Source organism: Episyrphus balteatus, chromosome 4 (genome assembly GCF_945859705.1).
Source record: "Episyrphus balteatus chromosome 4, idEpiBalt1.1, whole genome shotgun sequence".
NCBI classification, from domain to species: domain Eukaryota; kingdom Metazoa; phylum Arthropoda; class Insecta; order Diptera; family Syrphidae; genus Episyrphus; species Episyrphus balteatus.
This window is the reverse complement of record NC_079137.1, coordinates 11,399,242-11,660,639: the sequence shown is the minus strand read 5'-3', so window position 1 is coordinate 11,660,639 and position 261,398 is coordinate 11,399,242. Positions and strand designations below refer to the sequence as shown.

Below are 261,398 nucleotides of genomic sequence, written 5' to 3'. Positions count from 1 at the left end.
AAGGAATTACAGCCTAAACGGATGGACCGATTAATGTCAAACTTGGTATGTAGCATTATTTGGCGACTCTCCAGAGGGGTTTTTGGAATTAATTTTTTTGGACCAAAAATAACGGTACTTGTCATATACCGATTTTAGTAAAATTGAAATATCTCGAAAACGGCTCCAACGATTTTGTTTAAAAAATTCAAATGTTAGTTTTAAGCTTAGGTCTATCTTTCGATGAAAAAATTTTTTTTTTAAATCATTATTAACGGTACCTGTCATAGAATCGTTTTTTTCAAATCCGATTATCTCTTAAACTGCTTATTCCATTTCAACGAAACTTTTTGTGAAAAAGCATTTTTACAATTTAAATATAAACCAAAAATAAAATTTCCAAAAAAATAATTTTTGGATTTAAAAAAAAAATTTGAAAATTTTTTTTTGAAAAATCAAATTTTCGAAAACGGGTCATGAAATTTTTTTGAAATTTTGTTTTTAGATGTTGATTAGTGATTTCTACAAAATGGAATACCAATTTTATTCCAAAAAATTATTTATAAAAAATTAGTTTTTTAAAAAACGGCTCTAACGATTTTAAAAATTTTTTTTCTAAAAATACATGTTAATATCTCAATCAAAACTGCATACTTGTTTTGGAGGGCAATTTAATTTCAGATTTTATTTTAATTTAAAAAAAAAACGAATTTTATTTTTTTTTTCCAAATTTCTATATAAAAAGTCTTAAAAATTTAAGCAACTTTAACTCTTAGAGCAAGTTCGTGCGACCCAGTCGTGCATTTTATTTATATTTGCATCTCGAACTGATAACACCATTTAATAATCTTAGTTTTAGTACTGAATTTAGACAATGCGTGATTAGCGGAATATGGTTACTTAAAAAAAAATAAATTTCATTTATAATTGTATTTGGAGAGTTTTTGTTTTATAAAGTTAAAACTGAATAGTTAAAGTATGTTCTTTTCGGGAAACGTATTAAATTTGTCCAATAGCACTTCCAACTTACTATTCAAAAGACTGAAATTTTAATTTTTTTTGTATGACTACTTATAAGGCTGTTTTTGTTTTTATATTAAGTGCTGAATAGCTGAATTTAGTTATTTGCCTAGAAAATGTTGGATTTCCTAACAGAAAACCAATAGAGTATAATATTTGGTAGCAAATGGATGGTATTAATACATTTTTCTGCTGCTGAATAGCTGAATTAGGTTATTGTTTAGGGAACAAACTTTATTGTTCATGCTTTACATTTAATGAACAATATTTTTTGATTCGAAGATTTGTTTTTTTATATTTTGAAAAAAATTAATTTGATTTTAATATTTGCTGAATAGCTGATAAAAGCTAGCTTCTAGTAAAGACCCTTAAAACAGCTCAACAAGTTTGTAGATTATATTAGAGAATTTTAAAAATCGCTGCGAATAAATATTTAACTTTTCACAAAAACTGCAGCCTAGCAGTGCGAAAATTTGCTTCAAATTCGATTGATCCTTTTTTCCAAGAAAATTCTCTCTACTTTCTACTCCAAATGCCAAAAGTTTTCCAATGTTTTGTTGCCAATAAAACTCATAAAACAATGTGTTATCTTTCGCAACTGCACACAATATGTTTACGCTCATCATATTCATAACCAAACTATCAAAAATGAATGGCATCAAGAGCATCAGTTCGAAGCAATTTACAAGATAAATTAGCAGAGGAATCTTTCAATCATTGCAAATCATCAAAACTTCCATCCATTGAACATCAAATTTCATATGAAATCTCTAATTCGTAAGCAAATATACAATATACACATACAACAACTAGAAGATCTTTCAAATGTGCGAATGCACATTGCCATCATATCCTGGGCCTCACATGCCAGTTATATATGAATGTATGCACACCCTCACATACACTCATCCTGTTGTATAGTCCTTATCCTCAACGTTCGTTGAGAACATTTTCATCAAATCGTTGTGTTGTCGTTCCCATTCATTGACTATAGGCGAACACCAGAACATACACGGTAAAAATATGGTTTTTGCCCTTGTGCCTACATAGCTTATAGATACATGAAAAGGATTATATTGCCTGCATCCTTCGCAGCAGGATGATGGTGGATGTATGTGGACGACGACGACTAGGTACTCTTGCATCCTCTGCTAGCTACTGCTTGCCAGGCCAGTATTAAATTTGTCAATATTGCAACACATGCAGGATATCGTGATTTATATGTTGAACACGAATGTTGGTCTCTATGACATGCAGCGCCATATCGTGACTACACAGAATGGTCTTAATCTTTTGGTGAATTTTGCCAGGAAATTTTTAATTATTTTCTATGGAAGATCTAGAAATTGTAAATGTGCTGAATATGTTGCTGAATAAGTTGATTACTTGCCCCTCTATAATGAACTGAACTTGGAAACTGGTGAAATTCACCCATCAACATAGGCCTAGGTTATGCAGTTCTTTCGGATTCGGGTGAATTTTACACAATTTTCAGTAACGAGGTGGAAACATGTGTTACAACGACCTCGTTACGACGGAAAACTCAATTGAGGGCGGCAATTACTTTCAACAAATAGAGAAATTTGCAAAAATATACGTCAGAAGGGGCAGCATGCAAGCAAACGAGGGGGGAAGTGAGTGAAGGTTACTTTTACCTCCCGGTTGCGTGTTACTTTTGAAAAAGATGAGCAGAAATAAGGAGCTGAAATGTTCATTTATATGCTTTCACCACTGTTACTGGTGCGCTGGTGCTAGTGCTGGTTACTACTGGTAAAGGGATACACAAGCTCCGGTCTCATCTGGATCGTCGTTGTCGGTGTTGTTGTTATCGACAACGAAACGTAACGACGACGAGGCACAGCAACCATTCAGACAGCCATCCAGCTAACAGCTAGGGCAGCGTTGGATACAATGATAGTGCGAGAACATGCTGGCGGTTTGTGTTAGAGTGTGCCTTGCCCACATAGACCGCTTAAGCCATGAAAGGATTTGTAAATAGCAATCAACGCACGTTGCAAGCGTGCACTTTATGCGCTGATTGAAAATTATTGATGAATTATTGCATCTCCTGAGTTGATGCGTATATTTTTACCCATGTGCATGTGTGTAGGGAATGAAATTGAGGGGGGCAATGGGGGCAGATATGGTCACATGACCTAGGATGTGATGTGTGTAGTGTATCACATGCATGGCAAGATACGGGATACCATGTAAGTTTGTTCAAACGGTGACTGATTTTTCACTCCTAACTGGAATTTCAATTTATGTATTTTTGTTACCAACTGGACAATATTTAATATCTACTTCATTTCGAATATAAAATTAAGTTTAATTATATTTTGGTATCAAATTGGTGGTTTGACGAAATTAATTTGCTGGGTAACTCAATTGAATTGAATTGAAATCAATTTAAGACAAAAAAAAAACTCGAAAATGTTGATTATAATTGTGCCAGTTGCTGCCAGATGATTTTGTCTCTTAGATTTGTTGTATAACTAGCTTTGTTGTCTGGTTTTAAAGATAATTTTGGTGTTAAAAAGATCTGCAAAGTGATTTTATTATTTTTGCAACAATATTTCAAAGTTTTGGTAGTGCCAGTTGTCTTCAGATGTTGTTTCTTTTTTCCTATTTTGACTAACACATTTTTTTCTTTTCTAAATACATTTCCGTGATGATATACCTGTAGAATTTTCTAACTTAGTTTGCATCACTTTATTAAGTATGTAATTTGCTCTGCCAGTTGGTGCCAGATGATTATTTTCCTTATTTTACCAAATTTTAATTTTTTTTTTGTAATTTATAGAACAGAAATGAAGTTTTTAAAATTCAATTTCTTATATTTCTAGTTTTTACTAAATGTAGAATAGTTTTCTGTCGGTGTCATTTGTCGTCAGATGTTTCTTTTTTTTTTTAATTTTCTGTATGTATTTCCACAGTTCTTCTATTTTTTAACTTTTTTTCTTCCCAAATTAGTTTCTGAAGAAATTAATACTTTCTGTTAATAAAGTATTGTAATATTTCAGCTGCTTTTGTTTTATATTTTATTACTATAAACAATATTTTAATATTTCAAATAATTTGAACTCTGTCAAATGTACCATGTTATTCATTTAAATTTTGTAATTTTCCACAAATTTGTTTTATTTTCACAAGCATATTTGCATCAAATCTAATCATTCTTTTAAATTTTGCATTCTTTTTGTGTCTTTTCTTAATCATGTTTCTTAATATTTATGTATACCATGTACCTATACTTTTTCTGTGATATTTGATCATTTAAGAACTACCAGTTACTGTCAGGATGTTTTTTTTTTTTTTGTTTTTTTTTTGTATTTTCACTGGCAGATTTTTTTTTTCTTTTTGATTTTTTTTTTCTGCTTTTGGTTAGGGGAAAAATTCACTAGATTTTTTGTACTACCTATTGAACATTTATGTATTTTTATATGTGCCAGCTGTTAACATATTTTTTTTTTTGGTTTTGGTTTTTTTAGATCAGTTTTTTTTTTTTTCTCAGAATTAAATAAAATTTATTGTGCCAGTCAGTGACAGATGATTATATTTTTGGAAAAAGATTTTTTATTTATTGAAAATCTTTTATTGTTAAATAAATGATATGTCAAGTTTTTTTTCAAGAATTCAAAAAAAAAAAAAAATCTGTGTCAGTCAGTGTCAGTTGCTTTTTCTTTTGAAAAAGTTTCTAATTTTTCGAAAATCTCTTTTTGCCACATAGAATATGTAGGTTAGGTTAGGTTAGGTAGAAATGGCTGTCAGGAAAACAACTGACACACTTAGACCATTTATTGGTCCGTTGTGATACCATGATTTTGTGAGGAAATTCCTCACTAATTAAACCAGTTGGAGCTTTTAATAAAGCGGTGAAGGTTGAAGATGTCAGTATTGATTAGTTCACTGGTATCTTCTAAGAAATATTTTTCCAGGTATTTTTTACGTCTACTGGAAAGGGCAGGACATGAGCAGAGAAGATGTTGGATCGTTTCTTCTTCTTCCTCATCAAGGCAACTTCTACAGAAGTCGTTAGAGATTACGCCAAGTCTTATGGCGTGTCTACCTATGAGACAGTGTCCTGTTAAGACACCTATTACAGAGCTGATATGCAATCTGCTTAGAGACAACAAATTTTTTGAACGTTTTGGATCTAGCCTAGGCCAGATCTGCTTGGTCGTTTGGCAAGTTATAATGTTTGACCATCGTATGTTTGTTGCCTCTATAGCTTCTTGCTTCAGCATGAGTTTGCACGTTGCGATTGGTATACCAATATTTGCCTTATTGGGTAAAATTGGTATTAGAGTTCCATTTCTGGCGAGTTCGTCTGCTTCACAGTTTCCCAGAATATCTCTGTGACCCGGCACCCAGAAAAGGTGAATGTTAAACTGTTCTGACATCTCCATGAGAGATGATCGACAGTCGCGGGCAGTAACGGAGTTTGTGGAAACCGAAGCTAACGATTTAAGGGCGGCCTGGCTATCAGAGAAGATGCGGATATCCAATGTAGATATCACGTTTTCTTTGAGCCAAGTCAGTACTTCTTTAATCGCCATTATTTCCGCTTGGAACACGCTGCAGTGATTAGGGAGACGGAAGGAGAGACTAACATTAAGTCTATCGGAGTAAACCCCGCCACCCACTCCGTCATTGGTTTTAGAACCATCTGTGTAGAAATGAATTGAATCATCTCTTAGAAACTCGGCATTGTCCCATTCTGATCTATTTGGGATGGTGACTTCATAATTATTGCCGAAAACCAATTGTGGGGTGGTGTAGTCGGAGTGACTGTGGATTGATCCGAATGAATTCAGAATATTTGTGTGGCCAATAGAGTTATTGGTCCATTGAGAGATGGCTTGGAGTCGAATAGCAGTGCTCGCGGCCACCTGCTTGCTGAATATATCTATGGGTGGAAGATTGAGTAATATATCAAGAGCGGCGGAAGGTGTCGAACGGAGAGCTCCGCTGATGCACATGCAGGCTGAACGTTGGACTTTGCTTAACTTGTCTCGATATGTTACTTTTTCCAGAGCAGTCCACCAAACTGCTACCCCGTAAGTGAGAATAGGTCTGATGACTGCAGTGTATAGCCAATGAGTTATTTTAGGAGATAGTCCCCATTTATTCCCTATAGCTTTTTTGCAAGAAAAGAGTGCCACTGTGGCTTTTCTTATTCTTTCTTGTATGTTGGTTTTCCAGTTTAATTTGCTATCCAAAATAAGACCCAGGTATTTGGCTTCGCTGGCAAAATTAAGTGGAACACCATTAATAGAGGGGGGGTCTAGTTGTGGAATTTTATATTTCTTTGTAAAGAGGACAAGTTCTGTTTTTTGAGGATTTACCCCCAATCCACAGTTTGTTGCCAATTTTAGTAGCTTATTTAGAGCAGTTTGCATTAGTTCTATTATAGTATGGAGATGTTTTCCTGATATGGCAATGGCGACGTCGTCAGCGTATGCAATCACTTTGAATCCATCTACTTCTAGACCGACTAGTAGTTCTTTAACCACTAAGTTCCACAGGAGTGGGGAGAGTACCCCTCCTTGTGGTGTACCTCTACTAACAGATCTTCTTGCTGAGAAATCTCCTAGAGTTGAGTTAATAATTCTGCTTTTCAGCATAAGGTCTATTAGCTCGCTCAGTGAGCTATCTGCTTTAAGGTTCTTCAGTGCATTTGTGATTGCTATGTTGCTGACGTTGTTTAACGCGCCTTCAATATCAAGAAATGCAACTAAGGTGAACTCTTTATGATGGAGGGAATATTCAATAGTGCGCACTACAGTATGTAGTGCTGTTTCAACCGATTTCCCTTTACAATAAGCGTGTTGTGCTGTAGATATAAGATTGGGATCTATGACATTACGCAAGTGGATATCAATCATTCGTTCTAAGGTTTTAAGAAGGAATGATGATAGGCTGATAGGTCGGAGGTCTTTCGGATTGACATGAGAGAATTTGCCTGCTTTGGGTATGAATACAACTTTAACTTCTCTCCATAGGGCAGGGATGTGTTTCAATTTTACACATCCATTCAGAATTATCTCTAAGATGGGAATTAGAATATCTGAAGCCATTTGAAGTTCGGCTGGTATTATACCATCCGGTCCAGCGGATTTGTATGGTTTGAAGGCGTTGATGGCCCACTTTAGCTTCTCTCTTGTAATCAGACCAAGATTGTTTTTTGAATTTGTGTCTGGCCCTGATGGGTCGACTCTGTTTATAATGTTTGAGCTACTTGGAAAATGAGTATCTAGTAGCAAATTGAGTGATTCTTCACAGGAGTTGGTCCAGGCCCCGTTATTTGTTTTCAAGGCACTGGGCATTAAAGGGTTTGTTGAGAGAATTTTTCTTAATCTAGAGGCTTCTGAAGAGTCTTCTATTTTTTCACAGAAATTTCTCCAAGAAGATGTTTTACATTTTCTTAGCTGTTTTTTGTAGACTTTCAGGGATTCTTTGTATAGGTCCCAGTCTGAAACATCTCTAGTGGATTTGGCGAGATTGAAGAGTTTTCTACAAGCTTTTCTGTGCGGTTCTAGCCCTGAGTTCCACCAGTGTGGCTTCTGCTTTCCTCTTACTTGTATGAGTGGGCAGGAGTTAATCATTGATAGGTTAAGGGCAGAAGTGAGATCATTGACTTTGTTGTCGAGATCGATTGTATTTGAGGGATAACTTAGAAGTTCAGGTTTAAGTAAGCTTGTCAGAGTTTCCCTGTATTTTTGCCAGTTAGTTTTGCGATAGTTTCGGAATGCTAACTGTTTAGTAGTCACATCGTTAAGACTAAATTGGATGTATCTATGATCAGAGAACGAGTGTTCTTCAGATACTTTCCAATTTAAGATCCTTTGATGAATCGAATCGGAGACAAGAGTAATGTCTAGTACTTCTTGTCGGTTTCTGGTAACGAATGTTGGTTCATTGCCAGTATTACTTACTATCAGGTTAGTACTCAAAATAAAATCAAAAAGTGACTCACCTCTATCATTTATGTCGGTACTTCCCCAGACCGTGTGATGGGCGTTTGCATCGCAACCAATTATGAGGCAGATCTTTTGCCTTTCAGCATCGGCTACAAGTCTCCGTAGTTTTTCGCCAGGGAGAGGGCCGAGTTGGTCATGGCCGAGATATGCCGACGCAATCCAGAATGTTCCTTGGTCAGTTTGCAGTCTGACCGCGGTTACATCTCGATCGCTGTAATTAGGGAGTAAATATACATTAGTATTACTTCTTGCTAATATGCATGATCTGGGGTCACCTTTGTCCGATGCATATAGCAAGTTGTACCCAGGAGTCCTGAGTCCCTGAACCATGGACTTGCAGATCCATGGTTCCTGGACCAGCACCACGTCTTCCCCATTCTTGTGGATTCGGAGAAGAAGGGAGGCCGAAGCCTGCTTGGAGTGGTGAAGGTTAATCTGAACTAACTGGAGCATGAATGCTACTGTTAGTCAGATCAGCCCCCACCACCGTAAGGTCGAGGTTTCGGATTCTGACTCAGAAGATGAACGTAGGAGTTCATCTTCACTGAGTAGAATCTTGTTGAGATATTCCTCTGTTTCCATCTCAACATCGGAGCTATCTGGTATTGGAGCCATTATGGCTGGCGTTTTAGAGCCCGAGGAGACCTCCTCAGTTGGGGAGATTACCGGCGTATCAACCTCCATTAATGGAGATGGAGGATTGATATTTAAGGCAATATCTTCTTCTAAGGAGGGAACCTCAGGTGCCGGAAGTGATGGAGGTGCAGCTTTTGCACTCTCCTCATCTTTTTTATAGATCTTTAAGGTTGTAGAAGTCCATCCAAACCTTATCTGACTTTGGTTCGCGGCTAGGGGAGTCAACGACTCCTTATTGATGACAATTATTGCCGATCTATAAGGGCCCGTTGGCTCCTCCAGCTTTGCGACTTTCCAGTCGTGAGTGGGTAGGGATGGATTTCCAAACTGGATCATTTTGAGCACAGTATCTTTGCAGGCTAGCTCAGCTGGGATACTGATGCGAGCTCTAGGTCTGCAAGGAATGTCTTCCTTTGCCACAACCTCTAGCTTGGCATCAGGCCATAGCCCCTCTAGTCTGCTGATAGCAAGCTTATATAGATCGCATGATCTCTTGTCACCGAATGCGACGAGCTTGACGCGGCCTTGGTGCCATCCCGCGTCCTCAACAACTGCAGGCTCACCCGGGTTCTCCATCATGAGAGTCCAGTAGGAGATCTGCAGTTTGTTTGAGACCATCGTCCAACGGTCAAAAGAGATCATGCCATCGACATTACTTCTATCGATAACTGCGAGGATAGACTTGTCCTTAAGAACGTCACTAAAGGACAGGTCTTTCCTAGTGTGAGTGCTGGAATTATGCACTTTTTGTCTTTTAGATTCCGAGACGGAATCCTCAACAGACCTTTGTCGCTTTGACGTTAAGTCGCTGCTGGTCAATCTTTTGCTGAGAATAGCTTTTGCCCATTCTAACTTGCTGGATTGCTCTGGAGACCGTTCGGCTATAGGTATCAACCTTAATGCTCTATAGATCCCCTTTGCGTTCCTTATGTCATTACGGGACGCTCTTTTGCTTTCCTCTCCAGCGGAGGTGGAACTATGAGAGACAGCTACACTGCCGCTGGGGATTTGAGCACTTTTAGGGTCAGGAAGAGGTCTGCCTTGACTAGAGGTGAGACTGTAAGAGACAGACGTTTTACTGGTCAAAACATCCCCTTCCGGACCCACAGAGTTAACTATTCCTGAGTTTGGAGTAGCAATTCTGTTACTGTGTTCCTCGGCGGAAGCATGACTGTAAGAGACAGCCTTACTTCCGTCAGGGAGTGGAGTAACCAACGTGTTCTGAAGGGGTTTGCTTTGACTGAGGGTGGATTCGTAAGAGACGGTCCGTTTTTCAGTCATAGCATCCCCTTCAGGGCCCGTAGAATTATCTACATTAGTGCTTGGGGTGTCAGTAGTACTGTAAGAGACAGCCGTACTTTCACTAGTGGGAGCTACCAAGGTAGCAGGGTTTGTATTGGTGGTTGTTCGTCGGCTTCCAGTTTTGCACTTTGCAGTCTTTCTGGAGGCTGAGGTCGACTCACCTTTACTTTTCTTTTTGTCAGCGTTTTTCTTTATTTCCGCCGAGCTAACTTTTGTCACTGGCGACTTAGCCAAGCCCTCGCCGGCAGTCGCGACACCTGCCGACACTTGAACGTATATCCCCGTTCGATTTTCAATATTTTGGTTAGCTTTTTCCATTGCTTTCATTTTCAAGTTTTCTAACATTGAGGTTATTTTTGAGTTATGTTTGTGGTGAGATCCTGCAACTGGATTGCTGGAGGATCCCACGATAAGCACCCCCACCACGACAAGGTCAACTCATAGGGGGTGAATATGTATTCCAAGATTAAATATCATACGAATTCAATTTTGAATTCAATATGCAATATTGGCATACCTACCAGTTGGTGCCAGATGATTTTGTAAATTTTGAACATCTTTTGCACAGTTTTTGTTTTTAAAAATCCATTTTTCTTCAAAAAAATAAAATCCAAAAAATTACTCAAAAGCTTTTGAGTTGCAAATAAAGCAGGGCTTATAGAATTAATTCTCTTTTGTTTGTATTCAATTTTTTACACTGTCAGTGGGTGCCAGATGATTTGATGTAATTTTGTAGCATCAATTGCACATGTTCTTATCTTTTTTAAAACTATATTTCGAAAACGAAATTTTTGTAGCGTTAAATGTACCTAATTATTTGTGTTTAAAACAAAAACATTTTTCTGCCAGTTGCTGTCAGATGGCTTTTGTAATCATGTTTCAAGGATTTCTTTTTTTTAAGAATTAAAAGAATGAAAGTTAGTGTCAGATGTTTTTTGCTTATTTTTCAAGAATGGATTGTTTCCAAATATGATATTGCGAAACTAAATATTCGGTGAGCGGAATTTTTAAATTAATATGTCCATTTTGCTTCACCAGTTGGTGCCATATTATTTATCGTAATTATGTTATATCAGTTGCATTGCATAGGTTTCATGCATTTCTTAGTATGTTGAAATTAAATTTTTGTATCGTTTTTGACTTTTTGTTTATTATGTTTAAATCTGGAGAGGTTTTTAATAGTAAAAGTTTGTGTGAAATAATATCGTGGAATACGAAGCATGTATTATTTTTCAGAAAAACCTAACAAAATATTACTGCCAGTTGCTGACAGATAATATAAAAAAAAAATCATCAATGAAAACCAAGAATAGAATTTTTCATTCTATTCATATTTATCCATCAGTCTTTATAAAACTTCGTGTATAAAATTTCAAATCTACTTCATTGGTTTCAGCACGCGTTTGCTTAACCAAACTAAGGTCATATAACATAGCCACTAATATTCTAATTGACTTTGGCTTCCGCTGCTAAACACACACACATTCTCCAATTTTAAACCCACCTACAAATTAAATTCTAAACTTGTATCTTTTTTTGATACTGTCTTCTGTCGTTGATTTGCTATCTTGGCCAAAGCAAACCAAAAGCAGAAAGAAGAGAAAATAGAAGTAAACTAAATTTGTATTAAATTCTAAAAGAATTTGAAATGGTTACTTATTGTGGACGAAAGTAAAATTATTGAGTTATTAGCACGTTTTCTTGATGCTAATTGAATTTTATAGATCGCCAGTGTTGACAAAACAAACAAAAACAAAAAATTGGAATGCGACATTATACCAAGTGGGTCGTCACGTATTTTTTTTTTTTTTTTTGGTTGCTTGTAACTTGAAGAATTTATGCTGTTTTTAAAGAAACAAGAGTATTTGTGGTTTATTTTTAGTTGTCAAAGAAGAAGCATTTATGGAATCTTTAAAACTGAAAGTTGCTGAATAAACTGTATTCAAAAATGTTCTTTCCAGCTTAATTTTTTGAAGTAATAAAAAAAAGCAATTCAACATGCATCAACAATTTATTATAATAATTTGCGTTCCTATCGAACAAGAGAGTGCAGCTGTTGCCTCCAACCTGTTTTCAACTGCATAACAACAACAACTGCACAGTGAAATTCTGGCAAAAAAATTGCATTTCAAGATGTATTTTAAGATGAAAATAATTTGATTAGTTGAAATGTATGATAAATTCTAACAAAAGACAGTTTTATGACTTAAAATCAGAGTTAGGTCTATTCAGCATCGAAAGTTAAGGTTGCAACAAGAGTCTCCATTCACAAGCTTACTGAGCACATCAATGCTTACAATTTTTTCTTACAATTGCACATGTGCTGAAGACAGTTTTAAACTGTCTTCTCTTATATACACACAAACACCTATGAGGTTCTTCTTTTGGTTCTTTGTAGTCACTGATGTTGTAGTTTATTGTTGTTTTGTTGGATTGTTTGGTCTTAAATTTTAAACCAGTTACTGTTAACAAATTGCAGATTCACGATTTGTGCCAGTTTTAGTTTTTTTATATTGTCTGTATGGCTTTCGTCTGTGCAAATGGTTTGGATTTATAGATGAAGTAATAAATTAAATTTGAAGAATGAATTGGATATTATTTGGGTCATTACAAAAGTTAGAAAGAATAAATTCGAGTAAAGACGATAATTTTTGTTAGAATTTTTATGACAAGTGGGTGAAAAAGTATTATTAGAGCTAAATTGTTTTGAATATTTTATTTAGGTTTTTTTATGATATAAAAGTTTTAACCAAAAATTTAAAAATCTCTCTAAAATTATTGGTAGGATTTTTAAAAACTTTTTACTGCCTCGTTAGTTAACAATTTTTCGGTAAAAGCAAAAAAATGCTTTTTAAAACCTCTGATTACTTCAGTTAAAGCATTGTTTCCCCATGTTAACTATGAATTACATCGATAAAATCAGTTATTACGTGTGTAAAACCGTAAGGTTATAACGGTTAAACAACTGCTGTATTTTTCGAATTCAAATGGTAAGACTAATAAAACTATATGTTTTTCAGACACCGTAAATTAGTTGTTGCTTCGGCAACATACTCGTAAGTTTTGTAGAATTTTTAAATTTTTTCGAATGGCGCCCAATGTCGAAACAACATAATTTGTTTCATTGTTTTTAATCCATTTATCAAGAACTCTTCCAACTGTGGCATTTGAAGCTCTTGCATCATAAATTTATTAGGCAAATCAAATTCTAATTTGTTCCTCTTGCTTTTAACTTTATTTAATATTACTTACAATGGCTCCCAATGTGGGATTTTCCCTTTTTATTATCCGAAGTCAATTTTTTAAGTGGCGTATAACGAAATTGTTGTAGAATGAATATTCACTGTAAAAAGATTTTTCTACTTTCAAATCTCGATTTTTACTATTTTTCGAATGGCGCCCAACGAGGGAACATTTTTATTTCATTATTTTGAATCAATTTATCTAAGTTGGACAAAATTGTACTATTTGAAGCTTTTGCAGCATAAGTTTTATGGTCAAAGGCCACTTTCCTCATTTGGTTTTTGAATTTTAAAATTTGTTATGAAAATGGCGCCCAACGTTAATTTTTGTTTAATAATTCGAAGCCAAATTACCTATCCTGCGCATTGTATTTGAATAAATTATATCTGAGAATGATTAATACACTCTGAGAACACACACAACTTTCTTTCTGTCTCTATTCAATTTGTACCAATGGCGCCCAACGTGGGATTCTTCTGAAGAGTTTGCTTTAGATTTAGAAACTTGCATAATTGAGGTCGGTAAAAAGTAAAAATTAGGATTTATGTGAAAGTATGAAATTCTATAAAAGGTATTCGACTTTCCGTGAGATCCAATAAAAAAAAAAATATTAAAAATAAGGAAGAAGAAGAAAAAAAACAAAAATATAATTCCACATCCTTCGTTGATTTTGATCTCTAAATTCCACATATCATTGTAATCTATCTAAACTCTTAAAATACCGTTACCTAATACCTACAAAAAAAATTAAAAAAAAAAAAAAAATAGAATTCCCAAAACATCGATACACGTTCAACATAAACTGTGTTCAATACAATTTTACTGCAAATTGGCAGGCACGTGTTTAAAGATTACTTGGCACCTGTACATCAAATAGAAATAAAATGACAATAAAGGAAAAAATGTATTCTTAGAGAAAAATCCTTTCATCTACCTCACCTCTCTATTCCCCCCACTTTACCTATCTTATTCAATATTTTTTATCATTTTCAATGAAAACCATTTATCCGTTGTCATGCCATCGAAAAATATTCTTCTTCATCTCTTAAAAGCAATAAAGATTTCAAACAAAAAAAAAAAAAGAAATCATTCCTATATATTCTCAATCTAACAATATGGTCTTCAACAAAACAATTGGACCTTTAGGCAACAATAAGAAATGAAACAAGAAGTATAAAAAAAATAACCCCTTTTCAAAGTGGCTTGCCGCACATCCCCCATCTTCTTCTTCTTTTCTATCGACAGGACTTACAATTTTTATTGTTCCAGAAGGATGTAACTTAAAAAGGCGACCAAGAGAACATATGCAATTGCGATTTACCGCACCTCTATATTACCCTTTCAATCTTTTTTTTTTATTTATTTTTTTTTTTTTTTGTGAAAGGTAAGCAAGTTCGTTCATACATTCAGGCATTACTTACATAAAAGCCATAAAGAAATCCTTCAGATTTTTTTTTTTTTTTTGAGAAAAAAAAATCCTTAAGTATGTTTTCATTCAAAACAAATTTTTTTTTGCAGTAAAAAAAAAACACCTCCCAAAGGAAGATACATTCATTTTTTTTTTCTTTTTTGACTTTATATGTATTTTGCTGCGTTTAAATCAAATTGGATTATATGTCGCTTCTTTGGCATAAAAATACACAAAAATAAATGGAAAAATTGGTCGGATTGTCGGCATAAGGGATATGAGTGTGTACTATCTACATTTGGTTACTTATTGGTTTTTTTTCTTCGCGTTGTGCCTTTTACACTGAGAAAAATTCAAGAGAATATCATTAAATTTAATTGAAAAATAAGAGAACAAATTTAAAGTGAGGTGTATTGCCACTTTTTTTTAATCCTCCTCTTCAACTTTTGAACTTCTACGAATTGCGCCCAATATGAGATTAATAGTAGAATTTTAATAACAAAAATATATAAACCTAGAAAGTTGAAGATTTCTTTCTCATATCCTTTAATTTTTTAAATTTCTACAAATGGCGAACATTGACTCAAATGCTTTTAAACAAAAATTTGTATTAATGGCGCCCAAATTTTTTGAGTTTTGCAAACTCTTCTTATGTAAATTGTGCGTAACAATAGAATTTGGAACTTCTGTAGCATGTATAAATTCTATCCAACGCCTATACCATTCGTTTTAATTTTAGAGATTTCTTAATATAAATGGCGCCCAACGTGAACCAATTTTTTTTTTACGTTTTTCGTAATTACATAATATATTAATTTATTCTAGAGTAAAATTTGAACCCAGTGCAGTATAAATATATAAATTTCTATGGATGGACACCCAACGTACAGCAATTTTTTTTTTCCATTTTCGGATTTTTTTTATTTTTGCAGACAACTCATGAGCGATGTAACAATAGTAAAGGAGATGACCCATTTTTCTATGGAGCCTGGGCCCAGGGCGTACACCAACGAGACTAGTATCAAATGAAAGCTTATATTAGTGAGCCAAATATTTTCAAAATTGGTTTTGGGGATTCCGAGATATTTAAGTCTGAAGTTGGAGACGAAAAAATCAGGAAAATCGAATTTTTTCGAAATAAATCTTCATAGCACTTCATAGTCTTAAGGAATTTTTTTCAAAAAAGTCTGAGAACCATATACAAAAATACTAAGCATAGGAAGAATATATTAGTATCAGTCGAAAGGTGTTATTTTAACCTTTCATTTGGTACCAAAATTGTTTTTCTAGGTTCTATACTTCGGATGCTATGAAGATTTGTTTCGAAAAAATCCGATTTTTCTGATTTTTTCGTCCCCAACTTCAGACTCAAATATCTCGAAATCCCCACAACCAATTTTGAAAATATTTAGCTCACTAATCTAGCTCAATATAAGCTTTTATTTGATACTAGTCTCGTCAGTGTACGCCCTGGGCCCAAAAGTGGGACATGTCCTTTCTAAACCGATGGGACGTGAATAACCAAAGTCGAATACACTGTTCTTTCATTTCAATTTGTAAAATTTCTAAAAGTGGCGCCCAACGTGGGTCTTTTTTTTATTTTCCGAAGCTCAGCTTATCGTTGCTTTGAGATAAAATTTAAGACTGGAGTAACAAAAATAATCACATTAAAATTATTACAAAAATCTTTCGAATGGCGCCCAACGTGAGAAAGCTTTCTGACTCTTCGAGCACTTGACCTATGTAAGTTTTTCCTTTCAATAGAATTTGAAACAAGCGCATTATAAATATACACAACAAAGCCAAAAGGAAAAGGAATTTTCCTCCTAAATGTTATCAATTATTTCGAATGGCGCCCAACATGGGAATTTTTTGTATTCATTTTCTAAAAAATAGAAAAAGAAATATCAGCAATTGAATGTGAGTTTGTTCTACATTATTTATTTTTCTCAGTGACTAACACCTTTGTATGTGGATCATATCTTTTTCATTTTTTTTTTTTCAGCACATGCTCAGGAATAAAAATCCTTTTTAATCTTAATTCTTATTTTTCTTGTCGGCTCTTATGTTTTACAAAGAAGCTAAAAGGCATATCGGAGCAATGTAAGTAAAATTTTGTTCAAGAAAATTTTAAAACCACAAATCGGTTGCACAAATTTGCTGAAAAATTTCAAATTTGTAAAAAAGTTTTAAACTTGATGAGCTTTTATGTCACATTAAGGCAGAATCTGTTTTATCTAAAATGATAAGAAATCACTTAAAAATTATTTTCAAAAACATTTAAAAAGTTTTCCAAGACTCCAATGCAAATTCCATTTAACAAAGCCAAACAAGAAAAAGAAAACCTAACAAGACGCCCCAGGACACCTCAGAGCCTCCACTACTATTTCCAGATAAAAAGGATGAAAAAAAAAATGAATAAAAATAAACGATGATAAGTACCTTTACATATGTTAGCAAAAGGCAGAGGGCGGCAAAAGTGTAAGGATGCTGGTAGTACAACATCTTCGTTCACCTTTTTTGTATGATTTGTTTCTTTAACAGGTCGTCAGGATGAAAAGGATTTATATTAAATGTATTTCCTTTTTGCATATATTAAATAAGTCTTTCTTGGTACCTAAAACCTTCTTCTTTCGTACTTCCTCTCTCTCTCTCTTTTTTGTACTGTCTGATCCATATGATTGGGTTGGGTTCCATAACATCCAACATCTAGCCCATATAGTCTTTCCAGTGTTTAAGTCAACGATGAAAGGATGCCAGGACATAAACACATTCCTGATCTAAAACACACATATAAAATGGAATTACCTTCACTCTCCTTTTTGCAAATTGCTGGCTGACTAGCTTCTGCTGCCTGGTGCTGCTGTTGGCGTTTCTCCTATGCTGCCTGGTATGCATGTGAAATGACGGAAGTTACTATCGTCCTTTTTTTTATTTTACCAATATTATGAAGCCTCTAACATACGAGGGATTTAAGATAGAGATGATATGGAACGCAGGAAATGGGTATGACAAGGCGGATGAAGGATTTTTTTTTTTTGCTTTGCTTTGCTTTCGTCTACTATTTGTTCATATATGGGAGCTCTTCAAAAGCCTAGATCCTTTGGCTAGGAGTTTTAAAAATGATTTACGCACACTTTTTAGATGGAGATAGAGGAAAAGGACATGAATTGGTGCGGGCTATTGATACCTGTGTGCTGTGTGTGGTACACCTGCAGGTTAGGTAAGGATTCTTAGCCATCCTTTTTTTCTGTCTCTCCCTCTCTTTGGTTCGATATATATGAGATTCCAATTCAAATCCTTTCGAAATGTAAAATAAAAAAAAAATTGTATTAAATTGGAGCGGAAGGATTTAAAAAAGAAACATAAAACGTATGGAGATAAAAATGAAAAAAAGAAGAAGAGAAATAAAAAATGCCTTAAGGTTTTGAATTATCCTGTCCTCCCCAACCAACGTTGTCGTCGTCGTCGAATGGCCAAGATTCGATTTTGCAAAAGAAAAATAAATCATTGCGTGTCCTTTTTTATTCGAACTAAGAATGAGACACCTCTATATAACGTCTTTATTGCTCCGAAGAAAGGATACATTTTCTTTTGTGGTTTTCTCTTTTTTTTGTATTTCTTCGATTTTTCTATTTAAATTCAAAACACAGAATTTATATCAAATTAAAAATATATATATATATATATATAATATATATATTTTATTTCATCAGAATTTCCTTTTTTTCCTTTAAAAAAAAAAGAAAAAAATATTTAAGGACCAAATTCTTGAAATTTAGGAATCATTTTTCAAAATTCTGCTGAAATATAGAAAATTAATGATGATGAGCAAAGAAAATCCAAAGAGACACACAACTCAAAAAACATATTTATCAAAGTCAATTTCTGCAAAATTGACAGCTGGGTTGTTTTCTGTGTCAAGGTTTGTTCATTTGAATATAGTAGTTCTTATGGATTCTTTCTTAGAAATGAGGTTCAATTATAATTTCATATGAAAATATAAGAGACTTATTTCACCTGATTGCATGTTTAATGGAGCTCTTACAAGAAACTAAAGTGTGGAAAGATGTGATTAATATCTATTGAAAGTAAACCATTTTTGTAGTTGGGCTATTTTGGTCATATTTCTTGAGAAATATTATTCATATGTAAGATTTCTGGAATATATTCAAATGACGCCCAACGTAGGACTGAGGTGTTCTTCATTTCCAAATACTTTTTTTAAGATTCATGGCAATGTAATAAAAAAATATGTTGAAAAGTTTTCAACTGGACATTTAGTTTTCAACTAACGCAAATGGCGCCCAACGTTAGATAGTAACGTATTTTTTGACATTTTGTATATATAACTTATCGAATTGGCAATGAAAAAAAATGTATAGACTTAAGATTCTAGATTTTCGTTATTTTTCTCTGAATGGCGCCCAACGTGAAATTGTATTTTTAACATTTTTCACAATAAACTTTTCTGAAATGAATTTAAATTTTTAGGAATTTGGAATTCTTATACTGTTATTATAATTCATCATTTTACATATTATTTTTTTCTAATTTTTTCGAATGGCGCCCAACGTGGGCGAACCTTTGTTTTTTTTTTTTTTTTTTTGTAGAAAACTTATCTTTGTGGCGCAAAATCGTTGAATTTAAAACCGACAAGTTTACTTCCAAATTTGGAGTATTTTTCTTCATTTTTGTATAATTTCATGAAATGGCGCCCAGCGTGGAACTATTTTTTTTTTTTTTTATTTTCGGTATTTAACTTAGTTAAGTGACAGTCTAAATTGGATAGGATTTAAAACTGGTGTAGATAATATCTATGCATAGGGCATATATCATCTTCAATTTTTAAAATTTCTATCAATGGCGCCCAACGTGAGGTAGTATATATTAGAATTTTTGGTAACTTAACTCATCTACTTAATATTCTTCATATGGAACCTGATTTCGTTATATTTTTATCATGATTTCTCTTTTCCGTTCTAAATTTTAAAATTTCTTCTACTGGCGCCCAACGTGGGAACTTATTTTCTTTATGTTGCTTAAATAACTTATCTAATAGGCACAAAAATCCTCAATATAAGAACGTTTGCAATTTTTATATATTTTTATGTATAATTTCTTGAAATGGCGCCCAACATGAAACAATTTTGTTACCATTTTAGGTACTTAACTTAGTCTACAATCTAATTTTTTTGAATAATCAAAATATTTAAACCTAATCAGGGCATTTTATGTATAATCGGACCGCACGTTATGCATTTCCTGCTAGCTATTTTTTTTTTTTTTTTTATTTTCATTGTTTTTTTTTTTAATGGCGCCCAATGTGGGGTTAGGTATATCGTTCAAAATTTCTTTGCATATGCATGTAACTTTTTTAAGCTTGTATTAATAAAATCATTACCTAGTAATTTTTTACTCATCTCTTAAATTAAAAAAAAAAATATATGTAGGTCCTCGAATGGCGCCCAACGAGAGAATACAATTTGATGTGCCAATTAATGTGTTATTATTTTTCCAAATATCTCGTGCATTTATGCAAAGATAAGCCAAATTGCATTTTTGTTTACCATACTTAATTCATATGAATGGCGCCCAACGTGAGTCATTACACATTCTAGGAATATAAATAATAGGTTTCAATTATGACCTATTTTTTTCTTACTAATTAGCCTACAATAATAAAATGCATCAATGCATTCATAATATTTATTTTATAGATAACAAAATTAAAACCATAAAAAGATTAAAATAATCTCTCTTCAATAAAAATTACTTGAACTAATCTAAAAACATAACTTTCCCGTCACACTTAAAAAAAAAAAACAATGACAAAACAAAATCAATATAAAATCCTATCAGCATAATATAATAGCTATCTAAACTAAATTCTCCCCTCAGATATGACCTATAGAGATTAATTTAATCCACTCTACTTCACCATCATCCATCCAACCAAACCAAACACACAGAATATACACACACTCTGAAGGTTATCATTTTATTATTACGACAACGATAAAATCTGATCTACTGCGGATGCTTATAACTTGTATTATAATAATTATTTATCCTAACAATAAAACCTACCATCATATACAAATGTATATCTCTAAATGTTTTTTTTTTTATACTATACAAATATATAATATTAGATAATGAAATAATTTGCTTTTAGTATTATTGCTGTGATAATTGCTATAATGCAGAACAAAATCAATTAATTACGAAAAATAAAAAAAAAAAAAAAATCCTTCCTCCAACTACGTCAGTTAACTGAATAAAAAGTGGAGGGCACAATCCTTGTCCAGTTCGGAGAACATCATAACGGCATTTCATAATATTTATGTATATTCCACAATATGGTAGTTGTTGTTGTTTTAACAAATTGCTATAATAAACGCGAGACCGATATACTATACAATATACAAATAGCTAAGCTACTCTCGAGCTTCCATGGATGTTGAATGGATGCGGATACGAATAGGTATAATTTATTTTTATCTTCATTCTCTCTGTGTAATTTATTTGTGTAAATTCAAACTACACTTAGGGGGCCAGGTTATTTTATATAAATTTGACTTCTGAGAGAGGAATATCTCTTTATACCATATTACCATTAGCCATAACCACTGCGCCGATATAATGCTGATGGGATTGGGTTTTTAGTCAGAAACTTAGAGTGATTCATTTTAGCGATAATTATTTGTTGGTTATGCTTTATTTTTGTATGTGTGGATGTTTTATTGTTTTAATGGTCTGTATAGGGTGTTTTAAGCTAAATAATTTCAAATAAATTGCAAAATTTTCAAATGGCGCCCAATGTGAGACTTCAGAAAAACTTTATTTCTGCATTTTTATTTGTAGAGTTTAAAACATAAAAGGTTTCATTTTGGGTAGAGGATATTGGAACTTGAAAATGGCGCCCAACACGAGACATGGTATCAGTTCTCTACATTTCTGAATTTAGTATTTTTTGTTTTTGTGTAAAGTTGCAAGCCGAAAAATTAACTACAAAGTGTATCTATCTAAGCTAGATGAATGGCGCCCAATGAAGAACGGTAGATTTGCGAACACTACGTTTTATTTTTTTGATTCCGTTTTCAGTGCCTTAAAATATAACCTGAGTTTTTTTTTTTAAGTCTAGTTGCAGAGTTATTTGAAATCGAAATATGTTTTTTTTGCGGTCTTAAATGCGTGGGATACCTATTTCTATTTTCATTATTTTAGTGTTTATTTATGTATTTTTTTAAGTTGTTTAAACACTTATTTTTCAAAGTGAAGGATAACACAAATTTCATTTGAAGTGACAATATCATTCAAAAAGAAATGGCGCCCAATGTGGCACCTTTCGTTTTTTTAAGGCTTGAACTCCGTTGTTCTTATTTGATGTTCAGAACCTATTATGGGTACATTTTACTTTATTTTGGGTTATATTGTTTTAAATGGCGCCCAATGTGAAACTTTAACTCTTCCGAATTTTTGAAATAAGTTATAAACACCCTGTGTTATGCAAATTTAATTTGTTTCCAATTTATTATTTTCTATTTCAATAATACAAATTTTATTAATTTGATCAATTCCATAGTAATACCTACAACTAATATATAATTCAAAAAATCCACGAAAAGGATTTAATGCATACAAAAAAAATTTAAAATTATTATGATACTGAGTGGCTTTAACCTAAATATTGCGTTCTCCTAAGCAAAACACCAAAACACAACAAAAAAAAAAACCAAAGCGGTTTTTTTTTTATTTTTTTGCAAAATCGATTCTATTGTGGTTATTGCGTTTAAGCGTGGATAAAATAGAGAATACTAGATGAATACCTCTATCTCTCTATTCTCTATGCTCCTAAAACTAGTGGCTTTTCGTTCATTGTTAGGATATTGTGGCTAGAGAAAAAGTATCTCACGGATCAATGGCAAAAAATATATATGAGTGTATAAAAGTGTTTGTGTGTATATGTCAGGCCAGGATATAGTGGTTATGTGGCTGTAACTAAATCCGATTCAAATATAATATCTCTTTAAACCATTCAGTTGGTTCAATCAATTTTCTGATTCGATTATAATGCATGAATGTACATACTCTCTCGTACATTATTATATGATGATGTGCAGCTTTTTGGGTATTAGATAAGATATGAGTTGTTATAATAAATTCATTGATATAGTTTTGCAACAGGAAAGGATTTTTGAAACAAAAAAAAAAAAAAAAATGGGAAATGGTTTAACTATCATTCGAAGAGAATACATTTTTAATGGATATGCAGTAAGAAATGTGGAAGTAAAATTTTAAGTCCGAAAAATATTTAATTACAATATCTTTAGTTTGGATACTTACAAATGAACGAAAGACTTCAAAGCAGATAAAAGTACTGCAGTGAGTTTTATTGTAGTATGCATTTAAAAAATAAAATAATAATAACTCATATAAATATGCAATATAAAAACTAACGAAAGGCTTCAAAGCAGTCAAAAATTGCTATTTTTTACCGACTTCCAAAAAGGAGGAGGTATTCAATTCGTCTGTATTTTTTTTTTTTTTTTTTTTTTTTTTTTTTATGTTTGTTATCGCATAACTTTGGACTGAGTGAACCAATTTTGATAATTCTTTTTGTATTAGAAAGCTGGTGGCTGCAGTGTGGTCCCATTTCAATTTCGCTCACTTTAAGCCATAGGAACTTTTTTAAAAACCATAAAACCCAGTTCTGATCAATGGAAGTCGGTTTTGTTTTTTTGCTAAAAATGATTATTATTTTTATTGTGCTTCAATTGACTGCGTTTATCAATTATGCAGTCAAAATACAATGAAAGACTCCAAATCAGATAAAAAGTACTGGAGTTAATTTCATTGTAAGGAAATTGATTGCGTTTATCAATAATGCAGTCAAAAAAGAACGAAGGGCTTCAAAGCAGTCAAAAACTACTGCAGTTAGTTTTATTGCAGGTCAATTGACTGCGTTTAACAATAATGCAGTCAAAAAATAATTACTCATATAAATATGCAATAAAAAAAAGGCTTTAAAGCGGTCAAGAACAACTACATCAGTTAGTTTTATTTTTAGTCAATTGACTGCGTTTATCAATTATGCAGTCAAAATAAAAATAGCTCATATAAATATGCAATATAAAAACTAACAAAAAGGTTCAAAGCAGTCAAAAAGTGCTTTAGTTATTTTTATTGTGCTTCAATTGACTGCATGTCAAAATACAAATACTCATATAAATATGCAATACACAAATTAATGAAAGACTTCAAAGCTGATAAAAAGTACTGCAGTTAATTTTATTGTAATTAAATTGACTGCGTTTATCAATTATGCAGTCAAAATAAAAATAACTCATAAAAATATGCAATATAAAAACTAACGAAAAGCTACAAAGCTGTCAAAAAGCACTGTAGTTATATTTTTTGTGCTTCAATTGATTGCGTTTATCAATTATGCAGTCAAAACTCCTATAAATATGTTATACATTAACGAACGAACGGTTTTCAAAGCAGTCAAAAAGTACTGCAGTAAGTTTAATTGTATGCCAATTAACTACTTTTGTAAAGTTTGTTATCAAAAATTAAGTCCTAACTGCTGACTGTTCAATTCATAAAAATATTACTTAGTCCCAAATTTAAGATTGCAATAAGACAGTTCTGACAGACTTACAGCATTTTTTTTTTGTGGCAGTAAAATATTTAAAAAAAAATTAAATTCGGTAATTTTCAAAACTGAATCGTATAACTTTTTATTTTCAAAAAGGTAGGTATTCATGGTTTTATTTATAATTTTGGACATAAATTCCCCGTTTTTTTTAGTTTAACAAAAAAAAAACAATTTATCTAACGAATTTCTCTGAACCACAAAGCGAATTACACGTAACATTTTGTCATTTATTTCATTTTATACCTAATTTCATTTTATTATTATTTTTTTTTTTTTTTCAAAACAGAAAATATTTAACATAAAATTAAATAAGCTACCTAAACTATACCCACACTCAGATAGATACTTAATGTTTGTATGTCATTTTCAGATCACCGCATTTACCTTTTTTTGTATTTTCTCTATTAATTTATACATTTCCGCTAATTTCAATTAAATTCATACCTATTGTGTGTATGTAGCGCTCGCTCGTCCTATTATATTGTTCATTCCACTCAACCTAATTCAATTCGATGCCGATGTCATTTTAATCGATAGACAACTAAAAATTGATATACCAAAATAGACAAGCACATAAATGTTGAATTAAAATTTATATAAAAACAAAAAAATCCTATAGAATTAAACACATCACAATAAATTGTATTGTGTGTTTGTATGAAGGTACACTAATGTCCATTGAATAAACCTCCTCTCTCTCTAGAGAGGAAGCATTTTTAACCAACTTAGTTAGCCAAAAATGTGCGATGACAGCAACAATGGAACATTGCCCAGATGTCACTGTGAGTAATTAAAATACGAAAATTCAATTTGACATTTTTTTTTTTTTTTTGGTAAATTTATAACTTTTACACGTGCCATAGTTAGCATGAGGTTATTTTCTTTTTTCTTATTCGATATGAAAACTCTGTGATTTTCTGCTACCTATGTGGAAAGTTCGACGACCACACGACACGTTGGCAGCACACGCGTTTTCAGATAGGCTCATACTATTGATAACACGTTTTGCCATCACTATTAATTTCGGATTTCATTTGGATAAATTGTTAATTTTATTATATAATTTTGGTGATAGTTGTTAGTGGATATAGTATAAGCATTTGAAAAGGAGTTAGTTTGGTGTTAGGAGTTAAGGTTGTATAAAATCATAGAGATACAAAAATATAGTAACCAACATTTGGTACCGAATTGGATTTTTTTTTTTTTTAATTCCCACGCCTTTTAATTTTTTTTATCATAAAAATATTTGTTTTTAATGAAAAAAAAAATATTTTTTTCTACTTTAAGCTGCGATTTATGAAAATATGGGATTTTAAAATATAAGGTTATCTGCATTTTAGGCCTTCCTTATTATGAGTTCTCTGGAGTTTTAATATATTAATATAAAGAACTGATGCTAGAAGCCTCGGTACTTGATGAATGCGTTTCGTTGCTCATGCACCTCAGTTAGACATGTGTGGCGATCGTGTTCTTATCACTATTTACTTAAAGTATAACTTTTTGAATCTTATATATTTTAAAGAACGGCCTCTAACAAGTAAGTTCTTAGGTTTTTGGTAATTTTTATAAATATAATTTAATAATTATAATGCATTAAATAAGATTTATCAAATTAACTAGATAATACGACTTTCATAGGCAACAAAAAAAAGTTCGAGGGAGTTCTCTTTTTACTTGCGATATAGGTAGGTACTATAGGGCAAGTTTAGGATTCGTAAAAACAATCGAACTCGAGATAACAATTTTACGTGACATAACGATGATGGAGAATGCCAAAAAAGTGGGTCCGGCAATTCTGTCTGTCGGTCTGTCTGTCATGTGTGTCGGTCTCTATCTGGAGCTGCAGCCTAAACGAGTGAAGTAATTTTCTTCAAACTTGGTGTTTATCAGTTTTGGGTGATTCCCTTGAGGAGAAATTGAAATTTTATTTTTATGACCAAAACTAACGGTACCTGCCATATAACGGAAATTAATTTTTTTTCAAAAACGACTCTAACAATATTGATTAAAATTTTTGTGTATAGTATTACACATGAGAGCCAACTTTTAAAATAAAAAAATGTTTCTTGTACCGTTATTAACGGTACCTGTCATAGAACGGTTTTTTTTTTTTATTTATGAATATCTCGTACAAAACTAACCCGACTTAAACCAAAATTTTTACACAAAAGCGTTTAGGTAAAAATTTTTTTTTCGAAAAATCAATTTTTTGAAAACGGGTTGACGAAAAATTTTTAAATTTCGTTTTTATGTGTAAATTAGTTATTTCTTCAAAATGGCATACCAACTTTTTTATACATATAAAAAATTGTTTTTTTTTAAAAACGGCTCTAACAATTTTCGGAATTTTTTTTTTTTAATACTTTTTTATAGTCTAAGATCCCGCCATAGGACGACCTACCCTCATTGTTATACCAGTTGAGAGTTATATTTTCTGAAAGCTAGTGTCTAAGGAAATAAATTGCACATGGGTTGCCTAGCGATATCCTGTCAAGGCATAGGGTTGCCAGGCCTTAAAGTTAATTTTTGCAAATTTTTGAATACGCGACCCTGCTTATATGGCAAGCCTAAGAGTTATAAAAAAAATATAATGTCATAGGAAATTTAATTTAAAAATTGTAATTTTCAGGATTTTTTAAAATTTGAAGTTTGAGTAGGGTAAACAAAGGTGAATTTAGAAAAAGGGCAAAAATATTCTATTTTCTAAACAAAACGTGATAGAAATGAAATTGAAATTGGATTCGATAGATATTAAAAAAACATAAAAGCCACACATACAAATAAAAAATGTAAAAAATCTACAACTCGAGATATAGTCTTTTTAAAGTCATGATACTCCAATTCGATATTTGAGAAATAATTCACCAAAAATCAGTATTAAAATTTTTTTAAATATTTTTTATTTGATAAGTTAGAAAAAATAAAATAACTTGACACGTATCTGTCAAATTTTTAATTTAACTTACCGTTTTTGCGGGGGGATTTTTTGAAGAAGTCCTTATTTTCGTATTTCAATATACTAAAGGAAAAAATCCCGTCATAGGACGACCTATCCACCTCATTATACCAGTTGAAAGCTATATTTTCCTAAGGGTAGTGTCTAAAGAAACAGTTTGCACATGGGTTGCCTGGCGACATCCTGTCAAGGCATAGGGTTGCCACGCTTTAAAGTTCATTTTTTGCGTTTTTTCGACCACACCACCCTGTTTATATGGTAAGTGTTAGAGGTGTAAAAAAAAATATGTTAGAGAAAATTACATTTAAAAATTTGTATATTCAAGATTTTTAGAAATTTGACAGTTTAGAAGGGGAAACTGAGGTAAATTTAAAAAAGGTCAAAAAGCTATATCCTAAACAAAGAGTGGTAGAAAAAAGATTGATACTGGAATCGATAGATATTGTTAAATTATATAAGTTACACATACAAACCAAAAATTTAAAAAATCTGCTACTCGAGATATGGACGTTTAAAAGTCAAAACCGTGAAATTCGATGTTTGAGAAATAATTCACCAAAAATCAGCACGAAAGGTATTTGAAATAATGTTTATGTTATTAGAGAGCATTAATAAAATAACTTGACACGTATCTGCCAAATTTTTGATTTGACTTAGTTTTTGGTTCCTGTGTATTTTTGAAGAATTACAGATTTTTACAATTCATTTCACTGTTTCGGTGTTATTCTTCAAAACCCTTCTAAACTGTCAAATTTCTAAAAATCCTGAATATACAAATTTTTAAATGTAATTTTCTCTAACATAATTTTTTTTTACACCTCTAACACTTACCATATAAGCAGGGTGGTGTGGTCGAAAAAACTCAAAAAATGAACTTTAAAGCGCGGCAACCCTATGCCTTGACAGGATGTCGCCAGGCAACCCATGTGCAAATTGTTTCTTTAGACACTACCCTTAGGAAAATATAGCTTTCAACTGGTATAATGAGGTGGATAGGTCGTCCTATGACGGGATTTTTTCCTTTAGTATATTGAAATACGAAAATAAGGACTTCTTCAAAAAATCCCCCCGCAAAAACGGTAAGTTAAATTAAAAATTTGACAGATACGTGTCAAGTTATTTTATTTTTTCTAACTTATCAAAAAAAAAATTTTTTTAAAAATTTTAATACTGATTTTTGGTGAATTATTTCTCAAATATCGAATTGGAGTATCATGACTTTAAAAAGACTATATCTCGAGTTGTAGATTTTTTACATTTTTTATTTGTAAGTGTGGCTTTTATGTTTTTTTAATATCTATCGAATCCAATTTCAATTTTATTTCTATCACGTTTTGTTTAGAAAATAGATTTTTGCCCTTTTTCTAAATTCACCTTTGTTTACCCTACTCAAACTTCAAATTTTAAAAAATCCTGAAAATTACAATTTTTAAATTAAATTTCCTATGACATTATATTTTTTTTATAACTCTTAGGCTTGCCATATAAGCAGGGTCGCGTATTCAAAAATTTGCAAAAATTAACTTTAAGGCCTGGCAACCCTATGCCTTGACAGGATATCACTAGGCAACCCATGTGCAATTTATTTCCTTAGACACTAGCTTTCAGAAAAAATATAACTCTCAACTGGTATAACGATGAGGGTAGGTCGTCCTATGGCGGGATCTCCTACTATTATACAAGAAATAAAATGGCATACTTGTTTTTTTGTAAAAGATCATTTAAAACGGTGTTTAATTAATTATATAAAACAGATTTAATTTTTTTATACTACTTGCCTATGAAATTTCTTCAAAATATCAAATTTTAAATTTCTTGAATAAAAAGCTTTAGCATTAGAGTTACTTTATGCATAAGAGCAAGTACGTGCGACCGCAGTCGTGCAATTTATTTTATTTTTATAATATTGTTCTTTAAGACTTTTAGAAGGTACACAATAAATTATAGCTATTTCTTTTGATTACTTTGGAAGTTTCCGTTGCTTTTGTTTACAGCTATCGCGTAATCAATTTCAAATAGTTTTTTATGTATAAAAATTTTCAAAATTTTTTCAAAAAATATTTTGGTGTCTCTAAAAAAATTAAGTTTCTTCAGCTTTTATCTCCTAATAAGTACTAAAATAAACAAAGAATTACTTACTTATTACTTACCTACCCATATCTTACTTATCGAAGCTTCAAACAGATTATTCTCCTCCAACGATCTCATTTCAAAGATTTTAAATATAAATCGAACAAAATAAATTCATATATTTTCATGTACAAAGTCCAGAAAACAATCTGAAGTTAAAAGAAAAAAACTTTATAAAGTAAAATCATAGTTTTATTTTTATCTCTCGTCCTTGTCGTCTCGTCGTCATCGTAGACAGGAGTAGAACAGAATATTATATGTCCTGCTGCGTCCATTTGGTACTTGCTGCAATATTATAATGATGACGATGATGATGTTTTATGAATATTTCATTCGATGCATTGATTCGAAGAAAATGTTCTTCATCGTTCCCTGTGCTGGTTCAGTTGGTAGAGGGTGGTGATGGTTCCATCCTCTATCCATCAGTTTGGTCGTTCAATTTCTTATGCACAATAAATATGCAATTCTCGGTTGAGAGGAAATCAAAGTCTCATGAATAACGCTTATGCTTATTCTTCTTCAACAACACCAGTAGCAGGAGGAGAAGGAAGAGGAGGCGAGAATAATATAAAGTGCATTTACCTTTAAGCAAAATAAAAGGCAAATTTCCGAGACTTAATAAAACATTTAAAACTACCAGAAGCAGATTTTCGTAATATTCGAATATTATTTTATAAATAAAAGTTTATTCTTTTTTTGTGTACAAAGCTTAAGGGGTTCTTCCAGTATAAAAAAAAGATAAAAATCAATCTTGTCTGACTTGAGAACATGCATAAATTGCATTGTAAGTCTCTTGAGAGGATCTTGGTTGCTTACATATTTGATGGGAAGTCATTTTGCACTGTCCAGCTGGAGGACCTACACTCTTAACCCGGTTCTTACCTACTGTTTGCTTTTTCTTAAGTTTTTTCTTGTGAGGACTCAAAGTTGATATAAGAAGTTGCATCAAAGAAGCCAAGTCTTACTTTTGTGTTCGATTGGACGTGCAATCAGCAACAGGATAAGAGTAAATAACAATAATTCAGTTCATCCGCGTTCTAGAACCAGAAATTGCCATTCATTGTTTTCTGCACTATAAAAAAAAAATTACTGTGAATTTTAAAAGTAAAAAAAAATTGAGACTTTTAGGAAAAGGCTGTCTATGTAGAGCCTTGCCTTTACCGATTTAAAAATACCTCTTGCATTACAGAAAACAAACGAAATTATTAAAAGCAAAAAAAAAGAAAAAAACAATTTCGAATTTAAAAACTTTTCACGTCTTTTTTTTTAATAACTCAAAAACGGTTTATACTACCTATACAGTCATGGTATTCGTTTAAAAGAAAACTTTAAAAGCTACAAAAGTAAATAGATTTTTTTTTTGTGGTGACGTCAGTTAAGGAGATACTGGCGAAAAAACATTGTTTAAGAAGTTCTTAAAAATAATGGTATACAAATTAGGTTATTGTTGTTTTGAAAATTAGATTAGATATCAAATTGGTCTTAGAAATGTGAATTTTAAGAATAAACATTTTTTTAGAAACTTTTGTTGTTATTGAAATATCTCAAAAACGGTTTATGTCATCTATGCAGTCATGGTATTCGTTTAAAAGAAAATTTTTTAATCTACAAACGTAAAGTGGTAATTTTTTTGCGGAGACGTCATTTGAGGAGATATTGGTGAAAAAAACATTGTTAAAGATGTTCTTGAAAATTATGGTTTACAAATTAAGCCTTTGTTCCTTTGACAGTTAGATTAGATATCAAATTGGTCTTATAAATGTGAATTTTAAAAAATTTTAAGAAAAAACATTTTTTTTTAAACCTTGTTGTTTTTGAAATATCTCTAAAACAGTTTATGTCAACTATGCGGTCATGGTATTCGTTTAAAAGAAAATTTTATAAGCAATTAAACTAACCTAATTGTATTGCTCTGGAGACTTTAGTTGAGGAGATATTGACGTAAGAACATTTTTTATTAATGTTTTTTTTTTTTTTTTGGGAAATTGGTCTTCTTATAATTTTGAAAGGAATGTCTTTAAAATACAAAAACAACCACACCCGGAATTAGTCATAACTTTTTACAGGGATTAATCCTATTTTTCAGCTCCATGCTTTCACTTTCTAAAAACTTGAAACAAAAGACATAATCTTCAATTTTTCTCTCCGTGTAAATGCGTATATGCCTTGCTTCTTTATATAAAAATACATCCACACTTCTATAAATGCTGTAAAAGTGTGCTTTGCCGAACCATTTTAGCTTTGTCTAAGCTGAGTATTTTCTATCTCTAGCCCCAATGGCGGTGGTGTTATCAACAAAATCCTTATGTAGAATACACTTCCACTCTTGCATCCATGGTCCCCACATTTAAGTACACACTCAATAAAGTCCAAGGCTCAACATCAATTTGCTGCAAAGTGCAGCAGCTACCATAGAAGTGGTTTCCAGATCCAAAACTCTCATCGTCATACAAAAAAATAAAAAAAACCCTGAAAAAGTGTAGATACATTTACCAGATAGATACACAAGGAAGCAGCAAAATGAGTGCATTCTTTGGATTAAGGTGGCCAATAAGTTTCTTTTTGCGAAAACTCAAGAAATCCTCAAACAACACACACACAAACGCACACAGTTAGATACACTCGTTGCACAGTTTCAACTTTTACCAGAGAGTGGCATCCGCTTCCTCTTTCTTATTGTGTCATTGTGTGTTGTTACACACTACTGCTGCTGCTTCTGCTACTGCATCTCAGCTACTACTCCTGTCCTGAGAGCTGATGCTGTTGCCAGCAATACGACCTACTACCTACTGACAGTTTGTGATGGAAGTTTGTTGTTGTTGTTTTTGTTGTTGTTGTTGGTGTTGTTATTGGGAATCTCTTTGTTGCACTAGAATATTGGCAGACAGAGTATAAAGCTAAAGGCAGCAGCATCATCAACTTGTATATATGGGTAAAGCAATATCTCCTAACAGCAGGAGCAGCAGCAGAGAAAGAAGGAATCATCTCCAAACAACATGCAACCAATTGAAAGGAGAAAGTTTTCAAATTACATTCGATTTTGTTGAAACTTTGTAAAGGCAATTGAAACTCGGGAAGCTGTTTCAACGTTATATAGAGAGTTTCCTTCGGGATAACAGCAAATAAAATCAACTCAAGACAGTGGAAATCTATAAAAAGAGGAAGCATTAAATCTATAGTTTTTTTTGTTTGTGCTCGATGAGGTAAAGAGTGTGGATGTGTTGTTGTTGTTGTTGGTTTTTGGTAGATGTGTGTGTGTGGCAATTGATTTTGTGAAAAACAAAAAAAAAAAAGAATGAAGAGAAAATTGTGTTTATACTAGAAGAAATGTCAAACAAGAAATGGTTTTACACAGAAAATATTGTATCGACTTCATTTCGTCAGCTATATAAGGTTAGTAGCACTCTCATGCTAGCTACTTGCAGTTTTTGTGTCGTCCCCAAAGGCGATTTTAATATTGATCTCTTTTGGAAAGAAAAGAATTGAGAAAAGACAATGAAATAAAGATGCTGATTTGGGGGTTTCTTTTGTCTTTGCAAAATAATACAAAGTAAAAAATATTGGTTGTCGATGAAGAATGTTAGGAATTTGTTTTGGCTTATTTGAAGGCATTTTCTGGAAGGTTTTGATTGAATACCCATGTGGTTAGGCCTTTTATCCCCTGTAGATTAAAACAAAATATTTGTCAATCCTTAAATTTTGCCTGTAGAGGGCGCTATATTCAACTAAAAATATGTAACTTATAACCAGCAGATATGTAAGCCGCTTTCAACTATACCTCATTTGTCAGATTATGATGAGTAGTTTAGAAGTTATGATGGAAGAAGTGAACATACACACATTCATTCGACTCACTCTGAGTCGAATTTTCACGGATTACAAAAATTTATCCAAGCAAGAAAAAAATTCGAATAAGAGAAATTTTTATATAATCATGAAATCACGAAATAAGGACGAAATTAATCATAATATAGTTAAATATATCAGAAATTAGTAAAATATACCAGAAATAAAGTTAAATATAGCAGATGTAAAATTATCTTTGCATTATTTTCTCTCTGTGTACTAAAAAATTCCTGGAAAGAACTGTCATCCATTATTAAAAAAATGTTTGCAATAAATAAAATCAGATTTTCAAAAATTTGTCCAAATCCATCCTAAGTCCTATTTTGTCATCATAAAATTCCGGCTTTAAATAATTTTTCAAATATTTATGTTTCTAAAAAAAAAAAGTTTATCATAGACAAATAAAAAAAGAATAACGCATTCAGGTATCCTTGTATGTATGCATGCATGTATGCAAGAGTTATGTATAGATTTTTGAAAAAAAAGAAAAACGTTAACACAAATTTCATGCAATTTCAATTTATCTCCGTTTAGTAAATGGCCAAAACCATTTTGGGTAGCATTTTTGCATTTCAAATTGACCAGAATATACTCGTAAATACATACCTACATACCTCAGTTTAACTCTATCAACTATAAAACTCTCTGCGACTGGCTTCTCTATATAAGGAGATCTTTTACTCACCGAAAACTCAGCCTTGACCACTATACCATCATTCAGTTAAAAATGACACATTTTCCCAACAAAAATCATACAAAAACACACACTAAAAAAAAAAATTCTATCAAATGATGCATCAGAGTTTTTGGCTGATCCAGCTGATGCGATGGCTGCAGCAGTGGCAATGCAGCAGTAACTAAGGACATCACATCAGACTCGCCTCCATATGCAAACGCACATATACAAACATAACTACATAAAAATGTTGCTGAAAAAGCAAAAATAAACCTTACTCACATCACATCCGCCCATTTTTGTTCAACAACCTCAGAGTAGCCACACTGCTCCGTCCAGGCCAGAGAGAATATAAAATAATAAAAAAAAGGACTCTCCCTCTGCCCTCGCACTACAACACACTCATCAGGTGGTGTGTGGCAGAAATTGCTAAGCCAAACATTTGCATAGAAATTGATTTTAATTTGACCATGCATGCATGTTATTCGATTCAATTTGAAATGTAAATGTGCGTAAGGACCTCCTGTTTGAATGGAAATGCAAAACTAAAAAATGGAACAAAAAAAAAGATAATTAAAATAAAATTTATAGTCATTGGTAAATTTTGAAAGGCAGGGCATCATACGGAAAAAGAAAATTAAATTAACTCATATTCTGAATCAAACAAAATGAAGCTGGAGCTCAAGGGTCAAATTTACTTCAGTTGTGAAAGTTTCCCTACTCAGAAATAAAGAATTTAGGATAGAATAAGGGTTCTCAAAAGTTATATTAGACTACGAAATTTTGAATTTATCAAAATTTGAAAAATATTATAATTCATAAAATTATTCAAATGGATATTAGTATTAAAAGGGTATTTTTGAATTTTTGAAAACCTGTAAGAGAATGTCCCTTCCTAAAAACTTGTGTTATTAAGGGGTGCCCATGATAAGTTGTCATATGATGATAGTTGCTGTGATATGTTGGGTTGATTTGTTCTAAAAGAATTTTAAATTAAAAAACAATAATTATTTGGCCCACCGTAATTGTACCTTAACTTTATTTTAATTCTCAAAAACATAAAAACTGTAGTTTCTAAATCTCTTAAATTAGAATTTTGAATATGTTGGAATTTTTATTTTGGTCCATAAAATATTGAGTTAAATTATGTTTGATGGTATCTAAAGACCATGATCTTTACGCAGATTTTCGGAAAATTAATAACCTAGCCTTATTTAAACTGGTGGTTAATATTTGTTTTGGGATTTGAAAAATGTACAGATTTTCCAATTCTATGTATATTATTGAATTTTAAAAGAAAATATTTTGCTTTTGGAATACATTTTGGGAAAAAAATTGTTTGTGAAACATAATGACACAAATGAAAAATGTTTTTAAGTTTTTTTTTTTAAGCTGGATAGAGTGACATCAAAATAAAGTCAATATGAAAGCTTTTAAAAAAAGTTTTTAGCGTGAAAGCGTGCTTTTTTTTAGAACAAAAATAACAGCAAAAAGGTAAACATTTTATCTTGTTTTCTTTTGAATGGATACATAAAGTATTCTAGTATTTTTGGTGAAAGGGCCGTTTTTTTTTTTTTTTTTTTTTTTTTTTGAAGAACTGAGTTATGTCTGAGAAAGTTTTCATGACAGCTAACATAAATTTGGTTTATTTTTAAACTTGGTGATGTTTCATTGGGTATACAAATAAAAACTCAGAATCGAAAGAATTTACATAAATATCTTCAGTAAATGGGTGTTTTTTTTTTGTTTTGTAAGACTTCAGTATTCGTACCATTAAAACTTAAACAAAAATCATACCCCAGTAAAAATTGGTAAAAATGTTTCTTTTGCAATAGCTTTCGAAAATCTAAGCAGTCTATAAAAATATTTTATGTAAAAGGGTGTTTTTTCTGGAAACAACTAAAATCAGCGATTATTCGAATAAATTCTATGTAGGTATTAACTTAGTGGTACGATATTTTTACTTGCGATATAGGTAGGTAGGTACTATACAGGGTGATTCAGGAGTAATGTGCCAAAAAGCTAGATCGTGTAGGTTAGGTCGAGACAAGAAAAAAATTGTATAGGAGGGGGGGTCTATTCCCCCTCGTTTAGCGGGGAGGGGCAATTTAAAAAAAAGTTGACTTATTTTGGAGAAAAAAATTATTAAAAATCAACGGTTATACATACTTAAAATAACGTGCTATACCTTTTTGTAAAGCTAAAACCTTAGCCTTTTAAAAAAATTTTCAACAAAGCCATTTTATGGGACAGTTTTTGAAAAATTCATTTTTAAAATCAAAATTTTGAAAAAAAAAAAATGGAAACAAAAATTTCAACCTGCTTTAGTACTAATTTAGTTTTTAAAATTCGATGCTCTTGTTTATTTTTAAACAAAAACAGAGAACCAAATTCAAAAATATTTTGTCATTTTCGAGAAATTAACAAAAAACCAAAACTACTTTTTTCTAAAAACCTCTTTATTTTCTGTTTTTACGTGGCTGAACTTGTTGATAAATTAATTTATGAGCCATTAACCATTCGTCAATTATTTTTTAAACATTCAGACTTAAAAAAGGATACAATAAAGTGATACAGTATTGGATTAACCCTGAATTGATCAACTTTTTTCATTGATAACACCTGAAAACTTAACTGAGAATTTTTCTTAGTATGTCTGGGGTGCTCGCCCCCCATGGATTCTAGCTTTAAGGGCTTTTAGGCAATAAAATCGCAATTTCATAGTGAAAATTGAATACAAATTAATAATGTACATCCAAAAGATAAATCAGGTGTTGCTTTATTGCTCTGAAAAAAGGAATTGTATGTCTTTTTTTTTTATTTTTTTTTGTATTTTTATACCTACATTTCCCAAGTTTCTATATAAAAAGTCTTAAAAACTTAAGCAACTTGAACTCTAAGAGCAAGTTCGTGCGACCCAGTCGTGCATTTTATTTAATAATGTTTTCTTGCCATGAAAATTATGAATAAAATAAGTTTTTACCGACTTCCGAAAAGGAGGAGGTATTATTCGCCTGTATTTTTTTTTTTTTTTTTATGTTTGTTACCTCATAACTTTGGCCTGAGTGAACCAATTTTGATAATTCTTTTTGTATTGGAAAGCTGGTGGCTGCAATGTGGTACCATTTTAATTTCGTTCAGTTAAAGCCATAGGAACTATTAGAAATACCATAAAAAATAATTAAAAGTTTTATCCATGATGGAACTCGGTTTTGTTTTTTGATAAAAAAGATTTTATACATTTTTTTTCACTTGAAAGGGTAGTTTTTAGGTTAAGACCAAATACTCTAGTTACTCTAGACTACAAAGTGAACGAAAATTGAAATACACTGTAGGTATAAGGTTTACAAATTGATATATGAACGCCGCACATAAAGGTATTTCAACGATCTAAGCGGCCAAAATTATTTTTTATTATTTTATAACACGCAAATAACTAAAATCAGTTGTTTTTGTTACAAAAAAAAATTTTTAGGAAAAAAAATTTTTTATACCTACCTAAATTAAATTTTTTTTTGAAAAAAAAATTTTTTTTCTTGAATTTTTTTTTTTTGAAAAAAAAAAATTAAAAAAAATATTTTTAAATGCCCAATATACAAAATTATTTGATAACGGCAGAAAAAATTCAGATTATAATTTTTTAATACTAATTACCTATGCAAATGTATTAAAATTTTTGATGTGCTGAAAATTCGCTCGACTGCGGTATTCTGCTGCTGAATTGTTAAGAACTTGTTAGGTAAAGCGTTCAAGTTTTCATACAAATAACAATAGTTGCGGGATCTAGCAGGATACACAAAGAAATTTCTTATTTTGGCCCATTTGTGCCCACCACTGAAAAAATATTAAAGTAAAACAAATTTCATAAAATAAATTGTATTTGAAAAGTCTAATACCTGTTGTTTCCGTATCTATCGCTATTTTCACCAGAAAAAAAATTATACACTGCAATCATATTAATAAATAGCTAAAACTGTCCCAAGACCGCGCAAATCAGTCCTGTCTCACAAATTTTCAATGATTAAGTTCCGACTAATTAGTATTTTTGGTTGCCCGCAATTGGAGAAGAGTGGAGTCTTAGCCTGTTCTGTTGTTTGTTGGAGTGTCCCCTACTTGTGGACTGCAATAATAATGGATATTTGTTAACTTTGATATTTTGACTTTTGGCCGCGTAGATCATGCAAATACCTCTATCTGCGCCGTGTTCTTATAAACTCCTTTATTCCAAAAACCCAATTTTTAAAAAATTCTAATTTCTGCTCATGCCAGCTTTTGTTTTCTTTTTTCCATTTTTGACTTCCATATCCTTTATTTAAAAAAAAAAAATTTACGTTTTCCGGATCTTGGATTTCTAGACTTTTGATTTTCTGACTGACTAAAAAAAGTGACAGTTAAAGTTGTTCCCAAAGGAACTTTTTCCGAACCAAGTCTACACCGATTAGTTGACAAAAGTTCAATTCCATTAAATAGCCTATGTTATTAAGTATTTATTAAACTAATTCATTTTCACAGAGTAAATTTTATTCTATGTTAAAACACCGATTAAATACCAGAACAAAAAAAATCAATTAATAATTAATCAAAAAAGCCTCATCTTCTTCTCTGTTATATAAACGATCTAGGGCAAACATCTTATTTATTCTCAAACAAATTTCAATCAACCATTACTTAAGCTGACTTAAACCACAGCATATACCCATCGCTCCTTTTACCCCAAACCAACACAAAATACCACAAACATTGTTCGACGCAACCCAACAACACTCTGTTACACTCCTCTTTCGGTATAAGTTTCTGTCCTCATATAAACTCACGAAAATGTGGACATCCATTAAGCTCTAATTATCAAAAGCATCCCCAAAAAATATCTAACAACCCTTCCTCTCAATTTTATTTCACAAAACACTTTGTCCCGAAAAACCACCAACATGACCGCCACCATCACCAAAGCACCATTCGCACGATAATAACTTAAAATTAATTCAAGAAGGCACGCTCGACAGTTCCAGTTCACCATCAGTAGGGTCAGAGAGACATAAACTTTCAATGTAAGCACAAAATATTTCCTCCAATACTCCTGGTTTTCTATTTTCTATTTTTTGTTTGTTTCTGTTCACATCCTGTAACTGAAAGTCGTGTTCTTGGGTAAAGTATCTTTCGAAACTTAAATTCCATTCACCAACAGCAAAAGCAACAGCAGCAGCCACCCTAGCAGGAAGAAAATCCTTTTCTTGTACAATTTTGTTGTGTTTATGTAAATATTTCTATACAAAATACACACACACACAGACTGAAACAGACATTGAAATTCTTCTAGCCAACGGGTAATTAACAGCTTTTAAACCACATTCAAAATTAAACAAAATTCCATTGGTAGGTACCCGAAATTGCGGAATAGACAACTGGGTCTTCGAAATGTTAACTTGGGGGTGGCAACAACTTAATTTTGGTTTTCCTTACAAACAAGCTTTTCTCGCTTAATCTCTTTCCTTTTTTTGAAAATATTATTATTTTTCGAAAAGGGTTCGTCCTCGATGCAAATAATATGGGTAGATAGATCCTGTTGCAACAACAAAAATTGCAAATGCAAATTCCTTTGACGATTTTTCTCCTAAAAATATATACAATTTCTAATGAATTCAATTTCGTATTCTAAACAATTTAACCACCCAAATAAATAGAATTTCAAAATGCTTGAATATTATTTGGCGGAGGTCCTTTTGATGGGTGGAATGGGTTTCAAAAGAACAAAGCCTCAGACATAAAATAGGATCGGGTTTAATTATTTCAAAGAATAAAATTCGACACGAGCGTAATGTAAATTTGTATCCTTTTTATTCACAACACAAAAAGGACTATTTACCAATTTCGATATTATTATTTGAAAAACCCACACAAAACCACAAAAAAAAAAGGCTATACACAGTAAAAACCGTTTTCAATTTCATTGAAAGGACACTCAAAGTTATGGTATGGTTTTGGGATTTTTGTTTTGTTTCTTTTGGAGAAAAATTCAAATGTGCAATCTCGAGTAATGAAAGCAAGCTTGTACTCGTTAAAGTCTTATTATACTAAGTGTAAGTACTGAATTGTATTCAAACTATAAAATTCACATACGGAATTGTTTTTGGAATTTTTTTTCTTGAAGTACCTAAATGAAGTCAAAATCTTTGGTTTGAAATTCGAGGAATTATTGTTACATTCATGGATTTCATTACGCATGTTGTTGTATAAAATTTAATTAAATATTTTCTTTGAGTATTTTTGATATTAAAAAGAAATTGTGCAATTTTTAAGGATTTCTTTGGAAAATATGTTCAAGAAATGTGTTTGACATAATTAATTCTAAGAAAATGAACAAAAATATTATATAAAGTCACAAAAGTCGGTCTTAATGAAATGTGTATGCAACCAGTTTATTAGCATTTTCTTGAAATAAATTGTTGTAATAACATTTTCTTGTATTTTATTTTATGGCTAACAACATAAAAATTACAAGAAAATTGATAAAGTAATTGAAATTGCAGTTTACTCATCCCTCTTTGTGAAGACAGATAAAATAAAAAAAAATCATGTGTGCAATTCACACGTGGTAGAAGTGAAACCTTAAAAAATCATTTTTCTTGCAAAAAAAAAATTGAAAAAATCTACCTATTTTTAATCTATCACCTTCAAATCCATGTTTTTTATATGGCAACCTATATAAATTTTATATCATCTGAAAGCTTTTTGTCTAAGCTCAAAATATATATATCGATCAGGTCTATTAGACATCTACAACAAGAGGTAGAATTTTTTGAACTCGATGAAATTTCATCCAAAAAGCAAAAAAAAAACATTTATTTTTATGTTCTCATGCTAGTAAATCAATTTTTTTGTTTGACAACCTATACAAAATTTTATACCATGTGAAAGCTTATTGTTTCACCTTGTATAATGATGTATAAATCTTATTTCAAAGATGTCTACAAGAGAAGTTAGAATTTTTTAAAGTCAACCATGTCGAATTTCTAGACTGAGATTACGGTACTTCCTACACTGGTAGCTGGTCATCGCCAACAGATCTCCACAGGTGTTTTGAGGCATTTTTAAATTTTTTTCAATTTATGTTATCAGCATGCGTAGTAAAGTTAAATAAAATTTGTATGAGCACTAGATCAAAAGATATAACGTGTGTTGGAAAAGAACATCTTTTTTCAGTTATCTCCGAATTTTGAATATGAAATTATATGAAATTTTGTAGAATAATAATTTATTTAATTACCTATCTACAGTACAATTTCATTCATCTATCTATAAAAACAAAAAAGTTATAACAAGTTGTAATCGTGTCGCGTTTTCGTTTCATCTTGTTTCAAATCACTACGATACTAAAGAAGTTTTCAGTTTTTCACTTCAAAAATGTACAACTTACGTAACTCACGCAAATGGAAACATTTTGTTAGAACTTTTAATTATACTCTACAATTTTTTTTTTAAATAAAACACAACCAAATTGATAAAAATGAATAAAAAGATTTTTTTTGCATTTTATTACAAATTGTTGTATTTTCCCTACCAGCAACCTCCTTAGCGGGTGCTTAAATTTTCAAATCGTATTATTTTAATTCCTTTAGATGATAAGTTAAAAATATGAGAGTTTAAAATATTCAATTATGAACATTTTATGTCCAAGGTTTGGCACTCTGTAGTTGCTGCATGAAAAGATAGAGGGCGTGAGTTTTTCAAAATTGTTTTTTTGTTTTTTTTTTTTAAATTGTTTCGCCCTTTATCTTCTTATAAGAAGAAGATAAGATTTATCTTCTTATAAGAAGAAGATAAATTTATCATTCATAAAAAAAAATTTTAAAACCCAATTTTCCATGATTCAGTGTGCTTTTGTCATTTTTCAGAAAAGCAAATAGGTATGTCAAAAGCGGAATTACGATTTTTCGTATAATTTTGAGTTTTAATCTGTTTCAAAATAGTTTTGTGTTATTTTGGGTTAAATTGAGCTTTGTAACTTGAAGAAATAAAATGCACGACTGGGTCGCACGAACTTGCTCTTAGAGTTAAAGTTGCTTAAATTTTTAAGACTTTTTATATAGAAATTTAGAAAAAAAATTAAATTCGTTAAAATAAAAATAAAATAAAATCTGAAATCAAATTGCCCTCCAAAACAAGTATGCAGCTTTGATTGATATATTAACAGCATTTTTAGAAAAAAAAATTTCAAAATCGTTGAGCCGTTTTTTTTTTTTAAACTAATAATAATAATTTTTTGGAAAAAAAGTTTTAAAATAAAATTGGTATGCCATTTTGTAGAAGTCACTAATCAACACCTAAAAACAAAATTTCAAAAAAAAATTCAATGTCCCGTTTTCGAAAATTTGATTTTTCAAAAAAAAATTTCAAATTTAATTTTTATCGAAATTTTATTGTTGTTTTATATTTAAATTATATAAATGCTTCTTCACAAAAAGTTTCGTTGAAATCGAATAAGCAATTTCGGAGATAATCAGATTTGAAAAAAAACGGTTCTATGGCAGGTACTGTTTTAAAATCTGCAAAAAAATAAAAAAAACGATGACCAGGCTGGGAATTGAACTGGAGACTTCAAATCATTAGTCGCCCACCTTACCACCTGAACCAACCTGCCATGAAAATATTAATCGCGATTTTTGTTCTAGTGCTAAGTTGCAAAAAAAATCAACTTTTCAGTCAAATTTTAATAAGATTTTCTCTATAAAAAAATAATAAGAAATCTCCTTAAAAAAACCTTATTAATCGTTGATTTTAATAAGATTTCCTTATGAAATGTATGGACGGTAAAACAATATGGCAATCTGTTAGTTTTTAGCGGGTCATATTTTGCTCTGTGTAATATCAAGTTACCTATGCATTCGTACAAAAAAAAAAAAATGAGATAACATTTTTCCATGACATTACGATGGTAGACAATGCCAAAAAAGAGGGTCCCGGAAGTCCGTCTGTCTGTCTGTCTGTATAAAGAGCTACAGCCTAAACGGATGGACCGATTAATGTCAAACTTGGTATGTAGCGTTATTTGGCGACTCTCCAGAGGGATTTTTGAAATTATTTTTTTTGGACCAAAAATAACGGTACTTGTCATATACCGATTTTAGTAAAATTGAAATATCTCGAAAACGGTTCCAACGATTTTGTTTAAAAAATTCAAATGTTAGTTTTAAGCTAAGGTCTATCTTTCAATGAAAAATTTTTTTTTGAAAATCATTATTAACGGTACCTGCCATAGAACCGTTTTTTTTTTTTTCAAATCTGATTATCTCCGAAATTGCTTATTCGATTTCAACGAAACTTTTTGTGAAGAAGCATTTATATAATTTAAATATAAAACAACAATACAATTTCGATAAAAATAAAATTTTGAAATTTTTTTTTGAAAAATCAAATTTTCGAAAACGGGACATTGAATTTTTTTTTTGAAATTTTGTTTTTAGGTGTTGATTAGTGACTTCTACAAAATGGCATACCAATTTTATTTTAAAACTTTAAGGAAAAGCCGATTGTTTTAATAAGGTTTCCTTTTTGGATGAAAACCATAAAGAAATCTTATTGTTTTTGTTCTATTTTATGTCGTCTATTTTTCTCTGTGTATGTATAGTACCTATATCGGAAGTAAAAATCATAGGTATATGTAAAAGTCACATGATTCGGTTTTCAAATTTTTGAACTTCAAAATTCTGTATTCCGAAATTCTGTTTGTTTTACTACAAATAAAATAGCACAGTTTTAAAGACTTTCTATTCCTTGAGATTCATAATTTTTCACTATAAAAAAATAGCGCTTTAGGTTTCCCAACTTCATATACTTTGACCAATTTTTATACACTGAATGAAGTTAGTACTTACCTAACCTACATTTACCATCTTAAAACTGAAGCCTCTAAAAAGAAATGTTAATTTTAAACTGTCATAAGCCGTTTGCTTAAACGGCTCTACATTATGACTTATGTAAGTATGTAACAGTTTACTGAACTTAAAATAAGATGTTTAGATCCTATTTTCAACAAAATTAGAAACGAAAAAAATTGTTTCCTCGAACTATTAGTAAACAATTCAATAATCCATAAAGCAATTCAATTTTCAACTTTACAAAAGAAGACATACCTACTTCAAAGTTATTGTTCAAATAAGAATCCATTGATTAAGCAACAAAAAACCACAAAAAAAAAAACAATTGAAGGTCTAGAGAAAAAACGGCACATGTCCACTTTTAGTCCAAAATAAACTTATGATAAGGTCTTGTAGTATTTACTTAAATTTAGAAAACAAATTGAAGCCTCACTTAAAAAAATAAATAAATAAATGATGAGCCTTTAGTAGGTTCTAAGTTGTGTGGAGAACAAAATTTTAAATTTTCTCGGAATGAACTAGAATGTACTTGTGCTCTTTTTCCCCTGGACCCTTCAATTCTAGGCTGAATTTCAAATCTCATATTTTTATAAAAATTTTGAGCTTTTAAATATACAAAACTTGTAAAGATGATTTAGTTCAAAAAGTCTTCTTTTGATGTAACTTAAGAATCTATCAAGTGCCATATTTGTGGAATTCATATGCCCGGAACTTTTACAGGCCTCTGCAATACGCACTTTGCTTTATAGCAGAAATCCGCTGGGAGAGAATATGGAAGCTGCTAGCCTTAAAACCCAATTCCAAATTCATGGAATGAATACACTGTCAAGCGCATGTTTTGCTTAGGTCCTGCCACTTGGTGTTTTTCACAACACAAATAGGACTAAATCTTTACTCTAAAATAACAGATAGGTATAACATTGACAAAGAACCCAAAAAACCATATACGTGGTGATATTATGAATCGATTGAATCGATTAAAGCGGATATCATCTTATTTAGAGATTTCTTATTTTTCCCTGTCTACTTATATTGATTTTTTAACAAATTAGGTATCACGGAAGCGTCTTGCCTGTTTGCTGGCCAAATAGTCCAGTCATTATATACATTTGGAAATGCAAAATGACCTAAAAGCTAAATTTTTAATATGTTGTAGGGGATGCTTAAAAAAGCGTAACCTGAAGTTTTCGACCAAGATTTCCTATGAGCTTTTTCCGCAATAATTTTTTTGATAATAACGAAAATTTTACAAGGTGCTTTTTTGTAGCTTTTACCTTGTTCTACAATTCATGCATACACATTTTTTGCGTATCATGAACCGTTTTCGAGATATCGATAAAAAAAGTCAAACATTTACGATATGCGATTTGTTTTTTTGACATTATCTATTTTTTGGTGATGAATATCCAAAAAAAATATTAAAAAACAAATCGCATATCGTAAATTTTTGACTTTTTTTTATCGATATCTCGAAAACGGTTCATGATACGCAAAAAATGTGTATGCATGAATTGTAGAACAAGGTAAAAGCTACAAAAAAGCACCTTGTAAAATTTTCGTATCTCGAACGATAGCCGAGTTATTGTCAAAAAAATAGGAAATCTTGGTCGAAAACTTCAGGTTACGCTTTTTTAAGCATCCCCTACAACATATCCAAAATTTAGCTTTCTCGGTCACTTTGCATTTATAAGCCGTTTTTTCCGACATAATGACTGGCCTAAAAAGCTATAAAATTGCGCAATAAATTGAATATAGCTCCCTCTTGGGTTGAAAGTCATGAACTATTTGTTTTTCTACTCGAATGTATAATAAATTTGATTAGAAATACAAGACTTCAAAACTTGACTCTAAAAAGTATGAAAAAAGAAAATATTTTTATATCTGAATTTGTTACAACAAGTTCCTTAAACACCCGTGGCATATTTCCATTTTTAAAAATGTTATTAAAAAAAACTCCCATAAAAATCTCAATTTAAAAAAATAACTTAGTCCAAATAAATTAAGTAAAACAATTTATTTTTTTATTTAATTTTATTTAAAAACATTTTTGTTCTCTTTGTTTTTAATTTATTTTTATCCAGCAGTAGTAGGTAATAATAGTTTTTTTTTTTAACCACTCATTATTATTCTCATTAATATAATAATTACATTTTTGCACTAAAAACTTAATATCAGCATGATAATAAAATTTAATATAATAAACTTAAACAAAAATGTACTTTTTTTTAAAAACAATTTTATAACTAATTAAAATATTTATGTTTTGTTTACTTATTTTAAATTATTTTCTGACTTATAAATTATTCTTAATTTATTCTTTTTTAAATAATTTTATTCAAAATTTCAGTTCATCTTTTTTTTGAATTTTTATTTTTTTTTTTAATTTTTTATTAATTTATCTTTATTTTTAAAATGTTTCTTAATGTAAATTTTTTATTTTAAAATTTACAAACAAACATAATTTTTTTTTATGTACAAATATTAAATTAATTCAATTATACATATATTTATCTGAAATATGAAATTGAATGTTATCAGTGTGTATCTTATTTACTTCATCTCCCAGCTTTTGATGTGTTTTTAAATGCATACAACATCTCAAAACAATGATGAATTTCCTACATAAGACATGTTTTTGTTTATGTATAAGATTAAATTTTGATTATTATTTATTCAATGTAAAGTAGGTAGTTTCACTCGAATATTTTGTTTGTTTTCTCCATATCTATCTCTCGTGCAAAAGGACTTCTTAGTAACAAATCCCTCTTGTTGTTGTTGTTGATAATGCTTCTGAAATTTTGAAATTACCTTTATATAAATATTATCTGCTGCAGTTTGATTTTCGTGATTAATTCCAATACAATAAATTTTGTTACTGTATTTGAAGGAGTTCTCCCTTCATTCATTTCCGCTTAAATTTATATCCCCTCTTCAATCAATTCTCAAAATGCATTCAGGATGCTAAGAGTTCAAACTGCATTGAAATATTCCAATAAACCTTTCAGTTTCATGAGTTTTCAATGTTTCGTTTGAATCATAAATTTTCGTGTTGTATTTTATTTACATTGAAATAATTTTATATCTTTTTCTTATCTATCTATTTTAATCGAAAACAAATGTATGTGTCATTTAAGTGACTGCTTTGAAAATGTATTATATTTTCTTCCAAGAAAAGCTTTCTTTATGAATTGTTGAATGTTTTATTTGAAATTTATTTGCACAATCATCTTACAAACACACTCGCACTGAAAAAAGAAAGGAAAATGGACAAAATAACATCACATACATACAAAATATTCACACACATTCAGTCACACATATACAAAGACATATATTTATATGGCTTGGTTATATATGTATGTGTATAAGATAAACTGCTGTTATTATTAATTATTCCTTAAGATACACACAAATATGGGATAAGTCCCATAAATCTAATGGATACTTCTGGATGTTTAACTGGTTGAATAGTTAGTTAGGTAAGAGAGAAGGGATAGGGGATAAGGGGGTTGGGGGTAGTTGAGAGGATACCAACACATTCAGTTCAGTTATTGAATTTCCTTTACAATGAAGTATCTTTCTTCTTCTTTATATAGATAAGTCATCTCGAGTGATAATTACACATCGTCCTTTTCTGGAGATCCTTTTACTGTGTTGCACTTTAGTTTCTCTCTGCTGTCAATGATGTCGTCCTCCTTCTCAACTGTGATGATGATAATGGAAGCAGCAATCGGCTGACATCATAGAAATATATCATCTGACCAAAACACATCACTAAGCTAATGACCCAAGGAATCAGATGAAGTAGTCCTTGAATGTCCTTGATACTGTTGCTTCTAGCACTGCCAGATGTTATTGCCGATGCTGAATACTCTCCTGCAAGTGATTACAAGTGTGGAAAAGAAAAGTAATTTATATTAGAAATTTTCACAAGGATAATGTGAAACAAAATTTTAAGGATAACAAAAGGATGTATTTTTAGTTATTTATATTGTTGTAAAATTCTTTATATTCATCGATACTCTCTATTCTCATGTATCTATTAATTAAATCATTTTTCTTTTACAAGGATATGTCTGGGCTAAGTCCTTGTTTGTATTTGTATTCGTTAAAAGGGTTCAACCAGTGTTATTTGTTATTTTCTTGTGGTTTTTTTTGTTGGTTTATTGATAAATAATTTTCAAGAGGGTCTCAAAAATACAAAACAACACGTTATGTTATAAGGAATTTAATTTTGATTTGGGTTGATTTTTAAGGATTAACTTTTAAGGATCTAGGTCATAGGTTTTTCTGTTTCTGAAAATTAAGGACATGTGTTAAGTATCTTGTTTGGTAGAGAAAATTAAATAATCGTAAGCTTTGTTAAGTGTTTGAAATAGTTTTTCTAGAGTAGATTAAGGACTGCATGTTGTGTTTAATATGGTGAAAATAGGATGTTTTGTATCTTAAAAGCTTTGTGGTTTTTGACAGAGGAATTTAATTTACATGTTTTCGAACATAGGAGGGATTTAAATTGATGTTTTGATTTGAATTTCATAGTCATGCGAGTTTCTTGGAATTCTTCAATAATAACAACATTTTTTAAATGGAATTAGCTTGAATTCAAGAAGTCAGAGGAAAAAAATTGAAAGACAAAAAATTAAAGCATACAATATTCTACTAATTTTTTTTATTGTAAAAAACCAACAAGTTAGAATACTATGGAAATTTTTGTTTGAAAAAAAGATTCTTAAACATTATTTAGCATTTTTGGTATTATAAACTCATAAAAAATAGCCATTTCTTCCACTGTATTCATAAATTCAATATTTAATTAATTGATACCTACTCATTTACTTTTTAAAAATATGTAGGTTATTGGATAAAATTGTTTATTTTTTAATAATATCAGTGTGTTATTGAAAATTTCTTATTTTATAGGTAAATTATAAAATTCAATATATCCCAACCATATTATTTCAATAAATATGAAACCACATCCTTTTTGATTGATAAAGCTGAAGCTGTCAACAGAGTGTTATTAACTTTATTAAATAAATGAATTTAAGTAGATATATGAAATTTCAAAAGTTCGTGATTTTCTCTTTTGACATTTGGTTTTTACTTTCTGGTAATAAATATCGCATAAATAAATTGAAAATAAATTACAACAATAAGTTCGTCCAAACAAGGTGATGCTAAATGATTACATCATATTTGCTGAATATCGTATTTACAATGTCAATCAATTTTTGAAAAGGTTTTTTAAGGGCCATATATTGGTTTGGAAAACGAAGGGTTTTACTTACCAATTTTTTGGAGCCCAAAACTTCCAAACAGAAATTATATTTTTATATTTTTATATTTTTATATTTTTATATTTTTATATTTTTATATTTTTATATTTTTATATTTTTATATTTTTATATTTTTATATTTTTATATTTTTATATTTTTATATTTTTATATTTTTATATTTTTATATTTTTATATTTTTATATTTTTATATTTTTATATTTTTATATTTTTATATTTTTATATTTTTATATTTTTATATTTTTATATTTTTATATTTTTATATTTTTATATTTTTATATTTTTCTATTTTTATATTTTTATATTTTTATATTTGTAAATTTTTATATTTTTATATTTTTATATTTTTATATTTTTATTTTTTTATATTTTTATATTTTTATATTTTTATATTTTTATATTTTTATATTTTTATATTTTTATATTTTTAAATTTTTATATTTTTATATTTTTATATTTTTATATTTTTATATTTTTATATTTTTATATTTTTATATTTTTATATTTTTATATTTTTATATTTTTATATTTTTATATTTTTATATTTTTATATTTTTATATTTTTATATTTTTATATTTTTATATTTTTATATTTTTATATTTTTATATTTTTATATTTTTATATTTTTATATTTTTATATTTTTATATTTTTATATTTTTATATTTTTCTATTTTTATATTTTTATATTTTTATATTTGTAAATTTTTATATTTTTATACTTTTATAATTTTATATTTTTATATTTTTATATTTTTAAATTTTTAAATTTTTATATTTTTATATTTTTATATTTTTAAATTTTTGTATTATATTTATATTTTACATATTTTTGTGATTACTCTAAAATTACTGATAAACGATACCAGAAAAAAAGCAAAATCATACGACAAAAAAAACTGTCACAATCTGTTTAATTTTATATTGACTGCTGAATGCTGAGTTGATGTTGTGGCATAATGTTAATTTCGATGAGTTGCATTCACATTCATTTCAGAAGTCGCCGAAAGAGCATTATATTGGCTGCTTACGTCTGCTATTATTATCCTGCATGAAATCCTTCCTTTATCCATTTATTTTATTATTTTATTTAACTTCACTTGTATAATGATTGCGTAAACACACAAAATGAAAATTCAAAATAAAATCAGAGAGGACGATGAAAAATGCGTGTAATGTGCTGAGCCAAATTAAAATGTAATCATGGGGTATTGGTTAAATCACGATTTCACAACAAATAAACATACAAAATAAAAATTCACGTTTTTCGTCCTTTTAGTTTTTTTTTTTTATAAATTATTATAAATTTTATTAAAAATTTTTGTTTTTCTCGACATTTTATGAATTTTTACTCATATTATATTTTTTTAAACAAAATTTACTTTGTCAAATTTATTGTGAAATGTTTCAATTACTTAAATTGAATTGGATTACATTTCATATATTAATGCATTTATGGTAATGAGCTTGTGTGCAATGGCACACAGACCTTCATTCGTGTGTACATTATTTTTTTAAATAATATTAAAAAAAAACATGTATGCATAATGTATATATATGCGTATATGGATGCATATATTTAAACCTAGACCTACCTCTCTACCAAAGTTACTATTAAATATAAATATGCATGCATAATGCAGGTTATGTAAATTATTCAGTGCATGATGCGAAAAATAGTTTTATAAAATCATACAAGGATTACACATTGGTATGTGCCCTACGTTCAAGTACATGAAGGACGACAAAAATTCAGGACTAAGTTTATTTAATAATATGCACGAGGAGGGTATAAAAGTATGTACTGCAGATACATTTTTTTTTTTTTTTTTAATATTAACATAAACTTATATTTTATTATCTATAGGCTAGTGAAATTTATTTTAAATACAATCAAGGTTTATTTTATATTTTGTTGGAACCATTAGCATGTTTTAACCTCTCGACTACCAGTTGCTACTGTACTAAGTTTAATTTTAGTGACAACAATGTCAGTGACTGGACTATATTTTGCATCTGGATAAGAAAAACTTCAATTTGCGATACCAAAACGACATTTTTTAAATTGTGGAAATTGATGAAATATTTCTATGTTTTTTTGTATTGACTTAAAGAGTAGGAGATTTTAGATATTTGATTTGAGATAAAATCAATGGAAGAATTTTTTTTTTAAATCTAAAATTGATCTTACTGTTCCCTTAAGTCTAAGACATAAAAATTTAATTTGATATATTTACAATTTCCAAGCTTCGATTTTTTTAACGCAGGAAAAACGTGGTTTAGAAAAAGGTGTCTGCGAACATTTTATCTGAAGTTTACTTAATTTTAAAAATGATTTTTTGTTAGGAAAAAGTATTTTCTTGTTGTTTAAAGGGACAAAGGAAACTAATACATGGAAGAAAGAAATTATTTCTAGTTACCAAAAGTAAAAGAACCAAGTATCTAAAAAGTCTATACATTTAGTTTTAGTGAAAGGATGTTTTGCGAAGTGAAATACAAATCTGTAGTTAGTCCAAAAAAATCACACTTTTAAGAACTTTAAGATAAATGTTCATTCTGTTATGGGACTTAATAAGAAATGCACAAAGATTAAAATTTTTACTTTAAAGGTTAACATTGTTAAATTGAAAAAAAAAAAAAAAAAATACTCATACACCACAGTGACCCATTTTGAATATAACTTTTTTTACTTCTGAAAGGACCCCGCACATTTTGTATGGGAAGTGGCCGTCGGTGAAATTGTCTGAAATATGTTGTTCTCTGAAGTATGTTGTTCTCTTAAAGCCCCTGATCAAAAATCGATATGGACAGAAAGTCGAAAAATGGACAGTTTTTAAGATAACGGGGTTTTCCGATGTCTTTCTGAAACCATTTAGAAGTGTTAGTTTTGCGCTATTTTTTAATGGAATTCTTAGGTTTTAAGGTCGCTGAAACCAAATCCGTCTATTTTACCCCATCAAGTTTTCAAGATACAAATGCAAAAATTCAACGAAAAACTATCAAATATTTATTTAAAAAAAATACAAACTTTCAAGGTCAACCGTAATAATAACCATGTAGTTATGGCACAATCTTTGTGTAAAATGTTTTACAATTTCCATAAAACAGTATTTTTGTTTTTCTATAGAAATTTTAAAAGGGGCTAGAAGGAGTTTAAACTGATAGAGTATAAATAATATTTCAAAATATTCAGAAGTTATTGAACAAATTTAAATTTGTCAAATGCAAAAAATAAAATAAAATAAATTTATTTCTTCTTAGTAAACAATTTTAACTAACTTTGATTCATATCAAAGCTACTGCGAAGATAAATCTATCAGACTGCTCTGCTCAATGCTCATGAACATATCGCGTCATTTTCGCTTCAGTTACCTTGGTTGTGAGCTAACAGACATTAGTTTTTCTGATTTGATTAAGTTTTCGTTTTCAACTATACGGTTTCATAAAAATAAATTAAATTTCTGTTTAAAACTCAAGAACAACTTTTGATTAATATGATTTTTTTTATTGTTTTTTTTTTTTGTTATATCGTTAATTTTTATCCAAGAAAGTCTTTATCTTGAAACTCCAATCAGTATAAAAGTTTAGATTTTAGCTGTTTAAAGAATTAGGTATATCAAATCGTTTTTTTTTCGATTTTTTTCGTGATTTTGATTTGAAAACTTGTTAGTCTTTTAACTTGAGGTTAATTAGTCGTATCGTCAGGCTCAGGGTGATGAAGGGTGATCTCAAAACTGCGTAAGGGGATTGGAAATGATCTCATAAAGCACAAAGACGATTTTAATAGCAAAAATCACTCATAAACACTATGTGTCAGAAATATTTAGCTACTAAGGGCCATTTGCTGAAACGAAACTGAAACTCTTATTCCCTACCTTTTTCTCTGCGTAAACTGTCACATAAGATTTTATGTGATTTAAAAAATTTTTTTGATCGAACCTAAAAGTTGAAAGTAATTTATTCAAACTGAAATTTTTGTATGAAACATCTTTTTACATTCATTTCTGATGAAAAAAATTTCTTTTTTCAAGTACTTAGTTCGTAAAAAGTTTCGGTTCAAGAGATAATTAGGTAGGTATATGGAAAAATTTTTTTCACACTCACATTTCTTTCTTTTTTGTAAATGTTTGAAGGTTTTTAGTAAAAAAAAAATAATATGATTTATTCTGAAGTTCAAGTTCAGCTCTTGGAAAATAATTTTTTTTTAATCAAATATCTAAATCCGTTTGCAAATCATATTTACCTTTAATTATTTAATTTAAATTACCATTTCTATTTAAAAAAGGCTAATCAAGAAATAACAATATATTTTGTTTTGGTACCCTTTATAATATAGTTTTGTCAATAATAATTTTTCATCAGAAATCAATGTAAAATAACAATAACATTTTAGACAATTATCATTTTCTAATTACAGGATAAGGAATCATGATTATCATTATACGAGTCAATAGACGTTGATGCGAAACTGATGGCAAATGATAGACAAAAAAGTAAAAGGTTTTAACGAATTTCTAGAAATGAAACAAGATTGCTACCCAAACTTGGTTTGAGATCTTATTACATAAAATTAGGGTAAAAGCGGGTGAGATGGCATACCTTTTTTATTTTTGTCATATTTTACAAAGTAAACCACATTTCATATTTCTAACAATGCAAAAATGTTCTATATTCAATACCCAACGTATTATTTTATATTTTAAATTTATATTTTTAAATTAATATAGAAAAAAAAAGTTTTAAGAAAATCATCTCCCCCTATAGGGTGGGTGAGATGGCGCATGAGTTTGTTTTAGGTTTCTATTGTTAAATTCATTGCAAAAATGGTTGAACGATGTGAAGGAGTCAAGCATCAATGCATGCCATATAATAGATTGCAATTAGTCGTCTTTTTTATAAAATTTGAACTTGTTTGAATTACTTAAAAAAAATATTTTGAGGGTGATATGGCACATGCTAACACTATACTCAATTGAAAAATTCTTGTACGGAATGCGCCTAAGCACCCGTAAAAAGCAGATAGAACTAGATCTCAGATTTCACACGCAATCTATAACTTATACTCTTTTGTTTGTATTGGTGTATCAAGGGCATCTAAGATCCCACCGACTCAGAAAATATCGGAACAAACAAAAAAGAGCGAAAAAAAAATTCGAAAAAAATCATCACATGATTTGCTTTGAATTTTTTTTTTAATTTTTTGTTTCAAAGACAAAGAAACGAATACTGGCTACTTCGATTTAAAATATTTAAAGAAAGCTAAAAATATTTTTCATACATTTTTAGAGTAATAAATGTAAAAGATATTTAAAGTGCGCCATCTCACCCGCTTTTACCCTATAAGATCTAAACAGTCATTTAAGATCTATTTTTTAGTTACTTTTAATCGACAAAAAAATTGTTTTTATGATTCGCATTGTTCAATAAAAAAAAAGTTCCACATACAATACAGTGACCCAATTTGATATTGTTTTGCTTATTGACATTTTATCTTGTTTAGCAATTCATTTTAAAAGTATTAAATTGTGAGGCATAGCATAATATTAAAAAACTCTATCGAAGCGGGTCACTACGGTGTATGTGGAACATTTTGTTTTCTCTATTTACCAAAATTTTGTAAAACTATTCCAGTAATTTTCTGGAAAATGTGATTTTTACTCACTTTCACGATCTTTTTATGCTTTAATTGTATCTTGTTTAGTAGCTCCGTCGTTAATTTTAAAAAGCAGAAAATTAAATAAGTTTCCTTTTTGACAAAATTGTAATTTTAGTTCTTATTATATTTGTTATTTCAATACAATTAATCTAATATATTTTTTTATTTTTATTTTCAGGTATGTGAATAGTTGAAAACTTTGAAAAATTACAAAAACAAAATTTCAAGGTTTGTAACTTTGGTGGGAAATATTTTGAAATTTCGATATATGATTAATTCTTTGGAAAAAAGATATACCTAGAAAGATAATTTCCCTACAAAATAAGTATTTCTCAAATGACTTATCAAAAATAATAAACAATTTTAATACCTATTTACTCTGAATTCTTGAATATTATTTTTGAAAGACTGCAAAAATTGTTCATACTCTTTCAATAAATCCAAACTACCGCAATAACCTTTATTAACACTTCTGTCAATCAAAGTTTCCGAGTTAAGCAAAATAACGAAATGTTATTAACCAAAAGAATTCGTAAGGCAATAAAGTGACTTTCGTGCTAAATGCGCAACGACGTATTTCATTTTGTGTCGCACTTTTGCATGTTCTTGAGCTTAATTAATTCCAACTTTAGCCACCCGTGGCGCATAAGAAAACTTCACATTCCAATTTATTGCTAGCAATTATAATTTTGTGTTTTTTTGTCAAACACACTGTTCGTTAGCAAGAATTTCCATTTCATGCCCTACATATGTGTTGTATATGTAAAGGAGTTTCGCTCTCTCTCTCTCTCTCACTCTCACTTACCATTGAGGACATGCAGCACAACTGTTATGGGCTCACTGTTTGACGGACTGCATGTATAATTCCCTGAGTCCTTTTTGCCCACCGATGGTATAATTAATGATGCAATCTGTAATTGAAATTGAAGGATACACAAAATGTATATATATTTTTTTTTATAAAAAAGGCTGATCCTAGGAAAAAGTACATTACACTACAAGAGTTGGAAAAATAAAAAAAAAAAAAATAAATATGAAAAAAAAAGGGAATTTGGAACACCAGAACAAGGACACATTCTGGTCTTTTGCATGTGCAATGTGATGCGTCGTCCTCACGTGTCCCTGTGTAGTGTATACCTTCAAAAAAGGCTCTCTTCCAGCCTACTTACTACTTACCGTAGTACTCTGTTTGTCCTGGCTGATGTTGTTGTTGTTGTTACTATTTGAAGAGGATAAAGAGGACGACGACGAGGATGAGGAGCCAGTTGCAGTTGTTCCACTCACTGCAACATCACGTTCGATTTCGGTCCGCCAACCCTTTCGGTTATGCAAAAAGATTTGCTGACGATTGTGGTACCAATTAATATATAATGGAGGCTCTAAAGCCTGGCTAATGATGCAACGTAACTTCACTTGACTGCCAGCCTTGACATGCCGATTCGATTCGCCAATTAATTCCGTTTTCGGTTCTAAAACGACATGAAAATAAGGGCCATACACAATTATCCTGTTATACATCTACACAACACAGATACAGTTAGTTTATTCGTGCATGCATACGACATAAAACAAAGACTCTTTCCATCTATCTATCTACTTGTACTTGTATATTTGGAGGAGATAGATAGATAGAGATAGGATATTAATGAATGAAGAATGAATGTGACAGAGCATCACACATCAATTACCAACTATGTTGAGACTGACGATGGCACTCGTTTTCGGTTCGGTGGACACCTGACACTCATAGGTGCCAGCATCTTTTGTTTGCACATATTTGATTTGCAAGGACCAGCGTTCCGGATTGGGTGTGTAGATTGATTGGAAGCGTTGATCAGCAATGAATGTTGTTTGATCTACAGTTAGAATGTGACCGTCACGTACTCGTAACCAAGATATGGGCTTTTTGACAAGTTGTTTCACCTGCAATTGAGGAAACTGTTTTTCTTTTTTTGTAATTCTTTTTTTTTACGTATTTCTGTTGTTGTATATTCATTTTGTGTGTGTGTTTGTGTTCTTTTCAAGTTGATTTGTATATAAAAATAGAAATGAAAAGGAAAGAGATGGAATGCTATAAAAGGACTTGTTAGCTTTTTTCTGGTACTTAATTGGCTCTTCGGTCATAGAACTTTTGAGAATATAAAAATGTTTCAGATAATTAATTCAGTCTAGTTAGCAGAGTGTATGATTTTTTGAAAAGAGACATAAAATTGAGATTAAATTAATTTTATATAAATACATATATAAATTCTGCCGGGGTCAAAATTCTGATTTCAAAATTTTGCTTTCCAAAATTCTGGATTCAAAATTCTGCTTTTCAAAATTCTGTTTTTCAAAATTCTGCTTTTCATAATTCTGTTTTTCAAAATTCTGGAAAAAATTAATAAAGGGTTTGGAAAATGTTACATTTTCGAAACTCTTTTTTAATTTTTTTACAGAATTCTGTAAAATCATCTTTTTGAAAAATTATCTACTTATTTGAATACTTACCTACATAATTTGTCATTCTTTAAATGCATATTAAATTTTGTTTTATAAATGAATAAATTTGAAAATATTAAAAAAAAGTTTTTAATATTAAACATTTCCGAAAATAATTAAAAATTTATTAATTTATCAAATAAAGATGAATATTCAAAAATTTGAATAAGAAAAGGAATATTTTGTATCAAACAACTTCGGTTCCAATTAGTATACAGATTTTATTTGAAAGAAAGTCAGTATATTTTAAAAAATATTTGCGACACTTCAATAAAAAAAATTTAGGAAAGTACAAATAATGCTGAATTACATTAATGAGGTGCATTTTTCTTTAGTCAGTGGTATAAAAAAAAAAATAGAATTGGCAGAATTTTTTTGTTCAAGTATAATGCTGGCAGAATTTTGAAAAGCAGAATTTTAAAAGGCAGAATTTTGAAAAACAGAATAGAAAAAAGGCAGAATTTTGAAAAACAGAATTTTCGCTAAAAAAGCAGAATTTTGACCCGATCCCAAATTTAACATCAACCCAAAAAATCGCAGCACAAACCATCATAGGAAAACTCATCATGGACATCTCATCATAAAAGAAAATTATTCGAAGGTCGGATCAGAAATTTGATGAATTTATTCAAATGTCTTTCTTTTAAAAAATGACGGTTTTAGGTGATTATAGGTTTTTTTTTTTTATTTTTTTGTAACTTGTTACCCTTAATGAAATGTTCGTTGTGATGAATTAGCCTTTGATGGACTGTCCGTGATGACTTGTCCTATGATAAACTGAGCAGTGATAAGTTACAAGAAAAAAAAAAATATTTTATTTGTTTAAATTATTATGAACCATGAAAAACCTGTTTGTATGAATTTGAGTATGTATGTTCCCTCATAACTTCTAAACTACTTATCATAATTTAATAAAAAATATACCGTTAAAAACTCCTTATTTGTCCGCTAGTTATAAGCTATCAAAACTTTTCTCATACTACGCCCTCTAGACGCAAAATCATGAACTATACGGAGTTGAGTTTTTGCAATAATTTCGCCCGTTTATGATCTTTTTAAAAAGTAATATAATAAAGTATTGCAAGAAACCCTATATATTAGAAATTAAATAAATTAAAGTTAATGGCTTTTGCCACCAGAAGGAATCATATTAAAATCCAATGGACAAATAAAACGTTTCTAATGAAACCTCAATCATCGAATTATGATAAGTACCTTAGCAGTTCTTTCTTGACAAACTTACTATTTTGAATATGAAAACGTGAATTATTTAACCTCTCAATTTTGTTTTATGTAAAATAGTGTCAAGGATTTATTTTTAAGTTTTAACAATAATTACCCACACTAGATCAGAGTTCCCTGCAGATTAAACCCTTAACTCAAAGAAAAAATAATATATTCCATTGCCTTTCATTAGTTATTTTCGTCTTGAAAAAAAAAGAAACTTTTACACAGCTGCATCTCATCAAACAAATTTAAATATTACTCAACTCGACTAAAAAGCCCTCTTCTGTGTTACTGTTTTGAGATTGTAAACTTAGCCTTGCCAAGTCCATAAATTAATAATTTCACTAACACTAAAGTAGGTATCAACCATGGTTATGGTGAACCATAAGGAACAAGTTACTATCTAGCGGCCTCTTTCCAAAATCTTTAACTTTACTTCTTATTTTCTTTTTTTGCTTCTTTTTTGTTTTACTTATGAATCTCTTTTTTTGTTGTCGAAGAATTTATTGAAAATTTTCCCAAAAGTACTTATCATCCTTTTAAAGGATTAACGAGAGTTCAGATTTTTTTTTTGTTTCTTCTTCTTTGACTACTTTTTACACTAAGACACAATTTTCACTTAAAAAAAAATGATGGTGGTTCTTGCGGTATAGATGGAGAAGAGAGAAAGTCCTTCCTCAGTTTTTTTTCTTCTTTTTCTTTTTTGTTTCGTCTGCCAAAGAACAACAAACTTAAAATATTAATTTATTCATAAAGTTCATAAGCTAAGCGAAAATCTTCTTTCAAACAATTCGCTGATGGTGTGTGTGTTGGTGACACAGGAAATGGCACCTTCACTTTCACAAACACACACAGTTTGAGTTTACGAGAGAAAAGCAAAAAGCACATCATCTCACAGGAACAGGATCAAATGCAATTTCCTCTCAGGATGAAACATTTCGTTGTTTTTTTTTTCAGATTTTTTTTTTTGTTTTGTTTGTTTCATCGTAAAATTTTTATTATTAACGTTTTTTTCGTTCGTCCACTTGACAAGTAAACAGAAAAATTACGTCGAAAGGCCGAAGGAAATTTTTTGTTTTTGTTGTTGGTTTTTTCTGGGCCTATATATAAGACGTATATTAAATTTGTCAGAATATAAAGAAATTATAGAGTGTCGGCAGGGTAGAAGAAATAAAAATTAGATTGTATAAGTTTTAAAATTGTCAGTCAACGGGAGACATACAGTAGAACTTTTGGATGTATTTTTTGAAAAAAAAAAAGAATTTTTGTTGGCTTCGAATTTTCAAGAAAAAAATTTAATAAGATTTTTTTTAAACGGAAAATGAAAAAATTAAAAACTTAATTTTAAAAATTAAAAACTTAATTGTAAAAATTAAAGATAATTTTAAAAATTAAAATTTAATATTAAAAATTAAAAACTTAATTTTTAAAATTTAAAACATAATTTGAAAATATAAAAACTTAGTTTTAAAAATTAAAAATTTAATTTTTAAAATTAAAAGGTTGATTTTAAAAATTAAAAACTTTATTTTAAAAATTAAAAACATAGTTTTAAAAACTAAAAACATAATTTTGAAAAATTAAAAACTTTAAAAACTTAACTTGAAAAATTAAAAACTTAATTTGAAAAATTAAAAAGTTGATTTTAAAAATTAAAAACTTTATTTTAAAAATTAAAAACTTAATTTTAAAAACTAAAAACTTAATTTTTAAAATTAAAAATTTAATTTTTAAAGTTAAAAAGTTGGTTTTAAAAATTAAAAACTTTATTTTAAAAATTAAAAACTTAGTTTAAAAATTTAAAACTTTAAAAACTTGACTTGAAAAATTAAAAACTTAATTTGAAAAATTAAAAACTTAACTTTAAAAACTAAAAACTTAATTTTCAAAATTAAAAATTTGATTTTTAAAATTGAAAAGTTGATTTTTAAACTAAAAACTTTATTTTAAAAATTTAAAACATAATTTTAAAAATTTAAAACTTTAAAAACTTAATTTGAAAAATTAAAAACTTAATTTGAAAAATAAAAAATTTAATTTTAAAAATGAAAAACTTAGTTTTAAAAATAAAAAATATGATAATAATTTTTTGTGGACTTTTAAATCCTTTTAAATGCATACAAATTAAAAAAAGTTAATTGGTCTAGTTTTTTTTTCTGACCAAATGATCCACTGTTCATCGCGAATATCCTTACAAGTAAGAAAAAAAAAAATTATATAAAAGTATCCTTAGCGTGCGTGAGAGGGCGGTAAATTTAATAAAAATCAAATTGTTGAATTGAAGGATCTTCTAGGGGTTTTTCTTTTTTTCTTAAAACCTTCTGTAACGTTCAAATGGATTCTTTATTCTTGAAAATCTTAAAAGAGTGTGGGAAAAAGTGAACAAAAAAAAATCAACGCAACTGTTGGCTTAGCTGAACATTAAGTGGGAAGGAACAAGAACGATGAAAAAAGAAAGATTTGTAACAAAAAAAAAGAAAAGGAAATAATATTGAACCCTTAGATCCACCGTTTGAATTAAAGTCGAACCCAGAGTCAAAGTCAAAGTCCAAGTCCACTCTCTCGCCGGGATATGGCATGTTATAACGAAGTCCTTGGATATTGACTCTCTCATTATTACTCCATCTCCTCCTTTGTCGTCGTCATAATCATCATCATCATCTACGTCGTCGTCGTTTTGAAACGACATCACGAACTCTTGGTGGTGGGTCGGTCGTGGGATGTTGTCACTTGTGTTTGGGTTTGAATATCGTATTATACATTGATGAGAAAATAAAATGAAAAGCACGCTCCCAACTCTTAAACAAGAAGCAAAAATAAATAAAAAAAAAAAAAAACATCTAAGAAAATTTCTTATTCACGCGTTTGAACAAAATGAGCCCCAAGTATGATGACTGCCAATGCCACGAAACGAGGAAGGATAATCTGACTTGGAAAATGCAGTTAAGGAATTTTTTCACATCTGTCGCCGCCGCCTCAGACAGAAGAGGCTATATATGTAATTGGGGGAGGAAAGAACAGATTGTTGAAACGCACCTCCCCATTCCCCACCCCCTCTCTCAATTTCATACCGCTTTAGAAAATAAAAAGATGAAGCAGAAAAAAAAAATATAATAATAATAATAATGGAGAAATAGACTAATAGGATTTAATGGGTTTTAATAAATGGACAGAGAGAGAGATATTTAAGCTTTGACGTTTCAGAAAGAGGGCATTAAGTTTATATATATATCCCGCACCCATAGCCAATAATGATGGTAATTTGACCCAGCTGGCTGGGATTTTTATGGTTTTTATGATGATAAAAGTTAACACATGTGTGCGAGCAACGCGCAACGTGTGTCATCAGTTAGTTATGGTGGGGATTAAGATACTTTTTATGTTTTTTTTATTTTGAGGAGGTTTTAAGATATTTATATGGATTTTTACTTTTTTGTTGAAAATATCGTAAAAAAGAAAATTTTTATAGGAAATTTCAAGCAAACTTGAGTGAATTTAAACCTTTGCTAGATGACTTCTTTTCTGAAAATTTATTCAATAAAAAAAATTAATAGGTATGGAATATTAATTTCTTTTAACACTAAAATCTTCACTTTTTAAAACAAAAACTTTTGGTGTAATTTTTTTCAACTCAACTAATCATTGTACAGTTTACACAGAATAGCTTATCATAGGGCAAATCATCATGAGCAGCAAATGAACAGTCAAATCATCCCAAAAAAGTAAAGTATTATACTGTTTTACCAACATAAAATATACGTTTTTTTGCCTAAAAATTTTTAAACTGTGTAAATTTAAAAAAAAATTTTTCTTGGAGGATTTTCAAATCTAAATTTTCGGACTTATACACTTTTGGAACTTCATTGATTAAAAAATTAAAAATAATTTACTCGTCTAAACTAAAAACTAGAACTATTAAAATTTTTAATTTTTTAAATATAATTAACTTTGAGTCACAATTCCTGAAATATTTCAATGAATAAAAAATCCAATGCAGAAAAATTAAATGCCACAGTAATTTTTTTTTTAGTTTGGGGTTTTTAGGATCTGAAAGTTTGGGTCTTTTTTTTAATTTACAAATTTTGTCAAAAATTGAGTTTTGAATTGCAAATTGAAAAACTGTTTTTATTTTTAAAATAAAATAATTTTTGTACTCTAATATAGGTACTCGAAAATTTTGAAATGCAGATTTGTTAAATGCGTGAATAATTGTTGCAAACAAAGTCCTATCTTAGTAATAAATCAAAATATTTTTGAACCGTTATTAACGGTAACAGTCATAAAACTGTTTTCGTGATTGCTGAATTTCTTTCTCAAAAAAAAAAAAAAAAAATGAAGGATTAAACAAAAAAAAAGTTATGTACCTATATACTTTTTTTTGAAAAATCAATTATTTCTTTAAATATTTTTTTGAAATTTAGTGAAAAGGTCTTGACTAATTAATTTTTTAATAATGATAAAATAAATTTATTTTTGAAAAGTCTTGAAAAATTTGTAAATACACTTTTTTTTAAAAAGGTTCTAAGGATTTAAAAAAAAATCCATCTTATAAAGAAATTAAATTGCACCATTAGTTTTAGGATCAAAACCTTTTCAAAGTGTGTTTTAGAAAATAAACATCAGATAGAAATTTAATATTAGAAAATTTGTTTGTTTCATACTTTTTAGATTTTAAAGCAGAGTTGTTGTGTTTTAGTTTTTTTTTTTTTTAATTTGACAAGTCTTCAATTTGCGATTGAGTCTCTCAAATCAAGTGACAAGTGATTTTTTTGATTTTTTAGAAGGTTATACAATACCGAAATAAAGTGTTTTTTTTTTTTAATTTAGACTTAAAGAATGCGTTCCGAAAATTCCATTCCTGAAAATAAAATAAGAGTGAACTAAAAAAAATAATTTATTTTTAGTTTTGGGATGAGTCCTTCCAAAAATATTCTCGACAGATAGAAATTGATTTCCAAATAAAAAATCCTAAATAAAAGAAATCTTGAAAAAAATTAAAATGAAATAAAAACATTTTAAATCACAAAAGTTTAAAAATCTGCCAAATAAACGAAGAATAATGATGATCTTTTCTCCGAAATTTTTAGGGACCACTGCTTAGCGTTAAATATCGAAGAAATTTTATAGAATTTAAGGAATTCTATAGCAAAATAAAAATATTTAGACATGCGTATTTTCAAAAGTTTAAGAACGTATTCCAGGATTTGCAGTCGCAAGTTGTTCGAATTTAATTCTTCGAAAAACGTTCATCAAAATATTCAGATTGATTCCTTATTGGCTATCTATCAAATCAAAAAATAAAACAATAAAATATTTCCATCGTTACGATACAAACAAATTTTAAATTTACATAAAATTTCACCATACTAATGACAAATTCTTCCGTATATAAAAAAAAAAACAAAAATCTTGTAATTGAAGGATATCATTTCACCTCTCTCGATATCATTTCGTATACACAAATGTTTCTTGACAAAATTGAAGAAATAAACAAACAACAAAAATAAAAAAAAAAACATTACCTAAAAAATGAGACAAAACTTGTGTCAAGCTAAAGCCAAACAAAAATGATTGTCTTCTTTTTTTTTGACAAGAAATAAAGAAAAGGACATTCTCATTTCTTCCCAAAAAAATTTGTACATAAATAAATGTAGGTACATCTACAGAATCAGACAAAAGACTAAAATTTACTTTATTTTGTTGGACCAGAAGAAATAGAAAGGACATGGAATTTAAATTTAAATTTAAAATTTCTGACTAAATCACATCAGAGACAAAAACATAAAATGTACGTAAATTTGAATTTAGATAAAGGAGGTGGGATGAAGGAAGATGGACTGGTGCTAGGCAAACAAAACGGTGTTCTAATTTTGTCCATATTCAACTTCGTTTGTTCTGGACTTGATTTTAGGTTGATGTGAGAAGATGCTAAAGAGAAACTTTCAGGGAGGTACTGACAATAATGATAGCCTTAACGCAAAGAATTTAAATTTCAAAAAGAAGTAGACAATTTTCCAAATACATATATATTTTCTAAATATTTTATATAGATTTGAAAGAAAAGCATTTATTTTGTACAAAGGTTTCTTTGTTCAACATGAACTTTTTCCCTTACGTTCCACAAAGTTACTTTCGAAAATTCTATTAAAAATATTTGTGGAGAGTGAGAAAAAAAAAATTCGAAATGAAAAAAATTACGTTCCACAATTTTTTCACTTGAAACTTATTTTTATTAAAAATTAACTACAAAAATAGTCATCTTTCAAACTTTACATGAATACATTCCACAATGCCTAATTAACTTTCCTTTTAATAATTCTACAATGCTTAATCTTAAATCTCCTTAATTTATAAATCTTTCTTGCATAAGAAAAAGCTGTGAAATTAAAATTTAAAAAAATTCTAGATTTCTTCCTGTAAAAAAAGAAGTGACTACCTTTTACTTCTGAAAAAAGAAAAATGAAAATTTAATGCGTTTCTCAATGCTATGGGGCAGCCGCAGCATTGACCGTTTGATTTGGAACAAGATTTGAAAAGCTTAAAATTTAATATTTGCAAAACAAAGAGTTTTTGTTTTAAAAATAAGTTGTGGAACCTAAAAGTTGATATACCTAGGATACAAATTTCTGTGAATAAGTTGTTTACTTTCTCAAGAACTTAGTACTGACACTTAGTAGTGCAAAAACAAAACTAAAACTTAAAATTTATTTTGTGCAACCTAAGTGAAACAAAATCTAATAAGCCTTGGGAAAGTTTTACAAATTTTAAGTAGTTAACGTGATAGTCAAAGTAATAGTCTGTACAATGAAAAGCTTATAAGTTGAACATACTTATCACAACAACAGCATAGGACTCACTTTGTGGGAACTCTGGAAAAAAATGTCTATAATTTATACCAGGTTTAATGTTTGCCAAACATTAAATTAATAATTTGACTGGATAATACAAATTTCAAGTGGAATCAATAAGAAATACGTTCCACAATCTCCCCAAAAACAAATATGTTATGAAAAATAACAAATATTTTAAACGCAAAAAATAAAACCAATCGTCTGTTGTATGAAAAATTAATATCTACGTTCCACAATCTTTTCACATTAATAAGTTAAGAATAATTTTGTGGAACCTAAGGAAAAATAAATTGCACGACTGGGGTCGCACGTACTTGCTCTTATGCTTAAATTAACTATAATGTTAAAGCTTTTTATTCAAGAAATTAAAAATTTGATATTTTGAAGAAATTTCATAAGTAGTATAAAAAAATTAAATCTGTTTTTATAATTAATTAAACTCCGTTTTAAATTATCTTAAAAAAAAAAAAACAAATATGCCATTTTATTTCTTGTATAAAAAGGTATTTTTAGAAAAAATTTTTCGAAAATTGTAGGAGCCGTTTTTTAAAAAAATAGTTTTTTATATATAAAAATTTTTTAACATTTTTCAAAAAAAAAGTTGGGATGCCATTTTGAAGAAATAATTAATTTACACATTAAAACTAAATTTCAAAATTTTTCATTAATCCGTTTTCAAAAAATTGATTTTTCAAAAAAAAAATTTGAAATATTTTTTAAAAAACCAAAAATGCGTTTTTTGAAAATTTTCTATAATTTTAATATTATCTTTACTTACACACTTTTGCATAAAAATTTTCATTTGAATCGGGTTAATGTTGTACGAGATATTCAGAAACGAAAAAAACCGTTCTATGACAGGTACCGTTAATAACGGTACAAAAAATATTTTTTTTATTTAAAAAGTTGGCTCTTATGTGTTGTACTACACACAAAAATTTTAATCAAAATCGTTAGAGCCGTTTTTGAAAAAAATTAACTTTTTTATTTCCGTTATATGGCAGGTACCGTTAGTTTTGGTCATAAAAAAAAAATTTCAATTTCCCCTCTAGGGAATCACCAAAAACTGCTAACTAGCAAGTTTGAAGAAAATCACTTCACTCGTTTAGGCTGCAGCTCCAGATAGAGACAGACAGACAGACAGACAGACATGGGCGTAGCTAGAGATTTCATCTAGGGTGGGCCAGATGTTATCATCGACCTGAAGCCATAACCATGAGTGTGCAATTTTTTTTACTAGGTTTTACTAGGGTTATATAAGGCAAGTATTGGTTTCGTGTCGAGGTGTTAATCAAAACCAACATTACGATGGTGGAGAATTAAGAAAAAGTGGATCTAGGAATTCTGTCCGTGCGTCTGTACGTCCATCTGTACACATTTCCACAGCCATAAACCAGTGGACTGATTTTGTTCAAATTTGGTACAAATGATTTTTATAGAATTCTGAAAGTTGTTTTTTTTTTTGTTCTTTTTCTACCTTAATTACCCCCATACAAATTCTTCAAGTTATACCAAATAACTTGAACTTGAAACGGCTCTAAAGATTTTGATTAAACTTTGCAGGCGTAAAACTGCATTTTTAGTTTTTCTCAAAAAAGTCTTATAACAAAAAAAAATTACTTAACAAAACTTTGCCCTGAATGTCGGCTCTTCCCCAACATCAACAAAATTTCTTTGAAATTTAAATCTGCAAACTTACATAAGTGTTAGTTTACAGCAACTACGTGACACAGTTGTGCATATTATTTAATTTTCGCCTTTAATTGGCAAATAATTTGCCACTCTCTGTTGTTTTTAATAACTTAAAATTTGCCAAAAGTTTATTTTTAATAATATATTCGATCGGTAAATGCGTTTTTTAAAATAATAGTGGGGTAACTCATTTTTTTTTTTTTTTGAAAAATGTGTGTTTTTTGCTCAATGGTATCGTATTTTGTTAATATCTTTCAATATAAAAAGTTACTGACCCATAGAATACGTCGTCGTATGACGGATTGCTTTTTGATAGCTCACTTCAAATTCCAAGGTGTGTTCGATATTTTACCACTGAATGTGCACTAAGGAAGTTCTGATGCAAGAAATTTAACGCAATTCACACACGGCCTAAATTGAAAAAGCTAATTTTTGAATCCGACCTTTTAGACTGCTCATATAAACGGAGTATTTATACATATCGCTGACTAAGAAAAATATACATAAACACAAGGCTGGTTCAAAAAAATCGATTTTTTTTTCTTTGATTTTATACTCCGATAGATTGCCAGACATCTCTAGAATATACTCACCAAATATGAAATCTTTGTATTAATGGAAAGGTCCTTCGCTTTGCAATTTTCCATTTTTTATATTATCCTTCTACTAAAAAAAATCATGTTTTTATAAATCGGCTTTTTAGAAGGTTTCTTTACATATTCTTGTATGAAATTGAACGCTCTACAAAAAAGGCCTTGGACACCATTTTCGTTTATCTAACCGTTTAAAAGATATTTGACGTTCAAAAATCTTAATTTTGTAAAAAATTAAATTTAATTGAAAAATTAATTTTAATTTAAAAATTAATTTTAATTTAAAAATTAATTAAATTATTAAACATACATACAGCCCTATAATTCTCAGCAAGCGATATTAAAAAAAAAATGTTAGTGGGAGCTAATTCCAGACTAAAGGTTTCGTAAAACTGTCGGTTTTTCTAGGGTGGGCCATTGATTTTCTAGGGTGGGCCTGGCCCACCCAGGACCCCCCCTTCCTACGCGCATGCAGACAGACAGACAGACAGACAGACAGACAGACAGACAGACAGACAGACAGAATTGCCGGACCCACTTTTTTGGCATTCTCCATCATTGTAATGTCATGTAAAATTGTTATCTCGAGTTCGATTTTTTTTACGAATCCTAAACTTGCCCTATAGTACCTATATCGCAAGTAAAAACATAAAGATGTATGGAAAAATTTAACATTTTGCCGTGAACTAATTTAGCATTTAAATAAATGACCTGTGGAATGATTAATGAATACATTCCACAGTACAAAAAAAAGTCCACAAGCAAGTTAAGCTTGTTCCTTTTAGGAGAAATATTGACCAATTATTTATATTAACCATTCGCAAGCTTGTGGAGTAAAATACGATCCACAATTTTTTTTAAATTCACTTTTTGGAACCTAATTGAAATTAAACTAAAAAGCTTTTCAATTTTGAACATTTCTATAAGTAAATCATCCTATTGTTAAGAAATTCTTACTTTCACAACTCCCCCACCCATAATTCAAAACTCCTCCTTCTAGAACCACACCAGTACAAAATCAAATTGAACATTTGCCAACAACTTTCCGCATACCTACTTCTCTCAACTAAAAAAAACTATGTGAGTTTTCAAGAGTTGTGTCGATTATAACAGACACACAAATAATTTCAATAAAATCCAACCCTGCTGAATGATACTTACATTGCACGGCAAATAGGCATGGGTGCCAGCTTGGCTGGTTATATTTAGATACCCGTCCGTAGATGATAGAGACGGCGACTTGGGTGTCGTTGTGGATGTCGTTGTCCTGGCAGTTGAAGTAGTGGACAACGACGACATCGACGATGACAAAGATGTAGTAGTTGGCGACAATGGTGACAACGACGACAACGACGATGCCAGTGTCGAGGACGAGGACGACATTAATGGCAATTCAGATGAGTACAAGAACGACGACGAACCTGGTGACAGTGATAGCACAAATGACGATCCTGCTGCTGACGATGTCGTCGATGATAGCTGATGGGGCAGTTGTGTTGGTACTACAACTGCTCCTGGTAATTCTGCTGTCCGGGGGGTTGATGATGATATTGAGAATGGAGGCGACGACGTCGACGGTGAATCACTTGAAGCCAGTTCAACATACCCCCAATTCAAACTATTACCGCGGATGATTACACTCGCCGTATTTTGAATAGATTGCGTTAATTGCAAAGGCAGGACAGTTGTAGTATTCCTTAGAATTGCGACTGGGATAGGATTCAACAATGACTGCTGATGCGTTCCTCCAGACGATGAGGAGGACAGTGATGATGATGCTGACAACAATGCTAACTGTAAGTGTTGCCGGTTTTGTTGTTGTGCCGCGGGTGGTGGCAGCAGTGGTGGTTGTGGTGTTGGTGTTGGCGTTGGTTCATGTTGCCCATAAATGCTCTTACTACTTCTTCGGCCATTGTTATTTTTGCTATTTCCGAAATCATTTAAATTATTCCACGTTCTTATTGCTGTCGTCTCTGTTGGTGGTGGTGGTGTTTTTGTTGTTGTTGTTGTCGTCCTTGCTGATATCGTCGTTGTCGTTGGTGTATCTGTCGTTGACGTTGTTGCCTGTGTCAATTCAATGTTCAACAAACTCGACGACGATAATAATAATGATGATGGCGATGATGCTGATGGATCCTTTGTTATAACGGAATGTGCGTTGTCTGACACTTGTTCCTTTTTTAAGGACTCTCGCTGATGTTCCTGATGCTGATGCTGCTGCTGATGATGATGATATTTTCCTCCTAGTATCGTTGTCGTCGTTGTATTTCTAGTGATTGGTGCTGATGCTGCTGTGATATCATTCAACTCGATTATTTCTCCTTCTTCAGTTTTATTGTTATTTGTTCTTCTAAAAATTAGTTTTTCTTTTGCATAATCATCATCGCCTGGCATTAATGACAACGACGACGAACCTACTAATGCCACTGATGATTTATCTAGCTTTGTTGCTTCTGAATCTGATTTTGACAACAACAACAAAGATGACGAGGACCTCTCAATAACATTTAATGTTGAACCTGTAAAAAGACAGAAAGATAGAGAAATTAAGGAGGAATTTTAAAATTAAGTTTTATATGCATAGAAGTTATTTTATATATACAATTTTCAGAAGGATAAGACAGTGTAATTGAGTTTGACACAGGTCCTGCCTGGGCGATATGGCTAATATTTAAAAAAAATTATAAAAAAAAGACCTTTTTTGGAATAGAAATTCATCAAACTTTATGAGAATGGCATCTTTGCAAAGGGGTCGAAGGAAAAATATGATTGAAAAGGGTTGTGAAAACACATTTCAAAGAGTCATTGAGAGAAATAATGGATATTTATTAAAAATTTAATTTTGATTGGTGTGGTACACCTGGATTGAAAGAGGGTTTTATACTTTTGTTGGGTTCCAATTATAATAAGGCCCAGGGTCTCTTTTTTTCAATAACAAAAGTCAACTCGAAATCGAATGTCAAATTCAATCTGTCTCATTTCATAAAAATATATATAAAATATTGTTTATTAAGAAATTCCTAGAAGTCAGTCAGTTACATCGGTGTTAGAAGTGGAATAGATTTTTTTTTTTTTACTTTTTGATTTTTTTGAAATGTATGGAAATGAAAAACGTTGAATTTATTTTTAAGAAAGGGAAATTTTAAAAAGAAAAAATTTGTAAATTAAATAAAATCTGAGCTTGATGATATTTTTTAACATTTTTAATTTAACTTTTTGTGACTTTTAAGAACGTATGAAATGAGAATAGGTTATAAATCTGAATTTAGAAAAAAAAAGTCAACTTCTATCTGAAAAATGCTGAAAGTATTATTTGCTCAAAACATATTTTCAAACCTTAAAAAATTAGTTCCCAGACAAAAAATTGGTTTTTACTAACCATGAATAAAAAGCATTGATTTTTTGTATATACAAAAAAAATTGCACGAGTACATGGTCTCAGAAGTGGGAATAACACTTTTTTTTTTTTTTAAATAGTAGTGCAATTTGATATTTTTGAGTAAAGAAAAAAAAAAATACCTCAGGATATAATTTCCGTTCAATATCCTTACATTTCTCTTGCTCGAAAAACACCCTTTCATCCCAAATTTTTGTATTGCCTCCAAATATAGTTGAGTCCTTTCCATATTACTTTTAAAAGCGATTTTTAATAGAAAATACTCATGTTCCCTTCAACAAAATAACATCTTTTTTGTTCCAAAACTCATTTTATTTTGGTTCCGATACCCAAAATTATTTTATGAAAACTCTTTATTCTTGCTTTCTATCCCAAATGTAAAATTTTTAACAAATTTCATTAGGGTGGCCCATCAATTTTTTTCTTTTCCAATAAAAAAAAACACCTTTTTAATCATGATATTCTTATGCAACTAAGATTCTTTCTTCCAATCTCAAAAGTAGGTATCGTAATTGTTCAATTTTAATAGGGTACTATTACTATTACTCAGTTTTTGAAATAGTACATACCACATTTCTCGATACATCAAAAAAAAAAAAAAAAACTCTTATGTTATTCGTAATTCTTATAGCAAAGACAGCATTTCTAATAAAGTTCTTAAGGGTATCATTTATTTTATCATTGGTTTTAAAGGTATTATATCGAATTTTACTTAGATATTTCCAAAAAAAACACCCTTTCACTTCTTTTACACCAATTTTTTAAAAATTAACAAAATTTATGTACCATACACAACTCAATCCGTAAAAAAATACCCTTTCACCAAAAATATTTTTAAGAACTTTATGGATCCTTTATCTTTACTGTATTTTTTTTAAATTTTACCTGTTGAAGTAAAAAAAAAAGCATCCTTGGGTTTAATAGGGAATAACTTTTCTTAAAGCAATCGTATTGACTCTATTTTTATGTCATTAGATTTAGCATACAAAAATACTCAAAAACATATGATAATTTTTGTTTTCTACTGTTTTGTTAATCTTCACTCTTTCCTTTTTTTTTCGCAAAAAAAAAATTTTTGGTTCTTATTCCAAAACCAAATTTTGTCATAAGTTTCATGAGGGTAATTTTTTGTTTAAATGCTTATTTTAACTGCACTATTTGTTTAGTTCTTCTTTTTAAATTGCATTTTTATTTGAATCTTAGTTTTTTTTTTTCAAATTAAGATGACCTCAAGGTAAAAAAAAAATTTGTCCGAAGGTGCATATTTTTTCATGCAAAAGGGTTTCAATTGTTCCAAATCGTTTATTGTTATAACATTTGACATTAATTTTACGATCACCCTTATTTGAAGGTTTTCTAAGTGTATTGTGCAACCTACTATTAAATGTGTAGCAAAAATCAAATGAATAAATTGAGTTCCATCTTTGATATTCTTTTATAAATTAGGAAAAAAAACTTCATCATTCAAAACTATGTAATTTGTAACATTGTTTTCAGAAGTTGTGAAAACATTTACTAAATTTTTTTCCCTAAAATCACTAAAACAATGACTAAAATTTTCTTGAAACTTTCATTAGAAAATCAAACTACTTGGTGGAATCCAGCTTTGAGCTATGAAACTGCTTGAAACACAATGTGCTGCATTAAATATCAGAATTGGGATGTTTTTACTAAAATGTATTAAGAGTTTTTCGCCTTGGTTAAAACCATGCTGAAGAATACCAACTCATTATCTTTGTCCAAAATGATTCCTTAAATTAAACACACCTTAAAACCAAAGCGACTTTGATAAGGCATCACCTTGTTTTTTATTTTTTAAGAAATTAATAAATTCTAGTTGTTCTACCTTTAAACAGATTTCCCATCCATTCTTGCTGTGAACATCAATTTTATTTTCTCAGAATTTTTCCTAATCAAACTCCAAAATATGTTTAAATGAATAAAATAAATTAAAGAGCAATTTCCTGGAAATGTGATTTACTAAAATGCCCCATTAACCATTTTTTTTTGTTCGTTGTTTGTTCTCTACAGTGAGAATAGAATATATAAATGACTAGCTATCAATTAAAGTTGACATTACTATTTTGCGAAATTAATGGATTTTTGTCAACTGAAATTAACATTCGAAATTATTCAATAGCAAAAGGTAATTAAGTTTTCTTTAGTGTTGTTAGAGTCTATAAGAGTAAATTGAAGTTTTTTTTTTGTTTTTGTATGTTTTATTTCTTAGAATGATGACTTTTGCCTTTTTCTCCTTCTCCGTGAGGGTTTTTTTTGTTTATTTATACATTTTTTTTTTTTAGAAATGTCATAAAAACTTTGAAGTGGAAAATCAGTTTTTAGAAGAAATAGAAATGGATACTATTAACGTCATCGTGGTAATAAAAATAAAGTTAAAAATGAAACAGAAGAAATAGTTTATAGGAATGTTTTTTTTTTATAGACGACTTTGATGAAGAATTTTTAATAGTCTTGAAAATTGAAGTTTTGGGTCTTTAAGTTTATGGACATTTACTGATGATTGCTAACAAGATCTTACCATGTTGAGTGTTTACAAACACATTTTTTTTTTATTATTATTTTTTCTTCGTAAAGTGTGTAAACCCACTTCATGGAACGGTCTACACTTATATTTTGAAATTTTCCAAGAAAAAATAAAAAATTCTTTTTTAAGCCTATCGAATCCCAAAACAAAAACTCTTTTCTTCTTTACGTTGGTGTCAGAAGTGGGATATAATTTGTTTGTTACATTTTCAGAAGTGGGATAATCATGACTCAAACTTTGTATTTGAAGAAATTTCCTTCTAAATTTATGTGTAAAATTCATAAATATATCAAACTATTAAAACAATTTCTTACATAAATGTCAGAAGTGGAATTAATTTAGCACTCAAACTTGCAAAATTCTTAAACAAATACTTCATCTGGTATTTTCAACAACTATTTTTCTTCAAAACAAAGCACACAATTTGTATTGACTTATTCAATGTAACCTTATTCCCTAAAGAACCTAAATATTATTTCTTTTTTTTTTTTTTGTATTCGTTCTATTCAAAAGAATTACACAAATCATTGATTTCTCCATGAGCTGAAATTTCACTAATAAAAGGACTGCTCTAACATTGCGTAATTTGAAAGAAGATATATATAACCAAGGCTAATATTCTGTGTATATTGATAATGAACTTTGCATAATAAATTGGCCAATTAGTGAAATTGGAGGAGGCAACGAAAAATGCAAACGTATAGAGTTTTGCTGTGCTCCTCTCATATCTACACAACAAACATAGTCATCGAAATTATTGAAGGAATTAGAATTCTGTGAATTAGCAATCAATTGAACGAATGAAGGCACAATATAAGTGCCTTCTTTTTCCATGGAAAATAATTTTTACCTTTTTGTTATTATTTCAAATACGAAATGTAATGTTACATAATTTTGTTCTTTTTACATCATATCCCACTTCTGAATAAGTGTTATTCATTTTTGAAAATAACATTGCTTCAGAAGTGGGATAAAAATTCATTTTTTTCTTCTAAAAATATCTCTAAGTACTTTCCATTCATCATCATTTTTGAATTATTAATATATCCTTAAATGTTAAAGCTTTAAATAGAACAAACTCTAGGGAATACTTCAAACAAAAAAAAAAAAGAACCATTATAATTAATTACATTTCAATCATGCAAAAGATTGACTCCACACAGAAAAAGTTTATTTTATTAATCGTTTTATTACAAAGTCCCATTGTTGTTTCCATTTCATACCTTTTTGTGTATATCTACTACATAACACAAGTTAACCATTCAACCAAGCAACCAATACACAAAGCCACAATATTATTTTCATTAAATTCGCTTTTCGCGAACATAACGCTCAATTATTGGCAAAAGCTTGAAGCAATTCAAGCGGGTAACACCTCAATTTAAAATTAATTGAAGTAACTCAATTAATAAAATTGAAACTTTTTTTTTTTAATAAATTATACAATAATTTCCACTTCCGATTTGAAATTGAGAAGGATGAAAAGGAAAAGCTATAGCTTAAATGAGGGAAGTAAGTTGGTAGAGCTCCCGCCTATAGATCGTTTAATTGGACAGCTACAACTTTTCACATTTAAATCTTCTTAATTAAATAAAATTGCATCTTTAATACCGCACAAAACTAATTTATTTCCTCTCTCTCCCTCTCTTTCTGTAGATATTTTCCTTCATAAACTTCAATTAATTTTCTAAACTCTCTTTATCCCATTAGCGCCAGAGAGAGAGCGACCAGGAAATTCCAAAAGCTTATAACAAACCTCGAACCACCAATTATATATAAATGTATATAACTACTCCTCTTCTGCTGCTCTCTACAACAAAATAGTTTAGTCTAAAGCCAAAGCCAATTCTATGGCAATCATTTATTGGCTGAAAGTTAATCTTTTGCAATTTATAAGCGATGGTGAATCCTTTCTATGTCCTGTCGAAGAGTCGTTACCGCCACCGCATTGAGTAGATTTTTTTTTTGTTTTTTTTATTTAATGCAATTATAAGCTTGAAAAAGTTGTTATAAAAAAAACTTATGTAGAACAAAAAAGTAGGAAAAAAAGAAAAAGAATAAAAAAAGACAATGATGATAGTAAATTGCTATGGAAAGTGGCGGAAAGTGTATGTAAAGTTTGGTTTTTAGTTTTTTTAAGTGACAGTGGTTGGTTAAGGGAAACTTAAGGATTCATAAAAAAAATTAATTCTGATCAGCAGTAGGTACCTAGATATCTTAGATTTTTTTTTAAAATCGGATTTTATATAAATATGAGTTCTGTGGTCCTTTTTATATCCTTTTCACACCAAGCCAAAAACGCGGTTTTTGCGAAAAACCCTAAAAACCTATATCAAAAACACAAGTTTTTCCATACATTTTTCATAAATCACAAGTTTTCGTAAAACACACGTTTTTGATTAAACTCGCCAAAAACCTGAAAATGAAAACATTCAACTCCAAACGAAATAACCAAATAAACCTTTTGAGGAATTCAGCAACAATTCAGCAGACAAAAAAAAAAGAACTGACAGCAGACAAAAAAAAAAAAAGAACTGACATGCAAAGATAACTAGTTGTTTTACAAATGCGGTTTGTTGATTTTTTTGATAATATAAATCAAATTTCTTTTTTTATTTCTTTCATTAATTATAGAAAATGGCAGAGCAAATGGGGGATCGAAGATGAAGAGTTCCTGTTGGAACTTTGGGCTGAAAAGGAGCCACAGCTCAAAGGCAGCAGAGAAAACAGTCATATTTACATCAAAATGTCTACAGAATTTGAGGGGCGGCCAAAATATTATTCTCCGGAAGAAATTAAAATAAAACTACACAATTTACCGACCAAATAAATAAAATTATATTTAAATTGTCAGAGTTTATTTTATTTGATCAATTTTGTGAACTCAAGCTGATTTAAACAACAAAAATTAAATCCCATCGAAAACTTGACATTTATATGTCAAAAAATTTTAAACGTCAAACAAAAACCTGTAAATTTGTGGTGTGAACGCTTTTCAGGTTTTTGAAAACTTTTTGCCATAAACCGCGTTTTTGGGTCTGGTGTGAAAAGGCTATTATGGTTCTTAATTAACTGAAATGATAAATTTATCACCATTGAATTTAAATTGTAAAAACAAAAATTAACGATCTCATCACAGAACCTTGAAAATATACAAATTAGGGTGGGTCAAAAAAATCGAAATTTTTTTTTTTGATTTTGTACTCCTAAAAATAAATCAATTGCTAGACACCTCCAGAATATACACACCAAATATGAACTCTTTATATTAATGGGAAGATCCTCCGCTTCGCAATTTTCCATTTTTACATCAAGCTTCTACTTAAAAAAATCATTTTTTTTTATAAATTTACTTTTTAGCAAATTTCTTTACATATTCTTGTAGGAAATTGAAACGCTCTACAAAAAAGGCCTTATAAACTTTTTTGGTTTATCTAACCGTTTAATAGATATTTGAGGTCCAAAAATCGAGAAAATCTTTAAAAATTCGTTTTTTGTTCTTAATTTTGTAAAAAATTGAAAAATTCTAATAATGAAACGCGCAAGACACAATCTTGTAGGAAATTGATTGGTTCACAAAAAAGGTGCTGTTAATTTTTTTTATTAATCTAACCATTTGAAAGATATTCGAGTTCAAAGTTAAAAAAAAAATTATAAAAACATATTTTATTTTTTTAATTTTCTAATTTGCTGAAAATTCATTATTATCAAGGGGCACGGTAGTGCCCAGCCAAGTTCTCTAGCAACTTTGGCACTACACCCTTATTTACAGGAAACAACTCAGGCCATTTTCGACCCCCCTCTAACTTCCACACCAAAGATGCTAGAAATTTCAAACTCGCTACATTTGTTGAGCTGGTCAAAACCAAACACCTCACAAAATTTCAGCCTCCTACGATGAGTAGTTTCTGAGATATAGGGCTTCAAAAATCGCAAAAACCGTAACTGACTCACTGACTCACTGACTCACTGATTCACTGACTCACTGACTCACTGACAGATCATCAAAATTATGGAGAACTTCCCGATATCGTAGAAACTTGAAATTTTACACGGTGATAGGACTTGTGGTGTATACAAAGGAAAAAATCGAAAATTTGAGATTTTCAATTCAGGGGGCGTGGCATCCGCCCACTTCCGCTGAATTTTCATCAAATACTATAGAGCACTTCTGATTATCGTAGAATCTTGAAATTTGGTAGAATGGTAGAGCTAGTAGTTTATACAAAGGAAAAAATTTAAAGTTTGAGAATTTTAGCCAGGGGGCGTGGCAACCGCCCATTTCCGCTGAATTTTCATAAAATATTATAGAACACTTTTGATTGTCGTAGAATCTTGAAATTTGGTAGAATGGTAGAGCTAGTAGATTATACAAAGGAAAAAATTTAAAATTTGAGAATTTCAGCCAGGGGGCGTGGCAATCGCCCATTTCCGCTGAATTTTCATCAAATATTATAGAGCACTTCTGATTATCGTAGAATCTTGAAATTTGGTAGAATGGTAGAGCTGGTAGTTTATACAAAGGAAAAGATTTAAGGTTTGAGAATTTCAGCCAGGGGGCGTGGCAACCGCCCATTTTCACTGAATTTTCATCAAATATAGAGATTTTCAATTCTACAGCCATACCTTGCAAAAAGTAGTGAAATCACAACAAAAACATTACTGTTAAAAAAGAGCCAAGTTCTCCTATGTTGAAATTATGCTGGCACAAAAAGTACTGAGATGTAAAAGTGTACCAAGTTCTAAAGTTTGGGTTCAAATTCGTATCAATAAAATTTTGATTGTTTATTTGGCAATTTTTGAAATAACTTTAAAAATCGGTAATTAAAAGAAAAATTGTCAAGAGAACAATCAAAATTTTATTGATACGAATTTGAACCCAAACTTTAGAACTTGGTAAACTTTTACATCTCAGTACTTTTTGTGCCAGCATAATTTCAACATAGGAGAACTTGGCTCTTTTTTTAACAGTAATGTTTTTGTTGTGATCAAGTTAACAAGATGTATTCTTATAGGGGCTTCAACGTTCTACAAAAATACATATATCAACTATTAGCTGGGACTCTGTTCTACCTTAAAAATATGGGGTTCCACCTGTACAATTAAGACAAGTACTCGGCAACCCTACGCAAATGCTAAAAAACACTTAAAATACTTATTTTACAGGAGTTTGAGTTAGGAGTTTCAATTTAAAATTTTGGAACATTACGTGCTTATGTAACAGTACACTGCACTGTACAGTATAGTGCACTGTAGTGTAAATAAAACAATTTGCTTTTTGTCAACTCTTTTGTTAAAACATTGGCCAAATTTCAAGTTCAACACAAAAGTTTCATAGTTGATAACTTCCATCCATGCCATTTCACTCTTTTTTAACTATAAATAAATAAATGAAAATTGTACTTCCTGTTCCTTTCGCAGATTGTACGTAAGACTGATCAGGAATAATAATTATATGTCCATTCATCCAAATAAGAATAGATCATAATTTGAACATTGTAAATTTTGTTCAAGTTTTTATTCCATATCTGAACGATCCATAATATTGTTGAATTTATTTATTATGGTAATTTTGCAAAATCCCAATTTAAGTTAGCATATTTTTCAAAATTTTAGTTTATTAATAGTGGTCTGTAAAAATCCAATTTTATTTATCCTTCAAATAATTTTTTTGACACTTTGAAAAATTGAATATGTATTTGTGAAATTAAATCTGGTTTTAGAAAAATTCTATCACTTACAGATATTTTCAAATCAATTTTTAAAAAAAATTACGACTGGGTAACTCGTACTCTCTTATGGTAACAGTGGAACTAATGTTAAGGCTATTTGTGAAAAAATAAGGGGACGTTAGTTTGATTATTTTCAGGAATTTTGTTCAATTGTAAAAATAAAATACAACATCAGTTTTTATAAATGCTTAAACACCATTTCTAATGACTTTTTGCCTAAAAAAAAATGAATTTTAGGAAAAAAAAATCAAAATCGTTTAAGGCCGTTTTTTTTAAATTTTTTTTTTTTTAATATAAGAATTGATAAACCCGAAATGTATAATAGCTTTAACAACTTCACTGTCCCTATACAAACTGGTAAAATAAAGTAGCTACGCTCATAATTTTTTATCAGAAAAACAGGCATTTTCTTTACGTCCCATGAATAACATTTGATACATAGAAGTTTTCTGCACCGTATTTCCAGCGTCCATGAATCATATATGATCATAAATATGAAAAATATTCTACGTCCCTACATAAATTGATTCAAAATCTTCTCTACGTCCAAACTTTTTTGGTGGTTGAAAGTATTGCGACTGACTCAGATATGAGGCAAAATGTTTATTTTTCCATTAATAATTTTGTTGCTTTGTTAAAAAAAATTTTACTTTGTGTTTACATATGATTCATGAACGTAGTAAGTGTTCATATCATATGAACACGTCCTATGAATCAAATATGATTATTGACCAAAAACGATATAAGATGATTGTTATAGTAAGTTGGTCTCATTAAAAATGATTATACACTCTAAGAACATTGTAATAAAAATACTCAATTTAGATTAGATTGATAGGGTTTAACCTAGGAATGAATGCCAATAGAAATTTTTTTTGCTCAATACCTTCGTTTTGGCATTCTATAACATACCTCAAAAGTCTAGAAAAATCTCATTTCCGCAACTCGGAGAGGATGGTATTATATACTTATACACATATGATACATGATATCATCTGTCAACCCGTATTATTATAACAGTTGCTAACTTACTACCGAAAAACCCTTAAAAGTTAGCGGAACCAAATTTTGCATGAAGGTTTTTATATCCATTATCATTAACCCTCAGTCGGCACACAGGTGCGAATTTGGCAGGACAAAAATTAAAAGTGGTCACAAAAAAGTGGGTTTATAAGGTTGAAAATAATTTTTTTTTTGAATTGTGAATACAATATTCGAATTCCTCGTAATATTCTACATCATTTTCATATATGATTCTCTATAAAATAGTGAGATCGAAAAAAGTTCTAGCGACATGAAAAAGTGTAAACCAAATTCGCAAAAAAGAGGTGTGTCTACAGAGGGTTAAAAATCAAAACAATGCAATGCAAAAAAAACATTCATATCTATGACAAAATGGTATTTTTTGAGAAAAGGGGAAATTTTGGGATATGCACTAAAAAACATCTTGGTACAATCTTGGAATTAGTGCTAATAGGCTTTTTTGGTTTCTATCTTTGTTTGGATATTCTATAACTTATGTCAAAAATCTAAAAAATCTCATGTCCACAAGTCCTAATTTTCCTGGATTGAAGATAAGGTGCAGATTTTAAAAAATTGAAAACTACACTTCAGATATTTGTGTCAGATCAACATGAATGAGGTGCATTGCTTTTCAGGGATGGTCAGATTGATTTGTTTGTGGGTTTTGTTGGAATCAGCGTTAAAAAATACCTTGAAATCATATGGGTTATGTTGGTTTGAAAAAAAAATGCGTTTTCTTAAATATATTTCAATTTTTACTGCAGTCATATTTAGGGGCTGTATAAAGATACAAAAGGATATTAAAATTATTTCTCTAATTTTTTGTATAAAATATATCCGTTATTAAAAATACATGTTCATGCATCGCATATGCTTCATGGACGCTGTAAACGCGGTACAAAAAATAATTTATGTTCAAATGTGATTCATAGGACGTGATATTGATGTTTTTTTTCCAAGCAAGAACGTAGAGATGTTTTTCTACAAGTTTATATGGGGACGTAGAATAATATTCGTTTAGTAGTAATTTTGAATCTTATATGATTCATGAACGTAGGAAACATGGAAAAAAATACAATTCATGAATCACAAATGATTAATTGGACAGTGAAGTTGTTAAATATTTTTTCAAAAAAAATTTCAAGCTTATTCCTAGTAGTAGTGGTTGTTTATTTAATAATATTTTATCTTTGAAATTTTTATTAAAAAATTTAAAAGTTCATAACTGAAAATTATACATACAGAAAATTTTAACCAAAAAATCATGTTCATCTCCGTAACTATGTTCTGTGAAAGCAAGTTTATGTAACCCATTTTGAACATTAATCCGTTTATTTCTTCCATTTTTGTCCCTTTGGCTACAAAAAAAATTGTTTGCATATTTCAATGCTTAACAAATTAACACGCAAGAGAATTACAAAAAAAAATCAACCTAACCGTGTGTATGTAATATTTTAATTCTCAAAGATATAAAACCATTAAAAGCAACAAAAAAAAAATAAAATAAAAACTATACAAAATTTGTTTTATATAAAAGTCAGTAAAATAAAATTAAAATACAAAAAAAAAAAAACGAACTATTAGGTATGCAAAGTAAAAAGTTGAATTTAATTTGCATTTTAATAGTTTTTCACTCATCCATGTACTTTCGATTTGAATGCGAATATGTGATGATGTTCTGCCATTTCCAAAAAATGAGTGTGTGTGTGTGCGTTTTTGTCTTTCTCTATAAAATGTGTGATGTTGATAAGTTTCCAAATTGAAAAATAATATTTAGGGCTCTGCATCTCTAGGACCTGGAGAATATATATGTATAATATACTAAAGGGATCCTCTTTTCCTGCTGATGCAAAAACTGGGAAAAGAGAGTTTTTTTGAATTTCAGTTTTCTGTTTTATTTTATATATGTACGTTTATATATTATTTTTTGTTTTTTTGTATTTTATTTGAGAAATATGTATAGGAGCAGAGGTGAATTTGCGTAATAAATGGAAAAGTTTTTGAGTGGATTGAAAATTGGAATGAGAAGAAAATAAGGCCAACAACTTATATATTGTTGAAAAATATTATTCAGATCATAGAGAGAGAGAATGAAAATTGAGGAAAATGTAGTATAAATATGTCGTCTCTGCAAGAGACAGATGTGTCAATAAATTTATGATTTTTCCCATTTTTGTTTTTTTTTTTTGCTTTTGTTGAATTTTATTTTATATAAAACAGCAGGAGGAATTGAAATTTCCATTTGACATGAATATTAAAAAGCAAAACAAAAACAAAAAAAAAAAAAATAAAAGAAAAATTAAATAAAATTTGAAAAATCAATTTAAAAGCATTTTTTTGTTATAGTTAAAGGACATTTATAATTGCTTATGACTAAAGCAATATTATACATTTAATATCAGAAAATAATTAAAATCAATTTTTACGAGGTGATTTTCATCAAAGCAATTATGTATTTTATATTATATGGCTTTGTACTTTGTAGAATTGAGCAGAGATGACTTTTGACAAGTTCTGACAAGGATATCAATTGAAAATTATGTAAACCACGTGTTAACCCTCTGTAGGCACACCTCCATTTGCGAATTTGGTTTGTACTTTTTCATGTCACTAGAACTTTTTTCGGTCTCACTATTTGATAGAGAATCATATTTGAAATTGCCGTAGAATATTCCGAGGAATTCGAATATTGTATTCACAATTCCAAAAAAATGAATTATCACCCTTATAAAGACACTTTTTTGTGACCACTTTTTATTTTTGTCCTTCCAAATTCGCACCCCTGTGCCGACAGATTGTTAATATAAAAATATAAATGATTTTGATCAATTTTAAATCTCTTTTGAGAACTTTCTACCTAATTTTGGAATAATTATGTTCTTAATGACAACGAATAAAAGTTTCTTTTTATATATTTAAGTTTTGCATTTAAATAAACCATTAACATTTTGGGTCACCGTGGCGTATGTGTACTATTATTTTTTTCAATGTTGATGATTTTTGATGCCACTTCAATAGTGTTCAGTGAATACTAAATAATAAGTTCGAATTAATTTAAGTACTGAGTGGTGAACGAACAGAGTATGGAAGGTTTTTTTGAATTTTTTTTTAACACAACCAACACTAATATTTATTTTTTAATTAATTTAGCTATATTTTGTTAATTTGTTTTTTCTTTTATCATTCAAATAATATTTTATTTTTACTTCCAGGTACCTACATGATTCAAATTAATCAAAGTAATTATTCAACTATTTGCAGTAAGTAATAAGTATTTGTTTTTAAAATAATTATTTTAGGTATGTATTTTAAAAAATTAAAAAACAAATAAATGAAAACTCAAGAAAAATGTGGAATCAAAAATTTCAGTCTATAAATTTCTGTTTTATTTTTGCCAAATTGAAAATACTCTTTCGATAACTGGAAATATTTAATGGGGAATTTTAGTAAACAGAACTCTAACAACGTTCTATATTTTGTACGATATGAAAAAACGATTTCTTCGAAATTTTAAATGATTTACCTATGTATTTTCTATTGAAATGCAGTTAAGTTAAATTAAATATTTCGAGTTTCGAGTCCAGTTTTTAGTTACTTTTTTAAATTGAATATTGAAACAAACTTTTCGTAGAAATAGCTGTTTTATTGCGATAAATTTATGTATTTTTATTTCTCAGTATTCAATTTAAGGATACCTAGTTCATTGCATTTAAAAATTTTCCTGAACTAGGACCCATCAAAACTTATCCAAACATTCTGTGTTAAAACTACGAAAGAGCTATGATTTTATTTTAGTTAATGTTTAGTTAAATTTCTTGCACAAAAAAACGTATTGTCTAAAACACTTGCGACATCGTTTTGGTGACAGTATGTTTGATGTTGTCAAAAAAATGATAAAAGTTACTACTTCATTCAATTCTTATCGTAGTGCAATTTACTTAGTGATAACTTCTCTGAATTGATTCCTTTCAAAAATCGATAAACCAAATCCGCACCCGCCAGCAATCGACAATTTTTTTTAAGTCTCACAAACTAGAATACTGTCTTTTTACAGGTAATTTGATTTATTCTAAATGCAGAGCAAAAAACCAACTCTTGTGTTGTATTTAAATTCATAGTTCGTGAGAATAGAAGTGGTAAATCAGAGCTGACCGAACTCAAGCAAATGAGAATAAATCATGGTTTCATTGATTTTGCATTCGATAACGAAAATTAAACTACACCTGTTCGCTGGAACAACAATTGTAACAGTCTTATCAAATCATTTGATGGATCCACCAATATATTAGGCAAAACAGTTTAATCGAATAAAGGGAAAACTTGTCAACAATCCAATGCCAAATTCAATTCGTGAAAACATCATAACGATGGATGGAATTGATTTATATGATTACGCTACAAGCAAATTATTGGATTCGAACTGCTCAATTATATTTGACTATCAAATGCGCTGGAGAAGCGTTCCTAAAAGTATTGAAAATATATGGCATTTGCAAAAAGTTTGGTAAGGAAACACCAATGCCAAAACTAGAATTTAGAATATTTATTGTAGATTCCGTTGCGATCAGAAACAAACAATGAACCAGATATCCAAAGAGAAGGAAATCCCAATGAAGAGCTCCATTGCGACGTTGTAAGTGTTCTAGCCAAACTGCTTTTCCTCCAAGAAATGTAATATCCCGATTCATCAAAAATACTTCGATGAATACCGCACAAAATCCCATTCTTTGAAAGCATAAAATTACGAAATTATAATGTATAACTTATTACAGATTTTTTTATTTTATTTTCAACAATCTTTCATTTCCCAGTGTATTATTTGGTTCATTTCTTCATAAAAATACTCAAATAAAATTTATTCAAAAAATGTAAAAAAAAAATTATTTCAAAAATTTTGATACCCCTTTCGGCTAACGTTGCGAAAACGCAACGTAATGCTTATCAACCTTACCTGACAAGCAGGCAACTGAAATAAATTACTTTAGCACTATTTTAGAATATAATTTGAACCCTTATTTACCTGTAGTTGAGACTATTTAGAAAAATTATAATTTTGACTATATTTTTCAAAAGTTCAAAAATTTTACTTCAAAATTTTGAAAAACTCGAATTTTCATAGCCCCAAAAAAGCTCGAAAAAACTTTTTTACAAAAAAACAGGTCGATTAGATAATTTGACTATCTTTCCAAATAATTTTTTAGTTCCAGAAGTTCCAGAAGTCTTCAAACATGACGTTGCGAAAACGCAACGTTAGCCGGAAATGGGTTAAACAAAAATAGATTTCTACAAATTTTTAGTTTAGTTAATTTTACATAACATTTTTTTTTTATTTTTCTTGTAGTATACCTCAACTTTTTGAAATTAAAACACTTAAAACTTTGATATTCAGCCCAAATGTATGCAATTTTGTTCAAATTATATTGTTTGTTGGTTTGTCAGACTCTTTTATTCCATTAATTTGTCATTTCACTTGAAAAATGTTTTTTGTCACACTTGAGTGCTGAACCAGACTACTACAACAACTTCACCCAATTCTTCGTTAAAAATTTAGTCATTCTATAAGGATAAATTTGAAATTTTTTAAATGATAACTTAATTTTTCAAAACCACCACCATAAATGATACTCTCAGAGGGCTTGTCAATTTTTAGAAAGAAGCAGTTCCCCTGAAAAAAATATGTATGTGGAGGCGGTTGGGATTTGAGCTCAGATCTCTAGCAAGTAGTTTTCAAAAATTGAGGTTTCTAAAAAATTAAATGTTGTCATCTAAAACTGCTTTTTGTGATGTTTGTTCGACAGTCCTGAATAAACTGAAAATTAATTATTTAAAGCCGATTTTTCAATAGCCAGATAAACTCCAGTTAAGGCTTATTAATACGAATAAAAGTTTTTTTCTCTATTGACTAATAGTCTAACTGACGACTGAAAAATCAGGGCTTAACCTTTTTGTTTGCAATGGAGAATTAATGTATAGTAGTTTATTCAGTGGTTAAAAAAAAAAAAAACAAAATACCCAACTAACAACAATTTTACTTCTATAAAGCTTTACAGAAGCCACAGAATCATTTGTAAAGCTTTATAGGAGTAAAATTGTTAGTTTGGGTAGCAAAAGTCCTATAATCACTGTTAATTTCTGATCCTATTTTAAGAATAACATTCGAGAGTACTCTAATCATTTTATCTCTTTCGCAAAATCTGACATTTTCATCTGATTTAATGCATTAAAAATGAGAAAAAAATGTAGGGTTTTATTCTGATATTTTGACAGACTTCCATTTTTCTATGAAGACATTGACAGAAAGTACCACAAGAGACTAGAACTTCTTACTTTCCCTAACTCAATTCAAAACTGACACACCTAACATCAATCATTTCTAACAAAAAAACCAGAGATACCAATTCAAAACTTGAATACAATAGGGATTTTTCTTTTTTTAAAGAAAACCTTCAATCACACAAGGTTTCTTTATATTTTCTTCTCGTTTTAAAGAAAAAGACATATCCCTTTTTTCATGTCTATCAATAAGTCATATAATATATATCTCCTTCAATATCTCTCCACCAAAAATCATTTATTTATGAAAAAAAAAGAACACAAAACCACACTCTTATACTCTGGATCATAAATTATAGAATATACCCTTCCAACATCAAGGAGCAAAAAAAAAAAAATCCCAAATATCCTTTACCACCTTTATTTTCCAATTTAACTTTTATCGCTATCCATTCAATATTTTATATCAAACAAGATTATATTCCACCAAGATACATATTGACCCCAAAAAAAAACAAAAAAAAAAAAGTAGTAAAGAGACCATCAATGTCCATGTCCAAAAGAAGAAGAAAACAAACTTTAGGTATAGTATCCTCTCAACTACTTCCACTCTTCCATATCGTCGTCATATCAAACGATCACAATAGAATTATCCTGTAAAACACCCTTCTGGGCACAGGACCATCATCAAGAAAGAAAAACTTCTTTCGGCCTTTTTTTCTTATTTTTTTTTTATTTTGTTTGTAATATAACTTTTGCCCCACAAAATATACACAGAACTATCCCCTAGATGACTATCACATCACAACACTCAACTATCTCAACTTCTTATCTTTCTCTTTTGGGTTGTTGTGTGTATTTTTTTTTTTTTTCTTTATAATATTTTGGATTAACATTCCAAAAGCCAAGAAGTCAGAGAATACAACAAAAAAAAAATCCGATTTAAACTTTACCTATTAAAAAATAACGAGAAAATATTTTTTTACGAGTCTCCATATCGTATGTATACTTAAACAGATTCTTTCCTCAAGAAATACCCAAAGGACGAAAAAATATATAGTCCAACCCCTCTAGCCAAGGATCCCCAATACCCCCAAAATTTCTTTCTTACTGAAGGTCCTTTTTTTTTTCTTAAAAAAAAAAAAAAATTACTTAAAGACGCACATTATTGTTTGTTAGAATGAGTTTTACTGTATTTGTGTGTATGTGTGATAGTAGGTCCTGTCGAGAATGTCCTTTTTTTCTAGACCTAGACAACTACATACTAGAACACGAAAACAACACGAAAAACTGTGCCAAAAATTTGTCAAAAAAATAAACAGCAGCATCATCGAGGACAAACTTGAAAAAAAATTTATTTTTGTAAAAAGTATATGCAATATCCTTGCGACGAAACGAAACGACACGGAAGGACGACAAAAGGAGTGTTTACTTACCCGGAACATATACGAAAATAATAAATACTGTCAGCCATGCAAGGGATAGCATCCTCCTTGGATATATAAGTTAATGCAACGATTTCCTGTTGTTGTAGTGACGTTGTTGTTGGATAGTGTATATCTCTGCACCTCTATAAAGGATTCCGCATTTGCACAGTAGGACGTGACCAGCACTAGATATAAATGTAAACATAAATTATAGGTGGACTAGGTTTTCTTCGCAATTTTTTTTTTTCTTTTTTTTGTTCTCTTTTGGGCAAAGAACGACGATCAGGATACTCCTGCCAAATGGGATAATCCTTTTCTGTGTGTTTTGTGTGGAAGAAAAAACAAACAATTTCTCTAGTGAATGCAGAAGGATCTTCCGCAATGTGTTCACAAGCCAACTGGACACACACAATGTAAAAAAAAAAATCGAACACTCTCGGGGACTATACGACAATGACAATCACACACGACCGTGATAGTTGAATAAAAAATAACCAAAAAAAAAAAAACTAGGACGATTGAACTTTTGAATTATTATCCTTTATTCAAAATTGAATAGCTATATGGGGAAAACCCAACAAACAAAAAAGAATCCTTTATTCTTCAATATATTTCAATTGGATTGTGGTGGAAATATAATGAAAACAAAAACATGTAAAACAATTCACTTGTCATTCACATTTTGGTCATCAATCAAGGACGAAATATAACAACACCCGCCGCACCGATTCTCACATAAAATATTATTCTTGTCATCAAATAAGGATCTCTGATGTATCCTTTTTGTTTTCTTCATCGTAGTAAACACACTGATATCCTTTTTTATTTTTTCTTTGATATTTTTTTTTTTTTTTATGAAGAAATATTTGACAAAAAATATCCTTAAGGACAAAAAATTGACATTTAGTTCAGTGTCCTTGTGATTATGTTGTGCATATGTATAAATTTAAGAAGAAGATCCTGTTGGGTATGCTGCGACGCAATGACATCACGGTACACCGGCAAAATCACAACTAAACCGAAAGATGATTACAGAGCCTCGGAGTCTGCTAAGTCCTAACTAGACACAAAAACAAAAAAAAAAAAACGAAACGAAAAAAAAGGAATAACCCCCAATGTATTGGGGAGATATAGAGATCCAACATACGAAACAGGATACAAGAGAAGCAGCAGCAGTACCATCAGATGAGATGGTTGGTGTGCTTGTTGATGATGGTGATGATGATGATGATGATGATGATGATGCAGGATGTGTTTCCTGTGTTATCCTACGGTAGTAATGTATCTTGGTGTTGGAGAAATACAAGGTGCACTTTGACAGCCTTATGGAGAAAACTTCAATGGCAACTCTGTTTTTGAGGAGTGGAAAATTGTGCAGAATCTTCCTAAGAGAGAATCATGCGCTGTCTCACTCTCAATTTCTCTCTCTTTTTCTGTAAAGTTCACCAACTTTTTTTTTTATTTTTTTATTTTAGTGTTCTATAACAAGACGAACCTTAATGCAATTTTTGGTGATGTTCTACAGAAAAATTATGCAGGACACTCATTCACAAGGTACAGAGAACACCACACAGGAACCCCTAAAAACCACCAACTACAACACAACACACACTCTCTAGAGCTTCAGCAGTCAGCAGAGTAGGTAGGTTCCATCAGTGTGCCACATATCGTACGAAAACTATATAGGAAGCAGTTAATCACCCCAATTGTTCGGACTCGATGTCATGCGGTTTTCCAATATCGGGTCAAGCGAATAAATTAGGATTAATCGTCCTTATCTTTCAGTTCGTTTTCAGGCAAGCAAAAGGGGGGAATTTTCGAGTTTATATTTTTTTTTTGTCTCTCCCCTTTTTTTTTAATTTGTGTTGAGTGGATTATGTGGCGGAATATCAACATATTCATACGGTGGGATGCCCTTATAAGAGGAGAATATATGCAATATGAGATCAGAGGTTTGGGTCTTGTGATCCTTAAAATTAGGTTACTGTAGTTCGTAATATGTCTAAATAACAATCGATGCAGGAGTGGATTGGTTAATTTTTGGTTGAAAATGAGAAATAATTAAAGTGCTGAATGGTGCTGAATTAGTTGAAAACGACTTTTTCTAAGGAATTATACATTTTTTTTTTTTTTTTTTTTTGTTGACTTAGTTCTTCGTCAATTGCTGAATAGAGCTGAATATGAAAAAAAAATTATTTCATTAATAATCTATTTCAGTAAAGAATTGATTTTTCAGAGAAAAAAGAAAAATATTGTTAGTGCTGAATGTTGTCTAAACATTTTATTTTCTTCCAGGAAATAGAATAAAACGCTGAGTAGAAATAGATAAGCGTCGATATACAATAGATATGTTTATCCGATGAAATTACTTACATAAAATGGTTATTTTTATTTTAAGAAATCAAAAAATCTTACTATAAATGCTGAATAAAATAAAACTATGCTCAAAATAGGTTGCAAAAATATGTCTGAATTGATTTAGCCGGTCAGTGTTTCAGATAAATGAAATACAGAAATTTTTGAACTACTAAGGTTTAATTCAGGAGTGAATTATTTAATTTTCGAGAAAAAAGAGCTGCTGAATATGCTGCGTTCTTAAATCCATTCTGAAATTATTTGCTGAATATAGTTGAAAATGGTGGACAATGTGGTTTCAAGTGTAAGAATTGGATTTTTTTCTTTTTTTTTTTTTTGGATTTAAGTTCGGGAAATAAAATCGACTTTTGGAACCGCTGAGATTTAAATATTGTTGTGCTTAAAAATTGCGTCACAATTAATTCATTATTAATTAATTAATTAATTGTATGTTTCTGGTCGAATAAATAAATAATAACTGGTGCTGAATATCGCTGAATAGTGCTGTATATGTCTGAAATATCTATTTCCTTGGCTAAATCAGACTGTAACATAAAAAGTAAAGGACGTAAATTTAACAATTGATAGTCGGTTTTCAAATCCACTGTAAAAGTTTTTCTAATGGGTGCTGAATTCATTCTAGTTATTGCTTTCTGTTTACATTTCTCCCTAGAACCTGCTTATACATTTGTTTATAATTTCTTCAGAAAAAAAAAAAACATAGAGATCTCTAATTGATTATTATCTATCTTTCTTTTAATGCAGGATAGTCCTGAATACACTTTATAATTTGGATACTATGGGGTACGGTTAAAAAACAATGGATTCAGCAATGAAAAGCTTTTTTTCGGGGGAATATAAATTTCCATCATTTAAAGATCTTTGATTTATATGATAAAATTTCTTTAAGTGCTGAATATGCAATCACATTCAGTTATCCAAGATTATTTTCATATACAAAGTTATCAATTTTTAAAGACGAAAAATAAAACCCAACAAAAAAAGAGAACCATTCGGATTATTAATTGTATTTTTCCCTTTAACTATCAATAGTGCTGAATCACCCAGTAACCTTATTGATTCTATTTTCAATACCTTGGAATCATTAGGCGACTTTATGCTCTGATTATTGAGAATTTTATAACTTGTTAAAAAGTTAGTGTTGAATACATTAACTATTAAAAGTAGAGTGCTGAATTTTCGTTGAAATAAATAGGAAAAATGAGGTTCCTTGAAATAGAGAGACATTCTGAGTACTAACTTTTGGTTTTAGTGCTAAATAGTTTTGAAAAGAATATAAAATCGTGTTTCTATAATGTCTATAATGCCACATTGGTCGAAATACCAATCGATTAAGTAGTAAAGTACTTGGTTTTCGTTAGAAAATTTGTTAAAAAATATCCACCAAAGAATGTTTTGAATGCGCTGAATACACTGAAAACATTAGCTGAATAGGTGTAATTTTAAATAAAAATTAATTTAAAATTTGCTGATAACTTCCTTTTTATTAAATCCTTAATATTAATGAATATGTCTTGAGCTGAATAGAGCTGAATATATTATATTAAATTAATTCTTTATTTGACTTTTAAAATTTTCATAGAAAAACATAAATACTAACAAATAGGCTCTTGACATATTTTTTTTTCCACAAGTTAAATACGCCCCTGATTTATAGACTATCACTCCCTTAACTGTTCTAGTTTCCTTCCAATTCACACCGAGGAAGTGTACATATCTGATTTAGTTTGTTATATTAATTTCAGCCATAGACACAAGCTCTCCTATATCTCTATTTATATAGATTTTTATATGGTGTAGTATAGTGATTCACTGGTAGTGAAAGACCGCATTACAAGGTGGTGGCCGCACCTGATTACAGTCTTATCGGGAATCGGTCCAGTGGCACTATTGGTGTTGGTTTATTGAAGCTGGAGCCAAAATATCCTGCCTAGCAGTAGAATATGGCTTGTTGTGATGGTTATAGTGGTGGTGGTAGATTTTCAGGCTACAGGTTCTTTTCTGTTGATGTCGAAAAGACTGTAGGTATGAACGTTTTGGCTATGCTACGAGTAGAGGCATAGTTGTTGGTCGAGTGTTTTATTTGATTCATGCAGATATGTTTTCCAACCAGGCACACGAGAAGTAGAAAAAAAAATCTATACACGATATGAAAGGACGATATAGGCAGAGGATGAGTACCCATTAATGGACTATGAGTGTACTTTTGCAGGGACTCGTCGGTAATATACATATATATCGAGATCGACTACATCACGACAACGACCGACGACGACGACCACCACCACCGAGTGAAAGTTAATTAGGTTATACCAATAGAATGTTTCTACTCCAAATGAGATGAGTATATCAACCTCGACGGACAGGACTACTATAGAAGGCAAAAGGGACATTAGTGTGTGGATTTTTTTTTCTTCTTCTCTTATACCTACTCATATAAAGGCTTCTATTTTTATATATACATGCTATATATGCTTATTGCAAATCACATTATGGGCAAAATTAGATTCGAAAAAAAAGCACCGCCTTGGGAATATGAAATGTCAATTAGGATAAATCTATGAAGAAAAAAAAATATATATAAACATTGAAGGGCCAATGTGTTTGGCAGTAAGTCATGGAGAAGTCAATCATAATTCACTCTATACGAATGAGTTTAGCATTGAATCGAGTCAAGTTCTAATTTGAAAGAATCGAGTAAGTAGTAATTTATGGAAGCCAATGCCCTTTTTTGCAGTTGATTATCATGAGATATTGTGGGGTCAAATGGTATTTATGTGGTATAGAGAAATCGCTTTAAGAAAATTAAAAATCAATGCGTTCCACAACCTTTGGTGACAAAACGTGAAAAACAAAGTCACTTAGCTGATTTTTAAAATTTCTACTCCAGCCTTATTCTTTCAGTGGGTTCTTAATGTTCTTTAATCAGTTAAAGTTGATTGTTTGCCAAATTTGTTCGTTGTGGAACGTATTCATTTTTCACTTTACGGGGAATGAGTGCTAGACTTATTTGACAAAATCAAACCCTCAAGTGTCACTTCCCATTATTGGAAAATAAAAGCGTTCCACAAATTTTAACTAAATACTACAATTAAATATCAAACTCTTTGCTTATCGGGTTTGCAAGCTGAGGCTAGTAAATTTCATAATTAGATCTAAGTTGTACGGAATAAATGAGTGTGGAACCTATGTATTTTTCCCCGAAAATTATGTAGAGAACATACCTAGTAAGAATTTTTACGTTTTATATACCTAAGTCCACAGATGAGAAATTTCGATCAATGTCAATGTTTAAAAAATACGTTCCACAACATCTAGATGCAGTTTAAAATTAAATATAAAGAATACAAGTCGCAAGTTCCTACCGTTTTTTTTTTTTTGTATTATTTGGACTCTGAAATAGATCATATTCAAAAAAAAAAATTTTAATCTTAGCAAAAAAAAAATATTGTGGAACGTATTTATGAATAATATAGGTATTTAATCATAAAGATTATGCACTAATTACTAGTTTTATGTTGCTAGTTCTTGAGTTCTTGTTGCGATTTTGCTTCAAAAAAGATTTAAAGTCTTTTACTTCAACAACATGGATTAGTTGATCAGACATTTAAACAAATCCATATATTACCTTACCATGTTTTTCCTGATCAGTTTTTATAATTTTTGTGCTTGTAAAAAAATTGAGGATTGTGGAACTTATTCGCCAAAATTATACCTATTTGAATAGTTTGAAAATAAAGTTAAGTGAGTAAGTATCTGATCCACTGTATGGTTTAAAATAAATTATCAGCTTGATCTTTTTAACCTTACGTTCCACAAAGTTTTTTTATAAGTTCCACAAGAAAAATATTTTTTGTTAATGTTAAACATTTTAATATAGTCTAAGGTCATAGAAGAAAACTGAATATTTTTCAATCAAAAAACATTAGTTCGATTTAGATGCTGTGGAATGTAAGCTGGAAATTCGGCTAACATATTGTTCATGAATGTTTAACGCTGTGGAATGTAAGCTGAACATTGCACATTTCACTTACGTGAAATGATTCGTGGCAATAAATTCCAACTTTTGACTGTGTGACCGAAAGAAAAAATGCTGCAGCCATCTAATTTTAATTATATTTTCCATTAAGTTGCCAGAAATATGATCAAAATTTGTCCTTTTTCTAACCATTCTAAAAATTCTTAAAACTTTCCTCCCAAATTTTTTTTTTACCCACTACCCGGGAAGGTATAACTACCCATCTACGAGTAATCAAGTCCAAAATGGTCCTTATGACACTTTACTCCCATCAAAAATCATGATGATGAAAAATATTACTATTCACCATATAGACTTCGTGACACACAGTCCTAATCACCGTTATACCACCAACGTCGTTTCCCTAACACTATGCTTTAAGTAAACTTTCACACAATATTCAAAATGTTTTCATAGGTCCCCCTCGCTCTTCTTTACTCTACTTAAATTGTTTATAAAATTATTCAGTCCCCCTTCCATAGACCCCCTCTAAAATAAAATAGTTTTTTCCTAGGTATTTTTTAGCGCCAAAATCAACTCGAACTTTTTAAATCCACTCACCAGGAGAGCGCCTCCGTTTAATTTCCTTTGAACGGTGGCAATGATGATGATGAAGAAGCAACGAAAGGAATTTTCTACCCCCTCTATGACTCTCTCTTTCTTCCTTCGATCATATTACTCCCAAAACGCTTTAAAAAAAAAGGGAAGAAAACGGTTAAATTGAATAGGTTGCGGCGGTGACTGTTGGGATGAGTGGTTTCAACCCGCCACCACACCCCACAGCCCACACGCTATCCCGGTTAAGGTTCTCTGGCTTACTCCATCAATTTCATTTAGTGGCAAATATTTGCATAACACACTCTGCCAGTCATGGGGTTGCCACATTGCTGCTGTGCTGTTGCTGCAAATTGGCCCTACAGCCCATCCTTTGAATATTGGTTAAATTTTCTTTAGCTATAACCGACTGTTACCATCGTCGCCGTCGTCGTCGTCGCCATCAACGTTGTTGGCAGCAACAGAAGCGTTTAAGGAAACGTGTGTCTATAGTCAGAATCCTGGAACACACACACATTACATATCTCCCAGGTAGAGAAGAGAATCATTGATGCCACCCAGCACCATTAGCATCACCAGTAACCATCAAACCGCCAACGCCAACTCCATGCCACCCCACGAATATAGGTAACAAGAATATGCAGAGGGTGAAGACGTATCATTTAATGGGGGATAAATTCCGGATGGTTACCATCCCTTTATGGGGTGCATCGTAAAAACTAAGTGATATTGCCTGCAATTTGTATTTCACGGCTTGGCGTACTTCCGACAACTTGTGAGTCGTGAGTGTGTAATATTTGTGGTTGTCTCTTTTCTCCCCGCTTATTTTGTGTAGGTACCTCCATCATACCGATAGAGAGCTCTGCAAAGTTGTTTTCAAAATAATAATAAAAAAAAAAATGCCTCTACTTTTGTATAGTCTCTGGTACATATATTATATCTGCATGAAAATTTTTGGAAACAGATTGTATTGTGTGTATGTATGTTGTATGTGCCTGTGCAGCATAGTTATAGCAACGAAAAATAATGCCAAGGCGCCGCAGTTGGAAACTGTATTAATTGGAAGTTTATTTAATGAGCCACCGGGGAGCACGTGTGGCACTTTTGCTGTCAATTCAATTTATGTCTGCACTCAAAAACTTCTTTGATGAGTACGAGATTGGAGCTGAAAGGGAGAGAGACTCAAAGTTCTTTGACATGATTTTGCAGATGGCGGCGGTTAAAAATTTAATTTATTTATTTTTCTTTTTTTTTAATCCCTTGCAAAAAATAAAACAAAACAAATTGGGAGCAAGTTTTTCAGGAAAAAGCGGTTAACTATATAAATTTTGAACCCTTTAATGTGTTATTCACTTGAACGGTATTTGTACTCAATTCGAGTGAAAATGAAATATTTGTACAAAGTCTTTTGCGGGTATGCTATTTTTAAGATATTGTTATTCGACTAATAAAAACAAAATTTCAAAAAAAAAATATCAACTTTTAAAAATTCAAAAAAAAAAAAAATTTTTTAGACATTTTAATCACGGCTACTTAGACGCTTTTGTATACAAATTTTTGTTTAAATCAGTGAAGTCATTGAGGAGAAAATCAAAAATTAAGAAAATGAAATAAATTTTTGAGTGAAAGGGTGTTTTTTTTTTGGTGAAAGGGAACATGATTATTTACTATCAAAAATCAGTTTTAAAAGTGGTTGAAGTTGAGAAATAATGTTGCACTAGGAAAGAACTCAAGCATTTGTGAAAGGGTATTTTTTCGAGAAAGAGAAATGTGTAGATTTTGAACGGAAATTTTATTCAGTGGATTTACTAAAAAAAAATTCCTTTCACTTATTAGCTCATTTTATTTTTGGTTACCATAATTTAAAAAGAACGTCCATATATCTACTTAAGTTCTTTACAAATCTATGGCTTTTTGAAACTTATTACAGAATTAACACTCTCCTCGAAAAAAAAACACCCTGTTACTCACAATTATTTAACTAAGTCTATTTTTTCCTCCTTTCCTTTCCGAATGACGCTTTTTTTTCCTGATAAAAAAACACCCTTTTATTCATGATATTTTTATAGACACTTTAGATTCTTGCTTCTAATCTCAAAAGTATCATGTTTGTTGAATTTTAATGTGGTACCATTATTTTTACTTAGTTTTTTTGCAACAAACCCACATTTTCTCAACACCTCAAAAAAAACACCCTTCCTACATGAACAAAATTTATAGATTTATATTAGATATTAATGATTCCCATGACAAAGACAATTTTTAATAAAGTTTGTAAGTGTACCTTTTATACCATTGAATTTATTCGACTTCGGGGTTTTTTTTTTTTTATTTCACAAAAAAACACCCTTTCATCTGAAATATTTTCATAAACTGCTTAGATTCTCGGTGCCTGTGGTAAATGTAACATTTTTACAAATTTTCGATGTAGTTTCATTTTGTCATTGTTTTTTGGTTATTATTCTCAATTTCTTCGTTTCTTTAAAAAAGACTGTTTAAATTCCTAACCAAAAACTTTTTCAAAGAGTTTAAAAAGTAATTGTAATTTATATCAGTTGTTATGGAACTTTTCTCATACATAACTCAACCTCACAAAAATAATTTTAAAGACTATTTGTATCCTCATTTAAAAAAAAAATGTGTCGGTTTTCATGAGGGTAACAATTTATTTTTTAATTGCCTGTTTTACATAGTACAGGTAATGAATTTATTTTAAAAATGGACAAAAACTGGAACCTCAAATGCCGCATTATTGATCCAAGGTAGTTAGAATTTATTGCAATTTTTATGAGAAAAAAAAATGGAAACTACACCTCTGCATCGATTTTGAACCTAGTCTCAGTTGAACACGTTTTTGGTATTATATTATATTATATTATATTTCTTCAGCATCTTCAGTCAATAAATGAAAAAAAAAACACCAAAGTGGTGAATGAGCATTCAAAATTTAAATAAATAGTGGCTGGGGTACCACAAGGTAGTGTTATAGGTCCACTTATATTCCTTTTATTTCACACTATATTAAATTGCAAGAAGAAAATTGGGTGAATAGCGTTTAATAAATTTAAAGTTTTTAAGTAAAACTATATTCTAAGAGAGAAGCTTTTTTAAATTTAAAAATTTTTCAAATTTTTAAATATTGCCGAATTTAAACACCTTAGCCAATTACAACAGTCCTTGAAAAATAAAAATTTTTAGTCTACCTACATGATTGAGGTAAACAATAAACCTAATATAATTTCATTCCCTTGGAATGCAGTTAACAAAAAAAAACACTACAAAAGTACCAAAATCTCTCTGCCATAACCGTCAACAGGATCGTTACCTTCCTCTCTTCACCCAAAAAAAAAAAAAAATAAATAAAAAAATAACAAAACAAAAGAATGCAAAAACAAAGCTTATTCAATTTGGTGTGTCTCTTGGTGTTTCTTTCATTCGGACGAATCCTTCATTCGAGCATCTCATGACAAATTCATTCATTTACTATACCAAGGGTATATTCCTACCTACCTGGCTGCTGTTCTTAAAAATAAAAAAAAAAATCTTCAATAACAATGAGTTTCCTGCAAAAATACTAAAATAAAAAAAAAATTATTCCAGAATTATTTGCCACAGAACGAAACGAAACCAAACCAACCAGGTGAAGTGTATCCATTTCATAAAGAGGCATCGTACTCGTATAGTCGTCATCATGAGCATTGTCATTTGGTGGCACCTTGGCACTTTCTGACAATTCCTCATCATCAACCCTCGACCGACCGACACGACAACGACAACAAAAACCTCTTCATATCGGTATCACACGCTCCTCGATGACTATGATGTTGATGATGATGACGACTCTGATGTCCTAGATAAAAAACAAAGCAAACGCAGAAATGCTCGTTTCCTTTGGCCCTCATCCTTGTACTGCATATCCCCAACCAACATCCACATAATCTACATGGTGTATTTTGGTATTCCTCATCGCTGCCGTTGCCGCTGCCTCGCCGCGTACTATATAATTTAAGTCACAGTAAGTGCGAGATGACCGAGCTGAGTCGCTCCCGGGAAAGGGTTTTATCACGCTCCATCAAGAATCCTTTCACTTTGAATTTCATTTAAATATCAACACAGAGAGAATGCTGCCATAACCCACTTCTGAGCGCTATCGCTTTGCGTATCCTGTCGAGCGCGATATGCTTTCTCTCTCTCTCTCTCTCTCTCTCGCTCTTTTTGGCTCCTCTCTAGTGTCCGTCTGTCTGTTTGTGTGTCTTTCAGTCTGTCCAAAACCTCCAACCACTATAATACAGAAGGATGGATGCTTGTTGAAATGAGTTCGCCATGAAACAATGGTCACTCATTCCCCTTCCCTCCTTGCTCTCTGCTGATGCACTCATTCATAATTGTTTCCATTCGTCATATAGATCTCTCCATGGCATATGATAGCTGGAGGAGCTTTTACTGTGTATATGTATATGGAAAAGGGTCCCAGGATGGTTTCGGTTTGGTTAGTCCCTATAAACGAGCCAGAGAAGTCCATTGTTCAGCAGGTGATGGAGCAGGCTGTAGATTCTGAAATATAAACCCAAACGATGACGAGGACCAACAGCGAACGGACGGACCTTTATTGGTGTGTCTGGATGCGCTCCATGCTATGAACTGGACGAGTTTGGACCATAGTGATGATGGATTCTGGGCTTCGAGTTGGTTGGTGAGCGTAATTATGTTTCATTTTGCTTACTTCCGTGGTGGATGTTGATTTATTGACGGGAAATGAGAAAACACACAACGGAGGAGATGGAAATAAAATTCCAACAAAATACAAAAAAAAAAAAAAACTAACAACTTATAAATGAATACTAAGGACGAAAAGGGAAATGCATAAAATAATAATTTAACACGAAAAATATGCAACGATTTTGAATATAATTTTCAAAACTAGCATGTTTTATTGAAAATGGTGACAGAGGAAATGTTTTGTGATGGAAGTTGATGGGCAGAACAATAAGACAAAAATAAACTAGTATTTAGTTTTTTTTTTTTCTGAAAAACATGATAACTTAACGAAAAAGTATACTTATTCGTTGAAATAATACTTAAGTTTGAAAAAATCTACAATCTACTTTATATTATACAAATTGATATTTAGTCGTTGTTTTCGTTAAATGTAAAACCAAATTTTTATCGTTGAAAAAGCCAATTTTTCCAAAAAAAAATTACCTAATTTTTGTCGCTGCAGAAAACAACGTTAAACTCAAGAGTAAACTTTCAAGAGTTATTTCGTTAAGTAGTATCTACTTTTTCTTAAAAAAGTAATGTCTTTTAAAAAGACACCTTGAGCACCAGGAATTAAATGAAATATCTTATATTTCTGTAATTCGTCTTTCGTTAAGTTTTGTTCCAGTTAAGATAGTTTCGTTAAAAAATTAATCAACCTGTTTACTAGTTCCAAAATTTGTATCCGTGTGGAAGACAACGTGAAACATAATAACCTTTTAAATTGGTGTTTGGTTAAGTTTGTTTGATAATTAATGTTCGTTAAGTGAAAGAATTTAATGCTTGCATAGTAAGCTTGAGCAATCAAAGGTTAAAACTAAATTCTTTCGGGCCTTCGTTAGGTTTTCTTTTTGTTCTTACAGCTTTTTGCTTGTAATTGTATAATATAAAAAAACTTAGGTTAATAGTCAGTTCCCGTCTTCGTTAAAGTTAATTATTTTTCATTAAAAGTTATTTGTTTGTTAATAATTACACTCAGGAATAAAATAACTTGTTAAATGCGCTAATTTTACTGTTAAAAGAAAAAAATTCGGACTCAAAAACTAAGTTTAAATTTCCGCTTTCGTTAAAAAAATTATTTTGTTTTCTTAAAAATGGATTGTATGGCGAATTAAATTCTTTTTTATTGCAAACATATTTTATGATTGAGTTTTTCGTTAAGAACATTCGTTAAAAACATTCGCAATCGCAATGAGTTTTAAGTTTGTATAAATTAGTAGTAGATGCTTTAAAATAAGCCACTTCAAATTCGAAAAAAAGTATTCAAGTTTTTTCTTCACTAAGTAACGGTTTCGTTCAAAGGGTACATTTTTATGGAATTGCAATTATTTGGTTTAAAATACTTTTTCGTTGATTGAACGGTGACCCAAATTTTGTTTTTTAAGCCAACTCTGGAAACTTCGTATAAAAAAACCAAAACAAATTAGTTCAATGCACCTTTTAAAAATTAAATTTCTGACAAATTACTTCACTTACTCCACTTTTAAAATTACCATTTAAATTAAATTACTTTTTTTTCGGATGTTCTATTTTGATAGAATTGACTAAAAAAATGTGTCAACTGAAATGAAATTGTGTCAACTTTGTAAACGAATCGCAATTCAATTTTTTTTTTTGAATGAATTTCTTATTTTTTGAAATTCGATTACAATCACACTAAAAACAAAACAAAAAACTCAATATAGCCATTTCCAACTCTTATGTAAAGTGAATAAAAGTAGAACATCAATTTCACAATATACACTACAAACACATACTCGTACAAGAAAAGTGAATACAAAAAAAAAAAAATATATTACAACTTTAATAGAAGAGTGTAAAAAGTTTTAATTCTCAATGGTACATGAGCCACCCAAACAAGTGTAAAGTTGGCAACACAAAACCACAAAAGCCCAATTCAAAGTTCTGTAAAATTAAAAAAAAAAGAAGAAAAAAAACACAAAAAATGAAGTTAACAAACAAAACTGTTCAACATTCATGTGACGTGTGTTGTTATGTTCAATGCTTATCGGTTATAAAGGGTGTTTCTTTTTAAAGAGTAAATTTAAAAGTCATCTTCTTTAGATACTTAAGAAGCAAATCAATATAAAATATTCACAGCACATATCCTCACAGGACAACTCATCATGGACGGCCCATGTCAGTTTTAAAAATATCATTAAAGATAAAAAACAAATGGGATCCAATGTAAATTCTGATGGAAGTTTTGAAATAAAAATTAGTTTTCTATCAGAAAAAATGCATTTACATAAGTTACAACAATCAAAGATCCTCAAGAGTTCAGAATCCATAAAAAAAACTTATATGCAAAGCACCAAAATTTAAAAGTTGTATAACCATCCAAAATTTAATATTTTTATTTTTCTAGATTTGTGTACGACTCCAAAAACCAATAAGCAAAATTTTAAAAGCAACCGTATTGAAAAGAAAAATGAGTTTCGAAATTAATTACGGGTGCTTTCATAATTGCATGGTTGCTTTGTTTACATGCGGTCATTTGCGATCAGACTAATGTCAGAAAAACTATTTGCGCATGTATTTTACTTTGAATTTATGAACACTTTTTCTGATTTGCGTCATTTGTCAAATTTTTTAAGTTGCAATTCAGCCTCTTCTCCAAAATAACAATATATTATCTTAATTCCATCCTTTAAGAAAAAAAACTTTTTTTTAAACATTTGTGTCAATATTTACAAATTTATTATATCCAAGAAATTCGCAGCTATTTTTGTTATTTTGACTTGAACTTTGAATTTCCAATTAATATTTTGACAGAATTGAGAAACAAAGAAAAGCTGTATCATCTTTTACGTCATGTTTCTTCTTTCTTTAAGTTTAAATTCATTGCGCATGAGAATTTTTTCATTTGCACATTTGCGCTGCAAATATATGCGTTTTGCATTTATGAACACCTGACATTTGTCATTTGCATTAATGAAAGCTTTGCATTCGTCAGACTTGTGCAACCATGCATTTATGAAAGCGCACTACGTTTATAGGTATTTTCGATTTTTAAATGAAACAGAAACAATTAGGATTTGTGAATTCTTTTATTTTTTTTATTTTGCGGATTCAGAATGTTTGAAGATTTTGATTTCCTCAGGATTTGAAGTGATTGAATTTTTCAGTCATTCTCATGTCTTAGGATTTTAAAAAGTTGTTTATCAAATTACTTTATTTGTTTTGGAAATTTACATTTTTCAAAAATCTTAATTAATTCAAAAATTTAAATTTATATGTAGATTTATATTTGGTATTGCGGGCTGTTTTGGTCAATTGATTTTAAATGCAAATAAAAAACTTTATTCCATCTTTTACCCAACGTTTCGTCGCTACTCACGACTTCTTCAGGGGTTTTTTTTTAAGATATGTTGTTTTTGTTGTATTTGTATTTTACATTGTTTTTTTGTTTTGTTTTTTAAATCTTATTTTTATTTCGTTTGAAAAAGAAAAATGAAAATGAAAGAAAAATATTTAAACTATTTAATAAATTAACATTAAAAACAAGAGACTAATAAATTAAAAAGACAAACATAAATTATCACATTGTAGTTCAGGTACCTACTTATTTTATTGCTAATGCGTAGCTTACAAGATTGTAAGCTACGCATTAGCAATAAAATAAGTATTTATATTTATATTTTTAAATAATCACGAAAATCAAAAATTATTTTAATGTATATTCTTAAGATTTGGTGTTAAGTTGAAGAAAAAATTGAGGTTTTAAAAACTGAGAATACATTTTGAACTCTCAAAAATATAAAAAAAAAAACTGAAAATCATAAAATTCATAATGACGAAAATACATAAAAAAAATACAGTTTTTTTTAAACCATGATTTAAAAGCGATTTTCATCGTCGGAATTTGGGTTTAACAGTCAAGATATTAAACATTAATTTTAAGAACTAAAGATGTTTTCGCTCTGAAATTTGAATTTTTAAATTTGTTTTTTTTTTTCTATTTTTTGATTTTCTGAATTTTAATCTTACCTTTTCTTAATTCTTAAATTGATATTAATTTGTTTTGATTGGATTTTCAAAATTTTAAATCTACCTTTGTCCGAGATCGATTTAAAATGTAAAAAAAGATACAAATTTAGAAAATCTACAAGTTCATTCATAAAAGTAAATGACCAAAAACTGCCCAAAAATCCAAAATCTTTTTCTTTCAAAAAATGAAGCTTTTTTGTGTAATTAAAAAATTAAAAATTTTACTTCTAAAACCTGAAATCCCAAAATATTTAAAATCATAACTAGAGTATAAATCCAAAATTAACGCTCATAATTTAAAAATTTCAACACTTCTAGAATGATTTTACGATTTTTAATTTGAAATTATCTGAATTTTTGTTGTTCGGACTCCAACTGTTTGGTAAATCCCAAATCAAAAAAAAAATCGAGATTTAAAGCTTGAGTTTTTAGAATTTTGATATATAAATTTTTTAAAACAAAAAAATTGTATGTATTTCCGGAATCATGAACAATTAAAAAAAAACAGCAAATTATTACAAGTGCCAAATGCACATCACCCTGTGATAATTTTTCGAATAAAACCCTATAGGACTTAACTAAAACAACACAAATATATAAATAAAAAAAAAAACTTTTTATTTTTTTTGTATTTTATTTTCCATTCACACCTCTTTCATTTTCCAATCATTTTTAAATTAAAAACTTTTCCAACTACCGACAACCAATGTCCTCCCCTCCTCCTACCCTCAATTTATACTGAACTACCTTTATCCCTTTTTTACCCAATCTCAACCTCAAGCCCTCTCGTCTATTGATTCTCAAGGGATCGGTGCGTAACATTTCCGTTTCGATTCAATAGTTTTATAGTCGAACCAGTCAATATGGTGGGAGGGGGAGGGAACAGAGGGACGGTAGAGTGTTGTATTTTTGCTGTACATTTTGTTTGTTTTAGTATTTGCATTGTTGAAAATGGGTATTTTCCGAAATGCACATACACCAGCAACAGCAACAGCAAAATCTCTTGGGTAATCAGAGTGGATTGAAATATTTCAAAGAAAAATTTGTAAAAATATTCGATATAGAGAAAGAGAGAGAAACCAGAGAGAAGAAAGAAAGGAAAGAGATTTCAACACTGGATGTTATAGTGTTTCGAAGGATTTCGATTGTGTAGGTACATAATATTTTTGTTTCCTTCAAAGGATCCTTGTTTTCAGTAAAAACATAAATTCAAAAGCAAAAACATAAATACACAAATATGAAAATGTGAAAATGCATGTGAGAAGGGGGGAAAAGGGAGTTAAGGTTACCCCTTTCTCGACATGAACTGTTTACAATGTTTTGTGCGTTTTGCTTTTTCTCATTCGTTCGAAAATTCTTTGTCTTGCTTCCAGCAATGGATGCAACTTTTTAACTATACCAATTACTGCTTTCATATACATTTCGTAGAGAATAATTTCAATTTTCAACAAGACTGCATTTAGGAATTGGCTCAGAGAAGATGTATTTTCTTTATTTTCCCAGGTGAAAAGTATGTATCTTTTTGTGTAAAACAAAAAAAACAACAACAACAGAAATAAAAATAAAAACCAAAAACCCAACGAATTATCCAGACAGCAGTAATAAATGACCTGTATGAATGTTTCTTTTTTTTCTTTTCTGTTTTGTTGTAGAAAAGTCCACAACTTGTACTTTGTTGGTTGGTCGTTCTAGAGAGAAGACCAAACGTACTTTGAAAGACCGAAAAAGTAAAACCATCCTTGCAATTGGTTTTGTAAGGGAGTTTTAAGCTCTTTTGCCTTTGCTTTCCGGCAGGACGTACCAAATACCACACCGAACCAGTGTATGCTCTGATGATGTTGGGGTAAGCACATGAAATCTTTAAAACGGAAGTGTGCAGGTGAAAATTGAGAAAAGTTGTAATATCACGTTTTACTGAGGATGGCAAGGGTGTAGTTATTTTTGACAGACCAGCAAAAAGATAGTTGAAGGCACGTAGTTAAAACCGTTTTTGGAAGGAGATTTTTGTAAGTGATTTTTTAATGTTCCTGAGGTTATCATATAGAAATATTAAATCGTTTCTTGAAGCTTGAAAATAGTTACAGTTTTCGGTAATCATTTTTTAAATGAGATATATTTTTTTATAAATGGTTTTTTAGTGATAGCTTTTAACTGTGACCAAAGAATTTATATACTAAACCCTCTATCATTAAGTCGTAAGACCTTGCCAAAGGGACCAAGTCCTTAAAAATTACAATCAACTGAGTCATAATTATAACAACGATAATCCCTTAAACATTACGTAAATATTAAAGGACTTAAATATTTTTACAACCTACTTACCCAGAAAAATACGCCATTTCCTAAAACTTAAATTCGTGTTTTTTTTTTAAATTTCTTAATTTAATCTCCATAATGATATTCTACTCCACTCCCCACATTCTTATTCAAAACGTATTCATTTGTTAAAAAAGTCTTAAAAAATTGTTGTAACCCTTTTTTGTCTTATCTCTGACTATTTACTTCATCAGCTCCATTATGAGTTCTATAAGCTAAATTAAAACGAAGAAGAAGAAACAAAACAAAAAAAAAAAAAACAGAAAACAAGTAAACGTGTAATATAATCAGGAAAAAGGTTTTAAACCCCATCCATCATCGAAATAACCTTATTTTCCTCACTTTTCTTTTTTCTTGTATTTGAATTTCTCTGTGAAAAAAAGAAAACAAACAGGTATATTCTTATCAAAAGTCAAGGCTTATCAGAGAAATAAATTTAAAATGCGCATTTAGGTCGTAGGAAGTTGCTGTTTTTCTGTTCTTCAACTTTCTTTCTGAAATTTTTAAAACTTTCAGAATTTTTGATGAAAATTCTGTTTTTTTAAATAAAAATACATAAAACTTAAACATTGAGTCAATGGATACGTTAAACAGGCATTATTTACCCTCTGTCGGCACACGGGTGCGAATTTGGAAGGACAAAAATAAAAAAAATTACGATTTTTCAAAAAAGTGGTCACAAAGAAGTCTCTTTATAAGGGTACAAATATTTTTTTTTCGGAATTGTGAATACAATATTCGAATTCCTCGCAGAATTCTACATCAATTTCATATTCGATTCTCTATAAAATATTGAGACCGAAAAAAGTTCTAGCGACATGAAAAAGTATAGGTAAACCAAATTCGCACCCGTGTGCCTATCACGTCACAAAAAAGAGGTGTGCCTACAGGGGTTAAAAAAATGTCTTTTTAAATAATTTTAACTCCCAAACGATGTAAGTATGGCATTTAATTTAATTTGTACCACAAAGAATATTTGGGATTTTTTTTAAATCATTAGAGCCGTTTAAATAAAAATAAATATTTTGTATATCAAAATTTTCAACGTAAGGAAAAAATGTTTTGCACTTTGTAGTAACTGGCTGTGAATTGTAAGACACAGAAAAAATCCACCACAATGTTTTGTTATGTTGTTGGTCTTTTGTTATCTGTATACTGTTGTTGTAATGCGATCGTCCACATCACACAGGCTTATCATTATCAGTATGACTCACGTGATGTATGGAGTATGTGGTGTAGGCTTATGTAATGTCTCATTATAACTTCTTAAGACAATAATGTCTTTGACATTTAAAACCAAAATTTCAATGAATTTATGATCCGTTTAAAAAATTGACTTTAAAAATAAATTAAATTTCTTTTAATTCCAAAAATTTGTTAAATTAAAAAAAAAAAAGGTTTTAGCCAAACTCTTCTTAACAAAAATTAAAAAAAAAAAAAACATTATTTAATAAGGAGTTTTATGAGCACATTAATTCGAAATTTCAATTAGTTATTAAAATCTCAAAAAATAATTCCTTACCGACTCTTAGGTATTGGTATCCATATGGTTGAAATAATTAAATTGTAATTTAATTAAGTAATAAAATGTGCCCTTAATTATGAAAGTGGACTAAGTCACTCCTAAAAACGGCCTCAAATCTAGCCTTAAAATAATTATTATTTCAGGTGTAAAGTTTATTTGAAAGGGAAATTGCAGTAAATAAACTTCTTTATTGCTCCTCTAGTGATTTCATAAAAGAAATATCATTAAATCGTTATAAGAAAATTATTAGGTATGTAAGTTTTTCTTTAAACAATGCAAAAAGTGACTTAGTCCACTTTCATCTTTCATAATCATGGGCACAAATGATAAAAATTAAATGCGTGACTTGGTCGCACGAGCTTGCTAGAACTAAATACTTTTTATATACTAATTTGGCAACATTATTTCAAATGAAATTGAGCCCCTGCAATTCTTTTATTAAAAATGCACTTTTAGAAAAATTTCTTTTAAAAAAAACTAATTTTTTTTTAATATTGTTTTTAAAAACTAATTTTTTTAATATATTTTTTTTTTTAACTAATTTGTTTTAAATATTTTTTAAAAAAACTAATTTGTTTAAAACAATTTTTTTTAACCCATTATTTTTTTCAAAATGTTTGTATAAAAATTCGTTAAAATTAAACTAGTTATTTGGGAGATAGTCAGAAATTGAAAAAAAATGGTTCTGTGGGAGGTATTGTTAACCTAACGATTTAAAAAAAAAAGAACTTTTTACTTTACTTTGTTTTTGAACAAAATTAAACTTTTTCAAAATGGGTGTACCTATGACAGGCAGGTACCGTTATTTCCGGTAAAAAAAAAATACTTCCGAAAACCCCTCTATACATTGCTCAAAAACTGCAATTAACCAAGTTTGAAGTGGATCGGTCAAACCGTTTAGGCTGTAGCTCCACACCAACAGACATCCTTACGGACAGACAGACTGAGGGGCAAACGAACAGAATGTCATCGTAATAAATATCACGTTTGATTTTTATATCAACTTTGTTTTCTACGAATGCATAACTTGATGTATGTATGTACCTACAAAATCGCATATATGCTTTTTTATCTGCCACTACAATTCGAATTCATTTTGTGACATTTTCTACAATTATGAGGAAAACTTGTTTTTTTTTTTATTTAATTTAGCGTCCATAAGTTTAGAACTAAAACATTTTTTTATTTATTACCTTTTTTGTTTTGCTTTTTTAAGTTTATATTATATTAAAAACGCATCTTTATACTTTAGAAAATTATTTATTTTTGTTTTCAAAACTTGAAACATATTTCTGGTGCATTAAGCCTGAAACACAAAGTGAAAAAAAGTAAAAAAAAAAGTTTCTTATTTTTCAAATAATTTAAATTTGTAAATGTCACATCAATGAATTTGTTTTTTTTATTTTGTACTTTTGTTTACTTTTTGTACTTTTTTTGCTTTTGTGTTTCGATGTAGTTTTAGCTTTACAATGTTTTTTTTTTTTTATTTTTGAGATTTAATATGTTGGAACTGGAGATTTGAGAAAAAAAAGAAATTTTATAGATTCTCATTTTCTAAACAGCTAAAAAGATAAGATAAGATAATAAAACACTCCAGTTTAAAAATCAATGTGAGAATTTTGGTCATGGTACAAGCCTCTTAGGTTTATGTCTATATAAAAAAAAGTTACTCATACACCACGGTGACCACATATTTTTTTTCTCAAATACAATATTTATCCTTTAAAAATGTTAAAAACAAACAAAACGATGTATAAAAAGGATAAGAAAATGAACCTTTTAATGCAATGACTGAAACAAAAGTTGAAGAGTAAAGAAAATTGTATTACCTGAATTTTGTATACTGATTTGGATAAACGTTTTCTCACTTCTGACATTTTTTTCGTTTTATTTCTGACGACAAAACCGTGCCTAAAGGCTGTATGATGTCGAAAAAAATTATCTTCAACGAAAAGTTTTTTTTTGCAACAAGGACACACAAAAAAACAGAAACAAAATTTAAACCATTTCAAAGGCGAAAAAAAAGGGTGACAATTTTATTTATTTTTTTGTTCGTCTTTGATTTTTCCGAGTCATGGGTGGATCTTCTTTGCAAATGCTCTGGAATGTTAGGCAAAGAGTTGGGTCTTAAAAGTAGAAGGACCCACCAAAACGTTAAAAGATAAAATTGCCAAATTCATGCCAACTTGTTTTGCTATTTTTAACTAACATCTCTAAAATTTGGAACAACAAAATATAAAAACTAAAATACAATTTTCGAATTGAATAAAAATCCAAAATATAAACTTGTAATTCCTGAATTTTTTCTTTCCAAGTTAGTTCCGACTCTGTTGTCAACTTAACCACACCAAGTCCCAAAAAAAAAATGAAAAAGGATACTTTCTCATCCACCCAACCCAGTCAACATTCCTAAGAACTTTTAACAATTTATAAATTTTCCATCTTTCTACATATTTCTGTCTGTCTCAAAGGATAAAATGATAAACTCCATGAGAATAGAAAAATTTCCTTTAGGGCGCGAATATAAAGAAAAGCATAGATGAAGAAAAAAATACCATTTTTTTGTCATCTCTTTTAGTTTATTGTTTTGACATTTTAATAATTATTATTTATTGATAAGTCATGAGAATGGGTCACGTGAATATGAACCAAACGAGATTAATTAAGGACTAAAAGTTAATTACCAATTATTATTCCTACTCAATTCGCAAAAACAAAACACAAAAATAAGAGAAGAAGTCAGAAGAAGAGCAGAGAAAAAAACCACAAGAAGCACATAAATTTATACATTTTCTGCAGATCAGAAATTATTGGAGACCGATATGACGATGATGTTTCGGTTCGTGGTATCTGTTGATTGGATGAAAGATTTTTATTACAGAAAATATGGTGGTGCTGATGGGTGGAATTATGTATTTTTTTTCTGATGAAAACTCTTAAATGAAGTGGGGAATGAAAGAATTTCACCAAATTGATAGATTGTGAGAGATTTTGTATTAAAATGAGGACAAACTTTGGTAAAGCTTGGTTAGTAAAAAAAAGAAGATTTATCGAAGCTTTATACAAGCTTTAAAGATTCTTTGAATTTTAAAATTTTGACAGATCTGCACGAAATTAAGACACTTTTAAAAATCTTCATGATGAATCGAAGTTCTGAAGTAGTTTTCGTTTGAAGGCACTAAGGAAACTTTATGGAAGCTTCAAGAGAAGTAAGTCTTAGTGCTTACTTCAACAAAATGCTGAACTAGATGTTCTAAAAATATCATATAATTCTACTTTGAAGAAAGAAAAGTACAAAGAATAGTATAAGTTCTATAAGACCTCCTTAAAGCTTCTTTTAAGAAAGAATACTAAATTTATGGAATGACTTTATTTTAGAGTAATCATATAAAAAAACTAGGTATAAGGAAATAAATCGAAGTTTTATTTGCACATAAAAACAACTTTTTCATTAGAATTGAATATAAGGAATTAAAGAAGCTTTACCGAAGGTATCAACTTAAGCAAAATAAAAAAAATTATATAAAACTAAGTTGTAGAAATTCTTCTCGCTATTAAACGTCATGAATATTTATTACTTTGGTGGTAAGGGTATTCAGTATACACATACATATTTATTTTTGTTGGTTAATTTTAGCTTGAGATGAAATTTATTGCTACAGCTTGGTATATGTTGATGAGGATGATGGCAATGATGTGAGACTATCATTTTTATTTGTTGTTGTTTATATATATATTTTTTTTTTTTTTTTGGTTGGACAGATAAATAAGAATCAATGGCTTCTTTGACGTCGTCGCGTTGGTAACTTAAGAATTTACGTTACGAATTTCGAGGAGTTACCATAACCTCAAATAAAATTCGTTTAACCTTCACCTCAACCCCCCCTTTCGTTGAAATTCTCTATCACAAACGACAATCGATAAATTTAATTAAGATTTATATAAAAGCTCGGTTGCGGTTGGATAGAGATGAATAAATCAACTGATTGTTTGGTGATATTGACAGTTTAATTTAATTTTTTTTTTATATATATTTGTTTTGTTTTGATTTTATTTTCTGTCATTTTGTTAGAATTTTTGATTTTGATTTTTTTATGTATTTTTGTTGTTGTTATATTTTTCATGAATATTGAAATTATATTAAAGAATTTTTGTGTATATTAAATAGTTTGTAATCATAAAATAGTGCTGACATTGGTGCTCTATTGGGACTTGGTGGTGCAGAAATTGTCAAAGGAGTTAAGTTATTTATGGGTTTCTTGAGAAAAATAATGATAATTTGGATTGGGTTTATCGAAGCGTGATTACAATTTTTGATGAACAAAAAAAAAAAAAAATGACAAGTGGAAAAAGTGATTTAAATTTGGTCTCGTCTAGCAACTTTTATTATATAAAACGATTTTGCACAAAAATATCGAATTAAAAATGTGCAATTATTTCATGTTTTTATAAAACTTTATGTGACAGTTTAGGCAGAGGAAAAAGTAGGGAATAAGAGTTTATGCCCGACTAACAATTTTGCTTCTGTAAAGCTTGATACATGCTTCTTTTGCTTCTATAAAGCTTTATAGAAGCAAAATTGTTAGTTGGGTGTTCTACTAAAATTATTATTTAAGTTTCGTTCAGCAAGTGGCCCTACTTTACGACTCAAACCAGATTTAAATTTAAAAAAAATACGGCGTAACTCTTTTTTGGTACTTATTTTGAATTTCTTGAAAAAAACAACAACACCTTTTTCAATCTAGATCATTTTATAGGCTGTTTATATTCTTAATTATTATCACAAACGAAACTTTTATATCAAGATTAAAAGATAAAATAAAATTATGCTCTTATGGAACCTTTCTTACACATAACTCAACCCCTCAAAAAAAAAAATAAAAAAACACCCTTTGATCAAAAATATAAAACCACTCTCCGAATTGTATCAGTGTAGGTACCTTATGATTTTTTCAATGGGTTTTGATTATATATTTTTTTTCCTGTTGTAGTATAAAAGCAGGCACCCTTACTTTAAATGGCAATTACTTAGATTAATAGTATTGATCTGAAGTGAATGTCATTAGACTCAACATCAAAAATTAATACTTAAAAACAGATGACACCTGTTTATTTGCTACAAAAAAATGTTTCATTGTTTTTTTCCTTTTTATCTCCCTTTTCCACAGGTTTTTTTTTTTTTTTTTGTTCTTTTTGGGACGTGTGTGATTTGCGTTAAAATTTTGGTTAAAACTACTACCATAATTAAAACTTGACGTTTGGTTTGAAAAGGGATAAAATTTAGCCATATTTTGTGTGAATTACGTTAAAAAGGATTGTTTAAGATGTATTCTGCGAAGATTTAAAAATGTTTCCTCATGATTTAAGAAAATTTTCCTAATCAATTTTATGTGAGTCTATGTTTTTTTTTCTTGATTGTTCATCATTCCTGGAAATCGGCAAATTTTAACTAATTTTAACTTGTTGCACAGTTCGATAAATTTTAACAAATTTTATTCATCACCATAGTGTCAAATTTTCACCAAGCTAGACATTTTAACACATACCTATTTTAATGCAATTCACACACGGCCTTAGAGCCCAACTTACAATTTCTAGCTATTTTCTCATGTTATGCCAATCCTTCTATGGATTAACATTTCGTAAACTTCAAAATAACTTTGCTTCTTTTTTATTTCTAAATCAAATATGTATATTATCAAAATAAACTTTTCAAACATCAAATATTTTAAAATACAATTTTTTTTTTTTCAATTCATACTCAATCGACTGTAATTTGTAAACCAAGTGATTTATTTGAACTTTTTTACTAGTTCTTAATGCTCTCCCGCTCTTACTCCAACCCACTTACGTATGGGAATGTTTGCGCGTGTGCAATGCATGGTATAAAAAGACAAGGTACCCTTCAAGCAAGAAAACGGAGTCCAGAAAAGACAGTCCGACCTCCGACCGAGAAAAGCGGGGTTGCACTCACACACTTGCAACTTTTTGTGTATGAACACAAAGTCTAAGAGAATCGTGTGGTGAAAACTGAGAAAAGGAAAAAAAGTAGACAGACATAGCCAACAAGAGCAAAAGCGTCATTTTGTTATTTTTTGTTGAAGTGTTTAGTCGCGTCGTGTCTCGTGTCGTTGTTAATAGAATACAAGTATAATTATAAACAATTATATCAAACTATTAACAATGGAAACAAAAAAAGGTATGTTGTATATATCGCTCAAAGTGTTTGGATTAAAGTGATGTGTTTTTGTTTGTGTTGTAGATGTAATCTCTAATGATGAAGAATAAGGCAGAAGGTGAAACATGCGATTGGACATCTAAGGAAACACCAACGCAACAACAAATAAAATAAAATGAAAAAAATGTATTGTATTTTATATTGTATATATTGTGAAAATTTCGTTTGCTGAAATTAAATAAAAAAAAAAAACAGTTTCAGTGAAAAAAAAATAAATCTTGTTCTTTTTTGGTCGCAAATGCGAAACGTCATCCCTTTTTTGTTCCTCTTTCTAGTAGGTTTTCGCTGCTCCGACTCAGGTCCGCCTTCGGCTCCATTTTCTCGGAATGGAGATTTTCACCACACCAATACATGTGCAATCGACTTCGCGGTGATTATAATTTCCATACTAATTTGAGCCGCCTTCGGACCAGTTTCTGATCCGAAGTCGGACTCAGCTCCGCCTCAGGCGGAGCGGATTCGGACCGAGGTCGGACCTGTTTGCTTGAAGGGTATGATCATAAGAGCCGCCATCTTACAAAATGGGGTAATAAGGTTTTGACGTTTGACAATTTCCAAGACAAATTTGTTTACAACAACAATTTCAATGGGCTGGGCTGTCAAAACCTTAAGTAGCCATAAATTTTGACAGTTCTCGATACTGAGTTTTTTCTAATGATCATACCTTCTATTTTTATACCATGTGTGCAATGCACTCATCTCATTCATCGTTCGAGTTTGTGTTTTTGTTCATATAGACGGAGTAGCGTAGCAGTCGTATTCGATCGTGTCGGTTATAATTTTGTTTTTACGTGGTTCATTCCTTTAGTCGGTTATTTTTTTGAGGCCCTTTTGTGAAGAAAAAAGAAGTTAAGAAATGACATTTCAATAGAAATGAGTGTGTGAAAATTTAATCTTTTTTCTTTTAATTGCGATAGCTTAAACGCCATTTTGTCGTTGCGTTTTGTTGTGGTTTGTGTTTCGGAGATGACACAGATTTATTGGCGATTGGAGCTCATACTACTAGCGCCGTAGTTTCAACTTTTGAACTAATTTTAACAGGACGGATGCGTCCATGGCAAAAGTCCTAACAAAAAAAAAGTAAAATGTTGGATGCTAGCTCCTTCCGTCCTGTTAATTTTAGTTTTTGTTTTGACCACCGGTAGCGCATTTCAACTTTACCAATCGCCTTCGTTATTTTTGAATCAAGTTCCTAAGTAGAAAAATTGTTTCTAAATTATAATACAAAAAATCCCCTAATTTTTCTGATTTTTATTTTGACGCTAGATGCCACCCAAAGAGGGTTAAAGTTTCTTCTCATGTGAAATAGGTATATGATGGCTTATGAAGTCATTTTTTTTAGATAAAGCTTTAAAATAAAAGTTTCTTATGAGATTCTTGTAAACATTAAACACCGTTTTCAAAAAGGTATAAACCATTTTTCTAGGACTAGGGGTTAAGTCATTACCTGAATGTTTTTTTTTTTTTGTTTTATTTTATTTTTCATGCTACTTATATGCTTGTTTTAATTAAACATACTTGCTTTTATAAACCCAAACACTTTAACAATCTTTGGCAGCCATCTAGCTTAAAAATAAAAATCTGAAAAATTATGGATTTTTTTTTTATTATTTAGACTAGTTTTTTCACTTAGGATCTTGATCCTCGAAAAAAAAAACCTAAATAACGAACGTCCTAATATACATAAAAAAAAGTTCAACAAAAATTGGTAATTTAGAAATGTTATAACAAAGTTATAACGATTGTTAAAACAAAGTTCACAAAAAAAAATTGATCTTTGTTTTTTTTCAAATAAGAAGTTTGAATTTATTTTAGGTACTTAAAAGTTTTTGCACAAACAAAATTGGTTCTTTATGAGAAAATCGAAAATCGTTACCATTTTGAATTTAGAATAGCGTTTTTAACAAAAATCTTCCTGCAATGCTCAAATAACTAAATATAAAATTTTGTTTCTGATATCCTCCTGCTCAAAATTAACGCAAATGTTTTTCTTCTTTAGTTTTACCCCTGTATTTTATTTAAAATGGCTTTGAAAATTTGTTGGTGTATTTTTTTGTGTTTGCTCATTTTTAGCAATTCAGAAAAATGCTAAACTGCAACAGTATTATCAACCAAAAAAAAGATAAACCAAATTTAGCAATTCAAGGTCTGAAAACTGATATTAAAATATTTTTTGTTTTTTAGAAAAAAAAAAAAAACTAAAAAATGGAAGCAAGTGACAGTTCTTTTCAATTATTTTATTCAATACTTGGTATTATGTCCTCTAGCGCACATGACAACCTGGAGTCGTCTGTTCATTTCACTGATTAACTTTTGAAGGTTTTCTTGTAACACTTCTTTCACTGCAGTTTTTAGTTGATCAAGACTGCTTGGAGTTGGATTTCGGTCGCAAATGCATCTTTTCATTATTTCCCAGACATGTTCTATTGAATCCGGATTACTGTGTGGTCAATCCAAAGCCGGCATATTGAAATGTTGAAGATAGTCTCAAACCACTCTAGCATTCATTATCGTGCATCAGACTAAACTGTGGACCAAATCTAAGGGTGATTGGAACCGGATGCTGTTCAAAAACATCAGTCAAGTATCTTTGGTTACTTAACGTTTATGCTTCACACTAGTGAACTAGTGATCCGCCTGTGGGATTTGCCGCGACTGTTTGACCTCAGAAATCGGCGGCAAGCCTCCCGGTTTTGTATTGTTCCATTTCTGAAGCCAACTGAATAGACAAGCACTTCAAACCTTCAGAAAAGTAGTGTAGTAAAATTTCCTAACTACGCATCTATAATCTATATGCAAGAAAATCGCATTCAATTTGAATTTCACGTGAACAAAGAAATTGTTTAAGAGTCGAAATCATATTTATAAACTAAAATGTGAGAATGTTGATTAAGCGCATTTCAAAATGTGCCCCTTGTACTTGTTTACAGTCCTAAAGTTCCCCAAGGAGGACTACAAACGTACATACCTTTTCATTAACTGAGTAAATTCTACACTTAAGAGCAAAAAAACGGAATCAAAAAAGATAATTTTTATTTAAAACAAAAATTGCAATGGATAAAATAATGTTTCTTCAAGTTTTATGGTCTCATTTAAAAGCTTGAATTTTTTACTTTTAATTGTTTGTAAAAACTTCAAAATGCATACGATAGTATCATAGCTATCTGTCAATAAATTGCACTTCATTTTTTTCTAAATGTTAAATTTTCTTGATATTATCTGCTTCAATTTCAGTTTTTTTTTCCTACCGTTACTATTGACGTTATCTGTCAATAAATTGCACTTAATTTTTTTTAAATGTTAAATTTTCCAGATACTCTCTGTTTCAGTTTCAGTCTTTTTTTGCTTACATGCTTCATTTATGTTGATTGGATCCTTATAAAGTGAACGGGTTTTAAAGTTCCTAGTATTGATTTAAAGCCTTTGTTTCAAGCTTTTTAATGGTGCAATTAACATTCATGTATGTCAATTACATCCTGGCCAATTAACGTTTTAAAAAAACGCAAAAGTTTGATTCCATTTTTTTTGCTCCTAAGTGTAGTTAAAAACTTTTATATTGGCTTTATGCCAAAATGCATTAAAACTCGTTTAATTTGTAAAGTAAGTTTTTCCTTTAAAGGGCTCCAATTAATGGTTTCGTTAAGTAAGTTTTTTTGTTGTGGAAAAAAAAATAAATAATTTTATATTTTCGGCAAAAAATGTTATAGTTTGTCTAAAATTACTCTAAATTATGATAAAGGTAAGCATCAAAATTTTGCCTTCTTTAAAACAAGTTGGCAGTTTTCGTTAAAAAAAATCTATATATCTATCTAAAAAACATAATATATTTTTTCGTTAGCCTAATTCATTGGTACCTATATGTTTAAAAATGATTTGACATTTGCATAACTATATAAATTTTGTGCCTTCGTTAGTTAAATAATTATAATTATTCGTTAAGAATCCTACTATATTTATTTTTCATTCTTGCAATAAAATATTGATTCTGTACGATGTACGGAACTTGCAGTTACTTACAGAATAGATACCTCTCTTTTCAGTGTAAAATGGAGATATTTTTTCTTATAAAATTTGTTTGAAACTGTGCAATTGGGATTATTTTCAACATTTTCATACAAAATAAGGCTTTTAAAAAGTACAAAATTTTACTGTTAAAAAAAATGAATACAAACTACTGAATCATTGACTACAAGAATAACTCAAGTACATGAAGTACATGAATCCCATTCCCAATTATGTACTAATAAATTTCGTACGTGAATTTATAAATCCTGCATCTTGAAATTATCATTATAGCCAAAAAATGTAATTTTCTCCACTTGAAACTTTTCCAATAAATTTAGCACAAAATATCCCGCCTATTTGATGCTCAGAGCGAATTTATAGACATCCTCAACTCAGTTATACTTACAACGAAAAAAAAAAAAAATGAAACACAAAATATTGCCCTGTCTCCTTAAGTTAATTCCTAATTTATGTCCTTTCATGAATTAACTATTTTTATGTGAAATAATTCCACGTGCGGCTGCTATACACGTGTAAACCACTGCTCTTTCCTTAAATCTTGGGTAATAATTTATTTTTTTCTTTTTTTCATCCATAAAACACAAAATAAAAATAAATACCCCGTCGCTCGTCCTTGTCGTCCTTGTCAGTGTTGTAGTTTTGTTGTTGTTGTTTTTGGTTGTAACTTACAATTGAACTTGATTAAAAAACAAATAAAAGGAATTTCTATATTTTTAAACTTGTAATCAATCTGATATCCGACTGAAACTACCTTCTCTTCATCTTTATGTGTTTAAGGTGAAATCATCACGAAAAAATTCGCCAAGAGATCGCTATCCTCTAAAGTATAATAGAGATTCAAAAGCACCCTCCTGTGGCAAGACAAAATCATCATCAATTGGAACAAACGAACCTCGTATAGCTCTCGTCGAGTGGAAGTCACGACCGTCCTTGTCGTTGTTTTGTTATTTGCATTTATTGTTGTGATGCCTTGCCTATATATAATACCCCTTGGTCGTGATCTGTGGATGGCTTGAAAGCCACAAGTGAATGATATTATAGCCTTAATGAAGCACAAACAAAACGCAACTAACTCACTCTCCTTTCTTCTCCTTGTGATGCTCCTGGGATGTGACATCTTGGACTTCGATCTCTATGTCGTCGTCCTCCTTACAAACGACCTATTCGTCGTCCTTTGCCATCTGAAGATTCAAAGATTAGGAAGAATGGTTTTCGGTAGCCATAAAGCATACCTCAATTGACCACATTATCGTAAACATTGACGTTCGTGTGTACGACCAGCAGCAAAAGCAGAAGCAGCATGTCCAAAATACACCGCAAGGATACTATACCGTATACCACCATTCCTGGAACCCATCATGTACACCGATAAAAGCAACAACAACAACAAGTAAATAACAACAACAACAACAAAAAAGATGATAAATGACTTGGATCTGACTAAATTGCCGAACCTGTGTGACAGTGTTTCGACCGATGTCATGGCCTGCTCCTTCCTGCTCCTGTTTTTAACCTAAAGGATAAAAGCTATATGGCTATTGCTTTTGGGTTCCCTATCTCTTGCAAATGGTTTAACAGCCATCACAGACCGTAGAAGTATGAGGGGGGAAAGGAAAGAAGGCTTGTTCTTGTTCTTCTTCATCGAGGAAGAAATTTATGAGCCGAAAGAAATTTCGACTATGTTCTCTCAACAGGACCTGGATACCCAGGACCCAGGTTTCTCTGCTATCTGGGTGACCTTGTTGTATGTATAGATATACTCAAACTCATAGTCGTATATTAAAATGGATGAGTCTGTCGTCTTCGTCATAAACATGGAATGCTTTATTATCCTTACGCGCGGGCATCGAACGATTTAGATGGCGGATACGACGACGAGTGAGAGTTGAAGAGTTTTTGCTATGTACGTTTCCTGTTCCAATATGTCGGAGCAATAAAATGTATGGAACGCCTGCTGCTGTTGCTATTGCTTCTGTATATGTTTCTATGGTACTGCTAGCTGCTGCTGCTACTTGGTATTGCTGATGTTGAAAACTCTGGGTGTTTCATATCTTTTTAGTTGAAAATATTGCTAGTCTCACGTAGGTGAGTTATGTCAATTGGTGCGCGCCATCCTGCTTCAAAATAGAAAGAACATATTCGATGACGATGATGATTATGATGATGGTGGTGACGGTATAGTCTTATCATCATCCATATAAATATACTTACACGCGAAAAAATATTGAGGACATTTTGGGAAATGTTTGCGTTCACTTACTGATTGATTAGGTACATAGCTTAAATCTCATCGTTTTAATCAGTCATTTGAATTTTTGCACTGCTTTCGATCTAAGTCAATTGTAGTTACTACCTCAAGCCCCCCCCCCCCCCCCCCCCCAAAAAACCTTCAAGATCATGTTATTATTTAGCTGATTTCATGTACATGATTAACTGAAATTTGTTCGTAAATCTTAGAAATAAAAGGGCAGCTCAGATAATCAAGCCCCCTCGAAATTCTGAAATGGCTGTTTGTCTTTGTTTGAGCAAGATTCTTAGCTGACGTTCATTGACGTCGAGGTAAATTTTTTTCGGATTTTAGATTCTTCAGATCATTTTTTTATATTTTGATGTCGAATTTCATCACCATTAAATTTTGCAAAATTTCTTATGCAATCTCAAAACACCGTATTTTATCGATTTAAGTATAATATTTACGTTTTTTTTTTAATTATATTTTTCTCAAAGATATTGGAAATTGAAATTTTTGATATTTAAAAATAACAAATTCCAGTTTCCGCTTTTTCATATTACGAAAAAATACATATTTCGGATTAAACATCAAAAAGAATTTCATTGAAAATTAGTTTTTGACACTTTCACGTTTTGTATTTCACTTTTGTGCATTCACTTGCCGAAAGTGAAATTAAGTGTTCGGTATTTTTTCACTCGCTTAGATTTTCTGATCAAATTCACTTGACTTTGGTCCTGTTCGTAAATTTGGTGCCTTTTTAATGAATCTGCAATTTTTTGACAAAATATTATCAAAACTTATATTTCTATTGTTTTGTAATGCTTATTTGTTGTTAATTTAATACAAAATACATAAAACACATGGGGCAAGAAAAATATCATAATTCAACACTGCCTCTGTGTTTGCAACCTCCTTCGCCTTACACTTTAAGTAATTCATTTTTCTTTTAAAATTTGCAACAATACCGCTAATGTTCTGCATTTCACTTACATATTGTCTCGCAAAATGTGTTTTCCAATAAAATTGCATCCTTCTTCAAAGTAGCAGTAATTTCACTTTAGAAACAAAATAAAAATGGATGATCCTTGAGTTTTGACAGTTCGAAGCAATTTCGAATTCAGCGAAATCGGTCGAAATGAATAATATGATATTTAATTTTACGTGAAATTGAAAATTGATTTCAATTAACTTTCGGTCGAATTGCGGAACATGGCGTTTATATTGAAAATAGTAATGAGTATATAGCTCAAAAACTAGACGTGATACAAATAAACCTGTAAACAGTTTTGAATTCAGCACATGACAAAATTCGAACGACATAAAGTGTTCTTCAAGAATGACTCAATACCTTGATGTTTGTGTAAAATGTTTGGGATACAAGACTGAAAAAAAACACTACTTTGAATGTGAAAGGAGGGGCGAAAGAACGAATCTATCGAGAGCAGTAAAATGCTACTATTTACCACTTTCAGTACCGCAGTACAGCTCTTCACTCTCGATCAAAGGCGAATAAAAAAGAGAGTACAATTTTTCGTACATTACGCCACTGCCTCTAGAAGGAGAACCTATGTCCATGGAGCTATTTAACTATTTAACAACAATTTACGACGAAGGCTCCAAGAAAAGCTGTTTCTAATCTGCGTGCCTTTTTCTCTGTCTCACTTTCTCTGTACTCAAGATTGTTACTCATACAGGACGACATCATAAGGCAATAGAGAGTGTTGTCACAATTTTTTGCTCCAAATATTGTATTTTCTGGTAAAATTCGCTGTGAACTGTAAAAATTCTGAAATAAAATTTGTACGATTTTTGTTTCCATTGAAATAAGTATGGCGGCACGCGCAGTGGGTCACATTTTAATTTTTCGTTGCGAAATTCTTAACCTCGGAACGGATTCAGATACTTTAATATTTTTTGTAAATAAACATAAAACCTGCAGCTATGAATTTGACTAGTTTCAATAAAATTTGTTGGCAGACTTTATAGACTTTTATATATTTTAAAAATACTGAAAATTCTCTTTTTAACAGTTGTTTTTGTTCTAATTTCACTACTTTTTGCAAGATCTGTAGAATTTAATCTTATTATTCCAGCTTCTTTTTATTTAAAGTTTTTAATATTTCCTATTCCTATTCAGAACTGTTCCTTAATAACACGGTGTTACAAAAATGAGGTTTTAAAATATACGCGGGCGGAGACCTATCAGGTTTTGTAGAGCTAGTCGCACTGAATACGAAACGGTATTTGAAAATCCCCTAACACCCCCAAAATCTGGAGTTACGGGCAAAAAACGGTTTTTTGGACCTTCACCCATTGAAAAAATTCTAGCTTCGACAATTTTTTACCCATTTTCGATTTTTTTACAGTTTCTGATAGAAGATAAATATACCTTTTTAACAATGTATAAAACATGTAACTCGGTTAAACCACTTAGAATTTATAAGATGTCAAAGTTCAAAAATTCAATTTTTTTTGTCATTTGCCCAACTTCGGCATCAATTTAAAGTATATGTTTTCAAAACAACATGCTATTTAAAAAATATATTCTAAAACTATATCTATTTCCCAATCGATCGAGGTATTTTTTATGAAAATCACTTCAAAATTAGCTTAGAAAAAAAAATTTTTCGATTTCAACCCAGATACAGAAATTCGAACTTTTAGGTATAGAACAAAAATGTTGTTTCGGCACGTAGTAAGATAAGTTGGGCGCCAGGATTTGATTAAAGGTTTTTGTAGAGGAGCTCAATACAAACATTTTTTTTCTTTGGGAGGGGGGTCTATCTCCCCCCGTTTAGGTGGGAGGGGCATTTTTCTAAAAAAAATTATCAAAATAAAAAAAAATTATTAAAAAACAACGGCAACACTTACAGTAATAAATGATACCATTTCCAAAAGGCAAAATTGTGCATTTGGTTCTAATTTCTAAATCAATATAATATTACCAATAGTGTTTGAAATAATCGATTTCAAAGTTAAAAATAGGCGAACAAAAATTTGTAAAAACTCATTTTATACTATTTTTGCCCAGACTGTGAATTTTAGTAAATAAATTACTTAAACAGAAAACTGCCTCAATTAATTCCTTATCGAACAGTGAAAACTATATGTTTCTATGTCTTCTAGTTTTTGAGAAAATTGAAAAATAAAAACAAATAAAAACAAAAAATATTTTGAAAAAAGAAAAATCTGATAAAATAATTTTTCAATTTTCTCAAAAACTAGAAGACATAGAAACATATATATAGTTTTCACTGTTCGATAAGGAATTAATTGAGGCAGTTTTCTGTTTAAGTAATTTATTTACTAAAATTCACAGTCTGGGCAAAAATAGTATAAAATGAGTTTTTACAAATTTTTGTTCGCCTATTTTTAACTTTGAAATCGATTATTTCAAACACTATTGGTAATATTATATTGATTTAGAAATTAGAACCAAATGCACAATTTTGCCTTTTGGAAATGGTATCATTTATTACTGTAAGTGTTGCCGTTGTTTTTTAATAATTTTTTTTTATTTTGATAATTTTTTTTAGAAAAATGCCCCTCCCACCTAAACGGGGGGAGATAGACCCCCCTCCCAAAGAAAAAAAATGTTTGTATTGAGCTCCTCTACAAAAACCTTTAATCAAATCCTGGCGCCCAACTTATCTTACTACGTGCCGAAACAACATTTTTGTTCTATACCTAAAAGTTCGAATTTCTGTATCTGGGTTGAAATCGAAAAATTTTTTTTTCTAAGCTAATTTTGAAGTGATTTTCATAAAAAATACCTCGATCGATTGGGAAATAGATATAGTTTTAGAATATATTTTTTAAATAGCATGTTGTTTTGAAAACATATACTTTAAATTGATGCCGAAGTTGGGCAAATGACAAAAAAAATTGAATTTTTGAACTTTGACATCTTATAAATTCTAAGTGGTTTAACCGAGTTACATGTTTTATACATTGTTAAAAAGGTATATTTATCTTCTATCAGAAACTGTAAAAAAATCGAAAATGGGTAAAAAATTGTCGAAGCTAGAATTTTTTCAATGGGTGAAGGTCCAAAAAACCGTTTTTTGCCCGTAACTCCAGATTTTGGGGGTGTTAGGGGATTTTCAAATACCGTTTCGTATTCAGTGCGACTAGCTCTACAAAACCTGATAGGTCTCCGCCCGCGTATTTTTTGAGTGTTACACCGTGTAATTGATAATGATTGTGGGGAGACAAATCTGATCTTTTAAAATGTTGTCCCTGTACTAAATACCATTTTACCGAGTTTCAAGATTCTACATTCTACATTGATCTGAAGTACTTTGTGATATTTGATGAAAATTCAGTGAAAATGGGCGGATACCACTCCTCCTGAATTAAAAATCTCAAATTTTCGATATTTTTTTTAATGCAACAAAACACCAAAGGTCACCTGCATTTTTAATAATAAAAAAAAAAATTGGAATGTTGGCCATAAATGAATAAAAATAATCTTCACTTCTTAACTGAAATATGCAAAAAGTGGTAGTTGATTTTTTTACTAAATATTTTAGAAATATGTATTTAAAGATAAAATTTCAGTTGAATTTAGTCTGAGGACTTTTGAGTGAAATTTTGGAACTCAACTCAAAGTCAAAAAAATTGAGTCCAAAACGGATTTTCGAAAATCTTCAAAATTTGCAATTAAAAAAAAAAAAAAAAGATTTATAAAAAAGTCCACTTTACAAGCTCCAATTAAAAAAAAGAATAATTTTTGCACTAGGTTTTTAGATTTTTAACACCAAAATTCTTAAAATTCATAAAAAGAAAGTTGATTTCAAAAATAAGGACACTTTAACTACCTTTTTATCACCCGAGTCCTTCGACTGATTTTAAAATGTCTTTCATTTTTTGAAGCTTCCAACGGCTTTTAAAAAACTTTTTTTTACTTTCGGCTGCTTTGGTGTTGGGGTTGCTTTGTGGCGATGTTATTTTGACAAGGAATACAAAATTTCGGTTCCGGGGGTTTTGTCCTCCAAACGAATGTTTTTATTTATACGTTTTTATTTTACGTTTTTCACTGTATGTTAGTTCCCAGTCGAAAACTGAGTCCTTGTTGTGAGGTTAATCCAAAATGTCCGAAAACGGCTTTTGCAGCGGTTAACTCAAATTTTCAGTGCGAGAATCCAAAAGCATTTTTTCATCTCAAAATTAAATGATGTTAAAACTTTTTTTTATTAGATTTGGAAACTCTCCCAGTTTTTCGCTCAGTGTATTTATAGACGAATCATCTCCAATGCTCAAAATGCAAAGAAAAAAAAATAAATAAACGGAAGTAAAACGAATATTCTTTTAATATTTCGGCTGTTTCCTCTTTCTCTTTTGGCTCAAAATATTCTTAAAGGATATAATATATTTTATGCATGAACAAGAAGAAGATACAAATCGAAAACACACAGTCAAGTGATCCCGATAAGGTTGGCGCGGTAAAAGCAATAAAGACGACGATGACTATAGACACCAAAAAAAAAAAAACGATGAAAGAATTATTATTATTATATTTTTTTTTTCTTCGAAATATAAAGTTTGTTTTTCAAAAAAATATAAGAAAAAAATAAAAGGGAACAAACTTGTGAACATTCTATGTTTTCTTATCTTAACTTTTTTTTTTCAAAACAATTTAAAGCGAATAATGCTTTTAAATTTTTTTTGAAAGAAAAAAAAAAAACAATATTTACAACGAAATGGTTTGGAAGAATATAGCGGGTTATTATGTTTAGTTGTTTTGTTGTTGTTGCTGTGAAGATTAAAGTTTAAAATTATTCGAGTGTGAAGGGCACACACGCATGATATTTTCTCTTCGATTTTGTTTAATAATGATGCGGGAATCATGTGAATTGTATCATTTGGGAAGATTTTTTATGTTAAATTTGGGAGATTTTGATCTGATATCGGGGTGATTTCTATAGAGCTATGGTGACCAGAAATGCTATTTAGAAGACTAATAAAAAAATGCTCAGGAAATTTAACATAAAACCCTTATAAACCTAAACATACAGAATGGCTATTAAATATTCCATTCGAAATAGATCAAGATACCATTCAACTTTTCGCTTATTAGTTTGTAATGAAATATTATAACTCTTCAATCTGTTTTTATAAATTTTTCAGCTCTCAGTATTGGATTAAGTGTATTTTTGAATTTTTAAACATTTTGGACTGCACATTTCTGAGCAGTTAGCATAGAAAACTTCAAATTCGCTCCTTTCAATCCTACAATTCACATCCAGTTTTGCAGTGCTCCAAATCAGCTAAGAAAACTAAACTTTTCTCCTGGCAATCTTACAATTCACATTCAGTTTTTTCAGTGCATCCCATCAGCTTTGAAAACTACACTCTACTCTTTGCAATCTTAAAATTCACATCCAGTTTTGAAGTGCTTCGAAAACTACAATTCGCTCTTTGAAATCTTACTATTCACTCACATTCAGTTTTGCAGCGCTTCACATGACATTAGAAAACTACAATTTGCTTCTTGCAATCTTAAAATTCACATTCAGTTTTGCAGTTGTTCACATAACCTTAGAAAACTACAATTTTCTCTTTACAATCTTACAATTCACACCCAGTTTTGCAGTGTGCCACCTTCTCTGTATTCGTCTTGTTTTCCAGCTTCGTTCTCAAATTTTCTGGTTTGTTTTTTCGGAAATCTTCTGCTGAATTCCCGAGTTCTCCTTCTCTAGCTGACTTGCTGCGTTCGACCCTTAATTTGCTCATTTCGCTTATCGATTTGTGAAATTTGTTCGTTGATTTACTGAATCAACATTTGCATTTAATCCTTCGATTTTTCAAAGTCATGCCTTGTCTTGATAGCACGTTGTTCTAGTTCTTCTAATAATTTGCTGATCCGTTCGTTTATTTACAAATTTCTTAAACCAAATTTGCCTTAATAGTCCTAATCTACTTTGAGAAGTTGATTTTCAAATCAACTTGACTAGTTTTGATGATAGATTTTATAAGTTCCTTTTTTGCTTAAAATGTGGAATCCTTCCGTTGATTTGCTGCATTTGCAGAATTCACCTCCTGATTTGCTGATTTAACCTTGAAGCTTCATAATAAATTGAAAGTATTCAGATTTAAAACAATGAGAATCAACATGAATAACCTAAAGACCAAGAAATACCTTACCTTCTTCTTTTACCGAAAAACAAGGATTTCTTCGTTAAAAAAAAACAACCAAACTCAAATTTTGCAACTCTCTAAACAAATACTTCAAAATGACTGATTCTTGCCTTAAAACTCGGTCAACACCATACCGATTACCACATTACACATTCATTAGTTTTCCAACTCACAGAATGTTAAAAAAAAAAAAAACTTAAAAAAAGATGTTCAGTTTTCATGAGATTCACCGAATTCTTGAGTAAATGTTGGCATTTCTCTTCTCGTTCTCATTCATTTTTGTGCCTTTGAACATCCACAAATATTGAAATGTTAAATCCTGCCATCAGTTTTATTAAATTTCTTAGGTCAAGGGCTTCATTGATTTTGGTTTTTTTTTTCTCATTTTGTTTTGGTTTCTGAGTAACCAAGAAACCTCAATTCTTTTAAAAGTTGAACCAAGTATAACACACCGAATGAGTCGTTTTTCATCTTGTTTTTTGCTCATCTCTTTAAACAGGTTTACCTCAATTTCATTTCCAATTCACTTGAAATGGCAATTTCAATATCAAAACTCTGTTGGTTTCTGTGTGTGTGAGAAAATGTTTAAAAAACAAAAAGAAGACGGAAAAAAGCAGGGCCAGAAAACAGGATTTTAAATGGAATCCTCTTCGTTCAACTTGCCCAACCATTACTACACACAACACACATCTGCATACAAACGATTTATCTTCACCAATTAGCATATATACCCTCAAAAAAAAATGCAGAGGATTAAGGCTATCATCGAAAGGAAAACCTCCGTGAAACGAAAGAAAGAAGAAAACTGAAACTCTCTCTCGAACAATTCTTCCGATTCATTCTTCATTTGAAATCCTTTAAGGCATATTGATCAGCAGCCAGGACCACTCCAACCAACCAAACTAAGCAACCAACTTTTACTCATCCTCATACTCCTCTTTCCTGCCTGGAATCCTTGGTGTACAACTTACACTTGTCCTAACGATAAATTCACGTTCATCCATTCACATTAGTTTTCAAATGGATATATGCGGGGGAAGGACTTTCGACGACTGACTATACAAATATACTACAACTGTACAACTACAACAATCATTCGCTCTGGATGAAAGGAATATTCCAATTCAAATCCGAAGAAGATCCTTTCCTTTCCTGGGTACCGTTTGTCTCTCTATATTCTGTGTGGAATATTTTCTTTTGATTTCACTTTTAGTCCTTTTTTTCAGTTTTTTTTTTTTATTTTTATTTTATTTGCAGCGATTTCTGCTTGTTTTATATCTGTTCAATAATCCGTACCTACCACGGAGAAGAAGACTACCAACACACACATGACATGCCAACCAACAACACCAACCAACGATCGTGTGTGTTTCCTTATTCTTCCCTCCCTCTCTTCTCCTCAGTCTTAACAAGATCTCTCAATAAAGAGGACGTCCAGTCCTATTGCAAATATAAACTTGTGTTTTATTTATTTATAATTACGAATTTATTATACAGTCCGCTAAAGTTATGAACAGATTATTGTTCACGGTCCTTCGTAGCCCAATATTGAGCTATGCACCTATTAAAATTACGTTTTTGTCTAAGTGAGAGTGCAAAAATTCATAAAAAAAAAAAAAACAAACAAAATCCTCGCGAGTACAAAAAAAAAAAAAGATACAAACAGAAAAACAACAATAATAAAACAAAATCGAAATACCACCATGAAACAAAAAGGATAACAGAAATTGAAACAAACTATAAAAGAAATACCTACGAGTGTAAAATAAAATCAAACAAAAAATATCAATAGATGCATTTAATTTATGAATGTAATTCAACTATGCAACATATGGATCTCCAAGGACTCCCTGTTTGTTTGTTATGTTAATTGAGCGAAAGTGAAAATCCAGCAGCAGATCTGGCTGTGCGTAGTCAACACGATTTCAACTGGGCAAATTCCTGTGAAAGCATTTCACATACCTGCACATTTTAAATTATAAGTAGCTAACAGCTACGAAATAAAAATATATAAGTAAGTAATATGTATCAATTCCAATTAACCATTTTCATATTTTATTATATTCAAACTACATACATATACATATCTTGAGCTATAAAACACAAAACAACATTTTGAAATATCAATTCCCAACGATTTATAAAGGTACAAAACACCATACTTAAAAACACACTTCAGTATGTACACATTACATTTTGTTATGTACCTACCTACAAAAATGTCGCTCTTTCTTCATTTAAAAATGTTATTATTTGCTTGATTTTGCGAATATTAAAAAATATATATATTTTTACCTTTGCACATTAATACCCACTCTCAAGCCAAAAAACAAAATAAAAAAAAAATTAATTATAAAAAAAAATAATTCCATTTTGCAGTAGGTACAAATACCTACCTATGTATGTATTATGTAATGCATTCATAGGGCATGTTATATGTTCATTTCGATCAATTTTACCTTTCAAAAGACACATCTTAGGCGCATATTGTTTCATATGAAATAATTAATGAAAATAAACCTTATATATTACGTACATAACATACTTTGCAATTATTATGATGCAATCATATTTATCTTTTATGTATCCGCATGCGTGCATAAGATTAAAATTTTTTAATATTACACTCAAGAACTCAAGCGATTTCTGCGTTAAAATAAATTAAAATCCTATTTACAAATCAGATTCATCATAGGTACATGAAAGATTTTCCCAATTATATTTCCAATAAGGAAAAGCAAAAAATCAGTACAAATTCGATTAGGTACATTAAAAATACAATTCAACCTCAAACTACAAAACAAGAGACATCGGCCAATGGTGTCGCGGTCGCGTACACATACATCAACCACCGAAATGTATAATTCGATGTAGGTAGATGGTAGTATTTTTTGCACTAGCTATGTATGTACGCAAATGATCTATTTTGCTTGAAATCTATCCCATCTTTTCCTTTCCTATTTTTTATGCGACCAACTTGGTGGTGCAGCTGTTGGAAAAGAAAACCCCGTTAGGTCATCTTCATAGCCCTTTTTTATGTGTGTAGTGAGAATTTTGTTTTCTTCAGTCATTTAATGGTACATTATTTTTGTTGCTTGTCACTACACATTACCCCTTTTGTTGTTGTTCGTTCAGATGGAGAATTGTTTTTATGCCGCAGGTAGCTTTGTGATCCATCCATTCAGCACAGGCGAGGCGCACAGGATCCTTAGTATTTCTTTTTAGAAGTCTAGATAATGTTGTTTTGTATTAGGTGCCTATAATCTCGCGCCGTTTTGTTTTTTCTTTTTAAGTAGCTATACGTCTAAGTTTTTATTTGTGATGACTGATGATTCTGATGAGTATCTCTGATTCTGGGTGCCTATGCCTATAAAGCAATGCTAAATTTAATTATGATTGAGCGGACGCATGATTGTTATTTGGCATTAATGTCTTTAAAAAGGAGACAGTCGATAGGTACATATAGAAATGAAAATTCTTTTTATAGTAGGTAGGTACGCTACAGACCTATCTAGGACCTACTAACCGATTTTATAAAAAAAAAAAAATATGATAAACGAAAGTATGTATTATGGTTCGTGCATCTACATTTGTACATACACATGTACCTATACCTATATTACTTTGAAGTTAAAAGAACAGAAACAAAAATTGCATACCTTAAATTGCTCGTTTAGAAATCAAACAATTTCTAGATTTATCAACCACCGAACTTTTGTATGCAGGTACCTACATGGGTCGTATGTATGCACACATCTATTTTTGGAAAATATATCAAAATCTATTTGCATCGATTTGTTGTTGTGATATAATATATCATGCAGATATTAAGAAAGTAAACCCGTTAGGTCATCTTTATTGCCCTTTTTATTTGTGTAGGTAGCAAGAGAGTTTTGTTTTCGTTTTCATCAGTAATTTAGGGGTGCGTTGCTTGTGTCGCGTGTCACTCGAGTACACATTAGGTACCCTTTTTACTTTTATGGCAGCTTTTTGTTCAAATCGCGAATTGTTTTTAGGGTGCAGGTAGGAAGATTTGTTTTCTTTAGTGATGAGTCTGTGTACCTATAGAAGTGCCAAGTACAACATACATACATCTCCACAGACAAAATATGCGATGAGATGATCGCGGATACCATAAGTAAAGTACCTAGGTAGGTATGAATCAAAACATAGCAAATAAAAATATCAACTGCCACGAATAACAATTAAGGCCAACGATATTTTTATTAGCTTTACAACAAAGCAGGATCTTGTTTTGTTATTGTTAAACAAATAAATCAATGATCTGATCTGGATCACAAGGAAAATAAAACACAGCTATTTACAACTTGTGCTATTATGTATCTTGCCTATGTATGTACAATGTCAAATTTAACCAGGCTTGTCACATACAAAAAGGAGAACAGTATACCTACATTCTACATATCAAGAAATAAAAAAAAAAATAAAAGATTTATTTTCGTTAAAGTAATTTAGATTATTGCCACATATTGCCATCTCATGTATGAGCCGCCAAACTATTAGCGAGTAAATAGAAAAAGTGGTCCTTCACCAAATAGTGTAAGAATGTATCTATTTATTCGAGAATCTACCTACGCGCTACACATTTATATATTTGTTTTGCAAAGTATGTATGTAGCCCAACTCGTTTTTTGTGCGAACAATTTCTTTTCCTTTGTTTTAGGGTTTGTTGTTGTGAAGAATCTACACAGCTGTTGAAATAGAAAAATCCGTTAGGTCGTTTATTGCCCTTTTTGTAAAAAAAAGAATTTCCTTGTCATTGGTTCAGTCAAGTAGGTAGGCAAGCACACATTTTACTAGACAGTAAGATCATTACCATTTTTTGTCGGCTCAGATTGAGAATTCGTGTTTTTTAGTGTAGGAAGGTATTTTTGAGCGAAATTCTTTTAGGAGGGATGGAATCATAATCTTAGACAGCCGCATCACAGGCAATTAAGAATTATTTTATGATACCTATTTGTATTTTATTTTCGTTCTGATTTAGGTGGTGAGTTTGAAGTTCATATGTGCCAATGCTTAATTGAGTTGTGGTCATAATTCAATTATTTACAAAGCCGATTGAAATACATTTTCCTATGTCATAGCGATTGATAGACAGTGGCTGTTAGCTTTTCAGTGGTTGTATCTCCTTGGGTAGGATTTGGACACAAGACAATAAAAACAATATCACTTTTCTTTAACAAAAACAAAAAAAAAAAAACCTTTAATGATTTATAGTTTAAGGCTATAAAACTTTATGCAAATGTATTCATTTCGTTGTTTGAAGTAATACATACAAAACTTGAGCGCTTGTACCTCATTCAAAAGCAAATCAAATAAAAAAAAAAAAAATAAATAAAAAGAAACAAAAGCAATAATATTATAAAGACAACTGCCATATTTCACCACCTAAATCGTTTCTTGACCTAACTAAAGGTTTATCACACACTTATGCACTTAATAGGAAGTGTATATGTCAAATTTCTGGGGTTAAGAAGAAAATTGTCTCAGAAGGAAATAAAACAACAAAGACTGCAAAGAGTCCGGAACAAGTAGAAAATCATTATACAATCACAATTTCATATCATATCAAACGTTTAAATCGATAAACAAACCCACCTTCTCAATGCACAAACAGTTGAACTCAATTAATTTTTCATTTGAAGGAACTCATATTTTTGTTAAAAAAGACAAACAATTAAAACATAATAATTCATTTCATAAAAGAGGATTTGCCGATATAGAACTAATAGTGGGACACACATTCTTGCAGGAAAGTTGTTGTCTGCAAAGGGTGCACTTTCGATATCTTTTATTGAGTGTGCGTTCTTACAAAACGCACATTCTTGCAGACAAGTTGTTACAAACGATAACCTTTTAGTTCTTATATATTCCAATTTTGAGTGTACGTTCGCAAGATGGATCATTTTTTAATGAGACAAAATTCATCCCAGCGTACATTCTTGCCGAAAAGCAGATCGCCTACATAAGGTGTCCTTTTAACAATTCAATTCTGAGTGTGCGTTCGCGGAGACAAGCAGATCGCCTACAAAGGGTGTCCTTTTCTCAATTACATTTTGAGAGTACGTTCTTACAAAACGTATTTTCTTACAGAAAAGCAGATCGCCTACATAGGGTGTCCTTTTCACAATTCAATTTTGAGTGTGCGTTCGCGGGATGAATCATTTGTTCAGGAGACAAATTCATCCCAGCGTACATTCTAACATGAAACTAGAATGAAGCATTTGTTCAAGAGACATTATTCAATCGAAAAACATCCGTTGATATCATATGTTCACCAATACAAAACACTTCAAGCAAACATACATAATAAAAAAAAATGATTATTCCATGAAAACTGCTTAAGAAAAGGCAGCTATATCAGATCGATCGCATTTTATATCCATAAAAACAAAAAAGGTTAAGCAATTGAAAAATAATAAATTGATAAAACCAAAAGTTTTTCATTCACACCTATGCAAAAACCTGTTCAATTGGTTATTTTCAAATAACACAAATTAACATAGGAATTAAATCATTGGAAGCAGAGCCATAAGGCAAGCTCAATTATCAAAATTCAGCAAACCAAGCAAATCAAATCATAAAAAAAAATTCAAAGACTATCATGCAGAACAAAAATGCTAGTACATTAACATCTATGAACATATGTATCTATATATGTTATATGATAGGTCTATTGCGCAAGAGCAATAAATACCTTAAACCAGCAATTTCTTTCTTTAAAAAAAAAAAAAAAAAACAACACATCTTAATTTTTGTATTCGCCAAATATTAAACAAATTCAAGTATTTATTTACATCACATACTATACAAAAAAGGGCACGCAAGGTTGGTGTTCGGGGTTTAACGTAAATATGAATTAATGAATACAATTTTTCTAAAGGGGCTACTAGCATCTCTCATAACGTATCTTAAGTTGTTTCCTCACTTCCGAGAAAAATTGTTTGATTTCCACCTTTTTTTTTTATTGACGTTGGGTTGACAATGGGTTGGACTAAGAGTGTGCGTCCTTACAACGCGCACATTCTTGCAGAAAAGGATCTACCTACAATGGGTAACCTTTTGACATTGGGTTGGACTAAGAGTGTGCGTCCTTACAACGCGCACATTCTTGCATAAAAGGACCTACCTACAATGGGTAACCTTTTGACTTTGAGTTGGACTAGAGTGTGCATCCACACGAGGTGCACATTCTTGCAGAAAAGGACCTACCTACAATGGGTAACCTTTTGACATTGGGTTGGACTAAGAGTGTGCGTCCTTACAACGCGCACATTCTTGCAGAAAAGGATCTACCTACAATGGGTAACCTTTTGACATTGGGTTGGACTAAGAGTGTGCGTCCTTACAACGCGCACATTCTTGCATAAAAGGACCTACCTACAATGGGTAACCTTTTGACTTTGAGTTGGACTAGAGTGTGCATCCACACGAGGTGCACATTCTTGCAGAAAAGGACCTACCTACAATGGGTAACCTTTTGACATTGGGTTGGACTAAGAGTGTGCGTCCTTACAACGCGCACATTCTTGCAGAAAAGGATCTACCTACAATGGGTAACCTTTTGACATTGGGTTGGACTAAGAGTGTGCGTCCTTACAACGCGCACATTCTTGCATAAAAGGACCTACCTACAATGGGTAACCTTTTGACTTTGGGTTGGACTAGGAGTGTGCATCCACACGAGGTGCATATTCTTGCAGAAAAGGATCTACCTACAATGGGTAACCTTTTGACATTCAAGAAAAGGACCTACCTACAATGGGTAACCTTTTGACATTGCAGAAAAGGACCTACCTACAATGGGTAACCTTTTGACGTTCAAGAAAAGGACCTACCTACAATGGGTAACCTTTTGACATTCAAGAAAAGGACCTACCTACAATGGGTAACCTTTTGACATTCAAGAAAAGGACCTACCTACAATGGGTAACCTTTTGACATTCAAGAAAAGGACCTACCTACAATGGGTAACCTTTTGACATTCAAGAAAAGGACCTACCTACAATGGGTAACCTTTTGACATTCAAGAAAAGGACCTACCTACAATGGGTAACCTTTTGACATTGCAGAAAAGGACCTACCTACAATGGGTAACCTTTTGACGTTCAAGAAAAGGACCTACCTACAATGGGTAACCTTTTGACATTCAAGAAAAGGACCTACCTACAATGGGTAACCTTTTGACATTCAAGAAAAGGACCTACCTACAATGGGTAACCTTTTGACATTCAAGAAAAGGACCTACCTACAATGGGTAACCTTTTGACATTGCAGAAAAGGACCTACCTACAATGGGTAACCTTTTGACGTTCAAGAAAAGGACCTACCTACAATGGGTAACCTTTTGACATTGCAGAAAAGGACCTACCTACAATGGGTAACCTTTTGACATTCAAGAAAAGGACCTACCTACAATGGGTAACCTTTTGACATTGCAGAAAAGGACCTACCTACAATGGGTAACATTTTGACGTTCAAGAAAAGGACCTACCTACAATGGGTAACCTTTTGACATTGCAGAAAAGGACCTACCTACAATGGGTAACCTTTTGACGTTCAAGAAAAGGACCTACCTACAATGGGTAATCTTTTGACATTCAAGAAAAGGACCTACCTACAATGGGTAACCTTTTGACATTGCAGAAAAGGACCTACCTACAATGGGTAACCTTTTGACGTTCAAGAAAAGGACCTACCTACAATGGGTAACCTTTTGACATTCAAGAAAAGGACCTACCTACAATGGGTAACCTTTTGACATTCAAGAAAAGGACCTACCTACAATGGGTAACCTTTTGACATTGCAGAAAAGGACCTACCTACAATGGGTAACCTTTTAACAGTAAATTAGAAGTATGAGCCCACAAGAGGCGCACGAGATAAAACGTAATAAAAAAAATTTTAAACATAAACATTTCAAACATACATTTATAAAATATATTCCTTCAAGTAGGAAGCATGACTAAATATTTTCTTCTTTATTTTCTTTTCTTCCGAGCATTTCCAACACAGAGAAATGGCTGAGAAAGCCATATGAGACACGACACAGCTTTTTCAATTCTCTTGATTCTGTAGAATCAAAGTGGGCAGGGACATCTGTTCATAGGCAGATCAAACCCACAACACAAGCCACACAAAGCAGGATATCAATGGCAGCAAATGATTCCGTTAAATGCTGACATCTGGTCAGCAGCAGCAAGAACAACAAGAACCACAGCACAGCACCAACATGAGCTAGTGATTCATCAAAACCGTCAACAGAATACTGAATACACCAACAACTTTCAATAGCTCTTCAATTTTTACCACAAGAATGCAGCAGGATCTACAAGTTTTGCAAAATCATCAGCAAAATATTTGCAAAATAAAATGGATCAAGTTTTTCCTCACACAAATTAGAAAAATTTTCATCAAAAAGTTAAAGCACACACTGAAAACACTCCAAGAGTTTTGCAGCCATCCGTTTCACCAACAATAACAGTAGGATGCGACTGCGTAAACAGCTTTTACAACATCTAGCAGAATTGGTGGACCACATCGGAATCTCCAAATTATTCAGCAGACCTTCAGCCAGCAAGTCACAAGGTCTATATGAGCACTATGGCCACCAAAAACATTACAAAATACCCGAATCGACTTGGTTTTTTTCATTGGCATATACACGCAGGGGCGCCAATGTTTTCCCAATGTCCTTGAGCAAATGCTATTCGGAAGGAGCCCCAAAGCAGAACCTAGAAAGCAGAACTTCAAGCAAAATAACAATCGGAAGATATTAAACCGAAGGTTTAAAGTGGGCAGGATGTTCAATAATCCGTACCTACCACGGAGAAGAAGACTACCAACACACACATGACATGCCAACCAACAACACCAACCAACGATCGTGTGTGTTTCCTTATTCTTCCCTCCCTCTCTTCTCCTCAGTCTTAACAAGATCTCTCAATAAAGAGGACGTCCAGTCCTATTGCAAATATAAACTTGTGTTTTATTTATTTATAATTACGAATTTATTATACAGTCCGCTAAAGTTATGAACAGATTATTGTTCAATATCATTCTTCTTGGTGTGTTGGTAAAATTGATTGCTTTCGAGAGGAAGTTAGGTCCTTTTTTTTATTTTTATTTTATTTGTCTTGCTTGCTTGGTCGTCTTTTCAATTTGATTCGTGTCATTCCATTGCTCTCGCTCTCTGTGCCAGGATTTGAGATTTTAAAAAACATACTTTTTTTTAAGGATGGGAAGGATAAAGTAGAGAATGTGTGGGAAGCTAAATCAAACTTGTGTGTCTCTCAGAAAATGTGCGTATAAAAGTTGCAGTACGGATATGAAATGGATCTGAAAAAAAGGACGAACCATCCAGGAGTTTTGTAAAGTTGCTCATGTAGGAATTTATTGAGTGTTTATTCACACAAAATATATTTCACTCAAAACTTTTTAGTTAACATAACAATATTGAAAACTAACTTAACGAAACTCCAAACATTTTCAGAATTTAATTTTAAATTTAATTTTTACTCAAAATATAACTTTATTAAAAAAGACTCAGAATTCACTCAACCCTTTATTTAAATATCTACAAAACATAAGGTAGGTATATTAATAAATTTTTTTGGGAACAACTTGAGCAATTTCATAAAAGCTCAAATTTCCTGTTGAAACTACTAACTTAACGAAACTCAAATTCAGTCAAAATTTTATCTTCGCTCAAATGTTCACTCAAAAGTATAATTAGACCTTTATTTTAACCAAGAGCTGCTTTTTTGTAGAAGGAACACGTGCATGTTTGAGAAGAATTTCATGAAGCAATTTGTAAGCTTAATCTATGGCAATGCTTTGTATTTTTTTTTTCACGTTAGGAATAGGTTAGCTCACTTTCCAATTCAATTTGAATTTTAACAACTTAACTGTCCCCATAGAAACTCATTATAAAACCTTATACGTCCATCATTATTCTCATCAACAACTCTATAAGTCCCATGAAGCACATTGGATTCATATAATTTATTTTTTCCCTTGCCACCAGAGTCCAATGAGTCATATATGATACATACACATAATTTCATAAAATAGAATTTACTGTCCCCATACAAACTCCTTCAAAATCATCTCTACGTCCAGTACTTTTTTTCAAAAATAAGCATTACTATTTACAAATAATGTAATTAGAATTGGTTTCTTACCTGAGTAATTGGTAAATATTGTTTAAAAAAGGATTTAGTTTTATGCTCCTATATGATTCATGGACGTATGATTTTTGATTTTCATCGTCACAAGTCCAATGAATCATATAGGAGCATAAAACTAAACCCTTTTTTAAACAATATTTACCAATTACTCAGGTAAGAAACCAACTCTAATTGCATTACATATTTGTATATAGTAATGCTTATTTTTGTAATGAAAATGTGAAAAACTGACATTGATACCGTATAGGCTAAAAAAGTTATAACTTATAAAGCCTGGTACGCTGTTCGCGCTAAATTTTAGCCAAGATAAAATTTCCATACAAGTTATCGATAATTTGTATGAAACTCATTTTATCCCGGCTAAAATTTTTCGATAATTTGTATGGGAGCTTAAATTTAGCGCGAGCAGCGTACCAGGCTTAAGGGTCAAATGGTCATGGAAATCAGTTTTTCACAAATATCTCGCGACCTATTTCTCGGAGGTCATCAGAGGGCATGATTCGTCGTAAAACTATATACAATATAATTTTCTCTCTAAAATCAACCGGCTTTAAGCATGGTACGCTGCTCGCGCTAAAATTTAGCTGAGATAAAATTCCCATACAAGTTATCGATAATTTGTATGGGATCCATTTTAGCTCAGATAAAAATTTTCGATAATTTGTATGGGAGCTAAAATTTAGCGCGAGCAGCGTACCAGGCTTTAGGGTCAAATGGTCATGGAAATCAGTTTTTCACAAATATCTCGCGACCTATTTCTCGGAGGTCATCAGAGGGCATGATTCGTCGTAAAACTATATACAATATAATTTTCTCTCTAAAATCAACCGTTTCGGGTGTAGAGCGCAGAGAAGATGAAGTAGATTGCACTTACATACGAAAAAACACATCTTTTTGGTTTATGTTGCTCAATTTTTGAGGTTCTTATAGAAGCTGCTTATATTTGTTTGGTCTCATTTACTTATGATTATTATTTTTATACGGATTCTCTAAAAAAGTGCAAAAATGTACACATTGAGATAAAAAGTAATAAACAAAAAAGAAAAAAAAATTGTTTGGAAATTGTGTATGTTCCCTTACTTCTTACCCCTTTCAACAGCCTTGGGGAGTAAAAAATAAAAATTAAAAGCACGTATTAGTTGTTTGGCTCTCTAAAGAAAAAAGTATTCATTCTATAGGAAAATTGTGAATTTAAAAAAGAAAGATAATATAATTTAATGTCAAAAACGTCCTTGGAAATTTTCTGTAAGATGAGTCGTTTTCGTGGTATTGATCAAAACGTATTTTTCAAAAATGCTGGCGTGTGGAAAGCCGTACAAGACAAAACACATTATCAAGCCTTTTTTAATTACCCTGCATTCAAATTTTGATGCCTCTACTATTAATGGTGTTTTAATTTTCTTATTATGTACCTACCCATACAATAATTGTGGATCGTAGTTAAAAAAATATTCTTCCATATGTTTACTCCCAAAATATAAAAAAAAAATCTTCAAAAAAATCAAAGATTTTTTTATGAAATAACTTTTTTTGCTCAAACTTTTTTCCAAATATTTTTTGCAGTTTGGGAAAGTATTTCTTCTTTTCCTACACATTCATGAATAAATTATGTTCTATAGCCATATTTTCATATAGCAAACACGTTTTTGGAAACACATCTTTATGAATCATATATGACTCATGGACTCTAGAAACACGATACAGAAAATATTCTATGAGTCAAATAGGACTCATGGGACGTGGAGTGATGAATCCTTCAAATAAACAAAATAATATTGAACGTAGACAGGTTTTTTAATCAGATTTTATGGGGACAGTGAAGTTGTTTTTAGTAAAATATGTATATGAGTCATATATGATACATGTGACTCTGTAGGCTTGTGACAAAACATATATTTTGAGTCATATGGGACTCATTGGACAGTTAAGTTGTTAAATTAAAAATAATTGTAATAAATAAATGTAAAACGTTTGCTCATTGAACAGTAAATTTTGATGTAATGTTTGAGTATTTATCTTTTAGTTCTTTTGAGTGGAAATCCATCTATCTACCCAAGAAGCCAATTTCACTTCTTAAACTGGTTTAGATTTGGTTCCTTATGCTTTTGAATTTCCTTTAATAACGATGTAATTAAAAAAAAAAAAATTGAGTTGAATTCTGAGTTAAAACTATCTTCTGAGTTATATAACAAATCCCTTTCACTCAAAAATTTAAATGCTCGAAAATATACTCTAATTATTTTGCAAATGACTCAATATTGACATACTTATGTAGTTCAAATCCTAAAGCAAAAAAGTACAAGTTGGCTTAAAAAACATTTTCAATTTTGAGTTAAAATTATGTTCTTAGTTTTTACCAATAACCCAGTTCTTCCCCAACAAATTTATATATTTAAGTTCAGTTTATATTGTATTATTAAATTAATAAACATTAAAATTTTCGTAAAGTGTCTTCTCAAAATTAGTTCAAATTTTCACACCAAAAATTACCTACAGAAAAATCAATTATTTGAGTGAGTTTTTTAGTACCAACTTGAGTGAAAATTGAGATTAACCCTTAACTATAGTGGTGGGTCCAGGGGACCCACATCTACTTTTAAAAAGTTAATAAAAACCGTTGAAAATGAATTTTCTCTTTTTTTCTTTTTTTTCTTTACTTCTTCTAAAATTGTTATCTTTTAATGCTTAAAAAAAAAATTTATAAAAAAATTCAATTTTGTATTTTATTTTATCATTTCAAAACACCACAAATTTTCACCACTATAGTTAAGGGTTAAGATTTTACAATAATTTTTTAGTTAAAAGTGTTTGATGTCTTAGCTTTTAATTTAACTAAATTTTGGAGTCAAGTTTTGAGTGAAAGTTAATACCTTGAGTTGAGTTGCTTGCAGAACATGAATTGAATTGTAGAATTTACGGTGAAAGCTTTAAAAACACAACTGGACAAACAACTGTTAGTTTACATTAATGCAAGATTCCAATATTCTTACTGTAATGACTAAAAAACATTCATTTTGGAAGCCCTAAAATAAAGTAAAAAAAATATTTAAACTAAAAAACAAAACAAAACAAAACAAAGCAGTTTTCAAATTCTTCATCTCTTCCTCTTCTCCTTAAGTTTTTTTTTTCCTTATGTTTACATTCAATCCAACAAAAAGTAGCTTCATTTCGGTTGATGTTTCAAAGACCTGTGATTCCTTTTTACTTGCTCTATAGGGCAAGTATTGGTTTCGTGTCGAAAAAAAAAATTGAGGTTTTAATCAAAACCAACATTACGATGATGGAGAATTCCGAAAAAGTGGGTCTCGCAATTCCGTCCGTGCGTCTGTGCGTCTGTGCGTCTGTGCGTCTGTGCGTCTGTGCGTCCATCTGTACACATTTCCACAGCCTAAACGGGTGGACGGATTTTCTTCAAATTTGGTACAGATGATTTTTATGGAATTCTGAAAGTTGGTTTTTTTTTGTTTTTTTTTATCTCGTTTAGAACGTATACCTCCCATACAAAAAAATACGATATTGCGAATTTCTCGAAAACGGCTCTAACGATTTTGATTAAACTTTGTATACGTAATATTTAAAGCAGTGGCAATAAAACTGCATTTTTATTTTTTCTTAAAAAAGTCAAATAACAAAAAAAAAAATTTTTCATTTCACAAAATTTTGCCCTAAATGTCGGCTCTTCCCCAATATCATTTTTTTTTAAATTTAGAGCCAGCTTTTAAAATCTACAAGTAGACTAACATAAAAGTGCTTTGAACTGCAAGAGCAAGTACGTGCGACCCCAGTCGTGCATTTTATTTTTTTTGTTTTAAAAGATACTTCGTTTTGAGTTTTTTTTTGTCTTCGTTTTTTTTAGAAAAAAATTCTTTCAGTTTGACATGTTGCTAGTGCCGATGATTTACGGTGAGACTTTTGGTATGCACAATGGATTAGGGTAGGTATTTTTTTTTTCTTTTTTTTTTTAATCCTTACCTTATTCTTCTCCTTATTCGGTTTATGTCCTTTTATCATCCTGTCGTAGTTTCATTTTCATTTTTGTGTGTGTTTTTTTTTTTTGTTCATTTGTAACATTGTTTTCTAGGAATACCCTAAAAAGCTTCAACCATCAAAGATTAAACCAACCGAATAACTACATGAAATACTGTGGGGCATGATTGGCTCAAAAGTTATCAAAAAAAACTTTCCGGATACAAATATTTTTACAAATTTTTTTTTGTAGAGTACCTAGGTGTAAACTTTTAAATTTACTGAACCCATTATAATCGTAATCCATCCTTGGAAGGACTTAGTATTTGTTTTTTTTTTTAACGTTAAGAAAGCTTTGCATGAGTCCTAGTCTCCTTTCATATTTCCAGCACTTAGAAATTTTTAAAATATTTTTTTTTTCCAACTTTAAAGATATCATACCCCACTGTACAATGTCATCGTCGTGATGGAAGAAGATGGACACAGGAAACAAAAAGAAACAAAAAAAGACGAATGACAATCCTAAGAGAACGAACGAGCAAGTGTGAGACAGAGAAGGCGGTGAAATGAAAATTATTAGCCCCCTGAAGGATTAAAGTTGTAATCTGTTCGCCGGCTGGGCATTTTATACGTTGTGTTGTCAACTTAACTTTGTCATTGACAGATTCCTTTACATTAATTATCATCCATCCTTATTTTTCGTAATTTTCCTGGGATAACTATGTTGTAGTAGAGTATATATAGCTCTAGGACATGAATTTCATACCTAAATATTATCTCTCTTAAAAAAAGGTAGGTCACAAAATATGTAGGGAAACTGATCGATTAAATGAAAAAGTAGGAAGAGAGGGAAAGATTCTAAGTAGATTTCACGTTTGGAAAAATTGAAATACGTTAGTTGGTATATTATAACCAACAACCATAGTCTACCAGTCGTTGTTGTCAGCATCCTTGGTATATATACCGTTGTCAATCTTCTCCTCCAACCCTAATGATGTGATATAGAAGTTTGTGTTGCCGGAAAACTTGTGTTAAAGTCGTTATCCTTAGTGTAATGCGAGTATTATCTCCTGGCATATTCTGCGTTACAAGAATTTCTCTCATGTTTTTGAAGAATGTTGTGGGTTTTTTTTTTTTTTTATTATTTTGATTCGTGTCAGCGGATTATAAATGGATTCCATCCCACACACATTCACACACACTCACACAATTGTCTACTTTCAAACTGTATCAGAGCATTGAGCATTTGCCTTATCATCTGGTTTGACACATCCTTATGTGGTATGTCCTCGTTATCCTTGCCAAAGCTATATAAAAAAAAAACTCAACTTACAATATTGTCAGATGCATTTTTCACTCTTCTTCTTCTTTATTCATCTCTTTCCTCTGTATGTGTGTAGTTTTGAAATCTTATCAACCAAAGCAACAATAGAATTCGAAAATAAAAAAAAAAATTGCATCGATGACGACGACACACGAAGACATAAACGAATTCAACGGAATTTATGAAAAAAATACTAAAATCGACTTTCGTGGAAAATCAGAAAAAATCTGAAAAAGTAGAGTGCTGAGTGCTGCAACAATAAGGAATAACAGAGTACAACTGTCGTCAGTGTGCTGGTGGTGAGTCAAATTGACAGTAGTTGTTCTCTCTCACACACAATTTTTTAAAGGGAATTGCTTTACTGCTGATTGGATTGACATGTGAGCGAGCGTGTTTTCGATGTTTTATGTTCAAAATTTTCCCTGAATTTTTCTTTTTCAGTTTTTTTAAGGTGTCATTATTTTTGGAACCATTTTTTGAATCCTCTGGATGGTGTATGAGTTTTAGATGTGAATGGATTTTGACAGCTTAAATCGATTTGTTCTAATGGGCTTTAAAGATAAAAGTTTTTTTATGATTGTTGGAATGATTGGAATATTTCGGTTTTTTAAGTTGCTTTTCTCAGGACGAACTTTGGATTCTAGCGAGCTTACCTCAGCATTCGAAAATTAAGCATCACAACTGTAAGCCAAGTTCCTTTTAGAAGTTTGGACACCGAAATTTTTTCATCAATTTATAAAAAAAAAAAACAAATTCCGAAACAGTTATTAAAACATTAATTTTTTGCCATCTTTAGGATTAAAAAGTACATAAAAATAAAGGATTTTATATGCTATATTCACCACTGAGAATCAAAATTTAAAAAAGTAAAAAATTTCATCTAATAATTTTGTTGCAACCAACCATTCTACTCCAGTCAAAGCGTCATTTGACCTTGCGATGAGAGGCACTGTCTGTTTTTATTTCATGGATCGATGGGGGTATATTTAAAAGGCTTGAACCCAATTTCTCACCACCTGATCATTCTTTTTAGCGGAGTTATTCACAAAAATGCATTTTTTGGTATATTTTACTTCTAAGCTAATATCTTTGCTCCAGATTATCGCAGACCAAAAAATAAACATACATTCTCTTCCTTGTAATATTTTCTATCGTTGTATGTAATTTCATTGTATTTGAGTGAGTAAATATAAAATGGCAGCCATTTAAAGTCAAATTCTTGTTGTTAAAAAACACATTTTTGTCATTATTTCGAAAAAAGCTTATATCATGATTGACGTTTTTCTAACCTATTTTGTAGCCCTGTTCATGTCCTGCATTTTACAGAAAAAATGAGCTCTTTATCACCAAAGATGGCCGAGCTATTGATAAATGAACGCATGCAAAACCGGTGCGAAAACACCCAAAAATATCGTTTTTTGGGAATAACTCGACTTCAGAATGTCCTACGGCAAAAAATAAAGCAATGAATTGTTCGTTACAACATTTTCTATCAATTTAGTGCACAATCTTTTTGTTGAAACAAATAAAAAATAAGTAATATTAAGTCAAAGTCGTTTTTTTGTTTAGCAAACTCTTGCCTTATTATTTTGCAAACGGTGCGAATATTGGCTAAGAAAATAAAATATTATTGTAGTCCTTTAAATTATCTACATTTAAAAAAAAAATTTAGCTTTCTACGACCCACGGGAGCCGAGTTATTATAATTTTAAGAAAGCATTAATCCGTACGAAATTTCAAAAAAATTTCCCTTGTTTATGATTCGAATACTAGTTCTCAGTGAGAGGGTTGTTTTCATTGTTTCTTGTTATAAGAGAATTTGTCTTATGTTTTTTCGTTGGTCATTTGGACCTTTTTTAAAAAATTAATTTCTCGGCTCGTGTGGGTCGTAGAGAGGTAATTTTTTTTTTTAAATTGGAGATAATTTAAAGGACTACAATAATATTTTATTTTCTTAGCCAATACTCGCACCGTTTGCAAAATAATAAGGCAAGAGTTTGCTAAACAAAAAAACGACTTTGACTTAATATTACTTATTTTTTATTTGTTTCAACAAAAAGATTGTGCACTAAATTGATAGAAAATGTTGTAACGAACAATTCATTGCTTTATTTTTTGCCGTAGGACATTCTGAAGTCGAGTTATTCCCAAAAAACGATATTTTTGGGTGTTTTCGCACCGGTTTTGCATGCGTTCATTTATCAATAGCTCGGCCATCTTTGGTGATAAAGAGCTCATTTTTTCTGTAAAATGCAGGACATGAACAGGGCTACAAAATAGGTTAGAAAAACGTCAATCATGATATAAGCTTTTTTCGAAATAATGACAAAAATGTGTTTTTTAACAACAAGAATTTGACTTTAAATGGCTGCCATTTTATATTTACTCACTCAAATACAATGAAATTACATACAACGATAGAAAATATTATAAGGAAGAGAATGTATGTTTATTTTTTGGTCTGCAATAATCTGGAGCAAAGATATTAGGTTAGAAGTAAAATATCCCAAAAAATGCATTTTTGTGAATAACTCCGCTAAAAAGAATGATCAGGTGGTGAGAAATTGGGTTTAAGCCTTTTAAATATACCCCCATCGATCCATGAAATAAAAACAGACAGTGCCTCTCATCGCAAGGTGAGGCCCTTTTTTCCGACGCTTTGACTGGAGTATTCAATGAAAATCTTCCAATACCAAATTTTTTGATCTACTTAAAAAATCATACACCAAGTCAAACCTCTGTGGAATACCATCAAAAGTTTGGGTATCTAGAAATTTTAATAAATTTTGCTTCCAGCCAACTCAAAATAACCCATAAAAAAACGACATTCCCGAAACAGTTATTAAAACCTTAATTTTTCGCCATCTTTATTATTAAAAAGTACATCAAAATAAAGGATTTTGTATGGTCTATTTACCACTGGAAAAAAAAACAAAAATCTACCTATCTGAAAACATTCTTGCAACCATTTATGAAAAATCTTCTATTACCAAATTTTTGGATTTATTTCAAAAATTATACACCAACTGAAGCCTCTGTGGAATACCATCAAAATCTTTATTGGTATTCCCAATATTCAAATACCAAAACCTGCTCATGATCAATCTTTGTGTCAAATATTTTTCATTTCAGATTTCATCCTAGGCATTCCACATTTCAAAAACTTTACTCAGAATTGCGTTAAATGGCAAAAATTATTCCTCTACACCTCAATCATCTGCCATACTCTCATTCCCCCTCGTATATATTCTAACTCTTAACTCGATTTGTAGATTATGTTATTTGCACTCTATTCATATGTCCTCTTTTACGAGTTAAGGTTCACCGAGTTCATATAAATATCCATCGTGTACGTTCGTATACCTTCAGGTCGAGAGCTATCTCTGCCTCCTCCTGGCACAATACACATCATGACACAACCACATAACTATACAGAGCCTCTAGCATCATCACGTTGGTCGTTTGTTAGCCCAATAGACAAAGCGTGTGTACCTATGTCTCTATGAAAGAGCATATAATAATAATATACACCATCACCCAGGAGCACCACCAGGCTATAACAGAACACACTCATATACACAGATGAAATGCAGGTGACAGGAACTCTAGACTATACAAATTTCCAACAATAAAATTCCATGTCCTATTGTAGAGCACGTTTAACCATATTTGCTTATCATTACCATGGACAAAGAGACACCCGCTGGACTTGGACTATCAAAAAATAAAGCAAGCAAAAAAAAATACAAAAAAAAAAATCTCGAAAAAAAAATTAGAGAAAATTATATTCAACAAATTTTAACCCCAAAAACCACCTCATGCAGCACTTTGTGGTTTTATATGAGTGTGTGTGTGTGTCCTTTCTCACATTCTACAATATAATATTCGTCGTGTCGTGTCGCTTAGAAGACAACAAAAAAAAAATTATATATCAACATATAACACGTAGAAGAATGATTATGCCATAAAAACTCGAATATTATGTTGTATATGCGTGATGTCCTTGTTGGGCACATATTCTTCTCTTTTAATTTTTTTTTTTTTTTTTCATTTTCATTTTTGTCTTTGTGAATTATTTACATTATTCTCTCTGTGCTATCTCTAGTGTGTGTCGTGTCATAAGTAGATAGGAGGATTTGTGCCTGTTTTAACATAATAAAACCTAATGAATTTAATTTTTGTGTAATTTTTAACAATTTAAGTAGGTTATCACTTGAAAGTAAAGGGATAAAGATAGTAAAAAGAATAGTCCTAGTTGGATATAATGGGACTATATTGTAGAATTTATGTATAATAACCAAAGAAAGGAAGTGATGTAAAAAGTGCTTTATAATAATTAAAATCAAGAACAAAAAACTAAGCGGGTCTTAAAAATGTAGTCCTAAGAGCCCCCGCACACAACAAACTTTCTATCGGCCGACAGTTTAGTCGGTCTCTTAATCAGTATAAAAATGTATGAAAGTGCGCACACTACAACGATTAAGTATCGGCCGATCAAAAAGTTTGTTTGATCGAAAAAAAAGTTTGTTTTGCTACACAATTGCCTTCAAACTAAAATGTTTCCTAGCGACCCGACTGTTTAGTCGGTTGCCTGTGCGCACACTAGGAGCCCAACCCGACTAAACTATCGGCCGATAGAAAGTCTGTAGTGTGCGGGGGCTCTAAACACCTCCAAATAGTGGGAGTGGAAACTATTTTTCCATCATATTTTAGGTCTCTACTTAATATTTTAATCATTTTACTATTTTTTTTAGATTATGATACAAAAATAACTCAATTCAGTCCAAAAACGCCTCCAAAAAGTAGGCGTGACAAAAACTTTTTAAGAGAAACTTAATTAGAAAATATATTCAAAGTACTTTACCTTTGTTTTTATCAATTTCGATCAATATTTACCTTTTTATAAAAAGTGTTCGTGTCAGTGGGAGAGAAATTACTTTTAACACAAAATTTACTTTCAATTGTAAAATCAGAAGTATACAAATAGATTTTATGGAAAAAAAAAGCATTTAAAAAGCTTGACCAGGCCAAAAGAAAGCCCAAAGTGTGTAGAAAACGCTTTTTTCCCACGCCCTAGTGCCCCAAAATCATACTGAAGTAATTTTAAATTAGCTTTTGCTTGAAATTCTTTTAATGAGTCTTCTATACAAGGGGTCAATTGGCTATATTTAGAAATCGTTTTGAAGAAATAATAGTGCATCTAGTGGGAATTAATCGCACTATCCCATCTTCATTTATGGTATTTTAGGGTAAGGTGGTATGACAGTGCGCATTTTAGACAAAATACCAAATAAAACAATAGAAAAAGGAATTCAACTACTTTTTTTATATATAGTTTATAATTTATAATCAAAGCAACGAAAAAAACTTAAAACTGGTAACAAAAAAGTATTAATTCAAAAGTTATAAACAAAATACCACATTAGGAAATTTGCGCACTCTTATACATCCTATTGTGTAAGAGTGCGCGGCTTAGTTTGTAAGAGTGCGCAGCTGCGCACAGGTGTAAGTTCGCACAAAAGTCGCAAATAAAATTGCCTATCTTTAAATAAACAGAGTATTTTTCAACCCATCACTCCTTGCATGAGGAACAATCAATTTAGTCTTCGATTAATGGTTCCGAGAAAATTTCAATATTTCCTAGTTACTCTCATTCGCTTGTTTTTTGTAAAACTTTTATTTGGTTTCTTTTTTGTTGGAATTGCTTTTTCTAGCTGCTGTTTGCTGGTATATGGACAAATGCCAGTTATTTTGAAGCCTTGGATAGCATTTACTGCTTTTTAAACCCGCGCACTCTTATACATCATCATGGTGCGCACTCTTACACGTCCAGATATGTAATCGAAGAATATATATATATTTCACAATGCACTTTATGACCAGTCTTACGTGTTCCTCAAATGTTTCTTTTTGTCGACTTTTTAATGTCCCATACTTTGTTTATTGTTATTTTTTGTTGTTAAGCGGAAAATTTAATTTGTTTGGCAAGAAATATTGGAAAAAAAAGTGCTAAAAAACTCAAACTTAACTAGCACCTCTGTTTACAAACACATTTGCATGACATTTTGACAGAAGATCAAACTCATTTAGATCTTTTAAAAATAAGTGCATTCAGTCTTATATTTTACCTTTCAAACCGTAGAAAATGGCCTTGCGCACTCTTATCAACCTCGCACTCTTATACCATCCTACCCTACTTTAAAACCGTACCTACTAAAATGCATATCATGAAAATTTACACGTCAGAATTCAATTTAGTGGAAGACATTTGCTGATATGACATATTTATGGATTTTTTTTTTAATTTTTAAACATAACTTTCATTAGAATATTACCTAAAACAAAAATAAAAAATAAAAATTAATACTAGGTCAAGATAAAATTGTTCATTTTCCCTGAAGACTTATTTAGAATGCAGCGAAGCGATTCCGCAATTTTTCTTACCATAACCCTCTTCCTACCACCCCCTCGCCCTCTCAACCAATTTCTTATCTCAAACTCAGCAGGACAAAAGCTTTAATCGTGTTTATAGCAAAATTAGTTTCTCAATTGCAATCTGTTGGCAAATGATGATGGTGGCACTGGAGTACTTGAGAGATGGGAGCCTCTGCTGATGGGTTTGGGTATAGGTCACATCCGAACATCCGGGATATATATCCGAATGCTGCTTATGCTCGGCAAGTGGAAAGTTGCAAATGCTATCCATTCGACATTATTATTCCCGCAAGGATACTCATTTTCTACTTATCTCATTGTTTTACATTGGCCGCATTTGCCGCATAAAACGTTGCCTCTCGTCACCATGCTGGCAATTCAAACCAATCTTTGTAATGTGTTGCACAAGAGACGGGTTGGGGGTGTTGGAAATGGTGGTAAATACTCCGCGGTGGCTTGAACGTGCAGAAAATGTGTATAGAATATTTGAAAATTTCATCTACATAGTACAGTGAGAGAGAGAGAAAGAGAGTCACCCAGAAAACAGAAAACTTGAGCAAGATAATAAAATTATAACAAAACCCAACACACACACAAAAAAAAAACAAAAACAACAACAAAACCGTTGTCTTTTTTGTTTTTTATTTCTGTAATTGTAAATTGTAGTGCTTGAAGGCATTGCACACAGGATCACCAGTGTATAGCTGATGGTGTAGTCTATGTATTGTGTGTGTTTGAAAACACAACAAGACACATACAAAACACAATGAAAATGGTGGCGCGGCGCCACTGTGCACCAGCGAACTATACCAAGGATGTTCACTGGAGTTAAATTGGGAAATTTCATTAGGCCTTTGGGATATTTTCCGGACACATGAATTTGAAATTCTTGTTGAATCACTGTGTGCGTGTATGTGTTGTACTCTTGAATCTGGATACAATGTCGCGCCTCTGGCGGCATATAATTGAACATTATGAAAAAAAACAAAATCAAACTTAGTGTGTGTTGTTAATCGACCTCGTGTGTAACTTTCCTTTTGTAATCGAATAACATCGAAATTTTACTCCATTTATGTTTTGCTTTCTTCTTTGATTGGAATTTGTTCAATTTTTGTATCAAAAGATTTGTATTGATTTGAAATCTTTTTTTGAGATTTTATACTTTACTTGCTATGAATTTGATTGGGATCAAAGTTAAATGTAATTGAAAGTGGTTACACATATCCTTATCAAGTCAAGAGTGAAGGAAATTAGTAAGAGCTCGATTTCATGAGAATCAACAAGAACGAATTATTTCTAAGAATTGGTTTTTGCACTCAAATCGATGTAAGAATTTTTATAGGTATTCGGAAAATAAATTAAATTTTCTAGTTTCCACAAATGTTTTGGTAAAGTTCTTTAAAAAATAAACAATAACTGACTTATTTTCGTTTTGCCGTTTGGAAAAATCCACTATTTTTTTTTTTTCCCTTAATAAACGGCCAGAATATAATTTTAAGGGTTTAAACCATCTTAACCATTAAGCTTATTACAATGTCGCTCATAGACATTAATATTTTAAGAAGAAGAACAAAATATTTCCAAGCACTCTGACCATCAATATATTGATATCTATATATATATATATTAATAGAGAATTTTTTGAAGCACTGCGAATTTCAGCTTATTTAAATCTCTTCTTTCAATGAGAAATAAGGAAAGCTTGCATTAACAAAAAAAAAAGACGAAATTAGGAGAGACTCGATTTCATGAGAATCAACAAGAACGAATTATTTCTAAGAATTGGTTTTTGCACTCAAATCGATTTATGAATTTTTATAGGTATTCGGAAAATAAATTAAATTTTCTAGTTTCCATGAATGTTTTGGTAAAGTTCTTTAAAAAAATAAACAATAACTGACTTATTTTCGTTTTGCCGTTTGGAAAAATCCACAATTTTTTTTTTTTCCTTTAATAAACGGCCAGAATATAATTTTAAGGATTTAAACCATCTTAACCATTAAGCTTGTTACAATGTCGCTCATAGACATTAATATTTTAAGAAGAAGAAGAAAACATTAACAAAAAAAAAAGACGATATTAGAAGAGACTCGATTTCATGAGAATCAACAAGAACTATCAATTTTTCTATAGAATAAACGTCAAACCGCTGCGCTGGTAGATTTCTTATAATTATTTCTTCAAGTCTATTTAAAAATAAAATTCTACAAAAATTAATTCAAGAATAAACTGATTTTTTTTTTCAATTTCCATTCAAAATACTGCGAAAGTACTGCAAAGTAATAAAAAAACAAACTGACATTTCTTTTCAATTCGCCATTTGAAAAAAAGAAGAAAAAAAAAATCCTCTGTTTTTATTTTTATTTAAATGATAAGCCAGAATGTCATTTTAACGAGATTTCGAATACCCATTAAGCTCATTCAAGTATATTATATACATAATAAACTTCACTTGATGGTCGTATAATATTGCTTAGGAAGTGGCATAATTCTTGAAGTTTTACAATCCCATCATGTGCCCCTACTGGGAATTCCCCCCAATGACACATCTGGGAAAGTTAAACATCACTTTTATGGATTGTGTGTTTGCGTTTTTTTATTGCAAAAATTTTACATGCATGGTAAAATAAAAATTTTATTTGCTTTGAAATAAGTTAGTGCCACCTAGGGTGTAGAGAGATATGGTGGTGGATTAACTAGAAATATAAACTTTATCCCAAAATAAAAAAAAAAAGGCACAGAGGAGACAAAATAAAAACGAAAAGGAAAAAAATATTCATCCTGGGCTTATCCTAAGGATATTTGTCCCATTGTAATGTAATTGCTGACAGGATATCACCACTTTTTTTTTTCTTATTTTTGTTGCGCTACCGTTTTGGAACCCACATCTTTTTCTATATTTAAATCGTCAGGGGTACCCGAGGTGAAATCATCCAAAACCAAAGAAAAAAAAAAAGGAAAGACAAAAAATGAGGACACAAAATTTTTATTCGTAAAATGTATTCTGAATATTTTATTTACTTCCGTCGTCGTTGAATGTTGGCGTCGTCCTGTGGCCGAATTCTCTTTAGGTTTTTGAATAGAAAAAGTGTTAGTTTTTAGGGTTTTTTTTTTTAAACACAGTTTCCTCTGTTTCTTTATTTTTCGTTTTTTTTTTTTGTTCATATTTTGCAATAAATATATTTTCAGAAAATCGTTTACTAATCTCTGGATAGTACATGAAAGATTTATGGCATCAAAGCAACAACAGCGCATTGAACATAAATATAAGTAAGACGAGTAAAGAAGTGGAGATAGAGAGAATGGTGTTAGAGAGACCTTTAACATTTGTTGGAGCGAGTTAATGCGGTATGTCCTGGTTGTGAAGTCCATTCGGGGCTCATGGAATAGCTGGTTAAATATTTGATGGCGTTTTCCTGTTTTTGGTTAAAGCACAGAAAGTGTTTGGGTTTGCCACAGCAGCAGCAGCAACATGATGGTGATTTTCCGCTACTGCTGCTGCTGTTAACATTGGGTCGACCTTCTTTTTTCATTTTATTTATTTTGTTTTTTTTTTTTTTTTTAGACTGCGATGGTTTGTGTGGGTTTTGTTTTTGTTGGTAATTTATGGTAGTATGGGTGATGTTTTAGGCTCTATGGGTGTTACAACAACGAATGATTTTGCGATTGCGATGTTGTGTTTATTTATTCATTTTAATAGAGTGGTTATGAAAATATATTGCAAATCTGCGTGAAGTTATTTCCAAATTCGAATTTCAGTTAGAGAGAAAGATAAAATTTTGTGTACGAAAAAAAAACCCACACGTATATTTTGATTTCAATAAAAATTAAATTACCTAGTTGAAAATATTGACTGGAAGTTTGATAATTCAATTGCAAAAATTCATCAAACGAAAATTATTTATTTTTGAATTAAATTAAACTTAAATTTAATAGAAAATGAAAATTCAGAGAATTTTACTCCGCAATCATTTATTTTGGAGATAAAACTTTAAAATTATTGAAAAAAGCAAATGAGATAAAAAAAATATGAATTCCTATAAAAAAGAAGCATAATATACACAAATTAATAAAATCAACCACTACCGGGCTGTTAAAGGAATCCTTTTGTTGATTGAATGAAATATAATAATACCCATTTTTTTTTTTTCATAAAAAAAAATCAAATTAATTTTAATTGTTTCACTTGACTTAAAGTCGAAAAATTCATTTCATTGGAAAAGGATATTCATATCCAGGATAAGTCATCCTCTCAACATAACTTGGCCAATGAACTGTCAAACTGAAATATCACGCCGAATATTTCTCCACTATACAGAAAATACACGGTCACATTACCGAAAATTTTCCTGTTTTTTTTACAAAAAAAATTTAAAAAAAAAAAAAAATCTGTCTCTGCGGATACATTTTAATGCTTTTTGCATTTTCCCATATCAAATCCTGAACCAAACACACAACAAAACAATAAGTGAAATCCTGTCGCATATTTTTAAGCTCTCATCAGGCGGACAAAGAATTTGTCTCCACAAAAATATACCAAAAAATTAAAATGAAAAAAAAAAAAACATAAAAACTGTTTCCACATGAGAATACCATATGAATATATATTCAGTGCACTTATCACATTTAACATGTCCTGAGGATTATTATAGTGGTGAGCAAACCACGACAAAAAAAAATAAAATAAAAAAAAAAAAAAACAGCAAACTCCAAGGACCAACCACTTTCTCTCTCACACTTCTCCCGCGTGGATTCATTTCACATTTTTCACATGACAGCTAGTATGAGAACAATGCTTTTGGCAATGTTTACGTTAAATATAAAAAACATTAAAATGGTATTATCCTATGAATAAAAAAAAAAAAAAACAGATCCAACAAATGGAATCCACCTACTCACATAGAAACAGAAAATAAAGGAGCAAATAAAAAAAAGGACGAAAACTTGACAGCAAAACACACATATACAAATCCTGATAAGTCTTTTTGTTTAAAATCTACTGTTCAAGTGGTTGTTTTGATTTTGTTTTAAAAGAAATAAAATAAAACTAATTTAAAAATTTTGATTTGAAAAAAAAAAAACAAAATTATTTAGATATAGAATGTAGTGAAATTGAGTTTTAATTCCCTATTGTTAGATTTTTTTTAAACAAAAAATTTGAAAACATTTATTTAAGCTTAAAAATATATTCACAATAACCGTCAAATACTTATTCATAAACCGAAATATAAGGGGAAATTTGCAGGAATTTCATAAATTTGAACGTTAATTCCCAAAATAAATGATTAGTTCTTGTTGATTCTCATAAATTTGAGTCTCTTAATATTTCGGAATTTCTTCAGTTATTTTAATCTTAGTTTTATAATTGGAAAATTATTTTACTATCGAAATTAGAATTTATTAAATTCAATTTTGGGGTACCGAACCGAAAAATATGTTTGTTTATGAAAAATTTGCTTTATCAAATTACTACTGTTTGTTTGTTGCATTAGAATAAGATTTTTTTTACCACAAAATTAAAAACAAAAGCTCTTTAGTTACTTTCCTCACATTACTTTTTTAAAATGTTCTTAAAAATTCAAAATTATAATTTATTTTTCAGCTACACTCGTACAAATGGGCTTCAAAAAATCATTATAAAAAAATAATATTGTGTAACAAATTCTACCATTTCATTTCATATTGAATCAATTCTGAAAAATATGGTTCGTTCTTGTTGATTCTCATGAAATAGAGTCTCTCCTAATTTCAACATTTGTTGACATTTTGCAAATGTTTTTTATGTTTAGTTAAGAATTCTTGTCATTGAAATAAATTAGTAAATTCTGTCAAGTTTGGAGGCCCAAATAACCTCGTGTAAAAAGGATGTCGAATATTGTTTCTTACACTTGAAAGAAACAATTAATGAAGGCTTTAGAATAAACGTTTAATCAAGAAATACCCAGGAATGTCTGATTTTAGGGCCATTTAGGCTTCTTTACATGAATGCAAAAATTAAAAGAGAATTTTTCAAATATGAAATACTTTCCCAAAATTTGTATGAGAAATTAAAATTACAATGCATTCCTTTTTTAAACATTTTTATTTTGCAGAAGAATCATTAAATTCTACGAAATACTTTGAGTTTCAAAGCCAATTCAAAGAAAAAGGGTTCGTTCTTGTTGATTCTCATGAAATCGAGTCTCTTCTTATTTTAACATCTAATTAAATTTTACAGTTTTTTCTTTTCTTATTTTTAGACATTCATAATTGTTGAAAAAAGTGACAATGGGATACATATGACAACCCAAGATCATAGAAAGACTATATTTTTTTATGACTTCAAGGAATAGCATTAGTTATTAAATCATAAAGAAATAAACTTAGACCAAGAACAAGACTGAATATTCTCTCCGACATCCATCTTTGTTTTGCCCTATTTTTGATCTTATTCTAATATTCGCTCTCACTTAATATTCATGTGAATTATTCCAAATTGCACCTGTTCTGTTTAAAGAAAAACCTGAGTCAAGTAATATTTACTCCAGTTAATTGGGAACTATTTAAATCTTCGCTATCTTTTCTAAGACTTTACACACAAAAAAAAAACTACAACACTTACTACAAAAAATAAACTTCAAAACCAAGTACTTTTCTTCCGCAAAAAGTCATTGAAATTGAACCACCAACTAAACGGTATCTTCTACTTTTACTTAGGTACCTAAAAGGTGCAACAAAAACGCGAACAAAATTCCATAAAACGACAAAAGTAACACAAAAAAAAAAATAAAGAAAATCCAATTCTGAAGGTATTCTGCTGCTTAAAAACAAGGACTCTTCTTTTGAACAGGCTCCTCTGAGGTGCCAGCGAAAACAGTTGTTGGTTTGTGCCAATGTAAAAAAAAAATAAAATTACAGAAAATGAACAAAACCTCAAGAAGAAGAAAATCAGCCAACAATGAGATGATGAATGCTGCTGTGCGAAGTAGAAGGTTCACTACGAATTTAATTTACAAATAAGAACTTTAATTAAGTCGGTCTAACCATCATCGTCATTTCCCCCCCTTCCCCTTCCCTTTTGTTTGGTTTCAAGACACCCAAACGACCTGGCTTTTCCTTCTCATCGTGGTGTCTTCTTATACTGCAAGGAAGAGACAGCAAAAAAAAAACCTGCAAAGTAGAATGCCAAAAGTGCTAAGACGACACAACCGTACTTTTGGTTGTGTTTCAACACGCTAAGAAAACCGTCAGCTAGTAAGGCAGGTAGTTAAAAAAAAATGGCAGAGCGGAACTTCTGCTTCGACAAAGAAAAACAAGGCGAAAAGTCCTGCATTGACATCCAAATAGCGAGGGGCACAAAAAACCAAACTTAAACTCTGCTACCCAACTCCCCCTTTTTTTCATTCCAAGGACTAAAAGGACTTACTAGAGGAATAGAATGCGAGAAGAGATACCACCTCGATCTCCTCCTTCTGTCAGGAGTAGGACTCAACCAAGCATGCCACTGAATGTAGCGGAAATTTAACGTTGCAGATGTTCGAGACAGTACCTACAATCTATGGTTTGGATTCTGGTGCGGCGCGACGCGACGTTATAGAGTGTAAGGAAACAAACGCGCAAGGTGACTCCAAATCTGCCAGAGTTCACATTTAATTACGACCGGAAAAGTTTTATCAGGTGAAGCATTTAGATTTTTAGGATAATAGGATCTCTGCAAAGAATACTAAAATGAACCAAACTGAAAGTTAAGAAGGACACCAACACAAAAAAAAAAGAAGAAGCAAAGAAAAAAAAAATAACAAAAATTAAATTCCAGGATATTCGAAGAGTAAGTTTTGTGTCGACGGATTGCCTTGCTACAAAGTTGGAAAGAATGAATGTTGAATAGGTAGATAGTAGGTATATCGTTTTTTTTTTTTCGTTGAGTCTTGTTGGTTTTTATCTGCGAGAAATATAAGGCTGTCAGAGTTGAAATTAAATTTCGTGATTTTATATAATGAGCATAATATAATCAGGTAGCAGAATCGCATTTTGAAGCCACTAATTAAATATGTCATTTAAGTAAGTAAATTTTCATACTCCACGAATATACCTATGTACCGTACTTATTATCCATCCAGTATCTACTTTTGTATCTCTTTTTTTAAGATATTTTACTTCTATTTCAGGAAGGGAGTATATAAACTAAAACTCATATCAAAAAGCAGGGAAGAAAACTTAGAGAAGTTAATGACTCTTCAAAAATAATTGAACCTTGAAATTGCAGATCTGTCACTACCTGCAATAAAGAAGCAGGAAAAATAAATGCATCGTTATCTTTTAAGGGTTTTGAGTATCAAAGCTTTCCTGTAATCTGCTCGAATTAAGTTTTAATTGAATGACAAATGTAATATGTTTGAAATACCGGAAGACTGCTGACTGTTGACGACTGAACATTTAATAAATTAATAAATTCTGCTTAACAGGATTGCCAATGGTGTTAAATTTTTTTTTTTCGAATAATTTAGAATGATGGTTTTCATTTTATTTTATTTTTTTTTTATTTTATTTTATTTTATTTTATTTTATTTTATTTTATTTTATTTTATTTTATTTTATTTTATTTTATTTTATTTTATTTTATTTTATTTTATTTTATTTTATTTTATTTTATTTTATTGTATTTTATTGTATATTATTTTATTTTATTTTATTGTATTTTATTGTATTTTATTGTATTTTATTTTATTTTATTTTATTTTATTTTATTTTATTTTATTTTATTTTATTTTATTTTATTTTATTTTATTTTATTTTATTTTATTTTATTTTATTTTATTTTATTTTATTTCATCTTATTTTATTTTATTTTATTTTATTTTATTTTATTTTATTTTATTTTATTTTATTTTATTTTATTTTATTTTATTTTATTTTATTTTATTTTATTTTATTTTATTTTATTTTATTTTATTTTATTTTATTTTATTTTATTTTATTTTATTTTATTTTATTTTATTTTATTTTATTTTATTCATTCATACTACTACTACATTCACTACTCGAAACCCTTCACATGAAATCCGATCAAAAGTTGCGAAAAACATTTGCGGTAAGAATTTTTGGTTTTGTTTAACCAAAAACCAAAACGATAAAGACTTTCGTAGGTGTGTACAAGTATATCAGGATTTTCTTTTCTGAAAAGAATTTACTGCGGAAAACTTTTTCCCACTTAAAAAACAAGAAAAAAGAAGAATAAGAAAAATAGAAGAGTATGTCGTAGACTGATACCAAACCAAACTTACTGGTAATAAAATCCGTCTTAATGACTTTGGCAGCAAATGAATCTTACTTAGAAAAGTGAGGCAAGAGATAATATACTTATATGTTATTTGTGTGTGTTCTTCGTAAAGAAGGAACAGGAAATAATATTTATATTATGTGAGTGTTTGGTATTTATGGAATGTATGGTGCATATGTGGTAATTAAATTACCCGCATCGAATCGGTTTAAAATATAATACAAAAATAGAACTTTTTGCGTTAATTAAATTTATTTGTGACTGTTAAAAGATATTTGTACGTTTTTTTTTCTCCTTTTTTTTTGCAAACCTTCCTATCAACGAAAGAAGGTACACAAATGAAAATTAAAAAGGAAGGCAGGAGGAGAAAACACACATGGAAAGTTTTCTCATGATTTTTTTAAAACAAAAAAAGTTTTATTTTTATAAACTCGATGCTTTTTGAGTTTTTTAAAAAGAGTTTTGAATATAAATTAATTTGAGGATGCATTTATATGAAAAATTAAAAATGGATTGTTGAAATCCAAACCTAGTAAAATCTTTGCAAAAAAAAAAAACAGATTTTTATTTTGTTTTTAAATTTATTTAATTCATAGAATACTTATTTAATGCCCTTTTCACATTTAAAAGATGTATAGTATCAGTCATATTATAATAGTCGATTTGCATATTCTTCACCACCAATGACCAAAAATCTTTAAAACAAAAAAACACAGGGTGACTATTTCCCCCTAAAATTGACTTGTAGGGGGCTCTACGGACCTGAATTTTAATAAATTGAGATTATTTTAATGAAAAAATTGTTAAAACTACTAAAACAAAAATTAAAATGTCAAGAAATGGTGAAATTAGAAGGGAATCGATTTTGTGAGAATCAACAAGAACTAACAATTTTTCTAAGATTTTCGTGTAAAATGAAATGAATTGGTGGATTTTGTGGAATATCTCTTTTATACTGATTTTTTTGAAGAAATTCAGTATAAATGTTTTGATGGAAAAAAGTGTAAAAAAAAAATAAACTATTATTCCCCCTAAATTGACTACGGACCTGAATTTAATCAATCTTTATTTTCTTCAAAAACTTAAACTTTAAACTTTCTGTTTAAACTTAATAAAACAACAACAAAAAATTGAAAATATCAAAAAATGGCGAAACTAGAAGAGACTCGATTTCATGAGAATCAACAAGAACGAACGGTTTTTCTTAGAACTGCTTAAACTGAAATGAATTGGTGGATTTGATTATTTTTCTTTCTCTTTATCAATTTTTAAAAGAAATTCTGTAAAGAATGAATTTAAATTTTCTATTTCTATAAAAAGTTTGGAAAAATGTTGTGAACGAATAAAATAAATTCGCTGATTCCGTCACTTTCTTATTCAAATTTTATTTCGATGATTTTGGAACGCTATTTCACTTCTTTTCTTCTAGTCATTACCTATTTAACTATAATGCTACATCAATTTATGAATTGATATATCCTTGATCTCTATTCCGCGAATTCATTTTCTCATAAGGAATATATTCAGTGATTTGTGAACCCAGATCAATAGCTTATGAACAAAGAAATCTTTCAATTTTTAGTACAAGACCATGAATTGACTCCATTATTCTTATGATTTCTATGAATGTGAATTACACTTCATGAAAATATACTCCCCCCATTACAATCGAAAACCTTCAATAGTACACTTGGCCAAGTCGAATGTCTCCAGATAAGTTTCGTCTCAATAGCTGTCAAGTAGCTAACGCAACCACAATTGCATGACAACAATAGAAAATATGACACTACCCTTTATGACAATACGCTGGTTGCTCCTACAACTATGCTGCTATAAGAGCATAAAATTATCCTAAAGGACGACGACAACAACGATTTTATTACACCACTGTTCGCTGCTGCAGCGGTTTACCATTTTGCACTTTTATGTGTTATCGTTTCATATGGATAAAGATATTCCTCCTTTTCTTAAACTTAAACATAATCGAAACGAATAAGAATAGAAACTGTCTTTTATATAACAATGCATTTGATTCACAATCGAAAACTCAAAAAAGGATATTTCTATGTGCTCCCGCCAAAGATGCAAAAAAAAAATTGTCAGAAGGTCATAAATTGTCATCGTATTTTTGCAGTGATATATTTATGAGCTGCTGCCCGCCCTCCACTATTTGCTTGTTGTTGCTGAGGAATATAATAAAAAATCGCGAACAGAAGAAGGAGAAAAAATGTTGAAAATGTCCTTGGAGTTGACAGTTGTTGGTTGAAAAATTCCTAAGAAGTCTCTGAAAAATCCAAGAAAAAATCTATCTTGGATTTTTGTCAAATGTTTATTTTATTCAGATTCAAAGAATGTCCTCACGATAAAACACCCTGTATTGTATTTTTATTTTATATCTTCTTTTTTTTTATCTCTGACAAGGAATATTTAAAAAGTTTTTAATGGCTTCGATTTTGAATTTGAATTATACTATCTTGACATTGGTTATGTGTATGGTGGGATGTTTCTGGGTAATGTTTTTTTTTTCTTTTTTAAGGAAGTGAAAGAATTCGGAGATTTTAATGGAAGTCGCGCCAGTTTTAGAGAGATAACTTTTGGATTATTTTTCAAGGACTGTTAGATTCGTCTTAAATGCGACAATTGTGTGGAAGTTTAAGTGTATAAAATGTCAAGTATTTGGCACAAGGTTGTAGGAGAATATTTTTTAAGTACAACATTTTCCCATACATTAAATTTCTATATGGAAGATCTTATTTATTTTTTTGTCTCTTGGAGCAATACAAAAATCAGAAAAGTTAGTCTTTTTCGTAAGGTATAAAGGTTTTTCCAATATAATTTGTCCTTTTTAAAATGATTAACCATTTTGGTAATTGAATTCATCCTTTATTAATCAAATTCATGGCTTTGCAAATCAAATTCACCTTTTGTATTTCATAGAGAAATATTTTTTGGATTAATTCTCAAGCAAATCAAAGTATATGATGCCTATTTATGCCTTATATAAAAAATTATTTTTCATTTCCAAAAGGTGAATTTGATTTGCAAAAGGGTGAATTTGATTTATAAATGTATGAATTTTATATGAAAAATATGAATTAATTTTGAAGATCATGCTCTATTTTTTGGAGAATTTAACAGCACTCTGACATAAAATTAATTACGGTGTAGTCTCACCAACCAACAATGTAAAAGACTACATTTCTAGGAAATCAAAACTAAAGAATTTACTTTAACCAAAATCTACATATTTTAGCCAAAAAAAAGTTCTCCTACCTTAAAACCTTTGTCAACTTCCATAAAACAAAAAGAAAAAAAAATTCCATACACAACAATAAAACTATCCCCAAACTAAAATCCTTTTCATTTTCAAAATTGCCCGTCTCTTTTGGGGCCTCTTCAAAGTCCAAGTGGATCCATTTCACTATAAATCCTTCTCCCGGTGAGTGACAACACACATAGAGTGTAAATTACTTATTAAGTGTGTCTCCTTGCGCGTCCATCAGATATCAATTTCATAACAAAAGTGCATCCATTAAAAAACACAAAATAACTAAAAAAAAAGACAAAATTGTTGAATCAACATGAAACTCCTCCTATAGCACCAGCACTAGAAAGGACTCTCCAAAAAATCCAAAGTAGAAGTATTTTGCTAAAAATGCACGGCCATCTCTCTAAAAGTGAACTCATTCAAGGATAACATAGAAAACAACAACGATAACAATAACAAAAAAATAAAACTTTGGAAAAATGACAAAAAAAGGAAAGAAGAATACCTACAAACTTTTATCCATAACAAAAAAAAAAAAAAACAATAGATGAACAGATTGCTCTCTAGGAACATACAAAACATAAACCTTAGGACAAAGTTCGTCACTATCGGATAGACTCTATATAACAAGGAGCCGTTCTCATAATGCAATATGACATAACCATAAACTTCTATGAGACAAAATAGACTCAAAAACTAAGATGAACTCACTCACCTAGGCGCATGAAAAACTGCACATTCCTGAAAAAAAAAACTTTTCCACTTTGACTTTGACAAAAACATAGCAAAATATTGTCCTCCTCAAATCCTTGTCTTTTCGAATATGTATAAATGTAGCAATAGATGGTATGTTATCTAGTCTTCGAGTTTCAGGGAAGGATCAAGAAATATTTTATATTGGGGAGTAAGGCCTGAAGAAAAAAAAAAAAACTGAAACCCTCTTAACACAATACGATCTCCGCTTAAAATAAATAGAATCCGCTTAAATTCTGTTAATTTTCATGTGAACTTCATTTCCCTTTTAATGTGTATTTTCTTCAGTTGTAAGATCGATCCCCAGTGGCTGCCAGTTTTTTTTTATTAAAATGTTTCCTCGTAAAAATAATATGATTTTCGGCTTAAAAAAAGCGGATTTTTTTTAAACTGTGCATTCACGAAATTAAGAAGATTCGTCCGCTTAATTTAAGACGGAAGTCATCTTGGAAAAACACCATGCAGAAATCCGCTTAGTTTAATCTGGAATCCGCTTGTTTTTAGGTGGTCTTTTTTCTCCGCGTGGCTTAGTTACCTATATCTTCTCAACACCTAATCCGTTCCTGTCTGTGTCATAGAACAAAATCCCAACAAACACTTCACTGATGTGAATTCTTAATACCTCTATTCTGCCCTTGTTTATAGAAGTATCCTGACGAGGACGACAAAACTTTATCCTTTTTTTTTTATCTCCTCCTTTTTTTGGGGTTTCTCTTGTGTGTGAACATCATGAAATCCTAGTTTGTGGCAACAACTTGTACTGCCGCGATGTGACTTCAAGTTGGGAATTATTTGTCCCAATCTGCTTGGGATTCAAATAAATATTTTGTATCCTTTCTATACTACTTACACCACAAACACACACACATACACAAAGTTATATAGAAGAACTATAAGGATGTGGGAAAAAATTTAGCACCATAGGGTTAAATCGGTGCTATACACTAAACAACAAGTGAAGAACAAAAAAAAAAAACAACAGTTTGGGGGTTATTTTAGCAGCGAGAAAAGTTCACAGGTAACTGAATATAAAATATAGAAACAATAAATAATGGCAAAAAAAAAAAACAAAAACAACAAAAAAATAAATCTTAACAAACAAGGGATGAGAGATAAGAAAAGAAAAAAAAGTGACAGGATGTGTGGCAAAGAGAGGTGTGTATTTTATTTGGGTTAAATGCCAAGTTAGATGTCATGTCACGATTTATTATGATTTGAAAAAATGCTTTTGATAGTTTATGATATCTTTTCTATAAAATTCAATTAGATTTTTTTATTTTATTTGGCGCCAATATAAGTAATAAGACAATTGTGATAATGTTAGACATTTTAGTAACACTTGAAGATGATGAGGAATATGAGATAGAATTTTGGAGTGGCATACAATTATTGAAGTGAAAAAAAACTCAAATTAATTTTTGGTTAGAATAATCACGTTTCACAATATTTTGACACCATGATGTATTATGCCATCGGTGATACGTAGTTCCTTATAAAATAATCGTTAGTACATTAGACTCTCAACCCGGATATTTCGAATCCAGCCTTAACCTTCTATAGTTATTATTAAAGGTTACTCCGATTATAAGAAGTTTATCAAACCTCCAAGAAAATAAATGTTACAATTTTGTTGAATACTCCAAAAGAAAATTGTACTAAAAAAATACAGCAGGATATAAATTATATTATACAGTGTGTCCCAAAAGTAATGGATCAAACGAAGTATGCTGATAGGGGATCTTAAGGGCTCTCAGAATTTGGTAACTTGTTCATCCCAAATCCCGCTCCCATTATTGATTTTTGTTTTTTACAATTCTTTTACTAAAACATTGACAAATAATTAGGAACAATTAATTATTCAAAATATTTTTTATTCCATACGCCATTTTGCTGCAAATTAACTAACAGTTTCGAGTTTTATAAAAAATCAATTTTTAACTTTTATTTGAGAGCAACACCGCAAAAAAAATTTCTACGGTGTGAGAATGGTTTATTATTTTAAAAAGTTACCCTGTTATTGTAGTTTTCAAAAATGTATAAAAGTTTCCAAAGTTGCAGTTAGAATTCAAAATATTACAATTTGAATTCAACAAAACAGGGTTTTTCAGAACAAAAATAAAAACAAAAATAGAGGCTTTTGTTCAAAGCAAAATAAACAAATAACAGTTCGGAAAAATATTTGCGCTTGAAATCGCATCAATAAATTATCAATTAAAAAAATATGTCGAATGGGGCCACTGTTGTGTATGTGCAATATTTTTTTTTTATTTTTAGAGAATTTGTTTAGTTAAACAAAATAAGTGCCTTTTATACTGTTACGAGCGTCAAAGTTACACGAAACCGAAGTTACGAAAAACTATAGTTACAACTCCTAAAGTTATGTTAAGCTATGTAAATTCATTAATTTTGGTGTAAAATTGAGAAATTTGAATAAAATGGTGTATTTATCAAAAAAGATGGTATAAAAATTATACCATCATCTTTTCTGTGCAAAATTTCAACATTTTTTTTAAGATTCCGTGCAAAAAATACGCCGATATTCAATTGTTTTTATAATACACCATTTTTGGTGCATAAAATTATTCGATTCTCAAGTGAACCGAAATGGTATATTTTGTACACTCTCTTTGGTGTAGGAAGTACACCCTGTGGACATAAAATTCACCAGACTGCATAAGTGGGAGACGTCATATTTTTCCATGGCCGCCATTGAAATAATGAAGACAGCGATTAATTATTTTACTATAATAGTACTATATTGGCCTAATTATCCCGCATTCTTACTTTTTTTCGATTCGTTTATATTATAATAAGAGAACGCTTCTAAAATAAATTGCACGACTGGGGTCGCACGTACTTGCTCTTATGCTTAAAGTAACTATAATGTTAAAGCTTTTTATTCAAGAAATTTAAAATTCGATATTTTGAAGAAATTTCATAAGTAGTGTAAAAAAATTAAATCTGTTTTTATAATTAATAAAACTCCGTTTTAAAATATCTTAAAAAAAAAAAACAAATATGCCATTTTATTTCTCGTATAAAAAGGTATTTTTAGAAAAAAAATTTTGAAAATTGTAGGAGCCGTTTTTTAAAAAAATAATTTTTTATATATAAAATTTTTTTAACATTTTTCAAAAAAAAAGTTGGTATGCCATTTTGAAGAAATAATTAATTTACACATAAAAACTAAATTTCAAAATTTTTCATTGATCCGTTTTCAAAAAATTGATTTTTCAAAAAAAAATTTTGAAATATTTTTTAAAAAACCAAAAATGCGTTTTTTGAAAATTTTCTAAAATTTTAATATTATCTTTACTTACACACTTTTGTATAAAAATTTTCATTTAAATCGGGTTAATTTTGTACGAGATATTCAGAAACGAAAAAAACCGTTCTATGACAGGTACCGTTAATAACGGTACAAAAAATATTTTTTTTATTTAAAAAGTTGGTCCTTATGTGTAGTATTACACACAAAAATTTTAATCAAAATCGTTAGAGCCGTTTTTGAAAAAAATTAACTTTTCTATTTCCATTATATGGCAGGTACCGTTAGTTTTGGTCATAAAAAAAAAATTTCAATTTCCCCTCTAGGGAATCACCAAAAACTGCTAACTACCAAGTTTGAAGAAAATCACTTCACTCGTTTAGGCTGCAGCTCCAGATAGAGACAGACGGACAGACAGACAGACAGACAGACAGACAGACAGACAGACAGACAGACAGACAGAATTGCCGGACCCACTTTTTTGGCATTCTCCATCATCGTAATGTCATGTAAAATTGTTATCTCGAGTTCGATTTTTTTACGAATCCTAAACTTGCCCTAGTACCTATATCGCAAGTAAAAATGTAAAAACAACAAAAAAATTATTATTTTTGAAAAACTAATTTTTAAAATCGAAAAAAAAAAATCATTAATTCATTGAAATTTTTGAGGCGCTCGATTTTTAGACGGGGTAGTATCTAAAATCAGTAGATGGAATTTGTTTCGTTCTTAAATTAGGCACTCAAATTCATATTTAATCATTAGTTAATTGTATTGTGATAGAGAATAATTTATTTTCATTTATTTCATAAGAAATAGTGTACATTTTAATTCATCAAACTATTTAAGGTTAAAAAATAAACTTTGGTTCAAATTATAAATCAGAATAATTTAAATGGTGTATGATAAAATACACCATTTAAATTATTCTGATTTATAGTGTATTTTTCAATTTTAAAGGAATAATTTTTCACCAAAAACCAGTTCATTTTTTAAACCACTAACTCTATTGATATACCAAAATCGGTTTAAGCAACTTGTAGTAGGAAAATTATAATTTTTAGTTTATAATAATTATATATTTTTTAAGCTTCCCAAATGCGTATCTAATTTTTTTTTTTCTATTTTGAGCCACTTGGAATTGAAAAAGCGCTGTTTTTAGTTAAATTTCATATAAATGGGGAATTGTTTCAGGATGTAAAATATGCCTTTAACTCAATTTTGGATTTTTGGCTCATGCGCCCTTTTTGCTTAGTACGGCAGTATAGGTACGTACATTTTTTCCTGAAGTTCGATAAGAATTTGTTAAACTCAAGGCTCAAAATTTATTTTTGATTAAATTTTTAGTTTCTATAGTCATATAAATGTGATTAAAATAAATTCTTGAGGTATTTTCGAAAAGATTTAGCAATTATTTTGCAGAATATTAATTTATTATCATACATGAATATTAAATTTTCCCTCAAACTATGTTAAACTTTATTTCAAATTCATTTAATCTAATTTCAAAAGTTTTCTTGTAAAACAGACTATAAAAGGATGAATATATTCAAACGCCTCCCCACAGCGCACATATATTTATTTATTTTGTTTTTTTTTACTATAAGAACATGTTCCCTAGCTTATACAATTTGCAAAAACAAAAAAAGTAAAAATAAATTGAATAATGCGTTAACGGCACAACTTTTATATGTTAACGCAATTGTACACAGTTATATTGAAAGTGATGATGCTTGAAAGTCGGAAAATACAAAAAAAAAAACATCCAAAAAAGCTTTCATCAACCCGGAATTGGAAGGGAGTAAAGTTTTTTTATTTTTTATTTTTCATGACTTTAAACACTAACTGAATGGAGAAAGTTCATACCAAAAGTGGATTATAGTCGAATTTGCGATGCAAATCTACACATATTTGCATACTGTCATGTAGGTATATAGTGTGTTGGGTGGATTTTTTGGTAGATACACACTCTCTACTGTTTCTCAATGATTTTGCATTTTAAACTTCATTCATACTTTTTATCTTAAGCCCTCAACAGAGGCAAACAAACAAAAAAAAAAACACAAATATAAATAAAAAGAATTCAAAAAAAAAGGATCAAAAGTTTGGGCTTACACATGTAAGTCGGGATGAATTTTCGTTTTCATTTTTATCATTCTTGACTTTAAAGGAAAAGTTATGGATTTTGAAAAAAAACAACATAAATTCATATTTATTGATGAATGAGTTTCATTTTTTTCAAAGAAAAAAATTCAATTAAAAAAAGTTTGAATATTTCTATAGAAGAAAATGTTACTCATACACCACAGTGACCCACGTTTATTCTGGTCTATGCAAAAGGCTGTATCTTTTTTAATTCTTTATTGATTTTAAAGATTGATATGGCATATGAAAGTGAATTAAATAAACCCAAATAAAATATAAAAGTTTTGAACAAAAACGTACAACCAGGTTGCGCATTTTACGTTTACATTTTCTATTTTTTTTTTTGTTTTTAACTTTTAAACGATTTTTACTTTTTGTTTTTATAAATTTATTTTTTCATTTCCATTGAATTTGATTGACTTTTTTGAGGCAGTTATATAAAAACAAAAATGGAGCTTATACAGGGTGTCCCAAAAGTAATGGATCAAACGAAATATGCTGATAGGCCAACTTTAGGACTCTCAGAATTTGGTAACTTGTTCATCCCAAATCCTTACGGTTTTTGATTTAATGCAATTCTTGTGAAATTTCGAAAAATCCCTACTTTGCAACAGTATTTTGATTCCTGCTCCCATTATTGATTTTTGTTTTTTAAAATTCTTTTACAAAAACATTGACAAATAATTAGGAACAATTAATTATTCAAAATATTTTTTATTCCATACGCCATTTCGCTGCAAATTAACTAACAGTTTCAAGTTGTATAAAAAATTAATTTCTAACTTTTATTTGAGATCAACACCGCAAAAAAAATTTCTACGGTGTGAGAATGGTTTATTATTTTAAAAAGTTGCCCTGTTATTGTAGTTTTCTAAAATGTATAAAAGTTTCCAAAGTTGCAGTTAGATAGCAAAATATTACAATTTGAATTCAACAAAACAGGGTTTTTCAGAATAAAAAACAACCAAAAATAAACCAATTTTCTCGAACTGTTATTTGTTTATTTTTCTTTGAACAAAAGAATCTATTTTTGTTTGTAATTTTGCTCTGAAAAACCCTGTTTTGTTGAATTCAAATTGTAATATTTTGCGATCTAACTGCAACTTTGGAAACTTTTATACATTTTAGAAAACTACAATAACAGGGCAACTTTTTAAAATAATAAACCATTCTCACACCGTAGAAATTTTTTTTGCGGTGTTGATCTCAAATAAAAGTTAGAAATTAATTTTTTATACAACTTGAAACTGTTAGTTAATTTGCAGCGAAATGGCGTATGGAATAAAAAATATTTTGAATAATTAATTGTTCCTAATTATTTGTCAATGTTTTTGTAAAAGAATTTTAAAAAACAAAAATCAATAATGGGAGCAGGAATCAAAATACTGTTGCAAAGTAGGGATTTTTCGAAATTTCACAAGAATTGCATTAAATCAAAAACCGTAAGGATTTGGGATGAACAAGTTACCAAATTCTGAGAGTCCTAAAGTTGGCCTATCAGCATATTTCGTTTGATCCATTACTTTTGGGACACCCTGTATAAGACAAAAAAGAAATTAACATAGATTAATAAAAAAAAAAAAAATTCCATAGGTTTCATAAAGCGAGGTAAATTTTGTTAAATTCTTTTAGTGTTTTTTTTTTTTTTTTGTTATTTAAAAAAAATTGGCATACAAAAATATAAAACAGCAAAAAAAAAAACAGTATAATTAAATTAATTTAAATGGTCAAATATTGTGAAGCTATTTTTATGTGATTAAGTATTATTTTATAATTAATTTAACATCAATAATGCATATTAAAATGGTTAATGCATTCGAAAGGTGTTTTTGTATATGCGACGACTTTGCGTTTGCTTTGTTTTAAATTAATAAATTGTGCTGCATGTTGTTGCCACCATTGATTGCTCTGTAAAAGTAGTCAACGTGGATTAATTTTTTTTTTCTGATGATGGTCACTTTTTTTAAAACAATTTCATTTAACCAATTGTTGTTAAGTTAATTGTGTGTATTTTTTTTTTTTTTTTTTTTTTTGAGAAACCGGAAAAATATCAATGGTTTTTAAATGTGTGGATAATTGAAAAAAAAAAAAAAATTGCAATGTGCTTTATATTTATAATCACACCACCATTAAAAGTGATAAGTGTCATGATGAATTTAAATGGAATAATTAAGACTAATGGAAATATTTAACCTTTTTAAGCGGAAAGAATAATTCGTGGCAAATTTATTTAAATGGTCATGTATCAATGACTGTTTGGCGCACTTGAGAATTTAAATTGTTATGCAAAATTAACTTTTAAAGCAAAGGGCAATAGTAGAGAAAATGGTTTTCATTTAAATCGAATTAAATGAATAGATTTTGATTTGAAAATTAATCTATCTTTTTCAGGTATTTTTTTAAATAATAATAATTTTTTTTTGTAAATTAGCTATAATCTTTATTTCTATAAACTTTCCTCAAAAAATTAAATTTTTTATTTTTCAGGTGTTTTAAAACAATGAACTTTTTTGCCAGATTCGGTCTTTATTCTGTGATATGCTTTGTTGTCAAAAGTTGGCGTTTATCTCGCCAGATTCCAGAATGCAAATGAATGTAAGTACGTAAGATTTAATTAAAAATATGTTTTTGTACTCTTAAATCTTTATTTAACAAAATTTCGATTTTGCCCAAATATCAAATTCATATTTTATTTTGGTGGCTCCTTGTTTTTTCTTGACCTTGGTACCTTGAACAAAATTTATAGCTCTAATAGGATTAATGTGAATAAAATACCCTTTCAAAGGCAGACATACTAAATATAAAATCGAAATAATATAAAAATGTTTCCCCTAAGTCAACAAGTAATTTACTAAGCTTTATGGGTTTTTGAAGATGAAGATGAAGAAGAATTACAAGCCAAACAAACATAATCATCCAAACACCCACTAGGGGGTGCTAAGATGAAAATAACCTTTTAATATTAAGGTAATGACGAAAATGTCATAATTCATGCGCACACCTCTAATTAAATAATTTATTGACACAAGTATTTTATCGTTGTATCCTATCCCACCTACACTTTTTCAATATTTACTTTGTTATTAAAATTGACCCATTTTTCGAGAGTTTTCTATACATAAAGCTCGGATGAGTAATTTTAATTTCAAATAATTATTTTGTAACCTATTCGTTTGTTAATTTTTTTTTTTTTTGTATGAATTGTCTGAAATTCTAATCACAGTATCTCTATATTTACCCTATATTGTATCTAAAAAAAAATTCCCTTAATGAGACTGAAACAATGGTACTGAAGTGATGTTTCCATTTTAATTTTATGTGCAACTTGTAGTAATTAGAATTGCAACATTCGTATTGATACAGAACTTTTCACAATTTTTGGAAAACAAAAAATATTAATTTGCGAATCGAAATTAGATTTGAATTGATTTTAACTTTTTTTTTACAATATTTGTTGTGTGTTTATACTGGATACAAATTTCCTTGTCTATTGTTGTTTGAGATAAAAATTGGAAATATATATTTATTTTGTATACATTTGTATTTTCAATAGAAAGTGATTATTTCTATTTTTGAATTCCAAATTTTGTTTACACAAAAAGTAATTGGAATGATATTGTTTTTGTTGTTATATAAAGTACATTTTTATTCAGCTATTCAGCATTGTCATATATGGGTCTAGTTAAGTATTCAGCACTAATTAAAATGAAGAATTCAATGGTCAATGACTGATAAAAAGTAGTGAATGATTGATGAAAGATGTATAAGAGCTCCAAGAACGCTAAAAGATTGGAGGTGTCAAACGATATGTAAGAAATAAAATGAACACTTTGATCACATGTTCTTTAGCCTTTGATCGCTTTTTAGAAGTCTTTTGACATCCAGCAGAAAGTTTATTTGGCTTGATTTGAAGAGGAGGGTATCCCAGATGAGTTCATTAATTAAAAAAAAACATACGATTGGTCAAAATTAATGTTAGGTTACGAGCAAATTGCTAAATTTACAGATTTCCTTGACTAATTGTTTGCTAAGAGCTAAGACCAATGGCTTACTTCAGTTAAATTGACAGAGTACTCCGACTAGTCAACCTATTAAATAAATTCTATCTAAAAAATAAATCCGGTTAAACTGACAAGTTAGCCTGATAAAATGTACCTGTGACATTTTCCGAAAAAAATGATCAATAGAATGCTTTCATCTAAAAAAACAGTTTTCTTCTCAAAATATCAGGAATAGGTAGGTTACAAAAAGATTAATCTTGTAACAGACAACTCTATTAAAATCAACGAAATAACCTAGTTAAATCAACAAAGTATTTCGGTGAATTCAACAAATCACTTCTTTTGAAATGATTATTTTTTTCTGGTTAAATTAAAAAGTTGGCTACACATTAACATACAACATTTTCGCAGAAATTATAATATAACTTTAGTGAAACAAAAAAGGGGTCTTATTTTAATATCTGTTTTGACTTAAAATCGTAAATTTTGTATTTTAAATTTTCTCAGAATTTTCAAAATCTACTCCATTCAACAAACAAACTCTCTTCAAACATAATTCACTTGTAAAAACAAGATTAATTATACCATCAAGTTAACCTAATCATCATCAGAATTCAGTTTTGGTCACTAAAATCCCCTCTTTCCATACCAAAAACATCATTAACGCATTATTCTAATACACAACAACAGTTGATATCATCCAATGGATCCTTTATACATATAGTCAAAGCTATGAGGACATTTTAACTATATACTACTAGTCCTGCCACCGTATAGGAATTTCCTAATCTAAGTAATTACAAAACAACTACCGTATAAACTAAATCATTACCTAGAATTCTCTGTGTTTTGGATAGTTATAGGGACTAAATAGTAAATGCATGGTAATGGGGGATGAAATTAAATGCTTCCAGAAAGGACACCACACTTACATACCTATACTTATACGTAGTTAGTATGGTTGTAACACACACCAAACGGAAATTTTGTTGTAGTAGAATATCATACAAACATTATAATCGTAGTTAGTACTCTTAACCACAAAGCAGAAATTTCATAATTTTAGTGTAATTGCAATTTTATTTGAAATGGGAACTTCTTTGGCCAGGAAATTTTTTGTGAGTTGGGGGCGTTTTTTTGGTGTCTGTCCTTAATTTACGTAAAGGATTTCAATGGGGGAAAACTAAAAATTAGAAGTGATGAGAAAGGAAACACTTGAAAAAAAATATTATCTGAATTGTTTAAAACTTGGAATCCCAGACTGATACTTTGATAGTCTTCTTTTTCCAAAATTTAGCCCAGTAACGCAGCAACGCAGCAATCTCGAGAAGAAACATAACCCATTCTCTTACAAGTCTCAACAACTCCTGTTACAGAATCATTTGTTTTCAAGAATAGAACACATACACAAATATTCATTTATTCAAGTGTTACGCATTCAAGTATAGACGCAGTCAGTAACGCAGTTCTGCAAGGATTTGATGAAGATATTTGGCCTAGTGGTTAATAAGTGTCAGCCCCGGGAAAGTTTTTTGAAAGAATAAAAACTTTATACTGTCACGCATAACGCATAGATGCAGTAACGCATTTACACGAATATCTCTGAGAAAAAACTTGACCTCGTGACTTAGAACTCTAAATAAGTCAGGTTTTTGAGTAGTTGGTCATCAAAACATTCACTCATAGACGCAGTCAGTAACGCATTAATGCGAAGATTTCATAAAGAAATACAGTCTAGTGGTTAATAAGTTTTAACCCCCTGTAATTTTTTCGCAAGAATGGATTTTTTATTCTATCTCACAGAATGCATAGACGCAGTAACGCATTTGCACGAATATCTCAGGAAAAAAAACTTGGCCTCGTGATAAATGTACCTACCGATACCTCTAAAAAAATTCCTGTTTCTGAATTATTGGTTTTTAAGGATAGAACGAATAGATGCACATAACTCAATCACCCATAGACAGAGTAACGCAATAACGCGACAATTCCACAAAAAAAATATTTCCTTGTGGCTAACAACTCCCTATTCCGATTAATTTGTTTGCAAGAATAGAACATTCATTCATTCAAGCATAACGCATAAATGTAGTAACGCACATTGGATCCACGTAGTAACTCATTAATCCATTGAACTTTCTGACCATCAGAATTGTCTTTGTGTTATATTCCATTTCTTTTTCAGGCACAAAATCGATTCACATTTATTAGCCTTATGTAACATTTTTATTCTCTCTGTCCCCTTCTCTCTCTCTCTCTCTCTCTCTCTCTCTTTTTTGAGTTTGAAATTAAAACCTCTCTTCTATTTACTTTTCATTTAATTTAATTTTTGCTATGTGTTTATTTTTTTAAGTGCACTATGCCAAGTGGCAAATACCAAAAATTGTAAAAGAAAAAAAAAATGATTTCTACGAACCGAAAAATGTACATACATTTATATAATGTATATCTAAAGCAACATTCTGTTGAACCACAAAAGCGAAGCGTAAATGTGTTTGCATGTTAATGGCATCCATGGTTAGTTGGCAAAGAGCTCTTCCATACTCTTTCTCTCTTTTTTGGTTTTTGGTGCAATTGCAGCAGCAGCAGCTTCAGCATCAGCAGCAGCAGGACCAGCAGCAGTAGCAAAATTCCGCTTTCAATTGTCCTTACTTCCTTCCTTGGGAACATTTTACAATGTCGTTGTAGGGAAAGGAAAGGGACTGGCTGGCATTTCTATAAACGGGATATAGGTACTACCTCTACAGTGCATTTGGCAGCGGCGGCGTCAGCCAGGCACAGTACAATGTACGTACAACTACGATGACGGCAGTTGGTATTGTGCGGCTAGCGATGCGTTGGAGTGAAAAGGATCATCGGGTAGATATAGTAGCAGTAACACCAGCATCATTATCACCATAACAACTGCCACTATTCCCAAAAAAAAAACCATCCCATCTACCACCTCTTACTTTCCTCTCTGTGTTGTATATATCAGTCTCTCTAGGCAAAGGATGCATTAAATTTCCCTTTTAACTGTGTGTTAACTGATTCAGTCAGCCATGTTGACACATGTTATGGGGTTTTATTTTTCAGATGAAAAGTTCCCTTTTTTGGTTACCTTCGTTTTGACACTTTTCAAGTAAAATAGCCCAGCAATGGTTGCGGTATATGGTGGTGAATAGTCGTCTGGATATAACAGATTGGATGAACTTTTGACGTTTTTCTAGTTTGCTTTTGAATTTTTCTAATGAATATGAATGAAGAAAGCAAACAGAAATGGCTATTTCAAGAGAAACCATGTATCTGGAGATACATATTTTTTTTAAACAGATTTTCCAGTTAACTTATAAGGTTAAAGTCGATGTAGTGCGGTTTTGATATTTGAAAAAAGATTTATTTTTGATTTCAAATCCATTTTCGTGTGGTTTGTCACTTGGATATACCAATTTATACCAATCAGCAAATGATAAAAAAATTTCCAAGAGAAAACCAATTTGATCGTTTATGTCGGAGATTGCTTATCTACCGAAAATCCTTTTTTTTTTCACTAAAATTTTAGCAGTCTTGTGCGTTGAAAGAGCTTATACTAATCAGATGAATATGTATATTTAATAGAGGACTTTTAAGATAAGCAAGTTCAATTGTTTTTGTACCAAAATATATTTTATAAAATATAGTTGTTGTTTTTTTTTTAGATCAGTTTATACCATTCAACGTAAAAGTAAAAATAGTTACCAGAAACCAGTAATAAAGTAACAATCACACTTTAGCAAGTTGATAAACCTTTTTAATTATTCTTATTTGATTTTATACCAGTCAGAAAATACCAAAATTATACCAAATTTAAAAAAAATCAAAAAACCGTACTGTCACTGTTAGGTTTGAGTTTAAAGAAAAGCCAAATTTTGACTTAAAACTACATACTCGTTGTAGCTTTTATACCAATCGACCAAAATCAAAACTCCTTTTTTATGTTTTTCATTTTTTTTTTCTTTCGAAGGAAGGGCACTTTTTAAACTTTATACCATTAAATAAAAGAGCACCAGGGCCACATCCTGAGATGCGATTTCTTTAATTCTGGTTTGTTCACAAGAATTTTGGCTTTTTTTTGCTGATTAGTATAACAAAGTCTGGCTCACAAAACGCAGAGTTTTCTTTAAAAAAAAGATGTCACGTTAGACTAGTTTATGTGAATCAGCAAAACAAAAAAACATTTGTATATGAACCTGAACCAAAATATTGGCTTTTTGCCAATTGTTATTTTACTAGTCTAATCTAATGATATGAGTGGTAGAGAATACTCTGCGTTTTGTGTGGCAGAGTAGTTTATACCAATCAGCAATAATTTGAAATCATGTAAATTCTACTTAATTGTGCTTGTTTCATCAGTTTATCCCGGTCAGTAGAAAATATTTGAGATTTTTTAATGCCTTTTCACTGTGTAAATGTCACGGAAGATACCTTCACTGTTATTACAAAAAAAAAATATAGGGCCAAATTATACTAGTTAGTAAGACTCTACAATTTATGTATTTCTGATGAATAATTTGAAAAGGTTTAAGAAAACTCTCTTAATTTTGTGTGTTAGACTATTTTATACCAATTAACGAAAAATAAATCTTGTTATACTTTACATTGGCTTGTATCAGTTTAGAATGTGATTTCTTTTATTTTTATTAGAAAAAAACTTCCTTTCAGTTGTAAATACCAATCAAAGTAAAACAACAAAATTGCGTACTCAACAATCATTTCACTAAAGTTGATTTATGCCAATAATCTCTGAACTCTGCCAACCATAGTTCTTAAATAATTCTTCCAATAAAAAAAAAAAATGTATATAAATTTTCATAAACCAATTTATACCAATCATCAAAAACCTAAACTGAACTGAACTAAACATAAAGCTTTCCTATTCCATGATGATTAAAAACAAAAATCTTTGACTTTTCATTTAAAATTGTATTTACCGGTATCTTTAACCAGTTTTTATACCAATCGGATGAAAAAAAAATAAATTTGTATAAAATAAAGTTCTTTAATTGAGAAAAATCCTCTTTATATGCTTAAATACATTAAAAGATATCTTTTAGTGACTTTATTTTAAAAATATCTTGACATTTTTACCTAGGCTTTAATTTATACCAATCATTTTAAACCTTACACCAGCATTTAAAGGTTATAAGACATTTAACTGGTCTCAAAATGTACATATTTTCACACTGATTTCTTATTTTAGACCAGTTTTTATACCAGTAGTGTAAAAAGAAGCCCAATTATGTAAAAAAAAACTATCACTTAAGGTTGAAAATGATCTTTTTAAACGCTAACATACTTTTAAAATGATTTCTTTCCAACATTGAGACTGAGAGTTTGATTTTTCTCTTTATACCAATCGTATTACATAAAGAAAATATGTTTTAGGTATTGAAATACTTCTTGGATTCTTCGACTTAATTCATTTCTTAATCTTGAATCAGTTTTTTGAAACTATTTGTTACAAAATTTTATTAAATTTTGTGAAGTCTTGTCCTTTGAATTTCCTTCCAAAATAAAATTCACTTATCTTCTTATCCAGCTTTTATCATAGAGCTCATCATCCTATGAAGTATCTAATGTGGTGATGATGAAGTAAAAACAATTTACACCTCCCAAAAAAAAAAAAAAAAAAACTATATATTATTTCCTCCTATAAAACAACCATTCCCTTTTATAACATAAAACAAATTTATATGTAAAAAAGGACGACGACAAAAGCAAAAAGAAAAAAAATCTATTATTTTATTGTTATGACAAAAACATCTTTCCACTCATCAAATAGGAAAATTCAATCATTTTCTCACAACATATACAAATACATCAAAAACTTGGCATATCTACTTTATTACAAAAAAAAACACAAAAAAAAGAAATGAAATAAAACCACCATTTTGGGCTTCAGAAGAAATCCCTGTGTATCATATATAGAGATAGACAGACAAGACAAGTACTTATGTGTAGTTTTTCTTGCCGCCTTGTTGGGTGTGAAAATTACTTTTGTGTCTTGTTTTGGAAAATTTCCTTTTTCTCAGAAAATAAAGAAGGAATGAAACAATACTTATATCTACATGAAGTTACCCTAAAGGCGGGTAAATTGTATACGCGGCGTACCTACTCAAACACCTTTCAAAAAGCAATTCGATTCGCCTTTGCTTCAACTTCATATACAGCTGATGGCATTTTGAAGTACAAAGAAAGAAAAAAAAAAAAACTATGTAGGTACTCAAACACCATTTAGAATATACAGAATCTTCATCGCTTTTTCTCTCTCTTCTTGGCATAAAGTAGAGAGCACTACTATATAAAGAGGATTCTTGTTGACAACTGCTAAATGGGTAACAATTCTACACCCCACATTGTCACATTTTCTTAGCTGAGACTCTTATTGAGGCAATGATCTTCCTATTTCAATTGCGTGGAGTAAAACAAAAAAAACTGAATTTCACCAGCAATTTGGAAGAATAGCAGCAGGAAGTCTAAGTGATGACACGGAACTGACGAACAAAAATGTCGGAAAACTTGTAAAATTATTGATTTATAATATTATTTTCTATTCGACAAAAATATCAAAAACACTTATACGTTTTTAATATCACGATAGCTACCTTCTAAAAAAAATCTATTGCCACGGAACTGACAAGTTCAAAAGACACTTGCTGACTTGCACACTTTGAAGAAAAAAATAAAAAATCTTAGTAAACCAAACTGCACTTTGAAGATCACGTAAATTTTTTGTTAAAAAAATTAAATTAATTAAATTAATTTTAAAAAATTAAAAAATAAGAATGATTTACTTAAAAAAAGAGGTTGTCTGTAAAGCCGGTTTACGGACGATGATTTTACGAGATAACGTCGTCAGAAAACAGGTTGTGTGCTTTTGTTTAAAATGAGTCAATTGAAGCGTTTATTTATTTCAAACAATCATAATTTACAAGAAAAAGCTAAACAAAAATACCTTTTTTCTTTTCTCATTATATTATTTTTTTTATTTTAAAAGCTCACAAAAAAAATTATACCATTAAAAAGCCAAATATTTCTTCTAAATAATAAAACCATTTTTAAATTTTTACAATGAGCAAAAAATATTAAAATAATTTATTGAAAACAATAATTTCTTATGAAAAAAGTGAAAAAATCACTTCACACAAAAACTCATTTTTTTGATACAACAACCTATAATAAATTTTATAACACATGAAAGCCTATTGCTTCAGCTCAAAATATATATATAGATCATGCCTATTAGACATCTACAAAGAGAGCTAGAATTTTTTGAACTCGACCAAATTTCATTATAAAAAGCAAAAAAAACATGTAAATTTATCTTCTCACGCTATTAAGTCCATTTTTTTTCAACAATCTTTACAAATTTTTACATCTAAAAGCTTATTGTCTTAGCTAAAAATATATATATAGATCAAGTCTATGAGACATCTACAAAAAGAGCTAGCATTTTTTAAACTCGATGTAATTTCATCAAAAAAAAGCAAAAAAAAACATTTATTTTTATGTTCTCATGCTATTAAATGAATTTTTTCCCTAAAAACCTATAAAAACTTTTATACCATGTGAAAGCTTATTGTTTCAACTTTCAATCTCATTTCAAAGATGCCTACAAGAGAAGTAAGAATTTTTTAAAGTCAACCATGTGGAATTTCCAGACTGAGATTCCCACACAGGTGGCTGTTCATGGCGCAACAGATCTCCACTGGTGGTTTGAGGTTTTTCGCAAGTTTCTTGATTTAACATTGTTGCTTGTAGTTAGTCTAGCGTTATGTGTGATATACCAAATGAAAGGTAGTTGTATCAGAATGCTCATTAATGTGTAATCAAATTTCTATCTGCTTTTGGTAAAAAGTTATAACCTGTTGAATTCTTTTTAGCGTTATCTCAAAATTTTGTTTACGAAAATGATTGAAATTACGCACACATATAATCGTGGTCATGGTCTATCATTACTCTATATATAATATTCCTCTATCTATTAAAGAAAAAAAGATAAAAATAAAAAACGGTGAAAATGGGTTAAAAACGTCCAAAAAACCTTTTTTTTTAAATTTATTTTTCTCCGTATTCAGTCAAAACTCTTTTTTTTTGCATATGTATGTGCATTGATCAGCCCTACATGTCCTATATAACTTGAGATTTTTTGATCGCTCCAAAATAAAGCTAAAAATCAAAAACTACCCAAAAATACCCCTAAAAAAGTAGGTATTTTTCAAAAATTCATATTTCGAAACGCAGAGTGTTGGAAAAAAATCCGTATTAGACCCCTAATTTTTTTTTCCTTCATCTTTCACCTGGCATCTTTAGAATTGTCAAAAAAAATTTCCCCTACCCATAATCAACATTTTGTCATACCCACAACACCTGATCAACGTTCAAACAAAACGTTATAGCGGAGTTCCAGATTTTTTTAGAATTTTTTAGAATTTTTTTTTTAAATGCAGTTATCCATAAATCAGTCTCTTCTATCTATAGCAAAAAGAATCAACTCTCTACAACCACGCGTTTAGATTTTAGCACAAATTTCATCTTTCCGTTTTACCCCTGTTTACCCTATTAAATGACGGAATTTTTAAAAATCAGTTTATTTTCTCCTGTACAAGTCAATACTCGCATGAGGACATTTTAAAATTCCTTTTGAAAACTATACCATCGTTTTATCCTTACACACCAAAAGAAGAGCTAAGAAATATACTTATAAAATTTCTTTCGTTGGGCTTTTAGTAAGAAAATCCCCTAAGAAAACAAAAAAAAAAAAACGAAAAAAAATTGAATGAAAAAAACAACGCACGTGGATAGAGGAAGGAAATATATAAGCTGAAATAGCTGTGAGCTGAGCTGCGATTGCCACAACAATACTTAAAAGCAGGCAATTTTCAGACTTAGATTTTCTTTTTTTCTTTGTTGGTATGTATGGTGGTTTTTTTTTTTTTTTTTAAGTTCCGCTTTTGCTTCCCAAGTGAATTACACTCGTGAATCCTGATAGCTTCCTTTAACAATGGTATCTCACTTAAGGAGGTTTCAATCGGTTAATGCTTTTCTTTCATTTTTTTTTGTTCTTTTCCACAAACACATTGTAAAAGAGTGTACAAAAAATTTACTCTTTCTTCTTTATTTTTGTACTACCTATAGTTGTTGTTGTAAGAGAAAAGTAGATGAATTCTATTGAAACAATGCGGGACTATTATTATTATTGACTAAGCATAAATGACGACACAATGAGATGTCTAGAAAAAGGATTTAATGTGTTTTTGTGTTATTTTCAAAGTTTTTTTCCTTCTTAGACGCAGAGATGACGATGATGTTGATGATTTTTCTGTAGTTTATTGAACTTCATATTTTATGCGTCCTTCAAATTCTTAATAAAAGAAAAAGAATAATGCACATTCCTTTTCTTTATATCGAGGAAGTCATTTGAAATGAGTTCAGTATAGTAAGTAAGTCATACACTCTTTAGTGCAATGTGTATAATTATTATTTTTTTGTATGATTTTGCAATTTTTCTAGTAGCGTGTCTGTTAGGAATCGATTTTTTCTTCGCTTTTATTTCTTTTTTTAAGAATTCGTCTTGGTCGTTGTAAATACTTCAGTGAAGAGGAAGAGATGCATTTCTAAGTTATTGATGGATTTTTGTTCATAGTGGAAATATTTAGAAGGCACTTACAAAATCAAAAAAATGAAAATTGCAAAAGCTAAAAGGTATACAAAAAATTTCATTACTTCAACATCTAGAGGGCGGCAAATTCAATTAAATATTATTTTATATAGCTAATAAGCAGCGGAAGAGTATGACGCGTCTTACGATATATAATAGTCCTGATACATAATAGTTCCGAACGTGTCCCGAATGTGTCCCAAATGTGTCTCAAACGTGTCTCCAATGTGTCCCGAATGTGTCCAGAACGTGTACCAATGTGTCCCAAATGTGTCCCGAAAGTGTCCCGAACGTGTCCCAATGTGTCCCAAATCTGTCCTGAATGTGTCCCGAACGTGTCCAAATGTGTCCCAAATGTGTCCCGAACAAATGTGTCCCGAATGTGTTCCCAACGTGTCCCGAATGTGTCCCAAACGTGTCCCCAATGTGTCCCAAATTTGTCCTGAACGTATCCCCAATGTGTCCCGAAAGTGTCCCAAACGTGTCCCAATGTATCCCAAATTTGTCCCGAATGTGTCGAGAACGTGTACCAATGTATCCCAAATGTGTCCCGAACGTGTCCCAATGTGTCCCAAATCTGTCCCGAATGTGTCCCGAACGTGTCCGAATGTGTCCCAACGTGTCCCGAATGTGTTCCCAACGTTTCCCAAACGTGTCCCGAACGTGTCCCAAACGTGTCCCAAACGTGTCCCGTGTCGTCTTTTGCTTCTTCCTCCTTCTCCAACTTTTAGACCTGTATGATTAAAAAATAAGCACGTCTTCAGCTCTTTCGAAAATTCTATTTTCCATTTCTCCTCATCTTCAATATCTTTTTTCTTACTAGGTATGTAATCTTAGACACTTTGACCACCTTAAAAACCTATCAGAGCTTGAGATCTAAGAATAAGTACCTTGCGTTTGCAATACCTGAAGTTAGTAGTCCTTTTCCATATGAAAAGCAATCTTCTTTCATCGAATCGTCTTAATTAACTTTTCTCATCCTCAAGGACTGCATTTCTCTCTCGTTGTGAAGTCACATGTCTCTCATGACTTTTCGCGTGTTTTGCATTCGAATCACACACAGACATACTCTCGTTTAACTTTTCAAATGACTTTTCTTATTCAAGACTTTTTCCAACTCTTACAAAAAAAAAGTTAAAATTAAATCGATATCAAAGAGCTTACTTTCTAAAATGTGTAATTTTCTTATCCGATTTTTATTTTCCAGACGATTTCCACAGATTTTTTTTTATCTTCTTGTTTTTTCTCTCCTCCTCCTCCATCTTCCAAAAAAAAAAGGATATGAAATGAAACAATAATTATTCGCATCACGTTTGATAATTCAAATTAACACTCAATCTACGTGACATGGTTAAGAGTGTTTGAAGATTTTAAATTCCACGACGAATCTTATAGAAATGACAGTAGGAGTATGAGTACTCTATTTCTGCCTTCTCTATCTAACACGTTTCACACGTTTACTTCTCGTAATATGAATTAATTACAATTATCATGGTTCCCTTGGTGAGCTATTCGCTCTTAATTGCCTTTTCTTCTACATTACTTGGCTCCCATCATCATCATCATCAACATCGTTTGATTGTCAAACTCCTTGAAATTCTTTTGGTTTTGCTTTCTTTTTTTTTGTGGGTCTTGAAGTAGTCCTTTCGTCCTTGATTTAGTGAACTTAAATGTGGAATTTTCACATTCCTGAAAATTGTCTCGAAAGTTTCTTTTTTTTTCTCTCACTTAGATATTTTAAAAAAAGACTCGATTTACAGTTAGAAATTCAATTAAAATGGCGTTAGGATCTCTTCCGGTAAGGACTTCCGTCCAATCCTCTATTTCTATTTCATTTTGGTCAAAATGTGTGTTTTTCTGGATTTGATTTAAAATTTTTGTTTACTTTGGTCAAGAAAATTTACATTAACTCAATTTGAAATTTTGTTAAATTATATCTAAATTCTTTCAGGATATATACTCTCTTTTCTCATTCTATTTCCTTTTTTCCAAACATCTTGTAGATTGTGTCGTATGTCTATTTCTATGTAGTAATATGATGGTGGTCATTCTTAGAAAATAACAAATGTTCCTAAATCCTAGGGAACACTTAGAAAAACATTCCACAGTAGACAAATTAGATTTGGGGTCAGAATAAGGAAGAAGAGAACCATCATTCTCTCGACGGACGACCGACGAAGGAGACAAGAGATGTGGTAGTTTAGTTTGTGAATGTCTGTGTGTAGAGATTAATTAAGAACTATAGAAAGAGTAGAACACACAAAATATACAGATAAGAGTTAAAAGATGTTGTGGAAATAGAAAATTTGAATTCATTTTCGAGTGAATTTGTCGAGAGCTTGTGGCAAATGCAATGAAATTAGATTTTGGGGTTTTTTTGAAGGTTTATACTTGGAATCTACGTATTTTCCAAAAATTTAATTTCCCTTGGTGTTTTTCTAGTTTTTTTAATGATGTGAGTATTCAAAAGATGAGGAAGAGGATTTTGGTTAAATAGTTTTTCGTGAAATTATATTGGATTGTGTGTATAGGAAGTAACAAAAACTGTTTTAAGGCATTCAAATTTGATAATAACTTTACCGTTTTAATCATCAAAAGAAGTTTTTTTTTAAATTTTTGAAAATCATATCTTCATTCTCAATGATATGAGAATTTTTTCTTGTTTTATACTTTTTTTGAATTTGCTTTTTATTTAAATTATTTTCGAAATATAATTTTGTACGCAGAGCCACTGTACTTTAAAAATATTTTCTTGAAGTCACCGCTTGTGGATGCCATATTCAATATAATGGAACTTCTTAAAGCCTACAACTAGTGGACAAAGTAGACGCATACATCGATATGCCATTTGTGAAATGATCAAAAGTAATTTTGAAGTTATGATGGAACAGATGAACATATGATACACACATGAAAATTTTTTAAAAGTTGTTTCGAGTTTTGGGTCCAAAGATATCCCCTTCCTAATAAAAGACAACAACAAAAACATAACACCTCAAAGAAACTTTTGGGTTTAATTAATAAATGGAGCTTAAAAAGATAACTCAATTGATGTTTCACTCGATGGACTTGAAATATATTTTTAAAAATAAAATTTTTTCGGTAAGGTTTACCTTAGAATTTTTTCAAAAATCCAAAAATAATAGAATTGTAATTTTTGTACCTAAATGCATATGCCATCTCACTGTGAACTCATATCTTTAAACCAAAACTTATTTCGAGACTTGCGTCCAAAAAATATCAGCTTCCGAATGCTCAGCAACCAGAACTCAAAGAAACTTTTGAATTTAGTTCGTTTCATTCTTTTGATGTCTCACTCCATGGATTTGTAAGAAATTTTTATATTTTCGAAAACAAGAAAAAAAAAATTGATTTGTAGATTTTTGTACCTAAAAGGAGAATGCCAAAAAAACCAGCATCGATACAAATAAGACCTATGTACCTATGTTGCTTGAAAGGGCATCAATAGTAGATAACGAATACCTATAAAAATTTTTTTTTTTTTTTTTCAAAAAACCATCCCTGGAACTGGCTATGACGATTCTTATTTTTAAACTATAAAGTGTTTTTTAACCAAAACTTTTTTCGAGGAAGTCCGATTGCCTTGGTTTTAGTTCCATGAGCTACAGCTCTCATTCGTAACGATGATGTTTTTTTTTTTTCCATATATTTTTGGGCATTCTCCTTTGCAATTAACTTCTGGCCAAAATCCTACGAAAATGTTTAAGGAATTATTTTTTTTTATTTCAATGTTAACTTTGGAAAATATTTTTTATACCATAGCTGTTTCCAAAGTGAAATCGTTGTTTTATCACAAGATCTAAAGTCTAAAGAACGTAAGTTTGAGGTTTTCTATACCTACAAAATTTTGGACAGCGTGAAACATGAATTTTTGTTTCCAGCAACCAAAACAAATAATCACTGCTTGATTGGCGCCTAACGAAAACCTATCAAAGTATTATTCACATATATACAAATAAGAGCTATTTGGCGCCCAACGTGCAACCTGATAAACAAACACTTTGTTTGTTAATAATACAATGACTTCAACTTTGTTCATCAAAAAATTAGAATGATTTAAGAAAATAAAAAAAAATAAAATGCACAACTGGGTCGCACGAACTTGCTCTTAGAGTTAAAGTTGCTAAAACCGTTAGAGCCGTTTTCGAGATATTTCAATTTTACTTAAATCGGTATATGACAAGTACCGTTATTTTTGGTCCAAAAAAAATTAATTCCAAAAACCCCTCTGGAGAGTCGCCAAATAACGCTACATACCAAGTTTGACATTAATCGGTCCATCCGTTTAGGCTGTAGCTCCTTATACAGACAGATAGACAGACAGACTGACAGACAGACAGACGGACTTCCGGGACCCACTTTTTTGGCATTGTCTACCATCGTAATGTCATGGAAAAATGTTATCTCAACTTTTTTTTTTTTACGAATGCATAACTTGATATATAGTACCTATATCGCAAGTAAAAATGATAAAATTGGTTGGCGCCCAATGTGAGATCATTTAATCCGAATCCATTCTTCTGTTTTTTTCCTACAACAAGAAACTTTTCTGTTTTTCCAATTAAGAAAACAATATTGTCACTACAAACATATTAAACATATTTTCACCTATAAAACTAAACTCTGATTTAATTGGCGCCCAATGTGAATTAACAAAAAAAAAAAAAAGGAAAAGTCTAGTCTAGAAAAGTCTAGTGGGATACAATCAAGCACAGGTAAACATTAAATTAAATTTTGTTAACATAAAACAAACTTAACCTCCAGACACGTTTTGCAAAATAAACTTGATATTTTTTCTTTTTTTATAACCTTTTTAAAAAACTGTAACTTAAAACATCATGATGCAAAAAAAAATTGTTTTTCAAAATAAATCAGCTAGCTAAATAAAAAGATGATCCCATCATGCGCTTGAATTTACCCTTTTAATTAAGTTAACTTTGAAAACTTTGAAGACGAGAAGCTATATCCCTCTGGAAAGTGTAACACCTTCCTAAATGATCAAACAAGCTTTCTAACAACATTACCTGTATACACAAAAAAACAACTCGTAAACTATCTCTTAATTAGCAAGTTTGTTGACCCTCTTTTTTCCATTTTTAACTAAGCTGCTTTCGGAGTAGGAAAAGACCTCCTGTATGTTTAAATTTACTGTCAATTATCTTCCCATCCGTGTGTCACCCAAGCTAATTGGGATGCTGTTCCCTTAACCTGGCTGTTTTTGTTGGTGTGTGTTTTTTTTTTTAATTATTTTTTTAACAAAGTTATGTTCACCTTTGAGGACATTATTCACCTCTCCTTCATCAACAAATTGACCTTACCCATGTGAATGCATCATCATCATCAACAGTAAGCAGTAGCATGGAAAAGGATATCATATTTTGCTCACCTTCTTGGTAGCCTTTTGGTCCTCTTTAACGGTGTGTGTGGTAGTGGTTGGTTTATTTTTATATCTCATATTAATTTGATGTCACCTCCGGGGACATCCTGAACAAAATGACCCCGGAACACGACCACTCTATAATTGTCATATTCTCTTCGTTAGCCAACACGCTTTGTATTGCAGTAGCACCTGGATTTAAGGTGTCCTTACAGGCTCACCAATACTTTTTCACAATTAAGAAATTGAGAAAAACGAAAATCAGTGCAAGTTTATACAACTTCGATTCCACCATTTTGAATTGTAAGGACCTTTACTTTTTTTTCTCTTTTCCTTTGACGGAAAAAAACTGGAAATGCTATTTGTAGTTGCAGCAAAAGTACAAAAAGCCAGAAGCTAAAAGCCGTCCCAGGCAGTGGCAGAGGTTAAAATTTGAACAGAATTAGACAGACGAAGTCACCTCAAAGGACGACGCGAAGGCGTTATAACTAGGTATACCCTCTCTTACTCATGCGAAAACAGAACGGTAAACAAGTTTTTCTTTGCACACTGTTTCCTCATTTTCGTCGTCCTTGTCGTCGTGTCGGTCGTTGTCTGGCATTTTTCTTCACTCTGCCATTTAATCGCGTAGTCATTTGCCTCGTGTCCTGAAAAGAGTAAGTAAAGAAATTTCTCCAGAAAAATATAACTTTTTTACACAGTTTAACTGGTGGTTTGTCTTGGTCTTGAGGCATGGTAACTAAGAAAAAAAATATGAAGGCAAGGGGGCAAGACTGCAAACAAATTACCATCATCAAAAGGATTTCCTCTGTTATTGCTGTTAAGCAACACACAGTTTTTGTCGTGTGATGGCATAGAAATGCTAGCAAGACGATGAAAGGATGTTACCTCTGCTTTCTTTCTCTGTAATCTTGTCCGAATTTTCTTCAGAAGACAGGTTTTCTATTTATAAGGAAAGAATGAAGAAGAAAAAAATTAACGTAACTAGACTTAGGTGGTGGTGATAATGATGATGATGATGATGATGACGACTATGACGGAAGGAAACTTTTTTGAAAGTGTGCGGGCGCAATGACATAAGACATGAAGCTAGAACCATTACAGAAAGGCCACTACTACGTACTGGTTGGTCGGTACCCTACTCAACTCTGTGATAGAAGGACGTTGATAATGTTATCCTTTAATTAAGATTTCTTCCATTCCGTTTCCTTTTTCACTTCAGGTTACTGGCGAAGATGGTGAAGATGGTGCTTGTGTAGTTTTCTCTTTTTGTAATTTCGTTTCCATCTTATAACAATTTTATAATGCAGCCAAATTTGTACTGCACTCGACTTGTAGAGGTCGTACCTATACACATAAAGAGCCTTGAGGTACAGTATCTTTCTTTTACTCTGCTTATTACTCAAGAATTTCTAACTTTTGCAGTTCTTGAAATTTTTGTCTGTTATGTTTACTTTTTTTTTGTAAGCTTGTTGTCGTTCTTTGTACATTTTTGTGGTCATTTATATGATGTTTTTATTCTAAGAAAAAAATTTGCACAGATCTTTGTCAGACTTGTTTTCATAAAATTTTCTTAGATTTCTTAGAATTTTTGAAGGAAATTCTTTTGAATGACATTTGGTTTTCTATTAATAAAATTTAATCATTGAAGATGATAAATGAAAGAAACCTTTATTGGACAAATCATAAAGGAAACACTAATGTATTTAAAAAAATACTAATTAATATTAGGTAGTTGAATAGTTTTATTTTGGAAGTTTACTCTTTTAAATTTTAATTAAAAAATTGCTAAAATTGAAAACAAATAGATAATATTTTTGTCAGAACAATTTGCTGATCAAAATTTGATGACCGAATGTTCGATGGGTCTAATCTTCTTTAAGTCTTAAGGCTGAGATTCAAAAAAAAAAAATTGGATATACAATTTTTTCAGCAATTCAGCACTAGAAACCAATGAGCTTTTCTTTAAAAATCATGTTTTTTAAAACAGCAACTTTGCACTGACAAATAGAATATTTTAAGAAATGTAAAACTTTTTCAGCAATTCAGCACTAGAACCAATGATTTTTTTTCTTAAAAATTATTTTCTCTCAAAGATTTCAATTAATCTCAGCAACTTCGCAAAAAGAATATTTTATAAAATACAAAACATTTTCGGTAATTCAGCACTATAAAGATTTTTTCCTTAAAATCATATTTTCTTAATGATTTTAAATAAAATCAGCAATTTCGCACTGAAAAACAAAATATTTTATGAAATGTAAAATATTTTCAGCAATTCAGCACTAGAATTTTTATTCTAAAGAATTTTAACTAATCTTCTGAACAAAAAAATATCAGACAAATAGAATGAAAGACATTTTCAGCACATTTTCAGCACATTTTCAGCATAAGAAACCAATAGCTTTTTTCTTGAAATCATGTTTACTAAAAGATTTAAAATAAAATCAGAAGTTTCGCAATGAGAAAAAGAACATTTTACGAAATGTAAAATATTATCAGCAATTCAGCACTAGAATTCAATGAGTTTTTTCTTGAAAATAATGTATTCCAAAATATTTTAAATAAAATCAGCAATTTCGCACTGGTAAAAATAATATTCTATGATATGTAAAATATATCCATCGATTCAGCACCTGAAATTTTTGAGCCTTTTTCTTAAAAAAATTCTTAAAGAATTTCAACTAATCAAAGTATTTGAACAAAAGAATATAAAATAAAAACATTATCAGAAATTTTCACCAATTCAGCACTAGGTACCAATAATTTTTACTGCACTAGAAACCAATGAGCTTCTTTTCTTAAAAATTTTGTACAAAAAAAATCTGAACAAAAAAATATAGGACAAATAAAATGAAAGACATTTTCAACAATTCAGCACAAGAAACCAATAGTTTTGTCCTAAAATCATGTTTTCTTAAAGATTTCAAATAAAATCAGAAGTTTCGCTGAGAAATGTAAAATATTTTAAGCAATTCAGCACTATAATCTAATTATTTTTTTTTTCTTGAAAATAATGTTTTCCGAAATATTTTAAATAAAATAAGCAATTTCGCACTGATAAAAAGAATATTCTATGAGATGTAAAATATATCCATCAATTCAGCACTTGAAACTTTTGAGTCTTTTTCTTCAAAATTTTCTTTTTTTTTTAAGAATTTCAAATAATAACTCATTTTCAGCAATTCAGCAATAGAAACTAATGATGTTTTCTTTTAAATCATGTTTTCTAATAGACTTAGAATTAAGAAAAAGAATATTTTAAGATAGCATTTTGCTATCAGTAAATTTCTTTTTTTTTTACTTTTCAAACTCAATCATAATGGTGGTTGATATGTTAGCTTAAATTAGTGAATATTAAGCTTTTCAGCTCAGCTAAAGTCCATGTTAAGAAAAAGTTGTTTATAGAATACCATATTTCCACTTTCAATTTGTTTAAATAAATCGAAAACTGTATCAAAATTATTGTATGAACATTTCAAGTTTTTTCAACAACAAAAAAAGGTTGCGCATACACCACAGTGCCCGTTTAAGTCTAAATTAAGTTAAACAAAAAATACTCTATCTGGTTAAAACAAATGACCTTGACTAATAATATAATTGATCATTCGAAAATGTATCTATGCGATGCCAACATTTCACATTCCAATAAGACCCTTAAAATGAAATATTAAAGCTTGTTATGAATTTTTTTCAGACGACGAGAGTTTGAAGTATTCTGTTAATTTCTTTCATAAATACCAGAGTTAATCTAATTTCATTGAAAGGAATTAAAATTCTTTGGTCATATTTTTCATTTTCATACATATTTCTGTTTGAAAGTGCATCACCTGAAGGATTGCATTTTATCATTTTTTTTTTCCTTTTCATAGTAATCAAACAGAAAAGGACATGATAATAATAATAATCCTCTGCTCTGTTCTTCAGAGTTCTCGTTTATCTCGTGTCCCCTTAACAGCGTCAGCATTCTATTTTGTTAAATTGCACAGAGCTAAGTTATCTAATATATCTCTTCAAGTCCGAGTAGGAAAGGACTCTTAACTTCACTTCCTTTGTTGTTTTTATTTTTTATTTTTTGAATTTCATTTTCTTTTTGTGAAAGTGGACACTGGAGAAGAAAAACTATATCCTTTCTATTTTTTTTTTTTTTTTTTTGTTCATTGTTTTTCAAGAATCAGGACATATTTATTACATCACTGCAATCAAAATGAAATCCATTCGCTTTGTCAGACAGAGAGAGAGAGAGAGAGACAAGGAGAGCGACAAGCACTATTAAATATAATGCCAAAGGACGAAGAGGAACGAACAAACTATAAGGACGAGATATGCCACACTATACCATTGCCATTACTGTGCGTTGTCGTTTGTTGGTTCCTTGAATTCGTTTCTGTTGCAAGCAAGACAATGGGTAAATATCTAGGAAAAAAGGATATTCGGTAAGGGTGCCTCTCTAGATGCACCACCGCGCCAAAAAGTAGAAAGCTTTATGTAATTGTGAATCCTTTAAGATGAAACTTAAATTGTTCTACAATTCAATTATTACGGGTGAACGGAAACACATAGACAAAACAGAAGCAAAAATAGAGTATCCTTCACAAAATGCACTTTTACAATGCACCTCTTCTCTTGTATCCTTGTTGTGCGCTCTTATCTCCTTTACCACTTTAGGATATACTAAGGATATTTTACATAGCTAGACGGATTAACAAACTGTAAAAGTGATAAAATAATGTTAAAATAGTTTTCTTATTGGATTATAATTTTTGGAATTTAGAATATGTAAGTGACCACAAGTCTATTTCTCTTTTATAGTTTTTAGTAAAGTAGTTTTACTGAAATTAATTTTTAGATTTTCTGAAAAGAAAGGACTTGTTTCTAATTTTTATTTTGGTGAAAGGGACGAAGAAGCAATTTAGTCATGTTTGTTTTTGAAAGCAGAAAACCAAATAGATTCTACATAGTATTTCCCATATATGTATGAGTATGTTTTTGGGTTACGAGTAGGTAAAAGCTTTTTGCTGCTGAAATATTTTCGTGGCTAATGTGGTATGTGCTGGTATAAATGGAACTTTGTATACATTTGTTATTTAAAAGGAAACATGGAATTTCTTAATTGTGTGCATTCAAAAGTGGAAGGAACTCAAAATTTAAAAAAATCGTTAAGATAGTTATCTTTATTTTCAGCGTTGGTGTTACAGTTGAAGGTTTTACGATTTACTAATAAATTAATTATTAAAATCATGGTGGTTTCTTTTAGAAGCTTAAATTTAATTCAGCACTGAAATTTATCATTATTTATTTCTGAAAAATCCTGTTTTTGTTCAAAGGTTTCAAATAATATGAGCAACTCCGCTGGAGAAAAAGAATATTGAAAACTAAGACATTCTCAGCAATTCAGCAGTAAAAACCAATTTTTTTTTAAATTAGGTATGGTTTCTTAAAATATTTCAAATAATCAGAAACTTCTTACAAAGAAAAGGAATATTTTAAGAAACATAAAACATTTTCAGTAATTCAGCACTAGAAACCAGTGAGTTTTTTATGAAAAATCAATTTTTTCTTACAGATTTCAGCTAATCTGAGCAACTTCGCACTGAGGAAAAGAATATTTTAAGATATGTAACACATTTTCAGCAATTCAGCAGGAAAAACTAATAAATTTTTCCTTTAAATTAATATTTTCCAAAAGATTAATATTTTCCAAAAGATTTCAAATAATCTCAGCAACTTTGCACAGAGAAAAAGAATATTTAAAAATGTAAAGTATTTTCATCAATTCAGCACTATAAATCAATGAGTAGAAAAAAAACTTATTTTTACTGCATTCTGCTATTAAAAAACTTCTTTCTTAAAATTATTGACACTCAAACACAATTAAGAATGTAACGAGTTGGTCAGATGTAAGGCTATTAAGATATTCAGCTAATTTAAATTCAATGTTAAGAAAAAATAATTTAAAAAATACTAATTGAATATGTATTTGTAGCAATTCAGCACAGATAAACAAGAAGTGTTCTCCAAAAAAATTGAAGAATTAATTAACCAATCTTTAAAATTTAGCTATTCAGCACGGAAATCAAAAGCTTAATTTCCAATTGTTTACCATAAAAAGTTTTAACGACAGTCTTCTAAGATTTTCTGTTCTATTGCATTTCTATTTGTTTGTCTTTTCTGGTTTCAAATAATCTCAAGCATTCACTGAACTCAATTTTTTTTAAATTAAAACCAGTCTTTTCAGCTATTCAGCACCCAAATCAATAGGTTTTTGTGAGAATTTTATCTTTAATTATTTTAACTTTTTTCAACAAAAAAAAAAAGAAAGTAAAATTCAGCTATTGAGCAAAAAAGACCAATTGACTTTATAAAAATTAAGCCAAAAAAGTTTGTACTCAGCTATTCAGCTCTCAGAAACCAACATCTTACCTAAACTTCATACTAATTAAATCTTAAAGTTCTTAACAAAATAAATTCGGTTTAAAAATCAAAAAATTCAGTCAAAAAAGTTCACCTAAAAAAACGTTTAACAGGAATAAAATTAAAAACCCCCCAATTCTTACAAGACTTTGATCAAAAATCATTTTATTGCAAAAATTTTATTTATGGATTCTCAATCTGATATGCGATGAATAAATTCAGCAGAATTTTTCTATCTTTTATCGACATCGTTTTTTATGTCCTTTGCCATTTCCTCCGAATATTAATACAAAACTTTAACAACCCTCCAATTGAAGACGAAGGAAATAATAAAATTTAATATCAAAAGGAGAGGCGAGGCATGCATGAGAGTGTATATCCTTGGCCCTGATGCCTTGCAAGCTTCCTGGATGGTGTACAAACATGGTATAAACCTATATGAAGCTGTTATGTATGTATAAGGCTGTTTTTCAGCATAAAGCCAATTCAACATGTGCACACACATGAATTTAAAGATGCGGCGACAGCAGCAGCAGCAACGGCGCGCGGCGGCAGCGATGTTTCTGATGCTCTGGCTCTGAAGAGATGCATCTTGTCCTTGTTCTGAATCCCTACGTCTTCTCAAAAATATATATCTATGTTTATGTTGGTTGGTTGGTTTGGTTATGCAAGGATGTGTCGTGTCGTCGTTGTCGGCGATATACAAAGTGTAGTACAAAAGTTCTAAATTGAATCCTTTTTATCCAGTTTTGTGTGCGGGTAAATTGCATTAAAATGGATTCTAAACTCTAAGAGTGAAATAATTTTATCTCAAGTGCCCAAGGATATTGAAATTTTTTTTTTTATCTTCCTTTTTTTTTGTCTTCAAAATGTGAAGCGCCACGCCGCCTTTCTATGCCGAAAATTCTATTTTCCCTTAAGGACACACACAACACACGATTTACTAGCGCTAAACAAACATCACATATAAACCCCAAACACTAACACATACACATTGGTTTTTTTGGGGATTTCTTTTCCTTTTCTAAGAAAACGTCACAAGTGGCAGAGAAGAAAATCCACATTATCATCCAAAAGTCCTTATACCAGCTAAGAGTTTAAGACGTTACCTCAACTACTTGCACTTTGAAACGCTAAAACATGCTCTCAAACCAACCAAAATGCGATCTTCACCCAAAAATATATTTCAGAAAAAAAAAAACAAAAAGCAAAAAACTACTGTGACAAGCGTATCCACAAAATAAGACTCCAGTAAAACAAACTTTTTGGGAAAGCATCCTTAGTCAGGTTTTTCGGTTTTTTTTTCATTTTTGTGTGGATTTATCTCTTTGAACTGTCTCCTGAACTTTAGATGGGATTTAATGGAGGAAACAAGTGGAGTATGGTTGACAAGAAAAGAGCAAATGGATTTAATGGGATTGTGGGTGTGAATATACATAATTATGCAAAATGGATACAACGAGGGTTTAATGTTTGGTGTTAAAGGTCATGATGGTGGATGAAGTGTATAAACCAAAATGCTTGTAATGTTTAATGAAATACAACACCTTTTTCATTATTTTTAAATTTGAAATTAAACATTCTGCCGAAAAATTGAAAAATGTAATCATCCAACTACTAAGCAACGAAAAATATTAGTTTTATCAGATTCGGTCAGCTATTCAGCAATGAAAAACAGTGGCTTTATGGTTACGTTTATTATCAAAAATCAAAATCAAAAATCGGAGAACAATATATGTATTTTCAATGATAATTAAATTCTATTCAGCTATTCAGCACTGGAAAAAAAATAGTTTCTTTATAAATTGGTTAAAAATTTCTCGTTTATTTTTTTCTGCAAGAATAAATTGTTTCCTAGAGAATGGAAGCATTTAAAACCAATGACTTCTCCTCGACTTGATAAGCGAATTATAAAAAGTAATATAAAAAAAAGTTCAATTAAGCAATTCAGCGATGAAGAACCATTGTATTTATACAACCTTAATTCCGGGAATTAATTAATTCATTTAATTCGAATATGTCAGTTGCCAATCAAATTGAAATCATTTCAAGTTTTAGGATTTGTAAGATATCGATTGAATTCATCTATTCAGCACTTTAAATTTGAACTTAAACAAATGATCGTTTGCATATTCAGCTTAAAAATCAAGTCTTTTGCTACACTACAAGGATAAAATCCTTATCCAAAGTTTTTCTAATTAATTAGAAAAGTCTTTACTTATTGAAAGACTTAAAAATTCAAATCTTAATAACAATATCAAGTTATAGAATAGACAGAATGTAATTGTCAAATATAGAATTCAGCTATTCAGTTATCTTCATTTAAATAAGTTCACTTTGTAAAACATCAATTCAATTCAGCTATTCAGCAGTGACTTTTTTGTGAGTGTTTATTTGAACAAAAAAAAAAACTGTGTCCAATTAAAATCGAAAATAGTTTCAAAATAAAACGTCTGAAGAAAAGGGCTGAGTTTTCCGTGACTATAGATCAATGTTTTTTTTTCTTGCTTACTACTTGAGGTGTCGAACCTTGAGGTGTCAGAATCATTTTGATTCCTTTGAAATAGACTACTGTTTCCATTTCTGGCCACAACATCGTATAGAAACATTGTAAATTTTAAACTGTTCTATGTTCGTTGATAGAAATCTGAAATCCTTACAAAAAAAAAATGAAAAACATCAACAGCCAGAGTTGTTGTACCTTGTTGTATATGTGATATGTCAAGGATTACGACCATAAACTGCTGTTTTCTGTAATTTTCTTATATTTTTTTTTGTGTATTTGTTCAACAGTTTGGGCTTAGCGAAAAATAAAAATATAATATAAAAGAAATTGGCACTAAAGAAGTTCTTCAAATTCCACTCTACCACCCAAAAAAGCAACCTCACCATTTTCACCACACCACCACCACTATATCACCCCAAAAAAGGCCATTGGAATACAAAAATTCGTCGTGTCGTCGTTGTTTCGCTAGAAAAAAAAATATATAGACTTCAAAGCTCCAATATTTTTGAACATATACATAAGGCACGGCTATGCCAGGAAGGTAGATAGGTATATAGCGAAATTCAGGCATGTCTTTGGCTCTGGTATGTGGAGGTATGCGACAACGAGAACGAAAACGACGACGCACGGCAATGGCATACGACAACGACTAGAACGTCTAAATATGGAATCTGAGATATTTTGTTCATGTCTCTGCTCTGTGGACCCAAAGGATGTGTGTGTCGCATTCTTTTAGCATTTCCTCTTGGTGCAAACGGCATACCTATATAAATAAATTTCCCGCTATCGAAGTACAAAAGTCCTCTTTCTCTAAGCGAGAGATGTACATTGTACACCTATCCTATATCTAGCCTAACGGTACTCTATAGGTGCAACAAAAGGCCAAAGGTGCGGCTATAGGTATGCACATCATGTAGAACTATTGCATCCTTGCAAAAAAGAAACGTATAGAGAGGAAGGATATGTTATGTTATTCTTGGTGTATTCCTTTCCTTGTGTCAGTTTTTTTTTCTACCACCCACTTTTTTCATATGTGTGAGTGTTGTTGTTGTTGCTGTGCATTCAAGGAAGTTTTTTTACAAGGCCAAACATTATCATGTGTGCATGTTTATGTGTGTTGGTTTTTTCTCTACTGTTTCCGGCATGCAGCAGAGGTGACCTCGCTATGCCATCGTCGTCGTTGTTACAAAAAAGAACAACATATCCAACAAGGACGAGGACGACATCACACGGCGAAGAAATGAACGAACCCAAGAAGAAGAAGAAGTCGTATCGTTTTGCCTTTTTCACCCGGCCCTATAGTTCGCAATGGCGCAACACAACAGATATTATAATTTCTTATTTAGCAAAACTAACAGACATTTCCTTCCTGTAAGGATATTAAATTTCTGTGCAAGGTGATATTTACATGTAATTTCCCTTCACTCTTTTCGTTTCTTTTTCGTTTCATGTGCATCTGCATTCATAGGATTGGCATCGCAAGGAACTTTTCTCCAACACTCGAGGCTTTGGTCGCATTTCGCTCTTCTTTATTTTGTGCTCAGTTAAAACTTTGATATCCAAACAGGATCACGGCAACAGGAAGAAATGTAAGGAACATAATGTTTTTTTCTAGGAAAAGTTACAAGGGTGGATTTGTTTCGGGCTTAGACCCTGGTATAAGCAAGGAAATTCAGCTATTCAGCTCTGTTAAAAAAAAATAATGTTTTGATCTTGATGTAAACTCTTTCAAATATTATTTATCAGAATAAATGTGTTTTCAGCAATTCAGCGCTAAAAACATATTTTTGCGTGCCATCTGAATTTATTTAAGATTTTTGATTCGACAAATTCTCTTTATCTCTAAAAATAAAAGTTTGTGAAACGCTTGATTGCTGAAAAAAAACTAGCTCAAAAAACAAAATTCCAAAGTAACTCAGCTTTTCAGCAATGAAATTCAAAAAAGGACAAAAATAATAGGGATATTCAGCTGATCAGCATTGTAAAAAAATAATGTTTTAATCTTAATATACACTCTATAAATTATGATTTATCAGAATTAATACGTTTTCAGCAATTCAGCACTGAAAATATAATTTCACGTGGCACTTAAATTATTTAAGATTTTTAATTCAACAAGTTCTTTTAATCTCTTAAAATAAAAGTTTGTGAAAGGCTAGATTGCTGAAAAAAAAACTAGCTCAAAAAATAAATATTAAACGAACTCAGCTATTCAGCAAGGAACACCTAAAGGAACTAAATATATCTATTCATGAACAAAAATAATATTTTTCCGAGCTTGCCAACAAAATTCCCAAAACATGTTACCAAGTCCGCTCCTGTCTTCCTCTTTTAATAAAAACGAACGATAATCCAAAGAAATTGAGGTAAAATGAATTTAAAAGACGAGGTAATCAATGCATTTCCCGCATGCACGAATGCACGAATATGTTCGAAGGCGAACATATTCCTATTACCTCTACAACAATAGCAGCAGCAAAAATAAGCAGGTCCTTCATTCTCAAGACGTTTTTAACACACACAAAAATGAATTCAAAAAAAGGTCTGAGAAAGCAAAGTATAGAGGTTAGATATTCAGCTCATTGCTTCTACATGCTTCAAGATTTCCAAACAACCAAACAAGGAGTAAGACCTCTCGCTCACAATAATAATACAATACAATGCAATACACCAGAAGTAGAGTCCTGATTTATTCATGCAATTTAAAAAATTTTGCTCCGAAAAGAAAATAATACCCTAATGTTGTTTATGGATGCTAATCTCCGGCAATCAATTGGCATTTGCTTTGGGGGATTCCAAATGCATTATTCGCATCTCCATATAATTTTATTTTTACTATTTTAGTTTGTTTTTTATTTTTATTGCAATTGATGGAAATTTCAGGAAATTATTTTCTCTGTGTGAAGTGAAGGATGAAAATAAAAAAAAATAAAGCAGAAAAAAAGAAAAATCGAAAATTGAGAATGCACTTTTCAGAGGATAATTCTCTCAAGGAAGTGGGTGATGAATTGTAAGTACTTGTGAGTATATTCTGAGATTGAATGTTTTCAAGTTTTTTTTTTTTTTTGTTATTTACATTTTAAGATATGTACAGCTGGAAGGATTTTTATAAATTATCCACTTATTTATAAGGATTTGTTTATTGAAAAGGATAAGGAAGATTTTAAGAAGGATGTTTCAATTATTTAACAATGCAGATTAATTGGTATTGATTTATTTCTTCTTTTTTAATTGTAAAATTGAGTTTTCAAAAGAAGAAAAGGTTAATTTTTAATACATTTATGCTTAATAGCTGAATATACTCTTTTTACTAAAGTAATAAAAGTTTCCTTCTTTTTTTGCTTGAAATGAAGAAAATTTGAGAATTTTTGAGTAGAAACTTTTTTAGTGCTGAATTGATGAAAACGCATTTATTCTGATAAATCATAATTTAAAGAGTGAAGATCAAAAAGTTTGTTTTTCGTCATTACGCTAAACAAAGACATTTTATTACATTGCTGAATAGCTGAATTTCTTGATATTCTGTGAAATTCTTAAAGCAGATAGAAAAAAATGATTGAATAGTAAATTTTGGATTGGTACCAGACTGAGATGTTCTTCTTAAGGAACGTTTGGTTTTCATTGCTGAATAGCTGATTTTTCTTAGTAATTATTTTTTGAGCTAGTTTTTTCAACAAAAAACTTTCCATAAACTTTTATGTTAAAGAATAAAAAGAAGTTGTGGACTTTAAAATTTTAAATACTTAAGTTGCCACGCACAAATATATTTTCAGTGCTGAATTGCTGAAAATGCATTTATTCTGATCAATTATAATTTAAAGAGAGAATATTTAGATCAAAACTTTAGTTTTTCTGAACTAATCTGAATAAATACATTTCTTTACATTGCTGAATAGCTGAATTTTCTTACATTTTGTAAACTTGAATAAAAAATGTTTGGAATCTTACCAGAAACAGATATTGAACATTCGGTTTTCAATGCTGAATAGCTTAGTTTCTTTGATTAACATTTACTTTATTTAAAAAAACATTTTTCTTTAAAAAAAAAAAAAACAAAACACCAGACATATCATATCATATCCTTCAACCCACAAATGCACAAAAAAGTTTCTATTCATTCCTCATGCGTTCATCGTCATCGCATCCCTAACCTAGTGAAAGAGTGAGATTCAACTTGTATCTCTAACCATGCTAATAAAATTCTGCACGCATAAATGATTTATAATTAGTACATAAATATTTGTCTGTGTATGTGTGTGTTTGTGCTAGTTTTATGGCCATCATCAGTACCTCTACTTCCATCATCATTCCTGTCCTGGCATCATTTTCTAAAAACATCGTTCAAACACTGCCAAGGTAAATATCCGCGAGATAGAATGCGTATATAGCTTTTGATTACATAGCGGCAAGGCAGGAGTAACGATAGTGGCAGTGGGAATGTTTTGTATGTATTATGCCATATAAATATCAAACATTTTAGCCTATGCATACAGTTATGTGTATAAGTTGGTTTACATTTTACCTCTCTTTCTCTTTTTGGTTAACTTGCTGTTGATTGCCCGCAGAAAACTGCTCGCTCTGGTTCCTCGTAGCTCTGGAATTCCATTATAAATAGAAAAGTTATTGCTAGCGCGTGTACATTACTATTAGTCAATGCGGTGAGATCCTTATGTTCCTCTAGCCATGGCAACTATTCTAGGGTTTAATACACTCTAAGTCGATTGATTAAGTCTTTTTTTTTTTATTTATATTTTTTCCGGGTTCCCATAGATCACTTTCTTTTCATGCTTAAATTTAGCGTGTATTCCAAAATTTGGACACAAAAATTCAAGAAATTCAAACTTTGAAAAGAATAAAACCGAAATCATACAATTCTGTCTCAATTTGAATGTCACGTAGTGTGCATACGTCCCTTCCATAGTAAAAGGTATTTGTATTTGTTTATAAAAGAAGGTGAAGATTTGCCGTCATCATCAACGAGTCAGAAAGTGAATACGAATACTGAATGTGTACATATGCAACCTATACAGATAAATGCTGATGATGATTATATGAAGAATCCCTAAAGATACCACCGAGCACCGACTTCGTCCTCATCGTATAACACGTATAACACCTGAAGGCAAATTAGTAGTCATTCGTGAAGCCACGTATTTTGTTGACCGAAAAGAGTGTGTAGCTTAGAAGTTGGTTGTAAATATACTTGACTGTGTTAAAATGATAATGGGAATGTTAATGTTGGAATAGTGATTAGTTTTTTTTTTTCTATTTCATTTCGTAAATAAATTTACTATACTCTTCAAAGATTTATAGCAAATTGGTAAGAATAAAGTTAAATTATAACTAAAAAAACGGTATCGAAATTTTGGTGTTAAAGAATGTTTTTGAATAGAATTTCTTTCAGGTTGTACCTATTTAAAATTAAAATTTGAGTAAAGAGGCTTACGAATAATTTTAAGCAAACTTGAATTTGGAAAAACAAAAAAATATTTTTCAGCTGCTTACTCAATATTTATTCACAAGAACAATGTTGCTTTCGCAAGTTTGTTCCATAAACCTTCGCAAAAGACATTTATTCTTATTTTGCAGTAGCGAAGGCCTTAATGTGGATTAAGTAGCAGTATTTTGTAGCAAAATAGATTTTCGCAAAGTTGCAAAAAAAAGATTTTCGCAAAGGCACTTAGTTAAATTTCACAATCTCTTGCACAGTACATTTTTTGCCATTCACGCAACAGACATTCGCAAACATGTTTTGGGGCTTCTTGCGAAACTGCAAAGTTTAAGATAAAAATTCGCAAAATTGATTTTTCCAAACTACTAAAATGTTGGAGTAAATTCAACAAGATTTCGCAATAACTTCATTCATTTCTAGATAATGTAAAACAACCACAAAAAACATTGGCATCAGATGTTCACACGTAATTTGCGTGTGACTTAATATCATTAAGTCAGTTTTTAAATCACCGCACATTGATTTCACAGAGGAGGAATTACTAGCAGATTTTTCAAGAGTTCGCAAAACTCATTTAGCTGACCTTTACACAGGTTGCGAAAACATAATTTATTGCAAGTCCGAGCATCCACAGGCTTTCGCAAACTATGCATCTAGAAATGCAAAAACATTTCTAGTGACTAGATCAAATTTGCGTATTGATGTTACCAAAATAATTTTCGTATTTTTTTTTTCAGCATACTTTCCTGAAAATAATGTCAAAACATGCCATAGCAAAGCTTGCGAAATTAAGTGTATTTGGCAAAAATGCCAAATGTAACTCTTGCGAATAAATGTTTTACAAAGCTGCTTTCACTCAGGTCGCACAGAAAGTTTTTGCACTATCTTCAAGACTAAAGCAACAAACTGCAAGGAACTTTTCATTATTGAGTCATTTTTATTGCGATATGTATGTATTTTTGCAATCTTTGCAAGAATTACACTTTTGTAGAATTTCCTAGTTCATTTCATGCAAGAAATAAGAAATTAAGTTCTATCTATAAGCAAAGTTAACGATGCCTCAAATAGCATGAAACAAAAACGCCATTTTGCAAAGTTTTGGAAGAAGCTTAAGCATATACAAAAAACCAAAATATTAAGTTGATAAGGTCTTTTCGAAAGTCACAAACGAAAAATTCTAACAACCTGATTTCACAGATCACACATTAGCCTGTTAAAATTGCAAAACCTATTTGCAAACAGTATTTTTTTTTCAAAATTGTAGAATACTTTTAGGCTCTTGACTTAAAACCCTAAAACGTGCAAAAACTCTCCCAAGGTCCAGACACTGATAATCCGCACTAAAAAAAGAAAAGCAAACAAATATTTAATACGATTGATATACGAAAGAGGATTACAATCCCTTCATTCGCATTGAGCATAAGGCTCTTCAAAAGGAAGACGAAGAAGAGTTATAGAGCTTTCATCATGCTTCTGGCCTATAATTGATACTTGAGATGTGAATCTTCACAAAATGAAATTCCAATTTCCCTTAATTGAGATGGTTTTATAAATGCCACTCGAAATCAATAGAATTTGATATCATCATTTTGCCTTTCTGATTTTTTTGTTTGCTCCTTTTGGACAAAGTTATTGGCTTAGGCATACAAAAAAGCAAATTAGTATTTTCTAGAATACCAAAACTCTCATAATTGGTTCAAATTTGGTATTTTTTGCTGAATTGTGGGCGGCTGGGATCTCTGTGTATAGGCATTTAAACGAAAAACCTTTTTTCCTATACTAACATTAGATACCTTCTCTTATCATTTCTCATACCTCCCAAAAAAAAAAAAAGTCAAACTATCTCTCTTATTGCCTTCGGTTACACATGGAATAAAATGGAATAAATATTTGTATTCAATTCAATCGGAATCTAGTGTAGAATCCTTTAAACGGCTCCAATCAATCGTGAAATGGAAAAGATTTATTCCAATATAGAACCCACCTCTCGTATGCGCCTCATGGATGCTGCTGCTGCTGCACAAAAAGCCCGTTTCTTTCATTTCTAAACTGTGAAGACTAGTATAGTTCTGAAGAGATGGGAGAAGGGAGGGGGCCTTTGGTTCCTTGGGACAGATACGAGTATATTCAGAAACCCAGAATAGCATGAGTAAACTAACTCTCAACTACTTCTTTAGATATACCTGGGATGCTGCTTTGATTCGAGTATAGTCTGGGGTATTGATTGCTTTTTCTTCTTCTGTGTAAAATGTAAGAACGATCGAGTACAAATTGTGGTTGCAGCGTATATACACACTCCTCAGAGCAAAAGGTTTTGTATTTTGATAGAAGGAGGAATAAGGAGAAACTATACATTTCGCATGTCCTTGAGGACATTTATGAGTTTTTTTTTTTTTTTTTTTGCTTCGTCCTGGGATTACACATTTCATCGACAAAGGTAAGTATATTTTTTTTTATGACTGTAAAATATATTTACTGCTTTTTTTGTGTAGTTAAATAAAAGGACTATTCTGCTTGGATTGATATTTTCAGGATACTTAACAATAAATATGTGCAAAATACAATAAATATTCTCCTTAATGGTTGAGAAACCATGTTTAAGAGCTTAATACAAATATATAGAACATTTGAGGTGCTTTAAAACTGATTTAAATAAGAAAATTCAATAATTTTTCAAAAAGCCACCTTAGATCAGAGCTTGTAATACCTTGATAGACTCATGGATTTCATTGAAACTTTGTATAAAGGTAGCTTACAAAGCACTTAATATAAGTTCTCACCAGACAAAGCCTCCAAAATTATTTTTAAGAGTTTTTTGGGACAGGGAACACCAAAAACACACTTTAACAAGCTTTTTTAACTTCCAATCCTCGTGAAGGTCAAAGACTTGAATTTAGATGGCTTTGTCCGTGAGACTTTTTGATTATCACCCTACGGAGCACTTTTCTCCAAATTTTCAACGAAATCCCGATTACCATATGAAAATGGCAGACTTCTTTATACCTACTGCAAATTAAACTTTTCAAAAGTTTTCCAAGAAAATTTTCTAATTTTCATTTAAATGGTTTTTCTTCCTCATGAGCACGTATACAACTTAGAGTTGGGGGTTGTCTAGACGACGACATACGATGAGGTTTTGAAATGATTTCCAAAGCAGATAAATCTTAACTTTTTAACTTACATGACTTCCAAACAAATGGTAATTCTTATAAAATCAAATCACTCGCAATTTACAAAGTCCACTTTGAATGCAAAACATCAAACTAATCCTTGACATCATTAAAACTTTTTGTTGTTGTTGTTGTTGTGTGGCTTAGCTATCTTGTAATTACTAAGCTCATACCTGTCAAACAGAGAAAAAAAAGAAAAAAGAAACGAGCGAAAAAACAACATCTCATTCATGTTAATCGACAAGGACACAAAAGTCCCGAAAATAATGCATAACAATTTGGCCCTCCTACCTACATACCTATCTCTGCCATAAGGATCATTCTCGCGCAAAAGAGGACCTAAACTTAATTAACCACCTTAAATATTAAATTAACGTGAGTAATTTACCAGGAAAAAGTTAATAGGGATAATGTCGTTATACGCGTTTTATAAGCGTTGATGGCTGATGATGGTGGAAAGGTAACAAGATAAATATATAAAAAAAAAACAAAACAAAAATTCTCTCACTCTCTATCGCTATCTACATCTTTTTTTAAGGAACACACACAACTTAAGATAGAACTTTCCACTTAAACCTATTCGAAAATATTGAAGGTTTTGTTTCTATCTTTTGTCTTTCATCTTGTTTGCTCTCTCTCTCTCTCTCTCCTTGTCTATGTTTTCCTTTTGAATGTTCATGTTCATCCGCAAAACATAACCTTAATGTTTTCAACTTTTAATGAGTTGATTTTGTGTGCGTTTTTTTTTTTTTATTTTGTATAAGTGTTGCGTCTTCACACTCTCTTGCTGAGGAGTTCATATTTACAAACACCCACCATTATCCTGTCATCCCTATCATCACATTAAGTTGTTGTCTTCGTTTATTTTTATTTTGTTTTTTGCTCCTTGGGAAAGTTGTTGTTTTTTTTTATTTTTTGTAGCGCGCGGTTTTTCTGCTGTTTTTAACATCCGCTCTAAATGAAACAAGTTTGCAAAAGTTGAAAATGAAAACAAAAAGCTGAATGCATACAATTTAGTTTGATTGTGTGGTTGCCAGATTAGTAAAATCAACATTAATGATCAAGCATTTGACATCAAGCATTAATTATTTATCAATCATCAACCATCCAACATCAATAATTCATCATCGAACACCACACATCACTCATAGATCAACCATCAACCAAAACCCATAAACGGTCAACCATCACACATCAACTATCACCCAATACTCGTCACTCAACAACCGTCAACCATCAGTGACAGTTGATGGTTGGCAATTGAAGGGTATTTTGTGATGGTTGATCGATGAGCGATGACTGATGGGTGTTGTTTGATGATGGAATATTGGTGTTGGATGGTTGAAGTTTGATGGGTGATGTATGCTGTTCCATCACAAATCACCCATGAACCGTCAACCATCATTCATTGATCTTAACCCAAATATCAATCATTAAACGTTAACCATCAAGGATGCGATCACAATGACTTTAATCATAGGAAGCAGCATAGAATTCATCTATCGATCCTGTTGGACGACGAATCGGAACAGCTTTTTTTCTGAAAACAGTGGTTAAAGAAACTGCCTCAAAGAATCCAACAAAGTGAACTCAACACTAAAAAAATTCCTATTCCAGAAAAAACTGCGATATATTTATTCTTGACTTTTCAGGTCTCATTTACAGAGCAAACAACAATTCTGGCCCTTGGTATCAGTAGCTGTATTTTTAATGTGGTAGTGAAAAGAGATTCTTAATAATAAACCCTTTTGGAGATCGAGACATCTTAGACGAAATTAAAAAAATTAGTTCAGCGGACACTGCACTCAGAAATGAAAACCAAAAGTTTCGATGAAATCTATTCAGGAGTTTGACATATTTGCTGAATATAAAAAAGGTATTGACTATCATCCTAATTTTGATGGTGAAAGAGTCAAGTAAACCGGATATAGTCAACTCAAACTTTGTTCCTAAAATAGTTCCGAAAGCAACGATTCAGCGATTGAATACTTAATTGAAAAAGAAAAGTGGAGAAGCAATCAATAGCAATCAAGGCTTACATCTGTAGACTTAATTAGTAAAGGATGCTCTTACAGTTCAAGATGAATCGCGGCCTCATGCAACAAACATCTCCAGCCAGCTTATAGAATTACGATTTTGTTTAAAAACATCTAATACGTTTTTGTTAAATACTGGCCCGTATGCATAAAAAATAGTAAATACTAGCAATATGAAATTAATAAGTACAAACTAGGTTTGATATGCACAAAATGTGGATAAAAAACGCTCAAACTCTACAATTTTTCAAGTAAAAGCATTTACTATTTTTTATGCATATGACCCACTGTTAAGGTAACTTACCCGAAGAAAGCTTGCTTTTCGGATAAGACTTGGTTAATGAAGTTTTGTATTAGTTTTTTGGTTTTGGCATTAAATAATAAGGTTGGACATTGTTTGGTTTGACATTGAATAATCTAACTCGGACATTTTTTGGTCTATAATTCTATAATTTCGATAAGACTTGTATTAGGGAGCTATACAAGCTCTTCCAAAGCTATCCGTCAAATCTCAAAGCTTCGGTAAAGTTTCTTTTAAGAATCTTATAGACTTTATAAGGACATTGTTATGAAGGGTCTAACTTTTATATAGTTCTCCTTTTCACATGCACAACAACCTTGCAAAAGCTTAACAGAAGCTGAAACGTAACTTCGATAATACCTTTACCGAAGCTGAAATGTTAGTTGGGATGTGTGTTCATTCTCAATTAAACTGTGAGTACTGAAAGAATCAAATTGCTGTTAGACAGTTTCTTTCTACTAATCTTCTCCAATAACATACACAAAAACGTGAACACGCCTTAGTTTTTACGCAACTTCTTATATTATTTAAAAAAATTGAGAATTCTTAAAAGCAAACCACCACAGTTGGCAATCATAAAATTGTACCTACGCCAACATGAACACCTTACAGCGAAACCACTCAATGATGTGGACTTCTTAATTACTTTTTTTTTTCTCATCGTCCTTTTCATCGGAGCAAAAAAAAACGAAAAGAAAACAAGAAAAATAAGAAAAAAAATGTTTCAAGGAGTAAAAATTATGCTCGATGGAGTTCCTGTTCCTCTTTCGTGCTTAAGTATTTGTAATTACAGGACTTTTTGCCATTTCGCCGCAAGAACAATGTTACGCGGCGCACGGCTGCGGTCGCTTCATTTGCAAGGATGAGGAAGTAATTTTAACATGAAGATAAGCATGTGTTTTTTTTTTTTTTTGCTTATTTTTTTTTTAAACAGTGTGTGTGATGAGTCTTTTTTTTTTTGTACATAAATATCCTTGTTGTATATGTGAAGAGTTTTGATGAGAAAAAATATTCTTAGAAAATTTTGTGTTTTTGTTTTGTTTGCCTATGCACACTCTTGTTTACTGTTTTTAATATTTTTTGCTTTAAGGGCTTTCGTTTTAACTCTTTTATATTTTTCTATCTTGTGGAAGGTTAGTTATTAACAGCACAGTAAATGCTACCGAAGCTAATTAAGGCATTTGCAGTTTTACAAGCTTATATAACGGAAAATTCTTTTTTAATTGGTTTTCATTTTCTTTAAGAAGTTGCCTCAGTCGACTTCTTATTCGTCCAAAGAAGGTATGGATAAGGTCTTCTTGAAGGTAAAAGAAAAATTTGTTTTGTTAATTATACGAGAATACCCTTGGGGAATGGGGATATGTATCTACTTAATTTCTAAAGAAGGAAGAAGGAGTTTTTGATATAAAAGGTGGGAAAAGCTAAGACGACAGCTATTTAAGGGATAAATTTATACCGTTAAATGGCTAAGGTTTAAGTCAATACTTATTCTATTTTCGTCCTTAGGGCAAAGGTTTTAAATAAAATCTTCTCTTATTAGTCTATTTGAAAAGAGCTTTCGAAAAGATCTGAATGACTTTTATGAAGCACATATCTTTGCACCAAAGTCTTGAAATAAGTGTTGGTTCAAAGATATAGGTAAGTTCACATGAAAGACAAAAAAGACAAATCTATTTTTTTTTTTTTTTTTTTTTGATTTTCGATAAAACTTTAACTTACTTTCAAACCTGCCTGGTTTGAGTGCCCAAAGTTCGCCCAGAAGCCCAACTTTTTTTTTTCTTTATTCCACTATTTTTGCAAAAGGTACCTACAACAAAACACATTTTTATATCCTTTGCTTAGTATTCATCACACAAAAAAAAAGTACGCATACACCACAGTGACCGCCTCAAATGTTATTATAACTTAGAATTTTTACTTGATTGAATGTAGTCTATATAACATTCCTGTTAAGAAGCTTAAGTAGATTTGTTTCATTTCACCTTAAAAACCACAACATAAAAATATTTTTTCAAGTGTAAAAATTATTGATTTTTTCGGTTTGCCATATAAGCACCTAGAAAAGCTACATGCTTATTAAAATCTAACCAAACATTTTCAAAAGTAACAAAAAATGTTAAATGGTGTGAAGTGATTTCTTTTTGAGAACATGAATTGAACTTTTTAGACCTTTCTGAACTAACCTTGGTAATTCCAACAATTCATATAACTTTTTTGCTAGCCCATCCTTAGTTCAAAAATTATGATAAGGATTTTTTTTTTTTTCAAATTACCAACCTCTTAAAAATCAATATTTGTTTTTTTTTTCAGTTTAAAAATTGTCCTTTTACACTTTTTCTCAGTTAATCATGCTAATTCCAACATATTACATCACATTTCTTCGTTAGCCCACCCTTAGTTCAAAAATTATGACAAAAAAAAACTTTTTTTTCAAATTACCAACCTCTTGAAAATCAAAATTTGTTTTTTTTTTCAGTGTAAAAATTATCTTTCTACACATTTCGTAAGGTCCATGAATCTACATCATTGATTGAAAAAATGAAGATGATAGGTCCCAGATAACATCCTTGAGGGACTTCGGAAATTGCAATGAATCGGTCTGATTTAGAACATCTAAACACAACACGATATATTCCATCAGACAGGTATGATTCCGTCCATTTCACGAAACCAGGTGGGAATCCAAGTGTCTTTAATTTTATATTATCAAATGCCTGGATAAAGTCTGTAGCAATAATTGTCAATAATAATTCAATTTTTTTTTCAATTTTTGTTTTATGAGATAAATTCTGTATTATCTTCCCATAAACATGGTAAAATTGTCTTCTTCGAGCTCAATGCAAAGGGTACTTTTGCTAACAAAGTTTTTGATGAAAGAATGGCATTTCCAAATTCAGACTTTTTGGAGTCAATCCCCGATTTAAAGTGAATTCTTCAAAATGCGTCTATATTTTTTAGTGCATTTTTTTAATTTTTTGTCCATTTATGGTAAATTTTGAATAGTATAATTGTATAATTATATTTTTGTGTCTTCATATTTGGTAATTTTTAGTTTCCCGCGATAAATTCAGTTCTCCACAGATTTTTTAACAGACACACTGAAATTATGACTTGCAATAGAAGATGCATTAATTTCAATGATAAGTTCCGCCGTTTTGCCCAATTTTTTACAAATTGAAGCCTTAATAAGCCTGTCAGTTTAATACGTGCTTGAAACACGTAAAATGCATTACCTTACCATACCAACATTGAAAAAGAACGTTTGTCAAAATACTTTTTTCCCTCAAAAATTAGTACTTTTTATACAAAAAATGCAGCCTCGAAGCATAATACCAACTATATGACTGACATTGACCATCATGAGATTCACCATAATATACTTAATAAATAACCGTCAACTTCCTTACTTTATGTTTAACCGTTACAGATTATTCTCTACAGTTAGAAAAATGTTCATTTTGTCAAAATACTTTTTCCGACCATTGTACATGTCCTCTAACCTCTACCTTCAGAAGGAACTAACAGTTTAACTATGTTTTTCAGCTTCCATATAGCCAAATGTGTGTCACCAGGCTAAACATATACACAATTTGAACTTTTTTTATAATCGCAGGTCCTGCGAGATGCCGATCAAAAAACATTTTCAAACTAAAGTGAAATAAAAACATCAAATCGAACGTGATTTCGTTTTCATTCGGTATTCTGGCCCGTTTCGTTATTTTCCTTCTCCCTTCATTGTTCTTTGAGATAAGGATTTCTCTTTTTTTTTGGTGTGTTGAATTTTGTTTGCCTCTTTTTGTAGGTACTTTGGTGTCGTGTTCCAAGTCATTTGGTATAACATTTTGACCTCTTCCGTCTCAAATAATAGTTTGTAGTTTAGCAAATCGTGGATTTCAGGATATCTACCACCAAGCAAACCGAAAATTGTTATGATCCTTTGAATGTTTTTTTTTTTTTTTTTTTGCTGTTGGTTTACCCCACGATATTGCTCTCAACATTTTGCTGGTAGCCTGTGGGAATATAGGAGCCAACTCTAATGCATTTTTAATAGCACTTGAGCTTTTGTACATGTCATGCCAACAGGAGATTTTGTTTGCTCCAATACAACACACAGCCAACACTGAGCTCACCCTCTTCCCTCAGGCTCATGCCATCCGCCGAAACAAGAGAGTTAGAGGTGGATAAATGATTACTTTACTGCTAAGAGATTAGGCGCATCCTTACCTTATCGCTAAGGAGGATTCATTTTTTTTGTTTTGTTGTGTTGTTCATTTTCAGTCCTTTTTTTTATCCTGTGTGCTATGTTGGTTAAGGGAAATTCCCATATCGGTATGATAATGACAGCTTAAGGCTCAAGACTTGATCCACTTTAAGTAGGTGGAAGCACAGGTTGGTAGGTAGATTGGTAGGTATATATTGGGATATCCTGTGAATAAGCAATTCAAAAATGAAACACACATCTTTCACGATATAGTACAATCTCTCTTGGTCCTTGATAGAAGCCTTGGCTGTTGAGAGATTTTTTCTTTAATTTTGACACAAGGACACGTTTTTGTGTAACGCAAGTTGGTGAAGACACAATATTGAGATGAAATTTTGTTCTGAATTGTGAACAAAAAGACCGGAAATGATTTAAAATTGTGTAACGTCAATGTCTTCTTGTTCTCTCTCAATCTCAGGGGCTTCTTCTTATTTTTTCTTGAAATTTATTATTAGACTTTTTTGCTTCTGACACAAGAAAAAAAAACGAAGAAGAAAAGAAAACCTTGACATATGGATGTTGATAGTGGCATATTGATATTTGAAAATTGCCACAAGATGGTGCTGGAATTTTTTTTTCTTTTTTTTTCGACTTTTTTTTGTTCAGACTTGGGCATCATGTTCGATTGTGAATTTCCTTCCGGGGAATTATTATGTGTGTACGTGATTTTAACCCCAATTTGTATTTTTTGGTCATTTTTGTATGGGATTTTTTTTCGTTTCATTTTTTTTATTTCGAGGGTAACCGATGTTGTGGAGAGAGAAAAAGAAAGGGAGAAATAATACAAGCATTCAGAACATAAGACGAAAATAATCAATTTTATATAAATTTATTTATGTTTTTTTTCTTTTTTTCTTCTTTGAAGTCACGCAAAGGCTGTTTTACTGCAAGGAATAAATGGATAAATTTGTTCAAATTGGATACAAAAAAAAAAAAAAAAAAAACGAAAACATGAAAAAATGAAAAAAATCCATGGAACGTGTTAATGGGATTTACAAAATGATTGGTGATTTGAAAATTTGTATTGCAAATTGATCGAATGGGGATATGGATATTTTGGTTTTTCTAATACTTTAGATAAATTTCTATATAAAAGGATAAAGAAATGATTTTATGTATTAGGGAGCAATTGAAAAAGGGTAGGTAGAGCACGTAGTATATTTGATGTGATTTTGGTAGAGAAAAATCAAAAGATTTTTTGTTAACCTTAAGTCGTCTTAAAAAAGGAGAAAGATTGGTTATTTGGAGACTGTATTACAAATGCGATTAAAAAAAATTTATACAAAATGGCTTTTCGGTGCGAGTTTTGCACCTGAACTGTTTTGGCGCGAATTAACTCAACATATCACAGCCCAGCTTACAACTTATAACGGCGCTGAATTATATCAAATCAGTTTGCTGAATAAAATAAAACTTCAATAGTACCTACTCAAGTATAACAGAAAATTAGTGTTACAATTGCTGAAAAGCTGTTAAAATGTGGTAATAATGAATAGTGAAATTTTCTGTTTGACACGCTGAATAACACTAAATGAGGTCAAATTTTGTATGGTCAGCTAAATGAACGCACAAAATTAAGTAAAGATATTTTTCTTCTTCAAAAGTTTTTGGTCTTTTTCGCTGAAAGATTGGGATGATATTTGTTCGGTTCTGAACAATACTTAAAATCTTCAAATGACTCACAGTTCTTCAAAATCCTTGATTTGATTGCTCTGGATATTGCTGAATGATGCTGAATTAGCACTGATAGGTGGTTTTTGGTGGAAAGTAAAAGAAATTATGCAGTTTTAATAAATCATCATTGCTGAATAGCGCTGAAACGCTGTAATTGATTGTTTATAAAAAGTTTATAAAAGTTGATTGTTTATAAAGGTTTTCTTCAAAACCGCGATATGTCAATACTGTTTACAGTTTTTGTTTGACTTTCTTATAAACGACGACTAATTTCCAAGAAGTCTTTACTAAAAACGTTTTATAAAACAGCTTCATTTATCAAGCTGTTTAAAACAGAATTTTGAAAAAAAAATCAGTTTAACTACAATCTCTCCAGACAATTAGAAAACCTTTCTTAAGAATAAGCTGTTTCCATGGAAACCTTCTTTTTGCTTACAAAATTTAAAAGCTCTCCATCACTTCACATTTTCTTCTGTTTGTATCTTCTATCTTTATTTTTGTTTTCTTTCTATTTTTCTTTGTTATTCAAAATTTCAAAAGAAAAATAGTTAAAGTTTCTGTAAGGTACGTGGTAGAGTGTGGTTTATTTGAAAATATTTTATTGAAATATATTACGCATACGCCATGCAGACCCAACAAATTTCGATACATAAAGAAAATAAATCTATATCCAAAAAACCCTCCGGGTTCTCTTAGATACTAGGAATAAGTTTTAAGCAAAAAAAAAAAGAAAAAATAGAACAAAAAATCATGAAAAACACATGTAACAATCACGTTCGTTTCGTTGGAAGCAACATCGTGTTCGTGCTGCCGTTCTATCATGGCTCTGCTCTCATATAGAAAAAGTAATTCAAGTTCGAAATAGTTGAGGAGGAAACAAATTGAAAATAAATTGGGTGTAATCACTTCTGTGTTAGCTTTTGTATGAAGTAATAAAACTTAACGCTGCTGAATCGCGCCCGGCAAACGGCACCGCACCGGTGATGTTGCTGGTGGTGGTAGTTACGGTGTGGTGGTGTAAGTGATGGTGGTAAATTGGTGGATCAAATCATAAATCAATGTTTGATTTATGAAGATTATGATGACTTGCTTAACTTATTGACTCGCATGTATAGAAAAGCTATTCGAAGTGTATTTAAAGGTATTTTTTTTTTCTTTTTTGACTCTTTTCGATTTGAAACGAAAATTTATTGAAAATAAATTGCCTTTTAAATCGATTCTGTTCTTGTGCGATTAAGTGGATAAATATAGATGTTGGATTGATATGAATGACATAAGTAACTGGGCAATTTGTCATTTTTTTTTTTTTCAACAAGTTTGGATGACATAAATAAAGAAGTTTTTTGACATAGTTGATAATAATAGGTATGTAAAAGGTGTACAAATTTAAATAATAAAATAAATTTTTAAATATTTGGTATTCAAAATAAAGTTATGAAAATATTCAAAAAATGTTGCTCATAATTTCTACACAATTACATACCATTCCAAGAAAATCTTTCACCAGCTTGATGTATAACACAGGTCGACAAAAATAAAAATATTTTTTGTGCTTGGGTTTAATTTGCACTTTTTGGGTTCATTGTAAACCAAAACAATAGATAATCACCCTTTCCCCTCCTAAGATTTGCTTTTGTAGTTTTGGGAACAAAAATACAATTTTCATACCCTGTGAGTCTAACTCGAGTTTAATGAGCTATAGTGCAAGAACCGTGCATTATACAAAAAAAAACTGTAAGGGTATAAAATGCAGATCATTGAAAGATCTACATTTTTGCTGAAGGACTTTATTTGACTTAAATTACAACAAAAAAGTTTTGATGAATACAAGGTATTTTGCTCTGAAAAAACCCTTTTTTTTAGTTCAAACTGTAATATTTTTTTATCTAACTTCAACTTTGGAAACTTTTATACTTTTTTAAAAACTGCAATACCGGGATAAGTTTTAAAAATAATAAACCAGAGTTACACAATACAAATTTTTTTCGTCTTGTTGCTCTGAAATAAAAGCAAGAAATTGAGTTTTTACGAAACTTGGAACTGTTCATTAACTTGCAGAAAAATGGCGTATGAAATAAAAAATATTTTTATTAATTAATTGTTTCTTATTGTTAAGCAATGTTTTATTGAAAGAATTGTAAAAAACAAAAATCAATTATGGGCAGAGGAAGCAAAATACTGATGCAAAGTAGGGAAATTTCAGAAGAACTGCATATTTAATCGAAAACCGTAAGGATTTGGGCTGAACAAGTCACCAAATTCTGAGAGATCTTAGGTTTCGTTTGATCCATTACTTTCTAGACACCCTGTATATGCAACAAAATAATAAAAATACTAATAAGCAAACAAATTAATTTAATGTTTCAATAAATAAAGAATTTCAATATGACCAAAATATACCCCTAGTTTAAGGTTTTAAACATCAAAATAAAGGTATCTTGTGGTACTTTTAGAAGTAAAAACTATAATTTTTGGAAACTTGGGTTATTTAAAAATTTGCATCACAAAATTTTCAAAGCGTTTTTTACTTTCAATGCAAAAATTCACCAATACCAAAATTAAGATTTAACTTGATGAGTTACATAGAAAAATAAAGTTCTGTTCATCCTCTTTTCAGCAGTGTGAAAACCAAAAGTTGATAACAGGTTTATATCTCTAAATATCATAAATCAATTTACATTTTTTTGGAGCTTTCAACATTAAAAAAACCTAAAACAATATTGAAATTCCTTCAGTGCCAAATTCACCAATATCAAAATTTGTGATTTACTTCATGTGTTTAAGATCCTAAAAGCTCTTTTTATGCCGTGGTAAGCTATAAAAACTTAAATTTTTTAAAAAGTCCCGTGCAAAAAAAAAAAATTCCAAACATTTTTCAAAGCAAAGGTCTAAATAAGCTCTATTATTTGCAATCAAAGTTGTGTTTTTTTTTTCATTCGGAGGTAGTTATCTTAGGACTCAAGTCTCGAAACAAGTTTAAGTTTGAAGATGTGAAGTTTAATGAACAGTCCTTTGCGTTTTAAGGGACCAAAGCTACATTTTTGTATTTTTTTTTATTTTCGAAAAAAATGCATTTTTAAAAAACTTCCTCCAAATCCATGAAACATCAAAAGAATGGTCTCATTAAGCCTAATTAACGAATGAAAACCAAAAGTTTCTTTAAGCTCTGCACTTCTGGTTGGTGAGTTATTTGCAATTAATATGTTTTTTTTTTGTTTTACATTTAAAAGCAGATATCTTCGCATCTTTTGTTGGACATCAAAATAAACCCTTTTTATAATCAAAACAATGTTATTAATATTTTTTACTGAATTCTAGTTGAAAGATCCTTTTCACAACAACGCAAACATGCACACAACCAATAATTCGAAAATGAAAAGTTGTCTACCTTCAACAAATACTCCATATAAGTACTTTGTTAAAATCCAAAACCGTAAAAAAAACAACACACTCAAAACTGCGGTACTACTGGACTATTTGCCCACTCGACCAACCACAAACATAGACTCTTCGTTTAAAAACAAAACAACACAAGAATCAGCAACCATCAGGACATAGAAATTCATACAAAACCGAGTATTGAAATTCAGTAAAAAAAAAAATTTAGAGACTTTGCTCTCAAAAATAATCAAATTCTAAAAACACAAAAATTTCCTGATGCGTTTCTGATAGGAAATAGTATTTCTAACGGTATCTCTATCACCTCTATACTCTATATAAATTGGTACACAGAAACAACATTGAATCAACCACTAACCACAGACACTTTGCAGATACAAATTCAATTTTGTGAAATTTTATTCAGGATCTATGGATATTCCCTTGCTTGGTGACGACGATGCTTCGATATGTTGCTGCTGCTGGTGCAGCTGTGTGATGGTTGGTGGTGATGAATGTGTTCTGGCAGTTGATTCGCACATTAAAGGCAATAATAACAACAACAAATAGACAAATGGCACTCAGACACAAGTTATCGATCGCCAATGTTTCAACATTTGGAAACACAGTTACCATACCTCTAAGCCTTTTTTTTCTCCTATTTTCCTTCAGGAAGACGCGCGTTGTGGAACAATTCATGCCAAGAGTTGCAAAAATTTTTGATATTCTTCCTGAAATTCGACACAAGCAGTATCCAGTATTCTTGCTACAATTTCTAGCATTGCCACAAAGCTGCTCCAAAGATACCACCTACGAATAGAAATCACTTTGCAGAGACAGAAATTTTGTCTCTCTCTCTTATTTTGAAGGGTAAAAGTGAATCCTGTGAATCCGTGTCGTTCCTGTGTCGAATGCAGAGCAATTGCAAGCACAAGGTTGCTTGACAGTTTATGTTGCATTATTTGTCATTGCATACATATGAGCGAACTTCCTCAGCTCCTTGGTCGCTAGAATCCTTGCAAAACGTCAACAACAACGTGTGTGTATAAATTTCTTGAATTGAAGTGATGACGACGACAACAATATGATGTGTTGGTTATGATGATGATGATGATAATGATGATGTTTTCAAGAGCTTCTACTAGCTACCCAGCAAGTACTGTCAGTTTCCAGTTTTTGGTTTGTAGGTACAAATGTGGAAAATAGAAGAATCTAGTTCTGATGTGGTAGAATATGGCATGATGGCAAGCGGCAGAAAGAAATTGAATTTCAGTTTTGATAGCTTCGTTTTGTAGAATTTTTTGCCAAAAATTCAATTGCAACTCTTTTTCGAACAAAGAGTGAGATAGTGACGAGTGACTTTTCTGAAATGGTGTTAAAATAGGTTTTATTATTCTTGTTTTTTTTTTTTTTTGAGAGAAATTGCGTTTGTGGATGAACAGAAGTCATAACAATTTATTTTTTTTTGGTTAGAGTGAGAGCTCCAGGTGGTCCAATTATATGCGTGGTCGAAGGTTTTGATGTGTGATGTCTTCATTTTGTCGATAAATGATGTAGTATCTGTGATTAACAATTCTGAATTGTCTACTTATAGGGATGACATGAACATTTCTAGAATAATTTATAAACTCAGCGATGCTTAACATCTGCACACCGATTTGAATATTTGTAAGATGTAAAAAAAAAAAACAATTTAGAACTTACCTAATGTTGCTAAATGCCAAGCAATTACATATTCTCGACAACGATTTCGTTACCCAGCACAGGACTATTTTATCAATGAACAAAATTTTGCCCAGAGTGACACACATTCGAGTTCAATGTGTCATTTGCGACAGTGATGTTAATTTCAGTTTTCAGGAACAAAAATGGAATCAACAAATGCCTGAGCATGATATTTATTTTTTTTTCTGTTTTTTGACTGTTTAATTTTTTATAATAGATTATAATCCAGTCAAATAAGGGTTTAACCTCGGAATGAATGTTAGTAGACATTTTTTTTGCTCAATATCTTCCTTTTGCCATTCTATAACATATCTCAAAAGTCTAGAAAAATCTCATGTCCGCTTGTCGCGATTTCAAGGTCAAATCGCGAAATGGAGATTTTCAAAATTAGCAAAAATAGGCTATGGTATTATATACACATATGATACATGATTTGAAGGTATTTTTTAATGCAAATTCCAAAAAATCTAAAATCAAGACAATCTGACGTCTCTGGAAAAAGTTATACCTGTTTTTCATCTGTCAACTCATATTATTATAACAGTTGCAAACTTACTGCCGAAAAACCCTTAAAAGTTATGGTAGATGAACCAAATTTTGCATGAAAATTTTAGAATCCATCATTATTAAAAATCAAAACAATCCATTACAAAAAATATATATACCTACGAAATAATGGTTTTTTTTTATGGAGGGGCAAATTTTAGGATATGCACTAAAGAAGATTCTTGTTCATCTTAGGAATAAGTGCTAATAGGCTAATTTTTTCATTTTAATCTTTGTTTGGATATTCTTTAACTACCCTCAAAAATCTAAAAAAATCTCATGTCCGCAAGTCCTACTTTTCTTGGTTTGAAGATAAGTTGCAGATTTAAAAAAATTGAAAAACTACACTTCAGATATTTGTGTCAGATCAACATGAATAAGGTGCATTACTTTTCAAGGATGGTCAGGTTGACTTGTTTGTGAGTTTTATTGGAATAAGTGTTAAAGAATACCTTTATATCATGTCGCTTATGTTGGTATACATATAAAAATTTAAACTTTTCTTATTAATTTTTTAAAATCTGCACCTTATTTTCAAACCAAGAAAATTAGGACTTGTGGACATGAGATGTTTTTAGATTTTTGAGGGTAGTTAAAGAATATCCAAACAAAGATTAAAATGAAAAAATTAGCCTATTAGCACTTATTCCTAAGATGAACAAGAATCTTCTTTAGTGCATATCCTAAAATTTGCCCCTCCATAAAAAAAAACCATTATTTCGTAGGTATATATATTTTTTGTAATGGATTGTTTTGATTTTTAATAATGATGGATTCTAAAATTTTCATGCAAAATTTGGTTCATCTACCATAACTTTTAAGGGTTTTTCGGCAGTAAGTTTGCAACTGTTATAATAATATGAGTTGACAGATGAAAAACAGGTATAACTTTTTCCAGAGACGTCAGATTGTCTTGATTTTAGATTTTTTGGAATTTGCATTAAAAAATACCTTGAAATCATGTATCATATGTGTATATAATACCATAGCCTATTTTTGCTAATTTTGAAAATCTCCATTTCGCGATTTGACCTTGAAATAGCGACAAGCGGACATGAGATTTTTCTAGACTTTTGAGATATGTTATAGAATGGCAAAAGGAAGATATTGAGCAAAAAAAATTTCTACTAACATTCATTCCGAGATTTACCCCTTTTTTCTCCTTATTTGACTGTATTATTAGTACAAGTAAAATAGTACATAAAATCAAGAAATAAAAAAAAAATTGTTACACTCATGAAACTTGGCAAAAAGTTTGCTTTTGGGATAAGAACCAAGTACAAAAAAAAGTCTATAAAAAAAAGTTGGGTGGAAGGGTGTTTTTTCGCGGACAAGAAGGTCAAAAACATACTGAAAAAATTTTTTTGTCGAATATCATCACATGACACATGTTTTTAAGATATTTTTTGATGCTGAATCCAATGACATAAAAATAAAGTCAATACGATTGCTCTAAGAAAAGTTATTGCCAATTAAAAACAAGAGTGCTTGTTTTTTGACTTTAACAGGGGCAAAGGATTCATAAAGTTCTTAAAATTATTTTTGGTGAAAGGGTGTTTTTTGATAGGTTGAGTTGTGTGTGAGGAAGGTATCATAACAGCTGACTTAAATTGTATTAATTTTTAAAACTTGGTGTAAATGTTTTGGTTGGTATAAAAATTAAGAATCCTAAAGTATACAAAATTATCTTGAGTGAAAGGGTGTTTTTTTTTAAGAAATGATGAAATTCTGAATTAGTACCACAAAAACTAGGAAAAAATTATTACACCAATGAGAATTAGTAAAAATGTTTCATTTACAACAGAAACCAAGAACAAAAACAGTCTATACAAATATTTTAGGTTAAAGGGTGTTTTTTTGGGAAATAGGGAAAAATCCGCGATAAGTCCGATAAAATCAATGGTATAAATGGTACCCTTACGAAATTCATTAAATATGTTCTCTTTCCCATGGAAATTACGCATAATGTAAGTCTATAAATTTTTTTATGTGAAAGGGTGTTTTTTTTAGAAGTAAAGAAAATATGGGTATATTTGAAAAAGTGTGTATCACTAGAGTAATATTAGTGGTACCCTATTGAAATTTAGCAATTATGTTACTTTGTAAAAACTTGTATTTGTCAACCCAGAGCGAGTAATTTCTGGTGAGAAAGCAGGAAGGAGGCGTGAGTTAATTTAATTTAACTCATGAGTCAACATATAAATCATATGATTCGATTGATGAAATTTCTTATGATGACTCTTCCGTTGAATAAATGACATGATGAGCTGTCCCGTGATGAATTGTATTCAACCCGAAATCTTTTGGATTCCTAAGAACTTTTGACAGAAAAACAGGTACATGCAACACAGTAGTACAAAATACTGTTTTTTTTTTTTCATTTTTATATGTGTAAATCTTGGATACGATTTTTTGAAATTTTAATTTTCAAAATTATTAATCTTTTTTAAAATAAAAAAAAAAATAACTTTTATGTAAAATAATGAAGAAATATCGTTCTAGTCCTAATTATTTCTCCTAACTAATTACCACATTTCTCATTAAAAAAAACCTCATTTAATGTGGTTCTATTATATTTAAGGTAATATTACCACTACCACCAACGCCAAACTGATTAACATTGTTTTAATATATGTCAACAAAATATCCCTAAATCCTTATCTCGCACAGCCCCCAAAAAATGTCAATTTAACATCATAGCATAAAACTCCCACACAATCTCTATGCCTCAAGCACAAAAAACACACACAAAATCTTTCTCTCTGAAACCACAAATTAATCACCGCTAATACTAAATCAACCATCAAATGAAATATTAGCAAAAAGAAAAAACACAAAAAAAAGCAACAAAAAAAATAAGAAAAATAAATGTTCATGAAATAAATTTCATCACCTGAGGTCCTTTTTTTACCTCCCGAAAAAGTAAAGGATCTTCTCCTTCACAGGAAAAAAAAATTGTTCGAAAAAAAAAGAAACCTTCCAAATCTTAGAAAACAAAAACTTCACAAAAAGTAATCATAGTTTAAGAAAACTTTCTACGTTACCATGACTGCTGTGATGCTGTAAGAAGTATAGCCACCATCACCGACCTCCTGACAAAGCTGCCGCTACTGATCAACATCATCGTTCATCCACGAATATGCCGCTGCTGGTAAGAACTCATTTATCTCAGCAGACTTGAAGAAGAAAGAAATACAAAAACCAAAAAAAAAAAAAAAACAGATTTCTTCCTTCATTCATCTGCAAAGAGTCCTTGTTTGAATAAATCTCGCCTTGGAATTTCTATACTACATACTTTTCCAAGTAGCATCAGCCGAAGCAGCAGTTCTCTCTCTAACTACACAAACCAACCACCAACCAAACACTCCAAAGTTATTCATAAGTTTTAATGTCTATTCAAATATTTTCGCAGTTTTTTTTGCCATTTTCTCTGCCGAGAAACCCTGCTTCTTGTGTAAGCGCTGCCGCTCATGAAAAAAGGACACCACACACCAAATCCAAAGTCCGTTCGTTTTCCAAAAAAAAAAAGTAAAAAAAAAAAAACTAAAATCCTTTCTCGGAGACAAACTTCGGAAGGAAAAAAATGTCTGTCACGATAATAGTGCCTGGTTTTGATGTTTCCAAGGCGGAAGTGAATGGCATAAAGATTGGTGCAAAAGATGAGGAAGAAAAATGAATTATCCTGCCACAGCCATGCCGCATAAGGACACGCATACTCCTCTTCAACAAAAATCAAGAAAAACCAAAAAAAAAAAGGATTCCTGATGTCCAAAGAAAAAGTGAAACCTTGAAGCAATGCAAAACTTCATCCTTTCTTTAGCGCGGGTCTTCTAGTACATTTTTTTTTTCTTTCTTGCAATTTTCGGCAGTAGAAAAAGGACAATCGCTCTAAGAATAAAATCGGAACAAACTTTTAGATATCCTGAAAGTGATGTGCAGTTCCAGTGCACCACTGTGTTAATCTTCATTCGATTTAGGTGGAATTTTTGGGTATCACCTGCTGCTGCTGTTCCTGCAGCCTTCAAATATAATGATGATGATGATGACGTTTTTCCAGAAGCAGCAAACCATACTGCAGGACTTTGGAAAACTATTCAATAAAAATTCATGCGAAACTAGTGGATTTGAAGCGTGTGCCATTTTCTTTAAACATTTTTTTTTTTCGCTTTTTCTTAAAGACAGAGGGACATGGTCTTGGCGCTCGAACAGTTTTGAAAGCTGGAAGAGAACAGATTTCCAACATAATCTTTGTATAATCTTTCCTTTTTGGAATTAAAAGCGACCATCATAGAAGAAGTAGAAGAAAAAAATAATAAAACTTAAAAGCAAAGAAAAAGTTTTTTTTTTTTCAAAGAAAAGTTTCTCTGTCGCTGCCCGTCTGTCGGTTGTAGATACTTCTGCAAAAGTTTTGAATCTGCAGAATTCTGTCTGTTTTTTTTTTTTTTTTCATTTTTCATTTTATTTTACTTGCGATAAAGGAATTACAGAGCAAGTTTTGCATTCTTAAAGAAGCAAAAAATAAAAATCGAATTGGAGATTTTAATCAAACCTGAAATTACGATGATAGTTTGGAAATCCAAACAAGTTGGTTCCGCATCTGGAATTCGGCAAATCTAATTCTTCAACCTAAAAGGAGAAACTATTAACCGCGGAGGCATCATATTTCAAGGTCTTTTACACCATAGTAGCAGAGAATTTGTTTTTGCCACAAAACGATTCGTCCGAAAAATTGAGGTTTAATTATTGAGCTTTTTGAACTTTTTTTTGATAATTTTGGTTTTTATGCTGAAGGTCAAATGTAATAATATTCCTAGATTGCATGAGTTTGAAAATATTAAAATATGAGTAGTAGACACGCAATAATTATATAGCATGTGCATCCAGAACTTATTTATTCACTGAGTTAGAAAATATTGAAAGCTTGAGAAGCCGAAAGAAATTTAAAAATTTGTAGAAAGATTCGGCTGAAAGTCAAAATGTAGGGACTTATTTTTAAAATCAAATACACGTTTATTTAACTTATTCAAAAACTAAATTGTTTTTAGAAAATACAGTAGTCTCTCGATAATGTGAGTTACCTAAAATGCGAATGTTCATTGTCATCTCTATAATGTGAACTTGGAAAATTTTTAGACTCTATAATGTGAATTTCCTTTGTAAAAGCTTGCATGTTTTTCTCGTTCTTGCACTAAATTTTTGTATGGGTCTGAAAAGTGCATAACTGTTATTTGTCTAGACTTTAGACATATCTTAAGATATATTGAATGCAGCTGCAGATTGGAGATTTTTGTGCTAACATGATGTTACATCTTTTTATGAAGTTTCTTTAACGTTTTTTTTTCAATAAATGCTTAGGTAAACTGAGCTTCAAATAAATATTTTCTGTGATATTATTGGTTATAAAGAATGTTTTAATCAGTTAAATGACAATTGGAAAAAGTTCCAACAATGTGAGTCCCTCTAAAATCCTAAAACGCCTTGTTTTAATTAGTTCACATTATTGAGGGACTATTGTACTATTTCTATTTACGACCCATTTTTTGTCAATACTGACTTAATTTGTTTACTTTGAGTTGAGTTATAATTTTATAGCTGTATGTTTACGTTTAGTAAAAAAAAAAAAAATATTAAAATACTTCAAAACGTTCATAAGTTTTATAATACATATAGTTGTTATAATACCTAATAAATAAAAAATAAAAATCTGACCTACCGAAATTGATTACGAATACACTGGAGAAATGAAAGCATCCCAAGACGAAAAGGGACAGGTAGCAACACTTATTCCGGGCAATCATCGCCAAAGGTTGAATTCCAAAATTCTTTATTTGCATCAAAAATTCTGTATGAAAATAATTCTGTTATCCATTATTCTGCTTTTCTATTGTTCTGTATTTCAAAGGTCTTTAAATTCAAAACCTTGCATTTCAAAGTCCTGTAAATTTTTGAAACCAAATTTTGGCACATTGTATAAAATACAATACAATACATCTTTTTTTGATTTATATTAATCCTCTGTAGGCACACCTCTTTTTTGTGACGTGATAGGCACACGGGTGCGAATTTGGCTTCTTCTTTTTCATGTCGCTAGAACTTTTTTATGTCTCATATTTTATAGAGAAAACTTATATGAATTTGATGTAGAATTTTCCGAGGAATTCGAATATTGTTTTCACAATTTAAAAAAAAATGTATTTACACCAATATAAAGTGACTTTTTTGCACCCACTTTTTTGAAAAAATGTAATTTTTTCATTTTTGTCGTGCCAAATTCGCACCCGTGTGCCGACAGAGGGTTAAAACTACTTTATAAAACCCGTAATATGAAAAAATTTCAAATTTCATTAAAAAAATGTTCTTTGGAATGTACCGTTATAAATGATTTTCTTAAAAAAGTTTTCTTATCAAATGATATCTAGAACTTGTATAACTATATACAATGGTTCGCACTTACTTGCATTCATATTTTCAAACCAAATTTCAAGAAAGTTCAATAGTTCTTTTGAAAAAAAAAAATGATTTTTCAAAAAAAAAATTAAACATGTGTTTTTAAAAATCCAAAAGTGGTATTTTTGAACATTTTTAATTTATGGTTACTAAAACGTTTTTTATATAAAAAAATTTCATTGAAATCGGTGTTTTAGTTTACCATAAAGCCAGACATAAAGAACACAGTTCAATGGCCAGTACCCTTAATATATCGATACAACAAATAAGAACGTTCTTATTTGCCGATTTGTATTTTTTTTTAAATCAAAATCGTTAGAGCCTTTTAATAAAAGAATAACATTTTCCATATTGTACCGTTAGTTTTAGTCTAAACAAAACCAATTTCCCTTCTAGGGAAAACCAATAACCCTTAACTACGAAGTTTGAAGAAATTCCCTTCACTGGTTAAGGCTACAGCTTCAGATAGAGACAATCAGACAGACATACAGACAGAAATAATCACGAGACTCATTTTTTTTTAAATTATCTACTGTAACGAAGCGTTACATTTCTCTATATGTATATACCCCCGGACTATAAACTGAACTACTAACCGGTAGCGCCTGGACTATAAACCCATTCCACTACCATTACCTGCATTATCGAAATCCAATTTTGCAACTGTACGCCCGGACTATGAATTCCAAGCAACCGTACCACCCGGACTATAAGCGTACCTACCAACCATCACCACACCACCGACAGCAACAACAACAACATCTTATATTTAAGAATTAGTAGAAAGTATAAGAAATTACTCTTTGTTTTATACGATTCACACTTACTTTAAGTAATAATATCACTAAGTAGATATAAGATTTGTATGAAAAATCGAGAATCGTCAACCTTCGAACAATAAAGAAGTAGTTCTCCCGCCGCTACTAGAGTTGAATAGCAACTTGGTTATGGTGACCGTGGTTCAATTTTAATTAATTGTTCCTATTTTCAATAAAAGTTTTTAGTTTTAATAAATAACTCTTTCACCCTCGTTAGGAGGCTGTGCTTTAGGGACTTAATTACTTCCCACTCATTTTGAGCCTGGGCTTTCGCCGAGAGTTATAGGTAGCGCTCTATTCACCCTCGTTAGGAGGTGTGCTTGGAATATTCCCTATCACCTTGGGCCTGGGCTAATTCCCACTCAAGGCAGGGCTTTTCTAATCAGAGCATGTTAGGATATATTATTATGTAATAAATGAAGAAAAAAATATAATAAATAAAAGAAGAATAAATAATTGTAAATAAGAAAGTAGTTAGTTGATTAAACGAATAAAGAACATTACTAATTGGAAAGAATTCGGTGTTTTCACTCTAACTGAGTTTTAAGATTGCTTTCCTCAGAACGAACCTTGGATTCCGGCGAGCTTACCTCAGCCTTTGAAAATTAAGCATCACACTACCATTGTAATGTCGTTTTTCTTTTTCGAATCCTAAACTTTGCTCATAGTAGGGAACTATGTACATTGTACAATGTACATATGCACTGTAACTCTAACCTCAAATGCTTAGCAGCGGACAAAAACCGCTTAGGAATGAATGGTCATTAAAAGTCAAGTGATTTTATGTTTTAATTGAATACATCTAGATAGTCACTGTGGCGTATGTGTAACTTTTTTGTTTTTAAAGAAAAATAAAATGCACGACTGGGGTCGCACGTACTTGCTCTTATGCTTAAAGTAACTCTAATGTTAAAGCTTTTTATTCAAGAAAATTAGGAAAAATTTGATATTTTCAAGAAATTTCATAGGTAGTGTAAAAAAATAAAATCTGTTCTTATAATTAATTAAACACCGTTTTTAATTATGTTTAAAAAAAAACAAGTATGCCATTTTATTACTTGTATAAAAAGGTATTTTTAGAAAAAAATTTCGAAAATCGTAGGAGCCGTTTTTTTAAAAAATAATTTTTATATATAAAAATTTCTAACATTTTTCAAAAAAATAGTTGGTATTTCATTTTGAAGAAATAATTAATTCACACATAAAAACTAAATTTCAAAATTTTTCATTAATCCGTTTTCAAAAAATTGAAAATTTTCTAAAATTTTAATATTACCTTTACTGAAACACTTTTGTATAAAAATTTTCATTAAAATCGGGTTAATGTTGTACGAGATATTCAGAACCGAAAAAAACCGTTCTATGACAGGTACCGTTAATAACGGTACAAAAAATATTTATTTTTATTTAAAAAGTTGGCTCTTATGTGTAATACTACAAACAAAAATTTTAATCAAAAACGTTAGTGCCGTTTTTGAAAAAAATGTACTTTTGTATTTCCGTTAAATGGCAGGTACCGTTAGTTTTGGTCATAAAAAAAAAAATTCAATTTCCCCTCTAGGGAATCACCAAAAACTGCTAACTACCAAGTTTGAAGAAAATCACTTCACTTGTTTAGGCTGCAGCTCCAGATAGAGACAGACACACAGACAGACAGACAGACAGAATTGCCGGACCCACTTTTTTGGCATTCTCCATCATCGTAATGTCATGTAAAATTGTTATCTCGAGTTCGATTTTTTTTACGAATCCTAAACTTGCCCTATAGTACCTTTATCGCAAGTAAAAAAAGGAAACGGAAATATACGCCTTACAAATTATAGAACTTCAATTTTATATTTTATAGAACTTTAAATCATCAAAGTAAGTCACAAGCTTGATTGCTGCATGACACCTACTTGACAGACTTGTAACAAGTTAAATAGAATATTTCAATCTAGGATTCCTGCTTCTAAAGATAATTTAATTCGCAAGAAATCGATCTATTTTACTCATATAAAACATACGAGTACATATAAACACACACCGAATTTTCCATTCCTAAAATTTTCCCTTCTGAGCTCCTTTAAATTATCCTAACAATATCTAATTTAAATTAGGATTGAATATGGTAACTTGTTTGCAAAGCAGCAGCAGCAGCAACAGCAGTAGTAATTTTCTCATTTCTCACAGAGTTAAATCTCATTAAACCCTGAAATGAGTGTCTTTTTTTTTTTTTTTTTTTGTTAAATTATTCATACTAATTCCACCCATGATATTAAATTTTAAACAAAATTTAGGCATCACATGTCTGTAAATATAATGCCTGCGACCTATATCTTATATGCCTATACCATCAACATCAACCTACCTTTTTGCTGCTCCATATGACGCGGAAATAAATAAACGAGCCTTGAGATGAATACAAAAAACAACAAAAAATAAATAAATAAAATAACACAACATCTCCTCTATATCCATTCCACCATCGATTGACAAATTATTAGCTATTCCAGAATGCAGAACATCTGGGATTTACAGGCGTGCCCTTCAAAGCCGATATCATCTCCTGAACACCTGTGATGATATAGAATTGTAATAAATTTTCACTCTACTAACGACCCACTTATGTTTAAGAACGACGCCGATGACGACGTAAAGGTTGAGAGAGCATATACACACTCCATGAAGCCTCCAAATTTTCACTCACCCTTCGCTACTACTCCTATAGGTCTTCGTTAAGACTTGCCTGGTACTCCCAAAATACCTCCTATGCGCTCCTCTAAGGTTGTCGTCGTTTGTTCCTCTAACCTCACTCAGTTAGAGCATTTTTTTTTTGTTCATTTTTTAGGTCCCTCTCTATATAACATTGGCAGAGGTAGAACCCTCTGGGTCCCGGCTTTTCACTTATAATTTAAATTACGTGCAGGTGAATTTTCATTCAGGAGTGAAGTATGGTCGATTCGGGGGGGGGGGGGGGGGGGAATGACGAGGGTGGTATCTATATTCTATTTATCAACATTTTGCGCCTGTTTTTAAATAAAACATTAGAATCACTATGACAATCACGTACGAAAATGGGGAAAATTGAATTTCACGAAATTTATGCCAGAGGTTTTTTTTTTCCTTCTTTTTCTTCAGTTTTTGTGGGGATACATTTTCACGAGTTTTTCACTTAGTTTTTCGTGAGCCATTCAAACGCATATTCAAAAAAGAAAACAAAAAAGAAAAAAAAACTTAAAAGTGTGTCGCTGATGGAGGGTTGATATTGTTTTAGGAACTAGGAAGTATTTTCTCCCTAGGAATGTCACATCCATGACAAAAAAAAGGAAACACAAGTCTTTGATTTAAATTACATAATCTTTGGTTTATTCGGTTCGTGTTTTCATGTTGTTTTGTAAGATGACTTTTTTGTTCAAATTTAAATAGATGAAATGATAAAATACCAACGCACATTGGTGGCTAGTTGAAAAGCTCATATAAAACAAAAATCTTAAAGGGCTTTCATAGCTTATGTTAATGGTACTTACATTTACTAAGTTTAGTTTTGAACCTTTATTTGTATTTTTATGGTGACAACACAATTTGAAAAGTTTCACAATTAATCAACAGTCACACTTAAAAGTAGTTATACAAATAATAAGCACGGAAATACATAATATGGTAGGTACCTATTCTGTGTTCAATACAAAACTGTCAGAATAGGGTTACCTTTGTGAATTTGATAACTCCTTCGTTATTTATTTTGGGTTGGGTTTCTATTGATAAGCTTTTGATTTTCTCAGCTGAAATTATTATTCCAATTATTATATCGTGGGCAAAGCACAGTGGGTCACCTCCCATACAATGTGCGGTCAAAAATATAATGACCATTTTTTTTTTAATGATACACCTGTATTATCATTTTATATGATTTATTATTGCAAAAAAATGCATCAAGTCAGTTTTTTAAAATTTTGGTTATTTTCAAGAAAAATAAAAAAGGTAAAAAAAAATTTTTTTGAAAATATAAAAAAAATGCTTAATGCCGGAAATGGACCTGCCTATCAGTCGAGCACTTTACCATTACCCTTTAGTTCAGTCTTTTATAAAAATAATAGTGCCAAAAAGGATTTTTTTTAGTTTTACGTTGTAATTTTTTTGAAGTGAAAACTTCTTTAGTATCGTAGTGATTTGAAACAAGATGAAACGAAAACGCGACACGACTTCAACTTGTTATAACTTTTTTGTTTTAATAGATAGATGAATGAAATTTGTAATGTAGATAGGTAATTAAATAAATTATAAATGTACAAAATTTCAAATAATTTCATATTCAAAATTCTGAGATAACGGTAAAAAGATTTTCTTTTCCAACACACGTTATATCTTTTGATCTAGTGCACATACAAATCTGATTTAACTTTAATACGCATGCTGATAACATAACCTTTTATTTGATATATCACACATAACGTTACGTGCTCTACAAGTTACACAATCTTAAATTTAAAAATACCTCAAAACACCTGTGGAGATCTTTTGGCGATGACCAGCTACCAGTGTAGGAAGTACCGTAATCTCAGTATGGAAATTCGACATGGTTGACTTTAAAAAATTCTAACTTCTCTTGTAGACATCTTTGAAATAAGATTTATGCATTATTATACAAGGTGACACAATAAGCTTTCACATGGTATAACATTTTTGTTATACCATGTTGTTTTGCTTTTTTTTATGAAATTTCATCGAGTTTAAAAAATTCTAGCACTTTTTGTAGATGTCTCATAGGTCTGATCGATATATATATTTTGAGCTTAGACAATAAGCTTTCAGATGGTATTAAATTTTTTATAGGTTGTTAGGGAAAAAATGCATTTAATAGCGTTAGAAGATAAAAATACGTGTTTTTTCGCTTTTTTCATGGAAATTGATCGAGTTCAAAAAATTCTAGCTGTTTTTGTAGACGTCTCATAGACCTGATCGATATATATGAGATGAGCTAAGACAAAAAGCTTTCAGATGATATAAAATTTATATAGGTTGTCATATAAAAAACATGGAATTGAAGGTGATAGAATAGAAATAGGTAGATTTTTTCTATTTTTTTCAAAAGGTTTCACTTCTACCGCGTGTGAATTGCACACATGATTTTTTTTTTTCTCCGTGTATCGTCATTTAAACTCGTATTACTCGAAAAGGGGAAAAAAGGGGAAAAAACGGCGCTATTATTTCGAAAGGTAGGACGGTATTCTTCATTTGAGAACTTAAATTGTAGAGGGCACTCGAAGGCAAACCAACTAAATCTCTAATTTAATGAAAATTGAGCTAAATAAAAATGGTTAAAATTGCTTCGCTAACGAGCCCCATTACAATTAGCCTTAATGTTATTTAACAATATAATTTATGTTTTTAGAAAGAATTAACCTTCTCGTTTAATATCCATAACAATTTAATACTGTTCACAATTTTTAACACCCGCTATCACTATCGCAAGTTCACACCTTATAACTGCAGCGATTAAAAAACTGTACCTTTTTTTATATACCGACTTTGAATGGCTATTAAGAAATGAAAAAAAGGGTAACCGTCAAATTTTTTTTGGTTTTGGTTCGATGGGAGATTATAGAACGTTGTTTAATCATTGGATTTTAAAAAATTGACATTTACTTTTTTTATTTTTGACCTATGGCGGGGCCCACTGTGCAAAGGGTCAAAACCCAAATCTGCAAATTTGTAGTTTTGAGAAAAACGGTTTCAAAGTTTTGGAAACCCATGCAATCTTATGGAAACTTGTGCAACGGAAATTGATATTTTAGACTTCTAGTCAACAGATGGATGATTGTGATCGACGCAGTGAATAGAGGGACCGATAACAAGTAAAATGACATATTAAAGTGATATTTACGGACCCTTAAGTGGGGTTCTAAGGCCCTATTTGAAAACATTCACATGACCAATCAAACTATAGCTGGATCTACACTAGGTTGATCAACAAGTTCAACATACTTTCCAAATCGACATAATGAACAGTGGTACCACTATTATACTTCAATTGAAGTAGATCTACTTCTTTAAAAAAAAAAAATTAAAATCTACTTCCTACTTCGCACCATCACAAAAATATCGAAATCTATTTCTTAATTTTAAAATCTCTGTTCCAATCTACTTCAAGTTATCAAAATATAAGCCAAATCTACTACTTTTTCTTTTAAGAAAACCAAATTGTTACAAAACAATGTTTAAAAATATATTTATACCGAAAATATGTAGTTTGAAAGAATTAATTTTTTTGGTTTTAGTTGGTTATACTAATTAAATTATTTAACTTAAATAAATTTAATAGTACCTACCTATTATTTTTTTTAATATAGATTTTTTATAAAGAAAAGGATATTTGGAAATCTACTTCGATTTTTTTCAATCTACTTCCATTTTTTCTTCAAATCTACTTCGACTTTTTTTTCTGCAAGTGGTAACGCTGATAATGAATAGTTGAACCTTTCCAAACTGGGCTCAGATATGTCCTACATGCATTAGTAAGAATAATTTGGAAATGTTTAACATAAAAATGTTTCCATAAAAAAATGTTACACATACACCATAGTGAACCTTTAAATTTTAATTCTCCCTAATTTAATCACTGACTAAATCATAGAGAACTTTCTCTATAGACTAAATAGAGAAACAAGCTTACTTTTGCCAAGTTAACTCAACAACAAGACCTCAAAAAACCATTGCGATTGATTTATGAATAGAGCTTTAAAGAGACCTTTCTCGATGGATTTGGAGGAAATTTTTCAAAACGCATTTTTTTCGAAAATTCACAAATAATGTTAGATTTGTAATTGTTGTACCTGAATACATAGTCCAGTTTACTGGCAACTAATTCTTTAAACCAAATAAATCAAATACATAATTATTAATTTTGTGTTTTAAATGAAAAATAAGTAACTTTTGAGTTGCTGAAAAAAAAAACACCGGAAAATACAGATGTAATTTTTTTTTTTTCTTTTTAGAATTTTTCTATGTAATTTAATGGTGGATAAGATGACGACTAATAGAACCCATTCTTGTGACATTGCCCCAAGGAAAGCAGCAGCTCCAGTTTTATGACTTCTAATGATTCTATTTTGCAATTTAATTTCCTTGTTGGAGTCTATAGAAGAAGAATTTTGTGAATAAAAAAAATTGTAAAAATAGAATGAAAAAATTAATAAAAAACGAAAAGCAAGATTTGTTTTAATTCAAAAAATTAACAAGTTGACACGTACTATCTTCCTCAGTGATTTAACAGGCAAACATGTTAAAGAAGTTAGTTGTTGGTATGAATTGAATGAACCATAGAATCATAATTTATTTTTGACTCCTCCTTCTTAAAGCGGTCTTTTTACAGAAAAATAAAAGATTTTACTAGCTATGTGTGTCTGTGCTGTCAAAGCAAATCCAGCAATTATAGTTAATTTACTTACTCATACTCATATTCCTTAGGAGTTAATTTATACATATTACACTGAGGAAAAAGCCACTATAAAACAACGTAAAATCAATGAAAACCACAGGATTTAACTATTATTCGGAATGATTTTGCGTTGAAGATGAACATTCTAAAATCAATCTCTTTCCTACATTTTACAATCTACTAAATAATCTAGAATTAGAAACTAGTTCACCCACCATTTAATATTTACTGTTTTATTTTTTGGACAGATTTAGATCAATCGAATCGAAAAACAAACTGATATTTTTACTAATGAAACAGAAGGTATTTTTCAAAATGTTTCATACAAAATTCTCAGTGATTTACTACTGGGCGAACATATTTGAGAAGTAAGCTGGTTTTATAAAACAGAATTTGTTATTTATTTCTGACACCTCCTTCTAGTAACGGTCCAGAAGAAGAAAAATGTATGAACTAGACTAGCTCTTTTTACTTTGTACTTACTCCTCTTATTCTTAACAAGTTAATTTATAAATATAACTGTCTCTTTTCTACATTTTAGAATCTGGGCAGCTAGATAATGCTAGAATCTAGTACTACCCATAGTGCCGTAGTAATGGCCCATCCATCACTCAAAAAGAAGAATGATTAAAGAGCAGAAACCTGCTTCATCAATATGGTTGCCTGGTATTTCGTAGCAAATTTGTTTTATAAATTTTTCCTCAAAAAGCGAATTTAAATTTTTTTAAATTTATTTTTCATAATTTTTCGGAATTCGGAACGAATTTCATACAAAATTCTGAGTAAGTAACTAGGCGAACATGTTTCAGAAGTAAGCTGATTGTTATTCATATGTGACTCCTCCTTCTAGTAACTTACTCCTCTTATTGTTTACGAGTTTTTATATAACTTTCTCTTTCCTACATTTTAAATTTTCAAAGCTAAATAAGCTAGAATCTAGTCAGTGCCAACCGTTGTTAATGACTCATCACTCACAAAGAGGAATAATTAGAGCAGAAACCTACTTTTTCAATATGGTGGCCTGGTATTTCGTAGCAATTTTGTTTTATAAAAATTTTATTTTTTTATTTTTCTATTTTTCACAATTTTTTAAACGAATTTCATACAAAATTCTAAGTAAATAACCAGGCGACCATGTTTCAGAAGTAAGCTGATTGTATGAAATGAACCAAGTTTTGTTTACTTCTGAGTTCTGACTCCTCCTTCTAGTAACGGAATTTTTTGCAAGAGCAGAAAAGATTATGAACTAGAATCGCAATTAGCACTAGCTCTATCTTTGCTGTCAAAGCATTTCCAGCATTTATAGTTTATTTACTTACTTCTCTTATTCTTTACGAGTTAATTTCTATAACTCTCTCTTTCTTACATTTTAGAATCTGCGCAGCTAGATAATGCTAGAATCTAGTCTAGTCTAGTGTCTATTGATGCCTCTGGTTATTCAATTGAATCATTTATTTGCAAAACATGATAAGTCCACTTTTTTTCAAAATTCGTTTTTTTGACTAAATTTGTACTCCAGGGATAACCACGTCTGTCTTTAAAATATGAAGTATCTACTCCATCTATATCCGATTTTACAGCTACGCGAAATATTTTTTTAGTATCAAAAACAGAATAAGTCCCGGACTTATCATCTTTTGAAAATAAACAACAGCTTCTTTTTGATTAAATGGTATATTAGATTAATGGCTGAAAATCTTAAGTTTAAAGCTACTTTAAAGTTAAATAAGCAGTCCGGACATTGTATTTTATTCTCAAATACAATTGTTTGATAGACTGGGGCCAAAAGCAAAATTCCATATCCATTTAAAAACTAATTTCACATCCGTTTATTTTCAAAGTATGATAAGTCCAAAAGCGTTTTTATTTTTAATCTTTTGAGCTATCGCTCCAAAAATTAAAAACGAAACGGTATTTTGTAGCTAGGCAAGAGTTCTACAGAATATATTTTTTATAAATTTTTCTACGCATATCAAAAGAAAATAGAACGTTTTTTTCTTCTCCTGAAAGATTTCAAATCATGGACTTATCATGTTTTGCAAATAAATGATTCAATTATTAAATAGCAGAAACTTAGTTTTTTATATAATGGCCTGGTACTTTAAAGAAATTTTCCTATATAAAAAAAAAAACAAGTACAGCATTTTTTTAATTTTCTCCTTTTCCTTTTAACAACGAATTTCATACAAAATGTTCAGCAAATTACCAGGCGACCATGTTTAAGCAGTATACGATGAAACAAAAAACGAATGAAGAGATTTGTTTTGTTTACTTCTAGTTCTAACTCCTCCTTCTAGTAACTGTCCTTTTTTCAGAAGAAGAGAAGAACTAGTTCTGTGCTGTCATATGTGATAGTATGAAGTATTAAATGTACTAACTAGTACTTTCAATACTTTTTTTTTTGATAATCTTTGCTATATTAGAAAGAAATAAAAGTAATTAAAAATAAAATTGAATTTTTTAAATAAATTATAATGGGATAACAAATTTATTATTTATTTATTTCTTTATTTAGTTTTGTTTTATTTATATTGCACCGGGAAATACAGTTGTAATTTGTTTTGTTTTTTTTTTTTTTTTTCTTTTTAGGATTTTTCTATGCAGCTTAATGATTGATTAGATGACGGCTATCGGAACCATTCTTGTGACATTGCCCCAAAGAAAGCAGCAGCTCCAGTTTTATGACCTCGTGATGATTCTGTTTTGCGATTTGCTTTCCTTGTTGGTGTCTATAGAAGAAGAAGTAAATAAAATGTATTAAGTATTTGTGAATAAGAAATTTGCAAAAAAAATTAAATTTAATTAAAAAGTTTAATAAAAAGTTTTTTTTTTTTTTTGGTGAACTCAAAAATTATAAAAGAAATAATGCACAACAATCAACCACAAACAAAAATGTAGGTATTAATTTGAGGAAAAGTTCTACAATTTAATGACTTGTTTTTTGGTTATTTCTTTGTGTAGGTTAGGTATGTATTTCAAATGAAATAAACTGAGATTTTGAAAGGCACACCAAAACATATCGTGGTAGAACCGAAAATTTAAAAAAAATAAAAAGGTTTTGTTGCTTAGTACAAAATATAATCACTTTCTTGAGGGAAAGTATCGGTTTTGCATTTGATTTCCGTATACGTAGTGCCTTCATTTACTTTTTATTAAAAACAAAGCGATACATTGAAATATTTTGTTTAATTTTGGTCAAGAATCCACTGGCGGTGTATATATGAACTGTTAAAATCATATTAAATCGTACCACCAAAAAGAAATGTAATATTCTTTTCAAGAGTAATTTTACTATCAACTGTTTTAATTTTGATTTGAAGACTAATACATTTCATTCGGGGCACCCCCTTGAGCAGATGACTATTATAATGTCGGTAAGCTTTTTTTTATCGAGTGTGGGTTTTTTGCCCAAAAGGGGAATCAGCAGAAAACCACAGTTTTGCACAAGGATTTGAATTTGTTTCATTTTAGGGTTCAATCATAAGCAGATTAAACCATGCAGACTTTTCGAATCGCTTTTGTTACGGCCATGTTATTCACTAGTTTAAAAATTACATCTGGATGTAAAGAAATTGAAATGTCAAAAATAAATCCAAATCTATGATATTCGCTATCACACAGAGAAAAAAAAGTCATTTTTAACTATTTTTTAACTATTTTCATAGTTAAAATCGGGATAACTATTTTGGATTTGAATTTATTTTTGACATTTGACAATTTTACATCTAGATGTATTTTTTTTATACTAGTGAATAATATGGCCGTTAGAAATTACGAATATGAATTAACTCATAAACAGAAATTCTCCATGAGAAAGAAACTCATCGATTTCGAGTAACATTGTGTGGAGATTTTCAAGTTGTTTTGTAGGCCCAACCATTTTCAAAGTAAACGGTCGCACTTTATGGGTCACTGCCGGCCGTTATTTTTTTGTTTTAATTTTTGTCCCACAGTTACACTGGTAGAGAATTGCTTTAACTGTATGTACTTTTAATTAGATTAGTCAAATTTACATAAAACCAGGCTAATTCATGGCATTATGAAATTTGTCATTAAAAAATTTAAAATAAATTTTTGAATTTCTTAATTTAGCAATATTCATCAGCCTACCTGTATATAGTAAAAGAGGCCTAGAACTAAAGTTGCAAATAATTTACAATTTTTTTATGACTGTTGTTTAGCTTATAGTTGTTGTAAAATAATAATAGATTATGAACAAAGCGACTCATTTTTTTTAAATCCAAGAATGCCATAAAATCCAAGAATAGCCGTAAAAAAAGAAATAAAGCATGCATTCATTTACGCGCCAGTACAATTCTAATAATTTGAGTAAACAATTATACCTAGTTTCTATAATAAGCGAGACAAAACAACAATGTTAAATCAAAAAAGGCTTTTAATCGGGTCAGGACAACCATGGGACCACGTTAAAGAACCAAATACGTACCGCGGAGTTTGAAAAAAATCTATGAATGCTTCTTAAAGTATGATTACCCGTGGAAAACCTTGATCTGAAGAATCGCTGAACGGTAACTTGACTGTCCTGCGCCTGAGCAAAGCCAATAAAAACACATAAGCCTACACCCAATTTTTGTTTATCCTCCCTGTAGTCCTTTATAATAAACTTGTTCCAACAGACAATCGCAAAGGATTGACAAATTATTAACAAAACTAATGAAAAGACATGCCAAAGTTAAACAAAATTAAATAAAAACTGTTCAAAAACCCAAACGTGCATTTCTTCCAAATAACAACACCAACACCAACATACAAGCATTACTTGATAAGAAGTATTTTTTTTTTTCTTATGATGCACAATTATACGCTACTCAAAGGACCTGATGTCCTAAAAATATAAATACAAAAAAAATAAAAATAATTCATAAAAATATAAGAAAGACAAATTTTTGTTTGAATAGCATGTAGCCACTTACATAAAACAAACACCCTTACCTTTTCAGCTTCTGTGTGCATTGGAGTTGTCGATGATTTATTACCACCACTCACAGTATTCCCCGTTGATCCCGGTGTAATAATAGGCAACAATGGAAACCAAATCGAAGTCGAACCATTCGAACTGAGTGTCAAAACATTTGGATCCTTCTCCTGCTGAACAATCGAACTGGTATTTTGCAACAAATGAGGAATAATCACACCCAATTGACAGTGCATTTTGGTAACAGATTTCTTAACATTCATCGATATATGCTCACTAAATAATTCAAAATCAAATGGATCAATGAAATCCTTGAGAAGATTCGTTATCGAATTGAATTCATCGACAATCGAACGATCATCTCTGCTGGTGAATACCGATTGAAGGAATTTCACGTCATAATACAGCTGGAGGGCGGTATTTTGACTGGAAGCAGTGAATTTATCATCCTCAACAAGAGACTTGTAGTGTTCTAAAAGACGTTGAGTCAACAGTGAGTTGAAAACGTGAAGAACTTTTTGCGGCAAGGTTTGTGGAATGTACAAGTTGAGTGCATTAGTGACAGAGAACAAATACTGTTGCAGAGATATACGCGGCTGACTTGGTATGCGGAATGTCGATTGCACTGGATTGTCTTGTTCGTCTTTCTGTTCGATTGTTACTGTTTCCCAATTCTGAAAAAAAAAAACATGAGTTCAAAATGCAATTTGAATATATGGAACTTACTGCAAAATCTTCCAGAATAGTTTCATGTCCAGTTCGCTTGGCAATCACTGGATTCTCATCCAAAATCAACTCACAGACACGCTTCCACATCACAAATCCTTCCTCTTCCAACAAATTACACATCCTAGTCCAATTTTCCAGAGTTTTCTTCTCAGCCACCGGTTGTGTGGCCCAACTTGTTGGATCATGATACGATTGTGACAAACAAGCTCGTAAATTTGGACACAATTCAACAATGGCAGCCAACAGGCGCACTAGGAACAGCAACTGTTGCAGCTGTTTATCACAATTTGCATTCTTTACATTACTCATCAGCTCTTGAATTTGCTCCTCGCTAGTTTCCTTGAGAAACTCCACCAACGATAGCTTCTCATCGGATTTGGTTTCTTGTTCGTCGAGTAGTAAATTCATTTCACAAACAATCGCAGCCAATTGATCATTGAATTCTGAACAAATCGAAATCATTTCCACATCGTATCCTTTCGATTTCATCAGAAGTTTCTTGATCTTTTTATCCTCACTTAAAGCATCTTTAAGACTCATTGGCAAATCGGATGCATTCTCAATCCACAAATCATTGTTGATTTTTCGATTTGTTTTGAGGATTTTTTCGATTCTCTTGAAAATACCATTGTTGGCCTTGATCCAAGACTGACGAATTATATCACGAATTCTTTGATTTATCAGCGGCTTGTATTGAAATTCATAGAAATCTAATTTTTGGGCAATTCCAAATCGCTCACAGATATAACTCCAGCTGGGATCTTGTTTGAAGGCGGCAACTGATTCTTTTTTGATTTCTTGAATTATTTTCATTGATGAGACCAGGTTGAAGAGAGTTTTCAAATGGACTGCAGCTATGTTGGAGCTATCATTTAACCATGTTTCAATGGTTGTTTTAACTTGGTCTTCATTGAGGGTCAATGAATCGAATTTGGGTCGAAAATTTGCAATAATATCGGGCAACAAGTAGGCGAATTGTGAATCATGACAATCGATGTGAGTGATTGTTGGCATGGCGTTTTCAAGTTCTTCAAGCTTTTTCGATACTAAGCCTTTGTTGTTTTCTGTGAAAATAGTAACAAAAACAAAAATATAAGAAAATATTTTATAATAAAGTTCTCAATGGTGTTAAACAATTCGTCGGCGTAAAGCAAAATTGTTCTAAATCCACTTTTTACCGAAAATGAGTTAATGATGCTAATTACTAATTACTAATTTGAGGGTGCTCTTTCCGAATTTGAAAACCGTTTTTGTCAACAAAAAAATTCATTCCACAGATAATGTAATTTAATGGGACATAGAACAATAAAAACAGGGAAGTAGCCTTTTGAAAATGAGCCCGAGTATTCTTGATTGTTCTAAGTCCCATCATATTTTGTTCTAAGTCCACTTTTTATTTAAGGAAAAAACGTACTTGTATTGGAATTGTTCTATCTCCAATTTTGTGTTTTTTAGTTTTAAAAAATATTTAAAAATAGTATGCACCTACTAATGAGGTAAACTTGTATATTTTATTCAAGAGAAAAGAACAAACGTTATAAAAAACTTAACTTGAATGGCAAACGAGCAGAAAATTGTCGCTTTAAACCAATTTGAAACTTAAAAATCGTGCCCTGTAAAATTAGCTTTTTGTGACTTAGAACAATTTTGCTTTACGGCGACGAATTGTAGAAAGTGAGTCATTTAAAAACTGTGGCGTTAGCAGAAGCCTCAAAGCAATAAGAAAAACCAAGATTTGGAGTACGAGAGGGTAAATTTTTCATTAGAAATGCTGGAAATTTAGAAAAAAAAATGAATTTAACTTTTCATTTTCTTCTCGAATGCAGCACAGTTGATGGTCGAAATTGAAAAGGAGGGTAACCAAATTGATGGGCGAAACTTAGGGATAGGAGTTCCTTAGACCTTAGGTTTATGACCCGGCTGAAAAAGTTTGCTGGTCAAGAGTCAAGTTCACTTTACAGCATTTGGAGGTAACCTATAGAGTATGATTAACAACATAGGTAAGGTTAGGTTGAGGTCGCTTTCTAGAATATATGTGACATGCTTAAACTATCAATAAGCCCATTTTGATACCCTTTAAGACTGCGAGGGAGTTCCTTATCAGTTAAAGATTTTGATTAAGCAGTGGAAGCTCCATCACTTCGATTATCTTGGAGTTTGTAGTAGCATGTGTTTGTCTAAAAGGCAGTGACCACTTATGAAACATTTTACGTAGCACTATGTAATATTCTCAGCCAAAACAAGAATTTGAAACATTTCGAATCTTGTTTAGGTTACATCTATTTCGTCGCCTTGTTAGCCATAAATTATGATAGAGTTCCTTTTCTGATGAGTTTTTAAACGCAGCACCACCATTTCGAAGGGAAGGAATAAGACATAGAAAGTGTCTGTAAGTCTGAAAGGAAGAAAAAAGGCTTCGGTTAGACAAAACCGAGTTATTTATCAGTAGTCTTGTGTTCTGAGAAAATGCCGATATCCGATATCACGTTTTGCTTCATCTAAGAAATAACTTTTTTGATACCCAAAATTTTTTTTTGAACAAATGCTCTAGAGTAGTCAGGAAGACAAAAGAATGGATTAAGATTAAGGCTGTTTGAGCATTAACAAAAATTCGGAGTGACTTGACAAAGATTCAATTGAACTTAAAATAATGTTGTGGACAATAGACCTATTTGTTCAAGGAAAAGGAAATTGTCCTATGGAAGGTTTCACTGATACTGATACACCATTGAAAATTTTGCACTGATGCGTTGATTGCTGAACTTTTGTTTGTCACTATTATAATTTATCTTAAGCATTGACCAGAACATGTAAATATCGGTTGCCTAATATTAGACCCAGATATATAGCTTCGTTAAGTAGTTATTTGAGAGACGTTTTTCAGATGCGGCACTGTTTAAATTTTAAAGCTGCTTATTTCTTGGAGGCCATCGACTAGAAGATTCAACAGTGGGTCGTCATCCCGCAAGCTGTTATATGTATCTTTTGTAAGAGCAAGCCTTACTGCAAATCATGGTTCTGTAATGATATCTCAGACTCCAAGTCCTGAAAATTTACGTTTTTTCTGCAACGAATATCTGGTAACAAACTTGGGCTAGAATTAATTCCAAATCCGTATGCATCTTCGGTCCACGTTTCTTGCATTCCAAACTGGAATGAGAGGTACTTAAGATACCACAAGGTACCTGTTCAACATGTCCACATGGGGCAGCCAAACATGTCTGAGCGCTTTAGCGATCTTTACAAAGGCAAGTTAAAGTTATCAGGAAGGCAAGAGGTCTACTTCTCAAAGAGATAGGAATTCACGAAATACGACAGTGAACGTTATGAGGAACTCTGTGACGAAGGTGTTGTGGCTCCCTGATGATTGCTAAGTAAAATACAGGCCAAAGCACGGACCAATTAAATCTGAGTCTCAAAAGTATTTTTTCTTCTGCGACATGGTTGCAGAAAAAGATCAACATTATGAAACATTTAGGAAAAGAGTTAGTCATACACATAACTGGCTTTGCAAAGTCTTCATATTTAATAAAGGAATTATACAATATCTACTACATCCATACAATTGATTTATAAAATATTTTAACAAACACCTAATTGTACATTTTATCGAACATTGTAACACATTTTAACACAAAAAACAACAATTATTGTAAAATTGAATTGCAAATGTTTTTCTGAATGTCAATCTACATGTTAACATATAATTTTAATGTGATACAAGTTAAAAAAAAAATGGTTACACTCAGATGAGTTTCCTTGAAAAGCGATTTGTACGCCAAACACGATTATTTACAAATTTGAAAAAGAGATCCATGTCTTGATAATGTATCACAACTTGTCGAATGAATATTTGAGTTGATTTTATATAATTGCTAACAAAAACCCCAGATTTATTTTAATTTATCTATAAAGTATTTAGAACTTTCAATAAATTAGAAAGCACAGTTCTCATTGTAAACAGTCTGAAAGTATTTTTGAAATATGAAATTTTTAAGCGCATTTTTGACCATTTTCTTCGGAATTTTCTTAATAATGGTTTGAATTATTTTACAATTTTTGCTTTTAGAATCAAAATTTGATTTTTAATTTTTTTTTTAGAATCTTGTATTTTGTGAAGATACAACGACCGCAACAACAGTAACTGGCGGATCATCTACTACAGGATCTAGTAATAGTACAGAGACAACAGAGGCTTCATCGACAGTAACACCTGAAAGTCCAGTAGAAAAATATAAGAAAAACTTATTCTAATTAAATTCTGTTCATAATTTTTCAGATAGTAATAAAGTAAATTTGAAAATATTTATGAATTTTTTTGGAATAGGGGTTCATAAAACTTCAGTTCTTAAATTATAACTTAACCTTATGAGTTTGTAAGTTGATTTTTGGACAGCAGTGGAGTTTTACGAATAAGGCAACAGATATTCTTTTTTTTTGTCTCCCATTTCGAGGAATTGTTGTTTAGGTTTGAATTATTCAAATACTTGAATATGTATCTTGAATCTAGAAATATTGACACATTTATAAAAAGGGTTAAAAACAATAAGTAACAGTATTTACATATAGACTTATTGTTTAAGAAAAAAATTTATCTGATTACCAAAAGCAGCTAAAGCCAGTATAGAGTGAGTGATTTGGGTTTTACACCGCATTTGAAAGCTCATTATTTATTTTATATTATTTATTTTTAAAAAAAATTGTTTTTACAAACAGTTATTAAAATTCTACAATTCATGAAAAAAAATAATGCAAGAAATTACATAAATTTCAAAACTTAAACATATGGTAACTTAAGAGCGCAGTATGAATTTCTCAAATGTTGAGAAATCATAAAACAGTTATTAAAAAATATGAAAAAATAAATGAAACATATATTGAAAATGATAAATCATCAATATCCAATTTTATCAAAGTGTCCATGACCTCAGTATCAACAATTAACATTTATCTCGAAATCTGTTTGGAATTATTTGACATGAATGAAACAGAATTGGAAAAAAATAATCAGTGATTTCATCTCAATTATATTCAAATGGTTAGCATGCAAGTTCCTGAGATACATATTTTCAACCAAACATATTTTTTTACTTGCTCTATAGGGCAAGTATTGGTTTCGTGTAGAAAAAAAAATTTGAGGTTTTAATCAAAACCAACATTACGATGATGGAGAAGATCAAAAAAGTGATTTTCGTCATGCCGTCCGTCGGTCTGTGCGTGTGTGAGTCTGTGCGTCTCTGCGTCCATCTGTACATCGAGCTAGGGCCTAAACGAATGGATGGATTTGCTTGAAACAGATGATTTTTACGTTATTCCCTAGACCCGTTTTTTTTATTTTTTTAATATCTCCCTTTTAACGCATATCTCCCATATAACGTTTTCGAGGTATTGCAAATTTCTCGAAAACGGCTCTAACGATTTTGATTAAATTTGGTATACGTAATAGACTCTAACAAAACTACGTTTTTAGTTTTTCTCAAAAAATGCAGAGAACGGAAATATGGCGTTGCCGTTTTTCAAAAATTGACATATTTTTTAAGTTCATATATTTCATCAAAGCATAAGTCAATTTTATTAAAAATTTACAGACATCATTTTGAAGTATAAAATGTAAAATAAAAAAATATTTTTAAAAACATTTTTGAAAAAAAAAAATTTTAATTTAATTTTTAAACTTTGTTTTTTTTCGACACTAAGGTCGTGTGTGAATTGTGTTAAATAGTTAAATTCGTGTTAAATTTTTGACACTATTGAGTCAACACCCTTCAAGCAAGAAAACGGAGTCCAGAAAAGACAGTCCGACCTCCGACCGAGAAAAGCGGGGTTGCACTCACACACTTGCAACTTTTTGTGTATGAACACAAAGTCTAAGAGAATCGTGGTGAAAACTGAGAAAAGGAAAAAAAAGTAGACAGACATAGCCAACAAGAGCAAAAGCGTCATTTTGTTATTTTTTGTTGAAGTGTTTAGTCGCGTCGTGTCTCGTGTCGTTGTTAATAAAATATAAGTGTAATTATAAACAATTATATCAAACTATTAACAATATGGAAACAAAAAAAGGTATGTTGTATATATCGCTCAAAGTGTTTGGATTAAAATGATGTGTTTCTGTTTGTGTTGTAGATGTAATCTCTAATGATGAAGAAAAAGGCAGAAGGTGAAACATGCGATTGGGCATCTAAAGAAACACCAACAACAGCAGCAACAACAAATAAAATAAAATGAAAAAAATGTATTCTATTTTATATTGTATATATTGTGAAAATTTCGTTTGCCAAAGTTGAATAAAAAAAAAACAGTTTCAGTGAAAAAAAAAAAATCTAGTTCTTTTTTTGGTCGCAAATGTGAAACGTCATCCCTTTTGTATTCCTCTTTCTGGTAGGTTTTCGCTGCTCCGACTCAGGTCCGCCTTCGGCTCCGTTTTCTCGGAATGGAGATTTTCACCACACTAATACATATGCAATCGACTTCGCGGTGATTATAATTTCCATACTAATTTGAGCCGCCTTCGGACCAGTTTCTGATCCGAAGTCGGACTCAGCTCCTCCTCAGGCGGAGCGGATTCGGACCGAGGTCGGACCTGTTTGCTTGAAGGGCAATGTCCAAAAAAAAATTTATTGTTTAAAATATTTTTTGCCTTTTTTCTGCCATGATACTCCTTTTTAATAAAAAAAAAAAAACAAAACAAAACCATCTGCAAAAAAAATTTAACTCAAATTTAACCAGGTCCCAGAGCCCAATAAATTTTTAACAGCTGAAAATTTTTTATTCACCTCAATAGTGTCAAAAATTTAACACGAATTTAACTATTTAACGCAATTCACACACGGCCTAAACAAAATCTTAAATTTCCAAGAGATATTTAAGATAAAGATACTGTGAACTACAAGAGCAAGTACGTGCGACCCAGTCGTGCATTTTATCTTTCTTTTCCTTACAATCCGAAGCTGATATCTTTTGACTCAAGTCTCGAAACAAGTTTTGGTTTACAGATATGAGTTTACAGTGAACAGACCTATGCATTCCGGTAAAAAATTACATATTTATTGCCAAAAAAATTTAATTTAAAAAAAATTCCTCCAAATCCATCGAGTGAGGCATCAAAAGAGAACTATTCATAAATAAAAACTAAAAATTTCTTGGAGATCTTGGTTCCTGAGATATTTCCAACCAAACATATGTATTTTTTCTTTATTTTAATTACATTCCGAAGCTGATATCTTTTGACAAAAGTCTCGAAACAAGTTTTGGTTTACAGATATGAGTTCACAGTGAATAGACCTATGCATTCCGTTAAAAAAATTACAAATTTATTTTTTTTCACATTTTTGAGAAAAAATCAAGGTCCCTTGATAAAAAAAATTCCATTTTTTTAAATTTCCTCCTAATCTATCGAGTGAGGGATCAAAATAAAGGTCTATTTAAGCCCTATTTATAATTAAAAACTTAAAGTTTCTTGGAGTTCTGGTTCCTGAGATATTTCCAACCAAACATATTTTTTCTTTCTTTTTCCTTACAACCCGAAGCCGATATCTTTTAATAAAAGTCTCGGAACAAGTTTTGGTTTACAGGTATAAGTTCACAGTGAACAGACCTATGCATTCCGTTAAAAAAATACAAATTTATTTTTTTCACATTTTTGCCAAAAAAATTTAATTTAAAAAATAAATTCCTGCAAATCCATCGAGTGAGGCCTATTTATCCCTATTCATAATTAAAAACTTAAAGTTTCTTTGAGTTCTGGTTTCTGATATATTTCCAACAAAACATATTTTTTCTTTCTTTTCCTTATAATCTGAAGCCGATATCTTTGCACTAAAGTCTCGAAAATAGTTTTGGTTTACAGATATGAGTTCACCTTGCCAAAAAAAATTCAATCAATTTAATTCTTTAAAATTTCCTCCTAATCCATCGAGCGAGGGATCAAAAGAAAGTTATATTTAATCCCTATTCATAAGTGTATACTAAAAGTTTCTTGGAGATCTTGATTCCTGAGATATTTCCAACCAAACATATTTTTTCTTTCTTTTCCTTACAATCCCAAGCCGTTATCTTTTGATTCAAGTCTTGAAACAAGTTTTGGTTTACAGAGAAAAAATTTTTGAGAAAAAATCAAGGTTAACAACCCCCTGGCCATGTTTTTTTTTTTAGATTAGGGGCGAAATTCATAGTCATTAAAGATGATTTATTGATTTGGCTTTTTTGCCAAAGGAATACAAGATTTTAATCTTCTCCACTTCTTTCGAAATTCATAGTCGTTACTGAAGTTAAGATTTTTCTCAACTTAAGCGTTCACTTGAGTACAATAAAATCTTGACTTGACAAATTATTATTTTTTTTTTTTTCAATCAAACTCACAATGAAATTTCACTGATTTGAGGAAACTATCATCTAAAAATAAATATTTTTTTAATAAATCCCATTCGTTTATTTCTTTAATATTAAATATCGTCTATCGCAACAAAAACAAAAACAAATTGATGAAGAATCATTAAAAACGATATTTTCAGATGAAAGCTGGTTTGAGAAAAATTTTTCCTCAAGTCGAGATTTTACTTTACTGAAGTGGATCGCTCTATTCTTGCTGCGAATAATGACATTACTTGAACGAATGCTTAAGTTGAGAAAAATCTCAACTTGAGCAAGGACTATAAATTCGGCTCTAGGAGAACTAAAAAACTGATATATGTCAGAATTCCCTTTTAAAAGCAAACAATATATTTTGTAATAACGACTGCTTTAGTGTTAAACCAAATCAACGCCATTTTTGCAACAGTCTGTTTATAAGAAAAAAAAAGCTGCTCATTTTTAACGATTTGCTATGACACTGACACTTGTCACTATAATCGGACAAGTGTGATCAAGAAAGATGAAAATTTCTCTGGTTATAAAACAGGAGCGCGATAAGTAATCGACTACAACAAAAGTGCTTATTACAAAAAGACAACTCATGTTTTCAGATATCATCACAATCAAACATGTTATCCATTTAATTGTTTGAAAAATGTTAAATTTTATGACATTATTTTTATTACTCACGTTAAAGTGAGTACAACAAAAGTTCACTATTCCCCAAGAGTATTTAAGAATATTTCATTAAATACGAAAAAGCCAGTATAGAACTGTAAATGATTTGTAAGCATTGTTGAAAATGAACGTTTTAAGCGCATTTTCGATTCTTGTATTCGGAATAGTTTTTTTTATGGTTTGTTATTTTATATTTTTTAACTGATTCAAAATTATAAAAATATATGTTTTTTTATTTTTAAAGAATTATGGAAATTCTAAAGCTGAAATGCCAACACCACCTACGCAGAATAATAAAACGATGTTAGAAATAAAGCAATGCATGCAAATGTCCGAAAACCCAGATCCTCGAACTGTATTTGATTATAATATTATGTATTGTTCAAATATTTATATATATGCCATTTATAGATATATTGTTGAAATGGGAAAAAGTTTAAAGCCAGTATAGAAAAGTGGATTTGTCAATTTTTGTTCTTTAATAATATTTCCATGAAATAAACTTATATGGAATTCAAAAAGGTGGTGTTTTTAATTATATAAGTACAACACATTAAGTTTTGTTTTTACTTGCGATAGTATATACTTTAGATCAAGTAAGAACTCGTAAAAAAATAAAATGGATGACTAGATCGCACAAACTTGTTCTTAGTTTTCAAGTTTATTAAATTTTTAAAACTTGTATAAACAAATTTGGTTAAAAAAAAAATAATAAAAAAATGTATATGTAATTCGTATTTCAAAAGATAAAAATGATCTCTTAACATGTTGAACTTCGAAAAAGGCAGAGGGATTGTTTTACTAAGAAACTTTTTAGAAAAAAAATTTTCAAAATCGTTAAAACCATTTCCTTTTGAATAATTTTTTATTGTAAATAAAAGAAAAATAATTTTTTATTATAAATAAAAGAAAAATAAAAATTAATTTTGTATACTTTTTGATTAAAAATTTTGTTGAAATTGACCCTCTTATGGGAGGTGCTGTTAGTAATAATTTTAGATAAAAAACTTATTTTTATCAGAAGATACCCTTTGCTTAAAAACAAATTATTCATGAATTTTCTTTACAAAATTGCAAGAAGAGTTTACGAGTAAATTGCAGTACGTCGAATATTTTTTTATGGCTGGTAAACGTTCTAAGCAAGATTAAAAAAAAAAACTTTCAGAATTACGCCAGTTACGTAGTGCGTCGGCTTCTCAATTGCTAGGTTGCTTGTTCAAGTCTTACACGGGCAATTTTCAAAAATAATTGAACAAAGCGACTAAGCAGAAGCACCACTAAAAGCAGTCTGATGATCGTGAAAAAGCTATAACTCTAGCCAATTAACTTAGTGGTAACTCATACAAATTGTTGTTTGTCATTCAAAACCTTCAATGAAATCGTTTAATTTTTTGTATCAAAGCACCATTACATTATGTTTTACTAATAAGACTTTTTAAATGCTTCATTGTACAAATATGGCGTGTAACTGGTGTTTGAACTTGACCAAATTTACTCTTTTTTGAATAAGACTTTTTTTTAATATTATTTAGTTCACTTAAATTAATTTTTACAACTTTTAAGAATGCTTCAATGTACTATCTATCAAATTGTGAAGAAAAAGCTCATCACTGTTGAATTTGTGGTTTTGAACTGTCCTAACAATAGCTTCAAAATTTTTTTCAACAGATTTCCGACGCAATATCAATTTTTAGATAAATTCCGTTGTTCATTATATCTTTAAATATTTTTGAACGTATGAAAGAACTCCCCCAAAAAACACACACAGCGCATCTTCAAACCTGGATTTTCTCCAAAAATCATAAGACTAGAAAAAGTTTTACCTAAAGGCCACACAAAATGAATCATTGAACAATGGGAAAAGGTATTTTCGTTTGACGAGAAAAATGTAAATAGAGCAGAAATTTAATTCAGATCGAGTTACCAGCCAAACAAATTTAGCAGTACATACTATCAGGGTCGGACTGGCTATATAATCGACTTGGCGATTGCCACCCGAGCCCTCAGCTATCCCAAAGTTACAAAATAAAAATATATGAAGAACAAGTAAAAATAAAAATTTCAAGCATTAAACAGTGCCCTTTCAACAAGTACAGGCTCTAAATCGGACTATTTGAATATATTATATTTATAATTGTATAAGAAGTGTAAAGTTTTTAGGCCCCAGGAGTGCACGAGTATGTACCCTGTGGGCAGTCGGGGCAGAGCCCTGGGGCCCCCACGTATACCAGGGACCCACGTAAGGTTTTATGTGTAGGGAAGAAACAGGATGTGCACTCCGTTTCGTCATTTTCGTCTAAGATATCCATCTTAAGAACTTCAATCAACAGAAACAGAGTAGATGCAAATTATGGGGTTTTTTCGCGTACTGCTTAGTTGGCTAGCCGTACTAGTCCTCGGGTCCTGCCTGTCCCTCTGTAAAAATTAAATGGGTTTTGTAAATTCCAAATACAAATAACAATTATTTCAGTCGATCTTTTGAGAGCTTTTTTTACACATGGGCCCCCAAAATAAATATCCTGTTGGATATCTGCAACATTTTTTTCTCACCAAATACATATATTTATAAAGAAAATGAGAGTGAATGTTTCCAGCTTCAGAAAAGTCTGAATTTTAGTCTGAATGAATGCAAACAATCAGAACAGAAATTCAGAACTTTTCGAAATTCAAAAAAAAGTTTTCAAAATAATGAAAGAAAAAATCTTATAAGCTCAATACAATTTGTCGAAAATTCTTATAGAAAATTAATACAGGATTATTTTGATTAATTTTTTTTGTTTATAAGTCATTCCCTGTTTGCAGCTACATGTTCAAAAATTTCAAAATCATCATACAAATTGTTAGGAATCCCGCTTTTTAATAAATTTTTGCAACTTAGTTTATGTTTTTTAATTTAAAATTTTTCGACTGTCTGTTTTTTTTGTCCAATAGAAATTTTGAATAATACTTATCAAAAATAAAAAAAATAAACTTCATACATTTTCTATAAAGGAAAAATAAAGACAACAAAGGCCAAAAACTAAAGTCTTGCCCCGAGGCCCAAGGAGCCTCGAGTATGAGAGCAGAGCCCCAAGAGGCATGATTGACTCTTGGGGCTCTGCTCTCATACTCGATTTTTTTTTTATTTTTAAGATGTAATTTTAGAATGTAAAATTTGTAAATGTAAAATTAGAAACGCCAAAAGAATGAAGTGTTGGAAAAACTTGTGCAAAAATTCGGTCAAGCACCAAAAATCTCAATAAAAGTATACTTTCCTTTTCTGAGACAAAACAAATTTCGAAAAGAGCTCACCAAAACCTCTAAAATTGACAATAATTGCGTCGGAGAGAAAATATTTCATAAAATTTCGTGTTCAGCAGCACAAGCTCCAGTTGTTAGGGCAGTATGAAGACCAAAAATTGAATAGTGATGTGATGTGATGAGCTTCGGAATTGGAGAATTGCGAATGAAAAGGGGTAGTGACATTTTTGATAATCTTTATTTTTCAAACGGGTCAAATGACAACTTAAATTTTGGTCTTAGCTGTGTTTTATTTTCCTCGTGATCCAAATCAGATCATAATTTTATTTGCGAAACAATAACAAAATCCTACTTTTGTTGTAAAGCTATTAAAAACAATGATCTGATCAGGATCACGAGGAAAATAAAACACAGCTCTTATTGCTTTTCCCCTTGTGTCATTGGTTTAGAGATCAGCTTCAGATCTTTTTTTCTAAATTTCATTAATTTTCATTCATTTCGACTCTTCCGTTAAAAATTCTGTTAAAAATTCTCAACATTTTATTTCTATGATAAAGGATATAGTTTTAAATGTTGATGAAGTAATGGTTAGTTTCGATGTAACATCTTTATTCACCAATGTACCAATAAAAGAATGTTTACAAATTATAAAAAAGAAATTGTCTACTTCTGAAGACGACTCCAAATTATTGGAATTACTTGATTTGTGTCTTACTTCCGGATATTTTTTGTTCAATCGAAAGTTTTATCTACAAATTGATGGAGTAGCCATGGGCTCACCAGTTGCTCCAGTTATCGCGGATATTTGGATGCAACATTTCGAAGAAAAGGCCATAAACACATCTCCAGTGAAACCAACTATTTGGAAGAGATATGTTGATGATACATTTTGCATACTAAAAAGCAATGAAGTGGAAACGTTCTTAAATCATCTAAATTCGGTACACCAAAAAATCCAATTTACGATGGAAATGGAAAAAGACAATTCCTTAACATTTTTAGATGTCAAGTTGATAAAAAATCCAAATGGTACAATAGGTCATACGGTCTACAGAAAAAGTACACACACAGACAGATACTTACATGCCACTTCCCATCATCACCCTTCAAACGAATGCGATCTGTGACAAAGATCATCTAAATGAAGAACTAAAACATGTTGATATGGTTTTGTCACATAATGGTTACAACAAAAAACAACGTTCTTGGAAACCCAAACCACAAGATTCAAATAGTGTAGTTGAAGGCAACGAAAAAAGAGCGTTCCTACCTTATAGAAAAGGTGTTTCAGAAGGGATTGGGAGAATTTTATCAAAACATGGCATAAAATCCATCTTTAAGCCACCAGCTAAAATTCGGCAAATTCTGCGGTGGCCAAAAGATAAAATTCTCCTACAGAATCCAGGAGTATATTCTGTGCCCTGTAGTTGTGGTTCTTTCTACATTGGAGAAACAAAACGAAGCATAAAAACCCGATTGAATGAACACATTAAGGCCATACAAAACAACCAAGTCACAAAATCGGCAATATGTGAGCATTTAGCCTACAATAATGATCACTTTATCAGGTTTGATAAAGCTAAATCAATTGCCACGGAGAGGTTCTATGTGCCAAGATTAGTACGAGAAGCGATTGAAATAAAATTGCACACAAATTTCAACCGCGACCAAAGTTTCAATCTTTCTGGTGCGTGGGATCCGCTGCTACATAAATTGAAACAAAACAAAAACAAAAATCAAACAATAGAACAAGCTGATGCTGTAAGTTTTGTCTGCTCTCAAGCTTACATAAACGCACAACAACAATTAACAGCACAACAAACAATAACAGATCAATTACAACAACAATCAGCATCTCAAATGCAATTGCCACCACAGTCAACACACCGGTACAATTTACGTAGAAGAGAATGAAGAAAAAAGAAGAAACAACAACCACCCACAAGCCATCAGTCTACCCGTGACCACGACAAGTGGAATCTTGTCGAAACGTCGGGAATAACTATTCAATTAATTTGAATTACGAAAATCAAAATATAATAGTTTAAAATCTAAAAAAAAAAAATTGTTTTGAATCAGTCTAGTATACATGCGGGTACTCATTTTGTCGTTACTTTTACAGCCCTATTTTCGGGTAATGTTTGATTTAATATGCATCGGCGGAGAGTGGAGGAGAAGATACAACAACGAGCGGCATCGATCTGATCACAATGCTGAAAACTCAGCCCTTAAGATGGCTGGGTCATGTGGAGCTTACATCAATGCAAACCCCTTCGAGTTTTCAGACCCAACTTCTGGTGGGCAAAGTGGAAGAGAAAAACCTCATCTTAAGCCTGAACTACATAGAAACACAAAGTGAAAAAAATACAAAAAAGTTTCTATTCATTCAAATAATTTAAATTTTTAAATGTCACATCAATAAATTTGTTTTTGTTATTTTGTACTTTTGCTTACTTTTTATACTTTTTTTGCTTTTGTGTTTCGATGAAGTTCTAGCTTAAGCTGTATCTAAAGTTTCATAATTTCAAATTATCAAATAAAATAAAGACTTACCAAAAAAACACTTGTGCACAAGTTGAACAGTCGAGTTAATCACTCTCAAACTTCCCAATATCCTATCCTTGACTCGTTTCTGATCGCCTCCTTCATTAATCATACTACTAAGAAATGCCGAACATCTCAATTGAACAAATGTCTTCAATATTCCGTTCAGATTTCCCTTCTCTAACAACAACAAACTCAATAAACAATCAGTTGCTGCTTCTGGTGAGAGTTCTTCCCGTTCCAATGTCGCCAAGACACTTTGTTTTATTGTCAAATGGAATGGCTTCAATATTTCCCATTGTTTCTTTGCCACTGGGAAATATTGCATCAAAGTGTTATTAACATCCAATTGCAATCCAGTGGAAATATGTCGACTGAATATAAACAATTCTGTAGCCAAATAGAATCGCTCATTGTCGATATGTGACCAAATCATTTCTGGCAAAGTTGTAAGTAATTTTATTTGCACAACAGTGCTAAAATAATTGTTCAATTGTTTGTTAGCTGAACGGGATTTAATTGCATCTGTGTCGGCTGTTTTAAAGCCAATCAATTGTTTTTCATTCAAACTACGACAATTTGTTGTGATGTTGTCAATTTGATTACAAAGTTCTGAGGAAGATTCTCGCATCGTGGCAATTGTGTCAGCAGCTTTTAATAAATCTCTATAGCGTTCTCTTTTTTTTGGAATAATGGAAATTTGTTGGTTTATCTTTTTATATAAAAAATTAAATAGCGACTTACCCAACCATCGTTCGAAGTTCTTCACGTTTCTTTTCAACTTCAGTTTGGATTTTCTTTTGGACAATATCAATTTCGGCGATGCTATGTTGTTCAAATAATGCATCCACATTTAGATTGGCCAAATTTGCCGACGACATTTTTTGGATGATTTATTTTATTTATGGATTTATTTCAATGGTTTTTTTTATGTTGTTTTTAATGTAACGAAATGAATAACATTTATGAAAATAATTTATTATTATTTTTTTGTGGATGGAAAAATAATAAAACACAAAACAAAAAAATTACACAGTACACGTCTAATGACAGTTTTGTGACAGGCGAGCAAGTTAAGTTGTCAAATTGAGCAACTGATTGTAGCGCTGATTGGAAGTTGGAGGTTGAACTAAATTGGGTTGTTGTAGAAGATAGATGAGTGTGGATGGTAATTTTTTGTGGTTTTTTGCTCAAAAAGATGATTGGTGTCTTTGCTGTTAGGGGTGTGTTCGGTGATATTCAATTGCAAGAATTACCTCCATTTTTAGAAACCAAAATCACAACAAAAAAATGGTAAAAACAGACGTGCAGTTTTTTCCCTGCAGCAAAATAAAATAATACGGGCTCTTATGGGAGAAGAATCTGCATGCAGCGCAGAGCTGCTTCATGTCTCTATTTCTAAATTCTATGCCAAGTTTTATTAAGTATGTTCAACGAGGATTTTTCTAGATCAGAACAAGACAAAACAGCACAGTTTCGTGAGAAACGTCGGAACAAGTTAGAACAGTCATTTAAACGCCAGTTGTCAAAATAAAAAAAAAAAAACAAACAAATTATAAACCATACGAATTTTGTTTGTAACTCATTTTTTTTCTATTTTTTTGTGTTTTTACTGCGAAAAATATAATTAAAAATTGTTTTTAGTTATAAAAACCACGAGCACTCGAGAAATATTCGCACAATTAAATCAAAACAAAAAATGACAGCTTTGCTTTTGACACTTCTCACGAATCTGTTCTAACCTGATCTGCCTCAAAAGCAAGAACAGAAAATCCTGTTCTAAACTGTTCTAGATTTGTCAATGGACAGCAAACTAGAACAGTTCAGCACAGAAAAAAAAAACTCAATGAACAGTCCAGCACAGCGTCAGTGAACACAGCTATTGCATCCACAACAAGAAACAACAAAAATACAAAATACTTGCTATTTGGCATTACTGATATTGGCAATTGACACAATCTATCATTTAAAAATTCAAATAACATTAGTTTTGATCACAGTACACATAAAAAGGTAATATATTCCGAACTGACATTGGTCGCCAAATTGTCAAAACATGACAAATTGGCGACCAATGTCAGCTACCGAATTCTTAATTGTTTAAATTACCGACGAAAAACGCACAAAAACCGATAAACACCACTAATTTTTAAACAAATATTGACCATTTTCGCGTTCAAACACGAAGAAAACTTGTTATTTTTTCAATTTATAATTTTTTCAAATGACATTTTATAAATTAAAACAAAAACATCCCCATAGAATCATTTCCTGTTTACTGCGATTGAAAAATAAAAATTAAAGGGCGACCTGACAGATTGGTGCCCATTTTTGACAAACAAATTTTGACAACGTTCGGAAGATATTACCTTATTATGTGTACTGTGAGTTTTGATTTCCTTAAAATGGAAGAACTAATTGAATTTATAAAAAAAAAAAAAACATAACCATCTTGTTTTGTTTTATAAATTCAATTATTTCTTCCAATTTAACCCCTTATAATCCATTTTTTTGACAGAAATAGGCATCCATAATTTAAAAAGTGATGCACATGTGTGCCGCACATCAATTTTAGCCATTACTGTTAAAAAAAGAGCCAAGTTCTCCTATGTTGAAATTATGCTGGTACAAAAAGTACTGAGATGTAAAAGTGTACCAAGTTCTAAAGTTTGGGTTCAAATTCGTATCAATAAAATTTTGATTGTTTACTTGGCAAGTTTGGAAATTGGTAATTAAATGAAAAATTTTCAAGAGAATTAATTAAAGGCTTGGCCACACCGGAGGGTACGCGGTAGCGGTACGGGTAGCGGCAACTATATTTGTATTAAAAAAATTCCACACCCGAACGTTGATGTGTCAGTTTGGAATTTTGTCCATACAAATACCCGTACCGTTACCTGTACCTCTACCGCGTACCCTCCGGTGTGGCCAAGCCTTAAGGCTTGGCCACACCGGAGGGTATGCGGTAGCGGTACGGGTAGAGGTAACGGTACTTGTATGAAAAAAATTCCAAACTGACATATCAACGTTCAGATGTGGAATTTTTTTCATACAAATATCGTTACCGCTACCCGTACCTCTACCGCATACCCTCCGGTGTGGCCAAATTCCACATCTGAACGTTGATATGTCAGGACATTACATCCATGTTGGATGCAAACAAAAATTTTCATATGGCCATGGCATCCATGTTGGATTCAAAAAATTTTTTTTTCACAAAAAACCAAAAATTATCTGTATATTCTTAGCTACATTTTAAGACCATGACCATTAACATTAGTTGCGTCGTTCTTGTGTTATAAGCGTTTGAAGGTAGCCATATTGAATTTTTTTTCGATTTTTTAAAAATCAAATGTGAAAACTTTTTTATTTTTATTTCTAATTTTTCGAAAAAACTTTGGTATATTTGTTCAACAATCTTATCAGGATCCATTTATGACTTTTATCTGAAAAGTGCATTGCGTATATCTCGAGATATTAACATTTCAATGCAACCATGTCAAACAAATTTTTGATTATTTTTTTCTATGAGAGTTTTTTTCAAACCTCGTTTTCTCCGCTTTCTTTTTTTGTTAATATTTTCAGATATTTCTGTATGAACACAACAATTAAACTACCTTGGCACTACTGTTTTTATCGAGAGAAAGTAAAATCTGGATAATTATCTGGATTTTTCAAAAATCTATACAGATAAAGTTTTTGTTGTTTTTAACACGTAAATTGTTATGATTTCAAAAATCTCGATGTCTAAATCTATATAGATAAACAAAAAAACACACCTATTATATACTAACCTACATAACGCCCATTTAAACGAGTTACAACTTAGCAAAAATTTGGCACACAACTGTCAAATCATCTTGAATGTGTTTGCATTTCCCTCACCCCGCCGACTCATTCTGACATTTCTCACTTGCACTCTAGACGGTGTTCACATTAGCCTTACGTCGCGGACTCATTTTGACAGCTATGTGGGTTCCAAGATTTTAAATGAGTTTTAAATTTCCTGCCTCTTTTTGACATCTCTGTCTTACCATGAAGTGCAAGTGAGAAAGCAATGTGAACTGGGTCGTATGGTGAGATTGGGCTTTTAAGCCAAACGTAAAAGCTGAAACACAATCAAAGCTGAAACACAATCACGCTTTGCCGTCGATTTTGACAACTGCGAAAAGTTCAACTATAGAAAATCTGTGTATCCTCACACAATGACGCTTTTCTTACGTACGCTTTTTTTGACAAACGTAAGGAAACGTAAGAAAGCGAGCAAAAGTTCAACCAGACTGAACTTTTGCTCGCTTTCTGACATTTACAGACATAGTTACAGTCACCCACATTATTATTGCGCCAAATGTGAATAAAAAAAAATAAATTATTGCAAAACTACGTGTGTTTTTTAATTTCTCTATATAGATTTTGCACAAAAAAACGACATCGGGATATTTTAAATCAAAACAATTTACGTATTAAAAACAAAAAAAAAATTAATGATGTTTTAGACTGAGTTTTATTGTTAAAAACAATATATTTTGATTGGTTTTGTTTTTATAACTATAGGATTAAATAATAAACAAATTTCTATGCATTTTTGAAACACATTAATATCCTTTTTCATTTTTAGACAATTAAATCAAGATAAAGACTTGGCCCAATAATTTTGTGAGTGACTGTGTTTTTTTTTATTTGACAGCAGATTTTAGGTTGCAATCAGCTGTTCAAAGTCAAAGTGACAGAAGCGCGCTTTGAGGATTTCTCAACGTAACGCAACGAAGCGACGCCCTAAAGCGTGATTGTGTTTCAGCTTTCACGCTTTAGGGCGTCGCTTCGTTGCGTTACGTTGAGAAATCCTCAAAGCGCGCTTCTGTCACTTTGACTTTGAACAGCTGATTGCAACCTAAAATCTGCTGTCAAATAAAAAAAAACACAGTCACTCACAAAATTATTGGGCCAAGTCTTTATCTTGATTTAATTGTCTAAAAATGAAAAAGGATATTAATGTGTTTCAAAAATGCATAGAAATTTGTTTATTATTTAATCCTATAGTTATAAAAACAAAACCAATCAAAATATATTGTTTTTAACAATAAAACTCAGTCTAAAACATCATTAATTTTTTTTTTGTTTTTAATACGTAAATTGTTTTGATTTAAAATATCCCGATGTCGTTTTTTTGTGCAAAATCTATATAGAGAAATTAAAAAACACACGTAGTTTTGCAATAATTTATTTTTTTTTATTCACATTTGGCGCAATAATAATGTGGGTGACTGTAACTATGTCTGTAAATGTCAGAAAGCGAGCAAAAGTTCAGTCTGGTTGAACTTTTGCTCGCTTTCTTACGTTTCCTTACGTTTGTCAAAAAAAGCGTACGTAAGAAAAGCGTCATTGTGTGAGGATACACAGATTTTCTATAGTTGAACTTTTCGCAGTTGTCAAAATCGACGGCAAAGCGTGATTGTGTTTCAGCTTTTATTGTCTTCGACGTTCAGATGTGAAATTTATTCCACAGAAAAACGCTGTCGACGTACGACGAAAGGTATATGCGGTGTAGCGGTGCGGGTGTATGAAAAATATTCCACACCTGAACGCTGTTGTTCTAGTTTGTAGAGATGAGCTAAGTCGTGATTTTTCAATCACAGGTATACCTGTGACTGTGATTTTTAATTCACGGTGATTCTAACCTGTGATTTTTAACCGTGATTTCAATTTTTTTTTATGAAAATCCCAAAAAAAAAAAAAAAACGTGGCATTTTTAACGTTTGTATTTTCGTACGATACTTACGTAGGAAGTACTATTGAAGCTCAAATACGAGTATATTTGAAACAATGGAGCTGATTTTACAAGGAAAACTGGTTTAAGCAAACAGATCCGCGATTTACCAAAGCCATTAGTGATTATACTGGGGAAAACATTATTTTGTCTAGGCGACTCTTGATTTTACGGAAGAAATTGCAAAAAATTGTTTTATCCAAAATCACAGGTTAAAAGTAATTTTCAATGCATCTGCGTGAATTTCGGCTAAAATAATTCACTTTTACACTGTTGCAAATAGTTGTTTTGGCCAAAATAAAAGTCATTTTCAATGCATTTTCGAACTCTGCTTAAAATAATTCACCTATACACTTGACCTGTTGCAAAAGTTGTTTTGGGAAAAATCACAGGTTTGAAATAATTTCAAAGCATTTGTGAAGTGAATTCCTGTCAAACCAATTCACGTTTACAAAAGAACTATTGCAAAAGTTGTTTTGGGAAAAATCACAGGTTATAATTTCCAATGCACTTGTGTAAATTCCGATAAAAACAGTTCACGTTTGCACAAGAACTGTTGCAAAAGTTATTTTTTCCAATCAAAGGTCAAAAGTAATTTTCAATGCATTTTCGTGAATTCCGCTTTAAATAACTAACGTTTACATAAGAATTGGTGCAAAAATTATTTTGAACAAAATCACGGGTTTAAAAAAATCCTGAACATTTGCGTGAATTCCGGTCAAAACATTCACGTTCACAAAAGAACTATTGCAAAATTTGTTTTGGGAAAATCACAGGTTAAAAATAATTCCAAAGCATTTGTGAATTGAATTCACGTTTAGACAAGAACAAGAACTGGTTTAAAAGTTGTTTTGGGAAAAATCACAGGTTATAATTGCCAATTTCCAAATTCCGGTAAAAACAATTCACGTTTACACAGTAACTGTTGCGAAAACGCATTGAAAATGACTTTTGACCTGTAATTTTGGAAAAAATAACTTTTTGCTACAGGTCAAGTGTAAACGTGAATTATTTTCCGCGGAATTCACGAAAACGCATTGAAAATGACTTTTGACCTGTGATTTTGGAAAATATAACTTTTTGCTACAGGTCAAGTGTAAACGTGAATTATTTTCCGCGGAATTCACGAAAACGCATTGAAAATGACTTTTGACCTGTGACATTTACTTTTGACAAACATTTTTGACTCACTTCTAGTGTAAAGTGTAAACTTAAAA

At 30.7% G+C, this 261,398-nt stretch overlaps 2 protein-coding genes and 2 long non-coding RNA genes across 8 annotated transcripts; 2 read left to right on the top strand and 2 right to left on the bottom strand.

Moving 5' to 3' along the window:
- Positions 1-46,253: 46,253 nt before the first annotated feature.
- On the bottom strand, positions 46,254-88,962 carry LOC129919855 (uncharacterized). 2 transcript variants are annotated; one of them, XM_056000942.1, is made up of 6 exons: positions 87,919-88,962; positions 68,674-70,031; positions 56,357-56,606; positions 55,845-56,137; positions 55,474-55,579; positions 46,254-47,594 (listed from the first exon to the last, which is right to left on the bottom strand). In XM_056000942.1, the coding sequence occupies exons 1-6, from the start codon at positions 87,968-87,970 to the stop codon at positions 47,380-47,382; spliced, it is 2,274 nt and encodes a 757-aa protein (XP_055856917.1). In that variant the 5' UTR covers positions 87,971-88,962; the 3' UTR covers positions 46,254-47,379. The 2 variants fall into 2 exon arrangements, with proteins under 2 accessions (XP_055856917.1, XP_055856919.1); XM_056000944.1 differs by having other exon boundaries at positions 56,357-56,591; positions 87,919-88,961.
- Positions 54,862-236,642, top strand: LOC129919857 (uncharacterized). 3 transcript variants are annotated; one of them, XR_008773128.1, is made up of 3 exons: positions 54,862-54,896; positions 171,200-171,307; positions 236,528-236,642. It is a non-coding gene; the product is annotated as an uncharacterized LOC129919857 (long non-coding RNA). The 3 variants fall into 3 exon arrangements; XR_008773127.1 differs by lacking the exon at positions 54,862-54,896 and adding an exon at positions 83,427-83,469; XR_008773126.1 differs by lacking the exon at positions 54,862-54,896 and adding an exon at positions 83,427-83,473.
- LOC129919859 (uncharacterized) lies at positions 210,247-233,710 on the top strand. Its single transcript, XR_008773130.1, has 2 exons — positions 210,247-210,343; positions 233,496-233,710. It is a non-coding gene; the product is annotated as an uncharacterized LOC129919859 (long non-coding RNA).
- On the bottom strand, positions 236,527-255,436 carry LOC129919854 (conserved oligomeric Golgi complex subunit 1). 2 transcript variants are annotated; one of them, XM_056000941.1, is made up of 6 exons: positions 255,159-255,436; positions 254,424-255,091; positions 239,601-240,667; positions 238,892-239,548; positions 238,719-238,784; positions 236,527-236,667 (listed from the first exon to the last, which is right to left on the bottom strand). In XM_056000941.1, exons 1-5 carry the CDS (start codon positions 255,293-255,295, stop codon positions 238,764-238,766), a joined length of 2,550 nt encoding a protein of 849 aa, XP_055856916.1. In that variant the 5' UTR covers positions 255,296-255,436; the 3' UTR covers positions 236,527-236,667; positions 238,719-238,763. The 2 variants fall into 2 exon arrangements, with proteins under 2 accessions (XP_055856916.1, XP_055856915.1); XM_056000940.1 differs by lacking the exon at positions 238,719-238,784 and having other exon boundaries at positions 236,538-236,667.
- Between the last annotated feature and the right edge of the window lie 5,962 nt (positions 255,437-261,398).

Bases quoted from the DNA above. Each gene is read 5' to 3' on its own strand.
- LOC129919854 (XM_056000940.1), bottom strand. From the start codon at position 255,295: ATGTCGTCGGCAAATTTGGCCAATCTAAATGTGGATGCATTATTTGAA. The intron at 255,092-255,158 runs GTAAGTCGCTAT...TCCAAAAAAAAG, and splicing joins GAACTTCGAACGATGGTTGG to AGAACGCTATAGAGATTTAT. The intron at 236,668-238,891 runs GTAAGGGTGTTT...CTTCTTCTATAG, and splicing joins TGCACACAGAAGCTGAAAAG to ACACCAACAAGGAAAGCAAA.
- LOC129919855 (XM_056000942.1), bottom strand. From the start codon at position 87,970: ATGCTATCCCTTGCATGGCTGACAGTATTTATTATTTTCGTATATGTT. The intron at 56,607-68,673 runs GTAAGTATCATT...AAAGAAAAACAG, and splicing joins ATGCCTATTTGCCGTGCAAT to TTTCCTCAATTGCAGGTGAA. The intron at 56,138-56,356 runs GTAATTGATGTG...ATGTCGTTTTAG, and splicing joins CGTCAGTCTCAACATAGTTG to AACCGAAAACGGAATTAATT.